Source organism: Cyprinodon tularosa, unplaced genomic scaffold, assembly GCF_016077235.1.
Source record: "Cyprinodon tularosa strain WSP-4 unplaced genomic scaffold, ASM1607723v1 ctg486, whole genome shotgun sequence".
NCBI classification, from domain to species: domain Eukaryota; kingdom Metazoa; phylum Chordata; class Actinopteri; order Cyprinodontiformes; family Cyprinodontidae; genus Cyprinodon; species Cyprinodon tularosa.
Window position 1 is genome coordinate 306568 of NW_024039214.1, and position 246637 is coordinate 553204.

At 40.0% G+C, this 246637-nt stretch overlaps 12 protein-coding genes and 1 long non-coding RNA gene across 17 annotated transcripts; 5 read left to right on the forward strand and 8 right to left on the reverse strand.

Moving 5' to 3' along the window:
• Positions 1-444: 444 nt before the first annotated feature.
• LOC119794652 (protein NLRC3-like) lies at positions 445-18332 on the forward strand. Its single transcript, XM_038302288.1, has 15 exons — positions 445-565; positions 1662-1687; positions 4297-4410; positions 4490-4612; positions 4697-4834; positions 5123-5254; positions 5704-5835; positions 7310-7396; positions 7506-7584; positions 9434-9659; positions 9736-11539; positions 11626-11799; positions 14111-14266; positions 17282-17328; positions 17414-18332. The coding sequence occupies exons 2-15, from the start codon at positions 1680-1682 to the stop codon at positions 17938-17940; spliced, it is 3747 nt and encodes a 1248-aa protein (XP_038158216.1). The 5' UTR covers positions 445-565; positions 1662-1679; the 3' UTR covers positions 17941-18332.
• A 4522-nt stretch (positions 18333-22854) lies between these two features.
• On the forward strand, positions 22855-41711 carry ephx2 (epoxide hydrolase 2, cytoplasmic). Of its 2 annotated transcripts, XM_038302326.1 has the most exons (20): positions 22855-22940; positions 24200-24305; positions 24972-25113; positions 29296-29374; positions 29447-29609; positions 32010-32200; positions 32278-32400; positions 34522-34593; positions 34664-34759; positions 34830-34908; positions 35001-35035; positions 35716-35742; positions 35809-35894; positions 35986-36097; positions 38008-38082; positions 38155-38197; positions 38272-38374; positions 40392-40461; positions 41300-41380; positions 41458-41711. In XM_038302326.1, the coding sequence occupies exons 3-20, from the start codon at positions 25010-25012 to the stop codon at positions 41602-41604; spliced, it is 1686 nt and encodes a 561-aa protein (XP_038158254.1). In that variant the 5' UTR covers positions 22855-22940; positions 24200-24305; positions 24972-25009; the 3' UTR covers positions 41605-41711. The 2 variants fall into 2 exon arrangements, with proteins under 2 accessions (XP_038158254.1, XP_038158252.1); XM_038302324.1 differs by lacking the exons at positions 22855-22940; positions 24200-24305 and having other exon boundaries at positions 24919-25113.
• A 919-nt stretch (positions 41712-42630) lies between these two features.
• On the reverse strand, positions 42631-47137 carry plaat1l (phospholipase A and acyltransferase 1-like). The gene is made up of 5 exons (XM_038302265.1): positions 46845-47137; positions 44882-45011; positions 43414-43502; positions 42857-43021; positions 42631-42782 (listed from the first exon to the last, which is right to left on the reverse strand). The coding sequence occupies exons 1-5, from the start codon at positions 46851-46853 to the stop codon at positions 42717-42719; spliced, it is 459 nt and encodes a 152-aa protein (XP_038158193.1). The 5' UTR covers positions 46854-47137; the 3' UTR covers positions 42631-42716.
• Positions 47138-52791: 5654 nt separating this feature from the next.
• On the reverse strand, positions 52792-65183 carry LOC119794635 (zinc finger protein 513). Its single transcript, XM_038302264.1, has 7 exons — positions 65068-65183; positions 64531-64770; positions 55035-55157; positions 54829-54966; positions 54305-54751; positions 53653-53837; positions 52792-53577 (listed from the first exon to the last, which is right to left on the reverse strand). Exons 2-7 carry the CDS (start codon positions 64568-64570, stop codon positions 53047-53049), a joined length of 1464 nt encoding a protein of 487 aa, XP_038158192.1. The 5' UTR covers positions 64571-64770; positions 65068-65183; the 3' UTR covers positions 52792-53046.
• Positions 65184-66579: 1396 nt separating this feature from the next.
• On the reverse strand, positions 66580-71928 carry LOC119794667 (THAP domain-containing protein 2-like). Its single transcript, XM_038302308.1, has 3 exons — positions 71633-71928; positions 68865-69013; positions 66580-67429 (listed from the first exon to the last, which is right to left on the reverse strand). The coding sequence occupies exons 1-3, from the start codon at positions 71859-71861 to the stop codon at positions 67136-67138; spliced, it is 672 nt and encodes a 223-aa protein (XP_038158236.1). The 5' UTR covers positions 71862-71928; the 3' UTR covers positions 66580-67135.
• Positions 71929-74411: 2483 nt separating this feature from the next.
• Positions 74412-75203, reverse strand: LOC119794678. The gene is made up of 2 exons (XR_005282248.1): positions 75055-75203; positions 74412-74903 (listed from the first exon to the last, which is right to left on the reverse strand). It is a non-coding gene; the product is annotated as an uncharacterized LOC119794678 (long non-coding RNA).
• A 3054-nt stretch (positions 75204-78257) lies between these two features.
• On the reverse strand, positions 78258-98154 carry dusp27 (dual specificity phosphatase 27). Of its 3 annotated transcripts, XM_038302295.1 has the most exons (7): positions 98026-98150; positions 97729-97916; positions 91623-91764; positions 91386-91504; positions 83647-83878; positions 83222-83439; positions 78258-81308 (listed from the first exon to the last, which is right to left on the reverse strand). In XM_038302295.1, exons 3-7 carry the CDS (start codon positions 91745-91747, stop codon positions 78541-78543), a joined length of 3462 nt encoding a protein of 1153 aa, XP_038158223.1. In that variant the 5' UTR covers positions 91748-91764; positions 97729-97916; positions 98026-98150; the 3' UTR covers positions 78258-78540. The 3 variants fall into 3 exon arrangements, with proteins under 3 accessions (XP_038158223.1, XP_038158222.1, XP_038158224.1); XM_038302294.1 differs by lacking the exon at positions 97729-97916 and having other exon boundaries at positions 98026-98154; XM_038302296.1 differs by lacking the exon at positions 97729-97916 and having other exon boundaries at positions 98056-98130.
• A 1190-nt stretch (positions 98155-99344) lies between these two features.
• Positions 99345-99850, forward strand: LOC119794637 (serine/threonine/tyrosine-interacting-like protein 2). The gene is made up of 2 exons (XM_038302266.1): positions 99345-99488; positions 99607-99850. The coding sequence occupies exons 1-2, from the start codon at positions 99364-99366 to the stop codon at positions 99827-99829; spliced, it is 348 nt and encodes a 115-aa protein (XP_038158194.1). The 5' UTR covers positions 99345-99363; the 3' UTR covers positions 99830-99850.
• Positions 99851-107329: 7479 nt separating this feature from the next.
• On the reverse strand, positions 107330-184768 carry LOC119794644 (prolactin receptor-like). Of its 2 annotated transcripts, none has more exons than XM_038302276.1 (9): positions 184542-184768; positions 155688-155797; positions 132132-132276; positions 127385-127554; positions 123500-123678; positions 113066-113219; positions 112836-112923; positions 109912-109981; positions 107330-109610 (listed from the first exon to the last, which is right to left on the reverse strand). In XM_038302276.1, exons 1-9 carry the CDS (start codon positions 184751-184753, stop codon positions 108942-108944), a joined length of 1797 nt encoding a protein of 598 aa, XP_038158204.1. In that variant the 5' UTR covers positions 184754-184768; the 3' UTR covers positions 107330-108941. The 2 variants fall into 2 exon arrangements, with proteins under 2 accessions (XP_038158204.1, XP_038158205.1); XM_038302277.1 differs by lacking the exon at positions 184542-184768 and adding an exon at positions 180886-181009.
• LOC119794643 lies at positions 114774-121532 on the forward strand. Its single transcript, XM_038302275.1, has 5 exons — positions 114774-115053; positions 116743-117423; positions 117845-118096; positions 118840-118959; positions 119751-121532. Exons 1-5 carry the CDS (start codon positions 114976-114978, stop codon positions 120822-120824), a joined length of 2205 nt encoding a protein of 734 aa, XP_038158203.1. The 5' UTR covers positions 114774-114975; the 3' UTR covers positions 120825-121532.
• LOC119794645 lies at positions 121409-123258 on the reverse strand. The gene is made up of 2 exons (XM_038302278.1): positions 122242-123258; positions 121409-122072 (listed from the first exon to the last, which is right to left on the reverse strand). Exons 1-2 carry the CDS (start codon positions 123082-123084, stop codon positions 121746-121748), a joined length of 1170 nt encoding a protein of 389 aa, XP_038158206.1. The 5' UTR covers positions 123085-123258; the 3' UTR covers positions 121409-121745.
• A 15738-nt stretch (positions 184769-200506) lies between the features above and the next one.
• Positions 200507-219563, forward strand: LOC119794640 (cytochrome b-245 heavy chain). The gene is made up of 13 exons (XM_038302269.1): positions 200507-200716; positions 200875-200967; positions 203595-203705; positions 203792-203876; positions 204742-204890; positions 207995-208176; positions 209768-209900; positions 209982-210074; positions 211786-212039; positions 214150-214312; positions 218934-219095; positions 219210-219334; positions 219410-219563. The coding sequence occupies exons 1-13, from the start codon at positions 200672-200674 to the stop codon at positions 219525-219527; spliced, it is 1713 nt and encodes a 570-aa protein (XP_038158197.1). The 5' UTR covers positions 200507-200671; the 3' UTR covers positions 219528-219563.
• Positions 219564-224211: 4648 nt separating this feature from the next.
• On the reverse strand, positions 224212-234695 carry LOC119794662 (dynein light chain Tctex-type 1-like). The gene is made up of 5 exons (XM_038302299.1): positions 234535-234695; positions 234299-234340; positions 226923-227046; positions 224951-225028; positions 224212-224428 (listed from the first exon to the last, which is right to left on the reverse strand). The coding sequence occupies exons 1-5, from the start codon at positions 234559-234561 to the stop codon at positions 224355-224357; spliced, it is 345 nt and encodes a 114-aa protein (XP_038158227.1). The 5' UTR covers positions 234562-234695; the 3' UTR covers positions 224212-224354.
• Between the last annotated feature and the right edge of the window lie 11942 nt (positions 234696-246637).

Consider the following 246637-nt stretch of genomic DNA (forward strand, 5'->3'; position numbering starts at 1 on the left):
TCTGCATAGTTATGGTAGCTGATTAAGGCAGTTTTTTTCATATTTTAAATGTAAATTGTCTTGTTCCATTGGCAAAGTGTCTCACTTACCTCCTCAATTCAAGAAAAAAAATTATTTATTGCAAGAACAAATGACTCATTTCGATTACATTTTTTTGCAGTGCAGTAGCTGTACCTGCTCAGCACATGAAACCAGTGCCAACCAATCAGCTGGTCTGTGTAGCAATAAGATGGAAGAATCTCAGCTCTATTCTGCTTTTGCCCTCAGCTAGAATTTATGATTAGAAAAATCATTGTGAGAAAAACTGCTCAACTGACCCTGATTGGTGAAGTTCTAAAGATTATGAACCAATTTATTCATGGCAATCGTACTCGTACATAGAAACACTCTGGGCCTGATTTTGAAAAGGTTTGTGTCTAGAAAAACAGAGTAACTAACTGTCTTATCATTATATAGCAGTTATCCCTGACCTTTGGTTTTATTGCTTGTAGCAAAGGTTGAGGAAATCAGAGCAGCAGTCGGAAAATAAAGCAGCGAGTCAGGACTGCAGGCTTCTAACAAAGAGGTAAAAACTGTTTTATTTCAATATTTAAGATACTAAAACCCAGAGTTTCCTCTACATTTGGAATCATTTCACACAGACGTACATTTTTACACTGGATAATATCGATGTTTAGATAAGTTATTTATTCTTAAAATAAGTGCATTTGTTCTTGGATTGAGGAGATAAAAGAGACATTTTGCCAATGGAACAAGACAATTTACATTTAAAATAAGAAAAAAAATGCAATGTCTTATTTCAAGCGAATATTATCTAATTAGATATTATGCACATGTACACTGCAAAAAATTGAAATCTAAATAAGTCATTTTTGCTAAAATTAAGTGCATTTTTTCATGAATTGAGGAGGTAAGTGAGACACTTTGGCAATGGAACAAGACAATTTACATTTAAAATAAGAAAAAAGAATTGCTTTTTCTTATTTCAAGTGTATATTATCTAATTATCTTATTTTAGGTGTAAAAATACTCATTCCATTGGCAGATCATCATATTTGGCTGCTCAAATTAAGGGTAAATAAACTTAATTTAAGACATCTTTTACTTAATTCTAGATGTTTTTTGCAGTGTAGTAAGACAATCTAATTGTGTTTTCTTATTCTTAAAGTAAATTGTCTTGTTCCATTGGCAAAATGTCTCTTTTACCTCCTCAATCCAAGAAAAAATGCACTTATTTTAAGAATAAATATAAAAATGTACTTTTCTAGACTATGATTTTTTTTTACAGTGAATGGAAAGAAAATCTAAATGTTCATTTTTTCCTTAAAATAAATGCATCTGTTCTTGAATTGAGGAGATAAAAGAGACATTTTACCAATGGAACAAAACAATTTACATTTTAAATAAAAAAGGCATTGTCTTATTTCAAGTGCATTTTGTCTAAATATTTTATTTTAAGAGTAAAAATCCTCATTCCATTGGCAAACTTTCTCATTTACCCACTCAAATTAAGGGTAGATACACTTAATTTAAGACATTTTTATTTATTTATAGAATGTTTTTGCAGTGTTGTTCCTGTGATTTTGTGTCGACTTCAGCCTCAGAGCAGCTGACGCCTCACTCTAACATAACATGTTTATTTTCTTCTCTAATCATCACAGATCCAAACAGCTTCCAACATGAACAGGTACAATATTCAAAACATGTTTTTCTGTCTGCTTTTCTGTCACTTATGCAATGGGAAAAAAAATGAAATTTAGATAAGTCCTTTTTTCTTAAAACAAGTGCATTTGTTCTTGGATTGAGGATTAAAAAGAAACATTTTGCCAATGGAACAAGACAGTTTACACTTAAAATAAAAAACATTGTCTTATTTCAAGTCCATATTATCTAATTATCATATTTTAACAGTAAAAATACTCATTCCATTGGCAGTCTACCTCATTTACTTACTCAAATTAAGGGTAAATCCACTTAATCTAAGAAATTAATACTTATTTCTAGATATTTTTTTTCAGTGTGGTTACATTGTAAAAACGATATAGGAATAGGTAAAAATGTCTTAAATTAAGTGCATTTACCCTTATTTGCGTAGGTAAGTGAGATAGTATTCCAATAGAATGAGTATTTTTACTCTTAAAATAAGATAATTAGATAAAATGGACTTGAGAGAAGACAATGCAATTGTCCTATTGCACTTAATTTAAGAAAAACTGACTTATCTAGATTTCGATTTTTTCCAGTGTACTTATTTTGACCACTCACCAAAAGGAGTTTTGAAAAAAGATGGACATTGATTTATGAGGCTCGTCATTTTATATAATGAGTTCTTGTCTGAAGTTGTGGATTTTTAGCTTCTCCGATAATCGGTCTCAGTTCTTCAGTTGGTTAATCTTATCTGTCCAAATAGAATAGAATAAAAATCTCCTCATTGTGACACAATGGGGAAATTCTGGTGTTTACAGCAGCTAAAAGATTATAGAAAAAAAATGGTCACACACACTACAAAAAATCTAAATCTAGATAAGTCATTTTTTTTCTTAAAATAAGCAGAGATGGGAAGTAACGAAGTACAAATACTTTGTTACTGCACTTTTCTGATATTTTTCCTTTACTTTACTACTTATTTTTATGGCGACTTTTTACTTCTACTCCTTACATTTTTACACAAATATCTGTACTTTCTACTCCTTACATTTTAAAAAATTGGCTCGTTACTTTAGTTTTGAATCATTTCAATGGAGTTACCGTTATTATTTTTCACGTCATCAATACCAAATTCAATCTAATTGGATGGGAATCTACGTTGCATTTGACGCACCACTACAAGATGAATCGACAGATTCGGCGGTATTCATTGGCGGCAAATCATTGCAGCTTGGTGGCGGTGGCGTTAGCATAGTAGCATGGACGACGAGATGATTGAAAATGAACACAACGGAGATCTAGTCCTATTGGCAGACATCCATTTAAAATGTAGGCAACGGCATGAAAAAAGTGGTTTCTACTTTTACTTTTATACTTTAAGTAAATTTACAAGCCTGTACTTTGTTACTTCTACTTGAGTAAAGAAGTTTAATCAGTACTTCCACTTTTACCAGAGTATTTTTTAACACAAGTATCTGTACTTTTACTCAAGTATGGAAAGTGAGTACTTTTGCCATCTCTGAAAATAAGTGCATTTGTCTTGAATTGAGGAGGTAAGTGAGACACTTTGCTAATGGAACAAGACAATTTATATTTAACATAAGAGAAAATAATTGCACTTATCATTGTCTTATTTCAAGAACACATTATCTAATTATCTTATATCAAGAATAAAAATACTTATTCCATTGGCAGATTTTTTTATTTACCTACTCAAATTAAGGTAAATACACTTAATCTAAGAAAATGTATTTATTTCTAGATCTTTTGTGCAGTGCAAATGTGGACATTAGAAAATTGTATAAGGATAACATAATAGTGAAGAGTTACCTAGAAAACGATCTAGAAATAAATAAAAATAAATTCTTAAATAATGTGTATTAACTCGTAATTTGAGTAGGTAAATAAGATTGCCAATAGAATGAGTGTTTTTACTATCAAAATAAGATATTTAGATAAAATGTAGTTGAAAATGCAAGTGTTTTCTTATTTTTAATGTAAACTGCTTTGCTCCAATGTCAAAATATCTCTTTTATCTCCTCAATCCAAGAAGAAATGAACTTATTCTAAGAAAAAATTACTTATCCAGTTTTTCATTTATTTTTAAGTACCAGGTGATGATATAAAATTATATATTGAACAAAGCTCTTTGTCCAAATTCTAACCGAGTTTTTAAATAGAATCTCTTTTTTTCCTTAACTTCATGCTAGACACTGTTTGGCACATGGTAAACTAAAAACAACAAAAACAAAATCCAGTAGGTTTAGATTTTAAACCCTTTTATGGTCCGTTCCAGTAAATCCAGTTGTGCAATCGTTTCCAGTACAAAGCTCATTGTTCTAAATACGACTGTTTCCTGAAAGAGAGCAATAAATGTTTAATGATTTATATTTATAACGACTTCCCTCTGGAATTTCATAAACTCATCATACAGTAGAAGCCATTCAAAATGTCCCCACTTTCTTTGATGTGGTCCCTCTTCAGTTCCTTTTTAAACATCAATCTTTGCACTAGAATATTCTTTCTGTCATGATTTGAGGACATTAAGATCCAATGGAAGCGCCATCCCCTGGTCAGAGCCTGTAATTCAGCTACAGATTTATATTATGCAGCATAAAACTCAGCTGATTGATATTTTTTCTGCATCAGGTCTACAGAGAAAAAAGGAGAGCCTCCTGAACCCAGCAGTATGTCTGTAATGAGCGATCACTCTGCAGATTATCCTCTGAACTTCAAAGCCAAGCGGGACCTTTTTGAAACAAGGTAAGGAACATTTCTTTCATTGGATCCACTTTATAGATCTATCTTCTGCTTTCTGTACATCCTAATTCTGCTTTTTTAGGGTTTCCTCCGACACACCTCTTGAGAGTAGACCCCCCTCAGACACTAGCTCTGTTTCCATGAGAAGTGACCAATCTGCCGGTCATCCTTTAAACTTTAAAAGAGCTGACTCGTTCAGCACAAGGTGAAGGTTCATTTATGCTTTTATGAACAAAAGCACCATAATTTTTACAGAACGTCTTCAGATCTTGTTTCTATCTTCTTTCAGTTCCAGCTCCAAAGTTTCCTCTGCGAGCGTCGCAGAGACGAGACGTGGCTCAGATTCTAGCTCTGTTTCCATGAGAAGTCACCAATCTGCTGGTCATCCTTTAAACTTTAAAGATGGACGAGAGGCATTGGAAACAAGGTGAACATTTACACCCATAAAGCCTAAAATATGGTCATATCTACACTACATCCAGGTCTACAGATCTAGGGTCAGGAAATAAAAACTTTCCTCTGTACACCTCACATTCTACAAAAAAAACTGTCTAGACCTATAACATAAGGTTGGAGCTAGAGAGATATATTTAGGAAAAACAGATGGAATCCTAAAGTATCCAGACTGAAAGCACGATTATTTGCACAAATCATTAACTAAACTCACATAGAATTATCCCTTTAAGATTCTGTTCTCATTCTCCTTGTTTTCCAGCTGCAATAACTTTTCCAAGAAAACATCAGAGAGGAGACATGGCTCAGATTCTAGCTCTGTTTCCATGAAAAGTGACCAATCTGCTGGTCATCCTTTAAACTTCAAAGATGAACGAGAAGCATTGGAAACAAGGTAAAAGTTTACATGCATGGTGCAGGAAAATGATGCAGTAGCTGCTGGTCATCTTCTATGCCATTATTAAATCTGTACATCAATCACTGTCTAATTTACCTATAAGTGCAGGTCCACATACAATAAAAAATTAGGTCAAAAGCGAGACTAGTTTTTCTGACCTTCCCACAATCCAGGGCTTGTAGGTCTGGATTCAGTAAAAAAGAGACCTTTCATCTCAGCAGACCTCACATTCTGGAAACAAACTGTTTAGACTGTTTAACCCTAATATTTGGAGCTACAGAGTATTATTGAGATAAAAACAGCTGCCACTTAAACAGTGCCATCGTAAAAAGGTAGCACCCAGATTAATAGGATGATTGCACCAATCATTTATTAAAACCATCTTACAATGATTAACCTCTTAAAGAACCTCTTAAGATCGTGTTTTCTTACTCCTTTTTTTCCAGCTCAGATAATGTTTCCAAGAAAACATCAGAGAAGAGACATGGCTCAGATTCTAGCTCTGTTTCCATGACAAGTGACCAATCTGCTGGTCATCCTTTAAACTTCAAAGAAGGACGAGACACACTGGAAACAAGGTAAAAGTTGACATCTAGGATCTCTGAAATGTAACCTGATGTGATCTTTTCCACCATCACTGAGACCAAGGCTGTGTCCAAACGTCTGCCCCATCACCATATAGAGGACAATATAGTGGTTACGCCATTTTATATGACTGTCAGAAGGTCTAGCGGGTGAAAAAGTAGTGGACTTAAAAGTTCCCACAATTCACCTTGAAATGCAGAGATCATCCATGGTCACTAGACGAGCGGGTATAACGCAGATTTATTTGCGAGAGTTCTCCTTGCAAGGCATCATGGGATTTGTTGGCGCAGGCACCATGCAGAGAGATGGAGTTACGATCCTCTGTCTGAATGGTCAGTTACAGTAGCAGCCATTCAAAATGGCAATACCCAGTCAAACGCCAGCAGAATGTCAGCCAACTTCCAGCCACTGGAGGGACCCCCTTCTTCACCTTGACGAGCATATTTTTTTACTCTGACTCCTCCCTTTCCATGAATTACAGGGTCTGACTGTCATGTTTGGATTTATATGTCTAACCTACATGCAGAACACTCGGAGGCAGATGAAAAGCTCAAAGGTTTATTAACAATAAATGTACAATGATATGAACAGGTCCAAGAGGGGGCTTGACTGGTCACGAGTGGTTCACCGCTGAGGAGGACAGAGCGATTAGTGAAGGTCCAGGTATATTGCAGGTTGTCAATGTTCAGGTCTATACCTGTTCTGGAGTGGAGCAGAGCTGCAGAGGGAGGGAAGCTTTAGGGGTCCAGAGGTAGTCGGCAGGCTGAGGGCTGAGGCGGAGGCAGAGCTTACTGAGTGTTGCAGGCAGATCTCAGACTGAGTTTCCTTCCAATTTATCTTCTGAGAGCGGGAAGGCAGATACTGACTGAGGCAGCTCTCCTGAATTCTACTGAGAACGGACAGGCAGATACCGGCAGTTTCAGGTATTCAGGCAGGATCAACCTGTGAGGCAGAGAGGAGAAAACGGGATCAGGCTAAGTTCACAAAAAGTCAGAGAACACAGACAGGCAGGTTGGCTCAAGCTTTGCTAACCATTACTGGCAAACACTCTGGCGCTGGAGTGAAGCCCTCCGCCTCCTTAAGTACGGATCTCCCGATGAGCAGATGGAAAACAGGTGGTGCGGTCGGCTCATGCTCCAGGAGATCTCGTGCGCCCTCTGGTGGAGAAAGTGGACAAACCTCCAGATCCCAACACTGACCAGGAGATGGCCCTTCTCTTTAGATCCTAATGTCCACAAATCATGACAGAAATAATATTTTAGTACAAAGATTGATGTTTAAAAAAGAATTGTAGTGGACCAGCCAAGAACCCATCAAAGAAAATGGGGAACTTTTAAATGGCTACTGCTGTAAGTGGGTTCACTCTTAAGTTCACTATATATAGTGCTTAAGGGATTTAGGGATTAGGGCGGACATTCGGACACAGCTAAAGATTCACTTTGTCTTCATCTTCATTGTTTCTGCCAGTTTTCCACAAAGGAAAGAAACGTCACTTGACTGTGTTTCCATGAGGAGTGATCAATCCAAGGATTACCCTCTTAACATCAAAGATGGGTGTGTACCTCACAAATGACCCCCAAAAACATCAGAATTTAAAACCCTCCATAAAGATCTTAACCCTCTGTGGTTATGTTTGTTTTTTTTTGTTGTGATTCTACCTCAGAGTGGACGAGCAGAGGACAGAAATGCTCAGTGATCGGTCTGCAAACCAAGATCCTTCGGAGCTGACGCTAATTTTTAAGGTTTCTATTGAACATTGCACACCGTTGAATAATTAAACATCTGTTCCACAACGACTAATAATGAGTAAATATCTTGTAATTGTCGCAGTATATTCAGTTATTTTGTAGCTTTATATGGATGATGATTAACTTTCTGTTAATAATTAACAGAAAACGGTAAAAGCAGAATAGAGCAGGTCTGCACTTTCATAAAACAAACATCCAAGAAAGCTCCCAACTGCTGGAGGGAAATAATTAAACCTGCCAAGTGCTGGAGGACAACAGAAAACTGATGAATACAGAGTTTTTGGTCAAAGGAAAAGGTCCAAACTCAAATGTCCCAGACCTGAAAACCCCTCCATACCAATCTACCATCCATCATGTTTCAAATGCTCCATCATTGTCTTTGTCCCCTAGAAAGAAAGCAGGAGATGAAAACCAGTTAAATCTTCTGCACAGTAAGCAGAAATGAATGGATGTCAGTGGACCATGAGGCCAGTCACACTGGTCATTTGGGAAGCACACTGTGAAATGATGAAGACTTTTGAAGACCACAAAGTTTAGATCTTGGACAGAGAGGACAAAGGGGTTTAAAAAAAAGGGTAAAAGTATCCATATTCCTCAAAAAGGAAAAGAAAACTCTGAACACAGAAACATTTTGGTGTTACAGCTCCATAGCTCTAACACCAAATCCAATTACTGAACTTACACCGAACTCCAATAACCCTGCAGAATAAGGGATGAGTCTTTGACTTGCATGAGACTTGAAAGAGTCATGGAGGCTTTGCCTCTAAAACAGCTTTACTCCAACTCCAATAGACAAAAGCTCAACAGTGTATTGGAATGGGTCTGTGAGTAAGGAAGAAGCTAGGTAGTGGATGTATCACGGATTTTGTTTTAAGTTGTTTTACCCACATACAGAACATTCAGGAGGGGGGAGGGTGAGTTGGGTCCAGGAAATCCTGTGAGTCTTGGAACTGACGGAGTTTCTTGTGAAAGTGAATGAATCTAGGGGAGCACAGAGGAGAGCGGATCAGGTTGAACGAAGCAGTGACCCTAAAGGTGCTCTGGGCTGTCAGCTGGGAAAAGCTTTGTAGATGTCTAAAGAACTTTGTTTGTAGATGTTTGTAGTGGCTGAATGTCTGGGCCTTCCCGACCCTGGATAAACAGAAGAAGATGGATGGATGGATCCATCCATCTCAATCATAAACCTGAAGGCTGTTTGCATCCATCACAGCTGTTTGGAGGACCTTTCCAACCCTGGATAGTAATCCCTAAAAGGTGAAGGGACGAGAGTTAGGTGCAGGGACTATAGGAGCTAAAAGTTAAGGTATTTGTAAGGACTGAGTTGGTGTTAAAACATTATCATAAAAACTGAGCTGATTTAAGGCCGTTTGTGGAAGTAGATAGAATTATCGGTTGGACTGCTGGTGCAATGCAATCCAAACCACATGGCTGAAACCACAACTTACCAACTCATGACTATAGAAATTCCAATGTAGAAATGACAGTAGAAAAAAACAGAACAAAGAACATAGCAGTACAAGTCTAAACACAATAAAAATTAGGTCTGCAGAGGAGATAACTATGGTTGACCTACTTGCCATTCATGGGTTTTTGCAAACAATGCACCTAAAAGCAGATCCCACACATTCTGGACACATAAAAAAGACTGCCATCCTAAGGTCTAAAATTGCTTAAGCTAGAAAAACTTGTTCATTTGTATTTGGAAATAATATCAAATTCCTGGTTTGTGTCCAGAAACTTGGCAAATAAAAATGATATGGAATTGTCCCACTATGCCACCCACCCTTTCTTCAACATTGGATTTATTTTTTGGGTGTACCTAACTTACATTATATCGTTTCAGGAGCTGGAGAACAATATTGTTGACTTTGTCAAGAATGAGCTGAAGAAGTTTCAGACTTCACTGCATCCAGATCCTTCACAACAGTTAAACAAGGTCAAGAAGGATGAGGAGGTTCTGCGGGGTGAAGATGAAGCCCAGAGGAGCACAAAGGAAGCTTTTTTAAATATCACACTGTACTTTCTGAAGTGCATGAAACAGGAGCAGCTTGCTGACTTACTGTACAGCAGTAAGTCAAAGATGCAAATATGTATCACCTTTAGTGTTTTATTTTGCACTTTCTTTAATTGTCTTTGCCATTCCAGAAATATTTGCTCCACTCTGTATAAACAAACTTAAATCCAACCTAAAGAAGAAGTTTGAGAGTGTATTTGAGGGGATCGCTAAAGCAGGAAGTCCAACCCTTCTGAACCAGATCTACACAGAGCTCTACATCACAGAGGGAGGGACTGGGGAGGTCAATGATGAACATGAGATCAGACAGATTGAAACAGCATCCAGGAAAGCAAACAGAGGAGAAACAACAATCAAAGAGGCAGACATCTTTAAAGTCCCACCTGGAAGAGATCAACCAGTCAGAACAGTGATGACAAATGGAGTGGCTGGCATTGGGAAAACAGTCTTAACACAGAAGTTCACTCTGGACTGGGCTGAAGGCAAATCCAATCAGAACATCCAGTTCATATTTCCATTCACCTTCAGAGAGCTGAATGTTGTAAAAAATAAAAAGTTCAGCTTAGTGAAACTTGTTCATTATTTCTTTGCTGAAACCAAAGAGGCAGGAATCCAAAGGTTTGACAAGTTCCAGGTTCTGTTCATCTTTGATGGTCTGGATGAGAGTCGACTTCCTCTGGACTTCCACAACAAGGAGATCCTGACTGACGTTACAGAGTCCACCTCAGTGGATGTTCTGCTGACGAACCTCATCAGGGGGAACCTGCTTCCCTCTGCTCTCCTCTGGATAACCACACGACCCGCAGCAGCCAATCAGATCCCTCCTGAATGTGTCAGCATGGTGACAGAGGTCAGAGGGTTCACCGACCCACAGAAGGAGCAGTACTTCAAGAAGAGATTCAGAGAAAAGAAAGAGAGCAAAAGGATAATTTCCCACATAAAGACATCCAGAAGCATTCACATCATGTGCCACATCCCGGTCTTCTGCTGGATCACTGCTAAGGTTCTGGAGGATGTTCTGAAGGCCAAAGAGAAAGCTGAGCTGCCAAACACCCTGACTGAGATGTACATCCACTTCTTGGTGGTTCAGACGAAAATAAAGAAAGTCAAATACGATCGAGGGTCTGAGACAGATCCACACTGGAGTCCAGAGAGCCAGGAGATGATTAAGTCTTTAGGAAAACTGGCCTTTGATCAGCTGCAGAAAGGAAACCTGATCTTCTATGAATCCGACCTGATAGAATGTGGCATCGACATCAGAGCAGCCTCAGTTTACTCAGGAGTTTTAACACAGATCTTTAAAGAGGAGACAGGTCTGTATGAGGAGAGCGTTTTCTGTTTCATCCATCTGAGTGTCCAAGAGTTTCTTGCTGCTTTGCATATCCGCCTACAGATCTCCAAGAACGACGCTGACTTGCCAAAAGAACAAAAGACTACCTTTAATATCTCCAAAACAAGAAAAGGTGTTACTCCACTGGGGAACTTCTACCAGACTGCTGTTGACGAGGCTCTGCAGAGTAAAAATGGACATCTGGATTTGTTTCTTCGCTTCCTCTTAGGGCTCTCCCTGGAAAGCAATCAGAAGTTACTAAAAGGTATTTTGTCATGGATAGGAAGCAATTCTGAGCCCAACCAGGAAACGATTGCCTACATCAAGAAGAAGATTGAAACCTGCACATCTACAGAGAAGTGCATTAATCTCTTCCATTGTCTGAACGAACTGAAGGATGATTCTCTAGTGAAGGAAATACAAACGTTCCTGAAATCAGGAAATCTGTCTCAACAAGAGCTGTCCCCCACCCAGTGGTCAGCTCTTGTCTTCATCTTGCTGTCGTCAGAAAAAGATCTGGACGTCTTTGACCTAAAGAAGTACTCTGCCTCAGAGAATTATCTTTTGAACCTACTCCCAGTCCTCAAGGCATCTAATAAAGCTCTGTAAGTTTGCACATTTCAAACTGTTAGAATGATGGGAAAAGCATAATGCATTCTGTTTTATGTTTTCTTTTTTTTTTCTTTTTTAGCTTGGATGGTTGTCACCTCTCAGAGAAAAGCTGTGAAGCTCTTGCCTCAGTCCTCAGCTCGAAGTTCTGCTATCTGAAAGAGTTGGATTTAAGTAACAACGACCTTAAGGATTCAGGAGTGAAGCAGCTGTGCATTGGACTGCAGAGTCCACATTGTAAACTAGAAACTCTCAGGTCAGACAAAATAACACAAATATAGAAAATCTCTTTAACCTCTTGATGCCTAATGCGGCAACCTTCAACAGACTTTGTATGTTATGCAAACAGTCTATATCACATGTGTTTCCCCCCAATGCCAGTTATTACCCATTCAGAGCAGACCTAGGAACCTTTGACAAGCACTTGTTTCTGGCACGACTGATCTCTGAGGGTGTCAGGATTGGTGAATGTTTAGCCCAATTCCAAACCGGCCCCTAAACACTAACTCTCCGTGTGCACGTCCTCACGGAGGGTCCTACACATTAAGTGCCGTCCCAAACCGTGTAGTGGGTAGGGCCAGTCGACCATTCAGCCCTTAAATAATGGATATGCGTCGGTGCAGACTCTCTGGAATTCGGTAGGAGGTGTAACAGGGGTCTTGTGGTGGAGGAAACGCGCTTCTCCAAATATAAGTAGAGCTGGTTTGCTGCATCTTCGTCACACTGACAGAAAATCACAAAACTTAAAAAAAACTTAATTCCAAAAAGGAAGGTCCTCTATGAAATAGTTTTATTTGACCGTATACATTTGTGTTTCCGTAGCAATGACTCCTTTCCTTTTCCACTGGATGAAAGAGGTCGTCCCATTCTCATTAATACCCCCCAACTTCAATCACAGCTGCGAGTGAGACTTCATTGGAAGTGACACTTGAAAGTTGAGGGTTAGGGGGTGGTTTGGGATTCAGTCTAAAACTAAGAATTCAAAACTGATATAAATTTTGACAACCACATAGAATAACATAAAATAAAGCATAACTGAGAACCCAAAATGAAAACTTAACTCCTTAAGCCCTGAGGGTCTTAGGAGCAATTTCCACCTGAAATTACATATGTGGATTAAAGCAAGTCCAGTTCCCAAACTTCAAATTGTAAATACAGTTGTTTGTATTTGTGTGACAGAAAGGCATTGAGGAATAATTTTCAGGTGGAACCACTATTTTAAATGTCCATGTCTGATTTATAGGTGATTAAACAAAGAGAAAATAAACACTGCAGAACATCATGAAAGCCCAGTGTGGAGTAAAAATGAGCAACGGGAGATGATTTGCAAGGAAGAAAAAGTTTTATTCCGCTCTGCAGAGGAGAACAACACAGATAAGCTAAGGACAGCTCCCTGTGTGATTCTGACTACGTCCTGCCCCACCTTTGCATTATAAAGACTCCTTACACACGGACATTGAGTCTTTCCAAGAGAAACACTTCATTAAAAGACATAAATATATGTTCAGATAATCTATGTTTTCCCCTTATCTAACCTAGGGAGGAAACTCCTTTTCAAACCTCCTTCCTTTCCCTACATCTCAGCATAAAGAATGGAACAATAGCTTCTCACTAATCACCATTATTCAGAAAGAAAAACCGGCACACTTTAATATTTAACCTTACTAACATTCAAGGAAAAACCACAAGTCACACCAGACTTAGTAGATCCACATCTTGTTTAAAACTAAGACGAATTTGGACTGAATAATTGAAGCATGTTTGTTGCAGAAAGGTTTTAGTGGGCAGTGTGCGAGGAGGAAATGGGATTTTGGTGGCCAAATTGTGCCAAATGCATTTTTCTACTCATATAAGGGAACCTGGCCAGAAAAATGAGCTGATTTACATTATTGGAGACCTTCTGCATAGGGCAAAGCATCAAGATTTAGCCGTTTCATTGAACTTTACCAATAATATCACCAAACCGAATAGAAAATAAGAATAACAGAGCAAGCTTATGTGACACGTGCCGATTACATCACCTGAAATGGTTGCATGATTACCTCCAACCCCTCCTTGGAAAGATCTGAGCCTCTAGTTTCCAATGATGGCGGCCATTAGGGGGCAGGGCCAAAAATGAATACCTGCTGTTGCATTACTCCCGCAGTCACACATGTAAGGTGGAATTTTAAATCTCCTTGTATTTGTTTACACAGCTATAAAACAAAAAGTATTTTTTTGAAAGATGTTTTACAAAATGTAAAAGGTGTGTGGATGAAACACCATGTGACTGTGTTTTGGACATTTCTATAAATAGATAAACATGAGCAGGTGTCAGTTGGGCCCTGTACCGGGACTGTTGGGCTCAAGGGGGTAAACAGAACCAGAAAAAAAGCGTCTATATATTATCATTGATAACTGTTCTCACAAATCTGCAGTAAACCGGATTTCTATATATTTTTGTGCAAAAATATATGTATATACCCTAAAATGTATATACATGTGTATAAATTCAGGCACCAAGGGGTTAAATACATGTCTTATACATATAACATAAGTCTTATGTTGGCCTGATGCTGTTTTTACAGGTTGTCAGGTTGCCTAATCACAGAGGAAGGCATTGTTTCAATTGCCTCAGCACTTACCTCCAACCCTTATCATCTAAAAGAGTTGGACCTGAGCTTCAATCATCCAGGAAAAGCAGGGATGAAGCTCCTTTCACATTTGAGACTGGAGACACTCAGGTATGTAAAGATTTCTGTAGCCACAAGAGACGGTGGTCTGAAAGCTAAGGACACCGACGTTCTACACCCTCATTTAGAATCATGCTTTAAACACTTTAACTCATTAAGCACCCATTGTTCTTCATTATTCTAAAGAATTCAGTAGTTAATATGAGTTCCATGCTTTGCAGCTAGAGAAACTAAAATCCAGGTTGCTGATGAAGATTCTCAGTCATCCAGGTCATAGTCATTCCGTAAAAGTTCAAAAAATATCCACTGGACTTGGTTTCCAAGATTTGAAGATGTTTCGCCACCTCTCCAGGCCCAACACGGAAGAGCGGCCTCCTCTGGACAAGACTCCGCAGTACACCTACACCTTGTGGACAAAGGACATTTTTTTTTGAGGACCAGAATGTTCACATTCTGGATAAACAAAATAGGTGGTTTGAGAGGGGCATGAAGGAAGCCATTATGTTAAGAGAGAAAAACCAACTTTAAACAGAGGTGGTGGACTCAGATTCCAGCTTCCAAAAACATACAATTCAGTTATAGACATGATCCCTTCCAGATATCACCAAACCCTCCACCCCATCATAGAGGAACGAGGGACCTACCCGCTCCAGCCGGTGAACAATACCTCCTTAACGACCGACTCTTAACAATCATAGACAGGTTTCAGGTATTACAGGAGACAACCCCCCCCTTAACGGCAACCCCGCCCTTTAATGGCCGAGCTTCAGAATCATAGACAGGTTTCAGATATTACAGGCTAACAATGGAACCAAACGACCCATTCATCGGTTACCATTTGTATGTTTCCAAGCGATACACGGCCTTGTCTATATAAGACTCACTGCGGATCCAGACATTTTAATTGAGAAGGCTTCCTGGTGGTGGCGAAACATTTTCAAATCTTGGAAACCAAGTCCAGTGGATATTTTTTGAACTTTTACGGAATAAAATCCAGGTTGATTTGAAGATGTTCTCCATCCACCAATCCCTTCGGTCAGCCCTCCTTCCCTCTTACTCTTCAATTAAATAATCAATTAATCCCAAAGGTAAATGAAATAAATATACAAAGAAGGAAAAACAAACACAACAGTTCTGTTAGCTCTACGCCTGCCGAAGACACAGACGTCCATCCCCGTGAACACTGGGACGGAACTCAATGGGAAAGGAAACGATTCTGATTTCTTATTTCAACCGTTGTGTATATTAGCTGCGACATATGAATCAAGATGCTATGACCGAAAAAATTTGATTGACAGATGACCGTTGATATATGATTGGATGAATTTAGGTGTTCAGGCTGACGTAGAACTAACTGGCCTGCAGAAGATATAGGAGAAGAAACAAAAGAGATTTTAAGACAGCATTTTTTTAATAGAAATTTTCTAACTTTTGTGGCAATATGGTCTGATAAAGAGTACATTTACACTCACCGGCCACTTTATTAGGTACACCTCTCCAAATGCTCGTTAACACTTAATTTCTAAGCAGCCAATCACATGGCGGCAACTCAGTGCATTTAGGCATGTAGACATGGTCAAGACAATCTCCTGCAGTTCAAACCGAGCATCAGTATGGGGAAGAAAGGTGATTTGAGTGACTTTGAAAGTGGCATGATTGTTGGTGCCAGAAGGGCTGGTCTGAGTATTTCAGAAACTGCGGATCTACTGGGATTTTCACGCACAACCATCTCTAGGGTTTACAGAGAATGGTCCGAAAAAGAAAAAACATCCAGTGAGCGGCAGTTCTGTGGGCGGAAATGCCTTGTTGATGCCAGAGGTCAGAGGAGAATGGCCAGACTGGTTGGAGCTGATAGAAGGGCATCAGTGACTCAAATAACCACCCGTTACAACCAAGGTGGGCAGAAGAGCATCTCTGAACGCACAGTACGTGGAACTTTGAGGCAGATGGGCTACAGCAGCAGAAGACCACACCGGGTGCCACTCCTTTCAGCTAAGAACAGGAAACTGAGGCTACAATTTGCACAAGCTCATCGAAATTGGACAATAGAAGATTGGAAAAACGTTGCCTGGTCTGATGAGTCTCGATTTCTGCTGCGACATTCGGATGGTAGGGTCAGAATTTGGCGTCTACAACATGAAAGCATGGATCCATCCTGCCTTGTATCAACGGTTCAGGCTGGTGGTGGTGGTGTCATGGTGTGGGGAATATCTTCTTGGCACTCTTTGGGCCCCTTGGTACCAATTGAGCATCGTTGCAACGCCACAGCCTACCTGAGTATTGTTGCTGACCATGTCCATCCCTTTATGACCACAATGTACCCAACTTCTGATGGCTACTTTCAGCAGGATAATGCGCCATGTCATAAAGCTGGAATCATCTCAGACTGGTTTCTTGAACATGACAATGAGTTCACTGTACTCAAATGGCCTCCACAGTCACCAGATCTCAATCCAATAGAGCATCTTTGGGATGTGGTGGAACGGGAGATTCGCATCATGGATGTGCAGCCGACAAATCTGCGGCAACTGTGTGATGCCATCATGTCAATATGGACCAAACTCCCTGAGGAATGCTTCCAGCACCTTGTTGAATCTATGCCACCAAGAATTGAGGCAGTTCTGAAGGCAAAAGGGGGTCCAACCCGTTACTAGCATGGGGTACCTAATAAAGTGGCTGGTGAGTGTATATATATATTTAAGCCAGAATGATTTGACATTGAAATATGATTTCCCTACGACTTTAAACACCCTGTTAGGAGAAAGCTACACCTCTGTAGGAGTGTCTTGTAATACTGTCTGGGGGGAGATGTCGTAGAACAAGTCAGTTGCAGACAGTGGCGTCACCAGGGGGTGGCTAGGGAAGGCCATAGCCACCTTGTGAAATGACCTGGCCAACATCAACCCATTAATATCATGGTTTATGGAACAAGACCCACGTGCGCCCCCTTGTGGTAGATGAAGAGGGGGAACTCCAACACAGAGCCCATTCTAAATTGCCCTTGTTGTTTCCTGAACATGTCCATAATCTGATGATAGAAAATGAAGTTTTCTTTTTCCTCTTCAGAACGGACTGTGGTGGAGAATGGACGCTACAGGCAGGACTGAGAAAGTGTAAGTCTGCTTTAACCTAAATTATCTGAAAAACATATGAAACAAACATATTTATCCTGAATGATGTAACTTTCCTAAATCGCAGATACTCGTGGACTGACTCTGGATTCAGAAACGGCACACAGAAACCTCAAACTATCTGATAACATCAGAAAGGTGACAGCGATGACCGAGACCCAAGCGTATACTGAGAACCCGGAGAGGTTTGACCACTGGCTCCAGCTGCTCTGTGCAGAAGCTCTGACCGGTCGCCATTATTGGGAGGTTAAATGGGAGGGGATGGTGAGCATCGGAGTGACTTACAGAGGGATTGAAAGGAAAGGGAACAGTGTCAGTTGTTTGCTTGGTGGGAATGATAAGTCCTGGACTCTTTACTGTTCAAAGAACGGTTACTTTGGGTTTCACGGTGACAAAAGGAAAGATGTCCCACAATCCTCCTGTGTCTCCGACAGAGTGGGCGTCTATCTGGACCATCCGTCTGGGACACTCTCCTTCTACATAGTGTCCTCTGACAAACTCATCCACCTTCGAACCTTCGGCGCCACATTTACTGAACCTCTTTATCCTGCTTTTCGAGCTTTTCCTGGTTCTTCAGTCTCTCTGGAGGATTAAAAACTGTTTTCAATCTTCTGATCACTTCATCTTTTAGGTTTAGTCTAATGATTCTGCCAGTGGCTTTTTACAGCCGCCTGTTTTTATTTAAAACAAGAGGGAAATATAAAGATTACATGTATTATACATTCAACATTTAGTAAACTGTTGAATGTTGAATGCTGAAAAAAAATAGAAATCTAAAAAAGTCATTTTTGCTTAAAATAAGTGAATTTTGTCATGATTTGAGGAGGTAAGTGAGACACTTTGCTAATAGAACAAGACAATTTACATTTAAAATAAGAAAAATCAGTCACATTGTCTCATTCCAAGTGTTTTTCATCTAATTATCTTATTTTAAGAGTAAAGACACTCATTCCATTGGCAGATCATCCTATTTACCTGCTCAATTAAGGGTAAATACACTTAATTTAGCGAAATATTTATTTATTTTTTGGATGGTTTTTCAGAGCTTAGATTTATTGTTTGATTTATTTTTTGAATTCATGGATTCTTTTGTGTATTCTTTTGAATAAACACACATATTCTTATTTTTACATCTTAGTTTTTCTTGTTTCTTATCAACAAAGTTTGTTAGAGCATCCAGTAAGAGCCAAAGTTAACGGTTTTATATTTTGTTAATTATTTTGTTGGCACAGGTGTTGAAATCTTCCCCCAGCTGGGGTGATTACTTAGTGGGTGTGGCCCCTTGTTATTTTAGAAGATAGGAGTGCACCCAGTGTAGAGGTTTTGTCAAACTTTTCTGTTGACCCTCATCGTTATTTGTAACTTTTTGGAAAATAAATAAGAAAGAAAAGAAGTGTAGCTCAGGATGGCTTCTTGGAGATGCATCACAGCGCACAAAACTTCTCAGCCAGCAGCGGCTCTGTTGGTGGATGGAAGACGCTACACATCCAATCAGCAAAGTTAAGTTTTTGTTCCTCAGTATTTAAACACAATAATGTGTTGTTAGCATGTCTAATAAACTCAAAACTCTTTCAGTTCAACCAAAGGAAACAGTAAGAGAATCGTACCAAAGATTTCTGACATGTGCAAAAGAAAAGTTTAAGCCTGGTTCTGCTGGAGGTTTTTTCCTGTTAAAAAAGGAGTTTTCCTCTCCACTGTCGCTACAAGCATGGTTAGTGTGAGGGATTGCTGAAGAGTCAATGAGTCAATGCAATCAGCTGGTTTTCCTTAGATAGAAAACTTTGAATCAATCTGACTGGATGATCTGGTGAACTGGAAAGTGCCTTGAGATGACATGATGTGAATTGGAGCTATAGAAATAAACTGAATAGAATTGAAAAGTTTACTTTTTTCTTTGTGATAAAAATGGAATCATTTGAATGATGAAAATTTATTATAGAAAAAAAGATTTTTTCGAAACATTGCATTATGATTCTGAAATTGGGCACAACATATTTTTTTGATTGAAGAAAGAGAAAAAACAGATTTATCTCCATAGATAAGAACAACCTGCATTAATTAGAACTGAAGCTGCTGTCTGGTTGAAAGCAAAGTTCCTTCATCGTTTAGATGTTTCTACCTGAACACCTGAATCCAAAGATCAGGTTATTATCAGGGCCTGGAGGACTTGACTCCAGACCAGCGCTGGGAGTAACAGCATTAGATAACAGTGGTGTTAGCAGCTGCATTAAATATTCCATTTAAAAAGTAATCAAATTACTTTTCACATATTGGTAACACCGTAACATTTCTCGCAATTCCTTTCAATTGTTTAATATCATATAATTAATATCATTGTACTTCTAGTTAACATCCAATAACAGGAAAGATTTCCAAATTCTTAGACATTTTAAATTGTAAAAAGTAATTGGTAACTCGTTACTTTGACCGTGCCTTATGTGAGATACACTCGGTTATTTTTTTGGATGGGTTAGTGGTTACCCTGTTTCTATGGAAACGGAGAACAATCTAGAAGGAGCAGAAAAGCAGCCCTTTAGAACAGAATATAAAAACCCAACTGGAAACACTCAGCTCAGAAGTTTGGTTAAAAAGGTTCAAGCTGCAGTTATATAAAAGCTGGATGTAATAATCTGTTTGTCCAGTAGATGGCAGCCTTGGTAAATATACAAAGAACTGCAGATTAGTTTAATCTCAATTGTTCTGCCTGAACAAATACCATTAGGTGGTTAATGTTTTTACAGACTTGGAAAATAATAATAATGCCAGGTTTGAATCTCTAACATATTATTTTTAATGAGATGTTTGTGTAATCCTGATTAAGGATATCACAGATTGTGAAGACCGGTCTTGTAGATCACAGAGTGATTAACATGATGTCCAAGCTTTGCATTAAATAAAGACAGCATCTGTCTCTACAGGACAGAGAAGGAGTCTTTCTGGACCAACCTGCAGTAATGTTGTCTTTCTACAAAGTAGCCTCAAACACGTTGCACCTTCACTCACTCAGTATTCCCAGGATTTGGGTTCTGATCTGGGTTAAACTCCTCCTGTCTGTCTGGATCTGCCAGCTGAAGAGACAGAAGTCATCTGCTTCTTTAGCCAACAGATGCAAGGGGGGTAAAAATAGTAATTGTTTATCTTTCCAGGATTTCAAACATTTAAAATAAATATTTGAATAAAAGGAAGTTGAGTTTGAAGGGGACTGATCCAGTAAAGATCACTGTAACAGTAGGGGGGTAATTGTAATTCATGTTTTCACCACCAGAGGTAGCTGTCGGAACTGATGCCATAAAGAAGTTATTTTAAAGCTTTTGTTTTTAAGTGTTCAGTTTTTCTTTTTCATGTTTTTTTTTTCAGCTATGAAAGTAAGGAAGGTCTGAGATTTATTTTTTTCAGTATCTCATGACGGTGAACAGTTAAGTTTAATAATACGATGACGTCACTTCCTGTTTTTTGTAAATCTTGGTAATTAGTGACATAGATATCCATAATAAAGGCTAGATGTCTCGTCCGCGCTGCTGGCCAATGGGGGTCGACGTCCGCACGTGGCGGCCATCTTGCCACAGGCAGCTCGCTCATTCGTAACATTGTGTTTTAAAGGCGCATGTACTTAACCATAACTTCCTCAATTGTCTAACGATTCTCAAACTGTTTGGTTTGTTAAACAAAAGTCAGACATGTAGTTATGATACTGCACACTTATGAATAATTATAACCATGGAATTTCATATGAAAAGAACATTGAATAGAACATACAGGTGCAATAAATATACACATGCACAAGGTATTTATGTTAAATCAATATATGCTATTAAAACTCAGTGTACTGAATGGCAACATGATATATAGATATATCTATAGATATCTATACATGTATAAATATGTGTATATATATATATAAAAATATGTATATATATAAATATGTATATATAAATATGTATATATATATATATATATATATATATATATATATATATATATATATATAAATAAACACTTTTATTTGGGTGTGATTAATTATATCACAGTCCTAATTTATTTATATTTACATAAATAATTTTATAATATGAATATTATTGTTATAATAAAATATGAAATACTGACAAAAAAGGCTTATTGTGTGGCAACCTCTTGGTGTAGAAGCATAATCCAGGTTTCAAATGAAAGGTAACACTTTGAAGTTTCATGTAGACTATTCGGATTAATATATTATATCAGGGGTAATTACACAAAAGTTCCTATTTTTAAACCATTATAAAAGTGACATTTATTTGCTATTAAAATTGGTACAATAGTCCCCTTCACAAGTATATATAGATGTAGCATGTTGAAATCCCCAACTACACTACTGTGATGGTATACACATGGAAGACAGAGATTTAAAAAATGACCCAAAAAACATAGCTTGGCTAATGCCCTTTGAAAAGGACGGTTTTATTGAGCTTCTGTGTAATGTACAAGAGAGCGTTGTCCACAAGGCCATCAAAGCGGACAGGAAGGTAGCTGTGGTCATGTACTAGCGCAGGAATGTCAGCAAACGGGGATGGAAGATCTTCTCCTCCTGCTTACACATTATATAACCTGCAGAAACAAAAACAAAAGTGACCAACAACAATTCACAGTGTATAAGATTGGTATATCAATATGTGATTAAATTTCAATGATACACATGCCCTTTGAAGATGAGCTGGAAAGTTGAAAATGTTTGGCACAACACCATCTTTAAGTTGTCCAAAGGAAACTAATACAAACTTATAAAAGCTTTGAGTCAACAACAGTCTTGTAATACTATTATGTCATAGCAAAAGTCTGGCATCTTCCTTTTAATAAACCCAGCAAATTCCTGTAACTTAATGTAAGATGTGTTGACAAACCAAATCGATTCGGAAATCATGTTCAATTCTGCCTCTTCCACTGATGTAAAGTTGCTTGTTAACGTTAGCAGCTAGCTAAACTGTAACGTTAGCTGCTAACTTACTAACGTTAGGTCTCACTTTGCAGCTTCTTGTTATTAGCCAGCTAACGTTAGGCTAATAATGAAAATACAACAACACTCAGATTATTGTTATTAGCCAACTAATAACTACAACCACATCCACAAATATTGTAATTTACACCAAAGATTAATTGTCATACAATCGTTATTGGTGTCAGTAAAACCTATATAATTGACTAATAATCTCAGCCTTGATAACTTGCGCAAGTAGCCGTGATGCACAACTATGCTGCGCGATTAAGTCATTTTTCGACGAGAACATCTGCAATTTCGACATGTTCAAGCATCAAGAATAATAGCCACGTTCATAATGTTTGTAAGAAACCAAACTGTTTGTAAATCCGTCAAGAATTCAGTGAGGTAAGAGTATTTGTGTTCGTGCTGATCACTCACCTTACATTAGGTACCACAGAGCACAACAGAAAGCCTGCCTGAGGCAAGATGGCCGCCGGTGATGCCGTTTGAGACTCCGCCGTAAGACATCTAGCCTTTATTATGGATATCTATGATTAGTGACGCACACAAAGTCTGCGAGAGCAATTAAGAAGAAAGACAAGTGTCTTCTAGCTTCCGGTTTGTCCACTAGCAGGCCAAAGTGGTATGTTTATTATTTTAGCTTCTTAAATTGTATATTTTGTATAAGTTGCAGCAAAGTAAACTAATATTGTGTTTATGCTCTGTATGTTTAATCAGTTCTGTTCATGTGGTGTAAAACCACAGTAAACGTCAATTAATGAAACTCTGGGGTTTTTCTTGTGTGGATAATCCGGCATAATCACTTTGTGCCATATTATTAAAATAATGTTAGACATCTTTGTCAGAGAAGAGTTTGAAAAGAAAAGGTTTGGTTCTGTTAAAAAACGATTGAATGAAATAAACGTTATAGAGGATTTCTTTCCGTAAACTATTTTAATTCACCTGTTGTCTAATATTCCATTAGAGTTTAGCATTTTGTTTATTACGGGCAAAGATTAGGGATTTTCCATTTTTACTTTAATTTCAGAATTCGGAGAAAGAAAAGTCAGAATTCTGACTTTAATTTCAGAATTCTGAGAAAAAAGTGTCAGACTTCTGACTGTTTTTCTCTGAATTCTGACTTCAATTTTAGAATTCAAAGAAAAAAAGTCAGAATTGTGACTGTAAAACCTGAATATGTATTACAGGTGACAATCCCCCCTTCAACGACCGGCCTTTCATAATCATAGACAGATTTCAGATATTACCAGCTAACAATGGAACCAAACGACCCGCTTGTCAGGTTCAATTTGCATGTTTCCAAGCGATACAAGGACTTGTTTTTGGTCCACTATATAAAGACTCAAACTCACTGCGGATCCAGACATTTTGAATTGAGAAAGCTTCCTGGAGGGGAAGCGAAACGTCTTCAAACCTTGGAAACCAAGTCCAGTGGATTGTTTTTTAAATTATTTCAGAATGACTCTGACCTGGACTGAGCATATTCCCAGCTATAGTTTATAAATGTTTATAAAATCCAATAATACTCAGAAAATCAATTTTCTTTTTCTCATATGAACTGTATGGTAGTGGACGGCTGCTCCTCTGGGCTGCTTTTGCAGGATTGTATACTTTGCTTCCATGAAGTAAACAATAAAATACTTCAAACTAGGGTATTTTAGTGTTAAATAAAAAAAAAAAACTTGGTTCAAATGCTTTGATCAACAGAAAAATGATGTCAGACAGAGCAGATCTATAAAAATAAAATCAATGTTTTTAGAAGCTGAGTTTTTTTTTTTTTTTTACCTAGCATACATATAATGTAAAATCCTTGAATTAAAAAGCTTCCTCTCTTTTTAACAAGGCTATAAAATCTGTGTTTGTTGTTTTTTTATTTTCCAGGTTGTATTTTTTGGCCCATGCAGACAGACCCTGACCATCCATTAACATCAGGCACAAAGTGCAGGTTTACAGACGTTTGCATCGTACCGCAGTCCTCCGGCTAACAGTATTGCTTCAGTACAAAGCAGTACTGGGCAGTATGAGCTGCCTCTCTGGTTTCCTAGAAAAAATAAACAACCCCGACATTTATCACAGATAAAACAGCTCAGAAGTTCCAACTAGAAAGCCTGCATTGCAAAAAATGTAAATTTAATTTTTTTTTTCTTAAAATAAGTGCATTTCTTTCTTAAATCGAGGGGTAAGTGAGACATTTTGCCAATGAAACATTTAAAATAAGAAAAAAGAACTGCATTGTCTTATTTTTAAGTGCATTTTATCTAATTAAGTTATTCTAAGAGTATAAATACTCATTCCATTGGCATTTCCTGCTCAAATTAAGAGTAAATTCACTTAATTTAGGACATTTTCACTTATTTCTAGACCATTTTTCCAGTTTTCTCTTTGTTACAGATGTTTTTAAAGAAACAATGCATTTAAAACATGTTTAAGATATGTTCTGTAAATAAACTTAAACTGTATTTGTTGTGCTATGTCAGAAAAAAAAAATGTTTGGGAGTATTTAAAGTGGGAAACGGCTTAAAGTTGAAGCTACTTGTGGGAACTGGCCTCATGTGAGCCAAGAGTTTGCATGTTATGTGGGCGGTTCTTGGCTTAGTGTGTACAGAGGGCAATGCTTGCTCTGCTGCATGATAACAAGCCTTCATCCCTGCAGGAACGGCAGTGTTTCCAGGCTGAGGGATTAACGCAGAGATGGGAGACAAGAAAGCGGTTTTGTTCAACTTCTGGGGGGTGGTTGTTCCCTCAAGAGCAGCTGTAGTTTTCCAGAAACTGGAGGAGCAACACAAACTTCCACGGTGAGAGGATCCTGTTACACGAGATCTGACTGGAAAACAGGAGCCCTAAAATTCAGGCTCTGCTCCAGCTGACATAAAAACTCTGAAGATCTATGACCTATTTCTACACATCGGTGAATGTTGTATAGAAATAGATTTATAGCGCTTAAATTTTAATTAATTAACCTGTAATCTTTAGTTGAATTGGATGTTTTAAAGTGTAAATTCCTCATAACCAGAATGTATGAAGACATAATCCATAGCAGATTCACTTTACCGCTTTTAGCAACACGGTTAGAAAAGAGAATTTATTAACATTTCAATCAAAATGAATGCTTATTCACTTTATAAATCTGTTTATTTAACATAATTCAATAGATTAGAGTGAGATGATGCAGGCTGGGAGGAAAGATCAAAGGATTTGCTTTTGATTTGGACTTTTTGATTATTTCCAACAAGAAAATGAAAACATTTACGAGAATCAGCTTTATAGAATTTTAAAGTGATTTTCATAAATAATGCATTTATAGAAAGCATGGTTAACATCCTGATGGTAAGTAGCCTAAACTCCCATAAGAGGATTTACCATTAGGCAATACAAGCAGTTGCCTAGGGCCCCAAGTTCCTGGGGGCCCCATAAAACTGTTTACATGTATGGTTGATATAACAATTATTTGTTCAGAAAGGTTCACAGTGTTGCCAACTTAGCGCTTTAGTCGCTATATTTAGCCACTTTTCAAACCCCTCTAGCACTTTGATTTCTAAAAAGCTCCTAGCGCCAAATCTAGAGACTTTTTTCTGCTACTGGAGACTTTGGAGACAACATCTAAAAGCAGCGAACTCTGCTCTCCAGAGCGAGTAGATTGGTAACCCCGCCTCCTGCTCTCCTCTATCTTGTCTGCTGTCAGGATTCATGCAGCTATTATTTCATCCAAATGAAAAATGGAGAACAGATAAGCAGATCATGGCTTGTCTACAGTGAAAAGAAGGACTGGGTTATTTACTTTGGCCTTTTTGGAAACACAGGAAGGAGCAATCAGCTAAGTGAGCTTAGTGCTTGGAAAAAATCTTTCATTCCTTTAGAGACAGCATGAAAAGTCAGCTGAGTACAAAACATAGAGAGGAAAACAAGAAGAAAAGGGACAAGAAGAGAGGGACACAACCTAGAACAGATAATGGACACTGGAAAAAAATCAAAATCTAGATAAGTCATTTATTCTTAAAATAAGTGCATTTGTTCTTGGATTGAGGAGATAAAAGAGACATTTTGCAAACTGAACAAGATCATTTCCACTTAAAATAAGAAAACACAATTACATTGCCTTATTTCTATTGCATTTTATCTATTATCTCATTTTAAGAGTAAAAATACTCATCCCATTGGCAAACTATCTCATTTACCTACTCAAATTAAAGGTAAATACACTTAATTGAAGAAATTTTTACTTATTTCTAGAATGTTTCTCCACACTGCAAAAACCACATAGAAATGAGTAAAAATGTCTTAAATTAAGTATATTTACCTTTAATTTGAGTAGGTAAATAAAATTATTTGCCAATGGAATGAGTATTTTTACTCTTAAAATGAGATAATAGATAAAATGCAATAGAAATAAGGCAATGTAATTGTGTTTTCTTATTTTAAATGGAAATTATCTTGTTCCATTGGCAAAATGTCTCTTTTATCTCCTCAATCCAAGAACAAATGCACTTATTTTAAGAATAAATAACTTATCTAGGTTTAGATTTCTTCCAGTGCAGTGCATGCACTGCAAAAATGATCTAAAAATTAGTAAAAAAGTCTAAAAGTAAGTGTATTTACCCTTAATTTGAGTAGGTAAATAAGATGATTTGCTAATGGAATGAGTATTTTAACTCTTAAAATAAGATAAATAGATATTATACACTTGAAATAAGACAATGCAATAGTTTTTTTCTTATTTTAAATGTAAATTGTCTTGTTCCATTGGCAAAGTGTCTCACTTACCTCCTAAATTCAAGAAAAAATGCACTTAATTATGAGAAAATGACTTATTGAGATTTACATTTTTTGCAGTGTGTCTATTCTATTAACATTTCTCTACCTGTAGAATGGGTCTGTTTTATATGTTGTCCTCTCAATTCAGAGGGCCCCCTGCCTGTCTTTGCCTAGGGCCCCAAATTTCCTAAATCTGCATCTGTGGAAAAGTCGCCGTTCAATGACAGCAGGGATCAGTTAAACTGCAGCGAATGTGAAGCTCACTCACTACATCCAAAAAGTTCAGCTGGAAAATGTTTACATTAAGGATTATTCTCGTTAATTTTTAACTTTGTTGTAACCAAGAAAATAAAAACAGGAGCAAAACCAGTAGGGGTTGGTCCAGGTTTAACGCTCACACGCCGGACCTTGAACAGAAGGTCATCACCTTAGCATAACGTTAAAAAATCAGTCGGCGACACATCATGCACCGTGCAAAGGCTCTAAACCCAAAAGCAAGTTCTGTCACATCGTGTTACTTTTTTTAGGCTAATTAGTCCAGAGAATTGTGCTCAAAGTTTGTCTAGTGATTTGTTATAAATCAGCCCATTTGATCAGTTAACAAACCTCTAAATTTTCTAATGAAGCTGAAATGTTTCAAATGATATAAAGTAAACTATTATAAGAATCAGATAAGTTGAGTGTAATAAATGTTTTTAAAGGAAAAGTCTGGAGAGCAAGGAATAATAAATGGATTATTATTTATACCTAAAACTAATTTGTTCGTCGTGATTTAATGAATTTAGCGGTAATTGGTAACGAAAATAAAAATAATTTTCGTCGCAATCACTGAGTCTGGGAGCGGCCATTTTTCCCCCCCAAATATAGTAACCCCTCCCTCCTGCCATCTTCTATTATTTGAACCTCTTAAGGGCCAAAAACTGATGGAAAACATTCTCTTTTAGAACTTTCTTTTGTAGAAACCCTTTTTTTTTTCTTCCCCCAATTAAATTGTATGGTTAATACAACTATTCCTTATTTATGCACATTGATTATGTTTTTGATTAAAATGCCATCAGAACGCTAATAAGTGTGTCTCAGCCCCCCCCTTCAGTGTCCACCATATTGGATCAGTCCATTTGCTGCACATGTTCAGAAAGGTCCAAACAGACAGCAGCAAACCATTTGAAAACAAACCATGCAAAGAGCAGTGTTGCCAACTTAGCGCTTTAGTCGCTATATTTAGCCACTTTTCAGACCCCTCTAGCACTTTGATTTCTAAAAAGCTCCTAGCGCCAAATCTAGAGACTTTTTTTCTACTACTGGAGACTTTGGAGACAACATCTAAAAGCAGCGAACTCTGCTCTCCAGAGCAAGTAGATTGGTAACCCCGCCTCCTGCTCAGTGCTTGGACAAAATCTTTCATTCCTTTTGAGACGGCATGAAAAGTCAGCTGAGTACAAAAAATAGAGAGGATAGACGACAAAAGGGACAATTCTAGTCTATTATCTAGTCAAAGTCTATTCTATTAACATTTCTCTATCTGTAGAATGGGTCTGTTTTATTTGTTGTCTTCCCATTTCAAAGGGCCCCATGCCTGTCTTTGCCTAGGGCCCCAAATTTTCTGAATCGGCCCCTGCCTTTGAGGCTTGCAGGGCTTTAGATAAGTTTCTAGGAATCCTTTGCTTCATGTCTGCCTGTCGAAACAAATTTCCCTTTATGGGACAATAAAGATACTCATCTAGGTGGAGTCCCAAAGCCATTTAGTTTATTTCTTCTGGCAGGGTGCGGCAAATGGAAGTCAACCAAAAAGCTTCGAACCTGCACTTCATAAAGGATTATAGTGAATTTAATTTCTTCTATACAATAGATTCTGAAATGTTTATTAAAAGTTGTAAAAGAAGGAAGAAAAAAAAAAGGCCCTATGTAATAAGGATTGTTGAACCCCTTTTTGAATGGTTTACATATCTAAAAATGTAACAATAACACTGTTACTGTTACACAATGTCCTTGTTAAAAGGGAGTTTTTCCTCTCCACTGTCGCTACAAGCATGCTTAGTGTGAGGGATTGCTGAAGAGTCAATGAGTCGATGCAATCAGCTGGTTTTCCTTATGTAGAAAGCTTTTAATCAATTTGACTGGATGGAAGTGCCTTGAGATGATGTGTTGTGAATTAGCACTATAGAAATAAACTGAATAGAATTTACAATTGATAATCGTGGATTTATTTATTCTGATCTTCTCAGAGGGTTTCTGTCCCGTGTGGTGTCCCAAAATAAGGGCTCTCTGCTGCAGGCAGAAAAAGGCAAACTGACTCTTAACCAGGTGGGTGGAGATGTTACCTTTATGCCTTTATGAATCACTAACTGACTAAAATGGAGGCGTTTTTGTGTGCAGATGATCCCGGCGTTCAAAGCCGAGTGTGCAAAGGAGGCCAAGGCCAGAGGAGTGACGCTGCCGTCTGATTGGTGCGTCAACTGTCTGCTGGAGGAGGCCAGAAAGTCGATGATGGAAGTGAAGGACGTTGTGCTGAAGACGTCTGCAAGTCTGCGTAGCAGTGGTAGAGTGTCACTTTACGAAAGAAGCAGTTTTTATGCAGCTTATTCAAAAAAAGTAAAAAAAAACAATCCACTGGAATTTGTTTCCTATATTGAAGACGTTTCTCTTCCATCCAGGAAGCTTTTTCAACTAAAATGTCAGAAATACTGTTGGGTTCAAAGCTTTATAGAGTGGACCAAAGCAAAGCCTTGTTATGACTTAGGAAACATGCAAACTGAACCTGACGAGCGTACGGAAGAAAAACCGTCTCATTGGAATGTCCCTTTATTTTTAACACCCAATTTTAAACACTGATTTTTTTTTTACACATTCAGCTGCAAAAAAAAATGGAGCTACAAAAAATTGCCTGCAAATGTGTTGACCTTTAGGTGAACTCCAGCCAAAGCAATCAGCACTCGATGCAGTCGAGCAGCTTCTAGCCAATGAAATGAGCTCATTTGGTCAGAAAAAAACAAGTTTGCCACCCGCCGCTTCTTCCGGATCAAACAAACAGCCTTGGCAGACGGGGGTGCTGCACTAGCTGTTATCGGCTCCGTTATTTCGTCCTGTCCCATTAGATGGAAAACTCTAATGGCTGTCTATTAGTAGCTACCTGACATTTTGTAATCCTATTTAACAAGAAAAACTCATTCAGCTTCATTCAGCCCAACTGAACAAAGCGACGCCCAACTGTTGGGTCACGTGACCAAATTAGCTGATTTCATTGGCTAGAAGCTGCTCGACTGCATCAAGTGCTGATTGCTTTGGCTTGAGTTCACCTAAAGGTCAACAGATTTGCAGGCATATTTTTTGCAGATGGAAATTCAGTGTAAAGAATTAAATGTTTAAAAAAAAAATACATTGTTAAAAAAATTGTTTAAAATTCGGTGTACAAAAAAGGCAGATTCCAATGAGACTGTTGTCTTCCATATGAGCAGGTCCTCCTCTTTACAATGGGAGTCATTTTGTTTCTTTGTTAGCCTGTAATACCTGTAACCTGTCTATGTCTCTGAAAGGGGGGGTTGTTAAAGGGAATAATTGGCCTGGCTGAAGGGGCGAGGTCCTCTGTTCTCCTGTAAATGGGTGGGGGCTGCGATGATAGTGGGAAGGAATCAACTCTATTGCTGCATCTGTTTAAGGTTGGTTTTTCTTTCTTTACATAGATGGCTTTCTTCACACCCCTCTTAAACCACCCGTCTTCTTTGTCCAGAATGATGTGATTAATCTATCTCTGTTACAGGGATATGTACCTAAAGCTTTTAAGGTTGCTGTAATTAAACCTCTGCTTAAGAAACCGTCTCTTGACCCAGATGACTTGGTCAATTATAGACCTATATCCAATCTTCCTTTCTTATCCAAAATTCTTGAGAAAGTAGTTTTCAAACAAGTGTGCGATCACTTCCACCATAATGAACATTTTGAAGAGTTTCAGTCTGGCTTTAGAGCTCATCATAGCACTGAAACAGCTCTGGTGAAAGTCACTAATGATATTCTCATGGCCTCAGATGATGAACTTGTATCTGTGCTCGTCCTGTTAGATCTTAGTGCTGCATTTGATACAGTTGATCATAATATTCTTTTAGAAAGACTGAGCCTGGTTTTGCTGGAGGTTTCTTCCTGTTCAAAGGGAGTTTTTCCTCTCCACTGTCGCTACAAGCATGCTTAGTGTGAGGGATTGCTGAAGAGTCAATGAGTCGATGCAATCAACTGGTTTTCCTTAGATAGAAAACTTTGAATCAATCTGACTGGATGATCTGGTTGAACTGTAAAGTACCTTGAGATGACATGTGTTGTGAATTTGGCGCTATATAAATAAAGTGAATTGAATTGAATTGAACATTCTGGTCCTCCAAAGAATGTCCTTTGTCCACAAGGTGTAGATGTAGCGCAGAGTCTTGTCCAGAGGAGGGCGCTCTTCTGTGTTGGGCCATGCGTCTGTGGAGAGTTTGTTTGGTTTCTCCAATATAAAGATTAGAGCATTCCTCACTGCTTTATACTGAAGACACCACTCTGCTAATATTTGGTCTTTAGGATGAACTAGTCTCTGTTTAAGGGTCTTGATTTGTTGAGTTTTTCAGAGACTCCAGCAACATATGGGATGTGGATGTTTTTGTGTAAAGATTAAATGTAAAAGGTTCCATTTGCGTGTTTTCTAAGCCAAAATAGGCTTTTTTGGGGTCTACTATATAAAGCCTTAAAGTCAACACTGTTTCTGACATTTTGAATTGAAAAAACTTCCTGGATGGGAGGAGAAACGTCTTCAAACTTGGAAACAAAGTCCAGTGGATTGATTTTTTTTTTTTTTTTTACTTTGTTTTTGGAATGACTATGATCTGGATGACTGAGAACCTTCACCAGCTTATGCAGCTTATATTTTGGGACCATCCAGAAACTTTTCTTTTCTCTAAACTTTGATTTAAAGGGGTCCTAACAGCAGTCCTGGTCAATCACTGGCTGGATGACAGCGCCTCAGGAGACGATCTGGCTCAACTTCTCTGCCTCTTAGGCAGCAGTTTTAACCTTGTCCTTCAGTCCTGCCATCTGGGTCACAGGGTCCCAGAAGTCGCCATGTTCAACACTGCTTTGGAGCAGCTGGGAATCTCCCCAAACCAGGTGGCTGATGCAACCATAGCAGAAATGAAATCCTTGATCCCTGATGGGAGATCTAAACCTTTGAAATGTTGTCTCAGGCTCTGTGGCTGGACGTGGACGCGGAGAGCGTGAAGGCGGCAGAGAAAGAAGGGATTAAGGCCATCCTGGTGGAAGACATGGAGACGGCTCTGCAGAAAATATCCGATTTTACCGGAGTTCAGGTAAAGATATAGAGCTGCCGTCAGAACCATTCATCTACGTACATCAGAGGTTCACTGAAAGGTTATAAAATTTCAGTTCCATTCAGTTTATTTCTATAGCTCCAATTCACAACATGTCATCTAAAAAACACTTCAGTGTTGATTCAAAGTTTTCTATCTAAGGAAAACCAGCTGATTCTATCGACTCATTGCCTCTTCAGCAATCCCTCACACTAAGCATGCTTGTAGCGACAGTGGAGAGGAAAAACTCCCTTTGAACAGGAAGAAACCTCCAGCAGAACCAGGCTCAGTGTGAGCGGCCATCTGCTGAGGCCCACTGGGGTTCAAGGAGACAGAAGCAGACATAGAAAAAGAAGCATAGATACAAAAGGCAACTGTCAACCAGCTCCACAGGCGGCCCCGTCCAGGAAACACACAGCCAGGCAGACGAGCTCCGAGCCAGCTCCCATGTCAGAGGATGAAGAGAGCACATCCAGTTAGTCACAGTCAGAGAAACAGGACTACACTGAAAAACAGGCAGATCTCCAACATCTAGAAACAAAGGTGTTGATGGCAGCAGCACAGCTGATATTTCTCTCCAGGATGGAGTCACAGCCAAACAGGAACAGACCAGATGAAGCTACTATGAGGAAAAGCAGAGAGAGCAGAACGTTAGAGATTGAACTAACAGATTCTGCAGAGTGGGAGAATAGAGATAGAATGAAGCAGAATGATGAAAAAGGGGTCCCTATGTCCTCCAGCAATCTAAGCCTATAGCAGCAGAACTATAGAGATAGCTCAGGATAACCTGAGCCACTCTAACTAGAAGCTTTATCCAAAAAATGTCCACTAATATTTGGTTAAATATTCACCAAGCAGGTCAGACCTACTGTGAACCTTTCATTGTCAACAGAATTCATTCTAGCTACACTTTCTGGCAGAATTGGTCCAGTTTATTTGAACTGACTGGTTTTCTGGCAGCAGATCTACATTTTGAGCTGTACGAACAAACGTTGAATGGGGTCAAGGTCAGAGCCCATCAAGAGCTCAGTGCCAACCTGCCTTATCTGTTCCGAACTGGTTTGATTGTGTTTGGGATCATTGGAGCCAAACTGTATCCAGGTTTTAACCATTAGCCGATGATAAGAGGCATTTAGAGTCCGTCCTTCAACTTTACGCAATGTGCCTTTACAACTGGAAGCAAAATGCCTCTCGGCAGGACGGTATTCCCACCATGCTTCATAGCTGGTCCCAATAGGGCCTTTAAAACTGTGTGCTGTGTCAAACAGCTAAGCTGGTCCTTGTGAGCAGCTATAGATTTTAATCCAGTTTGAAGGTTCCCAGTCTATGAGCAGGGTCTACTCTCTGAGCCAGCGCCTTCTCAGCCTTTGGTGACGTCTAACTGGTTTCATTCTGGGCAACGATACTGGTGTTCCAGCAGTCTCCATTTCATGGCAGCCTTTCTGGTTCCTTGGCTGTTCCTGAACATCACAACCAATTTTATTTAAACTGAGGGGATCAGGTTGAGTCTCAAGGCACAATATGTAGCATGTGCTTCAGCCATTGGTTTAAAAATGGCTAATGGAAAAGTCTGGTCAGCAAAGAATAATCAATATATATAATATGTTCGCGGTGATTTAATGAATTTAGCGTTAATCAGTATCAGATCACTGAGTCTGGGAGCGGCCATTTTTGCCCAAATATAGCAACACCTCCCTCCAGCCGTCTTCCGGCAGTGACGTCACGGTGTGGTAAGCCTAGCACCATTCTCCCCGCTTTACAAGCTAAATCAATGGGAATGGACGGGTTGGTCGTTGGATCGCCAACTTGAAGAGGGAGGATTTGCCATCGAACTTCTGGCCAGAGAAAAAACCCGTTATATGTAGCCAACATTTGGAAGAAGAATGTTTTCAAGATGACTTGGATAATAGCGCGTTGTGACAAACACCAGATACAGCACTGGGACTTGATCAACAGCCGATACCGCACCGTGACGTCACAAACCAGGAGGTGGCAGTAGTGTTCTTTGATAAACATGGATGCCTCTAGTAAAGTGCAATCAATCTCAGAAGGGTTTATCCTTCCTACCAAGAGAAAAGGGAGTCAATCTTTGGCTAAAATTCGTCTGTTTGTGTTTTCCAGGCTGTTGGAGCAGAGAGTCCTCCAGTAACCTGCCGCCCCGATCAAGTGTCTCATGGATACATCATCATCAGAGTAATAATCCACATCTATCAGCGCATATTCAGAACATAAACAGACTGTTGAACCAGCGTGATATTTTCAGCCTGGTGTTCGGACCCACTACGTGGAGATGGGCACGGGTCCACCGGTCCTGCTGTGCCACGGTTTCCCTGAGAGCTGGTACTCCTGGAGGTACCAGGTGAGCCGTCCTCTAAAGCTTTACGTCTCTGAGCTGCAGCATGTTTTCATACCTGCTTCCTGTCCTGTAGATCCCAGCTTTGGCTGCAGCAGGGTTCAGGGTCCTGGCTCTGGACATGAAGGGATACGGAGAGTCCACAGCACCCCCTGGTGGGCAAACATAGACATGTTTCCATGCATTTAATGCTATATTTCAGAAACATTTTAACTTTATTTTATGATTAATTTTTCTTCTCCTGCAGACATAGAGGAATATTCTCAGGAGCAGCTTTGCAAGGTTCATGCCTACACTAGGAAACAATCAAAATCTAGATACGTCATTTTTTTTCTTAAAATAAGTACATTTGTTCTTGAATTGAGGAGATAAAAGAGAAATTTTGCCAATGGAACAAGACAATTTACACTTAAAATAAGAAAACACAATTGCATTGTCTTATTTCAAGTGCATTTTATCCAATTATCTTATTTTAAGTGTAAAATTACTCATTCCATTGGCAAACTATCTAATTTACCTGCTCAAATTAAAGGTAAATACACTTAATCTAAGACATTTTTACTTATTTTTGTCGTTTTTGCAGTGTACACTAGAAAACAATGGAGAACTAAGAAAAATGTTCTCAAATTAAGTGTATTTACCCTTGATTTGAGTAGGTAAATAAGGTAGTTTGCAAATGGAATGAGTATTTTTAAACTTGAAATGAGATAATTAGATAATATTCACTTGAAATAAGACAATGCAATTGTATTTTCTTATTTTAAGTGTAAATTGTCTTGTTCCATTGGCAAGATGTCTCTTATCTCCTTAATCCAAGAGCAAATGCACTTATTTTAAGAAAAATTACTTATTTAGATTAGATTTAGATTTTTTTCCAGTGTATCAACATATTGAATCATAAAATATATAGATTTTGTGTTCAACTATTAGTGGACTAACATGATATATTTCTCTCTCTGCAGGATCTAATTACTTTTATGGACAAAATGGTAAGATATAAATAAACATCCCAAATAATGGGGTTTATGTTAGCTGACTTGTCCTTTCTCTCCAAGTCCATACCACAGGTCACCCTGGTGGGTCATGACTGGGGCGGTGCTTTGGTTTGGACTATGGCCCGGTATTATCCAGAGAGAATCAGGTGAAAAACACAACACCTGTCTTAAAGGAGGGAAGTTTAATGGTGCTGAAATGTAGAAGTTAAATATGTCTGTTCCTTTGTTCCTGTGAAGGGCAGTAGCGTCTCTGAACACTCCCCTGTTCCCGCCGGATCCCTCGGCTCCTGTTACAGAGAAATTAAAGGCCCTTCCAATATTTGACTACCAGATTTACTTCCAAAAACCAGTAAGTCTTCGTCTCATCATTCGGTAGAACAAAGGTTGGATGACCTAAACCAGGTTCTTAGCTGTCTAACCCCAAAAAGCATAATCAGAGATGCTTAATGCACACTTACCTGCAGACAAACAGTCTATAAAAGCATGTCCTAGTTATTAAGTGAAGAGGTGACAGGCGGGGTACACATTGGACAAAACACAAGCTGAAATATATATTTAACTCAACGAATCGCCCACAAAATGCAATAAACCGTGGTTAAGATTCATCTTTCTCTCTGGAGTTAGTTATGGAGCTCCTCAGGGCTCAGCACTCGGACAACTTGGTGAAGTTATTAGACACCATGGGAAAGATTTGCACCATATGCTGACGATGCTAAGCTATTCACAAATAAAATATCACCATTAATGACCCAAAAGGATTTTACATTTGATTAAATGATTGATTTTAGAAAAGTTGAGATTCAAAATTAAAATTCAAAGCAACAAAAATGAACATTCTAATTATTAGCATTGTTTGATTTACCAAATCTGACTGAATGGAGCTGAACTCAAATAGATGTAGCTCTGACTGTACTGGATTATAGTGGAATAAATGGTTTAGAAGCTAGAAGGTAATTTGTTTTCTAAGAGCTATGACATCATAAATAAGCTTAACAGAGCTAATGAAACAAGGTTATAATAATAATTTAAAAAAAAGTATAAATGTTTTATTTATGCATGATCATTTTTAATTTTCTCTTACCGTTATGGAAACGTAAGAGAAGATGGACACATTAGATTTAATCTAGTTTATGCATTAGATGCTTGTTGTTTAATCATGTTTGTTTTTTTAGTTGTATCAAATTTCTTTGGGTTTCTAATAAAAAGGAGCTAGTGAAGATTCTGTTATCCAGCTCATAGTCATTCCAAAAAGGTTAAAAACAATCCACTAGACTTTCTTTCCAAGTTTGAAGACGTTTCAAAAAGAAAAAATGTCAAAGAAAGTGACCGATTGACTGACTCTAGTTTAGTTTCCTTTTGGTTGTATGAAAATAAAATAGTTCATCCACATAACTTGATTTTCACTCCATGAACGAACAAATCCATGATAATCTGAAAGCTTTAGCTCAGATCTTAAAGATTCCAGCCAATTGTTTAAAATATTATTCTCTTTTCTTTGTACTAAAGTCCAGAATTTAGGTGCTGGATTTTCAAAATAAAAGAAAACTTGATCTCTTATTTTAACTAAAAGAGTTGAAGCAATGTATATGTTGGTTTACATGTATGTATGTAGATGTATATATGCATATAATTGTGTATATATGTATGAATATATTTTTTTGGCAGTGTGTAAATATTGGATAAAAAAGACAGGAAGTTTACTCTACTTTTTACGTGCGCATAGAGGGAGAGGAGCTATGAATAATAAGTTTTACTTCTTCATTACCCTTTTTCAGACAATTTACATCAAATAATGTCATTTCTGTGGCTGGAAATGCAGACAGGTTTATTATGTGGAGGCTTTTGTTTCTATTTTCAGGTTCATTTAGTTAGTTTGGAAATTGGTGTTTGGTTTGGTTGATGCTAACTAGTCTCTTTTGTGCGTATTTGGTTGATTCATTTATTCTTGTTATCTGAATAAATTCACATTCATTCATTCATTCATAAACAGTTTGACATGATAATTAAACATTTGATCAAACATCTCAGGTAAGAGGATGTTAGACTTTCTGGGTGTTTATTTCAAAATGCATCCAGCATAGAATAAAATAGCTTTATAACAACCTTTAAAAAGTGAAATGATGAAAAGCGTGAACAGAATAATTTGTAAAAAAAAATGTAGATTTTTTTTCTCCATCTCTGCCCACATTATTAACCCTGACTGAAGGATGAATCCGTCCTCCGAGCTGCAGCTCTGACACCATCTGCTCCGTGTTTCAGGGAGTCGCCGAGGCCGAGTTGGAGAAGGACTTGGAGAGAACATTCAAGATTTTCTTTTCCAGCAGCAGTGAAGCGGTGAGTTAACATCTCTGCCGTTAAAGGGGTCAGAACAGCTGGAATAAAACCTGATGACGAACGTTTCCTCAGGCGAGCCGTCCCGCTCTGAGCACCGCTGGAGTCTGTGCTCGAGGTGAGAAGACCTCCCGCTGCAGATGTTGGTGTAACCGAATGATTGGGGCTCATGTTGGGTTCTGGGTTCCGCAGGCGGGCTGTTTGTGGGTCTGCCGGAGCAGATTCCTCGGAGCTCCATGCTGACAGAGGCCGACCTGCAGTACTACGTCAGCCAGTTCAGGGAGAGCGGCTTCAGGTTGGCCCCCATTCAGCAGCTTAGGAACGACTGCAGCTCCAGCTGGGGTTAAATCATCTCATGGGGATCTGGGAACCTTTTGGTTCCACATTTAATTCTATTCAGTTTATTTCTATAGCACCAATTCACATCATGTCATCTCAGGTCACTTTACAGTCACCAGATTGAATAAAAGTTTTCTATCTAAGGAAAACCAGCTGATTGCATCGACTCATTGACTCTTCAGCAATCCCTCACACTAAGCATGCTTGTAGCGACAGTGGAGAGGAAAAACCCCTTTAAGAGGAAAAACCCTCGAGCAGAACCATTTACACCTGAGGTTTAAACATGGGGTCCTCGGAGGCACTGCATTGGGGTCGCAAAATTTTGGTTGATTAGATTTTTATTTTTTATTTCCCCCCACAATTCTTTCCACTAATTGAAATGTCTTTAAATCCACATTAACATGAATTTAACACACTATAGTAAACAGATAACGGAAGATGTCTTTCAGTCATCGATGGCAGTAGCAGTTCTAGACCAAATGTACCAGGGGGCCAGGAGGGGGCCAGAGTGTTTTCATGGGGGGGGGCAGAAAAGCATGAAAAAAAAAACAGGGTTAGGGATTGAAATGTATAAAAAGAGCTGCATGAAGTGAACTTTCTATTCAATAAGGATTCATTAAAATTCTGTCTTATTAGGTAATTATACATTCAGAATTTAGGGTTTTTACATATGTTTAGATTAATTGAAGTTAAAATTACTGTTTTCACAAAATCTCAATTAAAACTCAAGGAAAACTGATAAATTTAGCCGAAAAAATTAAAGCAATTTGTTTTGAATAAAACATTTAGCAGATGAAAACTGGGATCCTATCTCAACACCACTGAAGCAATCACCTTATTGTTTTTAAATAATTAGTAAAACAGAATTTTTTTAGGAAAAAAAAAAGAAATAAATCCAAAGGAGCTATCAGTAACCATGTCTGTTCCAGCGCAGATCATTGTTGGAATTTCATTGAGTATTATGTCTTCAGTACAGGGGCCAGGACATGATCCACAGGGGCACTGGCCCCCGTTGGCCCCTATCTAGAACTGTCCACGCACAAATTCAGCAACAAACACAGGAGCTTGGCACTGTTTCATTCACAACACCTGTCCCATCAACCAGGAATCAGAAATACTTTAATTATCCCAGGGAGGGATTACTTTAGTTACATTACTCCATCTGTAATAGAGTGACTTTAGGAGCAGTTTGATAGAACACTATTTCAGACTATATATCTAATTAGGGGTCCCCGCTCCATCTCACCATCGGTTTGGGTGTTTTTGGCCTGGAAAACGTTGAAGACCCCTGATTTACTGGAATCAGTTGGATCCATCAGGGATTATCTCTAACGTTCTGCTCTCTCTGCTTTTCCTCATAGTAGCTTCATCTGGTCTGTTCCTGTTTGGCTGTGACTCCATCCTGGAGAGAAATATCAGCTGTGCTGCTGCCATCAACACCTTTGTTTCTAGATGTTGGAGCTTGGCCTGTTTTCCAGTGTAGTCCTGTTTCTCTGACTGTGACTAACTGGATGTGCTCTCTTCATCCTCTGACATGGGAGCTGGCTCGGAGCTCGTCTGCCTGGCTGTGTGTTTCCTGGACGGGGCCGCCTGTGGAGCTGGTTGACAGTTGCCTTTTGTATCTATGCTTCTTTTTCTATGTCTGCTTCTGTCTCCTTGAACCCCAGTGGGCCTCAGCAGATGGCCGCTCACACTGAGCCTGGTTCTGCTGGAGGTTTCTTCCTGTCCAAAGGGAGTTTTTCCTCTCCACTGTCGCTAGAAGCATGCTTAGTGTGAGGGATTGCTGAAGAGTCAATGAGTCGATGCAATCAGCTGGTTTTCCTTAGATAGAAAACTTTGAATCAATCTGACTGGATGATCTGGTGAACTGGAAAGTGACCTGAGATGACATGATGTGAATTGGAGCTATAGAAATAAACTGAATAGAATTGAATTATTTGATAACTGAAGCATTTCTGTTTATCTTCCAACAGGGGACCTTTGAACTGGTATCGAAACAACCAGGCCAACTGGAAGTGGATGTGTTCGCAGCCTACTGGGAAGGTTTGAGACCATTATGAGCTTTTTTCCTTGCTAACAAAATAATGAAATAAAAATGCATGTTTAACAGAAATGAACCAAATTACAAAAACAAGGTTTTTCTTTTTATATTATAGATTTACGTTTTCATTACTGGAATACTTGAAAACCTCCCATCGACTTACAGTCATAACTATTATAAGAAAATGAAAGTTTAACTTCAATTGTTAAATTTTCTATTAAAAAATAGCATTTACTCTAAACAATAATATGTATATAGAGGGCTCAAATGTTGCTTTTTCTTTCTTTCGTCAATATAACATACAATATTACAAACACTGCAAAAACAACAAAAACCACATCGACATTTCACAGTGAAATATTTTCTATTTAATCTCTATTTTCTGAGATAGCCAGACTAACGTTACGCTACAGACTATACTATAGTATAGATGGATTTATTGCTTAGTTCATTCACTGACTTACTAGTGGAACATCTTCCTACAGCCAGGAAACTGCTTGTTTTTGCAGCTAAATGTTACACATGTAGGCATTTTTACTGCGTGTCTCCATGGGAGTGGGGAGTACCAACATGGCGGACAGTGGCTTTAGTTTTTTCGGGCAATCGGCAATCCAGTGAATAAATAGAAGCAGTGATGACACCTGACAGCCTGGAGGGTCGTCAGCATGACGCTGCAGAGGTGGATGAGTTCCAGGTGGAGCAGGGAAACATCTAACGTCCAACTAAAGACCCGGTTCTACAGGAGCCGGCTGGTTCTGTTCTTAGAGACTCTAAAACCAGAAGCAGGAACCCAAACATGCTTCCCTGAACGACCCTGATCTCGGGCTGGGATGTTTCCAGGTTCTGGTGCCGGCTCTGATGGTGACGGCGGGTAAGGATCCGGTTCTGCTGCCGGCGCTCTCACAAGGGATGGAGGACCTGGTAAGACGATCATCCAATAAACCACCAGCTTACAGGAGGCGGGACATCACGGACCAATCTGTCCCTCCCCCCCACAGATCCCCAACCTGAGCAGGGGACACATCGAGGACTGCGGACACTGGACTCAGATGGACAAACCGGCAGAGACCAACAACATCCTGATATCGTGGCTGAAAGAGACGCACGGGAAGGCGGGGGGGGTCCAGGTGGCCCCCAAACTGTGACGGAGGAGGAGCTCAGGAACGATGCAGGGAGACGACATGAAGTGAATAAATGATGTTTATAAAATTACAAAAATAAAAACCAATCAAAGCCTTTGATTCACATTTTACTGGTGATCACAGATTTATTCCCACTGGTGTAAAAATCACACATTTATTATTCAACACAGCTGGTTTGGATATTTTACATCTAATTCTTTACATTTCTCTTTTTTTCCTTTGTTTAGTTTTTCAATTTTAACCAGTAAAAATAGAAGCCGAATAAAAAAAAAAAATCATTCATAAATGGACAAATGGAATAAGTGAAGGATGTCTGTGGTGGGAATATTTTAAATATAGAGAAACATCTTAAACACATCTGGAAACATTAGAGGCTGAATCTTTATCTGAAATTATGATTTCATCTGGAAGCTTTTCTCTGCTAAAGTATTTCAGTTTCATTGTTTTTCCATAGAAATAAACTTTAAATTCTTATAATTGTTGCTCTAAATGGAGCCGGGGAGCAGAGAGGAGGACGGATGAGTAGAGAAAGGAGAGTTTGATTTTCCTGTGAATGTGCTTTACTGGAGGCATCCATGTTTGTCAAAGAACACTACTGCCACCTACTGGTTAGTGACGTCACGGTGCGGTATCGGCTGTTGATCAAGTCCCAGTGGAATAACTTTTTTTTTTCCACTTTCACCCGATGTATTCCAGCATCCAGCTGCCATGCACGTGGGCATTGTCAGTTTCACTATAGCTCTGGTGAATTTCAATGGTGAAGTCCTCTGGAAATCTTCAATAATTGTTGTTGATTGCAGATGTGTCTAGTAGTTCCCATTGATTTAGCTTGGAAAGCGGGGAGAATGGCGCTAGGCTTACCGCACCGTGACGTCACTGCTGGAAGATGGCAGGAGGGAGGGGTTACTATATTTAGGCAAAAATGGCCGCTCCCAGACTCTGTGACCGCGACGAAAATAATTTTTATTTTTTTAACTGATTAACGCTAAATTTATTAAATCACTGCAAACGCATTAGTTCGGGTATAAATAACAATTTTTCCTCTAAAACTCAAAGTCTTTAGGAGAAGCAGGATGAGGGCTCCCTCTGGTGGCGATCTGGGAGAACAGCTTCCCTCACAGCTTCTTCTCCTGGAACAGCTTCTCCCAGGACGGCATGATGTACTCATAGATGATCTCAATCTGTCAGAAACACAGGTGTGTTAATCTCCTCCCCCGCCATGATCCACTAACCCCCCCCTCGCTGCTGAGCTCACCTGCTGAGATCTCTTCACTCCGTATCGGAACAGCGTCGCCTGGTGCTCGCTGTTGTGAAACAGGATGTCAAAGGTCACCTCTCGGCCCATCATGTCCTCGATGGCCGGCTTCACCACGGAGTGGAAGTCTCTGGGGGAGTGTGTGCCGTCCAGCATGTTGCTGACCTGCAGAAACACACGGCTCAGCTTTTTTTGAGGGGGTGCAGATGTCTTAACTTTTTATTCTCACTCTCTTGTTGAAGACATCCTTAAAACTACATAAATAAATAATATAAAACATCTTTGGATTTAAACGCACTCAGGTGGAGCCTGGTTACGGTTTCAGACCAGAACAGAATAGTCTTTTCCTCCTGAGTGGATCAGTAACGTTGCAGAAATGCTTGCATCCGCCTGCAGCCATACTGGATTTCCCACAATCCAGTTCGAATCCACTAATATGATACAACTCAAAGACAGTAAATTAACTTAAAATCTACTAAAATCAGTTAAATGAAATATAAATTATACAACTATCCTAACCAAAGACTAACTATCCCCTGGACAGTTAGAGGTGTTACCTTGTATTTCGTCCCCAGCATCTCTAGAGGGTCCAGTTTGATCTCTGACCTCAGAGCTCGGCCGTACAGCGGGATCTTTGTGTCAGCATCTGGTGGACAAAAAAAAAACAATAAAAACCAAAACTGTTAAGACTAATTTGTCCCCTAAAGGGCTGCTAATCCTCCCGCAGCAGTGTGTCGCTGTGAGCTTGATTTGTTGATTTATGCCCAATATTGAAGCGTGGTCTGCGGTGTTATTCCACGCAGCAACGCAAGAGGGACGATCAGGAATTAGCTGTAGTACCACTAGGTACCCGTGAGGAAGTGGGGACAAGTTTGTGCAAAAACGGAGGGACATGAGGGCCAAAAAGAGCGGGGTTCCAGGTGGGGTCCCAGCGTTCTCGCGCACCTCGCTCTGCTAGCTGGTCCATCTTCACCAGTCGTTTTCCACAATGGCGGTCATACTGTCTGCGGTCACCTACATTTGGGAGAGGTGCAGCAGAGTGTCTGCGGAAGGGGCGGGGGAACATTTGCGTTCACTGCAGCGCACGGGCAGATGGCCTTGTTTTTGAGCATAAATCAGCCTTAACTCTGCTTATCCTGAGCGGTGCGCTGCCTGTATGGTGCTGGTTGTTCTCTGAGGCTTTCAGGCCAGCTTCAGTTGGATGTAAACACTCAGGTTTTTACTAATCAGCTCCCTTCTAAAGGCTGGTATTCATTTTCAGGGACTTCAGATTACAAATACAAGCCATATTTGGTCTATCAACATAAAATGCATCCAAAACGACATCCCATTACGTGGTTTTAAACTTATTTTATATGAAAAAAAGGTCAAAGTACTTCCTGCAGGAAACACTGGAGCAGCTCAACACTAGACTGTTTTCCCCATTTTAACAAACCTTTGTTGTTGCTGTGGTGGGAAAATGTAGATTTCTCTTGTTTCACATATTTAGTTAAGCTATTTATCCAGTGAAAAATGTTTTAACTCTGTTTCACCTGCAAGGCCAGATAATGTCTGAGTGAGAAGTGTTTCGCATACGAATTTTTATTCCATAAGCCAAATTCTTAATAATTGTTGTTGTTTACCCAAAGTGTCTTTCATTTGTTTTGACTCTGACAAAACCTTCACAGCTTTTTCCTCATTAGAAATAAGGGAGACAAACTGTCTAATTCAGAACAGGGCTGATTACCAAGCAATAAGATCTGTTTATTAATGAAATACTTTTTCCCCACTACATTGCTTTTATTTCTAGCATTTTGAGCTCAGAAAGAAAATATACGTTAATTTTTGATGCCAAGCAGAATATTTCCAGTTTTTATTACAAAAATAGAAGAAAATCTGTATCGTCAGAACATTTCCTTTCTTCTAAGAACATCATCAGTGATTTATCTGAAGACTAACATTTCTCATTTAGACATTTCAGCTGTTTTCTTAAAAAAGAAGAGAGAAAATCCAAGATATTTCTGGATGTTGAAGACAATGACTGACCTCTGCTTGTCAGGTGAGCCACATAGGGAACACCGTCCCTCTCCCCAAAGTATATTCCAAAGTGGGAAAAGTATTTGTTCCTGGGATATTCCACGATGTCTCCTGGGTAAAGCTTCGGACGGGAATTGGTCTGCAGTGGGGGAAAAAAAAAAGTGCAGTAAATTCAGCTGAAACACATTTTATTACATTTTCTACAATCATTCATCGAGATGTTTTCTCTTCCTAATGGGGTCTTATTTACCAATGATGAAACAGACCCTGTTGGTCAATAGGGTTGTGGGCGGAGCCTGCTAAAACGGGTTCTTCTGAACCTGTCAAAGCATATAAAGCTGCTAACAGATAGTTTTTCCTTCTTCCATTTAAACAACTCGGGATACCCTAGATGATGTAAAGCTTTGATCAGCTTCTGACCAACAGCAGAAGAAGTCTGATTATGCAAAGTGAATAAGTGAGTCTACTGCGGTGGGCTGAAATGCCGCACAGTGAAGAAGAAGTCATTATTCATTGAGTGAAACAAGATGATGATTCAAACAAATGGATTACTGTTTTTAAATGCACTAAGGGGTAAAGTGCGTCACGTCTGCAGACATGTCTTTTGGTCTGATGAAACTAAAACTGAATTGTTTGGACATAATGGTGAAACTTTGTTTAAACAGTAACGCACTCAATGGCTGCATCATGCTGTGGGGTTGTTTTTCTGCCTTTCTGTCTCTCTAAAAACATTAAGAAGAACTAATGAAGCAAATGGTAAAGACACCAAGAAGGACTTTAAGGGTTGACATCAGTTAATGGTTGTATTATGTTTCCGGAGCGGCCATCACACGTTAAGATCTTAGCGCTATGCTAATGTTAGCGATCAGGGTCAGTAATTTATTGGGACCTAACAGGTGGAGTCCCAAAGGAAAGGTTTTAAAGTTTAAGATAAACACTGAGATGGATAATAGAGGGAGAGAATAGAATATCCTTTAATGAAGTTCAAGAGTTTATCATATAAGGTTTTTATGTCTGAATCATAAAACAATTGCTCGCATTCTTCGTCTCATGGATGTGTGTACCGAACTAGAAGCATATTTATGAAATAATTTGCCTTAACATTTTATTTTTATTGTGTGATTAATGGAAAAGAGACACATCCGGCTAAATCAGAGTAAACAATCTTAGCAGCATTCTACGAACATGAAGTAGTACCATTAAAACATGGAGGCTAAGAAAGTGTTCAGTAAGCAGTGAACTGAATATCATCCTGTTCTGTTCACACGATGAATCAAGATGGATCGATTAAAAAAAGTCCTTCCAAGCCAAAGTCTAACGATCAGCTTCAGCTGAGGATGAGGCTTAAATCCCCAACATTGTCTAAAATCAAACAATATGGCGACGAGGACCTGAATTACTGCTGGTAAATGAGTCAACACTCCCCATTTCCAGCTAATTATGACCTAAATTAACTTCACTCCTAGTGGTACAGTGGTACTAGCTTCACTAGTTGCACTGTTTCACTCCTAGCGTTACAGCTTCACTTATGGTAATTCTTCACTCCTAGTGGTTCGGCTCCATTCCTTGTAGTACCGCTACACTTGTCACTGATTCACTACTAGTTGTACTGTCATTGCACGAAGGGAACGAAAATTGTGGTAAGAGCAGGTACCAGGACTGGTAGCAGGGATACAGGAAACATTCAGGCCAGTGTTTTAGAAAACAGCTCTTAAATCCCCAACATTATCTAACATCAAACACTATGTTGATGAGGACCTGAATAACTGCTGGTAAATGAGTCAACATTTCCAGCTAATTATGACCTAAATTAACTCCGTTTTAGAAAACTTGTTTGAAGAAAGCAGAAATGTTTCATCCTAATAACAGCCTCCATGATTAACAATGATGGACTCAGAAAGAGAAATAAAGTGAAAATGGACCCAAACAGAGTCCTGAGCAGCAGCTCCTTCATCAGGTGAAGCTTTCTTACCGTGCCCATGTCTGTCGATGTTCTCCGCAGCTTCGTCCTCCTGATCTAAAAGAAACCCCACCGCAGTCACACAGGAACCCCTGCTGCTTTACATACCAAACTCACCCATGTGATGAATGTGTGCAGAAGTCTGCTATGGTCCACTGAGCGCTCTCAAATTACACCTCCAGGAGAAGAATAGCCTGATCCTCCTCTGGTCGCCTCTTTAGAGAAAACTTCCAGGCTCCACTTGGCTTCTGGATCCCTTTGGTGGTTCTAACCGGATTCCTTCTCCATGGAAAACCTTAGATCTCCTTCAGGGTCTCCATCCCGGGACCTTTGGGTGTGTTAGCAGGTGTTTCCTAAACAGATCATCTGAAAGAGGAACTAGCTTCAGGCCGTTTGGTTTGGGTTTTTTCATAGAGATAACAAGGAAAGTGCAAGAAGATAAACCAGAACAGCTACCACAATCTTTCTTTGTTCAATTGATCCTTAAAAAACGACATTAAAGAGAAAAAAGTTTAGTTAAGCTGCATTTTCAACTAAATAAAAGAAAAGAACTCAAAATTTTTTAATGGGTCAGGCTCGGTTCTATTAGCAAGAAACAGAAGACAAGTTTCAGCCACACCCAAATATATGACCACTTTGTTATGAAATGAGAAAAAATCTTGTTCCAGCTTGTGGTTTCCCCACCCAGCCTTCCAGATACGACGGGAACTTCTGCAGCGCCAGCCGGGTCGTCCAAATCTAAGTCTGGTGACTTGGTTTTGAAGGGAAGAAAACATCCTTTTCTTAAGGAAAAACTTTAGCTCAACTTTAACTTTACTTTTTCCCCTTAATTTCTCAGATTTGACCTCATCCTAGAGAGTGGGAAGTCTTTTTTTTCTCCCATTTTGTCGAGATAAACTAGACGTTTCGTGGTTTATCTCCAGCAAAAGCATAAAACAGCTGAGGCTCTGCAGAGAGGATGACATCAGCTTCCTGCAGCTAAATAAACAGGAGCTCTGATCAGCGAGAAGATTTAAAAACAGAAGCAACAGGAAGCCGGTGCAGAGGTGCTACCTCTGCTGTACCACAACCGCAGCTGCATTCTGGACAATTTGGAGGCAAGGTGTGAGCAAAGAACTGATGAAAGATGAGGTCAGAGACACCAGCTGGAAATGAGCTAGACGGGAAACACCTACGTGCAGAACAAACAGATCGTGTTCACTTTAAAAGGAAACCTAAAGCTGAGCCAAAAAGAAAAAAAAAAAAATCAGTTCAACTACGCTGACTGGGTTCTTCATCCTCATCTTCATCGCCAAACGCTAAAGTTCTGCAATCAGACCTGTTGTACAGACGTTGACCTCTCACCTGGTTCTAATCGCAGCCAGGGCTAACGTCTGCAGAAGGACCGCTGATGCTGATTCATTTGATCTGTGTTTATCTGAGTGTGTTCATTATTATTCCCCCAATAAAGTAAATAAAGTAAGAATTTATTATTATCTATGTGAAATGCAGCTCCAGATGAGCTGAGTGTGTGGTGATGTCATCAGTACGCTTCTGTTCCATTTGACCCAGATTTCCTCCTGTTCTCCCCGAATCTAGACTTTCTAGACTGTACTCCTGTTCTTGTCAACTGAGAAACGGCCATATTAGATACATCTGCAATTAACAACCATTATGAAGACTTCCATAGGACTTCACAATTGAAATTCTCCAGAGCTGAATACATCGGGTAAAAGTGAAAAAAAAGGGTTATTTAAACTTTCCGGTTCATGAAATTCAACATTATAACATCTAGAATCCCTATATATATAAAATCCAGATTGGTTTTCGGAGTGAAAATTGAAAACAAAAAGATAAATACGAGAAGAGGAGTGTAGAGAGACAGGGCCTGTGGTGTGGTTGGTAAGCCCATGGCCCTCAATTCAGAAGCCCATGGGTTCAAATCCCACTGCTGTCCTTTTCTAACTGTAGAAGAAACAAAAAGATAAATACGCCTGTAGAGAGGTCTAACTGTCCAAAAATGTGGCATTGATGTTAAAACGTTCACTCTAAAACTAGAAGTCATGTGTTCAAAATTCACTGTTCTCCTTTTCTAACAACTGTAGAAGAAGAAACAAAACGATAAATGCGCCCGGAGAAAAGTCCAAATGTCCACAATTGTGGCATTGATGTTAAAGCCTTGACTTTAAAACTAGAAGATCATGGGTTCAAATCCCACTGCTGTCTTTTTCCAACAAAAAGAAGAAACAAAAAGATAAATGCGCCCGGAGAAAAGTTGAAACGTCCACAAGTGTGGCCTGGATGTTAAAGCATTGACTCTAATACTAGAAGATCATGGGTTCAAATCCCACTGCTGTCTTTTTCCAACAACCGTAGAAGTAGAAACAAAAAGATAAATGCGCCCGGAGAAAAGTCCAAAGTGTGACAGGTGTCATAGCAGAGTGGGATTGTCTGCGACCGTAAGGCGCCAGTGGTGCAGAGTCTGAGTTCAATTCCATCTGTGGTTGACGTAGCCTGGAACTACCCACTGCGGTGGGTCGGGGAAGGGGCTGTGTCCCCTCCCTGTTTCCATGACAATAACTGGAGGGGGTTATACATCAGGAGACAATGTCTGACTAGAAATTTTAATGACAGTCAAAAACATTTCTAAGGTTGTTTCTAAAATACTAACAGTAGTCTTCTTTGACAAACTTGAAATTGACCACTTGCATTATACTACATTACTTATGTTGAGACCAATAAATACTTATGTTGAGACCAATAATTAGTTACATTAATTAAGAATTCATTAAGTTTCTTAATTAAGATTTCTTTCAGTATTGTTTTATTTGTACTCAAGTTGTCAAAAGTAGAACATTTTCTACAACATTAAGAACAGATTTAACTTATCTTTATTACTTGATTTCATTGCACTACTGTTGTTGGTGTTTTAGTTACATGAGTTTTACATGTTACATGTTTAACTCATGTTACATGAGTTAAATCAAAGATTATGTTTCTAAAATACAGTAATGACCATATACAAGTTAAAGTATTGTTCTACTTTTTACAACTTGAGTACAAATAAAACAATACTGAAAGAAATCTTAATTAAGTTTCTTAATTCTTAATTAATGTAACTTATTATTGGTCTCAACATAAGTAATGTAGTATAATGCAAGTGGTCAATTTCAAGTTTGTCAAAAAAGACTACTGTTAGTATTTTAGAAACAACCTTAGAAATGTTTTTGAATGTCATTAAAATTTCTAGTCAGACATTGTCTCCTGATGTATAACCCCCTCCAGTTATTGTCATGGAAACAGGGAGGGGACACTGCCCCCTCCCCGACCCACCGCAGTGGGTAGTTCCAGGCTACGTCAACCACAGATGGAATTGAACTCAGACTCTGCACCACTGGCGCCTTACGGTCGCAGACAATCCCACTCTGCTATGACACCTGTCACACTTTGGACTTTTCTCCGGGCGCATTTATCTTTTTCTTCCTTCTACAGTTGGAAAAAGATAATAGTGGAATTTGAACCCATGAGCTTCTAGTTTTAGAGTCAAGGCTTTAACATCCATGCCACACTTGTGGACATTTAGACTTTTCTCCGGGCGCACTTATCTTTTTGTTTCTACTTCTACAGTTGTTGGAAAAAGACAGCAGTGGGATTTGAACCCATGATCTTCTAGTTTTAGAGCCAATGCTTTAACATCCAGGCCACACTTGTGGACATTTAGACTTTTCTTCGGGCGCATTTATCTTTTTGTTTTTGTTTCTTCTTCTACAGTTGTTAGAAAAATATTAAGTTCACTTCTGAGGGATTTGAACTCATGAGCTTCTAGTTTCAGAGCCGATGCTTTAACAATCACACCACAGACCCTGTCACACTTTAACCTATTCTCGTGGTGGTTTTATCTTTTCGATGAAAACTTGCATTATACTACCACATTACTTGTTAACAGATGTAACCCATCTTTATTACATTGATGCATATACAACAAACAAGTGTTATACTTTTGACAGCTTGAACAGCTTTATCTGGACTGGAAAGTTCTTGCCAGAACAATGGGACCATTTTTATTGGATGAACAAACTTTTCCTTTAAAGAACACAATAATAAACTAAGATCAAAGGAGAAATAACACATTTAAAGCACTTGGATTATTACATCAATGTTGATAAATAACATGATTTTAAAATAAAAAGTTAATAATTTAAGGAATAAAGTTCAGAATATATGAAGTAAAATGTTTTGGTATTTAGTTCAGTCACTTATTGTTTAATTCAGATCAGTTTATTTCCATTTGGACAGAAACAACATAATAAAATACAGTAGATCTTTCTTTCTTTTTTATTCAGGCTTTGACACATCACAGGTCATTCAGAACATCACAATCAAATGCAGTCGATAAACTGCAAACATCCTTGATCTGTCATTAGCGTCACTAATTAGCAGGAAACGAGACTGTGCATAAGAGAAGCAAGAGTAAAAAATAAAAGTATAAAGCTGCTGATCTCGAATCAGAGTGAAAATGGAGAGTTCAGATTAAAAAAAAAAATAGTGCAGAAATTCACTCTGTTTAAGGCACCTGAGTTTCTCACACATTCATCATACTGCATATTTTAAACTGTGCAACCATCTCTGAGGCCCGTTTTTGACAGGATTAACTAGAAAATCATGTTTCTGTGTGCAGAGGTTAAAGTTCTGAGGAGGAGGACCGGAGTTCTCTCAGATGAGCATACCCCGAGTTTATCCCTTCAGTTTTGAACGAAAAATAGAAAAAACGAAAGGGATAAACTAACGAGATAAACTAACGACATAAACTAAAGGGATAAACTAACGAGAAAAACTTACGGGATAAACTAACAAGATAAACTAACGAGATTAACTAACGAGATAAACTAAAAGGATAAACTAACGGGATAAACTAACGGGATAAACTAAAGGGATAAACTACAGGGATAAACTAACGAGATAAACTAAAGGGATAAACTAACGGGATAAACTAAAGGGATAAACTAAAAGGATAAACTAATGAGATAAACTAAAGGGATAAACTAACGACATAAACTAACGTGATAAACTAACGTGATAAACTAACGGGATAAACTAAAAGGATAAACTAAAGGGATAAACTAAAAGGATAAACTAACGAGATAAACTAAAAGGATAAACTAACGAGATAAACTAAAGGGATAAACTAAAGGGATAAACTAAAAGGATAAACTAACAAGATAAACTAAAAGGATAAACTAACGAGATAAACTAAAGGGATAAATTAACATGATAAACTAACGAGATAAACTAAAGGGATAAATGAGATAAACTCAAGGGATAAACTAATGAGATACACTAAAGGGATAAATTAACATGATAAACTAACGAGATAAACTAAAGGGATAAACTAACGGGATAAACTAAAGGGATAAACTACAGGGATAAACTAACGAGATAAACTAAAGGGATAAACTAACGTGTTAAACTAACGGGATAAACTAAAGGGATAAACTAAAAGGATAAACTAATGAGATAAACTAAAGGGATAAACTAAAAGGATAAACTAACGAGATAAACTAAAGGGATAAATTAACATGATAAACTAACGAGATAAACTAAAGGGATAAACTAACGGGATAAACTAAAGGGATAAACTAACGGGATAAACTAAAGGGATAAACTAACGGGATAAACTAAAGGGATAAACTAAAGGGATAAACTAAAAGGATAAACTAAAGGGATAAACTAAAGGGATAAATTAACATGATAAACTAACGAGATAAACTAACGAGATAAACTAAAGGGATAAACTAACGGGATAAACTAAAGGGATAAACTAAAGGGATAAACTAAAGGGATAAACTAACGGGATAAACTAAAGGGATAAACTAACGAGATAAATTAACATGATAAACTAACGAGATAAACTAAAGGGATAAACTAACATGATAAACTAACGGGATAAACTAAAGGGATAAACTAAAGGGATAAACTAAAGGGATAAACTAACGAGATAAACTAAAGGGATAAACTAAAGGGATAAATTAACGAGATATACTAACGACATAAACTAACGAGATAAAGGAATTAAGTATTGTCTATGGGTATACTGGTCTGACAGAACAGCGGCAGCGTCTTAAGGCGTTTTCCTGGAGCCGTCTCTAGGATCTAAAGATAAATCAGATGCCGGTTTAACGGTTTAAACTGTGAATCCTGATTGTCTCCGTTATATTGTAGGGTCAGATGTCTCCTTCTAGGGCTCGTCCCGCTGCGGCCCCGGGCTCTGGGGGGCCGGCTTGTCCCAGCTGTCCGTGCGGTGTCCGTGCTTCCTCTGGTGGCGTTTGTAGTTGTCCCAGTGGCCCGTGGTGTAGCCACACTCGGCGCAGGCGTACGGTTTCTCCCCCGTGTGCCTCAGAGCGTGCCTCTTCAGGTTCATGCTCTGGTTGCAGCGGTAGCCGCACACGCCGCAGCGGAAGGGCTTGGCCCCCGAGTGGATGCGCTGGTGGCGCCGCAGGTTGGCCAGGTTGCCGCAGGCGTAGCTGCACGACGGGCACTGGTAGGGCTTCTCGCCGGTGTGCACGCGCATGTGGCGCTTGAGGTTGTCAGGGTGGGAGGAGGTGTAGGAGCAGTGGGGGCAGCGGTGGGGCTTCTCCTCACAGTGGGTGTGGGAGTGGCGGCTCAGGTGGTTGGGGTAGTGGGACAGGAAGGAGCAGTGGGGGCAGCAGTAGAGCTTGGAGCCCCTCCGCCCACGCCTGGGGGGCCCGTCTTTGCAGCGACGGCACACCTGAAAGAGGAGGAGCGGGAACTTTGGCTGTTTGCTGTTGCTATGGATACAAGAGATTAAAGATCTTGCTCTCACCTGTCCCCCCTCCCCCTCCGCCTCCCCTCCATCTTTCTCCCCGTCCAGGTCAGCCTCCTCCAGGGTGAGGCCACACAGCCGGCAGCACAGGGGGAAGAGGAGCACCGGGAGGGGCCCCGAGGGAGCGCCCAGGCCCCCCAGGGTCCGCAGGTAGGAGGAGTCCTGGGACACCCTGAGGGTGAGCTCTGAGGAGCACAGAGAGAGAAAGCCGTTCAGGATGAGGCGTTCCCCTCAGCATCCATCAGGTCAGCAGAGGTTCACGTTCAGCTCCACCAACCAACCATTTCCTCTTCCTCTTTCTCTGCTTTCTGCTCCGTCAGAGATATGAGAAGCTCCGCAACATGGAGGCGCAGCTCAGACTCCTGTTCTTTCTAAATTACCTCCGACCGCAGCGAACACAACGACAGGAGCTATTGGAGCAATTTACCTTTTACAGGTGTAACAGTCAAATACTTCCAGGACAAGACCTTATTACCTTTGTAACAAAAAAACAAAAGTGCTTCTATATTAAAGAAGCGTGAAAGAGTTTTAGATATATGTTATATTTATTTACGTTACGTAAGTTAAGAAGTTATTTACGTTAAATCTAATGAGATCAGATTATTTTATCAGAACTAAAAACGTCGGTTTCTCCATCTGAGCGCCACTTTACCTCCTTCACTTCCACCTTTCGTCCTCCTCCCCCATTTCTTCTCCTTCTCCTGCGTGTGCATGCGCTGGTGCCTCCGCAGGTTGCCCAGGGAACTGCAGGCGTAGCTGCACTGCGGGCAGCGGTAGGGTTTCTCCCCGGTGTGGGTGCGCAGGTGGCGCTGCAGGTTGACCAGCTGGGCGGATGCGTAGGAGCAGACGGGGCAGCGGTACGGCTTCTGGCCGTCGTGGATCCTCATGTGGCGCTTCAGGTGGTTGGAGTAGCGCGAGGCGAAGGTGCACAGAGAGCAGGAGAACAGCTTGGAGGGGACGCCGTCTTTACTGACGGGTTTCTTCTTCCTGGTGGAGGGATGAGAGGGGTCCTCCTGAGGGGAGGGGGTGCAGGCAGAGTTCTGCTGCTTCTCCTCGCAGCTGAGACAGTAGAGCTCCGCCCCCAGGTCCAAGCCCACACCTGGAGAAGGAACAGCGAAGGATGGTTGAGAGGGAAGTCTAGAGCGATGCATAGGGGAAACCAGAAAGGTTGGTTACCGAGGCCCAGTCCGGCCCCCAGAGGAGTGTCCCCCAGCAGCAGGCCGCAGCCTTTACAGGACAGCAAGGCGGGGAAGGCGGCGGCCGTAGGAGCCGAGGGCTCGTCGTCCTCCGCGCTCAGAGAGAACACCGTCACTCCTTCAAGCACAAACATCGTCAGCTGTGAACCGACAGACCTGAGCCCGTCTGCAGGGGGCGCCACCCACCTCCGTCTCTGTCCAGCCCCGCCATCTCTGACGACCCGAACTCCAGCTCTCCGTTCAGCAGGAAGTCGCTCTCCAGGACCGGGCAGCTGGGCTCGCACGGCGCCGCCCCATCCACCGACTCGGCTGCGAACAGGAAGGAGACGAACCAGGAATTATCAGAGGAGACGTTTCTAGAAGACGTTCCGCAGTAGCTACCAGATCTGCTCGGTTCTGCTTCTGCAAAACATTGTAAAACATTGCGGTCGCCCAGACAACGATAATAACATCCCACAGCGTCCGTTAGCGTGTCTAATGATCGATTAAGTTTTACCTGATCGATAACAAAACTGAAAAAATCTGTTTATTGTGAACAAAGTAACAATTAGAACCTGATATATAGAGCTGGGGAGCTCTGCGGCTAGCTGTAGCTAACAGGTTAGCCTCTTTTAGCTCGCTCAGTTAGCCATATTAAGCTACACTACTTTTAAATTCATGTCAACAACAAACGTTTGTTTTCTACAAGTAGAATAACGGTTTTCTTTGTCTAAAATCTCTATGAAAGTAATTTTTAAGAACGTCTTTTGTCCTCCTCCATATGATGGCGTGATAAGAAGGGGCGGGGCCCCGAGCAGATCTGGTACTGACACTGGTTACGGATGGAGGGATTTCCACTTAGAACGGTTTATAAAGAAAAAAAACAAAGGAGAAGCTGAGAGGAAGAGCAGGAGAGGAGGGAGGAAATGAGATTAGTTCAGAGGAGGAAGAGGGTGATCCTGCTGCAGCGAAGCATGGAGGGAAAAACAGGATCTAAGGGCCAAGAGTCAGAGAAGCCAGCAGCTGTAAGGAAATACGAAAAATAAACGTTAAACTACCTCGGCGGGCGTGTATCCATTTAGTCGTGTACAAAAAAACGATTTAGTTACTTTCTGGTGTTTTTTGAAACATATGGCAATCTGACATTACATTTTAGTTTTTTTATACCTGACTAAAGGGACACACGTCCGTCAAGGTAGTTTAAAGTTTATTTTTCGTACAAAACTAAAGAAATAAATGCAAATCTGACGTCTTGAGGAGGCGTATTGACTAAAGGTATGCTGGGCTGACGGACAACGGCTCTATTAAAGAGGATCCATGAAATCAGGTTCCTCCGTTTCTACTGGACAGACTGCATCCTTCACCAGGAGGAAACCATGGGGAGCAAGGAGAAACCAGGAGGAAACCATGAGGAGCAAGGAGAAACCAGGAGGAAACCATGAGGAGCAAGGAGAAACCAGGAGGAAACCATGAGGAGCAAGGAGAAACCAGGAGGAAACCCTGAGGAGCAAGGAGAAACCAGGAGGAAACCATGAGGAGCAAGGAGAGACCAGGAGGAGCAAGGAGAAACCAGGAGGACACCATGAGGAGCAAGGAGAGACCAGGAGGAAACCATGAGGAGCAAGGAGAAACCAGGAGGAAACCATGAGGAGCAAGGAGAAACCAGGAGGAAACCATGAGGAGCAAGGAGAAACCAGGAGGAAACCAGGAGGAGCAAGGAGAAACCAGGAGGAAACCATGGGGAGCAAGGAGAAACCAGGAGGAAACCATGGGGAGCAAGGAGAAACCAGGAGGAAACCATGAGGAGCAAGGAGAAACCAGGAGGAAACCATGGGGAGCAAGGAGAAACCAGGAGGAAACCATGAGGAGCAAGGAGAAACCAGGAGGAAACCATGAGGAGCAAGGAGAAACCAGGAGGAAACCAGGAGGAGCAAGGAGAGACCAGGAGGAAACCATGAGGAGCAAGGAGAAACCAGGAGGAAACCATGGGGAGCAAGGAGAAACCAGGAGGAAACCAGGAGGAGCAAGGAGAAACCAGGAGGAAACCATGAGGAGCAAGGAGAAACCAGGAGGAAACCATGGGGAGCAAGGAGAAACCAGGAGGAAACCAGGAGGAGCAAGGAGAGACCAGGAGGAAACCATGAGGAGCAAGGAGAAACCAGGAGAAAACCAGGAGGAGCAAGGAGAGACCAGGAGGAAACCATGGGGAGCAAGGAGAAACCAGGAGGAAACCATGAGGAGCAAGGAGAGACCAGGAGGAAACCATGGGGAGCAAGGAGAAACCAGGAGGAAACCATGAGGAGCAAGGAGAAACCAGGAGGAAACCATGGGGAGCAAGGAGAAACCAGGAGGAAACCAGGAGGAGCAAGGAGAAACCAGGAGGAAACCATGGGGAGCAAGGAGAAACCAGGAGGAAACCATGGGGAGCAAGGAGAAACCAGGAGGAAACCATGAGGAGCAAGGAGAAACCAGGAGGAAACCATGGGGAGCAAGGAGAAACCAGGAGGAAACCAGGAGGAGCAAGGAGAAACCAGGAGGAAACCATGGGGAGCAAGGAGAAACCAGGAGGAAACCAGGAGGAGCAAGGAGAGACCAGGAGGAAACCATGAGGAGCAAGGAGAAACCAGGAGGAAACCATGGGGAGCAAGGAGAAACCAGGAGGAAACCATGGGGAGCAAGGAGAAACCAGGAGGAAACCATGGGGAGCAAGGAGAAACCAGGAGGAAACCAGGAGGAGCAAGGAGAAACCAGGAGGAAACCATGGGGAGCAAGGAGAAACCAGGAGGAAACCAGGAGGAGCAAGGAGAGACCAGGAGGAAACCAGGAGGAGCAAGGAGAGACCAGGAGGAAACCATGGGGAGCAAGGAGAAACCAGGAGGAAACCATGAGGAGCAAGGAGAAACCAGGAGGAAACCATGAGGAGCAAGGAGAAACCAGGAGGAAACCATGAGGAGCAAGGAGAAACCAGGAGAAAACCAGGAGGAGCAAGGAGAAACCAGGAGGAAACCATGAGGAGCAAGGAGAAACCAGGAGGAAACCATGAGGAGCAAGGAGAAACCAGGAGGAAACCATGGGGAGCAAGGAGAAACCAGGAGGAAACCATGAGGAGCAAGGAGAAACCAGGAGGAAACCATGAGGAGCAAGGAGAAACCAGGAGGAAACCATGAGGAGCAAGGAGAGACCAGGAGGAAACCATGGGGAGCAAGGAGAAACCAGGAGGAAACCATGAGGAGCAAGGAGAAACCAGGAGGAAACCATGGGGAGCAAGGAGAAACCAGGAGGAAACCAGGAGGAGCAAGGAGAAACCAGGAGGAAACCATGGGGAGCAAGGAGAAACCAGGAGGAAACCAGGAGGAGCAAGGAGAGACCAGGAGGAAACCATGAGGAGCAAGGAGAGACCAGGAGGAAACCATGGGGAGCAAGGAGAAACCAGGAGGAAACCATGAGGAGCAAGGAGAAACCAGGAGGAAACCATGAGGAGCAAGGAGAAACCAGGAGGAAACCATGAGGAGCAAGGAGAAACCAGGAGAAAACCAGGAGGAGCAAGGAGAAACCAGGAGGAAACCATGAGGAGCAAGGAGAAACCAGGAGGAAACCATGAGGAGCAAGGAGAAACCAGGAGGAAACATGAGGAGCAAGGAGAAACCAGGAGGAAACCATGAGGAGCAAGGAGAAACCAGGAGGAAACCATGAGGAGCAAGGAGAAACCAGGAGGAAACCAGGAGGAGCAAGGAGAAACCAGGAGGAAAACCATGAGGAGCAAGGAGAGACCAGGAGGAAACCCTGAGGAGCAAGGAGAAACCAGGAGGAAACCATGAGGAGCAAGGAGAAACCAGGAGGAAACCATGGGGAGCAAGGAGAAACCAGGAGGAAACCATGAGGAGCAAGGAGAAACCAGGAGGAAACCAGGAGGAGCAAGGAGAAACCAGGAGGAAACCATGAGGAGCAAGGAGAGACCAGGAGGAAACCCTGAGGAGCAAGGAGAAACCAGGAGGAAACCATGAGGAGCAAGGAGAGACCAGGAGGAAACCACGAGGAGCAAGGAGAAACCAGGAGGAAACCAGGAGGAGCAAGGAGAGACCAGGAGGAAACCATGAGGAGCAAGGAGAAACCAGGAGGAAACCCTGAGGAGCACGGAGAAACCAGGAGGAAACCATGAGGAGCAAGGAGAGACCAGGAGGAAACCATGGGGAGCAAGGAGAAACCAGGAGGAAACCATGAGGAGCAAGGAGAAACCAGGAGAAAACCATGAGGAGCAAGGAGAAACCAGGAGGAAACCATGAGGAGCAAGGAGAGACCAGGAGGAAACCATGAGGAGCAAGGAGAAACCAGGAGGAAACCATGAGGAGCAAGGAGAGACCAGGAGGAAACCATGAGGAGCAAGGAGAAACCAGGAGGAAACCAGGAGGAGCAAGGAGAAACCAGGAGGAAACCATGAGGAGCAAGGAGAAACCAGGAGGAAACCAGGAGGAGCAAGGAGAGACCAGGAGGAAACCATGAGGAGCAAGGAGAGACCAGGAGGAGCAAGGAGAAACCAGGAGGAAACCATGAGGAGCAAGGAGAGACCAGGAGGAAACCATGAGGAGCAAGGAGAAACCAGGAGGAAACCATGAGGAGCAAGGAGAAACCAGGAGGAAACCATGAGGAGCAAGGAGAGACCAGGAGGAAACCATGAGGAGCAAGGAGAAACCAGGAGGAAACCATGAGGAGCAAGGAGAAACCAGGAGGAAACCATGAGGAGCAAGGAGAAACCAGGAGGAAACCAGGAGGAGCAAGGAGAGACCAGGAGGAAACCATGAGGAGCAAGGAGAAACCAGGAGGAAACCAGGAGGAGCAAGGAGAAACCAGGAGGAAACCATGAGGAGCAAGGAGAGACCAGGAGGAAACCATGAGGAGCAAGGAGAAACCAGGAGGAAACCATGAGGAGCAAGGAGAAACCAGGAGGAAACCATGAGGAGCAAGGAGAGACCAGGAGGACACCATGAGGAGCAAGGAGAAACCAGGAGGAAACCATGAGGAGCAAGGAGAAACCAGGAGGAAACCATGAGGAGCAAGGAGAAACCAGGAGGAAACCATGAGGAGCAAGGAGAAACCAGGAGGAAACCATGGGGAGCAAGGAGAAACCAGGAGGAAACCATGAGGAGCAAGGAGAGACCAGGAGGAAACCATGAGGAGCAAGGAGAGACCAGGAGGAAACCATGAGGAGCAAGGAGAAACCAGGAGGAAACCAGGAGGAGCAAGGAGAAACCAGGAGGAAACCATGGGGAGCAAGGAGAAACCAGGAGGAAACCATGGGGAGCAAGGAGAAACCAGGAGGAAACCATGAGGAGCAAGGAGAGACCAGGAGGAAACCATGAGGAGCAAGGAGAAACCAGGAGGAAACCAGGAGGAGCAAGGAGAAACCAGGAGGAAACCATGGGGAGCAAGGAGAAACCAGGAGGAAACCATGAGGAGCAAGGAGAAACCAGGAGGAAACCATGAGGAGCAAGGAGAAACCAGGAGGAAACCATGAGGAGCAAGGAGAAACCAGGAGGAAACCATGAGGAGCAAGGAGAGACCAGGAGGAAACCATGAGGAGCAAGGAGAAACCAGGAGGAAACCATGAGGAGCAAGGAGAAACCAGGAGAAAACCAGGAGGAGCAAGGAGAAACCAGGAGGAAACCATGAGGAGCAAGGAGAAACCAGGAGGAAACCATGAGGAGCAAGGAGAAACCAGGAGAAAACCAGGAGGAGCAAGGAGAGACCAGGAGGAAACCATGAGGAGCAAGGAGAAACCAGGAGGAAACCATGAGGAGCAAGGAGAAACCAGGAGGAAACCATGAGGAGCAAGGAGAAACCAGGAGGAAACCATGGGGAGCAAGGAGAAACCAGGAGGAAACCAGGAGGAGCAAGGAGAGACCAGGAGGAAACCATGGGGAGCAAGGAGAAACCAGGAGGAAACCATGAGGAGCAAGGAGAAACCAGGAGGAAACCATGAGGAGCAAGGAGAAACCAGGAGAAAACCAGGAGGAGCAAGGAGAAACCAGGAGGAAACCATGAGGAGCAAGGAGAGACCAGGAGGAAACCATGAGGAGCAAGGAGAGACCAGGAGGAAACCATGGGGAGCAAGGAGAAACCAGGAGGAAACCATGAGGAGCAAGGAGAAACCAGGAGGAAACCATGGGGAGCAAGGAGAAACCAGGAGGAAACCAGGAGGAGCAAGGAGAAACCAGGAGGAAACCATGGGGAGCAAGGAGAAACCAGGAGGAAACCAGGAGGAGCAAGGAGAGACCAGGAGGAAACCATGGGGAGCAAGGAGAAACCAGGAGGAAACCATGAGGAGCAAGGAGAAACCAGGAGGAAACCATGAGGAGCAAGGAGAGACCAGGAGGAAACCATGGGGAGCAAGGAGAAACCAGGAGGAAACCAGGAGGAGCAAGGAGAAACCAGGAGGAAACCATGAGGAGCAAGGAGAAACCAGGAGGAAACCATGGGGAGCAAGGAGAAACCAGGAGGAAACCATGGGGAGCAAGGAGAAACCAGGAGGAAACCATGAGGAGCAAGGAGAAACCAGGAGGAAACCAGGAGGAGCAAGGAGAAACCAGGAGGAGCAAGGAGAGACCAGGAGGAAACCATGAGGAGCAAGGAGAAACCAGGAGGAAACCATGAGGAGCAAGGAGAAACCAGGAGGAAACCATGAGGAGCAAGGAGAAACCAGGAGGAAACCATGAGGAGCAAGGAGAAACCAGGAGGAAACCAGGAGGAGCAAGGAGAAACCAGGAGAAAACCATGAGGAGCAAGGAGAAACCAGGAGGAAACCATGAGGAGCAAGGAGAAACCAGGAGGAAACCATGAGGAGCAAGGAGAAACCAGGAGAAAACCAGGAGGAGCAAGGAGAAACCAGGAGGAAACCACGAGGAGCAAGGAGAAACCAGGAGGAAACCACGAGGAGCAAGGAGAAACCAGGAGGAAACCATGAGGAGCAAGGAGAAACCAGGAGGAAACCACGAGGAGCAAGGAGAAACCAGGAGGAAACCATGAGGAGCAAGGAGAAACCAGGAGGAAACCACGAGGAGCAAGGAGAAACCAGGAGGAAACCACGAGGAGCAAGGAGAAACCAGGAGGAAACCATGAGGAGCAAGGAGAAACCAGGAGGAAACCATGAGGAGCAAGGAGAAACCAGGAGGAAACCATGAGGAGCAAGGAGAGACCAGGAGGAAACCATGGGGAGCAAGGAGAAACCAGGAGGAAACCATGAGGAGCAAGGAGAAACCAGGAGGAAACCATGAGGAGCAAGGAGAAACCAGGAGGAAACCATGAGGAGCAAGGAGAAACCAGGAGGAAACCAGGAGGAGCAAGGAGAAACCAGGAGGAAACCAGGAGGAGCAAGGAGAAACCAGGAGGAAACCATGAGGAGCAAGGAGAAACCAGGAGAAAACCAGGAGGAGCAAGGAGAAACCAGGAGGAAACCATGAGGAGCAAGGAGAAACCAGGAGGAAACCATGAGGAGCAAGGAGAAACCAGGAGGAAACCATGAGGAGCAAGGAGAAACCAGGAGGAAACCATGGGGAGCAAGGAGAAACCAGGAGGAAACCATGAGGAGCAAGGAGAAACCAGGAGGAAACCAGGAGGAGCAAGGAGAAACCAGGAGAAAACCAGGAGGAGCAAGGAGAGACCAGGAGGAAACCATGGGGAGCAAGGAGAAACCAGGAGGAAACCATGAGGAGCAAGGAGAAACCAGGAGGAAACCATGGGGAGCAAGGAGAAACCAGGAGGAAACCATGAGGAGCAAGGAGAAACCAGGAGGAAACCAGGAGGAGCAAGGAGAAACCAGGAGGAAACCATGAGGAGCAAGGAGAGACCAGGAGGAAACCATGAGGAGCAAGGAGAGACCAGGAGGAAACCAGGAGGAGCAAGGAGAGACCAGGAGGAAACCACGAGGAGCAAGGAGAAACCAGGAGAAAACCAGGAGGAGCAAGGAGAAACCAGGAGAAAACCAGGAGGAGCAAGGAGAAACCAGGAGGAAACCATGAGGAGCAAGGAGAAACCAGGAGGAAACCATGAGGAGCAAGGAGAGACCAGGAGGAAACCATGGGGAGCAAGGAGAAACCAGGAGGAAACCAGGAGGAGCAAGGAGAAACCAGGAGGAAACCATGGGGAGCAAGGAGAAACCAGGAGGAAACCATGAGGAGCAAGGAGAAACCAGGAGGAAACCATGAGGAGCAAGGAGAAACCAGGAGGAAACCATGAGGAGCAAGGAGAGACCAGGAGGAAACCATGAGGAGCAAGGAGAAACCAGGAGGAAACCAGGAGGAGCAAGGAGAAACCAGGAGGAAACCATGAGGAGCAAGGAGAAACCAGGAGGAAACCATGAGGAGCAAGGAGAAACCAGGAGGAAACCATGGGGAGCAAGGAGAAACCAGGAGGAAACCATGAGGAGCAAGGAGAAACCAGGAGGAAACCACGAGGAGCAAGGAGAAACCAGGAGGAAACCACGAGGAGCAAGGAGAAACCAGGAGGAAACCATGAGGAGCAAGGAGAAACCAGGAGGAAACCAGGAGGAGCAAGGAGAAACCAGGAGGAAACCATGAGGAGCAAGGAGAGACCAGGAGGAAACCATGAGGAGCAAGGAGAGACCAGGAGGAAACCATGAGGAGCAAGGAGAAACCAGGAGGAAACTATGAACAGCATATATTTTTTTAAATATTTTTTCCCTTTAAACTTGGAGATATATCTTATTGCATGCTGCATATCCCAGTAAATCTGTTTCGCCTTTAAATCTGCAGCTCTGTTTCTCTCTGCTGTTCAAAGAGATTCATTAACCTCTTTACTAATATAATGATGCCAGAAACTAAATTTCAAGATCCATAGAAGCTCTGCAGTCTGATTCCGTCTGTTCAATAAGAAAACTTGTTCATTTCAACCTGTAACTGGGAGTCATGGTCCTCTGAGACGCTTTTTTTAACTAATAAACAAGAAAACAACATTTGAACTGTTTCCTCAATCTTCTTGCATTATATATCTAACTTGTATAAACTTTTCAATTGTTGCCATTTTAGCTGAAAAAGCTCCGTATGTCTGACAAACGGATTTTTCGGTGGCATGTCTAATTTTTTTTACTTTTACTTAAACATCAAAGTATCCGCTGGTTAATATTCAGTGAGTGTTGCTGTGTCTCTCATCTAACAGCCTAGCTCTGCTCTACGCAGCGAAATTCGACCGCTAATCAGATGACTCAAAGCGACATGAGCGCAAGGACCGAAAACGCTCTAAAAACAGATCGCTGCATCCGGCCTCTGTTACCTTTAGCTAAATAAAGGAGCAGAAAAGGGGGGAAAAATGGAGATTATTGGTGGGACATGTCCACACCAGTCCTTCAGGAAGTTACGCCTGTCATTCAATATCAATTTATATTTTTTTTCTGTTTCAACTTTTATTTTTTCAGCTTCAAATTTGTAAGTTTACAAAAATGTTGAGCCCTTTTTGACTCCATAGCAGGAAGGATGAGGGGTGGGAGGTCAGGAAGTGGAGACAGGAAGCAGAGAGGAGGAGGAGATAAGGCGGCCTGAGGAAGAGGAGCAGATCCTCCAGTTTAACCACAGCTGATCCAGTCTGAAACCTCCAGTTTGGCTTAAAGACAAATCCAGCCTAATCTGAGGTAATCCCAGAAGTACTTCCTCATTCTGCGGGGAGGGAGCAGACAGAGAGCCGCAGGTAGACTCACCTTTCAGCGGCTGCGGGTGGGACTGCTTCCTCCGCGGCATGCTGGAGCCTCTCAGCCCGGATCCTGCGCTCCTCCGGTGGGCTGGGCAGCGCGCGGTCAGCCGGGAGGCTCCGACCCGTCCGTCAGCCAGGCAGGCAGGCAGGCAGCTAACTGCATGTCATCATCCTCCTCATCTTCATCAGCTCCTTCCTCTTCCTCTTCCTCCAACGGACAGCAGCAGCGGCCAGCTCCGACTACCTCCTGGGAAAACACCACCGGAAAACAGCTTAAATAAAACTTTAAAATGTATTAAAATTATTACTAAATAAAGGTTATTAATGATTAACTGGAGTTTCACAAATAACAACGCGATACACAAATTTTTAACTTTTATTTTTCTGGACTTAAGCTGCCACTGTCGTTGTTTTTCAGCAAGTAGACGGAGCCATTCGGGTTTAACCTCAGTTATTTCACCTCTAGGAAAATAAAGACTTCATTTAAAGTTCGGAGTAAAGTGAAAACTTAAAGCCAGGTCTGTCAGGCTGATGGCAAACATACCTGTGATCAAATCCAAGAGCAGGCAGAGGGACAAACATGACGCTAAAACTTTAAATCCATAGTTTGCTGCTGTCAGACTGCTGACACCGGCTTCTGCGAGCCACGTGACCTCAGTCGGCAGCAGGGGATTGTGGGAGATGTGGTCCCAAACGGGTCGATGAAACATGAGCTGAAATAGTTCTGAGACGAAAAAAGAACCAAGACTACGGTAGAGGATTAGGGCCACTGAAAAAATAAAAAATAAAGGTTCATTTCAGTTTAATATGGGGGAAAAAAGTCAGAATTATGACTTTAATCTCAGAATTTTGACTTTTTTTTCAGAATTCTGACTTTAATATCAGAATTCCGATTTTTTTTCTACGAATTTGACTTTAATCTCAGATTTCTGACTTTAATCTCTGAATTTTGACTTTTTCCTCAGAATTCCGACTTTAATCTCAGAATTCTGACTTTTTTCTCAGAATTCTGTAATCTCAGAATTCTGACTTTTTTCTCAGAATTCTGACTTTAATCTCAGAATTTTGACTTTTTTCCTCAGAATTCTGTAATCTCAGAAATTTGACTTTTTTCCTCAGGATTCTGTAATCTCAGAATTTTGACCTTTTTCCTCAGAATTCTGTAATCTCAGAAATTTGACTTTTTTCCTCAGAATTCTGTAATCTCAGAATTTTGACTTTTTTTCTCAGAATTCTGACTTTAATCTCAGAATTAATTCTGCCAGCTAACAAACATGTTAGCATCCAGCCGTAGCCATGTCTGTTTTAGAGTCTAACTCTCTTGTTTTAACCACCTTCTGCTCCTCCATTAATCAAATATCATCACCAGGGAACCTCAGGGACGGAAAAAGTCGCCTAATTCCATAATTTTCCACCAATGTGTTCCTGTTTCTCCCAAAAAAACTCACATCTTTGTCAGTGAAGCTGAGTGGCCATCCATATTAAGATCTAAAATTCTGAGATTAAAGTAAAATTCCCCCGTCCCTCAGTGAGGTCTAGAAGCATCTATCTATATCCAGCCATTCAGCAAAGATGATGCTACATGGCTCTACATCTTATTTGGATTTTGACCAATTAAATGACCCTAGGCCCTTGAACAATTTAATACCTATTGTATATTAAGATGGAAATTAGTTAGCAAATTTAATAACAGTATAAAAGCTAAGCAAAAAACTTAAAAAGCTAAATAAAAATTCAGTAAAGTGAAACAGTTGTAGCTTGTAAGAGGCTAACTTACGAGCACAAATAAATAAGTGTGGAAATAGATGATGAAACTCTGTAGTACCCAAGAGCCTGAAGAGCTTTGTAGAAGTAAAGTTTACAAAATAAAGATTCAAAAACATAAAAATAAAAAAACTCATGACTTCTATGTGATAAAGAAAACTGCAAGATTAGATTTTAAACAACATTTTATTTCCAGCTGATTTTACACTAAAATTTGGTTAAAAGGGATTTCCATATATTTTGGTTATTACAAACATGAAGGTATATGATGTAATAATAATAAAAAATTACATAATGTGAGAGGCTGTAACAGTGGTAGAGTTAGATGACATGTTAACTGTTTCTGTCCAGACTGGCCTTTTGTAAGTTTAAACATTTTGACCTTTTTCTGACTCAATATGGAGTCAAAAAGAGGTCAAAATCTTTGTAAACAAAAGGAAAACAAGAATGATATTTAATGTCACATTTTTATTAATTTTACAGCAATATCCCTCCAGCGCTGCTGCAAGCTGTCAATCATGTTTCCCCGCCCACTCCTGTCAGATTAGGGTCAAAATCTGAAGGTGAAAAAAACGGATTTAAAAGTGTAAAAAAAAAAAAAAAAACATGGAACTGAAAAAGGAATTTAAAACTTAAAAAAAAACTGAAAGAAAAGGATTTGAATCTGAAAACATAAAATCTAAAACCGCAATAAAGAAATAAAAAGAAAAAGTGTAATTAAAATACTTAACTGAATTAGTTTTTTCAAGCTGAGGGGACGAATTTAAATTTTCTTTTTTTTTTTAAGTTTGCTTTTTCAGCTTCTCAGATTATAAGGGAAACGTTTTAGATTCAATATCAACTTATATTTATTCTGGTTCAACTTTAATTTGTACAGTTTCAACTTTTATGTTTTCAGTTCCAAGTTGCCAAACATTTTGACCCCTTTCTGACTCCGTAGACCTTCCATCATAAGGGGACAGAAGGTCACACTGCACCCCCGTGTCACAGGTCTCTGTTTTCGTACACTGTGTGGCCGAATCGCAGAAACTTCGTCTTTTCCGTTTTGGTCTTCTGCTGGTGGACGCCGCGCTGCTCCTTTCTTCAACAGTAACACTTTTCCTTTTGCCATTAGCGCCGGTACTTCCAGGAGCTTCAGAAGCCTTAAACAAACAGACATTTCTTTAAAAATATATTTTTAAGCCATATCCATAAACTATTTTTATAAAAAATTAGGCTAGAGATTGTTAAGTTGCAACATTACGAGAATAGTCATAAAATTATGAGATAAATGTCATAAAATTACAAAAATAAAATCGCAACGAGAAATCTCATAAAATTAAGAGAATATTATCTTAACATTACGAGAACAAAGTCGTGATACTACGAGAATTAAGTCGCAATGAGAATAGTCCTAAAATTACGAGGACAAAGTCGTAACATTACGAGAATTAAGTCTCAATCGGAATAGTCATAAAATGCGAGAATAAAGTTGTAATATTATGAGTATGAAGTTGCAACGAGAATGGTTACAAAATTACGAGAAAAAAGTCGTAATATTACGAGAATTAAGTCGCAATTAGAATAGTCCTAAAATGACGAGAATATAGTCGTAACATTACAAGAATTAAGTCTCAATCGGAATAGTCATAGAATTACGAGAATAAAGTCACAACGAGAAATCTCATAAAATTAAGAGAATATTGTCTTAACATTACGAGAACAAAGTCGTAATATTACGAGAATTAAGTCGCAATAAGAATAGTCCTAAAATTACGAGGACAAAGTCGTAACATTACGAGAATTAAGTCTCAATCGGAATAGTCATAGAATTACGAGAATAAAGTCACAACGAGAAATCTCATAAAATTAAGAGAATATTGTCTTAACATTACGAGAACAAAGTCGTAATATTACGAGAATTAAGTCGCAATGAGAATAGTCCTAAAATTACGAGGACAAAGTCGTAACATTACGAGAATTAAGTCGCAATGAGAATAGTCCTAAAATTACGAGGACAAAGTTGTAACATCACGAGAATTAAGTCTCAATCGGAATAGTCATAAAATTACGAGAATAAAGTTGTAATATTACGGGTATAAAGTCGCAACGAGAATAGTTACAAAATTACGAAAATAAAGTCGTAAAATTACAAGAATTAAGATGCAACGGGAATCAGTCATAACAATACGAGAATAAAGTTGTAACATTACAAGCATAAAGTCATAATATTATGTGAATAAAGTCGTAAAATGTTTAGAAACAAGTTTTATTTTATAACAACTCTTCCCAGAATCCCTTTCTTCCCTAAAATGAGGACAGTGGAGCATCATGTGAAGTTCTACTTTAGCATCGGTTTGACAAATCAGGAAATCTTTTAGCAGCAGCATCAAACTGGGCAGGATGTCAAAGTGGACTCTGGTTGCTGATTGGTGGAGCTGGTCAGCCGTCATCTACTGGACGGAGCTCCAAGATTTCATTCTGAAACCGGTTGTTGTTTGATGACTTTATTCTCATAATAAAATTGTAGCCTGGCTCTAATACTCTGTGAACTTGCGATTGCTTAGAATAACTTGAATAATAAAACTAGCTACTTACCGTGTTATGTTGTCGGGCTAACTGCCTACGATTCATTGACAAAGGCCGTTTCTTTTTTCCTGTTGTGTAACAGAAGAGCGTGGGAACGGCAGTGGGTGTGAGTCTCCTTCGTTGATTTGCCAGCGGGCTTTCCTCCCCATAGACTCCAGCTACAACAGGAAATAAAATAGTTAGGCTTACAGCTCATATTCATGTACAAAATCAATTCACACACATTTTAATAAAATAACACTAATTCATTCATTTATAAAAATCTTTATTTAATAAATATTTAGTTTATTATTTTATTCCAAAATTAAACATTTAGTTTGTTAATATTTAGCTCAAAACTAAATATTTAGTTTGTTAAATAAATATCAATTTTTTTTTAATTAATATTTACCTTCAAACTAAATATTGATTCCTTTTTTAGATAAATATTTAGCTACAAACTAAATATTTCCCACATTGTTTGGTATATGCAAAGGATGTGGGAGAAATTGAGACATACATATTTATTTATATAAATATATATATGTTAGGATAATTATCATTGAGATATTACAGGTGCTGGTCATAAAATTAGAATATCATGAAAAAGTAGATTGATTTCAGTAATTCCATTTAAAAAGTGAAACTTGTATATTATATTCATACATTACATACAAACTCATATATTTCAGATGTTCATTTTGTTTAATTTTGATGATTACAAATGACAACAAATGAAAATCTCAAATTCATCATATCAGAAAATTAGAATATTACTGAAGACCAATAAAAACAAAGGATTTATAGAAATGTTGGCCAACTGAAAAGTATGAACATGAAAAGTATGAGCATGTACAGCACTCAGTATTTAGTTGGGCCTCCTTTGGCCTGTATTACTGCAGCAATGCGGCGTGGCATGGAGTCGATCAGTCTGTGGCACTGCTCAGGTGTTATGATAGCCCAGGTTGCTCTAATAGTGGCTTTTAGCTCTTCTGAATTGTTGGGTCTGGTGTATTGCATCTTCTTCTTCACAATACCCCATAGATTTTCTATGGGGTTAAGGTCAGGAGAGTTTGCTGGCCAATTAAGAACAGGGATACCATGGTCCTTCAACCAGGTACTGGTAGCTTTGGCACTGTGTGCAGGTGCCAAGTCCTGTTGGAAAATGAAATCTGCATCTCCAAAAAGTTGGTCAGCTGCAGGAAGCATGAAGTGCTCTAAAACTTCCTGGTATGTGGCTGCGTTGACCCTGGACCTCAGAAAACACAATGGACCAACACCAGCAGATGACATGGCACCCCAAACCATCACTGACTGTGGAAACTTTACACTGGACTTCAAGCAACGTGGATGAAGTGCCTCTCTTCTTTTCCTCCAGACTCTGGGACCTTGATTTCCAAAGGAAATGCAAAATTTACTTTCATCAGAGAACATGACTTTGGACCACTCACCAGCAGTCCAGTCCTGTTTCTCTTTAGCCCAGGCAAGACGCTTCTGACGCTGTCTGTGGTTCAAGAGTGGCTTTACACAAGGAATGCGACAGCAGAAACCCATGTCTTTCATACGTCTGTGTGTGGTGGTTCTTGAAGCACTCACTCCAGCTGCAGTCCACTCTTTGTGAATCTCCCCCACATTTTTGAATGGGTTTTGTTTCACAATCCTCTCCAGGGTGCGGTTATCTCTCTTGCTTGTACACTTTTTTCGACCACATCTTTTCCTTCCCTTCGCCTCTCTATTAATGTGCTTGGACACTGAGCTCTGTGAACAGCCAGCCTCTTTAGCGATGACCTTTTGTGTCTTGCCCTCCTTGTGCAAGGTGTCGATGGTCGTCTTTTGGACAACTGTCAAGTCAGCAGTCTTCCCCATGATTGTGTAGCCTATAGAACTAGACTGAAAGACCATTTAAAGGCTTTTGCAGGTGGTTTGAGTTAATTAGCTGATTAGAGTGTGGCACCAGGGGCCATCAATTTTGAACCTTTTCACAATATTCTAATTTTCTGATATGATGAATTTGAGATTTTCATTTGTTGTCATTTGTAATCATCAAAATTAAACAAAATAAACATCTGAAATATATGAGTTTGTATGTAATGTATGAATATAATATACAAGTTTCACTTTTTAAATGGAATTACTGAAATCAATCTACTTTTTCATGATATTCTAATTTTATGACCAGCACCTGTAGATCTGAAAACATTTCCCTCCAAGGGATTAATAAAATAAATCTGATTCCAATTTTGGCAGAATTCAAATGAGCAATTTTAATTTAGATTAATTCCAAGATTCCAGGAAGCTTTTTCAAATCCAAATGTCAGAAATAGTTCCAGGTTTTATTTTTATTGTTTTTAATAAATTTTCTTCTTCTAAATTCAAGTTATATTTGAAATCTCTTAAATGTATCAAATCATATGACCGCCTGACTGAAATACTGATGGGATTGCCCACTGATACACAGCAATCCCAACATGAACCCCCTTGTTGCCATGGTAATAACTGTTTCATTTACTTATTTAGTTATTTATTTTGTTCCTTATCAATGTTGCCTTTTATTTCTATTTTGAAATCTGCCTCTACTCTGCCTCCCACAGACTTATAATGTTGCTATTGCCTTACTTGTTTGTACCCCTGTTTAAATAAAGTTCATACAAAAAAAAAAAAAAAACAGGCAGCAGAGCTGCAGCAGCGCTTTGTTGTTCATTACAAGCATGTTACATCAAATTACTGGTAGGAACATGGACTCTATGGTTCCCATGGAAACCTGTGTCCATGCGGTATCGACCAAAAGAAAAACCTACCGAATATCCTCGCTCTCATGTCCTCTTGAAAACATTCTTTTTCGAAATGTTGGCTACAAATGACGTGTTTTTTCTCCGGCCAGAAGTCCGATGGTAAATCCTCCCTCTTCAGGTTGGCAATCCAACTTCGAACCCGTGGTGGGTCATGAACCGGAAACATGAAATAACTGATGTTTTTATCACTTTTACCCGATGTGTTACAGCATCCAACGGCCATGCACGTGGGCATTGTCAGTTTCACTATAGCTCTGGTGAATTTCAATGGTGAAGTCCTCTGGAAGTCTTCAATAATTGTTGTTGATTGCAGATGTGTCTAGTAGTTCCCATTGATTTAGCTTGGAAAGCGGGGAGAATGGCGCTAGGCTAACCGCACCGTGACGCCACTGCCGGAAGACATTTCTTCTTCTTCCCCTTCTTCTCGTACTAGTATGGCAGGCCGTTTTAACATTTATTAGAAGCGCTGGCCTTTCTAGTTTTCAATTTGTTGATCTCTAAAATTAGATTCTTCCTTCTCAAAACTACATTCCAACTAGGCAGAAATGTACATATAGATATCCTTAATTACATTTTTGTCAGAAAAAAGGAAATTTCAGGATGCCAAAAATATAATTGTACTAGTAGGAATAAACTTTTAAATACCTAGACATCTTTACAAATTTTAGGTGGTTATTTTCACATTTATTAGATTGACCGAATATACATCACAGATGTCTCAAATGCGTTTCTTCCTAGTCAAATTAACATTTTAGATAGCTAGTATAACATTCTTCCTGAAATATACATGTTATATATGAATGTTTGTTTTAGATAGGGAGAATGTTGTTTTAGATATCTAACTATTAATTTTAACTAGGAAGAAATGCATGTGACACTACAATGGCCTGCCATACTGTAGTTTTCCATGGTGGTTGGCAGTAGGCAAACTGGTCAAAGGGTTGCGCATGCGCGAACAGAATAACTTCTGGGTAGCTTCGTTTTTTTTTTTTTATTATTATTCTTTTATCTTTTTCTGGCGGGGGGGTCATTTAGAATATTTTTGTATTTCTATTTATAAATATTGCATATTGTAAAAATGAACAAAAAAGACATACACTTAAACAGCCTTTCGAACGTCACTGTCTGCTCTGAGCAGGGCCGATGGTGACGTCACACAATACAATGAAGAGAATGTAAAACGTTTCCATTTTCTTGCAGAAAAGTCTTCACTACTTTCTATACGATGTAGTTTAGCATTATTTTAGGTTTTAAAGTATATAAATAAGTATTTTTAGTACCGTTATTACATAGTTTTTCTGCGATCCGGAAACTGATAAGGAGTTAAACAGGGAAACAGGAAACAAAATAAATAATAATAAAAAACATAAAAAAAGATAATAAAAAATAAATAAAAAAAAACCCAGAAAAAAATTATGATAAAAAAGATAATAAAAAATAAATAGAATAATAAAATAATAATAATAAAATTAAATAATATTTTGCCGAACTTTATATTTTAACCCAACATAATGAAATACATAATAGAAATCGTCTTTATAATTTCTAATTTATCATTAAGCTATCACTGCCAGTTTCTGACGGTCCTACTCGTCTTCCTATCATACTTTCAACCCTTTCCCAGTTTAAAACCCTTACCTCAAGGTACCTTTCTGCAGCTTTCACTTTTATTTATGATTTTTTGATTTTCTTTGTCGTCTGAGCACTACAATTGATCCCCTCTACCATCAAAATCCTTATTTATTTTTTTTACAACCAATGAATCTCCTCAGATTTTGGAACACTCCTCCAAAGGTTTTGAACTTATTTACTCTGCTGTTAATTTAGGTCTTTCTGACTGGGATGGGATTATTTTTGCAGCGTTAGCATAACTTTTGACTGGATGATCTAGTGAACTGTAAACTGCCTTGAGATGACATGTGTTGTGAATTGGCGCTATAGAAATAAACTGAATTGAATGGAACTTCTTCCCAGCTCTAATTTCACTTTTCATACCTCATCAGATGTTTTGCTCACTTCACAGCCTCGATATGCAGCAGTATGTTCTCCACCACAGTTATATTATTTATCTTTAAGTTCTTTCTCTCACTTTCTACATTCATGCTCTCCAGCACACCTTCCACATTGTTGTTTTCCCTTACATACAGGTGCAATTTGATCACATTTTTGCCATTTGAACAGGGGAGAACTTAGGAAATTTGGGGCCCTATAGGCAAAGACAGGCAGGGGGCCCTCTGAGACAGATAGAGAAATTTTAATAGAATAGACATACATTATTTGTGCTACATTTTTTGCCACTCTTCTTGCCCCCTTTCTTCCAAGCACTAAGCTCACTTAGCTGATTGCTCCTTCCTGTGTTTCCAAAAAGGCCAAAGTAAATAACCCAGTCCTTCTTTTCACTGTAGACAAGCCATGATCTGCTTATCTGTTCTCCATTTTTCATTTGGATGAAATAATAGCTGCATGAATCATGACAGCAGACAAGATAGAGGAGAGCAGGAGGCGGGGTTACCAATCTACTCGCTCTGGAGAGCAGAGTTCGCTGCTTTTAGATGTTGTCTCCAAAGTCTCCAGTAGCAGAAAAAAGTCTCTAGATTTGGCGCTAGGAGCTTTTTAGAAATCAAAGTGCTAGAGGGGTCTGAAAAGTGGCTAAATATAGCGACTAAAGCGCTAAGTTGGCAACACTGATCTACGCATCGTTTGTTTTCGAATGGTTTGCTGCTGAAGATGTGCACAAGAGATGAGATCTCACAGGAAAGCCTGAGTCGAACAAATGAGACTACCCTGAAACTGAAATAAAAGTTTAATTAATTTGATTCTTTTTTTGTCTGATTGTGTTAAAATTTCTTCAAGGTAATGTTTTGTTTGAATTTGGTGCTAGACAGACAAAACTAAAACGAGTTGAAAGTCAAGTTACTGAAAAATACTAAAGAAGATTGGCGGAGCTCCACAGGGTTCTGTCCTCAGTCCTCTACTTTTTAAGATTCATTTTTATTTATGCTGTGATCACAAGTTAAACATGGCCTCAAACTCATCAATTCTCTGTCTCGTATTTCCTTTGCGAATCTTCTTGTAGGACACCGTTTTATATTTGGAACGGTCGCTGCTTTTCTTCTCATCGTTGTCCTCATCAGCCTCATTGTTCGTCTTCAGGGAGTTTTGATCTACGTCTTTGTTTCCTTTGCCATTTGTGACTTCCTGTCTTCTTTCCTCCATGGACTCCTGAACGTTGCTTTCCATCAGTCTGACCTTTTCTCTTCGTACAGCAGCCCAGTACCTGCAGTTCAGGAAACATAAATACCTTCTGTGACTTGTTTTGAACATATTGAAGCCAGCTCGTAATGACCTTCTTTAACTGAAGGTGTCGCCCTTTCACTCAGGAATAAAACTTCAGAATTTCAGGTAAAATGTAGATAAAGAGCATTTACCTTCAGATGAAATGTCTGTGATGTTTCAGCCCGACGTCTCCTGCCTCTGATGGAGCTTTGCTTCCAGTAACTGGCTGTTGGGTTTAATGAAGCCTGTTTTGGCAGGAAGTCCGTGTCCTCCCAGTCTTTGTTGCTGCTCGCTGGTCTGAGATAAACGTTCCCACAGTGGTGGGGTCTGGCAGACACTCTGGTACAGTCTGGCCCCTCTATTTTCTGGGGTCTACTTCCCACTTTTCTGTTCTAATTCATGACCTTGTTTTCAAATGTATTCATATTCTCTACATGATTTCATTTATTCCTTATTTTCTTTTTCGATCTAGTCTCTTTTCTTCAACCCCTTCCCCTTGTTCATGATAATCTCTTCCTCCTGACTCATCTCTTACTCCTATTTCCTATTTTTCTGGGTAACTGTGCCACATTTTCCCCTAAGTTTTTCCGTGGTTCTTCCTTCACCTGCGAAGATGGTCACCTTTCTTCCTCCTCCTCCTCCTCATCATCATCCTCTCTTCCTCATACCTTTCTCTTTCCTCCTTTCCTGGCCTGACCCTGGATTCTTGCTTCCCTGAGCAAAGCGGACCTTTGCCAATTGAATGAGTATTTTTACTCTTAGATAGATAGATAATATGCACTTAAAATAAGACAATGCAATTGTGTTTTCTTATTTTAAGTGTAAATTATCTTGTTCCATTGGCAAAACGTCTCTTTTATCTCCTCGATTCAAGAAAAATGCACTTTTTTAAAAGAAAAAATTACTAATCTAGACTTCCATTTTTTCCAGTGTGAAACAGATTATAATAAAATATGTCTCCGGACCTTTACTGGTTCTTGATTTTATTTATTGTGAACTCACTTATTTTTAATTGGTTACCCCTGCTTTATAGTCTGCTGTTGTTTTAATGAACAATTATTACATATTGCAGATTCTATTAAACCTACCAAAGTACATGTTTCATCTGATATGAGGGTGGAGTCAATAAATACTTTTCTGTCGTTAGAAACTTTCATTGCTGCTGAAAACACCCGAATTTGAACTATTCTATTCTATTCTATTCAGCTTCACAATCAGGGATAGATCTCAGTTGGATTTAAGTTTTTGCGTTTAAAGACAAACATGCTTTAATTCTCACACATAATCGGCACCAGATCTGCTGTTCATCCTGAAAACACTCAGTGAGCTTCAAACACATTTAATTCCACCCCTTTGAATCTGATTAGATAATTCCACACTCAGATCTGAAATATTAGGTCCTCAGCAGCCACTAGATGGCGGTGTTGTCTTAGAAAATCAGTTGAGTGGTTCCCTGAACTGAAGTCAGACCATTGGAATTATGGACTATTCAGAGAAATTAATGTATGTTTTAAGCAGTTTGATTTATATATATTAAAAAGATTTAACATGAGAGACACCAGCTGTTTGTTAAGTGCCTGTCCTCTCTGTGGTGATGTTATTGTCATGAAAGGATTGATCATTCATGCAAACTACAGAAGAAAAGTGAACTAAGCCTTAATTTCTGATTAAGCTCCTTTCTGTAAACTGGACTATTGTTCAGTCCTTTTATGTAAACCGGAGAAACAATTCTTCACGTTTTTTGAAGATTTGTCTTTTTTATGTAATAGAACTACAAACTTCTAGTGTTTTATTGAGGTTTTCTTGAAGGAGAAAGAAAAAAACTTTGGTTTTAAGTTATAAAATAGTTTTCTGCAGTCTTTTTGGTTTAGAGACAACTTTTTCACTTTAGTTTGGAAAAGTATAATTTGTCTGTAATAAAAAAATGCAAGAAAATGTTTTTGAGAACATTTATTAAAATTACAGCAGTAAAAACTAAAGAAAACCTTTTATCAGTAGTTTCATCTTATCGTAGTAAATTATCCACTTTTTTCACTCTGGTGCAACAAAAAAGAAAACGCTTTATCTAATAATAATATGGATGAAATTGTTTTATAATATACACTATATTGCCAAAAGTATTTGCTCACCTGCCTTGACTCACATATGAGCTTAAGTGACATCCCGTTCCTAATCCATAGGGTTCAATATGACGTCGGTCCACCCTTTGCAGCTAGAACAGCTTCAACTCTTCTGGGAAGGCTGTCCACAAGGTTTAGGAGTGTGTTTATGGGAATTTTTGACCATTCTTCCAGAAGCGCATTTGTGAGGTCGCACACTGATGTTGGACGAGAAGGCCTGGCTCTCAGTCTCCGCTCTAATTCATCCCAAAGGTGTTCTATCGGGTTGAGGTCAGGACTCTGTGCAGGCCAGTCAAGTTCATCCACACCAGACTCTGTCATCCATGTCTTTATGGACCTTGCTTTGTGCACTGGTGCACAGTCATGTTGGAAGAGGAAGGGGCCAGCTCCAAACTGTTCCCACAAAGTTGGGAGCATGGAATTGTCCAAAATGTCTTGGTATGCTGAAGCATTCAGAGTTCCTTTCACTGGAACTAAGGGGCCAAGCCCAGCTCCTGAAAAACAACCTCACACCATAATCCCCCCTCCACCAAACTTTACACTTGGCACAATGCAGTCAGACAAGTACCGTTCTCCTGGCAACCGCCAAACCCAGACCCGTCCATCAGATTGCCAGATGGAGAAGCGCGATTCGTCACTCCAGAGAACGCGTCTCCACTGCTCTAGAGTCCAGTGGCGGCGTGCTTTACACCACCGCATCCGACGCTTTGCATTGCACTTGGTGATGTATGGCTTGGATGCAGCTGCTCGACCATGGAAACCCATTCCATGAAGCTCTCTGCGCACTGTTCTTGAGCTAATCTGAAGGCCACATGAAGTTTGGAGGTCTGTAGTGATTGACTCTGCAGAAAGTTGGCGACCTCTTCGCACTATGCGCGTCAGCATCCGCTGACCCCGCTCCGTCAGTTTACGTGGCCTACCACTTCGTGGCTGAGTTGCTGTCGTTCCCAAACACTTCCATTTTCTTATAATACAGCTGACAGTTGACTGTGGAATATTTAGGAGCGAGGAAATTTCACGACTGGATTTGTTGCACAGGTGGCATCCTATCACAGTTCCACGCTGGAATTCACTGAGCTCCTGAGAGCGACCCATTCTTTCACAAATGTTTGTAAAAACAGTCTGCATGCCTAGGTGCTTGAATTTATACACCTGTGGCCATGGAAGTGATTGGAACACCTGATTCCAATAATTTGGATGGGTGAGCAAATACTTTTGGCAATATAGTGTAGATAAATTCATCTTTAATAATCTATCCTTCTTTAATCCAGACTTTCTTTAAATTATATTTTTCTTTGCTTCAAAATTACAATTACAGTAGAGGAAAATAAAGCCTATCTTGAGATACCTAAATGTGGCCAGTAGATGGCGACAGTGCAGACATTTAAAACATTCAAACTTTTTAAACCAAAGAGAGAAAACGAGTCCAATACCTTTGAATTATTCCAGAGCATCCTTCTATTGGTGACAGAAACGCCAAACAGTTTATTTTGTCACAAAGTTTTGAAATTAAATCTCTTATTCTTGATCTCCTAACACTCTGCGCTGGGACTTTGCGTCCTGCTGTGCCTTCCATGCTGCCAGGACCTCGTCGTCCTCAGCCTCCGCTGCAGCCCGAGCCCTGATCCTTTGTCTAGTTTGAGCGATGAATGTTGCAACATCATCTTCCTCATCTTCGCTACCCTCCTCTTGCCTTCGTCTTCTTCCTTCCGTCTCGCTGCTGGCGTATCGTGAATGATGGACGAATCTCCTGTTGGATAAAAAGCTCTGTGTTCCCTCTTCGCTCTCCTCATAAGCTCCATAAGATCGGCCTCCTCGGCTGTAGCTGTGGGATTGGGTTAACCCGTTGCAGGAGTAGCCTGTATCTTCCCTTGATTGATTTTCTTGGAACCTGGACTGATATCTGGATATTGAGCCATATGTCTCCTCCTCGTCTTCTTCAACAGAACATGAGCCTCTGTGACTCGAGAAGTCAAATTCGGAAGCAGAGGCTTCGAGATCATCGTACGGATCCTGAGACGAATCAGCTTCTGCAGCGGATGATAATGTCTTTGGGGGAGGTCTTACACTTTTCAGCCAGTCGTCAACACTTGTATTCCTGTCTTTTTCTAAAGCTGGGTTTAGATTAAGGCAGCCAGAAAGGCCAAAACTTCTTTTTGGTTTCTCTTTTTTCATTGTTTCTTCAAGAAACTCCTCCTCCTTCCTCTTTCTTTCCTGTTCCTCGTCTTCGTCTTCCTTTGCTTTCTTTTTCTTGTACAGAGTGCTGCGTCTGTTGTCCTCCAGGATCTTTTTCTTCTCGTAGGTTTCCATTTTATCCCTCATTTCAGACTTAATCTCCTTATCAATGGCGTCCAGTTTTCCCAGGTTGACTTGGTCTTGAAAGAGGCTGAAAAGAGGAACGCTGGTGGTGGTGATCTTGTTTTTCTTGGAGCCAAGAGTGGAGCCTAAGTCCGTTCCCAGAGTTGAGCGTCGTCCAGTCAGGCCAGAGATGCTACTCGACCCATCGCCTGTGAGGACAGAAGTTGCTCTGCCCCGATCCTTTGAAAGAGTGCTAGAGTACGACGCTCCGCTGATCAAAGATGCCTTGTCATCCTCCACGGCACGGCCTGCCAGCATGCTAGCCGCTCCGCCAAAGCTAAGCTCAGATCCAGCCCTTGACGGAGGAGGCAGACTTATCTCGCTTTGCTTCTGCTTGATTGTTTCAGTCACAACATTAGCAATCCAGTTCTGTATGCTAGCGAGATTTACCATCGGCTCCCCTCCGGGCCCTTGGACAGTCGGAACAGGGAGGATTGGTGGTACCGCTTGAACGGCGGACTGAGTGGACCTTGTACTTCGAGGCTGCGAAACAGAGGATATGACGGACGATCTGCCACTCAGCATGGACATATTGTCATCACTGGCAGCGTTCTGTGGTCCTGTGACCCCCGCGCCAGCCCAGAAAGCAGACAGAGGTATGGTACCGTCACTGACGCAGCTTTCTGCCTCCCAACCACAAACCGACTGACTTTCTTCCAAAGTTTTCTTGGAACGCTCCAGAATCTCCTCGCGTCTTTGCCGTCGTTTAATGGTGGCAGAGTCCTCACCCCGGCTAAGCTCCAGAATTTCCTCTGTGTTTTCCTCCCCGAGACGTTTCTGCTGCCGCAGCTTCCACGCTTGGTACGCTGTCAGGTTGACGTCCTGGAAAGACGGAGTCTTAGGTTCCATCTTAGATTCCTCGTCTCCACCGGCTACTGAGCTTTTCTCTCCATCCTCACGGTCCTTTTTGTTCCAGCCAAACTGGATCCTCTTGACACGCCACCGCTCCAAAGGTGTCATCTTTTCCTTATTCTTCCGGCAAAAATTATACATGGAACTTGTGTCTGAGAGGATGCTGTCAATTTCATCATCAATGTTCTTGTTTCCTCCTTCTGTAGCTGCGCTCTCGCTGCCTTCGTCGTCCTCTGTTTTGCGATAGCGAGCTGCGGCTTGTTCCTCAATCTCTTTCAAACGCTGCTTCCAAAGATCAGAGTAACTCGTGATGCTGGAGGTGGACATTGTGTCCGAAGATGCTCTCTTATTCCTGTACTTTAATCTCTCTTTAACGGCTCTTATGTCCTCACTGGTGACACTCTCCCCATCATTGTCTTCTTGCCTCGTCTTCTTTGGACGTCCGCCCGTGAGAGAGTCCCCGTCCTCCTCCTCGCCGTTAAGCTGGGCCTCCCACCACTCATCGCTCTGGTACTTTTCATTTCTGCGCTGCCACTCGCGCATCATGCTGTCCAAGCCATCGTCATCATTGTGACCTCCGTCTCCCCCAGCAGTCTGATCGGGCAGGACTATTTCCTTTTGACCCAATTCCTGGCTCTGAATGCCATTCGGGATCATCCCGCTCCGAAGTGCCGCAGCGGCCGCAGATGAAGCGACGCTGCTCATCACACTCTCTCCGTCCTCCTCCTCCTCCATCATGATGGACTGAGCTTTAACCTCCACCATGCTTTGCTCGTCCTCTTTATCCGTCTCATCGTCGTCGTCTCCTTCGTCTTCGCCAAAGATCCGGGCGCGGGTCCGGGCGTCGATCACGGAGCACTGGCTGAGCGTTTCGTCATCGTCGTCGCGTTCCTCCGTCAGGTTCTCATTGAACTCTCGCAGCTGCTTCAGGAAGCCTTCGTTTGGGTTGATGGGTCTTTTTTTCCGTATGGCAGTTAGAGCTTCCATGATGGTCATGTTCTGGAAGATCATCAGGTAGGAGGCTACCAGAATGGCAGGCCGACTGATGCCCATCATGGAAACAACCAGAACTTTTCCTGCAAGGCAAAACATTGTTCAATTAAATCAGAGCCTTTAAAGTCAGTGAATCGTTTAGTTGTGGATCAACAAGCATGATGGAAGAAATAAAGAAACCTTTGAAATGTATAGACCTCAGCTAATTTGGGACTTTTTTTTCCTGAGGTGGCCCCCATGATTAACCACACTGGACATCATCATCGTTTTCCAGGAACTCTGACCTACAGGCTCATAAAATGTTCTAAGAAAGCACATTATTGATAAAAGGATAACTTATTCCGGATGTCTTTTGCGCATCAATGATGATTGCCTTTCAGGGAAACACACAGTTAAGATTCTGCTTTCAGCTGAATATAATGAAACCATTGCTTTGCATTTTGTCCTTGGGCTAAAAGCAAGATGAATGAATAAATAAAAACCCATTGCCAACCTCAAAATCCCCACAAAAATCCCACTGCAAACCCAAACATCTTCAAGAGTTTATTTAATAACTGGATTCTAGGAATGAGGGAAATGTTGGGAAATGGTTGATTACAACTTTATCATTTGGAAATCTTTATACAGCCTCTTTGTCCAATTATCAAACAAACTACTGTCTTTTTTGCTGGGTTCTGTTATGTGGTTTTTTTTTATTTTTCATTTAGAAATCTATGAACACGTACTTCAGTGTACAGAGGCTGAAGTAAAGAAAACTGTTATGAAAGACATTTTAAAAGAGAAGTAAATAACTGGAGGAGGCCATCAAAGTACAAAAAGAATTAAAGGGTTTAGTAACATTGAGAATGAAAAGCATTTACCTGCTTTTAAATGAAAAAAGGCTGTCAGACAAACATGACACGTTGATCCTAATGAGAACATTACCTTGAGAAACGTCTCAGTGGTTTTAGTCTATAGCTCCATAACTTGAGTAAGTGTATGAAATGTTAATTACATGGTATAAAATAAATCCCTTGAACTTTTTTTGCATTTTGTCACTCTACTGTCAAAAACGTCAATCTACTTTGTTTCGCTTTTATGTGACAGACCAACAGACATTAGTATAAAGCACCTTGATTATCACTAGCCCTGTTTGCTGTTTGTTCTGAATTAAACATGTATATAAATGTACTCTTTATCAGACGATATTGTCCCAAAATTTAGAAAATGTATACTTAAAAAGAATCCTGTCTTAAAATCTGTTTTTTTTTTTCGTTATCTTCTGCAGGCCAGTTCGTTCTATGTCAGCCTGAACGCCTAAATTTAATCCAATCATATATCAACGGTCATCTGTCAATCAAATTTTTTTCGGTCATAGCATCTTGATTTATATGTCGCAGCTAATATACGCAATGGTTGAAATCAGAATCCTTTCCTTTCCCATTGAGTTCCGTGCTAGAGGGGTCTGAAAAGTGGCTAAATATAGCGACTAAAGCGTTAAGTTGGCAACACTGCTCTTTGCATGGTTTGTTTTCAAATGGTTTGCTGCTGTCTGTTTGGACCTTTCTGAACATGTGCAGCAAATGGACTGATCCAATATGGTGGACACTGAAGGGGGGGCGGTGGGGGGGGGGCGGGGGGGGCGGAGACACACTTGATATTATAAGCGTTTTGATGGCATTTTAGCAAACAAGGAATAGTTGTATTAAACATACTTGGGTCCCTATGCAACTACCTAGTATTGCCTAATGGTAAATCCACCCCTGATCATCGTTTGACTGACCTTGGACTTTCATCTGGAAGTAGGCCAGTGAGGCATGCTTGAAAGTTCAATAAAGGCAGTTCACAAAACTGAACTTTTCAAGCTTGACCATGCCCAAGATGCCTGAGAGTCTTCCCAGATATGTTACCAGTGAGGCACTGAATACCTTTCATGGGAATCTGCAGTGTCTTAACATGTATTCTAAGGACTCCAGTGGAGTCGTTAGGGTCAGGATTGAACTCCCTGAACTCTCACCTTTGTGCGTGAGCAAAGCCTCGTCCAGGAATTCAGCAGTGGGTCTGAAGTGAGTCGCGATGTCAGCGTCAGGGAAGTCATCCACCTCGATTCCCCTGTACTGGATGTTCATGCCGGCGTAAAAGGACTCGTTGGTGTAGACCCCAGTGCCATGAGCCGTGTTCAGGATGTGAGTGATGCCCATTCTCTTTATACGGGCCTTGTTGACTGCAACAGACCTAAAACGTGGATGCAGAAAGCGTCCAGACATGTTGGATTCTTGTGGGAGAACGGAACGTGAGAGATTCCAAAGCCAAGAAAATTATCTCCTTCGCAAATGTTAAAACAAATTTTGGTCACATCCATAAACATAACGTATCTTGTAATTGTCGAATCTAATTTAGTTTGCTTTTTTTATGGAAATCTCTCCAGTTTTCACAACTTACTTCTCAGCGATGAAGATGTTGGGCCAGACCTCGTCCACGGGGTTGGCGGGAGCCTCCAGGCGGTCCTGGATCATGGCTCTCTGGATGTCCAGCACACAGGGAGTGTTGTATGGGCTGCGGTCATCAATCATGTCACGGACTCGGTTGTAGAGGTCCTCCACCATCAGCTGCTCAGCAGACTCAAGCATGGACTCTGGGATGGACTCCGTGCGGATGGCGCGAGGCGGCAGCTCTGGGTAGAGGGTTGATAAATACCTTTAAACTATCAGAGAGCGCCAACTTGTTTCTTTATGAATCATCCCTTTAATTTGCTAGTAACAAAGCATTTAACTCCTGGAGTTGTAAGTGAAAATTGTTTCCCCAATGATGGGCAACAGATTCCCTCTGAGCAAAGGTAACTCTCAGTAGGTCTCTGAGTCTCTCTCATCTTGTACAATGTTTAGCCATTTTTTTTCTCTTCAACATTACTTCACTTAATAGTAGCTTAATAAAACCAAAGGCGTATGAAATTACTGACTTTTAATCAGTTAGGGGCCTCGGCTTTGACTAGGTGTTGGTTGTTTTTTTGTTTTTAAGCTCAATTTTCCGAGAAATTAAGCTTCAGTCTTTAAGCCGGGAATACATTGTACAATGTTTTTCTCCTTTTTGGGCCAATTCGCCAGACGTTCAAGAATTTGATCATGCATGGTGTAGTATACAGGAGGTAACAAGGGGGGATTAGCCTCTCACGATCACCTTCCCATCAGGAATCGTAAGATCGGGAGAAAATCAAACATGTTTGAGGTGTTGCTATTGAAGCACAGCTACGAGCCGATTTACCAGAACCTGTAGCACTGCTCATGAAGAGTTCTTCTTCCAGATTGACGAGTCCAACCAGCTCCATCTCTTGGCGCTGAGTCTGATGTGTGGTTTTTATACGTACAGTGTGTTCAGGTAGATTGCATCAGTGTCGGGTCACACAGTGTAAGAACATACATTGGGAGCTGTGAACCTTTAAACCCTGCGATTTCATCGTACAGTTTTAGCTGTAGTTGTGTGCGACAATTGAAAATATTGCAGTGTATGCCTGGCTTTTGACAAATGGCCTCACATGTGACTGCAGGTAACTTTGCTTTATAAAAGATTCAACGGTAAATGGGCTGTACTTATATAGTACTTTTCAAGTCAGGAGAAGTCTAAGAGAAACACAGACCTGAGGAAATGTTTGATCTACCTGTGGCGCTGTTTCATGTGGCACAATGAATCAGACAAAGATGAACCTCAAAGGTTTTTCCATCAATCATTGGGTTTTTTCCCCAACCGCTACCAGCAGACAGACATGGCTGAAGAATCTGATTATAACACCAAAGTCCAGGCTGGATGAATATCATAACGTTGTTTTTGAGACTATACGTACGACCGCGACAGATCAGCTTCTAAAGAGGATTAACCACAATGCTCCCGGCAGATCAGGTGTGGTTTAAGGTGTCAGGAATAAAAAGTACTTTGATGAGGTTTGTGACATCCTGGTCATTCCCTTCCTGACTCCATTATTAACCCATTTAAAGATCCACGCGGATAAGGAGCTCTCTATTATCGGCTCGGGTGTGATCACATATTTTCTAACTTGCTAAATTTATCATGTTTTCCTTATTCCTGCATAAAAACCTGCATGAGAGCCTGGAAGCTGAATTAAGATAATCAAATTTTGATTTAACACCTAAAGAGTCGACTATAACTCTGTTTCAGATAACATTTGGTCCCACTTCAAATGAGTGTAAATGTTACTCTATACATTAGCAGCCATTCAAAATGGCCGTTCCCAGTCAAATGCCAGCTGAATGGAAGCTCACTCTCCTGCAACTCCCAGCAAAATACCCTCCAACCAACCAAGGACCTTGGCTGGTCCTTGGTTGGTCCTTGGCTGGTCCTTGGTTGGTCCTTGGCCGGTCCTTGGCTGGTCCTTGGTTGGTCCTTGGCCGGTCCTTGGCTGGTCCTTGGCCAGTCCTTGGTCAGTCTTTGGCCGGTCCTTGGCTGGCCCTTCACTGGTTCTTGGCTAGTCCTTGGCTGGCCCTTGGCTGGTCCTTGACTGGTCCATTGCTGGTCCTTGGCCGGTCCTTGGCTGGCCCTTGACTGGTCCTTGGCTGGTTCTTTGCTGGGCCTTGACTGGCCCTTGACTGGTCCTTGGCTGGTTCTTTGCTGGGCCTTGACTGGCCCTTGGCTCGACCTTCACTGGTCCTTGAATGGTCCTTCACTGGTCCTTGGCTGGTTCTTTGCTGGGCCTTGACTGGCCCTTGACTGGTCCTTGGCTGGTTCTTTGCTGGGCCTTGACTGGCCCTTGGCTGGTCCTTCACTGTTCCTTGAATGGTCCTTCACTGGTCCTTGGCTGGTCCTTGGCCATGCCTTGGCTCGACCTTCACTGGTCCTTGAATGGTCCTTCACTGGTCCTTGGCTGGTCCTTGGCCATGCCTTGGCTCGACCTTCACTGGTCCTTGACGGGTCCTTGGTTGTCCCCAACAATTCCTTTTCAAACATCAATCTTTGTACTAAAATATTCTTTCTATCATGATTTGTGGACATTAAGATCTAAACAGAAGCGCCATCTCCTGATCAGACGCTGTAGTTCAGTGAACAGGTGGAGTCAGAGTAAAAAAAAGAAAATGGGGTCAAAAAAAAAAAGGGGGTCACTGCAGTGGCTGGAAGTTGGAGGGGATTTTGCTGCCAATCTGCTGGCGTTTGACTGGGAAAGGCCATTTTCAATGGCTGCTACCGTACATCTGAACGCTCCAAAGCTGCAAACAAAAAAAAAATCTCCTGCATCTAAAGCGGCGCTCAGACTGACGGCTGAAGTGCATCAGTTTCACTTTCTCCTAAAACTAAAGCAGCAACCATAAAGTCTGTTTATCGCTCTAAAAAACAATCATAAATGAATTTAGCAGAAGAAATTTAAAAGGAATGTCACTAAACTCTCCCTGCAGCACAGAAGCTTACATGAAAAATGGAAAAGTCTCCATTATGAAGAAGATATAGCCCCCCCCACCCCCCTGCTATAATACATACAGTCTGACTCAGCCTCTTTAGACCCCAGAGGGAATAAAAGCACTTTGGATGTCACCCTGAAGAAGATGCATACATGTTTCTGTTGCTTCAAAACACCGCTGCCCTGAAATAAAACATCCAGTTCATACAGACCCCCCCCCCCCCCCCCCCCCCCCCCCCCCCCCCCCCCCCGCCCTGCACATGGAACAAGGATCGTCCATTAAGCTGCCAACTAAAGGCAGCGACAGGAGCTGATCTCAGAGATACGCCGCTGGGGCTAATTTCATCGATTAGTGTCGCTCTGCTCCTCCGGCGAGGAGCGAGTCCTCGTCTGTCTGCTAACGAGATGAAGGGTGGAATCGTGGATCCAGCGGAATGAGTAGCGCTCCAACCATATAGACATTTAATTAAGCCTCCCTCTGCATGTGAATGAGGAGAGAGGAAACCTTGCTGTCCTGGCCTGATCCCTGCAGCCTCACGTCTCTGACAACCTGCAGGATGAAGAGTCAGAAAGATGGAGGTGTGGATTTACTGCGCCGCCTGAGTTCATCTAGAGGAAGGGAATTAGCTTCCTCTGGAAGCGAGTTTTAGACACATCTTGGCCTGACAGCACCCTGGAAAATATGTACATCTCAATAAGTCATTTTTTCTTAAAATAAGTGCATTTGTTCTTGAATTGAGAAGGTAAAAGAGACATTTTGACAATGGAACAAGACAATTTACATTTAAAACAATAAAACGCAATTGCATTGTCTTATTTTAAGTGCATTTTATCTAAATATCTTATTTTAAGATTAAAAATACTCACTCAATTGGCAAATCATCTCATTTACCTACTCAAAAAAAGGGTAAATACTCTTAATTTGAGAAATTTTTACTTATTTCTAGATCGTTTTTCCACTCTAAGTGTGAAACTTTGCCAATGGAACAAGACAATTTACATTTAAAACAATAAAAAACAATTGCATTTTCTCATTTCAAGTGCATATTATCCAATTATCTTATTTTAAGAGGAAAAATATCTCATTTACCTCCTCAAATCAAAGGTAAATACACTTTATTTGAGAAATGTTGACTTATTCCGTAGTTTCATTATTTAATTTTTGCAGTGCAAACATCTGGGACATCCACTCCACTGTAAAAACCATCTAGAAATAAGTAAAAAATTTCTTCAATTAAGTATATTTACCCTTAATTTGAGTAGGCAAATAAAACGATTTGCCAATGGAATGAGTATTTTTACTCTTAAAATAAAATAATTAGATAAAATGCACTTGAAATAAGATCATGCAATTGTGTTTTCTTATTTTAAATGTAAATTGTCTTGTTCCATTGGCAAAAAGTTCTCTTTTATCTCCTCAATTCAAGAACAAATGCACTTATTTTAAGAAAAAATGACTTATCTAGATTTCGATTTCTTCCATCTGGTCTTTTGGTGCTAAGCTCAAGTATTTCTCTAAAAGAAAAGCTGTTTTTCCCCCCCTTACACTACCTAGCGGATGCTATACTATAGCATCCGCTAGGTAGTGTAAGGTATATGTAATTGTTTTCTTTAACCCTTTATAGGCCACTCAGTGAAATCCTTTGAAAAATCCACGCTTCAAGCCAATAGTGTTATAGGAATCCAGGACAAGACCTTATTACATTTGTAACATTTTAATGGCAAAAATGAATGTCAGTGTAATAATAAGAAACGCCAACTTGCCCGAATATACTAAGAAAAATAACAAAAATAAGTGCTTCAATAAGAAATTCATGAAAAACACAAAGAAACCTTACAGGCATTAATGCTGATACTGGCACTTAGATTTTTTAGTTCGTAATCCTAAATATAATTGTTACCTAGGCTTGTTAACTTCTAAACTTTACTTTTTAAAATTTTCAATTAGATTTTTACCCTTTTTCTGACTTTTTAATGAGCTTTTTACGTTTTTTGACTTTTTAATTAGCTTTTTTCCTTTTTCCTGACTTTTTAGCTTTTTAGGTAATTTATACACTGGAAAAAATCTAAATCTAAATCAGTCATTTTTTCTTAAAATAAGTGAATTTGTTCTTGGATTAAGGAGGTAAAATTGACATTTTGCCAATGGAACAAGACAATTTACACTTTAAATAAAAAAAAAAAGTTGCATTGTCTTATTTCAAGTGCATTTTATCTAATTATCTTATTTTAAGAGTAAAAATACTCACTCCGTTGGCAAACTACTTCATTTACCTTCTCAAATTAAGGGTAAATACACTTAATTTAAGACATTTTTACTTATTTCTAGATCGTTTTTCCAGTGTACCTTTTTTTTCTTGACTTTTTACCTTTTTTAATTAAATTTTTTACCTTTTTTCTTGACTTTTAAATTAGCTTTTTACTTTTTTTCCTTGACTTTTTAACTTTTTAATGAAGTTTTACCTTTTTTCAACTTAATTTACAGAAGGTAATATTTCATTCAAGGGCTCATCTAATTGGTCAAATACCAAAATCAGATGTGCAGCCATGTAGCAGCTTCTTTGCTGAATGGCTGGATATAGATCTAGTGCTTCTAAACCTCACTGAGGGACGGGGGGCTCCATTTGTAAGGGGTTTGCAAGTGATCTAAAATGGTAACTTGCCCTATAAAGGGTTAAAAAGGGACCCATTAAAGCCCCTCCTCCAAAAAAAAATAAATAAAACTAAAAAAAAAAAAAAATCCCAATAATAAACTTATTGCTTCTTACCTAGCTCTGAGTGGGCATCATTGTTCTGCAATGGACCTGTTTCTGACTCATCCTCAGTTTACTTTTAACATTTACTCCTAAAATCCCTCAAGCCTTTGCTTTCATCTTTCTTTTTTCTCTGTTTTTCTGTTCTTCTGAAAACCTGACATTTGGAGTGAAATGAACTTTAAACATTGCAGCTCGCCGTCAAACCATTTTATGTAGGGTGCACTGCAAAACCTTCTGCAAATGAATTAAAAAATCTTAAAATAAGTGTATTTATCCTTAATTTCAGTACAAAGATAGGATGATTTGCCAATGGAATGAGCAATTTAACCATTAAAATTAGATCATTAGATATTATCTAGGTACTTAAAATTAGAGAGAGGAGTTGGGTTTTTCTGTCTTATTTTTTTCTTATTCGTATAAATTGTCTTATTCCATTTGCAAAGTGTCTCACTTACCTGCTTAATTCAACAAAAATGCACTTATTTTAAGAATAAAATGATTTACTTGGATCTACATTTTTTGCAGGGCCCTTCAATGGGCCCTTATTTAAAGAAAACAATTACATATACCTAATACACATATACATATATAAATATATATACAGTTACTGTGATGTTATTTTTCTGAGCCTCCCTATGTCCTGGGCCGGGGACAAATGGCCCCTTTGTTCCCCCCCTGTCGGCGGGAGTGCATCCACTTAAAGTAACAGGAGGGACGAGGGCAGAAATGATGAAAGGAGCAGCCACAAAGTTGAAATCTAAGTAAATTTTTCTTAAAATAATTGCATTTTTTCTTGAATTTAGCAGATAAGAGAGTTAATTTGCCAATGGAATAAGATAATTTATAATTTTCTTTTTGTCTCGTTCCATTGGCAAAGTGTCTCACTTACCTCTTCAATTCAAGAAAAAATTGAATTATTTTGAGGACAAAAATAGCTTATTTAGATTAGAATTTTTCACAGTGTGGACAAATATTTTTAATAGGATAACCCTATCCATGATTGTTTTTTTTTTATGTTCCTGTATCTGTATTTCGTATTTTCATCTTTTTATTTATTTTTTGTATTATTTGTAAAGTGACCTTGAGTGTCAACAAAAGGCGCTGTTAAATAAAATGGATTATTATTATTATTATTATTATTATAACAAATAAAAACTATTTCTGGAAAGGAAGAGCAGCTAGAAACACAACCTCTAGGTGAAACACGGTAGTGGCAGTGTCATGATGTGGGAGGACTTTTTTCTGCTACAGGTGGGTTGGAACATTGGAAAGAATAGAAATCTAGAAAAGTCACCTTTTCTTAAATTAAGTGCATTTGTTCTTGAATTGAGGAGATAAAAGAGACATTTTGCCAACGGAACAAAACTATTTACACTGCAAAAACAATCCAGAAATAAGTAAAAAATGGCTTAAATTAAGTATATTTAGCCTTAATTTGAGCAGGTAAATAAGATGATTTGCCAATGGAATGAGTATTTTCACTCTTAAAATAAGATAGTTAGATAATATTTACTTGAAATAAGACGATAAAATAGTTTTTTCTTATTTTAAAAGGAAATTGTCTTGTTCCATTGGCAAAGTGTCTTACTTACCTCCTCAAATCAAGGAAAAACACACTTATTTTAAGAAAAAATAACTTATTGAGATTTATATTTTTTGCAGTGTACATTTAAAATCAGAAAATACTATTGCATTTTCTAATTTCAAGTGTATATTATCTAATTATCTTATTTCAAGAGTAAAAATACTCATTCCACTGGCAAACTATCTCATCTATATACTCAAATTAAGGGTAAATACACTGAATTTAAGGAATTTTTACTCATTTCTAGATCATTTTTCCAGTAAAGATGGAGCCGAATGAGGAAAATAAGCCAAACGACCCGCTATGATGAAAACATGTCCTTATGTTAGAACGGCCTAGTCAAAGTACAGACCTAAATCTGTGCCAGGAGTTAAAATGTGACGTTCTCTGTCCGGTCTGACCGAGCCGGATGGAAGAAAGGTCGTCTGATCAGCTTTACCTTCATTGATGATCTTCTTGGCAGCGACGGCGGAGGACAGGTGGATGGGCTCCATGAAGATGCTGGCGGCGTCAGAACCAGAAATCAGGGAAAACCTGGAGTCTGAAGCCGTGGAGAAGCTGCAGGAGAATCGTACCATAAACCACACAGAGCTGCTTAGGTTTCTGATGCTTCACCTCCAGCTGGTGAAACCCTGTGGATGGATTCAGAGGTTTCCATCCAGGTGGTTCCTCCTACCTGGGAGACGGGCAGCGCAGGTAATGAGCCTGAACTCCTCGCACCTTCTCCTCTTCCTCCTCCTCTTCACCTCCATCAGGTACGGTCTGGTCGCTGCGCTCTTTGCTTTCCTTAGGCGTCTCCATGGCAACCAGAATCCCTCCTTATCATAAGGAGAGAAAAAAAAAACTAAATAAAGAGACCTTTTATCACTTAAAAATCTTTTTTTTTTTACATAAACAATCATAAAAAAGAAATCAATAAATCCTTTTTTAAAAATTTGTAATAATTTGCTGATGAATCGTTTTACCTACAGAAACTTTGAAGCAAAGATCTACATATATTTACATTTTTGTGCTATTTCTTACCGAAGAGGATTAGGACCAATGAAAAAAATTAAATAAACGTTAGCTAATTTTTACATTTTATTACAGCTTGATATCGGAAAAAATTCAGAATTCTGACTTTTTTCTCAGAATTTTGACTTTAATACCAAAATTCTGACTTTCCATCCATCCATCCATCCATCCATCCATCCATCCATCCATCCATCCATCCATCCATCCATCCATCCATCCATCCATCCATCCATCCATCCATCCATCCATCCATCTTCCTCCACTTCTTCCAGCTCTTCAGGAGGAACCCCAAGGCGTTCCCAGGCCAGCCGAGAAACATAGTCTCTCCAGCGTGTCCTGGGTCTTCCCCGGGGCCTCCCCCCGGTGGGACGTGCCCGGAACACCTCACCAGGGAGGCGTCCAGGAGGCATCCTAAACAGATGCCCGAGCCACCTCAACTGGCTCCTCTCGACGTGGAGGAGCAGCGGCTCTACTCCGAGTCCCTCCCGGATGACCGAGCTTCTCACCCTATCTCTAAGGGAGAGTCCAGCCACCCTACGGAGGAAACCCATTTCGGCCGCTTGTATCCGCGATCTCGTTCTTTCGGTCATGACCCAGAGTTCATGACCATAGATGAGGGTAGGAACGTAGATCGACCGGTAAATCGAGAGCTTCGCTTTTTGACTCAGCTCTCTCTTCACCACGACGGACCGGTACAGCGCCCGCTTCACGGCAGACGCTGCACCAATCCGCCTGTCGATCTCCCGCTCCCTTCTTCCCTCATTCGTGAACAAGATCCCAAGATACTTAAACTCCTCCACTTGGGGCAGGACACCCCCCCTGACCCGGAGAAGGCACTCTACCCTTTTCCGGCTCAAGACCATGGCCTCGGATTTGGAGGCACTGATCCCCATTCTGATCCCCAAATTCTGACTTTAATCTCAGAATTATAACTTTATTCTCAGAATTCTGACTTTAATCGCAGAATTCTAACTCTAATCTCATTGTAATTCAATTTTGACTTTTCACCGGGTCCCTGGTGATGCTATGTCATTAAAGGAAGAGCAGAAGGTGGTTAAAACAAGAGAGCTAGTCTCTAAAACAGACATGGCTACGGCTTGATGCTAACATGTTTGTTAGCTGACAGAATTTAGTCAGAATTCTAACATTACAGTGAGAATCCTGAGATTACACTGGAAAAAATCTACATCTAGATAATTCATTTTTTCTTAAAATAAGTGCATTTGTTTTTTTTTTACAGTGTCCTGTCTGGCAATGTGGCAATAAGAATAATTGTCTTGATGCCAAAAGGAGCCCAACAGATTTTACTTTCACAAGTGTAGCGGTATCGCAATTGCCATATAGCTCCACTTGTGTCATGTATATAAATTGCTTTATTATAATTATGCAGGGAGTTTTACAGTTTATATGGACACTGCAATGTAAGTAGAGCAGAAAAACAGAAGAAGAAAGAAAAAGAAAAAGAAAAAAAAGGACAAAAGATGAAAGAAAGAGGAGATAGGAAGGAGACAATGACAAAACATTTTCAGTCTGCTTCATCACCTGCAACGAGATGAAAAAAAGAACAGCACAACCAAAAGACATGGTACGAGATATACAATAAAGCAACACCTTGAAACTATCGCTAAAGTAATATTATTAAGTCTGACATGTACTCTGTGTTACCTGAAGATATGAATGGGGGGTTTCTGTTTGGAAGTGAATCTCTAAGTACCTGAAGCCTAGCACCTGTAGTTGTTTGTGAGGGTGAACTTGTGCATGTAAAGTAGAGGCGCCCCCCCCAGAGCACTGAGTCCAGCGCCGGGAGACCCAAAGCCCCAGGCGCCCAAAGGGACCCCAGAAGCGAAGGCACCAAGGCGGGGCCAGCCCCGGAAATCAGACCCCCACCAAGGGAGGAGGAGAGACAGCCATGAAGAAGCCCCCCAGCTGCCGCCATGCCGGCGCCCCGGGGAGCCGCGGGGACGAGTCCGCCGGCCCCGCCGGCAGCCGGCCACCCCGAAGTAGGGCCGGGCACCGAACACCAGCCCCCCCACGGCGCCGACCGAAACGCCCCAGCCCCACAGAGCACCGAAACACGCCCCGCCCCCCGGCACCAAGCCCCGGCGACCGGCCGCAACACCCACCGCGACCGCACCACCCAGGAAAACACTCAGGCGGCCCCGCCGGCGGCCGGGGCCCAAGCGCATCCGCCGCGAACCGGCCGGGAGCGCCGCGGGACCCCCCCAAAACGCCCCCCCGGCCAAAAACGCAGCCCCACCCCACCAAGACCGATGCCAACAGCGCGCAACGAAACACACCGCGCACAGAATCAGCCCGAGAGCAGAAAAGCCGCCCGGCGCAAAACCGCAAGAAGAGCAGATCGCAGCCGGCGCAACCACCCCCCCCCAGCAGCCCGAGGGGCAGCACAAAGCCAGAGCGGAGCGAACCGCGCCGCCCCCCCACCAGACGAAGCCAAAGCAGCACAGCCACGTCCGCTGCCCCCCCCCCCGCCGCCCGCACCAGGCCCTGACACGCGGCCAGAGCAGCTCCGCCGCCCCGGTCCCCCACCACGCGCCGGCCATAGCCACTCCAAGCCCCCACCCGCCCCGCAGCCCCACCCGCCGCGATCAGCGGGAACAGAGCAGCCCCGCCATGCCTCCAGGAGGGAAAACCCACCCGAACACCCAGCCAGCCCGCCCAGACCGGCCCCCCAACACCACCCCCGCCGGAGCCGCCCGGACCCCCACACACCAGCGGCGCGCCGCCAGCAGGACCCCCACCCAGCAGGCCCGCCCGCCCCCCGAGAAAACAGACATGCCAAACCCCCCCCAAAAAAAAAAAAAAAAAAAAAAGGAGCCCCCACAATGCAACAGCGGACACCAGACACCGTCCCGCCCGCAACCGCTCCCCCCCACCGAGGAAGAGAAATGAAAAAAAAACATAAATAAATAAATACAAAATAAATAAATAAATAGGTAAATAAATTAATTAATAAATAAATAATTACAATTAAAATAAATAGGCAAGAGGAGAAGTGCGAGCGGAAAAACCGGAGCCCAAAACAGGACCCAAGACCCTCACCCCACCATGCCGTGCAGCTCCCCCCCCCCCCGAACCGATACCACAGAACCGGCATAGGAAAGAAACACCGCCCAGGAACCGGCATCGTAGCGAAGGCACCGGCACCGACCCCGAAAATCCCCGAACAACAGCCAGCCCCACCCCGAAGCGGATCCAGTCCCAGGCCCGAGGGATCCGAGGCCCCAAGGGCACCCGATCCCCAGACAGGAGCCCCAGCAAAGCCCCGGCCGGCCGGGGCCAGCGGAGAGGCCGCCAGGAATGAGCCAGCAGTCCCCCGGGCATCCACCCCCAGACCCCCAGCTCCACCAGCGCACCGGTGAGCCCCGACGCCAGCCAGCGGAGGGAGAGCAGGACGGGGGGAATGGGCTCCGCACTTAGCGGAGACTTGAGATGTATTTGGGAGAGGGTGCGGTTGAGACCCCAACCTGGGAGAAAAAAAAAATAAAAAAATAAAAAACACACCATCTCAATCATGCCTCCCCTCCCTAGTGCCCCCACTCGTACCACAGGAAAAAAAAAAAATTGAATAAAATAATAATAATAATAAATAAAGAAAATAACAACGCGGACACACATTCACACATAACACTCACATCCAATAATACCAGGACCAAAAACCCGGTGACACCGGTGGTCGGTCCCGGGACTATCGGATGACCCCATAAGTGAACCTAAAATCCGGATGTGAGGGGAGGGGAGCGGCGACACCGCCACACCAACCCATCTCTTTCCTGCTTCAAGCCCGGCCCCCCACCCCGCACACGGACCGGACCGCCCCCAGCAAGAGCCCCCCCCGGGACCGGGGCCCACCCATCCCGCGCCGGCCACCCAGAACCGCCCCCCCCCCCCGAAAAAAAAAAAAAAAAAAACCTTCAACCAGGCACTTCATGCCCCTCCATCCAACCTTCTTTGGGGAGAGCAGAGGTGACAGCCCCGCCACCAGCAGGCCACCTAGGCCCCGCAGCCAGCCCCAGCCAAAACCACGGACCAGGTGGCCCGCTCTTCCTCCAGGCCCCAGACTCCAGGCGGCAGCCGGAGAACAGGGGTGTGAGAAGACCCCGATCCTCACTGCGCCCGCTCGAATGTGGTGTTGTTGCGTGTTGCTCTCAGATGCAATTAAAACTGGGAGTACCGAGAGGGGGTGTCCGGCACACTCCACCCCCTCTCCAGGAGATAGACGGTGCTTGTTTTGGAATTGAGAAGGTAAAAGAGACATTTTGCCAATGGAACAAGACAATTTACATTTAAAATAAGAAAACACAATTGCATTATCTTATTCCAAGTGCATTTTACCTAAATATCTTTTTTTAAGAGTAAAAATACTAATTCCATTGGCAAACTATCTGATTTACCTACTCAAATTAAGGGTAAATACACTTAATTTAAGACATTTTTACTTATTTCTATATCGTTTTTCCAGTGTAACGTCAAAATTCTGAGAAAAAAGTCTCAATTCTAAGATTAAAGTCAGAACTTTTTAAAATTTTTCCCATATTAAGCTGAAATAATATTTAAAAATCTATTCACTTTTTTATTTTTCCAGTGGCCCTAATCCTCTTCCGAAACTTCTCCATATATTTAACAAGCTAAAACAAACATATTAAGAGATTTAAATGACATCGAATACAGAAAACAAGATCACTGAATACAGAAAAAAAAACAATTAGTTGAAGTATAAATAAATCGTTAAAACAAATGGAAAACCCATTAAAAAGGGATATTTAAAAAATAATTTTTTTAATGGCATGAGTATCTACATGCAATACAAATAAACTTTGGAAATCAAAAAGAAAAAATAACGAATTTAACTGATTGTATTTATTTCATTCTGTTATTTCCTATTAAATAAATTAACCATAAATGCAATGAAATAAATGTATAGATGATTAGCAATAAACAAAATAGAATCATTTAAAGCTTAAAAATGACATTGTTACAATACCAAATAATTCTATACAAAGTTACCTTGAAAAATAAAAGATTACAAAAACAATAAAGTGGAAAAACATCATTCCAAAAGTGATCAAAAAGTAAAATATAAATCTATAGAACAGATTTTTTATTCCCTTTATCTCGTCTCTGTTTTGACTAAAGATCTTAAACAATCTTCCTCATTTTAAGACGTCTACACTGGAAAAAATCAAAATCAAGATAATTAATTTATTCTTAAAATAATTGCTTTTTCTTCTTGAATTGAGGAGAAAAAAAGAGACATTTTGCCAATGGAACAAGACAGTTTACATTTAAAATAAGAAAAAAAACAATTGCATTGTCTTATTTCAAGTGTATATTATCTAATTATCTTATTTTAAGAGTAAAAATACTCATTCCATTGTAAATCTCTAACATTTACCTGCTCAAATTAATGGTAAATACACTTAATTTAAGGATTCTTTGCTAATTTCTGGATTGATTTTACTGTGTAGCAGCTCTGTCTCCACACACTTGAAAAACATATAGAAATAAGTTAATATTTCCTAAATTAAGTGTATTTACCCTTAATCTGAGCAGGTAAACAAGATAACCTGCCAATGGAATGACGATTTTTACTTTTAAAATAAGGATAAAATTAGACATTCATTAGAAATAAGAGGCTGCAGTTGTTTTTTCTTATTTTTAATGTAATTTGCCTTATTCCATTGACAAAGTGTCTCACTTAACTGCTTCATTCAAGAAAAATTACTTATTTTGAGAAAAAATAAACTTACTCAGATGTCGATTTTTCACGGTGTGACCTGTTTCTCCTCTTTAATAAAGGGATTTCCTTCAGATTTCCCTCTCAGATGTTCCTTATAGACGTGTAAAGTTGAAATAAAGGGAGCGTTGGCTGCGATGTTTGTGGCTCTAGCAGGTCTATTTCTGTCCGCTGACAGCTGCCTGGGCCCTGCAGGCCTCTCTGTGGCAGCAGGAACCCCGAGGTGAAGAACCGGAGCAGCAGATCTCAGATCAGATTGGTAGAAAACAAAGAACGGGAACAAAAACAAGCAGACCCCCCCTTTCCTTACCTTGATGTGTGTGTTCCAGTGGTTTCTCACCTCCAGCTTAATGAAGCGGCTCCTCTGAAGCTGACCGAGGCCCCCTCTGACTCTGCTTCCTAAACTTAGACCCTCTCCCCCTCCCCCCCCCAGGCCTGTGGACGCTCAGACACCCGACACCAGGCCTGCAGGTATCCGAGTAGTTTTACTCCCTCAGTGAGTTCCTTCTTTCCTCTCCATCCTCTGATCGTTGCTTCCTAAGCACACTTCTTCCCTTCATTTCCTTTCCTAGTTTTTTTCCTTTTGCTTCTACACTAAAAAAACTGTAAATCTAAATAAGTCATTTTTTCTTAAAATAAGTACATTTCTACTTAAGGTAAGTGAAACAGTTTGGCAATAAAACAAGACAATTTACATTTAAAATAAGAAAAAAAACAATTGCGTTGTCTTCTTTTAAGTACATTTACGGAAGAGGATTAGGGCCACTGGAAAAAAAAAAAGTTAAGTTAACTGATTTTTTCTAAATTTTATTTCAGTTTAACGTGGGAAAAAAAGTCAGAATTCTGACTTTTTTCTCAGAATTCTGACTTTAATCTCAGAATTCTGACTTTTTTCTCAGAATTCTGACTTTGTTTATTGTCAGAATTCTAAGAAAAAAGTCAGAATTCTGAGAAAAAAGTCAGAATTCTGAGATTAAAGTCAGAATTCTGAGATTAAAGTCAGAATTCTGACTTTTTTCTCAGAATTCTGACTTTGTTTATTGTCAGAATTCTAAGAAAAAAGTCAGAATTCTAAGAAAAAAGTCAGAATTCTGAGAAAAAAGTCAGAATTCTGACTTTTTTCTTAGAATTCTGACAATAAACAAAGTCAGAATTCTGAGAAAAAAGTCAGAATTCTGACTTTAATCTCAGAATTCTGACTTTTTTCTCAGAATTCTGACTTTGTTTATTGTCAGAATTCTAAGAAAAAAGTCAGAATTCTGAGAAAAAAGTCAGAATTCTGAGAAAAAAGTCAGAATTCTAAGAAAAAAGTCAGAATTCTGAGAAAAAAGTCAGAATTCTGAATTTTTTCCGATATCAAGCTGTAATAAAATGTAAAAATTAGCTAACGTTTATTTAATTTTTTTCATTGGTCCTAATCCTCTTCGGTAAGAAATAGCACAAAAATGTAAATATATGTAGATCTTTGCTTCAAAGTTTCTGTAGGTAAAACGATTCATCAGCAAATTATTACAAATTTTTAAAAAAGGATTTATTGATTTCTTTTTTATGATTGTTTATGTAAAAAAAAAAAGATTTTTAAGTGATAAAAGGTCTCTTTATTTAGTTTTTTTTTCTCTCCTTATGATAAGGAGGGATTCTGGTTGCCATGGAGACGCCTAAGGAAAGCAAAGAGCGCAGCGACCAGACCGTACCTGATGGAGGTGAAGAGGAGGAGGAAGAGGAGAAGGTGCGAGGAGTTCAGGCTCATTACCTGCGCTGCCCGTCTCCCAGGTAGGAGGAACCACCTGGATGGAAACCTCTGAATCCATCCACAGGGTTTCACCAGCTGGAGGTGAAGCATCAGAAACCTAAGCAGCTCTGTGTGGTTTATGGTACGATTCTCCTGCAGCTTCTCCACGGCTTCAGACTCCAGGTTTTCCCTGATTTCTGGTTCTGACGCCGCCAGCATCTTCATGGAGCCCATCCACCTGTCCTCCGCCGTCGCTGCCAAGAAGATCATCAATGAAGGTAAAGCTGATCAGACGACCTTTCTTCCATCCGGCTCGGTCAGACCGGACAGAGAACGTCACATTTTAACTCCTGGCACAGATTTAGGTCTGTACTTTGACTAGGCCGTTCTAACATAAGGACATGTTTTCATCATAGCGGGTCGTTTGGCTTATTTTCCTCATTCGGCTCCATCTTTACTGGAAAAATGATCTAGAAATGAGTAAAAATCTAAATAAGTCATTTTTTCTTAAAATAAGTACATTTCTACTTAAGGTAAGTGAAACAGTTTGGCAATAAAACAAGACAATTTACATTTAAAATAAGAAAAAAACAATTGCGTTGTCTTCTTTTAAGTACATTTACGGAAGAGGATTAGGGCCACTGGAAAAAAAAAAAGTTAAATTAACTGATTTTTTCTAAATTTTATTTCAGTTTAACGTGGGAAAAAAGTCAGAATTCTGACTTTTTTCTCAGAATTCTGACTTTTTTCTCAGAATTCTGACTTTTTTCTCAGAATTCTGACTTTTTTCTCAGAATTCTGACTTTTTTCTCAGAATTCTGACTTTGTTTATTGTCAGAATTCTAAGAAAAAAGTCAGAATTCTGAGAAAAAAGTCAGAATTCTGAGAAAAAAGTCAGAATTCTGAGAAAAAAGTCAGAATTCTGAGGTTATAGTCAGAATTCTGACTTTTTTCTCAGAATTCTGACTTTTTTCTCAGAATTCTGACTTTTTTTCCCACGTTAAACTGAAATAAAATTTAAAAATCAGTTAACTTTTTTTTTTCAGTGGCCCTAATCCTCTTCCGTATACATTTTTATCAAATTCTTATTTTAAGAATAAAACACTCATTCCATCGGCAAACTATCTCATTTTCCTACTCAAATTAAGAGTAAATACATTTAATCTCAGAAATTTTTACCAATTTCTAGATCTTTTTTGCAGTGTATGAACTTTATCTCTATCCATCTGATGATTTAGGTTCCCCAGCAAACTTCCTCCCTTTAAACCTCCCATCATTCCTTCCCTTTATGTTTCTTCTCCATCCCTCCTTTCTGTGTTTCTTTATATATTTCCTCTCATCTTTATTTTCCTCTTTAGTAAAATCCTCGTTCCTGCTCTCCCGTCTCCTTGGACACTTCCAACTTGTTGCATTGCATCTCTTCCCCATGCAACCAGCCATTTCCTCTCTTTAATTTTCATTATCTGTGAACCAAGGTTCTTCACTGGAAAAACGATCTAGAAATAGGTCAAAATTTCTTAAATTAGCGTATTTACCCCTAGTGTGAGTAGGTAAATGAGATAGTTTTCAAATGGAATGAGGATTTTTACTCTTAAAATGAGATTTTTAGGTGAAATGAACTTGAAATAAGGCAATTCAATTGTGCTTTCTTATTTTAAATGTAAATGGTCTTGTTAAGTCGGCAAAATGTCTCTTTTTTCTCCTCAATTCAAGACCAAATGCACAAATTTTAAGAAAAAAATGACCCATCTCGAATATTTTCTGTTGTTATAAGTAAAACTGAGAAAATCTTGACTCATAAAATCCATTATCTAAAAAGTGTTGCCTCCATAGATCTGATTAATATTCATCTTCACCATGAACCAAATGAGCTGTTCTCAGGAACAAACAGCTCCAAGGCAGCCGTTGTTTATCTGCAGGCTGCTGACCATCATCAGGACTATTTATACTCCGCCTGCTGCTGATTATAGAGTCAGAGTCTGAGCTCATGCTTTCTAACCGGGGCAGAGCTGATAGCAGCCGTCATTCCTGCAGGTGGAGGGTTAAGTCAGGTAACTAGGTACATTCTTAATCCTACCGTGTCCCTTTAGAGAGGTTTGATCAAACTCAGTAAACTCTTTAACTCTCACTCAACAATCACCTTTAAGTTGAAGGTAAATCGTATTTAAATGTTAAATCATTCTGGCTTAAACATGTATATAAATGTGTTCTTTAACAGAATATATTGTCCCAAAATTTAGAACATTTCTATAAAAAAACAAAACACTTTTTTTTTGTTATCTGGCCAGTTAGTTCTACGTCAGCCTGAACACCTAATTCAACCAATCATATATCAACGGTCATCTGTCAATCAAATTTTTTCGGTCATAGCATCTTGATTCATCTGTCGCAGCTAATATACGCAACGGTTGAAATCAGAATCCTTTCCTTTCCCATTGAGTTGCGTCCCAGTGTTCACGGGGATGGACGTCTGTGTCTTCGGCAGGCGTAGAGCTAACAGAACTGGCAGCGTTGCGAGGCAAGGGCTCAAACATGTACGGCTGGAAGCCTTCTACACCAAACCAAGCTTCTGCCGCCCTGGCGTCCTCTTCCACAGCATCTTCGTCCCCGCTTTCCTCCTCTAAATAAAAAATGGATGACGGAGGAGACTCATCCACGACCTCCGACACTAAACTCTCCTCCTCTTGCATGTTTCCGCTGTCCATAGCGTTCCTTGACAGCGTCATTTCTAAGTCACCAATTTAGTGCTACTTGGTCCCAATGGAATTTCCCATTGGGAACCTGCTAGCACTAAGATGCTAACTGGCTAGCAAGATGCTTCCGACAAACCGGCCACAACCAAACTTGCTTGCGAACCGTCCACCACAAGAATCCCGCCCCCTTGATAATCGACCAATCACATTCACTTGTGTAAAGTCGGGCACCACTTGGTAGAATTCGCCTCTTTAGCATCATTATAAAATTAAATAAAATATTAAATCTCTCTATAGACCCATAATAATCATGCTTTATTTACCTAAAGTAATATATTTAACGTGTCAGTGGTTCAAAAGTAAAAATAAGAATCTGGAATGAAATAATGATATAAATGATGGCATTTCTGTTGATATTTCCCTGTAATTCACCTAACAGTCGTAAATTTGACCAATTTAATTATTTATTTAATTTGATAATTGCCTGTAAAATAAAATAAACAAAAACAAGGATTTATCTCTTCTACTGCATCCCATTAGAATAAAGCTAAAGCAAATATTTTATCTGGAAGACTTTTCTCAGCGTCACCTGGAGAACCTGCCGATGTTCCACGCTCAGGTTCCAGCCAATCGATGGTAAGACCGCGCCTCCTCCGAAGCCAATCAGCTTCAGCCGGTAGCCACGTTTCCCTCCCACATGCCAATTAACTTTCACCCACCTCCTCCTCCCTCAGACCCCCGGAGGGGAAAACTACTCTAATCCTTTTTCTTAGTTACTCATCAAAACGAATGTCGATTCACAGCACCAAAGTCTTCTGCCTGGGCCTGAGCGCCAAAGAATGTATTTCCTGCAATTAATTGCAGCTTTTCTCTGAGTCTCTCTAGGTTGAAATAGTTGTATTTTATTTAAAAAAAAATTGTAGTTTTTCTCAAAATAAGTGAATTTCCTGAGCAGGTAAGACAGTTTTAAAGTTTTCTTTAAGAAGAAACATCTTAATCCAAGTTTAACGTGTCTAAATATATTTTTTTAAGGCCAAAATTACAAACTTTGTTGGTAGATCTTATTTACCTGCTCAGATTAAAGACAATAATCAAATTTTGAGAACATGTTTACTAAATATTAGACTTTGATTCATTTTGTCATTTTGTAAACACGAATGTAAAAAAAAAGAAATTTCATTTAAAACAGCTCTAGAAAATTTCATTTTTTAAAGTGCAGCCTTGAAAACATTAATAAAATAAAATGCAGGTTTGAAGTCTAGTTTTTAAAGTTTTAAGCAGCATATTTTAAGAAGTTGTCAAGAGGAGCTGTTCTTGGCTGCTGCTTTGGAGCGTCGCCATGGTAACCAGTAAAAAGCAGGTTATTAGATCAGTATTTGCATTTACACAAAATCCAATGCAGATAAATTCATTTATTTGACTCAAATAAACTAAATTTAGATTCAAAATTTAGCATTTTAATTCATAGGTTTACATCTGAGTTATGCTCTTTCTTTAAATCAAATCTTTTTTATGGCTGCAGTTTAAACTCTATGTCCATTTTAAACATCTGCACTACAAAAAAAATTTATCTAAATAAGATAAGATTTCTTAAAATAAGTGCATTTGTTCTTGAATTGAGGAGGTAAAAGAGACATTTTGCCAACACTGATGTCAGCAAAATGTTAGCAGGGTAGGACATAAAACAATATTGTTAAAGTAACTAAATATGATTAAGTAAATGCAAAAAACAGATACATTATTTTTTTGTGTGAATGGAACGAGGTGATTTACATTTAAAATAAGGAAACACAATTGCATTGTCTTATTTCAAGCACATTTTATCTAAATATGTTATTTTAAGAGTAAAAATACTCATTCCATTAGCAAATCATATTATTTACCTACTCGGATTAATGGTAAAGACATTTAATTTAAGACATTTTCTGCTTATTTTTAGTTGTTTTTCTTTGCACTGCAAAAAATCTAAGTTAATTTTTTGTTTTAAACAAGTGCATCTCTTGTTGAATTGAGCAGGTAAGTGAGACACTTTACCAATGGAACAGGACTTTTTACATTTATAAGAAAAAAAAGAGACTGCAGTCTCTTATTTCAAGTGCATTATTTCTAATTTATCTCATTTAAAGGGTAAAAATGCAGATTCCACTGACAAATCATTTTATGATCCTACTCAAAGTAAAAAAAACTTGTTTGAAGACATTTTTACTGTGTTTTAGAGCGTTTTTGCAGAGCGTGTTTCCAACTATGCTAAATGAAAGACCCTCTCCTTCAATGACGTTATGAATCGTCAAACCAGAAGCTCTATTTCACTTATTTCTTTAACCTTAATCACAGAGGTCATAAGAGAATAAAGTTTATATATATATACACGGGTGGCAGCTTTCATGCATGGACTCTCCCTCCACTGCTTTTCCCACAGAAGGTATGAATCACCATAGCAACCAGCAGTCTTCTCACTCATGCAAGTTATTAAAAGTTAGATATTTGTTCCGTTTCATTATCCGTCATCCTTGAAGATGTCCTTTTTTTCCCCCCAGATATCCCTCCACCGCGCTGCAAACAAAGCCGAGACCAGGTGAGTATAAGCAGACTTTATTCACTGGGATGGAAAAGCGCTTTGAGTCGATGAAACATCCGTTATGACACAAACCTACAGAGAAAACCCTGAAAACAGACCTTCATCTCACAAACCACAGAAATCAACTTTACATGAAGAGAAAAGCAGCCGTTTTTATTTCAGGATCAGACTCAGGTGCAGCTCGTTTAAAGGAAAAGTTTGGTCACATTCAGAATAAAAACTTCTGAAAGTTCTTTAAATCTGAAATGATTCCATCCTGTTCAATAAATGATCAGTGTTTTTAATTCAGAGTCATTTTCATGTGAATGCGCTTTACTGGAGGCATCCATGTTTGTCAAAGAACACTACTGCCACCTACTGGTTAGTGACATTGTCACGGTGCGGTATCGGCTGTTGATCAAGTCCCAGTGCTGTATCTGGTGTTTGTCACAACGCGCTATTATCCAAGTCATCTTGAAAACATTCTTCTTCCAAATGTTGGCTACATATTACGGGTTTTTTCTCTTGCCAGAAGTTCGATGGCAAATCCTCCCTCTTCAAGTTGGCGATCCAACGACCAACCCGTCCGTGGAGGATCAGGAACCAGAAAGGTGGAATAACTCTTTTATTTCCACTTTTACCCGATGTATTCCAGCATCCAGCTGCCATGCACGTGGGCATTGTCAGTTTCACTATAGCTCTGGAGAATTTCGATGGTGAAGTCCTCTGGAAATCTTCAATAATTGTTGTTGATTGCAGATGTGTCTAGTAGTTCCCATTGATTTAGCTTGGAAAGCGGGGAGAATGGCGCTAGGCTTACCGCACCGTGACGTCACTGCTGGAAGATGGCAGGAGGGAGGGGCTACTATATTTGGGCAAAGATGGCCGCTCCCAGACTCAGTGATCTCAAAGAAAATAATTTTTTTTACGGATTAACGCTAAATTAATCAAATCACCGCAAACATATTAGTTTTAGGCATAAATAATGATCCATTGATCATTTCTTGCTAACCGGACTTTTCCTTTAAAGTTTGCTTTTTGTCTGAACATTTTTTTTTTTTTTTTTTTACTCTCAAGGTTATAAAAGTCACAATTTCTTTATTGGCACCAAAAGTCACCATTTGACATACAATCAGTCAATAACATTTGAAAACAAAGCAGAACCTTCTCCATCTTTCACTGCATCACATACGAAGTGATTTCAATAGCCGAGGGCAGAAGTTCACCGAATCAGCGACCTTCTTTCCTCCGCTCTGCAAAAAATTGTCATTTTTACTTCAATTAAGTCATTTTTTTCTTGAATTGAGGAGATAAAAGAGACATTTTGCCAATGGAAGAAGAAAATTTACATTTAAAACAAGAAAGTACTATTACTTTGTCTTATTTCAAGTGCATTTTATCTAATTATCTTATTTTTTAGTGGTAAAAATACTGATTCCATTGGCAGATCGTCTTTTTTCCTGCTCATATTTACGGTAAATACACTTAATTTAACACATTTTCACTTGTTTATAGATCACTTTTGCAGCGTAACGAGCCCAAAAGGCAGACGTTCAGCCATCAGACGTCCACAGAGGAGTAAGAGTGGCAAGAAACTCCGTTCCGAGAGAGAAAAGGCACAAAGAGAGAGAGAGACGAGGACGACTTCCAGACAGCAGAGATAAAATACAGAGACGGGAAAATGGTTTCCGCTGTTCCTTCATAAGCTTTTCGGTTTCCGATTGGAGGAATGTCGGTAGCTCTGCTTTGGTGCACAGGAAACAAATCGAAATCTAGATGTTTTTTATTGAATTCGGGAGGAAAATTAGACACTTTGCCAATGGAACGTCTTTTTTTAAGTGCATATTATCTTATTTTTGTGTTTTAAGAGTAAAAAAATACTCATTCCATCGGCAGATCGTCTTATTTATCGACTCAAATTAAGGTTAGATACACTTCGTTTAAGAAATGTTGACTTATTTCCGGATCGTTTTTGCAGTGGAGGGACATTTGGCACAGATTTCCATAAATACTGAGAGGAAAAACCCAGAATACTGCAGCAGAGAAATGATAGAGAGAGACGTAATGATTGTCACAGCGGCTGGATGGAATGTCAGGAGTTTATTTTGTGATTATGGCGTTCCTGCAGGTCGTTACCTTCCTAATCCAGACTCAACTTCCTTTACGTTCCTTCTAAAATGTTAAAGTTCACCACTAATGTTTGGTGCGTGTCTCCACAGCACGCGGGAAAGACATGAAGAGAGAAAAGACGACATTTAGAGGAAATAACTCTGAAAATACAATCATTATTCAACAAAATCTCTTCTAGTCCTGTTCAGAATGAAGGACCTTGTGTTCCGTCAGACCACCATACCACCATTTTGTACGAAAAATAGACTTTAACCTTGACGGGCGTATTTCCCTTTAGTCGTGTACAAAAAAACAAACAATTTAAGGTCAGATCGCCAAACGCTTCAAAAAACAGCAGAAAGTAAGTGATGAAATAGTTTTTATGAACACGGCTAAAGGGATACACGCCTGTTGAGGTGGTTTAAAGTTTATTTTATTTACTAAACTAAAGGGATAAATTAAAGCCTGGTTCTGCTGGAGGTTTCTTCCTGTTCAAAGGGAGTTTTTCCTCTCCACTGTCGCTACAAGCATGCTTAGTGTGAGGGATTGCTGAAGAGTCAATGAGTCGATGCAATCAGCTGGTTTTCCTTAGATAGAAAACTTTGAATCAACCTGACTGGATGATCTGGATGATCGCTATATAAATAAACCGGATTTAAAAGTTTATAATTATCTGCGACTAAAATTTTGGCCATTAAAACCGATTCAGGGTTAAACTTTTATCTTAAAAAAAAAAAAGTATGAGAACTGTTGACTGATAAAATATTTTCCACTGCTGTACAGAAAAGTAAATGGAGAAATTTATTTTAAGATGAACATTTTGGTCTGGAATATTGTACATTTTTTAATTTGTGTATAGATCATCATCTATTAGATCAGACTCAGAGTTAATCAGCTGATCTTAAAGCTTTGTTTGCATGGAAATACCAAGTGATTAGCATTTATGCAAATATTAAGACTGCAGAGCTAAATGCTGGACGTTCCTGTTAAAAAGGGAGTTTTTCCTCTCCACTGTCGCTACAAGCATGCTTAGTGTGAGGGATTGCTGAAGAGTCAATGAGTCGATGCAATCAGCTGGTTTTCCTTAGATAGAAAACTTTGAATCAATCTGGTGAACTGTAAGTGACCTGAGATGACATGATGTGAATTGGCGTTATAGAAATAGAGTGAATAGAATTAAAGGGATTTAACGGGTATTGACTGCGGGTATGTTGCTCTGACTGAACATCAGCAGTAAACAGAACCAGGGAGGGAAAAGATGCTCAGATGAAGCAGCAGCTGAAACGCTTTTATTCCTCCTGATTTCCATCCGATCTTATTTTTTTCTTCTGTGTCAGAAAAATAACTAAACTCTACCTGAGATCGGTCATTTAGCTTCTCCACAATATACAAAATATGCTTCTATAACTTGTTACAGATAATGATTCATTAGAAAAATATAGGTGTTGTGTTAAAAGAGGCTCTGCATCGAAATGAGACTTTTATATCTGCAGGAACGTAAAAGATAGGCGGAGCTTTGACTGCATTTACAAACGCTTCCTTTTAACCAGAACTGGGATTCATGCGCTGGTTATTCTGGAATCTGCTGGTGTTGAACACGTTTACAACGGCCGACGGTAATGAGACAAACGGAGCTCCTGGGTCGGCTTGGATTCCTCTCACGCATCCCAGCCCATGGATAAACGAAGGAGTGACGCGTAGCGAGGGTGAAGCGTGAATAAAATGAGGTTTCTTCTGGTTATATTGGAGAGAAACTACAGGAAGTTTGCAGTTCTGGGAAACCTGACTCCAACGGCAGCAACCTTTCAGTTTCCTGAGAGAAACGCCTGGAAAACCCTGAAGTTCTTAGTGGAATGGACTACATTACCCATAATTCACCATTAAACTGGTCAGGAAGTCCATTTTCTTCTGCCTGTTGGGACTTATCCTTCTGAAAATGTGGATTATTAAAAGCTCCGACGACCAGAACCAGAATCTTGGATTAAACATGAGTGCGTCAGGGTCAACAGGAAACATGGTGGCCAGCAGGGGTTAGAGTCCTCGCCAGATGAGGAATATCTTTAATTCTGTTTGGGAGGCGTGGAAAAGGTGGGATCAGGTCGGATCTGGAGCTGAATTCCGGGTCGGGGGCCTCTTTAGCCCGTGTCCTCCGCCCCGATGGGAAGCAGAGGGTCAGCTGCCTCGCTTCTCTCGTTCTCGCCGCCGTCTTTCGCCGGGGTGTTCCCCGCCTGGTACTCGCTCAGCCGCCTCCTCTTCTTCTCCTCCTCCTCCTCCTCCTTCTTGGCTGCATCCAAACCCGGGAAAACCGGGAACTCCTGGCAGTACGCCGAGGGCAAACATGGTACCAAGTGGACTTCGCCACTGTCCCTCATGAGCTGGACGCAGGTGTAGAAATCCTGGACCGGCGCGTTGGCTGGGGGAGGAGCCGAGGTGGTGGCGGGGGGCGGGCCGGGATGCTCCATCTTGCTGTAGTCCGTCCCTGGAACAGAAATCATCTCAGGCGATTGCCACGGAGACGGAGAGTCCTGCAGCGCGGGGGGAGCCTGAGGAGGCGAGGCGCAGTACGGAGGAAGAGGCGGGGTGAGGACGTACAGCGGCGCGTTCTGGGTGGGAAACGGATTCTGAACCGTGACTGGTGCTCCTTTATCTCTGTCCAGGACATTCGGCGGGACGCCGCGCTCCTTGGAGGAGCTCAGGTAGATCCCGTCAGAGCTCACCTGGTCCCAGACCTCCACAGAGTAGCTCGGAGGTCTGTAGCCGTGGAAGTTGGTGAAGTGACGGTTGATTTCCTCAAAATTCCCCTTCTGAGGGAAAACGGAGAGGAGAGGGAAGGAAGGAAGGTTAAAACCTGGCATGCTGAGCAGAAAACAGTTCCTTTATTTTCTGTTTGGGGAGACTAAACTTTATTAACATATTTTTTTCTTATCCTAAAAGTAAACAAAAATACTGTAAAATATTGGTTGAACTTTTGATTGAATAACAAAAAAATGTTCCAGTTCGATCCTAAAAAATGTCCGTTTTTGTGTCTTTTTATGGAATATTATCGGAAAGCATTTCCCTCCAAACACAAGAGGCTAAAACATTTCCCAGAATGCATCATGTCACCTTCAGAAGCAGCGGGTCAATCCCGATGATCCGTGGTTTGGGAATGGGGGGGAAGAAGTAATCCTTTATTCTGAACAAGAGAGGGGAAAAAAAAGACATTTGAAGCACAAAGAGAAAAACAAATAACCAGATTTAAAGTGTTAGGTCACATTTCATACAGTTGGTTTTTTAAAGATGGTGATCTCTTCTCTAAACTCAGAGTCTTCCAGAATATCAGGGATGGCAGGAAAAGCTGCATCTAATATCTGCAGCGTGCATAGATGCTTCAACGGGGTTTAGAGAGGAATGAGTGACTCATTTAATCCACTTTTAATGCTCTTGGAAATAATTATAATGCTAAGAACAAGTAACCATGACTCTCATATATATATGATAGAGTATCAGGGCCAGGCTAGGGATGTTGTTTTTCTTATAACACGGGAAAAAGTCGTAACATTATGAGAATAAAGTCGTAATATTACGAGAAAAAGGTCACAACGAGAATAGACATAAAATTACGAGAATAAATTTGTATAATATTAAGAGAATAAAGTCCAAAAATTACGAGAAACAAGTTGTATTTTATAACAACTCTTCCAAGAAGCCCCGTCTTCAGGTTCAATCTGGTTGCTGATTGGTGGAGCCGGTCGGCCGTCATCTGCTGGGCGGAGCTTAAAGCTTTCTTTCTGAAAACGGTTGTGGTATGAAGGCTTTATTCTCGTAATATTACGACTTTATTCTCAAAATAAAAAATATATTTCTTATTTATATATATATATATATATATATATATATATATATATATATATATAAAACATTTAATGAAAAACATGTACCGAATTCCTCGTTTTCCAGCCATTTTTTTTGTTGAAATTTGCGCATTTTTCCTCATTCTCTAGCTTTTTCTCCACCTCGGGATTCTTTTCCAAGCATGCATCTTTGCGATCAACCAGAAGCAGTTCCGCGCAAATATATCGCGATATATCTGGCGAAATTGTTTTTATAAACGTGTTTCTAAAAAACTTAAAATGTTGCATTTGAAATGCCACATAAATGCCATAATCACATTTTTTCCCCCATTTTAATTCCAATTAATTAATGCCTTGATTTAAAAAAATAAGAATTTAATGACTTTTAATGATTTTTAATGCAACCCTGTTGAAACATTAACCATTTTAGGGCCGTTTCATCCTATTAGATGCTTGAGATCGCAGCTTTTCCAACCATTTTCAGATATACACCTTCAGGCATCGAATTCCCATGCACCCACTCACCTCACCCATACACAAACACAGACGGTGGCTAAAGGTCACGCTAACTCAAGTGCACAATAGTACCAATGTGACCTTTCTACTTGGATGCTGGACTGAATGTGGATTCAATAAAGTCAGTCATGCATTTAGAACATCGTCTTTAAATGTCCATTTTGTAGAGAAAAACTGCCCTGACACTTGAAGGCACCATAACACAACAAACGAAGGAGGAAAAGGTGAAAGAAGAAATGTAGCAAGGAAAGAAAAACGTGGAAAGAAGGAAAAAGGACAGGAAATCAATACTGATATAGGAAGTAAATGAAGGAAAATGTCCTGTCTGTTATATTGAGAGACTGCGTGAGCTGGGCCAACATGCGATCTACTCATCCACGCAGACCCACAGGCGCCGCCCTGCTGGACGAGGCTGGTATATCACTCTATATACGGCTGTGTGATAATACAGACCAAATCTTACATGGTTCTCTGCAAAAGGTCAGATTAATGTGAACCAAGCATCTATTCTATTCCTGCATAAAGTTGTTCAATTTATCGATACAATTACTTTAATCTTTGGCGCTCAGACCTCGGCAGAAATATGTAGCGCTGAATTTTGATAGATATGCATTAACAGGAGCTGTTTCCCCCCCAGGACTGAAACTGGTGGAGTGGAGATAGATGGAGTTGGTCAGTCTGTAGACTGCTGGTTAGAAGATGGAAGTCCAGTTTGGATAACAGAGGTTGAGGGAACCTGTCCATGATGAGAAAGCATGAAGCGACAGTGGAGAGGAACATCTCCCTATTGGGAAGAGGAGGGGCTGGAGGGGGGTTGAAACGGGGGTCATCTGAAAGGAAGTCACACGGCAAAACCACTGCAGACAAGCTGCGGATCGGAGGCCTTTTAAGATGAACTTTGGAAGCCGATTGGCTTTCCGTGGAGGCGTGGCTCATAGCTGATTGGCTGTCGTAGGCAGATTGAGGAGAGTTATGGGTTTGTTCGGTTGAACTTCCACCTAGGCTGCATAGAACAATGAAGTAAACTGAATTCCAAATATTTGCAAGAGTTGAAGCTCTGTGGAAATGTAGTGTTGGTGACATCGCTGACTCCCGTGGTGGGAAAATGTAGTTTCTCGTATTTCATATATTTTTTTATGCAACTTACTCAATATAACGTTTTCACACAGCCTGTTTCACCTGCAGGGCCACACAACTCCCCATGAGGGGTGTTCGTAGACAAAATAATTTATATATATGTGTATTGCATGCATTTTTATTATAAATTACAGTAATCTACTGATGCTATACAGTAAAACAGCCAGTGTGTGTCAAAGTGAATTTATCTTTATTTTAAAAGTCTTAAGTCCCCCTGAAAATGAGAACATCATCGTTGGTCGACGCCGTAGCGCCCGGATTGTTAACATTGCGGCCGGTCTAACTAGGGAGTACCAATATGGCCGCACTACCAAACGGGCAATCAGCAATCTAGTGAATACTTTTATTGCCAGTGGGAAGGGAGCTAAATACCGCTGGTTAGTCGGTCGGCCATGTTTGATGAACATGCATTAACCTGCTATTTTCAGTGGGAAAGGAGCTTCTGAGGGCTGCATGGTGTTGTTACCATGGGACAGCGCCCTCTGTGGTAACACTATGACATGACAATATCAAAAAAAAAAAAAAAAAAGCAGGTTTCCTCACCTCCTGCTCTGAGGAATCACCCCGAAGGCAATGACCAGCAGGGCCACCAGCCCGACTCCCACCACCAGAACCAGGACCAGGATTTTCCCTGCAGAGAGAAACACGCAGACATTGTCCCACAAACACTTTACCAAAAAGAAAACTTAACTCAGGTTCAAAACCACATCAATGGTTAAGATGCCACCGGTTTATTTCTTATCAAAATAAAAGTCATTAAAGTCCGGTCGTACCTGTGGGCCGCCTGAAGGGGATGCTGATGTGCAGAGTGGAGCTCCATTTACTCCACAGGCCATAGTTGTGGGATCGGCATCGAACTCGGACCACGTATTCGCCGGATCGGAGGCCGAGCAGAACCACATGAGGCTCCCGCAGAGGATGCTTCACCTGCACACAGATGATGACCTCAGATCCCACAACAAACAGACGAACGTGGTTTTAAAAATTCAAGTTCTGAACCAACTCTGGGTCAGAATCACCGACAAATCCACCAAAAATGGCCGTTTTAGGTTGAGTCATTGGTCACTTAGTTACAGCAACCATTTACACAAAATATTCGCTCCAAATTCTTCAGTTCAACTGAGTTTTATAAAAAAAAAATGTCACTGGCGGATTTACCACTAGGCAGAACTAGGCAGGTGTCTAGGGCCCCAATTTTCTGGGGTCCATAAAATTAAATTAAATTCAGTTTATTTCTATAGCCCCAATTCACATCATGTCATCTCAGGTCACTTTCCAGTTCACCAGATCATCCAGTGAGATTGATTCAAAGTTTTCTATCTAAGGAAAACCAGCTGATTGCATCGACTCATTGACTCTTCAGCAATCCCTCACACTAAGCATGCTTGTAGCGACAGTGGAGAGCAAAAACTCCCTTTTACATAACTATTCCTTATTTTTGCACATTAATTATGTTTTCGATTAACAATCATTTAAATGCCATCAGAACGCTGATAATATTAAGTGTGTCTCAGCCCCCCCCTTCAGTGTCCACCATATTGGATCAGTCCATTTGCTGCACATGTTCAGAAAGGTCCAAACAGACAGCAGCAAACCATTTGAAAACAAACCATGCAAAGAGCAGTGTTGCCAACTTAGCGCTTTAGTCGCTATATTTAGCCACTTTTCAGACCCCTCTAGCACTTTGATTTCTAAAAAGCTCCTAGCGCCAAATCTAGAGACTTTTTTCTGCTACTGGAGACTTTGGAGACAATATCTTGTTTGGGGGTCGTTTCCGGACAAAATTCAGACAAAAAATCTATTCAAGAAATTTAATTTTTTTAAATTTTCGCAACCAAAAAAATTTTATTTTTAGAGTAACTTTGCTTTCTTTTTTTTTTTTTTTACTTTTTTTTTCATTTAGTTGTCTAACTTTTTGTTTTAAACCTTTATTTTAGTTTTTTCTTTTTCTACATTGATCACTAAAAATGTTGCTGCTAGCCTCCGTGCTAGCAGCAACATTTACGTCAATAAATACGTCTTTGCACCTAACTCCGCCCCCAGAACGGAAGAAAGTGTTCTGTTAAATATCTGGAAAATATTATTTAAAAAATAAATAATAAAAAATTTATTTCTTAATTAAAAAAAATGAAGTGAAATGAAGAAATTTTTTTTCTTATTAAACTTTTTTTGTTGGAAAAAAAAATCTGAAAAGAACTTTAGCAGGAGAAAATTACGGAGCCCCTAAAGGGACATGGAGGAAAAAAAAAACTTTTGCGAGATCTCGCAAAAGTATTGCGAGATCTTGCAAACGTTTTGCGAGATCTCGCAAAAGTATTGCGAGATCTTGCAAACGTTTTGCGATCCACACTCCTTGCTGGTTAGTGGCGGTATTGCACCACATAGTTGTTTGCCAACCGCCATTAAATAGAAGAAGAAGAAGAAGAAGTTAACAGACCATCAATCGGAGAAGTTTATTCATTTCTATTTTAGTATTGGCCTGACATATAAAGACATTAAATCCACACTCGGCTGCAGACATGGATTTGACATTAGTGAGAGACATTTGAAAAGATTAAAAAAAGGTTTTCTACGTCGGCAAACCGGAAATTGAACATACGGGGGCGAACCGGAAGTAAACCAGACACACAACAGCGGAGGCGCAAAGCGAAAAGGATAAAACGCCCATCTGTCAGCTACAACCATGGAGGACGATTTGGAGAGGTTCTTAATTTCTAGAGAAGTCCCAAAAGACGACATTACACGAATGAAGAGAGACAAGGTCAGTAAACAATCCATTAAATAACCTGACGTAAATTTAGCAACAAGGCATTCGTGACGAAAGTAGAGTGAATAGCTTCGTGAATAGTATGCTATCGTTAGCTAATATTGGTATTATTCGTAGAATTGTAGAAATGCATGATTGTTTTTCTTGCAATTATAGTGAATGCATACTAGCCTAATAACAATGTTAACATGATATCATGAAACTTGAGTAGAGGATAAAACTGGTAACTTTGAACTCCCTGGCTGGTCGAGCATACTGTTGACTGTCAAGTCTGGTTGATTTTTATTTCCGAAAACCTGTATCGTCATTACCAGCTTGTTAACGTTCCTTGCCAGTGATTTATCATAGTATAAAATTTGTGAAATTAATAGAGCCGACATGTTTTCAGGCACGGGTGGTTTAAAGAGCAAAGCTTGTCCTGGTGAGCTTTATTTACAGTGTAATGTCGCTTCATGCTTGCTCAGTATGCGGGATTGCTGCAAAGCCACTACTGTTTATGCTCTAAAAACATTCTAAATGACTTCGTTTCGAGTAAATTCTGGATGCTACCCACTCAGGAAACTTGGAATACATTGGACGAGCAGTATGGAGGAATATTGACACGTTTTTTGTGGACTTTTATGGACCTTTCTGCCTCGGGCGCCATAGACCTCCATTATTTGAATGTCAGCAGACAGCAAGAAGCCTCCCAGATCTCCAGATGCATTTGAGATATCAAAAAAGTACTCCAGAGTGTTGTTCAGCATGGGGGTGAGTAGAAAATGAAGGCTAATCATGTTTTGGGTGTACTATTCCTTTAAGATGACATGTTTTAATGAATTGGCACTATATAAATAAAATTTAATCGAATTGAATTTATTTAGCAAAGTACACCTTGCAAGCAGTTGGAATCCTTTCCAATCTGCATTTCTTGACTATTTTATCAAGCATCAGAGTAAAACTATAAAATAAATAACAACTAACGACTATATAAAGGTCTGTGACACTTTTTTTTTTTACTTTATTAGGATGACTACCTTTCTGAAACATACATTAATTAATGTAGAGTACATTTCAAATAAATTTGAATAATTGATATTCAAGTTAGCAAATTAAATATTTATTTTAAATGATTAACCATAAGGATAAATTGATGAAATGCATTCATTCATAAATGGGTTGTGTATGCAAATTCATAGATAAATCTATACCTGTCTATAAGATACTTGGTTATAGGTGGAGTTTTAGTTATATAGCTTAACTCACACAGGGTCAGGTTTTCGCTTTTTTCAGGTTGAGATAACCTGGACGCACAATGTTTTTGTGCCATGAAATGGAGAACGTCAACCACAGAAGTTTTTAATTTTTCCATGCTGAATCAAGGAATCCTCATCTTCCAAATTAAATGGTGCATTAATTGCAGTGATTAATGAAATTATTTAATGCACAAAAGTTGACTTGTGTCAGAACGAATGCTAACACAGTATATTTTATAGGGCTTTTAAAACTTTTTCTAGAACAATCTGCAACTACACTGAATAAGTTAATACATGGGAATACATAAATGGCATGTAATTTGCACTAAACTAGATTTCTGATTGTCTTGATGCATCTTAATAAGCAAAGTATAAAAAAAATTTCTGATTCATCAAAATAGATACAATGCACTGTACTGACACTAGTGTTTCTCTCTTCTGTTTGCAGGTTGACAAAGCAGTGTTGCGCATCATGAGTGATGAGCAAATGTCAAAATACATAAACACATATGGTGATAGAGTAGCTGTGCTATCTTTCTGTGAACAAACACAGTGCCAAAGCATCAGTAAAGACACTCTTTTAGAGAGATTGAAATGTAAAATAGGGGCACGCAAAATGAAATCAAAGACAAGAGGATCACCGAGTGGAACCCCAGACGAACTCCAAAATACCATGGCCAGAGAAAGAAATAGGGCAGGAGAGAAGGCTTCAAGAAAGGTTGAAATTGGATGGCTTCATTTTGGCATTAATGGATACAGTCAAGTACGGACCAACAGTGGGGGAGGCACGAGACATTCTACAATGGCAAAAACAGCTACTGTTGCTCAGATCATGGAATTAGGAAAAGAACTATTTTTTCCTGATGGGCAGTCCACAAAAGGGCGAGCTGAAGACTTCACGTTTGACATCTGCGATTTTAAAAGGAACAAGATTCCCTTTAATCACACTGTTGGCCAAATGTATGAACAAACTAAACTAAAACTTCTCAGATTTTACATCTGTACTAAAGAGGGAGCTCCAAAAGATCACTCATCTGAGGAAAATGGTCAGTTTGAAGATGGATCTCAGTCAGTCATCACAGATCTGCAGGATAGTTCATATTCAACTGATAGTGACGGAAGCGCCCAGGTATATGCACATATATTTGTAATAAATAATATAACGATACTGACATGGACAGATGTTAAGGGGACAAGAGTCACTAATAAAGTTAGTGACTCTTGTCCCTAACTTTATTACAATTGTCCATCTATATATACAGTGAGGTAAGTATTGTAGTTGTTGGATGATGTGTTTAAGTTTTGAGGAACGTGCGTTCACCTCCATTGTGTTTACTGAGCTGCTTCATGGTTCAAAAAACGTCAGGTGCTGCTGAATGAAGGGAATAGTCATATTCATATGACTAAGTATTATTACATAGGTCAATTTGTCAGTATGTTCAACCACCCCTTTAATAGATTTTGTGTTTTAACATGTATTGTTACACAGCATTTATTTTTTTGATTACTACTGAAGAAATTAAAGCACTGTGTCTTTGATTTGTTTTCAGATGCAACAAAGATCAAAAAGGTTAAGGAAAATATCTGAGGATGAGACAGCACAAAGTCCAGGTCCATCACATCCCTTTCAGTCAACCCCAACAGACATAAAAAATAGCAGCATTGACGGAAGAGAAAACACGAGTGACGTCACTTTACCGGAACCGGGCCCCTTGTTTGACGAGGCAGATACACTTGTGTGGGATTCGGACGATGATGTGGTGGTTATCAATTTAAAACATGTTGATGAGGATGACACACAGGTAATATTTTGTTTACAATTTCTTAATAAAGATATACATTTTGGGGTTGCACAGTGGGTAGCGCTGTTGCCTTGCAGCAAGAAGGTTCTGGGCTCAAATCCAATCCTGGGTCTTTCTGCATGGAGTTTGCATTTTCTCCCTGTGCATGCATGGGTTGTCTCCAGGTACTCTGGCTTCCTCCCACAGTCCATAAACATGACTGTTAACTGGCTCCTCTAAATTGTCCTTAGGTGTGAGTGTGTGCGTGAATGGTTGTTTGTCCTGTGTCTATGTGTTGCCCTGCGACAGACTGGCGACCTGTCCAGGGTGAACCCCCGCCTCTCACCCAGTGAATGCTGGAGATAGAGCCCAGCGACCCCATGAAGGATTTAGCGGGTCAGAAAATGGTTGGATGGATGGATGTTTTGAATTTTAATATCACATGTTTGATGGGGTATTAAAAACAAATACTAATTTTTATATTTAATGAAATTGGGAGTCAGTTAAGTCCTTTCGTCTAATTACTAGAATTGTGCAGCAATTTTATCTTTGACTTATAACTTTATTGTACTGTTATGTCTCTAATATGTTAAATATTTTCATTTTTATCCTAAAACCTAAGTGGACTTCTTAACATTGTCTGGAGTGTTCCTGATGTTGACTGGAAGTTATGCTCATGCACAAAAGTAATTATGAAAAACTTTTTTGAAAATAAATCTGATTTTAGGGTTAATGTATCTGCTGTCTTTTATTGTATTCTTCAGAGGACAGAGTTGGGTGGTGCTCCTACACAGGTGATAGAGCTTCTACTCCCTTCAGGTGATGGCCTGCTTAACCTGGATGAGCAGCAGTCCATACACGAGGAAGCAGTGCAAGCTGCCCAGGTAAGACACACCACTTCAAACAAATTGATGTCATCAGTGTTAACTATTATTGTGGTAGGAGATCACAAATTTTGAACAGAAACCAGTGTGAGAAGGGGTGCAGTTTGTAACATGGTCTCATAAAAATATGCTTGAGATGAAGGCCCCAGGGGGCTGAGGGTGCTACAGAACCCCCTAGTGGGGAGAAATAAAAATCGTCGGTGAAAAAGAAATCAGAGAAGTAAATAAAATAAATTAATATCTTCCAATATATCTCCCAATATCTTCTAATGTTTGATGCATTCTCACTTTAATTACAAATGTGATATAAATCCAATAAAGCATTTTTTACAGAAATAGGCTGTAGTTTTAAGCTTTGTTAGAACCCAAATTTTGTTAATTTGTGATATTAAAGGAATTCTTATCTTAGGGTGTTTTTTCTCACCTCGATCTTTAGGTCAATCTAAATTTAGATTGACTTAAATATGGTCCAGTTTGACACAGTATGATAGCACAATTGCACTCTAATGCTTAATAAACTAGTGCCGCCTGAAGAGATGGTCTCAGTTTAGCTCTAGCCGAACTCTGGTGCGCTCTAGTTGACGTCTGAAAACACCATACTCTGGTGTGACTCCACTGCCAGGTATCTTCACATGAATAACATTGTTTTTACATTATGACATCTTAGGCGCATAGATAACCTAGTTGGTAATCAGTAACCTTCTAACAAACATGCCAAAATTTAGGATACTTTGGCCTCTGCTTTATTCTTTGACAATTCTGATTTTTAATTGTGTGTTTTGTTCTTCTAGCTGGACAGTGGGCTAAATTTCAATTTGCCCTCTCATTCAAGCAGCCACATGCCAACAGACAGCAACCCAGGAAGTCCCCAGACCACACGGCGTGCTTCAGTTTGCAGGATAAAGGTTGTTGATGATCTTTTGCCTGTATTTACTGACAGCAGCATCATGAATATGACTTTAAAGATGGACTTTGTCAACGAAAAAGCTATTGATGATGCCGGAGTGTCTAGGGAGGTGTACACAGCCTTCTGGGAGCAATTTCTTGAACAGTGTGAAGGAGAAACAGAGCGAGTTCCAAGGCTTAGGCCAGATTTTTCTGAGGCTGAATGGCAAGCAGTTGGACGGATTTGGGTTAAAGGATTTGTAGATCATGGTGTTATGCCAGTAAAGCTATCAATGGCTTTTATTTTAGCATGCATCAATGGAATTGACCATGTTGATACAGACATCCTGATGTCATCATTTCTCAACTACCTCCCTCCCATTGAGAGATCAGCTGTTGAGAAGGCTCTTCAGGGAACACTGGATGAAAGTGATCAAGAGGACTTGCTTGACCTTTTCACACGGATGGGTTCCCATTTCCTACCTCCAGAGAACAACATGAAGCCTGCCATAGAACTAATGGCACACAAAGCAATTCTCCAAGAGCCCAAATTTATTGTAGATTGCCTCTCCACACCCATGTCACTTGTGAGGTTTAAACTACCAGATAAGGAAAGTGTGTTGAGTGTTTATGAGTTAAAGAAGCCTACGGGCAAAAGAGTAATGCAATTGCTTGAAACTAATAAGGTGGTGCTGTCTCAAAGAGAACAAACAACCTTAAACCATCTCCAACGTTATGTGAAAAATGCTGATCAAGCAAAAGCTGAGAAAATCCTACGCTTCTGCACAGGTTCCTCAGTTATATGTGTTGAGAAGATTATGGTTAGCTTTAATGCTGAAACTGGCCTCAACAGAAGGCCTGTTGCTCATACCTGTGGAGCTACAATTGATGTGCCATGTACATACAGTTCTTACCCAGAATTTCGGACAGAGTTTGACAATATCCTGTCCAGCAATTACTTAGAAATGGACATCATTTAAATGTGGGACCAGGTTTAACTAGGCCAAGAAGTAACTGGCCTCATGGTATGGTTGATAATCATTTATTTATGTATTTATGTTTTGTCATTTAAACATCTGATGCACTGACATCATGATAAGCAGTCTCATTTCCTTTTCAGCATGCACTTTATTTGTTTTACTGGTGCAATAATACACCTCCATTTTTTAACAGATTTTATATTTTAAATTATACTTTGAAAATGACTGCAGCTTTCTGTTTGATTATTTTAAATCTAACCCAGTTTCTATGCTGGACTTCTTTTCTTAAAAGCATATAAGGGTGATATTCTGTTATTTACAGAATTGTTAATCACTGGTAGAATTAGTGATTGTTCCTTTTGAAGTCATGCCAGTTAGTTGCTTATTCAGAAGCAGTTTAAAACTCAATACGAAGATACCTATCCAGTGTTCCTGTTTACAAAATGTATAAGCTGAGTTTGTCTGTGTAATATGCCCTTCTGAATTATTACAATGTTTCCATCATATTGATCTAATGTACTACTGTAACTTCATGCTATCACATGTATTTTTTTATGTGAGTGCATTTGCCCAAGAAGTGACCTTGAATGTTTGTATAACTTTTTTTTATTGACAAACTAGTCAGATTTGGCAAAGTTTACATTACCTCAGGGTTTCAAATGTTTGTAAATGTTTTACATACAGAAAAATTAAAAAAGAATTCCGCTACACTAACATTAAAATGTGTGGCTTTATTCACAGATACTGTATCTTCACTATTAATTTGTCACTGCACACAGGCTGATACTGATGGTTATTTACATCTAAGACATAGAAAACATTTTGTGAAATGTTAACAAAAAATAATTTAAATGAATAATCAGCTATTAAAATGGTTTGGGAATAATTGTTCCCCTACAGGGCATTTTAAATATTCCTGACTTAAATAGCTGCAGTGATGGCCTCTCTTTGGTGCCTGTACAGGTTCACAGCCTGATAAGGATCTCTTGGTAGAGTCAGATGTGACTCCGACATTAAGATGTTGCATAGTCCATACACATCTGGATCACATGGTATCAGCTGCCGAAAAACACATTCGTCTTTGCACAACTGAATATGTTCATCTTCAACAAGGGATAGAAAGTCTCTGGTCCCATAGAGTTGAGGCAAGGCATACATCACATTCGGTCTACCACTGGGGACACTGATGTTTTTCGATGGTCTGATGGTGTGTGCATTCCAAACTTGGACAGTGTCCTCCAGTTCATCCTGTTAAAAATACACAAAATACATTTAGGAGGAACTGTACATACATGTAAACTTAAAATAGTTCAAAAACGTATCCAAAATTGGCCTTTCTTTCTCTCCTCTCCCCTGCTCCCTCCAGCTTTCTCTCTCCTCAGTCTCACACACATTTACGTCAAAACACAAAACTCACCTGGATCAGTCCCATGCAACAAAACTGAAGGATAGCCTTGTCCAGAAACCCGCCGTCAAAATATCCAGTGTCTCTGATGTCTGCAAACAAGGATATCCAGAACTCCACGCACTGGTTTCGCAGAAAACCCCACCAACACCCGATCCTCTGATTGGCGGTGCTTGCTCCCTCCAGGTAGCTATCAACAGTGCCGTCTGGATGAAACGGGACGAGGAACCGCTGAAAGCCTCTAACATGGCCGTTTTCAGTCCCTAAATCGCCTCTCACAATCCTAGGGCAGCCCCCTAAACGTTGGACTGCATCAACGTAATAACCCCCAATCAACTTGGGGTCACTACTCGTGGTATAGACATTAAGCCAGATGATTTTTCTCGAAAAACCGTCAATGCTTCCGTTGATACAAAAGCCATATGGCTTCAGCTTGTCATAGCTGTCCATGTGCCAAATGAAGTTAGGCCCTCTCGAAAAGTAGCTCCGTCGTCTTAGGCGTCTTGCTTGCCTTAAAGAAACTCCTCTAGGATCTAGCTCCTTCAGCACCAACCTCACATCCTCCTTCTTAACGAGTAGTCCATGCTCTCTGCACTTTGCGTACATCCACCGGTACCCATGAAGCTGACCAGAGAACTGTAGCTCGTTACTGATGAATTCCACCAGGACCGCAAGATCACTGTATTCTTTACGACGAGAAAGTCCCCTCGCCCTGAGTAATCTTTTCAAATGTCTCTCACTAATGTCGAATCCATGTCTACATCCAAGTACGGATTTGATGTCTTTATATGTCAGGCCAATACTAAAATAGAAATGAATAAACTTCTCCCATGGATGATCTGTTTGCGCCTCCATTGTTTTGTGTCTGTTTACTTCTTCTTCTTCTTCTTCTATTTAATGGCGGTTGGCAAACAACTATGTGGTGCAATACCGCCACTAACCAGCAAGGAGTGTGAATCAGGACATCTGTTTTACTTTGCGAGATCTCGCAAAACGTTTGCGAGATCTCGCAATACTTTTGCGAGATCTCGCAAAACGTTTGCAAGATCTCGCAATACTTTTGCGAGATCTCGCAAAAGTTTTTTTTTTCCTCCATGTCCCTTTAGGGGCTCCGTAGAAAATTGGTAAAATAAAGCTGAAAAAAAAGCAAAGTTACTCTCCAAATGTTTATAAATAAAAAATTTTTTTCTGGATTGCATTTCGTTTTATTTCTCTTTTAAGAAATCTGTTCTTTTCTCAGAACAATAACGGAGCATTATTCCCTCCGTACCTTCCAGTTGCCTTCCTCGTTTATCCGTCTGTACTGCAGCTCGTACACCAGCGTGATCCAGCCGTAGCTCAGGTCCTCCGGCACCGGGTACGTCCAGGAGATCTGCGCGCTGTGGCCCGCCTCGTCGCCGCCGGCGTCCTTCAGCGAGACGGTCAGGTTGACCGGAGACTCCGTCTCCACTGTTCATGGAGAGAAACAATGAAAACTGGCGTCTCAATGAGGTTAGCTGGAGAAATATCAATTTAACAATAAATACTGATGATCTGTGTGAGCCATAAGGAGAATGATGTTGCTGCAAAGGTAGGAATTCTGCAGACTCCCTGCTGACGTCAATATTTATTAAATATCTGATGCTTTGAAGCACAGCAGCTCCTCTGGAAGCAGTTTTCTCTCTCAAACCTCTTTATCTCTGATGGAGATTGTTTTCTGCTTATTGTCATGTTTTTACGGCGGGGTGGGGGGGGATTTATCATTAGGGAATACTAGACAGTTGCTGCATAAAACTATGTTTACATACATGGTTGCAGTGTTGCCAACTTAGCGCTTTAGTCGCTATATTTAGCCACTTTTCAGACCCCTCTAGCACTTTGATTTCTAAAAAGCTCCTAGCGCCAAATCTAGAGAGTTTTTTCTGCTACTGGAGACTTTGGAGACAACATCTAAAAGCAGCGAACTCTGCTCTCCAGAGCGAGTAGATTGGTAACCCCGCCTCCTGCTCTCCTCTATCTTGTCTGCTGTCATGATTCATGCAGCTATTATTTCATCCAAATGAAACATGGAGAACAGAGAAGCAGATCATGGCTTGTCTACAGTGAAAAGAAGGACTGGGTTATTTACTTTGGCCTTTTTGGAAACACAGGAAGGAGCAATCAGCTAAGTGAGCTTAGTGCTTGGAAAAAATCTTTCATTCCTTTAGAGACGGCATGAAAAGTCAGCTGAGTACAAAACATAGAGAGGAAAACAAGAAGAAAAGGGACAAGAAGAGAGGGACACAACCTAGAACAGATAATGGATGTCTATTCTATTAACATTTATCTGTATAATGGGTGTTTTTAATGTGTTGTCTTCTATGCTCAGATGGCCCCCTGCCTGTCTTTGCCTAGGGCCCCACATTTCCTAAATCCGCCCCTGCCTACAGGTTAGATTCTCCAGAAACTAACCTTTCCAGTTAGGCTGACCTATGGCGAGGAGCGGGCTGCTTAGAGGCCAACGTCTCCTCGGAGGATTAACTCCGACATCAGGAAACTGTGACCTTTCTGCGGCGGCGGCCCTGCACCGCTGCGCCACCCTGATAACAGCCGCTTTCCTGCCTTACTGCAATGCCTTGACACAAACTAGGAGATCACCATGGCAACCACAGGCCGACCGCATGGCCGCCGCACGCAGGTCAACGCTGATAAAGCACACATGGGAACCTGTGGTTGGTCCCACGATGCAGGAAGTAGACTGATCCTGACAGCAACCGACATAAAGGAGATAAAAACGACAGCTGCTGTTCAGACCAATTATTTTCTGCAGGTTTCAGGAGTTTGGTTCCAAATATCAGCTCCATCAGTGAAACGGCAGCAGTAAGAATAAAGAGGCAGCTGGTTTTCACAGGTGGAAAACTGGAAGAAAAGGGGCAACAAACTAAACCAAGAGGCTTCCAGGATTTTTATTTGATTTTTCAACAATTTTAAACGTGATTTATTCCCAGCAAACAGATTTATACAAAAAAAAACAGTTTATCCGCTTTTCAGTCAAACCAACCAAACATGGAACCAGACGGAGGTAAAGCAGGGGCGTAGCTAGATGGGGGGCCAGAGGTGGCCAATCATTGCCCACCCCTACCATTTTTTTCGTCCTCTAATACAGACACACAGCAGTAATATGCTCAAGGGGAATGTTCAAACTTATTAAACATATTTCATATATTAACAATTAATTGACAACTAAAACACTCTGGTTAATTAAGCACATCAAAAAACTAACATTAAAGTTGATATAAACAGAATTCATGCTATATTCTGTGTTTTATGGCGTAAAGAAATAATGATGTGTCTCTGCAAGTCATCAAGGAGTGAAATCAGTTAACTCATATACAAATAACTAGTTTAATAACCTAAAAATCCATTTAATGTTGATATTACATGTAAATACACTGATTTAAAAAAAATAAATAAAAGTAGGTAACTAATGAAACTGGAAAAGATGTTCACCCCAGAAGTTTTGTCCACTACACCTGTTATTTAGCGTGGATGTTTAAATATATGCGTCTATTTGTTTGCAAAGGCTGTAGGAAAGTAGAGGTTGTCTTTATTTAGAAAATATGGATGTTTTTTCTATTTCCTGTTGGAACAGCATAGTTTGACCCCGAGGTTCTGGTTCCTATCCGCTTTCATCCGCCCCTCAGTGCACATTAGTTAATCCATGGCCACCCTTACACACATTTTCTGGCCACGCTTCTGAGGTAAAGTTAGGAACCTACGGAAGAGCATTAGTGCGACAGAAAAAAAAAAAAAAAAAGGTTAACTGATTTTTAAATATTTCAGTTTTCTTATTTTTCAGTGGCCATAATCCTGTTCAGTAGGAAGCAGAAACCCAGGCTGATCTGAAAAGGCGTTTAGGGGCTGCAGCAGCTCCCCCTACTGGATAGCTGAGGATGTGCATTTATTAACATAAAAATAACACCTAAATTTGTCCTATCATGTTTAAACTCTTTGCTCCTTTACTAACTTCAGTGGAATTTACCTTATTGTTAGACTAACTCTGCTTATATGAGGTTATTTTGTAGAAATTAAATCACTAAAAATATTGTTTTTATTTTTTTTAATTCATTAAATCACGGCCAACGTATTTGTTTTAGGGATAAATAATGATCAATTGATCATTCCTTGCTGACCGAAATTCTACTTTAAAAGAAATAGATATAATCCGATAAAAGCTCTAAAAAAGACAAAAAAGTAGATCATGATACGATATATGAGAGATCCAGTCATGGTTGCTAGGCGACATACGTTCTGCCCAAGTTGGCACGGTAACATCCAGGAAAGGCTAAGCTGCCTAAATTCAGACATACTTAATATTATCAGTGTTCTGATGGCATTTTAGCCAAATAATTTTTATCAAAAACATAATTAATGTGCAAAAATAAGGAATAGTAGTATTAACCATACATGTAAACAGAGTTTTATGGGGCCCCCAGGAACTTGGGGTCCTAGGCAACTGCCAACACTGAAAAAAAATAAATAAAAAAATTAAATCTAGATGTGTCATTTTTTCTTAAAATAAGTTAATTTGTTCTTGGATTAAGGAGGTAAAACAGACTTTGCCAATGGAACGAGTCAATTTACACTTAAAATAAGAAAAAACAATAGTATTGTCTTATTTCAAGCGCATTTTATCTAATTATATTATTTTAAGAGGAAGAATTTTCATTTCATTGGCGAAATATCTCATTTGCCGACTCATTTTTCCAGTGTACACTGCAAAAACTACCTAGAAATAAGTCAAAATGTCTTAAATTAAGTGCATTTACCCTTAATTTGAGTAGGTAAATAAGATTGTCAATGGGATGAGGATTTTCACTCTTAAAATCAGGTAATTAGATAATATGCACTTGAAATAAGATAATGAAATAGTTTTTTCTTATTTTAAATGTAAATTGTCTTGTTCCATTGGCAAAATGTCTCACTTAACTCCTCATTTCAAGAAAAAATGCACTTATTTTAAGAAAAAATGACTTATCTAGATTTCGATTTTTCCCAGTGTAGCATTGCTTAATGGTAAATCTGTTCTGCCTGCAGCTCGGCTGCATTTGGATTCCCTCACGGGATGAAACGGGTCACTCAGCCCTGAAACCGTTCTCTTCCGTTCCCCGTTAGCTCTACTCTGGCCTCTCCTTACCGATCTCGGCCACGTCCAGGCAGTACTCCTGGGAGGTGTAGTTCCTCTGGGCGGTGACGGCCGTCACGTTCATGCAGTACAGCTTCCAGATGGACGTGTGGCTTTTGTCGAAGTGGCAGCTGTTGGGACCGGCAGATGTGTAGTCTGGACACTCCTGGTTGACCCCCATGCTGACAAGTCAAAGAGAATCTATCTTAATGTTTTACCATCAAACGTTTATTTTAATTAGTCCTCTCCTGGTTAGAGCAGCAGGATCAGATAAACCGCCTTAAAGGTCAAGACGTGGGAACCAGATTGTTTAGAGCAGATTACATTTAAACACTTTGACCCTTAAATCCTCAGAGAGACAAGTGGCTAATTCTCCAAGATGGTCAACCGAGTAAAATCGACACAGTTTTTCCAGCAGCTTCCTGGTTTAATGCCTAATCAACCATTTTAACTCCTTACACCCAGAGGGTCTTAGGAGCAAATTCTACCTGAATTAAAGAAAGCACGGCTCCCAAACTATAAACTGGAAATACAACTGTTTGTATGTGTATTACAGAAAGGCACTGAGGAATATTTTTCATTTGGAGCCACTGTTTTAAATGTCACCATGTCTGATTTATAGGTGATTAATCAAAGAAAAACATCTAAAATATTTCGCCTCACTAATTTGTTTTCCAAAATAAACGCTGGAAAACATCATGAATATGGAGAGCCATTTCAGCCAAAATTAAATAAATAAATGGGTGAAATAAATAAAAAATGAGTTAAAAAAAATCAAAAAATGAAGAAAATTAGTGAAATAAATAAAAAATGTGTTACATAATTTAGCTTTTTCATTAAACCAATTTATTATTTATTTATTTTTCATATTATCAATTTCCCAATTTCTCTTTTTCATTTATCTATTTGTCATTTATCCCTTTATCCATTTACCCATTTTTCATTAATCTAATTTTCATTTAACCACTTTTCAATTTCCCTTTTTCATTGAGCCAATTTTTTTATTTGTTTATTTTTCAGATTATCTATTTCTCAATTTCTGTTTTATCTATTTTTCATTTGTCCATTTATCTATTTTACCATTTTTCATTAATCTATTTTATAATTTAACCATTTTTCAATTTCCTTTTTCCATTAACCCGATTTCCTATTTCCCGGTTTCATTCATCAATTTCTCATATATCCCTTTTTTATTTACCAATTTTTCTTTTATCTATTTTTCATTTACCATTTTGTTAGAAAAATTTTTAATTTTCCCATTTTCCAATTTCCCTTATTCATTAAGTATCTCCTTATTTTTTAATTTATCACATTCTATTTTCCCCTCTTCGCTTCTGCTTTAATATGATAATGAGGGGCGGTGTCTTCAGGCTACAATGGCAGCCTATTGGTTGGTTAGATGCAACTGCAGCGCTCAGTTCCTGTTCAGTAGCAGTCGAAGTTGAGGCTGTTTTTTCAAAAGTAAAAGTTAAACAAAACTCAAAGGACCATAAAACACATCGGATATTAAACTTACAGCGTTCTAGTTCATCTATTCGATCGGCAGCTTCCCTAAGAAGAACCGATACTGTGGACTTTCCCTCCGAAAAGCAGTCTAGAAATGGCGAACACAGAGGGCGCAGCACGCTAAATTATTTATTTAACAAATGTTTTATTTATTTCACTCATTTTCTTCATTTTTTTGATTTTTTTACTCATTTTTTATTTATTTCACCCATTTATTTATGTATTTAATTTTGGCTGAAATGGCTCTCCATACATGAAAGCCTGTTTGAAACAGTGGATAAAACCTCAGATTTTATAGATCCACATCTTCACTATAACTCAAGCAACTTTGTGGGAGAATAGAGCTAGAATGAAGCAGAATGATGAAAAAGGGGTCCCTATGTCCTCCAGCAGTCTAAGCCTATAGCAGCAGAACTATAGAGATAGATCAGGATAACCTGAGCCACTCTAACTAGAAGCTTTATCAAATAGATCTACATCTTGACTATAACTCAAGCAAATTTGGACTGATTAAGTTGAAGCATGTTTGTATGTTTTAGTGCGCAATGTGCTAGGAGGAAATGGGATTTTAGCATAACGGCAAAAGTGCAAAAATTATTTTTTTTCAATCATTAAAAGGGAATCTGGTCAGACAAATATGCTGATTTCCATTATTGGAGACCTTCTGCATGAGACAAAGCCTTTGCTCCTAACATTTAGCCATTATTTCATTGAAATTTACCAATAATTTCACCAAACTGAATAGAAAATAACCTGAAATGGTCGCACAATGACCTCCGACCCCTTCATGGAAAGGTCTGAGCCTCTAGTTTCCAATGATGGCGGACATTAGGGGGCGGGGCTAAAAATGATTAGCTGCTGCTGCATTACTCCCCCAGAGTCAGGTGGAAATTTAAATCTCATTTTATTTCTTTACGCAGCTATAAAACAAAAAGCACTTGTGAAAAAATAACTTTGAAACGTTTTTTGGAAATCTTAAAGCCCCATTTGAAAGGCGTGTGGATGAAACACCATGTGACTGTGTTTTGGCTATTTCTATAAATGGACAAACATGGGCAAGCCGGGCTTAAGGGGTTAAACCGTCACACATTTCTTTAACATGCATGTATGAAACGTATGTGAATCATGTAGGAGGAGAATGAATTCATGTGTGTGTTTGGGGTAGAGAGGATATGGTAGCAAACGGTGTTTAATGAGGCTAAAGGAACAGGATGTTTAATCAGCGAGGGCATCAATCCGACAACCCTTCCTGCACCTGTGGCTCAAAGTGTTTGCTCGGCCTCTACAGGTCCATTTGGGCCTCATCACTCTGGTTTATTCCCACTTATAGACGTTGAGGCAGAAAGTACAGGACCTGTAACTTCAGGACCGTCAGTCATTATTTACTCATTGTCCAGAAAAAGATGCATTCAGGAACATCTTAGGATCATGAGACACTGATGGAACTTTCTGGGCAGCTATTGATATTTGATAAAAATATTTAATTCAATTTTTAATTCAATCTATTTCTATAGCGCCAATTCCCATCATGTCATCTCAGGTCACTTTCCAGGTCACCAGATCATCCAGTCAGATTGATTCAAAGTTTCCTATCTAAGGAAAACCAGCTGATTGCATCGACTCATTGACTCTTCAGCAATCCCTCACACTAAGCATGCTTGTAGCGACAGTGGAGAGGAAAAACTCCCTTTGAACAGGAAGAAACCTCCAGCAGAACCAGGCTCAGTGTGAGCGGCCATCTGCTGAGGCCCACTGGGGTTCAAGGAGACAGAAGCAGACATAGAAAAAGAAGCATAGATACAAAAGGCAACTGTCAACCAGCTCCACAGGCGGCCCCGTCCAGGAAACACACAGCCAGGCAGACGAGCTCCGAGCCAGCTCCCATGTCAGAGGATGAAGAGAGCACATCCAGTTAGTCACAGTCAGAGAAACAGGACTACACTGGAAAACAGGCCGATCTCCAACATCTAGAAACAAAGGTGTTGATGGAAGCAGCACAGCATATGAAATATGTTTTTCCTATGACTTTAAATTACCAATAGTGAACCAAAAACCACAAAGCAAATCAAGAAGCATGCTTAGTGTGAGGGATTGCTGAAGAGTCAATGAGTCAATGCGATCAGCTGGTTTTCCTCAGATAGAAAACTTTGAATCAATCTGACTGGATGATCTGGTGATTAATAATCCTTAAAGGTTTAATTCCAAACCTCAACTATTCGCTCATTTTCCTCCAGAAACACAGATATGAACCTGGAACAGATTAAACATTAAATCCTGTTGGATTCCTCTGACTCCGCCCACAGGACGGCACATTTCTTCCCGTCGGTGTGACCGAGCCGCATTAACGTTACTCCATCCCAATTAATTAGACTGCGGTCCTGTGTGTCATGGAAAAGCACTGCAGGGGCGACTCTGACACGTTTGCACACCAATGGAAACCGGATGAGGCTTTGGTGACGCCATCGAAACGCTCCTGCGGCCAAAATGACGCCCTGAACCTGGAGTTCATTGAATGAAATAAGACGAATACGCCTCCCATCCAAAAACACTGTCGATACATTTAGATTTTAACCCATTTAATAAAGGTTAATGCACAACTCCACCCATTCCTGAACTCAAGGCAGCATCTATGTTGACCTGACCCTCAGTAACCATGACAACAATGGCCAGACACACCTGGATTAATCAGGTCCTCCAGTAGAGAAAGGCAGTGAACTGCTTAGAGCCCAATAGCTGTTAAATCCCCATATTTCAATGAATTTTTATAGAATAAAGGTTTGATTTTTTCACGAAGTCGGCCTGAATAGAGACTAACTGCAGCTTATTCAGTGCAGAAATGCAGTGCCGATTATTCCCAGTTGGATTGGTGGTCCTTTGAGCAGATAATCCCAGATTTAAAATGTTTTCACGGACAAACGGCAGCAGGAGAAGGACAACAATCAATATGTCTGCGACCGCCGGCACCATATGGGGGCGGAGGCCCAATCCAATTTGTCCTGATTACTGACAGCATTTCTGCGGTGAGTTCGAGGCCACGCGGGAAGCCTGGCGAGCGTCCGGGGGCCCACGTGTGACAGCGCTCGGGATTTCAGAGCCCCGGCTCTCACATATCGACGTTTTAAAAGCTTCACGCCGGCAGAAATCAAACGAGATTAAAGTGACAGCGCTCACATGACCCAGAAACCTGAGGCTGGTTTCTGGGGCTCCGGCTGCACCTCGGGAGCCTCTCATGGAGAGCAGAATTGGAACGTACTCTTTGGAGTACGTCAGGACATAGGCCACCTCCTCGCCAGCCGTCAGGTTGTCCAGCGGGTGCCACCAGCAGGTGAAGTCCTCCATGTTGGGCGAGCGGCAGTAGTAAATCTGAGGCCTTTTCGTCGTCACATCAGCTGCTGCCTCTGTGGGTAAAAACAAAGATTTCAACATTAAAACAGCTCAGTTTTCATAATGTGGTGGGAAAAAATCCATGTCCCATTAATTCCCTGTTCATATATTGATTATGAGTCTATGAGCTGCAAAGCTGAAGGTTTCTAACAGAGAGGGGGGGGGGTATCCTATTAGTGAGATAAAAACAATGCTTCTTAAAACAAGCTAGGCTGTTTCTCAGGGATTATTTCACAACATTATGTGTTATTTCCAAACCGTTTGGGTAACGATATGTGGCGAGCTTCACTGCCTTCCTGCAGGGTTTTAATAAAGCCGGGCTTAAAGGTGCAGTGGATCTTTTCTGACGCATTTTTTTACTACGTGGCTTTAAGAAGGTCTGGAAGTGAAACTAAAATAAACGGTCCCCGCTACAGAGTGAAACCGATGAATAACCCCCACCAATCACAAAACACGGTCTGTGGTCCACTATTGGTTCCTGACACGTCAATCATGGTCGTCTGCTTGTCCCTCCCCCTGTGCGGGTACCCTGACAGATGAGCGAATCGACACCCCAATGCTTGTGCAGGTGCGAGGACCAGTGATGTCACGTCAACTCAGTCACGTTACCTAGTTCAAAGCCATATTGTCTCGATAGCAGCGGCAGGAAAGCGGTATATTGTTGTTAGCTCGTGTCACGAGCACTCGGCTTGTTTCGTTCTGGATCTCGTCTGAACACCTCGCCAGACAGCCTGCGCGTTCATGTGTCTTGAAGGCGTGGTTCCGAGGGGTTCGAAGGGAGAGGCAGGGTTGTGTTAACCTGACAACAGCCAGATGCATGTCTCGCTCCGCCTAGCTCCACTCACATACATCTGGGAACCCGCCATAGGAATTGCCTTTACTGAAGGCTGGGCCTTATCAAAACTCCTTGCATATGATTGGATAAGCCACTTGTCTGTCATCTTTATCGACGTGCTATTTCAACCACTCACACCGAAGCTAACCCGTGACACTCCCAGCAACAAAAGCCTTCAAAGCCGTTCTCTGATGTTCTTTTAATGAAACAACATCAGATAGATTGGACAACACAGAAGAAATAGCAGCATCAATGCTAACGCTTGCTTTCTCGATGCGAGCCGCCATTGTTGTTGGAATCTCACGGTCGCTTCTCCACTACGTCACATCCAGGAAACACCCGCCCTGCGTCCTGATTGGCCAGACCATAAATTCGGTTGGGGAAATCACTTTCAATGAGCGGGTTCCCAGATGTATGTGAGTGGAGCTAGGCGGAGCGAGACATGCATCTGCTGTTGTCAGGTTAGGGTTGTGTATCTCCTATGGCACCTTTAAGGCTGGTTTATACTCAGAAACCAGGTCGTTTGCGTGTGTCGCAGTTAACGCAGATATGCCCCGCACCCTTCCGCAGACACTCTGCTGCACCTCTCCCAAATTGTAGATGTCCGCAGACAGGAGGCCTCTGATTGGTCAAATCTACATCCGCTCTGCATTATGCGTATTTCGTGTTTGGTGATGTCACTGTCCCATCCGTCCCCGAAGCACAATCCGTCCAGATATATATCCAGGTGTCTATAAATAATGTAATTAAAATTACTTATTTCTATCCTCAACTCACTAAGGAATGCTAATGCATATCTTTAAAAACTGTTTTCTGACTTTTGTGAGAAAAGTTTGATGCTTTTTACATTTTTTCCATTAAACTGCTTCTCTGACGTCATCATGGGTCATGCTCATAGCAGTCCGGCTAAATATGATTAAACCATATTTTTCTGCATTGTAGTTTCTTTCTTTAGATTACGCGCTATATAGCATAAGGTTTAAACAAAAGGAAAATATTAAACTCAAAAGGACAAGATTTGTTTAAATTCAAAGTTGAAAAAGTTTGCTCCCGGAAGCTAACCTGACTCCGCCAGATGGATTGGCTCCGCATATCCATCTGGAAACCTGCCGTTGAAGTAATTTTGGGAAGAGGCGAAAATACTGGTTAGCTGATTGGCCTATGTTGGTGATAGACGGGCCAAATAAACCAATCAGATCAACGAAGCACACACAACCACAAGCCAGGCTACTCTTGCCGAAACTAGTCGGGAGAGGAGCAAAAACAGCTTTTCCTCTGAGAAAAGCCTCCAGAGCAGTGTTTTGCTCTTCTTTCAGTGAAGAAATACTCTGTAATTCCGATAAAACTTGCTCGATAGCCACGCTAACGCTAGTTTCATCGGCTGAACCCGCCATGTTCTTTAGACTGAACTGTCGCGCTTCTCGTTGCGTCACACCTCAACCCGCCTCAAAGCCAACGCTGATTGGACGTTCGTTTGGTGAACGGCTCCAAATTTTCTTTAACGGAGAGTCTCCAGACTGATCTGCGAGTGAAACCTTGAAAGCTCGCGAGATCAGGATGGTCTCACCAGGCTACCTGGAAGTAGTGTCGGATCCCATTTCTAATCCTAAGGCCTCAGAATCCTTTCCGTTGAGAGCTCTTCTTGCAAAGCATTATGGGATTTTCTGTCACAGCGGCCCGCTGTCGCCATAGGCTGCCTCTACCAGACAGCAGCGACTAATAAAGATGGCGCAGGGACTGCGCGGTGGAGGAGGAGTTACGTGACCAATGGAGCAAAAAGCTGTGATCATCTGTCCGAACGGTCAGTTGTCAAACAGAGCGTGCACGAGGAGAAATGGGCTTGTGCAAGCTCTCGCACGCGCATTTTCTTTTTTAAAGTGGAGAGGGTGGGTCTTTCAAAAAATTGGAGAAAATCCTCCACAATACCTTAAATTGGAGTGGATAGTTTAATACCAAATAAATGAAAAAAAAAACATTTTAAAAACCATCCATTTTCTGTCACGCTTATCTGAAGTGGGGTCACGAGTAGTGCTGGTGCTCCAGCTGTCTACGGGCGGGAGGCGGGGTCCAGCCTGGACGCCATTCCATCGCAGGTTTAACACGGAGACAACCATTCACACCTAATAGAATTTAGAGAAATTAACCTAACAGTCATATTTCTGGTCTGTGGGAGGAAGCCGGAGTACCCAGAAAGAACCCATGGTTACTCAGGGAGAACATGCAGAAAGACCCTGGCTGGAATAGAACCCCGAAACTCCTTGCTAGAAGGCAGCATTGCTAACCACTGCTCCACTGAGCCGCCCAAAAAAGTAGAAAATGTAAACAGAAATGATTCAAACTAGATCTGCAACTGACGTTTATTTTGCAAATCAATTAATCCTTTAAACTTTGGATAGAGAATATTGAAATATTTTTTTTAAATTTTAATGTAATTCCTTCTCTAAGTGGGTGTCTGTCCGATAAAGGCGTATTTTTGGAGTCTATATACTGCAGGTAATTATTAATCGATTATTAAATGAGTTATTAGTTAATTTGATTAATTGTTTCAGGAAAGAATTCAAACATTTCCAGCAAACCAAGGAGCCGTGAGTCCATCTATTATTCTCTTCTGACTCAGTTCTGATCCAGTTGAAGTCGCAGCAGTTGAGCAAATGTTGATGTTTGTGTTGGTAGGACATAAAACAGGCTTTAAGTTTAATTTAACTCAGTTTTAAACTCTTAAACTAATTTGGTTTACATTTAAATGTATGTAATATAAATTAACCTGCTTCTCTAATAACTTTTATTCCATTTTTTAAAATCCAAACAGGTTCAATTCAGTTTTATTCATTTAGATAGAATTTTTTCCCCAAACAGGCTCTTGTGCGTCTCTGCTTCCTGTAGTTTTATCGGAGCTATACGTCTGGGAGCCGCCAGGAGGAAGTCTGATTTTATAAGAAGCAGATCTAGGTCTGGGTCCAGGATTTAACCTGCAGACGTGACGCCTGCTCTTCCTCCTGTCAGTCACGTGACCTCCCCTCACCTGATCTCTCTGAGCTCCTCATCCTCAGGATACGCTCCTCCTGCCTGCCAGCTCTGATTCATCACGTCGTCGTTGGGCTGCCGCTTGGCAGGCCTTTTTTTCTGCCTGATTAGCTGCTGCTGCATGTCTTTTTGAATCAGCCTCTGCTTTACCCCTCGTTGCACCCTCTTGTTGATATTTTAGTAAAGCCCGTCGTTTTTCTCGGGGGATTAAACCCTCCTGCCCTTGGCAGGTTTTTGGTTTTATGAAACAGCAGAATTAGGAGACAAAAGGGTTTTCTGTGAGCAGCGCCGCAAACCTACGTCATATAGCAGATTTATTTCTGCATCAGCAGCCTGAACATTCACCAAGATTAGCGTTTTGTTAGAAGGTTTTCTTTGGAATCTGTGCTTTAAAGACCGATTATACCCCATGGTTTGGCTGTTCCCCTTTAGAGGGGGGCGCCGCTCCATCAACCCACCCTAAAACAGCAACCCTCTGCTTATCCTCCTCCATTAAACACCAAAGGGACGGCTGCAGAACTTTTCACCTCTAATGCATAACTCCAATGTTGAGTCTAAACTAAACAGAAATCCCTCCCGTTTGTAAGAAAAGCAAAATGTGGATGAACGAGCAGCTTCATGCAGACTGATGAAAAGAAGGATAAAACAACTGTAAAAACTTTATCTGATCTGAATACCGACTGTTTATCTATGCAGCACACTGTGTGTTTTAAGGCTAGGCTTAAAACCTTCCTTTTTGATAAAGCTTCTAGTTAGAGTGGCTCAGGTTATCCTGAGCTATCTCTATAGTTCTGCTGCTATAGGCTTAGACTGCTGGAGGACATAGGGACCCCTTTTTCATCATTCTGCTTCATTCTATCTCTATTCTCCCACTCTGCAGAATCTGTTAGTTCAATCTCTAACGTTCTGCTCTCTCTGCTTTTTCTCATAGTAGCTTCATCTGGTCTGTTCCTGTTTGGCTGTGACTCCATCCTGGAGAGAAATATCAGCTGTGCTGCTGCCATCAACACCTTTGTTTCTAGATGCTGGAAATTGGCCTGTTTTTCAAGTTCAGCTCTTGGATAAAAACACCCCGTTGTAGAATCTTAAAGCGGAGGATTTTCTCAGCTCTTGTCGACGAGATGCTACAAACTGATCGACTTTTCAATCCGTCTTTGTGGTTTCTGGGGTCCGTTCAAAGGAAACAAAAGCAGCTGTTTGTTTTTTATAATAAAGTTCCTGAGAGGAAAAGCAAAGCGATCAATGCGAAATGTTTCATGTAATGTACAGGCTGGGATTTTTCCATTCACCACAGTTTCTCTGAAACGTGACAATAGGTTCCTGCAGCACAGATAATGCCTGAGAGATAAACGAGGCTCTGGGTGCAGATCAATCAATCATCAGCCACATTTGTGAGCAACGCTTTGACGAGCAACCAGAGCAATACTGAACCACACTATGTGCTTATGTTTAAAACAAACTGCATCTTATTTCAGGTTTAAAATCAAGCATTTGTTTTTTGTTTTTTTCAACAAATAAGAGGATTTGTAAATAACATAACAGGACATCGGAATCATTGTAAAATTTAAGAATATATAAATATTCTTGAAAATCTTGTACCGATTCCGAGTTTAAATTTTAATATGTTTGTTTTCATTCAATATTTTAAAAATACATAAACTATGAGTGTAAATATTCTCCATGTAAATAAAAAAAACTCAAACAAGTGTAATTTGGTCTATGTGCTTCTTTCTGCTGTCAGCTTACATCGACCAGATCTTATAAGATACTTTCCTTAAAATTACCAGTTAAAATCAAAGTTATTTTTTCCAGATCTTACATAAAGATGACTGAAACTTTCAATCTCAAAGTAACCTGAGTTTCCTTAAAGAAGTATTTTTAGAAAGATCCAGAACATAGCCTCCAGTTTCTAGAAAGTTACCTTTTTGTTTTAGAAATTTCTGGAAAGTTAATCAAGTTCCAGTTCATATAGTATTAGTTTTAGAGACTTACTTCAATTGAGTTTTTCAGAAAGTTCTGGAAAGTACTTTGTACATCCCAGATCATAACATATCTTGATGTATATGAGTTTTATAATAGTGGAGGTTAAGTTCCAGATCATATACTGTAAGTTCTAGAGAGTTTATTCAATTGTTTATAACGGAAAGTTCTGGAAGTAGCGTGAAAAAACTATATACCCCACCTTTCATCAAACACGAAACCACGCCCACATTCCAAAGTGACAGCCGGAAGTCCCGCCTTAATTAAACCGGAAGTCCCGCCTTAATTAATATAAAATAATATAAAATTAATATAAAATTAATATAAAATTGATATAAAATTGATATAAAATTAATATAAAATTGATATAAAAATAATATAAAATTGAATTAAAAAAATAATAAAAAAATGAATAATAAAAAAATTATTAAAAAATTTATAAAAATGCATATAAAAAATTAACTATGTTATTTTAATAACGGTTATGATGATTAAATGATTATTTTTAATTACTTGTATTGATTTCTTATATAATCACTGTTAGCACACCGTTTCAATCTCTGCCTGAGCAGCTGTGTGATGAGTGCAGTCACTCACACAGCACCGCCCCCCCCGCTGCAGCCGCTGTAGCCCCCTCAGTCTGCCTTACTATGAGATCCGTTGCCTCATAGGATTCTGCAATAGATATATATATATATCGATATACACGATAAATAATGATGTACATGTATATGTATCGGTCTATTAAATGAAAAAAATAAATAAATGAATAAAAAAAACAAAAAACAAATGTCTAATTTTGTCCATTCATACGGTTTAAGCGTCCCACATGCGCAGTAGAGACTTTAATAACGTCACAAGCGGTCTTGCTCCTTGTTTACTACACCACTTAGAAAAAAGAGGAGAGACTCTTGGTTTTACGATTGAGTAACTGAAGATGACCGTAGGCTCGTTCTCTTCTAAGCATGAAAAAACAGCCCCATTACCAAGAAAATAACTGCTCATCTTATAGCTCTGTGTTGCTGGTCCAACCTAAAGGGCTTTGTGAAACAGCTGATTTTCCTGCCCGTGACTGAATAGCCCAGATTCAGGACCGGTAGGTTTAAGGTGAGCCCAAATTATTTCTATAGTACCTTTCAGTAAAAAGAAAAAGTAAAGTTTAGTACATCAACAAAACAGCAAAAACAAAAATGCAGTCAAACTTAAAGTAATGGTATTTATCCTACAGTTGAATTAACTATGCCAAGGGCCGATCTAAAGAAAAATAGAATTTAAACCTCAATTCAAGGCAATGTACATTCCTTGAAATACGGCCTGGATAGTTTCTCCATGTTTAGTCAGGGGGTATGCAGATCAGTCTGGAGCCTGAAGATGAAGCAAAGTGAACAACCAGTGAGGAGATACGGTAGAGGTGGGGGGTTGGGTTTTATGAGAAACAGCACACAATGTAGGGTAAAAGTTCTTCTCAGAAATATGCTTGTTTATGAAAGGACTCTTAATAGAAAAAAAGGATTTCTCGTAATACTACTGACTATTGATTGTGAGATGTAATTTTACCTAAAGGGCGTAATATCATTCTTTGTAAAATACTGTAAAATTTATCATCTAGAATGTTTACTGATCCGACACAGCTGAAATTCTGATCCTGTAGGTTTTTTTGACATGGTTTTATCTTCTGCAGACCGATATAGTTCTGACTAAAGAGTTAGGCAGAGTGGTTATATCATGTTTAAGGGTTAAATGCCTACAAGGTTGAAAACAGACTTGCATTAAAGAGTACAGACATGATGGTTTCATTGTAAATAATAAATAGCCCAACTAATTCAATTAAAAACATTATATTCACATGACTATACTAGTTAGTTATACAAAGAAATGATGGTATGATCACTGAAAGCGTAGATGTTTAAGACTACTTAGAGGTTGATTTGAATCTTGTTGCATTCATGACAAAAAGAAAAAAAAGATAGACAAGCAAAAACATAAAGTATCAGATCTAAAACAACTAATTTTGATGAGGAAAAAAATAACAGCAGTATAAGCTGAGCAGTTTACATTTTAACCATACAGCGAATGTCACCCTAATCTGCTCCTTAAAATGTTTTTGTAAGTTTTTACAGCTTAAATAATAGTGGGTAATGCTTTGTTTTTGTTACATGTTCAGTCAACAGATGTTTGATTTAGACACCATTGGATTATTCTGTAATCGTTTGCTTCTCCTTTAGATTTGCATCAGTTTAAAAAAGAAGAAAAAACTGTTACCTTCCCTTGTGTAACTCTTATTTCCATGTTATACTAGTAGGTCTCCCATAGAATGAGTCAACAGAGTAATGCCTTTATCTAAAAATTTTATTTTATGCTTGTTTGTATTGAGAAAAGTTAGGGGGAAAAAAAGTAGCTGTTTATAAAAAGTGGTAGAAAAATAGGTTCTCCGGAAAAGATAAAAAAAAAAAAAAAGATAATTTTTTTCATGGTCAAATGATGAAAACAGAGATACTGATTATCTAAAATGCTAAGTACAGTCCGTCATTTCGTATATAGAAAGATCTTGCAAAATGCTTGATTCATCATGTCATACGGCTACAGTTATGAGCGTATAATGTGGTTTTGCCTACATGAGCATTTGTAAACAAGTTCTAGGAGAAACGGTGTGTAATGTGAGTTTTTGCTTGTTTATAATTCACTTTTTTTCAAGGCAAAAACTTTCCTCCAAGTGTGATACTAATACCAGAACGTTTATTTGATTGTTCTTGTGTTTGGTTACAGGAGTATGGTGGAGACATAGGACAAGGATATTTGAGGATAAGGAGGCAATATTATTGACTTTTATACTGTGAATAACCCAACAATTCTACTTAAATGGGATTTTAGTAAAGACTGAAATATAAATATATTTTTTCCAAAATAAAGCAAAGGTTTTAGACAGATTACCTTACTGCAAACTGAGGGTTGTAAACTGCAGATTTGTTTTAAAAAAAATGCAATGAAGTAGCAACTAGCACTTTCTGCTGCCTGTATTTCTTGTAATGACACATAAAGACAGGAACTCACTCTACAACAAAACTGACGGAGAAGCTGGTAGGGTACAGAAAACAGATAACTGGGTTGAAAATATTCAATAGTTTAAGTTCTGCTCATCAGACGGTCTGCTAAAAAGATGACTGCTACAAGTCCCAGAAGGCTGAGGCCAACAACTAATTGCACAAGGAGTATTTGCAAAAACTTAAAGGGTTTACTTACAAACGTATCATGAAGCTCAAACCCCTGCTTCAGAACAATGACGCTAGATAGACCAAAAGTTCTAATTGCTAGATGGCTCCATCAAATTTGCACTTAAAATGTCCTCCCGTTTTACAAAATTGGCCATCTGACAAGGGTGCTTCTTAAAAAATAAAAAATGAAAAGATAAACAGGAATAGAAACTTTCTGATTTTTTTTTTTAGGCTCTTTTCACATAATTACTAAGAAGACAGTAGCTACATTTGGAGGTTGAGATGTGTTAAAAACTGCTTGGTCTTGGCAGACTAAAAATTATAGGCTGAATACTGTATGCAATTACTTTTTCTTAATCTATGCTATTTGAAAACCTTTCAGTAATAAAAGTGAAATTACCATATAGCTGATATATCTGTTAAATCTACGTGAACAAGGTTCAGGTGCTATTACCTAAAGCGTTTCTCTGATTTCTGTTCAGGAAAGGGTTAAACAATTTATGAGTTTGCCACAATATCAAATCTATTATTAGAATTTAAAAAATTCAAAAATCTACGGATAGATAAAGAAAAAAAAAGATTAGTGATTCAGTAGAAAAATAAATGTTTGAAGAAATTAAGAGATTAATACAAACAATTATTAAAAAGGGGACAATTTTGTTTTAACAAGCTATAGTTTTCCCAATCGGTTGGTTTCAAATTAAGAATATAATCAAACATATGGATAGATAAGCCTTTAGATACGAATATCACTATCCAGTTATTGATACAATTTTAGTAGAGCTGAAAAACCGCTCTGTCAAAGTTGCTCTCTGTGAACAGCAGAGAAAAGCAGAAAATCTTTCCTCAGGCAGCAGAACGCTACAAAACATTTGCAATCCATAGACTGTCATCTATCAGGTTTGTACGATAGATATTTCCATCAATGACTGAATAGTGAAAAGGGAAAAAAAAGGATTCTGTCTATTTAAAAAAACCCAGGCAGTGAATTGGGTGAACAAAAAACTAACTTTAAACATATTGTGTTTCAGACGGTTTGTGGCTCAGATCGTGGAGCTGTGGCTCCACCTTATCAGCTGATCGAATCAGGAGTTACCAAAGACAGATACCGCGACTTTTGAATTTATATAGGGGTTGGGGGATGGCTACTGTGTGAGTGTGAATTTTTCACCCCCTCCCAAGGTCCAAACACCTGACGGATTAATTAACCGTTCACATCAGATGACCCTTAAACCGTGTGGCATGGTGTGAGCTCCTCATGGTGTGACCTATCACATCATGTGACCCTTAGGAAGGACAGTGATTCACAAAGAGTCTCTCCTCTTTTTTCTAAGTGGTGTATTTTTCACCCCCTCCCAAGGTCCAAGTGATCCAGATCTTTTCCACTGCAACCTGTGTCTGAGCGAGCACAGAAGCGGCTAGAAACACAACAACCATGGTGGATGATAAGGTGGGGGAGCATTTTATTTATTTATTTTTTTTCTAACCATCTTAAAAAATATTGTGTATTTAAGTTTGGGAAAGACAGCTAGATGCGATCTAAACCTTCCCTCCATTTTCACGGAAGTAAACAAGGAGCAAGACCGCTTGTGACGTTATTAAAGTCTCTACTGCGCATGTGGGACGCTTAAACCGTATGAATGGACAAAATAAGACATTTGTTTTTTTTTGTTTTTTTTTATTTTTTATTTTTTTTTCATTTAATAGACCGATACATATACATGTACATCATTATTTATCGTGTATATCGATAGATAGATAGATAGATAGATAGATAGATAGATAGATAGATAGATAGATAGATAGATAGATAGATAGATAGATAGATAGATAGATAGATAGATAGATAGATAGATAGATAGATAGATAGATAGATAGATAGATAGATAGATAGATCTATTGCAGAATCCTATGAGGCAACGGATCTCATAGTAAGGCAGACTGAGGGGGCTACAGCGGCTGCAGCGGGGGGGGCGGTGCTGTGTGAGTGACTGCACTCATCACACAGCTGCTCAGGCAGAGATTGAAACGGTGTGCTAACAGTGATTATATAAGAAATCAATACAAGTAATTAAAAATAATCATTTAATCATCATAACCGTTATTAAAATAACATAGTTAATTTTTTTTATGCATTTTTATAAATTTATTAATAATTTTTTTATTATTCATTTTTTTATTATTTTTCTAATTCAATTTTATATTAATTTTATATCAATTTTATATTAATTTTATATCAATTTTATATTAATTTTATATTAATTTTATATTAATTAAGGCGGGACTTCCGGCTGTCACTTTGGAATGTGGGCGTGGTTTCGTGACATCCGTAGCATGAGTCACGAATATACTTGTTGATCGCAGCGCTCAGCAGATAATGCACTACAGTTTTCACAGCTTTGATGAAGCCGAACCGTATCCAGCCGTCGTATTCATCCTGTCCGGTCTCACCCTCTCCTTGGCTCGTCGGAACCTGCGAATCAAGGGGTTGAGAAAAGTCCGGGGAGGGAGGATCTCCTTGGCCGGGGGGAAGTTGTGAGTCCTCGGATTGGGAAGGCTCCGGGGAGGGTGGAAACTGTGAATCTTCGTCCTGGATCACCGGGTTAGGTGGGAAGGGGAAGGGAAACTTGCCATCTTTGCAGTCCTTAGCCCGTAATACAAAGCGCTCAGGGCTGAGTTTCATACCGGGGGGGCAAGACCAGTCGGATATGCGTTTCATCGCTGCGGCGTACAAATCCTCACTCCCGCTGTCGCTTTGGGAAGAGGAATCAAGAGCCGGTGAGGGTGATGGTGAAGGAGGGTGGTACGGTCCCGGGAAGAATTTGTCGCTGTCTGGGGACCCATGCTGCGGCGATGTTGAAGCGGTTGAAGAAGGCGATGGTGGAGCAGGAGAGCTATCCACAATGCAGGACGACGTACCGCAGCCCACGTCCTTCCTTGTGGTTTCAGATGTAAGAAGTCTGTTCAACGAAGTTGCACGGAGTACTGATCAGCCCGCTTGGTTGCTCGTCTTATACTGGGTAGGGCGTAGTTGATGTTGAAGGGGCGGTATCGGCTGCTGTGAGGGGGTGGGTCTACATAGCAAGCGCTTTCTTGACTCCCAGAATGTCTTTCCAGTTGCGACACTCGCGAAACAGCGTAGAAATTTGATCCGCTATTCCTGACATCTTATCAAGCCACGCATCAAATGGAATGGTTAACAGTGTCCTGAAAACGCCGCACTCAGTATTATAATACTCAAGCATAAAAATAATTGATTCATCTTGAGCCTTTCTGAGACTTGCGCGAAAAAACCATCGGCTGGTAACCCCCCTCTTTGACTGCCAAGTAGCTGAGAAGATCCTACTTCCTGATTCTATGTCAGTATCGTGCAGGAGGGGTTGCTCCAGCTTGTTGCGCTTAGCATCGGGTGTATCCGTGATTCCGTCCTCTGCTCCTTGGCTAACAACAGGGCCTGCTACATTCAGGTCCTCGCGGTCTAGTCTACGGAGCATGATGAGTTTCAGAACAGCCCAGTCGTTTGATGATAAGACACCCATTGAGTGGATAGTCTGCAGCTTCTCAACTTCTTCACCCCGCTGATAGAGACACAGATCCCCAGTTTCGTACTTGAAAACATACCCCCATTTACCGCTGGCACCATAGGGTTCCAGAGACCATTCTTCTTGCAGAGCGTGGGTCGGAGGCATCTGAGCTCTGCATACAAAGAGTGTACCCTTGCGGGGGGTCTCCAGAGCACGCCAAAAATTGGTCTGATCGCTGAAGATCGTGACTGGTGTCTCAGAATGATAGCGCGAAGCCTGTTTCTTACTGGAGCCATGTTGGAAAGGATTCAATGACTATGCAGGTCGGAGGAAGGGTCTTATACGTCAAGAGAAGCGGAAGTGGGGGATGGGCTGATGTGGGGGATGGGAAAGTGGACGGAAGTGGGGGGATGGGCTGATGTGGGGGATGGGAAAGAAAAATTTTTTTTAATATTAATTTTATATCAATTTTATATTAATTTTATATAAATTTTATATAAATTTTATATTAATTTTATATTAATTAAGGCGGGACTTCCGGTTTAATTAAGGCGGGACTTCCGGCTGTCACTTTGGAATGTGGGCGTGGTTTCGTGTTTGATGAAAGGTGGGGTATATAGTTTTTTAGCGTGCAAGTTTCAGATCATAACATATCTTGATGTATTTGAGTTGTATAATATTGTAGGTCAAGTTCCAGGTCATATACTGTAAGTTCTAGAGAGTTATTTGTTGAGGACACTTTGAAACAGTCACTGCAAGTTCCAGATCATGTAAACGCTACGCCTCTGAAAGTTTACAGAAGTAACACTTGATTCCTGGATGGGATTTCTTTAGTTTAGTGGAAGCTAGCTGTAAGTTCTAGATTATAACTGATTCCCAGAGATTAACATGCAGTAGAACTAACTATAACCCTGTCTGAAAGTTAACTATTTAGGATCTGATGAGGACACTAAGGCCTGTAACTTTTCTGTACATAACCTGCAAATATTAGCAAAGTACCAAAAGAAACCTGCAATTTTCCCTTAATTTATCCAAGTTGTTTGAATCCAGATGACATCAGCTAAGTGTGTTAATGAGCTTTGAAATCGTATTTTATTTGTAAAAAATAATAAAAATCTTTGGCTATAGAAGACCAGGTCAGATTAATCCAGGAAAAGATTTTTGTAGTTAGCACTTCCAACCTTTCAACCATTTCCAATATTTGCATTGCTTTGCTTAAACTACCTGAAAATAGCCAATAAAACACATAACAGGCTAACGATAACATGAAAGGGTTGCCCCCCGCCATCCATAGCAGGAAAATTAATCAATTATTCAGCCGTCATCTCTCTCTCTGCTACACTTCAACAAAAATCTATTTCCTAATTTAATCGGTTCCTACCTCACACTCACACCCAATGATTGAATCCATGCGTCCGCCTAAAGACACAGTGACAGCATTAATGAAATTCAAATCAGCGCAGGAAACCTGGGCCGACTCATAAAGCTAATTCCACTCTCAACTATTTTTACATCATTAGTCCATCTCAGTTGTTTACTTTAATTATGTGAAACAAGTAAATTTATAATCTAATCTGTGCATAAAAAATTACTTATGCCTCGATGGGAATATTATGAGCAAACATTTAGTCTACGTTACCAAATACACAAACACAGACCAGTGGAATATTTCTATAAAGTCTTTAATAAGTAGTCCTTTAAAAATATATTTAAGTTATCAACCACATTGGAAAATCATGCTAAGGGAAAAAACCCTTAAGAAATGTGGCCAGTGAAGATCAAACTGTTCATTTTGTCCTTCAAATCTAAGCTTGGGAATAAAATGCCATTAAAAATCTGGAGCTAATCTTTAAAACCAGTAAATCGTTGAAAAAGTAGAAATTTATAAAGAAGCTATTGATATGACGTTAATAAGGTGCTAAAGTTAAAAACAGGGCACTTTTGTAGCACATATAGCACTCGCTGCCCATGCAGTGTTTATCACAGGCAACGCTTAAACATCATGTATCTATTTGAGATTAATAGGCATATTCTGTATGATACATTTCTTTAATAGTGTGGAACACTCTATAGCGAGGGGTGGGCAATTCCAGTTCCTGGGGGGCAGTATCCTGCAATTTTTAGATCAATCCTTGATCCAACACACCTGAATCAAACAGCTGAGTTGCCTCGTCAGGATGCAGTCAGTTCCTCCAGAGTCATTAATCATCTAATTACTTGATTTAGCGAGTTGAACCAAAGGTATTTCTAATGCTACGTTCACACCGCAAGCAGCTGAGGCAGCAGAAGCAGCTGGTTTACATGCAAAGTCAATGGTTGACGCGCATCAAGGCGCAGCAAAAGGTCCGGCAGCGTCTAGAGCAGCTGACGCAGCGCCTCATGAGCTTCTGAGCATCTGACGCGTGCGTCACGCTTCAGAAGCAGCTGCTGCTGGAGTTGAAAAAAATTAAACTTTAGCTGCTGGATGCACCACATCAACCAATCAGAGAAGCTGATCCGGGAGCTGGCAGGGAGTCAGACACAGCACTGCTGATGCAGAGCGCTATGATCACTCCTCTGAAACAGTTTTTTACGGCTAAATTAACTTAAAATGTTGAATCTTGCTGGCAAAATATGACTTTATTATTCTTGTTGCTGCAGTTTGGATTACGTAGGTAAAAAAACCCTAACATCTACTTCCAGCCGCCGCGACAGTAGGGGAAAACCGCAAAGAGGCGACCAGGCCAGAGGCTGCTGTTGAAGGGGATTCCCAGTGACAGCTCACCGCCGCTATGTGGGGGTCTGAGCGGCTCCGACAAAGAAATAATCTTTGAAGGCAGGATGGTAATCTGGATGAACTGACTGCACTGATGAAGTTTTCCGGTGGACTTTCTCACTTCAAAATAGTATTGAATCGGTACCGATACCAGTATCGGGCGGGGCCCCGATCCAGCACTAAAACTGTGCTATTGGTATCTGCAAGTACCAACAAATGGGGCACCAATACCATTTTTAAAAGCTACAGCAGCAGAGATGCTTCAGCCGCGCATCAGAACTTTTACAAGCATCAAAAATGAAGCAGAATGCGCGTTTTTGCTGCTCCTGCTGCTAGCGGTGTGAACATAGCATATTCCTCAGGAACTGGAGTTACCTACCCATGGTCTACGGCTTGGTTTCACGACAACATTGGCAACAGCAGAACACAGTTTAATGAAACATTACTGTCTATAAAATAACAATTTCAAACCATTCAAAGTTTTGGTGGGGGGTGAGGCGAGAGGGGGGTATTATCGTGCAAAAGTATAAAAGCTAGCGGTTTTAGTAAACGTTTTATAATCCAGAAATGGGCCACACCCTAAACCTACAATGTTTATAACATAAAAAGAAGCCATCAGTAAGACACTTTTATAGTTTGGTGTGTAAAGGCCAGGCCCTCATTATCTCTTAACCAACAGATTAATCTTAAGTTAAAATAGAATATTAGAAAGAAGCTAGCAATAGTAGCATCAGATTCATTAGACGGTAAAGTTGGTAGCCTCACATTTCCTCACATAGCCTCAATCATTCAGTATTATTAGCACCAATCGGTGAATGGGATCCTGCACCTCCTGACCAACAGACCTCAGACTGTCAGGATCCTCCATCGCCCTCAGCAGGGATGTAAAGAGACTAAAGAGATGCTTCGAGATCATCTGCAGTAAAATCGACATTAAAAAGAAAAAATATCATCTTTAAAGTAGAGTAAATGTTCATATAAGTCTGTTTATTAGGAAGAGCTGTTTAGATTGTGTCCTGAAGGGAATGTGAAAGTCATGCGGCCTTTGCCAATCCTGACGGTAGGCAGGGAGTAATCCATTAGAGAACACCAAACAAAGGCCCTGTGTTTACATTAAGAAGCTCAGCGAGCCGCGCTGCAGGGACTTTACCAACAACAAGCACTCCTTAGAAATGAAGCAGGACAAGAGGCCTTCTGGGGAACCAATAAATCTGCACCGCAGGCCAAACGGCAGGAGGCAACTTTACATTTTTGATTCCATATAATTTACTAATAAACCAGCATGAGGCGTCTGGAGTTATAATCGGGCAGCAGAGGGGAAGCCCTGAGGCTGAAACACATCAAGGGCGTAGGCTTGGTAGGGACACTATTGGTCCTAAGTTTCATTAATGTCATTTACATTTGCAAAAATAAGCATGTTTTTTATGATTGATGTCAGCATCAGGGTGCGTTTGGTTGAAAGAGAGAAAAGCAGCATTTCTTGCGACATTTATACTAATTTTATTAGCACTAGACTCACTAGATGCTGTTTATCAATGTTTGAAGCGTCACCGGCTCTGATGATCGTGGAATTAGGTAAATATCTGCCAATTTAACCAAATATAGTCTAAATATGCCTGTTATATGTGGATTTATCCTGTATTTTCTTTTGAAGATATAGAATTGTGCAAAGTTAAACGGGTGAAAATGTCTTATTTTTTAAATGATCTCTCTGTATCACGAAACAACGCAAAATAACACATTCAAGGGAATGTAAAAATATTTATTGTATTTACATTTAGTGGCATCATCTACAAAACAAAACACTAAGAATTTGACTAAATTCATTCCAATATAAAATCACTTTTAACAATTATCAAAACAAAATATATAACACCAAAATATCCAAAATAAACAGCTGGATTCAAGCATTTTTACCAAAAACTAATGTTTATAATAATTAAGTTATGGACTGTGTGGAAATCTATGTAAAATAAAATCAATGTAAATAGTTTTCCTCTGTTTGTTATTGGCTTTATCCTATTTTTAAAAGTAGAAAAAGTCAAAGAAATAATTGTAATGTAATTATGTAATTATACTTTCTAAACAAAAACTAGCAGATGTTAAGGCGCCATGTCGTGTTGTTATTCTCTATAAAAGAAATAACACCTTCTATTTCTAGCTAAACTGACTCAAAGGGTCGTCATAAAATGAAAACAGTAATTGCAATGAATTATTGTAAAAAAAGGAAACCCTGTGGCTAAGAATCAGCAATCAGCAGCTTTCGCCTGTTTTAGTGAGGATAGAATTACATTTTTCTTCATTAGGAATAGTTTCGTAGCCTAATATTATTTGAAGTAACTAGCGTGAATGAAATTCTTATTTCTTGCTCCAAGCATGCAGACACGCATACGGAGTAGAAAACAGCCAATCAGGAAGAGAGAAGGCGGAAGTTGAGGCAGAACAACCAATGAGAGTGGAGCTAAACAGCACAGTTACTGACTTTAAAGGACAGGAAAGACCTGGCAAACACGTTATAAACATGTTATATAAATAAGCTATTCATATCGAATTATTAGTAGGGACAAATGGGTCGGTCCAAAATTTTGGTCGGGACATGACCCTATGCAAACCTACGCCCATGCATCACATAGACCAAAAACCAAAGATCAAAATACAGAAATATTTATAAATCTGACTGAACCTGTTTTGGGAAATATTACAAATATTATCTCTTCTTCACAAAGGCCAGATTTTATAGTATTTTTCATATTTTTACTTGTTTAAATTCACAAGTTTCCATTCATTTTTTGCCTATTTGGTGTAATTATTTGAACTGGGCTTCAAGATGGCTGCTTCCTTCTGATACACCCGTTTGTTAAAGTGCACATCAGAATAAATAAATAAATAAATAAATAAATAAATAAATAAATAAATAAAGTGCACATCAATGCTACCGCCTCTGTAATTCACATATGGGATCAGAAATCTTCCTTTCTCCTCTACATGTAGAAATGGTCAGGTCCAAACACTAAAACCTCAGCTCCCTCAGACAACCAGCTCAATACATTTAGATTTGCAGATCTGGCTTCTTCCTCACTGAGCGGCCGTTCAGCCCAGGTCAGCACAGGTTGAATTTCACTCCAAAAAAGTAAAAAAAAAAAACAATCCACTGGACTTTGTTTCCAAGTTTGAAGACGTTTCCACCCAGAAAGATCTTTCAGTTCAAAATGTCAGAAATAGTGTTGGAATCCAGGTTTTATACAGCAGCCCAACAAAGCCTGGTTTTTGTTTTGAAAAGATGCAAATTGAACCCGACGAGCAAATTTAGGGGTTCAGGCTGACGTATACCTAACTGGCCTGCATAGGATAATGAAAAAAAAATATTTTAAGACAGAATTTTTTTTTTTTATAGCAATTTCTGATGAAGAATAGATTTATATACATATTTAAACCAGAATGATTTGACATTTAAATTTGATTTCCCTACGACTTTAAGTGTAAGTATTTATGATTATATACAAATAAAAACCAAGATTAAAATGATTGTTTGGTTTAAAATACATACTGTACACCAAAGTCAAGGAGCAGATGATGATGAGCAACAAGGAAAAACTAGATTAAGCATCAAACATCAGCAATGTGTCAAGAGAATGAAGACTGATTAGTAACGATAGAGAAACCGAATGGCTGCTGCCTCTCTGGGCCACAAAGTGTCTCCGCTGGGCCAGCGTGCGTCGGAGTCAAACCAGAGAAAACAACAGTCATGTGATGTTTCTGCTGCCTATCAGGAGGATTTCATTAGTCAGACTGTGAGCTTTTGAGACCATCCAGCAGTCCTGCAGACCAAGAGCTGGATATGAAATAAAGCAATTACCCAGTTCAGCCACGCAGACAGCCAGAGGGCATCAATCAGTTTATTTGCTGTGGCGCACGTCAAAGCTGTTCTCACCGTCACTTCTAACCTTTTAGCTAAACATGGATCCGATGAAGCTGCGGAGGCCCATAGAGCCGTCCGCGCAGGGGGGGCGGGTTAGATTCAGGGCCTTTTTCTATGGATTTATCTCAGATTCAGGGAGACACACGACACCGAGCGGCCGACCTGATATGACTCCGTCACTCAGATTAGCCATCAGCTCTTTCTCTGGATATTAAATGAATAAATCATTTAAAGCATATGAATAAAATGATGCTGGCGGCTCCGATGGTCCCTCCAGCTGTTGTTTGGTAGCTGCAGCAGGAAGCTGGAGCCGATTCTGAAGTGTTTTTACCCTAATTTGAGTAGGTAAATACGATGTTCTGCCAATTTAATGCGTATTTTTACGCTTAAAATAAGATAATTAGATAAAATGCACTTGAAATAAGACAATGCAATTGTGTTTTATTATTTTAAGTGTAAATTGTCTTGTTCCATTGGCAAAATGTCTCTTATCTCCTCAATTCATGAACGATTGCACTTATTTTAAGAAAAAATGAAAAAAAATTTAAATCTAGATTTTAACTTTTTTTCAGTGTGTTCACTACACTGCAAAAAATTTAAATCTAAATAAGTAATTTGTTCCTAAACTAAGTGCATTTGTTCTTGAATTGAGGAGGTAAGTGAGACACTTTGCCAATGGAACAAGAAAAAGACTATTTATCTTTAAAATAAAGGAACACAATAACATTGTCTTATTTCAAGCATTTTATCTAATTATATTAAGAGTAAAAATATTCATCCTATTGCCAAACTATCTCATTTACCCACTCAATTAAGGGTAAATACAATTAATTTAAGAAATTTTCACTTATTTCTAAATCGTTTTTCCAGTGTGTGGTCTCTGTTCTCACACAATTCATGTGTTTAGGTTCTTCGCTGAGCCTCATCATCATCTCCCTCCAATATTTACATCCTTTATATCAGCAGCCTGCTAAATAGAACAGATTTACCCTGAATGTGACGTTTACAGGCAGAATTTCTGGAGCCTCTCTGCTCCCATCCTGCGTTCATGTACACAGGAAAGAGTAGGAAATCTTATGGAGTCAGAAAGGGGTCAAAATGTTTGTAAACTTAGAAATCTTAGTTGAAACTGAATAAAATAGAAGTTGGTGGGTTCGAAAGTTGGTAAATGTAAAAAAAAAAAAAAATCCAGAAACTGAAAAAGCTATTTGAAACTACAAAAAAAAGAAACTGGATTTGAATCTGAAAATATTAAATTGGAAAAAGTGTGATTTTATGTTTGCTTTTTTTAGTTGCTCAAATTATAAGATAAAAATGTCAAATTAGACATCAACTTTTATTTTTTTCAGTTTCAATTACGATTTACAAGTTTGCAAACATTTTTTAGCCCTTTCTGAGTCCATACATCTCAGCTTGCTGCCAGGTGATGATTTGAAGCACAAACTGAGGTCAGAGCGAAGCAGGAGGTAATCAGGAGAAACGTTTATGGCTGATCCGTCCAAAACTTTAGAGATGAATAAAAAGGGGATTGATGAACTGATCAGAAACAAGAAATGAGTCAAATACTAAATGAGCAGCGTGCAGAGGAGTGTCTGCAAACATTCATGTTGCCGTTAGAAAGCCACATTTACAGATGTGTTTCCCTGCTGCCTCAACAGCTTTAAAAAAATAAAATCTGACTTTTCTTCTTGACATTCAGGAATTCTTAATATCTGGTAAAAATCCTAAATCTCTCAAATTATTTAAAACAAACCATAAATGTATATTTAAAAAAGTCAATCTTAACTTTAAAGCATTTTATTAATGAATTTATCCATATTTTGGTTAAAAAAAATTAAACATTTATGGAAAGATCAGAAAATTCAAACGTGTTAATCTAAAACATGAGATTTAAGAGCAAAAATGGGGTGAATTTGAGAAAAAAATATGAAACATTTTCTGTTTGATTTACTTTGACTTTTTGTGTATTAAAATGTTTTTTAGGCTTTAAGCTAAAATTTAAAACAATCAGTTGCAATTTTTTCCTACATTTTTTATTTGATTGTTGTTTATCGTCTTATTTACGACACAGTATTAGGGCCAACATCTTTTCTTTCTTCTATTTGGAGAATAAAGTCGTAACATTACAAGAATAAAGTTGTCACAATACGAGAATAGAGTCGTCACATACGAGAATAAAGTCGTCACATACGAGAATAAAGTCATAACATTACGAGAATAAAGTCGTAACATTACGAGAATAAAGTCGTAACATTACGAGAATAAAGTCGTAACATTACGAGAATAAAGTCGTAAAGTTACGAGAATAAAGTCATAACATTACAAGAATAAAGTCGTAACATTACAAGAATAAAGTTGTCACAATACGAGAATAGAGTCGTCACATACGAGAATAATGTCGTCACATTACGAGAATAAAGTCATAACATTACGAGAATAAAGTCGTAACATTACGAGAATAAAGTCGTAAAGTTACGAGAATAAAGTCGTCACATTACGAGAATAAAGTCGTAACATTACGAGAATAAAGTCGTCACATTACGAGAATAAAGTAGTCACATTACGAGAATAAAGTCGTCACATTACGAGAATAAAGTCGTCACATTACGAGAATAAAGTCATAAAATAACGAGAATAAAGTCGTCACATTACGAGAATAAAGTCATAAAATTACGAGAATAAAGTCGTCACATTACGAGAATAAAGTCGTCACATTACGAGAATAAAGTCATAAAATTACGAGAATAAAGTCGTCACATTACGAGAATAAAGTAGTCACATTACGAGAATAAAGTAGTCACATTACGAGAATAAAGTCGTCACATTACGAGAATAAAGTCGTCACATTACGAGAATAAAGTCGTCACATTACGAGAATAAAGTCGTCAACTTACGAGAATAAAGTTATAAAATAACGAGAATAAAGTCATAAAATAACGAGAATAAAGTCATAAAATAACGAGAATAAAGTCGTCACATTACGAGAATAAAGTCATAAAATAACGAGAATAAAGTCGTCACATTACGAGAATAAAGTCATAAAATTACGAGAATAAAGTCGTCACATACGAGAATAAAGTAGTCACATTACGAGAATAAAGTCGTCACATTACGAGAATAAAGTCATAAAATAACGAGAATAAAGTCATAAAATAACGAGAATAAAGTTGTCACATTACGAGAATAAAGTCGCAACATTACGAGAATAAAGTCGTCACATTACGAGAATAAAGTCATAAAATTACGAGAATAAAGTCGTCACATACGAGAATAAAGTAGTCACATTACGAGAATAAAGTCGCAACATTACGAGAATAAAGTCACAACATTACGAGAATAAAGTCACAACATTACGAGAATAAAGTCGCAACATTACGAGAATAAAGTCGCAACATTACGAGAATAAAGTCGCAACATTACGAGAATAAAGTCGCAACATTACGAGAATAAAGGCGCAACATTACGAGAATAATTTCTCGTAATGTTACGACAATAAAGTCGTAAACTTACGAATAATAAGTCACAAAGAGAATAGTCATAAAAATATGAGAATAAAGTCGTAATATTAATAAAATGAAGTTCTAAAATAATGACAAACAAGTTTTATTTTATGACATCTCTTCCCAGAATCCCTTTCTTCCCTAAAATGAGGAATGTGGAGCATCATGGGAAGTTCTACTTTAGCATCGGTTTGACAAATCAGGAAATCTTTTAGCAGCAGCATCAAACTGGGCAGGATGTCAAAGTGGACTCTGGCTGCTGATTGGTGGAGCTGGTCGGCCGTCATCTGCTGGGCGGAGCTCCAAGCTTTCTTTCTGAAACCGGTTGTTGTATGATAACTTTATTCTCGTAATATTACCAACTTATTCTCAGAATTTTGCGACTTTATTCTCAAAATAGAAGGGGAAAAAATCTCTAGCCTGTCCCTAATACTCTGCTGTAGAAATCTAGAGTACACCCAAGTTTTATAAATATATTTTGAATTGGATCTTTAGAATCTATAATCACGTTTATTAAGTTAATGACTTTACATATGTTTGAGAATTACCAATTTATTGTTAAAAATATTCGTAAGGATTGCAGGAAATCTTAAAAACATAGCTTCAAATTTTTCTTGGTCAGATTAATAAACGACTTCCTGTTGTATGATCGACCAATCAGCAGCTGTCAACTCACCGTGGTTGTGTCTGGCCTTCTGAGCGACATCCTTAGCGATGAAACTGCTGCTGCCCCCCAGAGGAAGCAGACAGAACAGCAACCACAGCATCCTGCCTCCGTCTGACAACCTGTCCACACAAACAGAGACAAGCGTGAGCTGAGAAAGTCCTGCTGTTCCATCCATGTCTCCGCGGCGACGGTGGGAAAGTCTAGTTTCAGTCAGACGTCCTGTAGGAACAGAAGCCCCCAGAGACATTAGGATTTCAAAGGCAGCAGCGTGATTTCCTCTCAGCTGCAAACTGAGCAGCCGTGACACGGCATCAACCCCCCCCCAGCACGATCAGCCATGAATGACATGGTTGCATGGTCACATGTCCCACTGGGGGAGCGCGTTTTCCCCAAACAAAACAAACAACAGAGGCTGACTTCTGGAAAAAAGGTTGTTTTTTTTCCAGTTCACTGGGAAAAAAAATCAAAAATCTAAATAAGTAATTTTTTTCTCTAAATAAGTGCATTTGTTCTTGAATTGATGAGATAAAATATATTTTGTCAATGGAACAAGACAATTTACATTTAAAATTAAAAAAACAATTGCATTGTTTTATTTCTAGTGCATGTTATCTAATCATCTTATTTTAGGAGTAAAAATCCTCATTCCATATGCAAATTATCTCATTTACCTGCTCAATTAATGGTAAATACACTTAATTTAAGACATTTTTACTAATTTCTAGATGGTTTTTCCAGTGCATCAGACACAACATGTCAGTAGTAAGAGAAACTTCTTTGCAAAATCACACAAACGCAGATTTTTCTAAACCTCAATCATCCTCTGAGAACATTCGTTATGTCCCGGCTTACTAAATAATCCCAACAAGGGAGAACAATCTTCTTACAGGAGCGTTTCGCTGTTTATTTCTCACAGATATACATTTAAGCGGTTTAAAATGTTTTCAGAGATTGATTTTCTTTACATTTCTTTCAGCACACAACAAAAAAGGAAGGGTGTAAACAAACGTCAGAGAAAACGATTCAATTATCTTTAATCTGGAATGAAGAGACAAACCGTTTCCTGATGTCCCTGAAAGCAACACAAGTGGGCTAGCTCTTAAACACCCCTTAAAAAAACGTCTAAGGTTATCAAGTGATATGGAAATCTTTAAATATATATATATAGATTTATATATATATATCTTATGAAATGTATATTTGCAGTTTGCTAATCAGGCTAAAGCTACATTTGTTCTTGTTCATTATAAAATACAGAGGATTTAGGCTATGTTACGCTAAAGATAACATTAACGTCCAACGTATTAATTTTATTTTTTCCATGTCATAAAAACCTGGAGATTTAACAGTAAATTCCAACATTTTTGGGGACAGTCCTTGTTTCAGTGCCAGAAATGTCTCAACAATTAGGAAAATGTTGCATTTAGGTCAGGGGTCTGCAAGCCAAACTGTTCAAGGAGCCATATTGGACCAAAAAAATTATTTGTCTGTAAGTAAGTAAGTCCTTTTTTCTTAAAATAAGTGCATTTTTTTCTTGAATTGAGGAGGTAAGCGAGACACTTTGCCAATGGAACAAGGCGATTTACATTTAAAATAAGAAAAAAACAATTGCAGTCACTTATTTTAAGAGCGTAATATCTAATTATCTTATTTTAAGGGGGAAAAATGCTCATTCCATTGACAGATCATCGGATTTTCCTACTCAAATTAAGGGTAAAAAAATATATATTAAGAAATTTTTACTCATTTTAAGAATGTTTTTGCACTGTGGAGGCAAAAAAAAATTAAAACTTTGCTACACTGCAAAAACAATCTAGAAATAAGTTTTAAAAAATTAAGTGTATTTACCCTTAATTTACATAGGTAAATATGATCTGTTTTGTTCCATTGGCAAAGTTTCTCACTTAAGTCCTCAATTCAAGGAAAAAATGCACTTAAAAAAAAAAAAAAAAAAAAGAGTTATTTAGATGTACTTTTTTGCAGTGTACACTGGAAAAAAAATCAAAAGTTCTTGAATTAAAAGCTTAGTTCTTGAATTGAGAAGGTAAAAGAGACATTTTGCCAATGGAACCAGACAATTTACATTTTCTTGTTGCTAACAGCTAATGCTTCTGCTCCTGTTAACGTTACACAGTAGAAGAAGTGCTGATGGCATCGGCTTTAAAAAACAAAATATAAATGAGCAAAACGGGAGCTTTTCACAACCGTCCTGTGAAATTACGGGATGTGTAAATTCATTTATTTAGCTTTGAGTGAGCTGATCCTTTCTAAGATTAAGTTTTAGTTCATGCTAAGAAGTATGGCTGAAACAATCGTATTAATCATTTTGTATTTAAGATCAAATCATTTCTTTATGTCAATCATCTCTATCCTACAACAGAGTATTAGGGCAAGGCTGGAGATTTTTTATTTTTCGATAATAACGTTGTAACATTATGAGAATAAAGTTGAAAAATAACGAGAATAAAGTCATCATACAACCTGTTTCTGAAAGAATTCTTGGAGCTCTGCCCAGCAAATGACGGCCGACCAACTCCACCAATCAGCAATCTGTTTATTACAAGTTTATTCTCGTAATTTTCTTCCGTAAAAGTTAAAAAAAAAAAGGTAAAAAAAAATCCACTGGACTTGGTTTCCAAGATTTGAAGACGTTTCGCGTAATGTTGCGACTTTATTCTCGTAATGGTGCGACTTTATTCTCGTAATGGTGCGACATAATTCTCGTAATTGTGCGACATTATTCTCGTAATTGTGCGACATAATTCTCGTAATGTCGTGACTTTATTCTCGTAATGTCGTGACTTTATTCTCGTAATGTCGCTAAATTATTCTCGTAATGTCGCTAAATTATTCTCGTAATGTCGCTAAATTATTCTCGTAATGTTGCGACTTTATTCTCGTAATGGTGCGACTTTATTCTCGTAATGGTGCGACATTATTCTCGTAATTGTGCGACATTATTCTCGTAATGTTGCGACTTTATTCTCGTAATGTTGCGACTTTATTCTCGTAATGTTGTGACTTTATTCTCGTAATGTTGCGACTTTATTCTCGTAATGTTGCGACTTTATTCTCGTAATGTTACGACATTATTCTCGTAATGTTGTGACTTTATTCTCGTAATGTTGCGACTTTATTCTCGTAATGTTGCGACTTTATTCTCGTAATGTTGCGACTTTATTCTCGTAATGTTGCGACTTTATTCTCGTAATGTTGTGACTTTATTCTCGTAATGTTGTGACTTTATTCTAATAATGTCGCGACATTATTCTCGTAATGTTGCGAAATTATTCTCGTAATGTTGCAGTTATTTTCGTACCGTCACGGCGTTATTCTCCTAATGTCGCAATTATTCTCAGAATGTTACAACTTTGTTTTCGTAATTATACGACTTTATTCTCATAATTTTAGGACTTTATTCTCATAATATTCCGACTTTATTTTCTAAATAAATATAACAAATTCTCTAGCCTGGTCCTAATACTCCGTCATACAATCCAGAACTCCTCAAATGGAAAATTTTTAGTTTCACCTGGTTTAATTTCACAAAAAATCTTCTTTAAGCAACATGTTGCTATCAGATTATTTATCGAAAAAGGAATCGATTTGCAAAATAATCATTAGCTGCATGGATGTGGAGGATATCACAGCTGGATGTGTTTTGTTTTACTGAAGATGAGAAGTGAAAACTTTTCTGAACCAACAGAGAAACAAAAGGCCAGAATGGAGCACAGGAGAATCTGTGGTTTGAGAGAAAGAGAAGCGGAGAAATATGAATGATTTTAAAACAAACACTCCTTTTAAAGCTCTTCCTGCAGAATCTAAAAGCGTTTATCCAAAGCTACACTTCAATCTAAAATAGACATATTTGCTTTTTGTAGAGAGGAGACAAAATAAACAATAACTTTATGTTGTTAATGGAAAAAAACAGATATGGGAAAACAATAAAATATTATTTCTAAGACATAATCTTATTTTAAGGGGAAAAAGTACCAATTCCATTGGCAGATTATCTTGTTTATTCGTTCAAATTAAGGTTAAACACTTTTTATGACATTTGCCCTTACTTTTAGATCGTTTTTTGCAGTGTAGATGTACTAGAATAGAATGGGCCCTTAAGTTTGTATTTCCTGGGTTAGTTTAATTCATTAGAGATTCATTACAAACACAAGCTTTCAGATTTGGGTGGGTTTGTTTACTGGGGCTGAACTTATGAAAGTTGCTGTTCGACATAAAGGATTTTATAATAAAAGGATTTGGTAACAAAATAGCAAAATTAGAAATATTAGGAGGGAGACATTAGAATCTGGTTAAATGTGTATCTCCTCTGTCGTAGCTCCAAATGAAAAATATTTTGGTGCTAAATATAGAAGTTTTGGGCAGAGGAAACTATTTGAATAATTAAAGACAATGCAAAAATTATCCTAGAGTTACCTCAGGTTCTCATCTAAAAATAACTGATTTCTACAGGGCATCTGAAACCAAATTCTACCTGATAGTTGGACATTTTCTATTTGGTATACAGGTCTGATATATAGTGCTTTTTCAAATCAGAGGACACGACCAAAGTGCTTTACATTCACCAGTTCATGCACACACTGATGGTGGTGAACTACATTGTAGCCACAGCTGCCCTGAGACTCGCAGACAGAAATGAGGCCGCCGTGCACTAGCGCCACCGGGCCCCCTGATCACCATCAGTACACAATGCAGATGAAGTTTCGTGCTCAGGGAAAGAACGACACTGACAGCCGGAGCCGGGGGTTGAACCGACAACCCTGTAGGGCAAACTCCTTCATCAAACACCATTCTCGCCACCCCTAATGATTTTCTTGTGGAGATTGTAAATATATTATGTCTGTTTAGAAACAGTGGACCACTGATAGAGACATCATAGAGAGAAATAGAAGATCAACAGTAAAAAACGGTGACGGCCAGATAGAAAATCAAACTAAAAGGAGAAAAAGATGTGTCAGAAAGAAAATGAAAAGGGAACAAGATGGGCAAGAATAACCCAAAACATCCTGACGACACCATAGATATTCTCTGGACCTTTCATGTTACAACTGGAGCTGAACTAGCAGACCATCATAAGAACAGAACATATTGTTGTTAAGCATTAGGGGTGTAATAATAATCATTTTGTATCAATGCATCGACACGTTCGCAGAATCGATTGACGTTTTTTTCCTCCGGTCTATTTTTATCCACTTGCTCCTGGACGTCATTCTGACTCCAGTGCTGCGGTGGCGCTAAACCTATTTTGCCCTCCTACCTCGCTTCCTTTAGCCACTCCCCTCTTTGCGCTTGCACACACACTCGCGTAAACACAGAGGCATTATTATTTTTCAGTGAATGAGGTTTTCATAGTCCTAGCTGGAGTACAGCTTTGCTACTTCTGTTATTTGCTGTTGTTTCTCAAATAAAACGCATAACGATATTACAGCTTTCATTGATTTATTTCAAATTTGAAACATTGTCTAGCCTGTAAGGTAGAAAAAATAATTAGACAATCGAATCGTTGGGTCAGGAAATTGATACTGAATTGAATCGCCATGATGGGTGTGATTTACAACAGTATTAAGCATGGTGGTGGTAGTGTGGTGGTCAGGACTTGCCTTCCTTGTTGTATGATTTTAGGAAAACATTAAATAACTTTGGTTAAGGTTGACATAACGATTGGATTTGTCAAAAAATAAACAGCAGCTTTCCCCTTTTATCCTGAATTCGGTTCAACCAACATATGGCAGACACACAGAGAGCCTGACAGCATGCTAGCTAGCAGTCAAGGCTGTTCTTTGCAATAAGCATACAGGGATAACATTGTGTTCAGGCATATTTGCATTGTGTAAATAACTACAAACACACTAAAAAGTCCCAAAGCAACCCAAACGTTTAGTGTAGCAAATCCAGGACAAAAATAAAATCAGTTCAAAGGCGTCAGATGTAGGAGTTTGCCCTGAAATGGAAGGGGTGATGGTTCAGTGTTGTTGTGTCTTTGAGTAAGACCCGCATTGTCTACTGATGGCGGTCAGGGGGCCCGGTGGCGCTAGTGCACAGAGGCAGCTCTGCCCACCATCAGTGTGTAAATGCATGCGTGAATGGATGAATGTAGTATAAAGCGCTATACGTGTATCATGTGTAAAATGATTCCAAACATGCTTGGAAATGCTCTCATTTGGCTAAATTAAAAGGAATGGGAGGAAATTCCTCCTGGTCAACTCTAAAGACTTACTGCCAGTTATTAAAATGCTGGATGGTAGCTGTTGCTTTGCAGCCGGTGGCTTGTGCAGCAATCCCACTTCAATGTTGGCTTGGGTGGATTTATTTCCCTTACAAATGCAGAGGGCCCGCCAGGAATTTGGGGCCCCATGAAAGACAGCTGTATCTATGTACGCATGAATAGAAAATGGGTTTAGGGTTGAGAACATACATTCCTATTAGGTTTGACTATAACTTTATTGAAGGACAGATTATTTTTATTATTTTTATGCCCTGAGAGCTTAGTTTTCATTAATCAAGGTTGGTATATTCGGTATACAACAGAACGGAGCCTAAATTTGATTAAATCTGCATCTATGATAAAAACAAACCCTCCAATTTGGACCAAGACCAACTTCTGGCGTTAAAAATCCGAACTTCTGGTATTTGCAAAACAAATTTTTATTCTGCTACACCAAATCCAGCAATAAGAAAGAGTTTTAAGGATCCTGGAAATGCATTGGTAACACAAAAGTGCTTTTCAGGCAATTTCTATTTTTCTGGAAATTACTGTTTCATCCACTGAGCTTTTTACTACAGTGACCTCAATATGAGAGGCAGTGATGCTCCAGTAATTAGTCCTGCCCACTTTGGTTCTCTTATATGAGGGCAGTAAGATGTGGGGATATAAGGCAGCTAAGAGCAAATGCCTGTAATCTACTTAGTCCACTGAACGCTTGGTCACGACCGCTGAGCATATGCAGCGTGACAGGTCGTAGAACTACGTTAAAACAAACTCATAGATGGTAAAACAAGCAGATTAAGAGGCTTGATTGAGCTCTCCTCCCCTCACATACTGAGAATATATCTCAAATCACAGAAACCTTTGAAACCTTGATGAATATTGTGTTTCCCCTGGTGACAAGGATTTCTAAAGGTTTTTAAATAATCTGTATCAGACAGACATTGCAGAACATCAACTCAACTGAGGCATTTGTTCTGAACCTGACAAAAAAAATAAATAAAGAGCTTGTTAGAGATCAAAGGTAAGTCTCTACCTCACCTGGTGGGTTAAAGTATCCTGACATATTGTTCTCTAACCACAGACTGAAGAAACAGCAGATAAACTGGTCAGCTAACTGAGTCTGCAGAAATAAAAGTCTTGGTTTGGTCTAAAGTTCCTAGAATTGGCCAGACCTGGACTGTATTTCCAGAGGAATGATCTACCTCGTATGATTGATGCCTGGAGTAGATCAGCAAGTCCCAACCTGTTATATTCCAGGTAGAGGAAGGAAACAGCAGGCTTATCCAGAACTCAACATGGTCAGCGTGTTTGGGATGAAAACACCTTGGGAGCCACCAGAATGGGTTTGGTTGGCTGTTAGTGAAGAGGTTGGTTGGTTGGTTGGTTGGTTGACTGTTAGTTAAGGGGTTGGTTGGTTTTTTGTTTGGCTGTTAGTTAAGAGGTTGGTTGGTTGGTTGGTTTTAAGTTAAGAGGTTGGCTGGTGGGTTCGTTAGTTGATAGGGTGTTGTTTGGGTGATTGGCTGTTAGTGAAGAGGTTGGTTGGTTGGTTGGCTGTTATTTAGGAAGTTGGTTGGTTTGTTGATTGGCTTGTTGGTTGTTTGGCTGTTGGTTAAGAGGTTGGTTGGTTTTTTGTTTGGCTGTTAGTTGGGAGGTTGGTAGGTTGGCTGTAAGTTATGAGGTTTTTTGGTTGGTTGGTTGGTTGGTCGGCAGTAAGTTATGAGGTTTTTTGGTTGGTTTGTTGATTGGCTTGTTGGTTGTTTAGTTAAGAGGTTGGTTGGTTTTTTGTTTGGCTGTTAGTTAGGAGGTTGGTTGGTTGGTTGGTCGGCTGTAACTTATGAGGTTTTTTGGTTGGTTGGTTGTTTGGCTGTTAGTTATGAGGGTGGTTGGTTTGTTGCTTTGTTGGTCGGCTGTTTGGTTGTTAGTTAAGAGGTTGGTTGGCTGGCTGGTTGGTTTTAAATTAAGAGGTTGGCTGGTGGGTTGGTTAGCTGGTTGGTAGTTAAGAGGTTGGTTGGTTGGCTGGCTTGCTGATAGGATGTTTGTTGGGTGGTTGACTGTTAATGAATAGGTTGATTGGTTGGTTGAGATTGTTAGATTGTTGTTGGCTAATTGTTGGTTGATTGGTTAAGGGATTGGTTCATTGTTAGCTGGTTGGTTGGTTATTTAGTCTAAGTTAAAGGGTTAAAGGATGGATGTATTGGTGAGTGAGTTGATTGGTTGGTTTATGGGACACCTTCTTAAACTAATTTTCTTAGGCTCAATCTAACATTTATTTTAGGGCTTTTATTTAGAAGTTGTGTTTAATAGTTTAAGAGTGACAGTGAAGATAGACAATGTTCTGAGTATCATAACAGATTTTTCTCACCCACAAAAACTTCCTAGAATTCAACGCAGGCACAAATGTTCTATTTGAAGAATACTCTCCATTTTCTTCTTACTCCTCCCGCTGGTTGTCATGAATGTATCCAAACTCTGAGGTTTTATTTTTTACGGACAAACAACTGCACACCTGCTTCTTAGTTCCTCGAGCCAGATTAAAAGCTTTTAGAAGCTCCTGATCCTCAGATTTAGAAGCTTCCTGTTCTAAGTCAACTAGAGCATCTGCAAACAGCCTTTAACCTTTCCTGGAAGCATTTAAGAGGCTCGGTAGCCATGCATCCACTGTTTGTGTCCGTTACCCATCCCATCTTCTGCAGCTGATACTCTGATGAGTCCAATACGGGTCAGATGGCTTAGATTGGTCTGGGTGTGTTGATCTTTATTGTAGAGCCTGTTATTATCTATTCCAACCATGATGTACTCAGACGTTGTCCATCCAGGTGGAAATGATCCAAATGAAAGCACTGATCTGCACTCCTGCCTCTTCATTCCTTTCCTCTCAAAGCTCCGTGTGCATCAGAGTTTTGCAGTTTCTCTCTGCGCGTTGAAAGGCGGGGACCCATCACAGCGAGCCTCTCTAAACCTTGTCGGTGTTAAATCTGGTTTAAAGGTCACGCCGACTGCTTCTATCACCTCCTCCTCCTGCTGGGGGAACCGACCAGAAGCCAAATAAAATCCCTGCTGACTGATTTGTTTGCTGATCTGATTAACCAGTTCAACAAACAGAATCAGTGGCAGCTTTAAGCCTTTTATTTTCCCCTTATTTCATTCCTTGACCCGTTTCTTCACCTGCCTCTGCCTCTTGCCCTAGCTTTCACATGGTGTCTGGAGGATCTGGGGATGTTTTTTCCAGCTGCTAACAGCTGTTCCAGATCCACTGGTCAGCAAAAAACAGGGGAAAACACATTAAAGCATCGTCTGTAAAAGATGAAGCTGTAATCAGGCTTGGAGGAAATGGTGTTTGGCTACAAAGGACTAGACGACAGCATCAAGACATGAGCTTCAGCAACAGGAGATCCAGTCTGTCCTTCAGAGCTAAGACAATGATCGCATGGAATAATCCCTACCTTAATCTCAGAGGGGAGAAGATTACAGAGGCAAGCATAGTCTAGAAGTCACACATCCAGACAACCATCCAGCTTCGTAGAAGTTGGTCCCTGAGAACCCAGTATGCATCCATCTACCAGCGGATCCAGTCCTGTTCAGCCTCCAGGCGAGTGGATGTTCCATAGATCATTGCTCAGAGAACAAACCCCACATCTCCATCCCAGTTTATGCTCAGAAACCTTTCTGCAGACACCCTCTCCAAAATTGTATGTGACCGCAGACAGGAGGCCTCTGATTGGTCAAATCTATATCCGCTCTACACTATGCGTATTTCCTGTTTGGTACCTTACCGGCTTCTTATATTTTTATGACCGCCATTGTGGAAAACGACTCGTGAAGATGGACCAGCTAGAAGAGCGAGGTGCGCGTAAACTCTGGGGCCCTTTTTACACCTGGATCCCTCTCTTTTTCACCCTCATGTCCCTCCGTTGTCGCACAAACTTGCCTCTTGCATTTTTCCACTTCCTCACCGCCTCGGCCGTACCTAGACCCACAGCTAAGTTATGACTGTCCCTCTTGTGTTGTGGTGTGGAATAACAGCACGGAACACGCTTCAAAATTGGGCATAAATCAAAAATATCTGCGTCATATAACAAGCTAACTGCGACACACTGCTGCGGGAGGATAACGAGCCCTTAACCCCTAGAACCCTACGGACCCACCGGTGGGTCCAGCTGCTACGTGACCTCGTAATTTTAACAAACCCCCAGTATTGATGTAAAAAACACATTTGGCACAGTTTGGTGACATTTTTGGATAAATGTGCCAAAATGGCCTCTCCGCCTAAGAAATTTCTCACTAATACCATTCTAAAATAAATATGATTCATCTGATTGAGTCCAAATGTGGTATATTTTTACACAACATTTAGATTTAAAAGTCTGTACTACCTTTTTGTGCTATAAATAATATTTTGGTAGTGTTTTGCAATGTTTATTTCAAAGAAAATTTTGGCGAGGTTCAAAAAATGCAAAATATTTTGTATTTTGTCCCTAATATTTCAGGCAGGGTCAAAGCTACAATGGTGCTGACACCAGAAAACCATTCTATGACATCTTACCTTTACAGACGTACCAAAAGGTTCTTAAATCTAATAGCTGTGAGGCTATAAGTGATTTACTTTTGTGTGTTTTTGTCAGGCAGAAATTTATTTATACCCCCTGAGGGTGTAAGAGGTTAAGAGCAACTTTTGAACCAAGTCCAGTCAACTTTGGCTTCTATGGACAGGAGACGGCCGCTTCTGGATCAACACTTCAGGAGCAATAGCCCCATTTACCCTTCCCTCTAAAAACCGATCCGTGCCGAGTTTGGATCAGCTAACAGTGCCTCCTAGTGGCGATATATACGGTACTACTGCTCTCTAGAGATAAACAAGCAAATCAACATGGCGGCGCCCGTAGCATTTAGGAAGTTTGCGGTGAGTCAGTCGACTAAGGCAGCCTTTTTTTAATTTCCTTGACAGAGTCGGCTTTTGGGAAGTGGATACGACAAACGAAAGTCTAATCAGGGCTTCCAGACGCAGGAAACAATGACAGACGCTGAGGTTCATCTCACTGCAAAATCTGCGAACCGGGCCACAACTGAACCTCGCTGAGCCCTACTGACGAACTAGTACAAGTTTAGCACGTTTCGGTTGTGTCTGGTGCGGTCCGGTTCAGTTGTGCGTGCCATTTACACTTAACAGTTATCCCGGTTACCGTGCTCGGACCGACCTCGGCATGGTTTAAAAACGGTACTGTTAACGGGGCTAATGTTTCTCTCATAACCCTTCCAACCAGTGTCCAGCACGGTGGTGCAGGGGTGGTCATGTGGGGACCTCATTCTCTGACTTTGTCATACAAACAAGTTAAGGTCAACACTTGTAGATCTTCACCGTTTTCCTGTCTTCAGCGCATCCTTCTGTCCTCCAGGGTCAATTTAAAGCTTGGTGTTATTTTTAGATGCTGATGTTTTTTCCCCTCGTGTTCTGATAACTGTTCTCCATCTGTTTGGGTAGGCAGAGTCTCTCTTTAAGGTTCCATTAGTTTATCTAGTCATAGTGACCAACAGCATCCCAGGGGTACAATGTGGGGGAGGAAGCTAGAATGCAACTTTAATCAATTATTACAATTTTTCTATCCTCTTTTTGTACATTTTTTATCTCTATGTTTCTACATCCCATTGTGTTCTTCCTGCAACAACCTGCTGGTTTTAAACCTTTCTATGGTTGATAGGTTTCTCTCTCTTAATTGATTCCATTTGATTTATTTCAGGAGTTTTGCCTCATTTTTTGCAATATTACATGTTTTTACCATTAATGTCATTTGGTTTCTCTCTGACTTGTTTAATTAAATAATTTTTTAGATTCTTTTGCTCCGTTTTGAGGATGGAGAAGCTGTATCCAGATTGGCTGGACGACCAACAGCAACACGTCTGCTTTCGTAGCGTAGTTTATGAGCGTAACCTCCTCTGCATCACCTCCAGGGGTTTTTCCAATGTCTCCTCACATTGAGATGATACAAAAAGCCAAAGGGAAAAAAAGCCCCCTTTAAACCCCGACACATGTGACTCTGAACATCCACATCTATTTCTGTCACGAGGCGTGATCTAAATCCACCCCAGGGCCTCCATAAACTGAGGAATGTCCACTGTGGTTCATTTATGCTGTGGAAAAAAAACAAAAAGGTCCTTTTTGGTGCAGCTGCTTTGTGCTTAAAACAAACTGCGTGCGGAGACGTCCCATCAGAGAAAAGCTGTTCACTCCCCGTCTAATGGGCCATCAAAGCTCATTACTCCTGATAACAAGCAGCTGATTGGATTTATCTCCTGCTTTATGGCTGAAAACACGAGGAGCTTCTGCTAAAAACGGTCCAACACCAGAGAGATCAAAGCTTCAGGTTCCTTATGCAGCATTTTACTCATGAGTCAGAGTCCTTCACAGCGATAGGTGGCGGGTCAGAAATGATCACTGTGCAACACGTTCCTTCAGTTTGAGACTATGAGGCAGGAAAGGTACAGACCGACACGTTTGGCCAGGATCACCTGAAGCGTTAATAAAGGTTCAATTTTCTTTAAAAGTACACATCCAGGGGTTGACGCCAAAGATTTTTACCACTTGCCCAAAGGGCAAGTGACTTTCACATTTCATTTGCCCAGAAACTATTTTTACTTGCCTAGTATAATGTTTGATAAATATAGTTCCTAATATTCATTTTTGTATATATATCAATGTTTTTTGTAATTCAGTATTTTTTAAGTTTCCAGGTTCCTGGTGTGTATCTGAATGCGTCAGATAATGAACTCAAGCCTACATTACCGTGTTAACATGCTTTTCAATCCTTCCTGCACATTCTTTTCAAACTAAACTTTGCTTTAAACTGTTGTGTGCTTGGAAAAATATCAATTGTAATGTTAAAAATAAAATAAAAAACTTGACAGGTTAAAAACTTAAGATAAATCGCAAGACAGAAGTCAATGTCACAAATGAATAACTTTTATTTTAGAGTCACGGTATGTTTATACAACGGGAGGAGGAGTCGAGATCAGATGAGGCAAAGGTTTGGTTTCTACTTTTAAAGCAAGGCTTACCGCTTTCCTTTTTGATAAAGCTTCTAGTTAGAGTGGCTCAGGTTATCCTGAGCTATCTCTATAGTTCTGCTGCTATAGGCTTAGACTGCTGGAGGACATAGGGACCCCTTTTTAACGTTCTGCTCTCTCTGCTTTTTCTCATAGTAGCTTCATCTGGTCTGTTCCTGTTGGCTGTGACTCCATCCTGGAGAGAAATATCAGCTGTGCCGCTGCCATCAACACCTTTGTTTCTAGATGTTGGAGCTTGGCCTGTTTTTCAGTGTAGTCCTGTTTCTGTTACTCAGCAGATGGCCGCTCACACTGAGCCTGGTTCTGCTGAAGGGTTCTTCTGTTCAAAGGGATTTTTTTCTCTCCACTCTCGCTACAAGCATGCTTAGTGTGAGGGATTGCTGAAGAGTCACTGAGTTGAGACAATCAACTGGTTTTCCTTAGATAGAAAACAATTTGACTGTATGATCTAGTTGAATTGTCTCTGTAAATTGCCTTTAAATATAATATGTAGTGAATTGGTGCTGTAGAAATAAACTGAAGTGAACTAAATTTAGGTGGTGGCAGCATTATGCTAAGGGACACTTCTCCTCAGTAGAATCAGGAACATGGCGGATGATCTGAATGCCGTCTGACTGAAAGTAAAAAGCCGTATCTGACAGAAACCTCAATCCTTCTCCTTCCTGTTGTTCCCACAGGTGAGAGACTCAATTCCAGGGTCATAAAATTCGGGTAAACTACCTATTTTTTAAGGCTGTGTGAACATGCTTCTTACGATTATGAAATTCTGCCAGTTTTCCCCCCATCGGTCCTCAGCTTTCATAACACATCTCTTCGTGAGCGCCCCACTGTGACTTCATCTGCTGCATAAATAAAACCGAATCAAATCAACTCAGCGGGGAGACGAAAAATGATTAATGCTGGCCGGGACAGCGGCGGCTGCCCTTAGAGGCCGGTTCCATGTTTACAGACACGGCCGGCCTGAGAACGGGCCAGCCGATCACAGACCGCGTAATCAGATCATCTCGCTGAGGGACTCGGACCAAATGAGCCTTATTAACAACAGGAGGAATCCAAATCTGGATGGGATGGGATTAATTATCTGTCATGTGCTGTTTTTAATCTCTGATATGAATTAAAAACACGTTGAGAGAAGCTGTGGAGTCTGATTACATTAGCTGTTCTCTCTCCAAAACCCAATTTATCTGTTTTACATCATTAAATCGTCAAAAATGGGGGAAAACAAACTCCTGCTCCATCATCCTGCAGGTTTGTTTCTAAAACGGTTTCAGCCACGTGGGGTTTTAGGGTGGGCGGACTTTAACTAGGCTGTTATATCTTCAATCACTTCCTGCACAGCTTCAGGCCCCTTTTCTTTTATTTAAACTGTTTATTCCTGCTGGGTGCAAATAAAGAAACTTATTCAGCTCATTTCAGAGGGAATGCACTGGAAAAACTCACTGTTATTCAAATGATCGGACAAATAATTTAAGGTCAACTGACTTTAAAGTAAAGATTAGAAGCAAAGAAAGTAAAGAAGAAATCACTTATTTAGATTTCCATTGTTTGCAGTTTGCTGATTCTCACTGAAATAAATCAAAATCTAGATAAGTCAAATTTTTTCTTAAAATAAGTACATTTGTTCTAGGATTGAGGAGATAAAAGAGACATTTTGCCGATGGAACAAAATTTACATTTAAAATAAGAAAAAAACAACTGCATTGTGTTATTTTAAGTGCATTTTATCTAATTATCTTAGTCTAAGAGTAAAAATACTCATTCCATTGGCAAATTGTCTCATTTATCTTAACAAATTAAGGGTAAATACACTTATATATATATATATATATATATATATTAAATATATATTTTTTTTTTTTTGGGGTTAAGAAAAAAAAAAAAAAGAGGGGACCAATTACACGACCAGGTGGTGCTCCACTGAAAGATATTTTATTTTTATACAGACACAAAAATTTACTACTGTGCATCAGGGTTTTAGAAATAAAGTACAATTTTATTTAATATTATTATTGTTTTTTTTTTTATTGGGTTGAGAAAAAAAAACAAGGGGACCGAATACACGACCAAGTGGTACACCACTGAAAAATATAATTTATTTTTGCATAAAGCAACAAAAATTAACTACTATATGTCCAGGTTTTAGAAGTAAAGTTACATTTTATCTAATATTTATTTTTAATTGGGTTGAGAGAAAAAAAAAATAAGGGGACCAAATACACAACCAGGTTGTGCTCCACTGAAAGAGGTATTCAAACTTTCTCAAAGATGCATCAACATCCAGCTTTCTTTATTTAATTTTACAGCTCTATACTTGAAGAACGTGTTACTTTATTACACATTTATCACCATTATTTGTTTTTTTGCAGCTGTTCACATTGTCGCGCATTTGTTCAACTTTTAGTCATATATATATCAAAAAAATACGGAAGAGGATTAGGGCCACTGAAAAAAATTAAAAAGTTAACAGATTTTTTTTTTCAGTATAAGAAAAAAGTCAGAATTCTGACTTTAATCTAATTTCTAAATTAATTCTGCCAGCTAACAAACATGTTAGCATCCAGCCATAGCCATGTCTGTTTTAGAGACTAGTTCTTTTTTTAATGACCTTCTGCTCCTCCATTAATCAAATAGCATCGGCAGGGACCCTCAAGGACGGAAAAAGTCGCCTAATTCCGTAATTTTCCACCAGTGTGTTCCTGTTTCTCCCAAACAACTGAAGCTGAGTGCTCCACATCTCTGCCTTCATGGCGCCCATCTACATTAAGATCCACAATTCTCAGATTAAAGTCAGAATTCTCTTTTTTCTCATATTAAACTGAAATAATATTTAAAAATCAATTAATTTTTTTTCTTTTTCAGTGGCCCTAATCCTATTCCTTCAAAAAAAAAAAAAAAAAAAAACTTCCCCACAAAATAAATAGTAGTTTTCCTACCAGGAAGAAAGTCTCCAGCATAAATTGCCCCACAACAAGAGCCGTGACTAAAGTGAATTTCTCCGCTGTGAGTTCAATAAAGCTCATCTAATCTAATCTAATCTAAACAAAAGAAAAAAACAAAAGAACCTATGCACAGTTTAAGTCCAAGAATTGCATAAAAACACCACAAACAAACAAACAAACAGAATGGATTAACAGGTAGATGAGACAATTTTGCACAGAGGCAAGAACAAGATTTATTTTGTTGGTTTTACTAGATAAATATATCTAAATTTTATTTAATTTTTTGTAATAGAGCACAATATTTAACTTCATTTTATGTTTTCAGTAATTGAAGAACTAAAAAAAATGTTTGATCTGTGACGGGATATCAGTGGTGACACATCCTGGCGGCAGGTTTTCTCTTTTCCTAAATGATCCATGAGAGCAACATCCATGCAGCAGAGCAGAGGTGAAAGACTGACAACACGAGGGATTAAACAGCCTGGGATAGACTGGTTGTTTCTGATGCTGTCTGCTGGGAAACTGACATTTTAAACTGGATTTAAGAGCCACATTGAACAGTGAACCAATCAGGTAAGTGCTTGTGTTAAAGGGGCGTAATCATGAGCTGTGAACGAACAGGAGGGTTTAGAAATAACGGTGCATCCAGCTCTGTGCAACAAGCAGGTTGGAACTAGCTGGGATGTTCAGGATCAAATCCGCCTGAACTGGAAAGGGAAGGAAAACTGTGTGGAGTGAAAAATGTTGAGGTTTGTCTGTTCTTAGCCTCACAGGCTCCAAACGAAGGTCATGAGAGATAAGAATGAATCACAGCCTCCTCATGGCATGAAGGGAAGGACTGCTGTTATTAGGAGATTCCGACCAGTGGAAGATAGATTAACCTACCAGGAACTTAAGTTGATTTTCCTCCAAATGCTTAAGTGTGAGAAAGTTCTTTAAGCAGGGGGTGGGTTGGTTCCCCTGGGGGGAGTGTGTGGTGGGATTTTGTGAAGTATAAATGTATGTACTGAAATGCCTCAGTTCAAATACATTTGAACCTTTTTTCTTGCAAGAAATGCCTCAGCTTCCTAACTCCACAACTGGAAACCTGAGAACTCTACCAAGGATCATGCACCAAGGAGGCAGCATCATTCTGTGGCTTCAGAAAATGATTATTTCTAAGCCTGGATCCACAGGCTGAGTTCAACCCAACATTAGAGGCTGCTGTACTGGAACAGCCTGATGGGTTTAGGCTCAACAGCCCGGCTACAACAAATCCCATTTTATGTCCCGTGAGACTAAAACTAAAAGTCCCCCAATCACCAGAAAAACAACAACCGCTTTTTCCACAAATTCATGACAAACAAGCCAAACATCAATGGAGCTCAGTGAAGGCTTCCTAGAATTTCCGCTAATTCTGCCAGTTTGTTTCCAGCTGAAACAAAGCAGAGCCTGTTCGGCCGAGCAAACATCTTCATAAACGGCCAGGATTGCATTAAGACGTTCAGCTGTCATTAGCGGCCGCAGCCATCATGTGCAGATGGTGCAGCCCTAAGGAGCAATACCCCCCGCCCCCCCACAGGAAGCCCAGATCTGAGCAGACAGCAGCGTTCAATCAGCTGGGAGTCACATGTCAGGCCCGACATAAACACAACACCGTTATGTAACCTAGGCATGAACATCAGAGGCCAATTAGGCAGTGAGGTGAAGATAGGAGCTGATTTTATTATCAGCTGCAGATTAATTCACATCTAAGAGACTCTCTGCTGACATTGAAGCAGATGATGTTAAACCAACGCTCGTTAGATTATGCCCTGCAGCTCCTGCAGAACCCCCGAGGAGACCAGAAGCCTCTGACTGACAGCCGTCCGCTCCCATCATGCACCTGGTCCGTCTCCACGGGCGACCCGACCGACGCCGCAGGAACACGGAAACAACTAGAAACAGAATCATCTCTGCCCGGCCTCTAGAAACTAAAACCACCCAAAAAAATTATATCAGACGCTGCAAAAACATTCTGAAAAAGAGTAAAAAATGCTTAAAATATATTTTTTACCCTTAATTTAAGTAGGAAAATCAGATGATGCCAGTGGAATGAAACTGCAATTGTTTTTTATTATTTTAAATGCTAATTGTCTTGTACCATGGGCAACATGTCGCACATTTATTTTAATGTTGTAGTGTGTGACATGATGCATGAAACATACTTGTCCCTATCAAATAAACGGATAAATAAAAATAATAAAAACTGACATTCTTAGATTTACATTTTTTGTAGTGCACAGACTTCACTTATATCTCCCTAACCGGGATGAAGGAAACACATAAAGGCCCAAATATAAACACTTCTTTTGATCTTCTGGTGAAATATTTCTCCAGCATTCCAGAATCTCTGGAAATCATTTTGGACTCCTGAAGCTTCCCGACATACAGGTGCTGGTCATAAAATTAGAATATCATGAAAAAGTAGATTGATTTCAGTAATTCCATTTAAAAAGTGAAACTTGTATATTATATTCATACATTACATACAAACTCATATATTTCAGATGTTTATTTTGTTTAATTTTGATGATTACAAATGACAACAAATGAAAATCTCAAATTCATCATATCAGAAAATTAGAATATTGTGAAAAGGTTCAAAATTGATGGCCCGTGGTGCCACACTCTAATCAGCTAATTAACTCAAACCACCTGCAAAAGCCTTTAAATGGTCTTTCAGTCTAGTTCTATAGGCTACACAATCATGGGGAAGACTGCTGACTTGACAGTTGTCCAAAAGACGACCATCGACACCTTGCACAAGGAGGGCAAGACACAAAAGGTCATCGCTAAAGAGGCTGGCTGTTCACAGAGCTCAGTGTCCAAGCACATTAATAGAGAGGCGAAGGGAAGGAAAAGATGTGGTCGAAAAAAGTGTACAAGCAAGAGAGATAACCGCACCCTGGAGAGGATTGTGAAACAAAACCCATTCAAAAATGTGGGGGAGATTCACAAAGAGTGGACTGCAGCTGGAGTGAGTGCTTCAAGAACCACCACACACAGACGTATGAAAGACATGGGTTTCTGCTGTCGCATTCCTTGTGTCAAGCCACTCTTGAACCACAGACAGCGTCAGAAGCGTCTTGCCTGGGCTAAAGAGAAACAGGACTGGACTGCTGGTGAGTGGTCCAAAGTCATGTTCTCTGATGAAAGTAAATTTTGCATTTCCTTTGGAAATCAAGGTCCCAGAGTCTGGAGGAAAAGAAGAGAGGCACTTCATCCACGTTGCTTGAAGTCCAGTGTAAAGTTTCCACAGTCAGTGATGGTTTGGGGTGCCATGTCATCTGCTGGTGTTGGTCCATTGTGTTTTCTGAGGTCCAGGGTCAACGCAGCCACATACCAGGAAGTTTTAGAGCACTTCATGCTTCCTGCAGCTGACCAACTTTTTGGAGATGCAGATTTCATTTTCCAACAGGGCTTGGCACCTGCACACAGTGCCAAAGCTACCAGTACCTGGTTGAAGGACCATGGTATCCCTGTTCTTAATTGGCCAGCAAACTCTCCTGACCTTAACCCCATAGAAAATCTATGGGGTATTGTGAAGAAGAAGATGCAATACACCAGACCCAACAATTCAGAAGAGCTAAAAGCCACTATTAGAGCAACCTGGGCTATCATAACACCTGAGCAGTGCCACAGACTGATCGACTCCATGCCACGCCGCATTGCTGCAGTAATACAGGCCAAAGGAGGCCCAACTAAATACTGAGTGCTGTACATGCTCATACTTTTCATGTTCATACTTTTCAGTTGGCCAACATTTCTATAAATCCTTTGTTTTTATTGGTCTTCAGTAATATTCTAATTTTCTGATATGATGAATTTGAGATTTTCATTTGTTGTCATTTGTAATCATCAAAATTAAACAAAATAAACATCTGAAATATATGAGTTTGTATGTAATGTATGAATATAATATACAAGTTTCACTTTTTAAATGGAATTACTGAAATCAATCTACTTTTTCATGATATTCTAATTTTATGACCAGCACCTGTATGTTCCCCTTCATCCGAACACCAAGACTCTGAAGGGTCCCCTCTGGTTCCTCTATAAACCAGTCCAATCTTCTTGGAAGCATCAGAACTGTGTTTCCATGTATGGTTAATACAACTCTTCCTTATTTGTGCAGATTATGTTTTTAATTAAAATGCCATCAGAACACTGATAATATTAAGTTCCAGTGTTGTGCCTGAACGCGTTCATTGAACGAAAGTTCATGAACTCGTTCATATTTTGGGCGAACGTGAACTGAACATACGGCATTACTGCCTGATGAACGTTATTGTGAACTCGTTCATTCTGGTGTCTGTGAACGGCACGCTCTCTCAGTTCAGCTCCGTTCAATAGGTTGCCAGATTTCTATAAAGCCCTCCAGGCGAAACCCCGGCTAAATCACACCGTAAACAGGCCTTAATATGTAGCGGGAAAAACACCCAATCTGGCAACACCAGCTACCAGCGTCGTAGCCTACAGCCGCGTGCGTCATCAAAACAAAATGCAGCGTGGAAGCTAGAGCAGCATGGAGGCGACTTAAAACAGGTTTATGACCAGGTGGTCGGTGAGGATGATGGCAACAAGTTTGCCCGCCGGCTTTCAGTAAAAAAATCCGCACTTCAGTAACCTTAAATTCCTACCTCAGCCTGGTCCCTCAGTTTGTGTTAGTAAAATCTTCTTGAGCGGAGGTCTTCAACAGGGGATCCGCGACCCCTAGGGGGTCTACGGAGGTACTGCATGTGGATCTGCATGGTTAGTTGATATTTTTATATTCCCCCCCTGCATTTTTTCCCCCACTAATTGAAATGTCTTTAAATACTCATTAACATGAAATCAACACACTGTAGTAAACAGATAAATGGAGGCAGAAGATGTCTTTCAGTCATCAATGCTCACATTCAGCGACACACAGGAGCTCTTTCAAGCTGGGCACCGTTTCCTTCACAACAACCAGGAATCAGAATCAGAAAAACTTTAATAATCCCAGGGAGAAATTAATTTCTTTACATTACTCCATCTGTAATAGAGTGACTATAGGACACAATTTCATACAATATATATAGTTAGGGGGTCCCCGCTCCATCTCGCCATCAGTTTGGGGGTCCTTGGTCTGGAAAACATAGAAGACCCCTGTTCTTGAGGGTTTTACTATCCATGTAACTTGTTTGTTAAACCTGCCTGGTATAATTTTCCAGGATTCATTTTTAGTATGTATTGAAATGGAATTTCAAATGGAAAAAAATATTAAAATAAAAAAAACATTTGCACCTTAAAGACTACTTTCCTATTTTTCTTTTAATAATTACTCATAAAAAAGACCATTCAAGCAGCACATTTTTCCTGATGTTTTTGAGAAAATACTGTAGGGGTGAAAGCTGCAGCTGCTACTAGTGTGAAGTGATGGACAGCAACAAAGCATTAAAGCAACAATGGGGAAATGCTGTCCCCTCAATGCTAATGTAAACCCTGGTTGGATGAGGATTCAAAACTGGATATGAAGATGAAATCTGACGCACAGTTTCAGAGTTACAACTGATAAAATAATTGCCGTCTGTGGTTCTACAGTAGGCTATGGTGTAATTGAGCAATATATGAAAAAAAAAAAAAAGAACAATGAACTAGTTCGTTTTTTGGAATTGTGAACTATGAACTGAACTAGTTCATTTTAAAATGTGTGAACTGAACTTTGAACTAGTTCACATAGAAAGAGAACTTTCCCAACACTGTTAAGTTCAGTGTCCACCATATTGGATCAGTCCATTTGCTGCACATGTTCAGAAAGGTCCAAACAGACAGCAGCAAACCATTTGAAAACAAACCATGCAAAGAGCAGTGTTGCCAACTTAGCGCTTTAGTCGCTATATTTAGCCACTTTTCAGACCCCTCTAGCACTTTGATTTCTAAAAAGCTCCTAGCGCCAAATGTAGCGACTTTTTTCTGCTACTGGAGACTTTGGAGACAACATCTACAGGTGCTGGTCATAAAATTAGAATATCATGAAAAAGTAGATTGATTTCAGTAATTCCATTTAAAAAGTGAAACTTGTATATTATATTCATACATTACATACAAACTCATATATTTCAGATGTTTATTTTGTTTAATTTTGATGATTACAAATGACAACAAATGAAAATCTCAAATTCATCATATCAGAAAATTAGAATATTGTGAAAAGGTTCAAAATTGATGGCCCCTGGTGCCACACTCTAATCAGCTAATTAACTCAAACCACCTGCAAAAGCCTTTAAATGGTCTTTCAGTCTAGTTCTATAGGCTACACAATCATGGGGAAGACTGCTGACTTGACAGTTGTCCAAAAGACGACCATCGACACCTTGCACAAGGAGGGCAAGACACAAAAGGTCATCGCTAAAGAGGCTGGCTGTTCACAGAGCTCAGTGTCCAAGCACATTAATAGAGAGGCGAAGGGAAGGAAAAGATGTGGTCGAAAAAAGTGTACAAGCAAGAGAGATAACCGCACCCTGGAGAGGATTGTGAAACAAAACCCATTCAAAAATGTGGGGGAGATTCACAAAGAGTGGACTGCAGCTGGAGTGAGTGCTTCAAGAACCACCACACACAGACGTATGAAAGACATGGGTTTCTGCTGTCGCATTCCTTGTGTCAAGCCACTCTTGAACCACAGACAGCGTCAGAAGCGTCTTGCCTGGGCTAAAGAGAAACAGGACTGGACTGCTGGTGAGTGGTCCAAAGTCATGTTCTCTGATGAAAGTAAATTTTGCATTTCCTTTGGAAATCAAGGTCCCAGAGTCTGGAGGAAAAGAAGAGAGGCACTTCATCCACGTTGCTTGAAGTCCAGTGTAAAGTTTCCACAGTCAGTGATGGTTTGGGGTGCCATGTCATCTGCTGGTGTTGGTCCATTGTGTTTTCTGAGGTCCAGGGTCAACGCAGCCACATACCAGGAAGTTTTAGAGCACTTCATGCTTCCTGCAGCTGACCAACTTTTTGGAGATGCAGATTTCATTTTCCAACAGGACTTGGCACCTGCACACAGTGCCAAAGCTACCAGTACCTGGTTGAAGGACCATGGTATCCCTGTTCTTAATTGGCCAGCAAACTCTCCTGACCTTAACCCCATAGAAAATCTATGGGGTATTGTGAAGAAGAAGATGCAATACACCAGACCCAACAATTCAGAAGAGCTAAAAGCCACTATTAGAGCAACCTGGGCTATCATAACACCTGAGCAGTGCCACAGACTGATCGACTCCATGCCACGCCGCATTGCTGCAGTAATACAGGCCAAAGGAGGCCCAACTAAATACTGAGTGCTGTACATGCTCATACTTTTCATGTTCATACTTTTCAGTTGGCCAACATTTCTATAAATCCTTTGTTTTTATTGGTCTTCAGTAATATTCTAATTTTCTGATATGATGAATTTGAGATTTTCATTTGTTGTCATTTGTAATCATCAAAATTAAACAAAATAAACATCTGAAATATATGAGTTTGTATGTAATGTATGAATATAATATACAAGTTTCACTTTTTAAATGGAATTACTGAAATCAATCTACTTTTTCATGATATTCTAATTTTATGACAAGCACCTGTAAAAGCAGCGAACTCTGCTCTCCAGAGCGAGTAGATTGGTAACCCCGCCTCCTGCTCTCCTCTATCTTGTCTGCTGTCATGATTCATGCAGCTATTATTTCATCCAAATGAAAAATGGAGAACAGAGAACCAGATCATGGCTTGTCTACAGTGAAAAGAAGGACTGGGTTATTCACTTTGGCCTTTTTGGAAACACAGGAAGGAGCAATCAGCTAAGTGAGCTTAGTGCTTGGAAAAAATCTTTCATTCCTTTAGAGACAGCATGAAAAGTCAGCTGAGTACAAAACATAGAGAGGAAAACAAGAAGAAAAGGGACAAGAAGAGAGGGACACAACCTAGAACAGATAATGGATGTCTATTCTAGTAACATTTCTCTATCTGTAGAATGGGGCTGTTTGATGTGTTGTCTTCTATATTCAGAGGGCCGCCTGCCTGTCTTTGCCTAGAGCCCCAAATTTCCTAAATCCGCCCCTGGAAATGGCCACCATCTGTTAAGCTTCTAGAGCTGCTGGGTGTTTTTAGAACCAGTTGATTGCTTAAACCCGATACATAACTTCGTATCCAGTTTAACAACCAGAACCAACGTTTGCACTGCAAAAACCATCCAGAAATAGGTAAAACATTCCTTAAATTAAGTGTATTTACCCTTAATTTGACGTGGTAAATAAGATGATTTGCCAATGGGATCACTATTTACCACTAAAATAAGATAATTAGATATTATACACTTGAAATAAGACAAAGCAATAGTTTTTTTTTTCTTATTTTAAATGTAAATTGTCTTCTTCTATTGGCAAAGTGTCTCACTTACCTCCTAAATTTAAGAGAATATGGACTTAATTTAAGCAAAAATTACTAATCTAGATTTCCATTTCTTACAAAAAAAATTCAATTTAAATAAGTAATTATTTTATTTTAAATAGTGCATTTTTTTATTCAGGAAGTAAGTGACAATTAACATTTAAAATAAAAAAAAAAAACTATTGCATTGTCTTATTTAAAGTGCATATTATCCAACTATCTTATTTTAAGGGTAAAAAATCTCATTCCATTGGGAAATCATCTTATTTACCTGCTCAAATTAAGGGTAAAAACACTTAATTAAAGAAATGTGTACTTATTTTTAGGTAGTTTTTGCAGTGCAGCTGAGACAGACCTTCACACTTCAAAACAATCTACAAAAAATAAGCAAACATTTCTCAAAATAAGTCTATTTCCCTTAAACTGAGTAGGTAAATAAGGTAGTTTGCTGATGGAGTTAGTATTTTTAGTCTTAATATAAGATAATTAGATAATATGCACTTGAAATAAAACAATGAAATTGCTTCTTCTTATTTTAAATCTAAATTGTCTTGCTCCATAAGCAAAGTCTGTCACTTACCTCCTTAATTCAAGAAGCCCTTATTTAAAAGAAAGGAAAAAAACTTCAGTTTTTTGCAGTGCAGCCTCCCGTCTCCAGCTTTCCATCCTCCATGTGAGGATCAGACAATCAGATAGTCTCTGCCGTCTCTGCTCAGGCAGACAAGGCGCCTCTGGCAGGAAGCCTAAAGAAGCTGAAGGCCACATGAAACAATATGGCCTATAGATCCGAACATGAGGATAAATGGATTTTCCACTTTAGAGCAGGAGGCAGAGAAAAAGAACATTCCTCCAGATACCAGGAAATCCCTGCTTTTTCAGAACATCTATTAAATGATAAGTTATCATAGAACACAAATGATCTCTAAGATGTTTGTTTTGTCTGTTTTAGAGCCTGAGCGCGAAGCTCATTTCTCTCTGCTCTGATCTGCTGGTTTTAAAGCAGAGATTAACCTGGATGGAGTTTTACGTCTCATGGGCTACTTTCCTTTGCCAGGTTTCTGTTAATGGTTTGGAATCCCCACTAGAGAGAATGATCAGATCCCAGCAGAACACCCACTGGGAAAACGATCAAGAAACAAGTAAAAATGTCTTAAATTAACCGTTTTTACCCTGAAATGAGATGATCTTCCAATTGAATGAAGTATTTTTACTCTTAAAATAATATATTTAGATAAAATGCACTAGAAATAAGACAATGCAATAGTGCTTTTCTTATTTTAAGTGTATATGTTTTGCTCCATTGGCAAAATGTCTGTTTTATCTCCTCAATCCAAGAACAAAATTAACTTATTTTAAGAAAAACTGACTTTGATTTAGATTTTTTCCAGTGTAACATGACCTGTCTGCTAATCCTGAAACAGTAATATTTCCAAACCACCTTTCATCCCACTGACAGAAAACAAAACAAAAAACTGACAAATGATCAGAAACAAGTGGGGGAGGAGCAGAGCTACTATGGATGTTATCCAATGATAGGAAACTCTGCAGTATTTCTTCTATTTTTCAGTTTTATTTTAATTGAACAAAAAAAAGTGAATTTTCTACCCAGAACACGAAGTTAAGCTAAAATTGTTCATGTTCAGAGCACAGAGCTTGGAATCTTGTGGTTGTGAGTTCAAAACCCACTCCCACAGACTGCCACTCTGGGTCCCTGAGCAAAGACCTTTAAACACTGATTGCTCCCTGGGCGCCGCACAATGGCAGCCCACTGCTGTCCAAGGTTAGATGTTCCATCAAAAAAGTTCATTTCTGTGTTACTGATAAAACAACCAGCCTGCAGTCATCTGACCAATCAGAGAAGAGAAAGTTCTTAAAGAGGCAGGAGGACGACTGCGACACGTACATATAGAGATGGAGAACATTTCTCAAACCTACCAATAAATTAACAATCAGGATTCAGATTCCTGTTTTTCTTTGAGATCTCATCTAAAAAAAAAAAAAAAAACATTTTTAAATATCTTTTTTCGATGGAGGGAATTCTGAAATCCAGGAGAAAATGAAGACTTCACACGATTATCCCCGTTTACGCATCACTGCATTCATTCACAACCTGCATCTAATTTTAAGCAGCTGCAAAAAAAGGACATCAAAATGCAGGCTGGGTGATGCATTTATGAACCGGAAATAGTGGGAAATTGTAGCTTTAGATCAAAGTCAGCCAAAGGGAGCAAATCAGATCCTGGAGGGTTGATGCATCTATAATCGTAGAAGATGAGGAGCTTTCAACAAGTGGGTATAAATATACAAGAGCCGCTTCTATTTTTTATTTTTTTATATTTCCATCATCTTGGTGCTGAAGCTTCAATCTGCTGTGATTTAAATTCACATCCAGCAGTGAGCCAACTCCAGGCAATAAATGATTAAACTTACTCTGTCTGCTTCGGTGTGTTTTGATCTGAATGTTGGAAGTTTAAAATCATCTAGAAAAAGGAGGCGCTCTGCAGGACCAGCTAATATATATGGATAGATAGATGCCTGGGTGAGAAGAAGGAGGAAAATAATCAAAGTCCAGCCGCTGCAGCTCAGAGGCATCCAGATGATTAAAACACCTGCGTGAGATGGATGGAGGTAAATTAAAGATGTCTGTTTATCAGAGAGTTATAAAGGAGCGTCAGGATGAAGACCTCCTTATCTGTCCTGACATACGGGGGGCAAAGACAGACGAAGAAACGTCTGAGAAGATCAATTTATAGCCTTTAAAACAGGATTAATAACATTCCCAACATTGCACTGGAAGAAAATAGAAATCTAGATAATTTTTTTCTTAAAATAAGTACATTTCTTCTTGGATTGAGGAGATAAAAGAGACATTTTGCAAATGGAACAAAACCATTTATATTTAAAATAAGAAAACACAATTGCATCGTCTTATTTCAAGTGCATATTATCAAAATATCCTATTTTAAGAGTAAAAATACTCATTCTATTCACAAACTACCTCATTTACTTCCTTAATTTAAGGAAATTTTACTTTTTAAGCAGTTAAGTGATACACTTTGCCAATGGAATAAGGTAATTTACATTTAAAATAAGAAAAAAACAACTGCAGTCTCTTATTTCAAGTGCATAATATCTAATTTTATACTTTAATAGTAAAAAAAAACTCCTTCCATTGGCAGATTGTCTCATTTACCTGCTGAAATTAAGGGTAAATACACTTAATTTGAGATCATTTTTGCAGTGCAGGTTGTTTAAAATGTGAAAAATGATCCAGTTTCCTTCCTATCATGTAACCTTTATCATATTTTGTCTAATATGGTAAAAAAAATTAACTATTTAGCTTTTATTTTTCAAACTTGGAGTAAACATGTTGGAATCAACGGCACAAACATTGGGTTTCATTCAGGCTGCATAGTCGACATCTAGATAAGTCATTTTTTCTTCAAATAAGTGCATTTGTTCTTGAATTTAGGAGATAAAAGAGACATTTTGTATTCACTGCAAAGAAAATATAGAAATAAGTAAAAATGTCTTAAATTAAGTGAATTTGTCCTTAATCTTAGAAGGTAAATAAGATGATTTGCCAACGGAATAAGATTGTTTACTCTTAAAATAAGATAATTGGATAATATGCTGTTGGAATAAGACACTGCAATTATTTTTTACTTATTTTAAGTGTAAATTATCTTGTTCCACTGGCAAAGTGCCTCACTTGCCTCCTTAATTCCAGAAAAAGTTGTTTTGCAGTGTGGACTTATTTCATGTTGTATATTATCAAACTATCTTATTTAAGAGTAAAAATACTCATTCCATTTCCAAACTAAGGATATATAGACTTTATTTAAGGAATTTGTACTTCTTTCTAGATAATCTTTGCAGTGGATTTCCTCCTGCATGACTGTGCAATCAGGACAAACCATCTGCTGGGCTTCAACTTAATCATGCAGCTTTTATCAGCTCTGAGAAACGACTTAAATGACACTTTCTGGGTGTTTTTTCTGCCATAAAGTCATGTTTCAGATGTAATGTGGTCATACATTGGCAATCTAAGCAGATAAAACATGATTGATCTTTAATAAAATGAGGGCTCAGCAGCTCCTGCAGCTTTAATCAGATTAAACAGACCTTTCTAACATGTTTCTTCAGTAAAAGTCTGGTTTTATTCCTCCTCTTTCCAGATAAACTCTGAAGGATGATCTTAGGACCTGCGGAGGCGCACCTGTGCAGGGGTCTTACCTGCAGCTGCTGGAAGCCGCTCTCAGAGCCTCCTCTTCGGGCTGGGTGCAGCCGGCAGCCCGCTCCACGGTGCAGAGGAGCCGGGCAGCAGGTCGCTGTTCCTGGAGAGGTCGGTGCTGCTCATACAGCTGCTGCCAGCGCACGGCGGAGGCTTTCTGAACCCTCCCTCCCTCCGTAGTAAGGAGCTTTGCCTCCACCTGATCACGCGTCATCCCCCCCCCTCTATTCACCCTGCAGGCTGAGGGCGGGTGGAGCTCCATCAGCCGCACGATAGCAGCTCAGAGAGGGCGGAGAGAGGCTGCTCAGGCTGGCTGATAAGATTCTACATCCAACAGACAGCAGAAACACAAAATAAATAAAAAAAAACACAGAAAAGGAGCAGAAGCAGGGGCGGCTCTATAAACCAAATGTCCCGCGGGGCCCCCGGGGGGTGGGGGATGTCAGCGTTGTTTTAATGGGAGCACAGAAAAGCATGAAATAAAAAGAGATTTTTTTCTTCTGTGTCGAGAATAAAGTCATAAGATTAAGAGAATAAAGTCACATCGAGAATAGTCGTGAAATTCCGAGAATAAAGTCATAATATTAAAAGAATGAAGTCCTAAAATTACAAGAAACAAGTTTTATAACAACTCTTCCAAGAATCCCTTTCTTCCCTAAAATGAGGAATGTGGAGCATCATGTGAAGTTCTACTTTAGCATCGGTTTGACAAATCAGGAAATCTTTCAGCAGCAGCATCAAACTGGGCAGGATGTCAAAGTGGACTCTGGTTGCTGATTGGTGGAGCTGGTCGACCGTCATCTGCTGGGCGGAGCTCCAAGCTTTCTTTCTGGAACGGGTTGTTGTTTGATGACTTTATTCTCTGAATTTATACGACTTTATTCTCGGAATGTTAAAACTTTATTCTCGTAATTTACAACTATATTCTCATAATGTTATGACTTTATACTCAAAATAAAAAAAAAATAAAATAAAAATCTCTAACCTGGCCCTAGAATTCTGCTGTAATATTAAGATAGCTGCATGAAGTGAATTTTCCATTCAATTAGGTTTAACTTAAATTCTGTCTTCCATCTGAAAATATTTATTTTTGCCTTGAAAATGTTTGTTCTGATTATCATTAAAATAAAAATAAAGATCCCTTAGCATAGCAAAAAAATCTCTCAAAGATCAAATAAAGCTATTATTTGGAGTATTCATTACTCATAATTTAGGAATTTTACCTATTTTTGACTTAATTTAAGCTAAAATTACCATTTTCTATCAAATCTGAATTAGAACGCAAGATAAACTGATAAATTCAGCTGTAAAAAAGTGAGTATTTTTTTTATTTGTTTTGAGAAAAAAAAACATTTAGCAGATGAAAACTGTTTTTAAATAATTAGTAAAACAGAATTTGTAAAGAAAAAAAGTTAAATAGGTCCAAATAATCCATCAGTAACTGTGTCTGTTTCAGCGCAGATCATCATTAGAATTTCTTTGAGTCTTAAGTAGTAATCCTCAGCACAGGAGCCATACGTTGATCTACAGGGGCACTGGCCCCCGTTGGCCCCTGTCTAGAACCGCCCATGAGCAGGACACTGAAAATGAATCACTTTCAACATCACAGACGATTTTATATGGTTTAATATCATCTTTACATTTATAATAACATTAAATCACCAGAATGAATCCTCCACAGCTCATCTAGCAGGTTCATCCCGTGACGTCATAGCTCTATGGCTCACTGCCCAGGGGGGCATCGCAGGAAGGGTCACTAAGGCAACGTTACCACTGCAGGACTTGATGCTCAATTCTGATTTTTTTTGGGAAATCTGAATTTTTTTTTTTTTGGTTGCCATGGTTGTTTTTTTTCTTCCCTTCTGTGTAGCAAAACGCAGAATAGTGACCTTTGTCGGCTACTAATGGCGTTCAGTTCGGAAGAATCCGACCTGGCCGTTCAGACACAGGTCGCATTTGAAAATATCAGATTGGTATCGGATTCAGGACCAAAGAGCCAAGTGGCCTGGGTCTCACTGGAAAAAATCAGATCTGTGTCGTTCGGACGGCCTTGAAAAGATCAGATACAGGTCGTATATGAGCAAAAAATAATCAGATTTGGGTCATTCAGGCTGCAGTGTGAACGTAGCCTATGTTTCACCATGTATCCATAATGGTGCTGAGCTTTCAAACCAATAAAAAATGTGTATTTCTCTTCAGATCCTTTGACGTTTTATGTGTGTTTATTTCACACAATCCTGCTGATATAGAGTATTTTATTTGTTTTTGTTTTGGGGGTTGAAAAAACATTTAGCAGTCGCCATAATAAGTGCTATCTGAATAGTACTGACCGTAAGGAAGGAGCTAGGAAGAGGAAGCATAGTTCATTTAGGATAGGGACCTCTAGTGATGGTGAGATGAAGCCTCATGGAACCATTTGGCCAAACTGCTTCAACGATCACCACAGTTCACGAAGCTTCATGTGAACATGTCACCACCTACTGGTGGACAGCAGAACTACAGTTAGTAATATAATACGATTTTTTGATCTTGTTTTTTCCCATTTACGTTTCTTTTAAATTGTTAATGTTTGGTCTGTATAATAAAATCTTTTGTACGTTTTTTTTTTAGTGTAAAATGTCTTAGAAGAGAAAAATCATTTAAAGTTAGCTTTTTTCTGAAACATTTGAAATAAGCTCCAGCAGACAACGAAAGTCTTTGTGCAAATTGGGCAATGATGAGAAAAATAAAAGCTGCAAGTCACTTTTCCACAGTTTTTGGTTTTAATCGGGTTGGAAGTTATGTGTTCAACCAATTCTTTGGCTAAACCAACCAATCTAATTTGGCAGTGTTTTGTACTACGCATGGGCGGTTCTAGACAGTGCCCCTGTAGATCATGTCCTGGCCCCTGTTATGGCCCCTGTACTGAAGACATAATACTCAAATTAATTCTAATGATGATCTGCGACGGAACAGACATGGTTACTGATAAGTCCTTTGGATCTATTTCATTTTTTTTTATTCTGTTTTACTAATCATTTAAAAACAATAAGGTGATAGCTTCAGTGGTATTGAGATAGGATCCCAGTTTTCATCTCCTAAATGTTTTTTTCAACAAAAAAAAAAGCTCTAATTTTTACAACTGAATTCATCAGCTTTTCTTGAGTTCAAATTCTGATTTTATAGAAATTTGAACTTAAATTAAGTCAAAAATATGTCAAATTCCTCAATTCTGAATGTATATTGACCTAACATAGAATTTTAATTAAACTCGTGCAGCTCTCTTAATTTATTTGAATCCCTTGCCCTGTTTTTTATTTCATGCTTTTTAGTGCCCCCTCCTGGCCCCCTGGAGCATTAGGTCTAGAACCGCCACTGATACTAGGGCAAACCAATACAAATTAGTCACATCAGTCAGAATATTTAAGTTTTATTGCAACTTTCAAAAATCAGAGGTGGATTGAATAGGGTTGCCAACTCCCTGAAAAAAAGGGACATCTTATGCGTTCCAGCTGACCTGATTGCCTTTAGCTCTCCTGAAGTGGTGATTTTTTTAGCCCCCCTTTGTGTGTGAAATTATTTTTTTTAACTATTTGACTTAAATCTGTTTGTATTCATTATCGCAGACTTCTTCCACCCAGGTATTTGTTTTTTCCCATTCCTCCCTTTATTTCTACATCCTTTTTGTTTTTCGGAGGACAAGCATCGCCATGTGAAGGTGCACCGCCCCCAGAAGCAGCATCAGCATTTAAATGACTCCGTTCATTCCCCATACTGCCGTGTTGTCTCCCGCTATCTGCTCTGTGAGCAACACATGGCTCGACCAATGGGATGAGGGGATTCTGAGTCGTTACATGCTGTCAGCTCATTGGTCACAACGGAGGACAGGGTTGTTTGACATTATTAATTGTCCAGTCCTCCGGGCACTGGAAAAAAATCTAAATTTAGATAAGTCTTTTTTTCTTAAAACAAATGCATTTGTTCTTGGATTGAGGAGGTTAAAGAGACATTTTGCCAATAGAACAAGACAATTTACATTTAAAATAAGAAAACACAAATGCATTGTCTTATTTCAAGTGCATATTATCTAATTATCTAATTTTAAGAGTAAAAATACTGGCAAACTCTCATTTAACTACTGAAATTAAGGGTAAATACACTGAATTTAAGAGATTGTTCCAGTGTATAATGACATATATATGGTTGAAGGCTGTCCAGATTCAGAACCCTGGATAGCGCTCTTACTGTTGATCCCACGAAAGGTTAAGAAAAGAACATAGGAGCTCCAATTGATGCGTTCAGGAGCCTTGAAAAGATTCTCTTCCAGCAACGTTTCAAACAATGACAGCGCCCCCTACAGTCAAAGTGGTGGGAGAAAAAAATCTACATATTTTCAATTTTTCAATGGAAAGTATTGGAAATATTAGATTTCTATTTAGATTTGACATAAAGTCGTATGCTGCAGTGTTTTTATCGCGCCATGATGACGTCCCCACCCATGGTGCATCTACAGCACTCACCTTAGGTGCAATTAAAAGACTACTAGAAGTTCTAATAAAAACTTTATTGAACAAAAATGTCCAAATATGCTCTGGTTCAGTGAAGCTGTCACAGTTTTAAAGAGGTTCTACTTTCTGCAGCAGAGCTCAAACATTATGCAGAACCACTGACCTCAGATCAGTATGGCTCTGCCTCATGGAGACACACTTTTATTTATCACTTTGTTTCATGATTCTCCTTAATCACAGTTTCTTCCGCCGTGTTTAACCAACGAGAAGAGCATGACTGCTCCCCAAAGCCGAGAGGCATGACTCAAATTAGCCAGACGGCTCTGAATGATTCATCCAACAGATTCAGATCTAGAGACTCGGCCATGGGGGAAATCAGGCAGCTAAATGCAAGCTGATGGGACAGGAGCTGGGCTGGCGGCCGACCAGCTGCAACACAGAGGCCATACACATGAGAGCAATCAAACCTGGGTTATACTCCAGCCTCGGCTCGGGATAAATGGCAGCCGACACCAATACTTCCACTTATACAGAACTGGAGCAGATCAGCGGAGAAAGAGTACAAGCAGAGCAGGAAACCAAAGCAGCTGGACTTTACTGTTGCCTTAGACCAAAGCTGTGTGAAGAAGTCTTAATTCCAGCTATAGATTTATTCTCATCTTTATAGTCTCATTTCAGAGTTCAGATTTCAAATATAATCTAAAACTGATCAAATGAGTTTCAAGGACTCCGGAGAACCAATGAGACTCTATAGGTGGCGTGAAGGAAGCCATCTATATATTAAGAAAGAAACACCAACCTTAAAGAAAAAATCTAAATCTAGATAAGTCATTTTTTCTTCAAATAAGTGCATTTTTTCTTGAATTGAGGAGGTAAAAGAGACATTTTGCCAATGGAACAAGACAATTTACAGTCACACTGAGCCTGGTTCTGCTGGAGGTTTCTTCCTGTTCAAAGGGAATTTTTCCTCCCCACTGTCGCTACAAGCATGCTTGGCGTGAGGGACTGCTGAAGAGTCAACCCTGGAAAAACAATCTAGAAATAAGTCGGAATTACAAACATTTCTTAAATTAAGTATATTTACCCTTAATTTGAGCAGGTAAATAAGATAGTTTTCAAATGGAATGAGGATTTCTACTCTTAAAATAAGATAATTAGATAAAATGCACTTGAAATAAGACAATGCAGTTGTGTTTTCTTATTTTAAGTGTAAATTGTCTTGTTCCGTTGGCAAAATGTCTCTTTTGTCTCCTCAATACAAGAACAAATGTACTTATTTTAAGCAAAAATGACTTATTTTGATTTAGATTTTTTGCAGTTTAGATAGTTTTCAAATAGAATGAGGATTTTTACTCTTAAAATAAGATAATTAGATAAAGTTCCCTAGAAATATGACAATACACTGCAAAAATGATCTCAAAATTAGTAAAAATGTCTTAAATTAAGGGTATTTACCCTTAATTTGAACAGGTAAATAAGATGATTTGCCAATTGAATCAGTATTTTTACACTTAAAATAAGCTATCTAGATATTATGCACTTGAAATAAGACAATGCAGTTGTTTTTTTCTTATTTTAGTGTAAATTGTCTTGTTCCATTGGCAAAGTTTCTCACTTAAATCCTTAATTCAAGAAAAAATGCACTTATTTAGATTTCATTTTTTTGCAGTGTACAATTGTTTTTTTTTCTTATTATAAATCAAAATTTTCTTGTTCCATTGGCAAAATGTCAATCAAGAACTAATGCATTTATTTTAAGAAAAAAAAATTACTATCTAGATTAACCTAGATTCCAGTTTCTTCTAGCGTGTCACCACTGCAAAAAATCTGCATTTTTTCCTTAAAATAAGTGCATTTTTCTTGATTAAGCAGATAAGTGAGACACACTGCAAAAACAATCTAGAAATAAGTAAAGATTACTTAAATTAAGTGTATTTACCCTTAATTCGAGTAGGTAAGTAAGAGGATTTGCCAATAGAAAGAGTATTTTTACTCTTAAAATAAGATAATTAGATTAAATGCACTTGAAATAAGACAATGCAATTGTTTTTTCTTATTTTAAATGTAAATTGTCTTGTCTTATCTTGTCTCACTTACCTCCTAAATCCAAGAAAAAAAATGCACATATTTTAAGAAAAAATGACTTCTAAAGATTACAATTTTTTGCAGTGCACTTTGCCAATGGAACAAGACAATTTACACATTGTCTTATTTCAAGTGCGTTTACTTATCTTATTTTAAGAGTAAAAATATTCATTCCATCTTTTTAAACAACTCAAATTAAGGATAAAATACACTTAATTTAAGACATTTTTACTTATTTCTAGATAATTTTTCCAGTGCAGCTTGTTTTCCTTAGATAGAAAACTTATAATCAATCTGACTGGATGATCTGGTGAACTGGAAAGCACCTTGAGATGACATGATGTGAATTGGCGCTATATAAATGACTTTAATTGAATCCTCTGTGTTGCCGTGGATACAGTTGGGGTAAAGTTTCAATGAGTCCTGGAGGAATTTCCAGCATAGCTGCAGTTCAGCGTAGGAACATCTGAAGCTGCTCCCGTGTGGAAGGACTCTTCCCTCTCCTTTCCTTTTTATTTCAGCATGATGCTGCGTGTCTGATGCTGGGAAAATGTCGATGACAGAGGGTGGAGTGATGGAGTGGATCCTCTGGAGTCCACCTTAATGGAAACACAGAACATAGAAAGGTCTTCCCTGCAGGTACGGCAGCACGGCGGCTCACTTGTGAAATGGGTCAGCTGTGATGTCACAGTCGCTATGCAACTGATTTAATCCCACTTCTCAGATTAGGAGGAGGGGGAAAAAAAAAATCACAGTAAAGCCTTTTGTCTAGATTACACCCTGATGGGATGGCTTCCTCCCGCTGCACTCAGTGTTTCCATATGCTGCTCCGCCCACACCTGGGCTCACCTTTGACCTCTCGTCACGACACTAGAATTTAACAAATACAAAAAAAAACAGAAGATTCAATTTAATTTAGCTGGGAAGGCGGCGGAAGATGGGAACGAAATATGGAAATCTAAAAGAAAAGAAAGTCCTCAAAGTGTATAAAAGAATTAATTTTACCCCAAAAAAATTAAAATTTTTGAAATATGATAATGCAATTGTTTTTTTTTCTTCTTGTTTTAAGTGTAAATTGTCTCGTTCCATTGGCAAAATGTCTCACTTTCCTCCTCAATTCAAGAAAAAAATGCACTTATTTTAAGGAAAAAGTGACTAATCTAGAGTTTAAGTCGGGTTTATTGCGATTTAGAGCCTGATATAACTGTGTTTCAGACCTTAAGTTGGGTTTTTTTATCATTTGGAGCAGAAAGGAAGATCAGTTCTAGTTTATTTGTAGCGCTGAACTCTCTAAACAGAGTCATGTTTTCCTCTAACAGAGACGACCGAGGTAACATGGCTTCACGAGAGGAAACAAGGCTGAAAAGCATCAGAGCGGGTTGTACGAAGGATGTCAACAGAACCGTAACAGGCAGACAGACAGGTTTATAATTAGATCAACAAGCAAATGTCAGCAGACTCCTGCTGCATGCCGCAGCTCTCAGCAGGGACTCTCTGGAGTCAGTTCTCCGGCTCGTATTGGACTCATTCTGTCACATCTCGTGTTTGTCCCTCTGCCATTAAACTTCAATCTCCTTCAGTCTGAATAAAACATTTCTCCCTCTCAACGCTCGCCGTCGCAGCCATCAGTCGGCTCCAACCAGCTTCCTCTCAGCATGCTGATGGCCGTCACAGAAGAGCCTCCAGCTGCGGGATCCGGGCCCCCTTCGGCCCCCTGACAAACGCCTGCTCCTCTCTATAATCTGGCTCATACAGATCCTCTTATTTCAAAGTACAAGACATGCTTTCTTTGTTTAAATCCTTTGTAATCCCTTCGACCGTCCATAGTTGTGCTTTTAGAATTAGGCAGGTTTACAGGAGGACATTCAGAGAAAGCTAACAGGTTAGCATCAATAACTCTAAAATAATGCAATTTTTTTCTTTTTTTGAACAAAGATTTCATTTTATCAGATCCATATTCAAAATCAATGATTAATACAATAAGCCAGAAACAACAACTTCCAATACAACCATGCAAACAATTGAATAACAACAACCAAACGAGTCGGCGAGCTGAAAATCTGTTTTTTTTTTTGTTTGTTTTTTACTTGGGCGATGAAATAAAGGAAAAATCTTTCTCAAGTGACTTTTATTTTCCTCATAACAGACATTTATCTTACTTACTACAATATTAACTGGACAAATGTCTTCAAAGGGTTCCATCTTTCTCGTTTTTTTCTTATTTTAAAGTAAATTGTCTTAGTAAATGTCTAGTCTGTGGCCCTCAGGCTCCGTTAGAAGAAGTATGGAGATTAAATTCTATTCAGCTTATTTCTATAGCTCCAATTCACATCATGTCATCTCAGGTCACTTTCCAGTTCACCAGATCATCCAGTCAGATTGATTCAAAGTTTTCTATCTAAGGAAAACCAGCTGATTCCATCGACTCATTGACTCTTCAGCAATCCCTCACACTAAGCATGCTTGTACACTGGAAAAATTATCTAGAAAAAAGTAACAATTTCTTAAATTAAGTGTTTTCACCCTTAATTTGAGTAGGTTAATGAGACACACTTTCACTTGAAATAAGACAATACAATTGTGTTTTCTTCTTTTAAATGTAAATTGTCTTGTTCCATTGGCAAATTGTCTCTTTTACCTTCTCAATTAGATAAAAAAATTACTTATTTTCAGACAAAAATCAACTATTTAGATTTTTAATTATCTCCACACTGCAAAAACAATCCAGAAATAAGTAAAAAATGGCTTAAATTAAGTATATTTAGCCTTAATTTGAGCAGGTAAATAAGATGATTTGCCAATGGAATGAGTATTTTCACTCTTAAAATAAGATAGTTAGATAATATTTACTTGAAATAAGACGATAAAATAGTTTTTTTTTATTTTAAAAGGAAATTGTCTTGTTCCATTGGCAAAGTGTCTGTTTTACCTCCTCAAATCAAGGAAAAACACACTTATTTTAAGAAAAAATAACTTATTGAGGTTTATATTTTTTGCAGTGCAGTCTATCGCAGATATTTTGTGACCTTGCACAATTAATAATAGATGTATTTTTCCCACCATAATTGGACTCTGCTTACCTGTACTGAGTCAATGAGACACACTGAAGGGTTTTCCAACATGGCTGCCTTTCTTAGGTTGCACTCTGAGTTTTTAGTTTTCAGTTGTAGGCTCTGTTCGAAAACCTAGGACGTGTCCTCCAAGGACGCGGTCTACCCAGACTGGATCCTTTCAATTCCTTGAAAATAAGGAGACCGGAAGAGTTTTGGCTGTGAATTCGACCAGGTCCACCCTTCAGGCGGGTTTTACTGCCATATGCTCTGTTGCTTAGCAACCGTAAACGTTGACACACAAAGCAGAAAAAGAATGAAAACAGTAGTTTTCAAAACTGTTTATTTATTTCTTTTTTATTGTGAAGTGAACAAAGACTACACTCACAAGAATCCAGAGTGGAATAAAGGTTCCAACAGCCGGGAGCAGGAACAAATCAAATCAAATGTAATGATAGAAACCTTAGTCAGTTAAATAACCTGCTGCTGTCATTCTGCACATCTCTGATGTTGCTGCTATTTTCAATTTACTGTAAAAATGTCCATAGCTGCATATTGGTTATTTATTCTCCAGTTTTATATTGTTAAAACACTTTACATTGTTTTATTGTTTATATTTTAACTCTTCCCTATTATGTTATTCTTATACATTTTTCTAAGGTCCTCATTTGTCTGACTATTTTCAATAATCTTTCTGCTGCTGTAAATTTGCCCATTGTGGGAGAATAAAGAGATTTTCTATTCTATAAAAGGGGTAGAAATATATAAGTAAATCTAAACAATGTATTTATAAAAAATATATCTGCAAAATCTCTAATATTCAACAACAAAAATACGTAGTTAAGCATATTGTGCAAAACAGCAAAATAAAAAATTAAACTGCTATCAGATTTATAGTCCCCCCCCCGCAGATATATTAGAATCTGTCTTTTAATTACAGCCAAACCCATTTATACAGTAACAGATAAAAACCTTCAGATAAATCAAACATTACCGCCACATATCTGACTCAATAACCATTAAAACAACTATTTTCATTAATCTCAGACGGAACTATTAAATGACTTGGATTATATTAAACTGAACTTCCAATTTTCACCACTGTTCGGCACCAAGTAACATTTCCTCTGATCACGGCTTGCTTGGTCTCGCAATGAATCCTGGGATATCCGAGGATAGCGAGGATACATCGGACCCGTCCTTCAAAACGGGCAAAAAGAAGGACGCATTTTAAGGCCGCATAACGAGGACTCTTGGAATCCGACCAGACCTCGGCGCCGCGCTATGACGTAATCGGCCTTCGAATCCGGTCTTCTAAGGATGCGTCCTAGGTTTTCGAACAGAGCCATTCTGTTATTTTGTTCTTTGGTTTATTTTTCATTATACTCACGCAGTCTTTAGTTACTCTCCGTTGCCCCCTAGTGCTTATTTGGCTTCCTTCTAGTTCCACTCACACCTGCTCCATATTCAGCTCATTAGTCCATCCTGTGTTCTGTTCCCCTTATACACTGCAAAAACGATCTAGAAATGATTAAAAATGTCTTAAACCAATTGTATTTACCATTACTGTGAGATGATCTGCTAATGGAATTCATATTTTTCAAAAAAATTTAATCTAAAAGATATTTTTTCTTAAAATAAGTGCCTTTTTTCTTGATTAGAGGAAACTGAGACGCTTTGTTAATGGAGCAAGACAATTTACATCTCAAGGCGCTATTCAGTTCACCAGATCATCCAGTCAGATTGATTCAAAGTTTTCTATCTAAGGAAAATCAGCTGATTGCATCGACTCATTGACTCTTCAGCAATCCCTCACACTAAGCATGCTTGCAGCGACAGTGGAGAGGAAAAACTCCATTGAACAGGAAGAAACCTCCAGCAGAACCAGACTCAGTGTGAGCGGCCATCTGCTGAGGCCCACTGGGGTTCAAGGAGACAGAAGCAGACATAGAAAAAGAAGCATAGATGCTAAAGGCAACTGTCAACCAGCTCCACAGGCGGCCCCGTCCAGAATAATTAGGTTCCTCTGCCTCCCAGGGGCCTGAAACTGATGGTGGAAAGTAGAAAGCGAAATGAAAATGGTGATGAAAGAGGAAGCAGAGTCCTAGGTGATAATTGGCCATGGTAGAGGCAGAGGCATGCTTAGGGCTGACAGCATTAGAGGGTGATTGGATGACAATAAGCTTGAATTAAGCCTTCCCGTTTGTATTTAAGCTTACTTTAATCTAAATGTATTTAAAAATAAATATAATTACTTCACATCATATCTAGTAATATATATCTAAAGGAAGTCACCAGTCTGTTGCATTGTTATTTTTGGGTCAAAAGCTGAAATACTGACATAGGTGACAAAGTGACCATAATATGACTCATTAGCACGTTAGCTCTGCATCATAAACAGCTCATCTTTATCAGGATTTAATCGCCTCTATTGGGAAAATAAAGATTCAACAAACAAAGACAGAGAGGAAATAAGTCCTAGATAAACAGAGAGCTCCTTTAATTTCCCACCAAACATCATGTTATGGCATTTGGAGATGTTATTACAACAGGCGTGATGTAATCACGGCGGCTAAATCCCCGAGGCAATCAGCAGTGATCTGATGGTCCATAATCTGGACTCTCAAACAAGCTATTGTGCTGAGTGAAAGAGCTGAAGGTCCTCTTTAAAGCCACATGACCAGCAATTCCCCAGCTTTAATACTTTCTGAGAATGATGATGTGATCCATTATCTGGAATATTCTCATGTCCTTTAAAAAAGCTAATTTTTACAGAGCAGTGCATAAAAAAGGGATAAAAAGATGTTCATTTAGACGGAGATCACATGAAGAAGAGCCGAAGGACGAGTCATTTATTATTAACACAGGGCTTTATGAGGTCAGATGAAAACAACGCAGGACTGTCTGCTGTATAACTGCATGCAGAGGAGAGGCTGAAGCTGATTAGTTGGCATCTGGCAGAGAACTATCAGGTAAAACACAGTAAAACAAACCCATAACTGTTGATAAGCAATGAAAGATCCAACACAGGAAGGACGACGGCCATAAACTGAGATTAGGCCCGAATCAGAGGCCGGGAATCAGAGCAGGGGTCGATGTCCAGGGTCCTGATAGGATGAAGTGGTCCATGAAGGACAGGGCAAGGTAAGGCAAGCCCAAAGTCAACAAACAAGAACAATGAGAGATATCTGGACTGGTTCTGTTACTGGTACTAGTGGTTCCTAGAATTTCTAAAAGTAGAATGGGTGGCAGATCAGGCTCCTCTCCTGTGGAACCAACTACCAGTTTTAGTCCGTGAGGCAGACACCCTGTCTACTTTTAAGGCTAGGCTTAAAACTTTCCTTTTTGATAAAGCTTCTAGTTAGAGTGGCTCAGGTTATCCTGAGATATCTCTATAGTTCTGCTGCTATAGGCTTAGACTGCTGGAGGACATAGGGACCCCTTTTTCATCATTCTGCTTCATTCTATCTCTATTCTCCCACTCTGCAGAATCTGTTAGTTCAATCTCTAACGTTCTGCTCTCTCTGCTTTTTCTCATAGTAGCTTCATCTGGTCTGTTCCTGTTTGGCTGTGACTCCATCCTGGAGAGAAATATCAGCTGTGCTGCTGCCATCAATGCCTTTGTTTCTAGATGTTGGAGCTCGGCCTGTTTTCCAGTGTAGTCCTGTTTCTCTGACTGTGACTAACTGGATGTGCTCTCTTCATCCTCTGACATGGGAGCTGGCTCGGAGCTCGTCTGCCTGGCTGTGTGTTTCCTGGACGGGGCCGCCTGTGGAGCTGCTTGACAGTTGCCTTTTGTATCTATGCTTCATTTTCTATGTCTGCTTCTGTCTCCTTGAACCCCAGTGGGCCTCAGCAGATGGCCGCTCACACTGAGCCTGGTTCTGCTGGAGGTTTCTTCCTGTTCAAAGGGAGTTTTTCCTCTCCACTGTCACTACAAGCATGCTTAGTGTGAGGGATTGCTGAAGAGTCAATGAGTCGATGCAATCAGCTGGTTTTCCTTAGATAGAAATTTGTTCTAAGGACAGATTTGATTCAAATTATGCTCAATTTTTTCCAGTGTATTGGGTGATCACACTGCAAAAAATTTGAATCTACTTAAGTCATTTTTTCTTGAACTGAGGACATTTTGCAAATGGAAAAAGACAATTTATATTTAAATTGTTATTTGAAGTGCATTTTCCCTAATTATCTTATTCTAATAGCAAACACACTCATTCCATTGGCAGATCATCTCATTTACCAACTCAAATTAAGGGTAAATACACTTCATTTAAGAAACGTTTACTTATTTCTGGATAATTTTTCCAGTGCAGGGAAACATCTGGATCAGCTCCCCTGAACTCCCCTGTTCCTCCTGATGACCAGAGGCCTCAGCCCCCCCCCCCCGATGGACCCTCCTGTTACCTAACGGCATCCTGTTGGCGTTTACTGACTGGTGTTCAGGTGCTTCCCTCTCTGCAGCTCCACTGAAACAGGAAGCTCAGAGCTACTGGTCTTCTGCTTTACTTCAGCTTTAGAAATCTACCACTTCCTTTGCTAATCGGTGTCGACAGCAGGTTCCCAGTTCCTCCTAAACGACCACCTGGCTCCCTTAACGAAGCAGCTTATGGCGGCATGACGCATCAGACCCATCTTCTCTCAGTGAGTGTCAGAAATGTTCTGGTTTTTATTATCTATAGGTTTGGTTCTGGTTTTGCAGATTGAACATAGATCAGCAGGTTAACAGTTTGCTGCTTTAAAACGTTCTGATTCCTCCTGAGCTGTTTGCTTTTTTCTGCATTAATTGGAGCCTTTAATTGAGCTTCAGTTGGTTTCCAGTTGAATGTTCTGACCTTACGTCTTTGTTAACGATTACTGGTTTTAATTTGTAGGAGTAAACTAATTCAGCCCGGTGTTGTTCCCTCTGAATGGAGCCCTCTGGGGGCCCTCTGGGGCCCCTACTTCCTGGTGGCTCCTTATAGAGTCATTGCTGGCTTATTTTGCGACATTAAATTACATCTTTGCCGCCCTTTCTTAGACCATTGAAGTAGTTATTACCTCCATTGAAACAGCTTTGCTTTGGATTGTTGCCATGGCGACCAGGTTCCAGCATGAACAAAAGAGGATGATAGCTGAAGTACTGTGCAGTGGGAAAGTACCTGCCTCGCATACTTCCTCTGGTTTTCCTTTTTTCTTTTCAAACTGGAAAACATCAATAAAAAGATCTCTTTTTTTTCTTAAAAGAAGTGCATTTGTCCTTGAATGGAGGAGATAAAAGAGACATTTTGCCAATGGAAGAAGACAATTTACATTAAAAATTGGAAAACACAATTGCATTGTCTTATTTGAAGTGCATTTTGTCTAATTATCTTATTTTAAGAGTAAAAACACTCATTCCATTAGCAAACTAGCTCATTAACCGTCCCAAATTAAGAATGATTTAAAACATTTTTATTGTTTTTCCAGTGCAGGCATCAATGTTTTAGATCATCATCAGATTTTAATGAGACAAAGACAACCTGAGTGAGAAAAGGTTTATTTCAAAGCACGAACTTGTTTATTATGAGCAGAAACCTTTCCAAGCCAACCTGACCCTCACAGAATAACAAAAAAAACGCTTTCTTTCTCAGAGGGATTAAGCCACTGGATAGAAACAACATCTGTTGGATTTAAGACCAGACTTTGACTAGACCGCTCCAACACCTGTATGCACTTCAGCTTAAAGGAAAAGTCCGGTCAGCAAGGAATACCCAATGGATCATTATTTATACCTAAAACTAATACGACACAACAACAGGCCCGTAAGCAACATTATCTGGGTGGGCCCCATATGAACCACAACATTTTCTGTTTTTCCAGCAGCTCTTCTTTCCTTTACCTTTTCTAAAATCCGCTTAAGTTCCTCCTTTTGGTATCCATGGTCGCTAACACATTGTACGTAACGGTTATGGTTTTAATCTATGCTCTGGATTACCCATAATTCCAATCTGTCTGTTGCATTGTTATTTTTGGATCAAAGGCTGAAATATTGACATAGGTGATAAAGTGACCATAATCTGAATCATTAGCATGTTAGCTCTGCATCATAAACGGCTCATCTTTATCAGGATTTAATAGCCTCTAAATTATCAAACAACATGACACAGTTCTAGTGGTTTTGTAAGTTTTGTGATAATTATCTAATTCTATGTTTGTATTTTGTGGCCTTAGACACAAAAAATGACTTTTTCCCATTTTGATTTAAATGTTTCATTATTCTTTAAACATTGAAGCTGAGTATTCAGTAACCTGTATGTTTAAATCTATTAAATGCAGTGAAATAGAGTCAGCTTCTATTCAGTCAACAGGTCGAGGTTTTAAAAAGTCTGCAGTGACTTTCTGAATGATGAAAATTTGAGCCATCAATCTTCAGTCTGTTAGGAAACAGCCGCTTCCCGTTTGCCGCTGAGCTGAAGGTATAAATGAGCCCAGGGCCCTCAGCGCTCCTCATTCTCCTCCTTCACACTTTGGCATCAGCGTTCGCTCATCATGGGGAACTTCGTCGCCAATGAGGGACTCTCCATCTTTGTCATCGTGAGCACATCACATATTTCTGTCATTTCTTATTTAAAACAACTTCTTTTCAGATACAGAATGAATTTATGATGAAAATTCTGATTTGTTTTTTTCATTTTTGGCATTTTGATCATTTTTTCTCCAATATTTGTGTTTTTAATTCCACTTTAATCCAGCTTGTCTGGCTGGGAATCAACGCCTTCCTGTTCGTCCATTTCTACATGGCCTTCCTGGTGGATCGCTGGTTCTACACCAGGGTGCTGCTCGGGGTGAGTCCACTTTCTCACCTAAAACAGTCATTGCAATCAGCTTTAAAGGTCACACTGAAAAAAATAGAAATCTAGATAAATGATTTATTCTTAAAATAAGAGCATTTGTTCTTGGATTGACGACGTAAAAGAGACATTTTGCAAACTGAACAAGACAATTTATATTTAAAATAAGAAAACACAATTGCATTGTCTTATTTCTAGTGCATTTTATCTAATTATCTTATTTAAAGAGTAAAAATATTCATCCCATTAGCAAATAATCTCATTTACCTCCTCAAATTAAGGGTAAATACACTTAATTTAAGACAATTTTACTTATTTCTAGATCGTTTTTCCAGTGCAGACCATTAAAGAACTTCTTTACACTGGAAAAACGATCTAGAAATAGGAAAACGTTCATCAAATTAAGTGTATTTACCTTAATTTGAGGAGGTAAATTAGGTACTTTGCCAATAAAATGAGTATTTTTACAGTTTAAAAAATAGATTTAGATTTTTTCTAGTGTAGAATTTAAACGCTTCCAAAAGCAGGAGCCGGTCTTTTTCATTTCCTCAAAACGCAGCTGCCGCCTAAACTTCTCAACCTCAGTGTCAAACCTGTGGGTCCACCCACGTCTTCGGCTCCTTCCTCTTTTAGCGAACTGGTCATCTGGAAAAAGAAAAAAAAGCAAAAATGATGAAGCTCCAGAGAGAAAGTTCAATTACACCAATAGAATATGAAGCCAAATAGACACGTTAGGCTTCACACTGGAAAAATTAACATATATTTAGGCATTTTTTCTTGAATTAAGTAGATAAGTGAGACACTTTGCCAATGGAACAAGACAATTTAGATTTAAAATAAGAAAAATCAGTCACATTGTCTTATTTCAAGTGCATTTTCTCTAATTATCTTATTTTAAGAGCAAAAGTATTCGTCCCATTGGTAAATCATCTAATTTACCTGCTCAAATTAAGGGTAAATACACTTAATTTAAGAAATTCATACTTATTTCTAGATAGTTTTTTGCCAGTGCAGGCAGCAGGAAGGAAAATAGGCATTTAAAATCCAGAGGAATCTAGAGTTTTAGAAACAAAAATGGAGCTTTTTAGATTTTCTTCTAATTTCCACAGTATTAAAGATAAATATGCATAAATTTAACCTCGTTAGTATCTAGTGAAACATCTGAACCACGGTTCAACCTCAACCACTCGGTCTATGCAGCCATCATAAAGCGTGTGGTTCCATATCTAACCACTCTTCCTTACAGTGGGCTGCACCAGTTCCATTGGCCCACAGCATGATGGGTCACCCCTATGCTTCAGTTAAACACACTGGAAAAAGTAAAAATATAGATACATTTTTTATTTATTTATTTATTTATTTCAAATAAGTGTATTAGTTCTTGGATTGAGGAGATAAAAGAGACATTTTGCCAATGGAACAAGACTATTTACATTTACAAGAAAACACAATTGCATTGTCTTATTTCTAGTGCATTTTATCTAATTATCTTATTTTAAGGGTAAAAATACTCATTCCATTCACAAATCATCTCATTTACTTTCTCGGTTATTTCTAGATTGTTTTTCCAGTGTATATTTTACATTTGGTCCAAATTTGGCACACACTGCAAAAACGATCGAGTATTTTTACCCTTAAAATAAAATAATTAGATAATATGCACTTGAAATCAGACAATGCAATTGTTTTTTTTTTTTTCTCATTTTAAATGTAAATTGTCTTGTTCCATTGGCAAAGTGTCTAACTTACCTCCTCGATTCGAGAAAAAAAAATGCCCTTATTGTAGGTAAAAATGACTTTAGATTTAGATTTTTTTGCAGTGCAATTTGCTGAATGGACCTTTTTACATTCAGAAAGGGTCTTAGTTTCACAAAGCTTATGGTCAGAGATCTGAATTTTTACACATTTGCTGTCCACAAGATGAAGAAAGTATTAAGTGGGAGAGGTCAACTATAAATTATACAAAAGAAATTATAGGACATTTTTAGTTATTTCTAGATCGTTTTTCCAGTGCATGCACTTATTTTAGCTAAACCGGAAAAACAATCTAGAAATAAGTTAAAATGTCTTAAATTAAGTGTATTTACCCTTAATTTCAGTAGGTAAATTAGATAGTTTGCCAATGGAATTCGAATTTTTACTCTTAAAATAAGATAATTAGATAAAATACACTTGAAATAAGACAATGCAATTGTGTTTTCTTATTTTAAGTGTAATTTTTTTTTTCCATTAGCAAAATGCCTCTTTTACCTCCTCAATCCAAGAACAAATGCACTTATTTTAAGAAAAATCTACTCTAGATTTAGATTTTTTCCAATGTAAACGTTTGTCGTCACATCGATGACAATAAGAAGCTGCACGCTGCAGTCCAGAGGAGCAGGGTCTGCTTCTTAATCAAGTGGCTTTGATGTGAATGTTTTTTTTTTTCATGTGATGACAGGAGGTAACATTTTTACTGCTTTAGTGTTTATCGCCTAATTTCTAGTTGTTAAAAACCACTTTACTGCCAGAGACTGGAGGAAGTGCAGCTGACGTGCAGATTAAAGCTGCGTTCTGCTCAGTAGAAGGAAAAACACTGTTCATGTTAATGTATGCATTAACTTTATCCCTTTGACCTGCAGCAAGCGTTGTCATGGGCGAGAGCTCCTGCTGCCTGCCTCAACTTTAACTGCATGCTGATCCTGCTGCCCGTCTGCAGGAACCTGCTGTCCTTGCTCCGAGGCTCCATCCAGGTGTCAACTTTGAAACACACTCGGCTTTTTACGCTCCAGTCAGCCGGCTGGTGTGTGATCGTTGTTTTGTTCTGTTTCGTTCTCAGTGCTGTAGCCGGACTGCAGCTCGGCAGCTCGACCGAAACCTGACTTTTCACAAACTAGTGGCCTACATGATTGCCTTTCATACAGGTACAGTTCTGAGAATCTTCACGACTGAAGGAACAAAAATTAACAACTGTATGTCAGGGTTTTAGAAATAAAATTACATTTTCATATATATATATATATATATATATATATATATATATATATATATATATATTTTTTTTTATAGGGTTAAGAACAAAAAAATGAGGAGACCAAAAACACAGCCAAGTGGTGCTCCACCGAAAGAGATTAGTTATTTTTGCATAAAGCAACAAAATTAACTACTATAAGTCAGGGTTTTAGAAGTAAAGTTACATTTTATCTAATATTTATTTTTAATTGGGTTGAGAAAATTTTTTAAAAAATAAGGGGACCAAATACACGACCAGGTGGTGCTCCACTGAAAGAGATTTTTTTTTTTTCCACAAAGACACAAAAATTTACTACTGTATATCAGGGTTTTAGAAATAAAGTAAAACTTTATTTAATATTATTATTATTTTTATTTATTATATTTTATTGGGTTGAGAAAAAATAAATAAATAAGGGGACCAAATACACGACGACCAAGTGGTACTCCACTGAAAAACATTATTTATTTTTGCATAAAGCAACAAAAATTAACTACTATATTTCAGGGTTTTAGAAGTAAAGTTACATTTTATCTAATATTTATCTTTAATTGGGTTGAGAAAAAAATAAAAAAATAAGGGGACCAAATACACAACCAGGTGGTACTCCACTGAAAGAGGTTTTTAAACTTTCTCAAAGATGCATCCACATCCAGCTTTTTTGTAAATAAAATTTTTTTTTTTTCAACAAATGTAGCAGAAATTTTAATTTAATTTAACAGCTGAAGAACAGGTTACTTTATTACACATTTATCATCATTACTTTTTTTTTGCAGCTGTTCACATTGTCGCGCATTTGTTCAACTTTGAGTTTTTCATGAACGCCCAGCTGAATCGCAACGACAGCCACCTTCCCTTCATCCTGTCTGAAATCGGCACCAGAGACAACGCCTCCTTCCTGAACCCCATAAGGAGCAATGAGACGGTAGGGCACGGTTCCCCTGGCGACAGCAACTCCTTTCTGTTTGCGGTTTAGTCATAGAGGGGCAAACCTAGAAGCTTTCCAGCGTTGCTAAATGTTGAGAAATCTCAACTCTGTTGCAAAATCACGCCTTAGTGAGAAACAATACAGAAGTTATATGAAGTAACACTTCCTCTTTGAGATAATTGCCTTCGGTCATTAAGCAAACTTCTTTTTTTAAATTCTCGTAATTCTTTTGAAAAGCCGTGACACATTGATGACAAATGCATCTTTTTTTTCGGTCATGGAAACATGTAAAATACTTTCTCATGACTTTCCTTTGAACGCCAACCTTGAGGTGTTCTGGTAAATGCATCATCTCTCCATCTGTTTTCCATTGCTGTGAGTGGTTTCTACAGCTTCTTCTGTGCTGAATACCAAATATTTTATTCTTCACTGTCTTTTAAAAGTAGCGAAAGTCAAAATATGAGTCGTCTATATTGTGGATAAACCTCTATGGTATTTCTAGATGGAGAATGAGCTACACACAGATTTAAAGCCCCATTGGTTGGTTTCCAGTTGGATTAACTTTTAAACGCTCTTCGTTTGTTTCAAAAGCAACCATTCCAGTTTTATTTAGTTGAGCTGAAGAATTTCAAAAACAATCGATTGGATTTGTGTCCAAGTCGGAAGATGTTTTGCTTCCCATCCAGGTAGCTTTTTCAATTCAAAATGGCAGAAATAGGGTTGAGTTCGAGGCTTTATACAGTAGCCCAACAAAGCCTTGTTTTGCAGTGGCGGTTCTAGACAAAATGTACCAGGGGGCCAGGAGGGATTCAAATAAATTAAGAGAGCTGCATGAAGTAATAGAATAGACATCCATTATCTGTTCTAGGTTGTGTCCCTCTCTTCTTGTCCCTTTTCTTCTTGTTTTCCTCTCTATGTTTTGTACTCAGCTGACTTTTCATGCTGTCTCTAAAGGAATGAAAGATTTTTTCCAAGCACTAAGCTCACTTAGCTGATTGCTCTTCCTGTGTTTCCAAAAAGGCCAAAGTAAATAACCCAGTCCTTCTTTTCACTGTAGACAAGCCATGATCTGCTTATCTGTTCTCCATTTTTCATTTGGATGAAATAATAGCTGCATGAATCATGACAGCAGACAAGATAGAGGAGAGCAGGAGGCGGGGTTACCAATCTACTCGCTCTGGAGAGCAGAGTTCGCTGCTTTTAGATGTTGTCTCCAAAGTCTCCAGTTGCAGAAAAAAGTCTCTAGATTTGGCGCTAGGAGCTTTTTAGAAATCAAAGTGCTAGAGGGGTCTGAAAAGTGGCTAAATATAGCGACTAAAGCGCTAAGTTGGCAACACTGCTCTTTGCATGGTTTGTTTTCAAATGGTTTGCTGCTGTCTGTTTGGACCTTTCTGAACATGTGCAGCAAATGGACTGATCCAATATGGTGGACACTGAAGGGGGGGGCTGACACATTTAATATCATAAGCGTTCTGATGGCATTTTAGCGAAACAATTTTTATCAAAAACTTAATTAATGTGCACAAAGTACAGGACTAGTTGTTTTAACCATATGTGTAAAGGATTTCTTTACGGGCCCCTAGGAACTTGGGGCCTCTAGTTTTGCCTAATGATAAATCCCCACCAACTGTATGCATCACTAGTGCCAGGCAGTTACCGAGCACAGGTTAGTGACCTCTATCACACTCTGACCTTCACTCACTGGAGCGACGCTCCATCAGCGGATCCATGAACCGCCTTGAAACTCCATCACTGCACTGCTGACACCGACTCGTCCTTCCTCTGGAGCCTGTTTCACAGGCAGCAGCTCTTTAAAAAAACATTTCCATCCATTATTAAAGGACCAACCCCTGATATAGAGATGGCGGGATCAAATAGTGTGGAAAGCAGTCGTCTATCCTGATGGCTCCCAAACCTGAGCTTAGGTTGGAAATCGCTCAATGCTGGGTCCTGAAATCTCAATCAAGTTGATGATATTTTTACTCTGATTACCATAAAAGATGTACATTGTAGCGTTGAAAGATGAAACACAGCATCCAGGATGTTTGTGAAATTAAATTGAGTCCTAGTTTCCTGCCAGAAGCTACGGTAGAAAGTTTCCCACGGAAAGCCTCATAAGAACCATTAAACCATCCCTCATTCTTTAAACTGGGAGCCGATTCCAACCAAAGCCCCTCTTTTCCCCTTCAGCTTCGACATCAAAGCTTTGTTCATCCCCCGACCTCAGGACATTCAGCCCTCAGTCCACCTTAAATCCACACATAGCTCTAAAATCCCATTGGATCTGCTCCTAAAGCCGCCGCCCCTGAGATACACAGACTCCAATGTTCTTTGGGCTTTTTTACGATGTTGTGAAACATGGATGATGAAATCCACAAATCTTTTTGTTATTGAACTCCTGAGGTTGACCTCATCTGTCTGAAACTCCCCGCCTTCAATATGCTGGTGAAGATTCTCAGTCATCCAGGTCACAGTCATTCTAAAAAAAGTTAAAAAACAATCCACTGGACTTTGTTCCCAAGTTTGAAGATATTCTGCTTCCCATCAATTAAGCTTTTTCACTTCGAAATGGCAATTTAAACTTTTTTGGAAACTTCAACCATCTGGTGTCATTAAACCCTGAAGCAGAAGCTGTCTTCTAGTAAAACACCTCATGGTTCAGTAAAAACAATCTCTACTGAACTAAAAACTATTACAAATGTCTGGTTTTAGAAGCAGTTCATGCATCACCTAAACAATAATTCACTTATTTCTGTTAGTTAAGTCATCTGGGGAGCAACTCAAATGCAGAAAGTAGAACTCCTTTTGGTTTTTCTGTCTCTAAAATGAGTCTAAAGTTTTATTTCTTGTTGCACCTAATGGTTGTTAAAGCTAGAATATAGACCCAACTGGGCCTCCTAATCAAAGACATAAGAGGAACTATATCCTGACATAATTCCGTTTGCTAAATGAGGGAAGTTAGTCAACAATTCTGACCGGCAAGAGGAGGAAGGTTACAGTAGAAATAAATCAGGAACTGTGGCTCCACCACCTCCATGTTGTTTGAACTGACTGGACATTATGAGTTATGAAAACAGTAAAAACGTCCTTCTTTGCTGCAGAACCCCACCATCGTCATGTTCACCACCATCGCCGGGCTGACGGGCGTGGCCATCACCTTGGCTCTCATCCTCATCATCACCTCGTCCATGGAGGTCATTCGCAGGTCCTACTTTGAGGTGTTCTGGTACACGCATCATCTTTTCATCATCTTCTTTATCGGCCTGGTGTTCCATGGCTACGGGTAAGATCAAAAACCTACAGAACTTTCTAGACCTAAGAAATACTCTTGACTCTTGTTTTTAAACACCCCTAAGATGGTTAGTGGTAGTCCGGGATTGGACTGTTACACAGCAGAATCAAATAGCGAAAACTTTTAAAGGAAGTCCTCTGGTAGGATCCAGACTGTCATTGGTGGGATGACGCCTGCTTTGGCACATCTCTAACCTGGTCGGAGTCTCCGAGGGTGACTAATGACAGCAAGGCCATCTAGACCTAGGCTGTTTCTCAATTCACAAGAAAGCAAGCACGGAATCGTGTCATCACCAAATATGTTCTTGAGAAGAACACAGGAAAGTATGGACTCTGGGAGAACGGGAGTACGCAGCATAAATACGGGTCAAATGGAACAGAAGCGTACTAGTGACATCACCACACGCTCGGCTCGTCTGGAGCTGCATTTCAACTCATGCTATTAATAGTTTTTAGATAAGAAATTCTTACATCTTTGTATTTATTGGAGGGATAATAATTAAAAAAGTCAGATGAACACAAATCAAATGAACATTTTGCCAAATAAAAGAAAACACTTGCCATAAGAGCCAGCGGTAGTTCACACACAGCTCTGCAGAGAGAGGGCTGCTGCAGACGGTTTAACGTTAGCCCTCGCTGCTGCAGACGGTTTAACGTTAGCTCTGGCTGCAGCAGATGGGCTAATATTAGCGCTGTCTGCTGCAGATGGGCTAACGTTAGCCCTGGCTGCAGCAGACGGGCTAACGTTAGCCCTCGCTGCTGCAGACGGTTTAACGTTAGCTCTGGTTGCAGCAGATGGGCTAACGTTAGCGCTGTCTGCCGCAGATGGGCTAAAAGTATAATGTTCTCACCTTAAATGAGAACTTAATAACCTGGAAGCCGCTGCTGCTGCAGTGCATGCTGGGACAGCTGTCAATCTCATAAACGGACAAGTCTGCTCTAATGCATGCTGGGTAAAGAGGGAGGGGCGAGAACAACAGAAATCAAACCTGAACAGAACCAGAAAAGCAGATCATAACAGAAAAGTTCTTCGCATTATTTAGTTTCAGACTTTGAACCATTCATTGGGGACCAACAAGATGTTAGGTAATAAGTAATGCTGCTTGTCGGTGATTTCCTCTTTAGATTCAACTCTTTCAGCTCGTTATGTTGTTGAGGTCACATCACAAGTCCTGTTTAGTTGTTGAAGGCCATCCCCTTTTGGATGTCTGAGACTCTGACATATCTTCTTGATGTGCAAACCTGATTTTCAACCAAACATCTGAATAAAGTCCTGTTGTCTTAAGACGCCTTTGCTTCTATCATTTGGACTTACCTCTGAGTTGTACTGATGTCTTTTGGTTCTTGAGTTAATTGGTAAAAAAGTCTGAAGGAACTTGGGATTGAAGACAAAGTTAATGAATCTTTAACTCTGCTTAGAAGCTTCCTGGTAATGTTTGGATCTAAACCTTTACTCCTCTGATAAAATGTACCAAAAAACGAGAATGAAAGTCTTTAAGCACCGTTAGAATGATCATAACTTGATAATTATTTTTGTGCTGTTTACATGTTAAATATTGAGCCCATTGTGTTTCTGACTGCAGACGAATTGTCCGGGGACAGACTTCGAACAGCCTCCAGACGAACAATCCCGTCGTCTGCGCCAAAAGATTCGAGGACTGGGGTAAAAACGAGTCCGGCTGCGCCGTCCCCGTGTTTGCAGGAAACCCACCTGGGGTGAGGAACTGATGCAGGCCCGGCAGCGAGGTGATCTGAAGAAAGTTCAGATCTTTACCTGAAACCTTTTGCTCTCCTCAGACGTGGAAGTGGGTGGTGGGCCCGATGATCCTGTACGTCTGCGAGAGGATCGTCCGCATCTATCGTTCCCATCAGAAAGTGGTCATCACCAAGGTGTGCTTCAGTCTGCAAGGGTTTGATCAGGAATGAGGTCCAAACGGGCGGCGCCCTGCTTCCCACAGGACATACCGAGTGTTTACTAAATCATTATGAAGTACCAGCCTTTCATGACATCAAAATATCTTAAATCTTGCTGATATTTCTGATATCTCCAAACGTTTCATAGCCTAGTAAACTAGCCCCGCCCGCCAGCAGCCAAAATCATGTTTGCCTCCCATTTCGTCTGGTTTATCTGGCTAAACGTCTCAGGCTTTAGGAACGTCTTTTGTCTAAAGTCAACCCCACAAATATAACTGTCAGATGTAGTTCTGGACTCCGACTTGATCTTTTCTAGAACTTCAACCTGATAATAATAATGCATTTTATTTGAAAGCGCCTTTCTCGGCACTCAAGGACACCGTACAAAATGCATTTAAAGTCGTAGGGAATGCATATGCATGTACTCTTTATCAGACCATATTGTCCCAAAAGTTAGAAAATTTCTATTTAAAAAATAAATCCTGTCTTAAAATCTGTGTTTTTTCCGTTATCTTCTGCAGGCCAGTTAGTTCTAAGTCAGCCTAAACACCTAAATTCGACCAATCATATATCAACGGTCATCTGTCAATCACATTCTTTTGGTCATAGCATTTTGATTTATATGTCGCAGCTAATATACGCAACGGTTGAAATCAGAATCCTTTCCTTTCCCATTGAGTTGCGTCCCAGTGTTCACGGGGATGGACGTCTGTGTCTTCGGCAGGCGTAGAGCTAACAGAACTGGCAGCGTTGCGAGGCAAGGGCTCAAACATGGACGGCTGGAAGCCTTCTACACCAAACCAAGCTTCTGCCGCCCTGGCGTCCTCTTCCATAACATCTTCGTCCCCGCTTTCCTCCTCTAAATAAAAAATGGATGACGGAGGAGACTCATCCACGACCTCCGACACTAAACTCTCCTCCTCTTGCATGTTTCCGCTGTCCATAGCGTTCCTTGACAGCGTCGTTTCTAAGTCACCAATTTAGTGCTACTTGGTCCCAATGGAATTTCCAATTGGGAACCTGCTAGCACTAAGTTGCTAAGTGGTTAGCAAGATGCTACCGAGAAACCAGCTACAATCAAACTTGCTTGCGAACAATCCCGCCCCCTTGATAATCGACCAATCACATTCACTTTATTCATTCGTGTGAAGTCGTGCACCACTCGGGAGAATTCGGAAATGTAACGGTTGGAACAGCCGCTTCCCTACGACTTTAAAGAAACATAATGAAGATCAATGAAATAGACAGTGGCAATGGTGATATCAGATAGAAAAGGGAATCTAAACATATATGCTTAAAGGAAAAGTCTGGTCAGCAAGGAATAATCAATGGATCCTTATCTATACCTAAAACTAATACATTCACAGTGATTTAATGAATTTAGCGTTAATGAGTGAGTCCAAAAGCGGCCATTTTTGCCCAACTATAGCAACATCTCCCTCCTGCCATCTTCTGGCAGTGACGTCACGGTGCGGTAAGCCTAGCGCCATTCTCCCCGTTTTACAAGCTAAATCAATGGGAACTACTAGACACATCTGCAAAGTGACCTGAGATGACATTCGTTGTGAATTGACGCTATAGAAATAATATAAAATAATAATTTTTAATCACAAGGACCTGACATTAATCAGACTCGTGACCAACCGGTTAATAGAACACAACGTGTCTCTCTTTCGCTGCTCCGCAGGTGGTGATGCACCCCTCCAAGACCCTGGAGCTGCAGATGAAGAAGAAGGGCTTTAAAATGGAGGTGGGACAGTACGTCTTCATCCAGTGCCCCTCCGTGTCCAGGCTGGAGTGGCACCCCTTCACCCTGACCTCCGCCCCGGAGGAGGACTACTTCAGCGCCCACATCCGCATCGTCGGGGACTGGACTCAGGCGCTGTACGAGGCCTGCGGAGGAGATAAACCAGAGCAGCAGGAGGCCTGGAAATTGCCCAAGTATGAAGCTGGGAAAATAGTGCTGATATTAGAGCAAACGGCGGGAAATCGCTTCAGCTTTGATCGCTGCTCCTCTGATCAAGCAGAGCTTTGTGAGGCCGACAAAAGGAGCTGCATTCAAAGCTGCTGCCGGGTTATTGTGCGTTTCTGTCTCTCCTCATTTCTAATATGAAGCCATAGAAACCATAGAAACGCAGCAGTGATAGGATCATCTAATGGTGCAGGTTGGACCTTTCAAACACTGACGCATTTCAGGCTGCTTTAAGATATATACTATATACTAACTACACTGGAAAAATTATCTAGAAAGAAATAAAACATTTCCTAAATTAAGTGTATTTACCCTTAATTTGAGTAGGTAGATGAGATAATTTGTCAATGGAATGAGAATATTTACTCTTAAAATAAGATAATTAGATAACATGCACTTGAAATAAGACAATGCAATTGTGTTTTCTTATTTTAAATGTGAATTTTCTTTTTCCATTGGCAAAGTATCTGTTTTACCTCCTCAATTCAATACAAAATGCACTTATTTTAAGAAAAATGACTTAAGTAGTTTTAAATTTAAACATATTGTTTAATAAAACACTGATTAAAGTTTTTCACTCCATTCAAAATTACCCAAAATCCAAAAGGGTCAAATATTAATGTTACATATTAAGAATATTGTAGTTAAAGAAAATTTTCTAGAAGATCTTTACAGGCTGCTGAAGTCTTTTTTTTTTTATTTATTTTTTTTTTTTTATTAAAATAAGTGCATTTGTTCTTGGATTGAGGAGGTAAAAAAGACATTTTGCCAATGGAACAAGACAATTTACACTTAAAATAAGAAAACACAATTGCATTGTCTTATTTCAAGTGCTTTTTATCTAATTATCTTATTTTAAGAGTAAAAATACTCATTCCATTGGCAAACTAGCTAATTTACCTACTCAAATTAAGGGTAAATACACTTAATTTTAGAAATTTTTACTTGTTTTTAGATCTTCTTGCCAGTGTACATTTTATATTTGGTTCGAATTTGGCACACACTGTAAAAACGATCTAGAAATGAGCAAAAATCCCTTAAATTAAGTGTAATTATCCTTAATTTAAGCAGGTAAATGAGATTATCTGAATGAGTATTTTTACTCTTAAAATAAGATAATTAGATAATATGCACTTGAAACAGGAAAAGGCAATTGTGTTTTCTTATTTTAAATTCCATTGGCAAATTGTCTCACCTCCTCAATTAAAAAAAAATGCAGAAAATGACTTTAAATTTAAATTTTTTGATGTGTAATTGTGCCAAATGGACCTTTTTACATACATAAAGAGTCATAGTTTCAAAATGCTTATGTGCAAAGATCTGAAATTCAACTTTAAATTAGGCAAAAGATATAACATAATAAAAATTGCATTTTTTTTTTTCATTCATTTTTTTTTTTTTTGGACACGATTGAAGTTACACAGCTCTGGTTTGTATAAAACCTACAGAGTCTGTACACATATTTCCAGAATCTAGAAGGTCTTACTCTTTAAATGAGATATATCACAAGCATGTGGGATTTAGAATATCATTTTACTGGCCAATGGCGTTTTTGCTATGAAGTATGTTTGTGCACAGCAATAAAAGTGTGGGTGTTAAGGGGTTAATTACTTTATAAAAGCGCAAACATCCATTATTGTGCATATTTTCAGACATTTTTCCATTTGGATGTCATTATTGCCCTATTTATTTATGAGTTCTTCTCTTTATTCATCGTGCAAAGTTGTAGATTTATAGTAGATGTAACAATTACAAGTAAACCCTCCCCTACCACAGGGGATGAAAATTTAATGAACGAAATGAAAGATTTAAATGGAGCTGCACTAGAAACATTACTCTGAATGCGAGTCATGGGACAATAAGTGACACTGAAACAGTCCTTAGTTTGGTTTAAGACGGTTATAAGGAGCTGATATGAACAAAAAATTAGATTCCCAGACTGGAGAGCGCAAAAAAAAAAGAAGAAAAAGAAATCTATTGAGGTTGAGATGTTCATCAAACCAAACGACTGAAATCTAATGAATAAAAGTTGTTTATCTCAACTTAATTTGCATAAAAATGATTTTTTTTGGCATTCAGGGTTGCCATAGACGGGCCTTTTGGTACGGCCAGCGAGGACGTGTTCCGCTACGAGGTGGTGATGCTGGTGGGAGCAGGAATCGGAGTGACTCCCTTCGCCTCCATCCTCAAGTCTGTGTGGTACAAACACATCCAGAACAACCAGGACGTCTTCACCAAGAAGGTGGGTTTGGGTCTGAACCGTTGAGAAGAAGAGAACAGGGCTGATTCAAAGGAAAGAAACCGATTCTTTTATTAATTTCATGAGTTTTTAATGTGTAGGTAGACCTGGCCGCTCCAGACGGCCTACAGTTAGACCTGGCCGCTCCAGACGGGCTACAGTTAGACCTGGCCGCTCCAGACGGGCTACAGTTAGACCTGGCCGCTCCAGACGGGCTACAGTTAGACCTGGCCGCTCCAGACGGCCTACAGTTAGACCTGGCCGCTCCAGACGGGCTACAGTTAGACCTGGCCGCTCCAGACGGCCTACAGTTAGACCTGGCCGCTCCAGACGGGCTACAGTTAGACCTGGCCGCTCCAGACGGGCTACAGTTAGACCTGGCCGCTCCAGACGGGCTACAGTTAGACCTGGCCGCTCCAGACGGGCTACAGTTAGACCTGGCCGCTCCAGACGGGCTACAGTTAGACCTGGCCGCTCCAGACGGGCTAAAGTTAGACCTGGCCGCTCCAGACGGGCTTCAGTTAGACCTGGCCGCTCCAGACGGCCTACAGTTAGACCTGGCCGCTCCAGACGGGCTAAAGTTAGACCTGGCCGCTCCAGACGGGCTACAGTTAGACCTGGCCGCTCCAGACGGCCTACAGTTAGACCTGGCCGCTCCAAACAGGCTAAAGTTAGACCTGGCCGCTCCAGACGGCCTACAGTTAGAGCTGGCCGCTCCAGACGGGCTGAAGTTAGACCTGGCCGCTCCAGACGGGCTACAGTTAGACCTGCCCGCTCCAGACGGCCTACAGTTAGACCTGCCCGCTCCAGACGGGCTAAAGTTAGACCTGGCCGCTCCAGACGGGCTACAGTTAGACCTGGCCGCTCCAGACGGGCTGAAGTTAGACCTGGCCGCTCCAGACGGGCTGAAGTTAGACCTGGCCGCTCCAGACGGGCTGAAGTTAGACCTGGCCGCTCCAGACGGGCTAAAGTTAGCCTTGGCCGCTCCAGACGGGCTAAAATTAGCCTTGGCCGCTCCAGACGGGCTACAGTTAGACCTGGCCGCTCCAGACGGCCTACAGTTAGACCTGGCCGCTCCAGACAGGCTAAAGTTAGACCTGGCCGCTCCAGACGGCCTACAGTTAGAGCTGGCCGCTCCAGACGGGCTGAAGTTAGACCTGGCCGCTCCAGACGGGCTACAGTTAGACCTGCCCGCTCCAGACGGCCTACAGTTAGACCTGGCCGCTCCAGACGGCCTACAGTTAGACCTGGCCGCTCCAGACGGGCTACAGTTAGACCTGGCCGCTCCAGACGGGCTACAGTTAGACCTGGCCGCTCCAGACGGGCTACAGTTAGACCTGGCCGCTCCAGACGGCCTACAGTTAGACCTGGCCGCTCCAGACGGGCTACAGTTAGACCTGGCCGCTCCAGACGGGCTACAGTTAGACCTGGCCGCTCCAGACGGGCTACAGTTAGACCTGGCCGCTCCAGACGGCCTACAGTTAGACCTGGCCGCTCCAGACGGCCTACAGTTAGACCTGGCCGCTCCAGACGGGCTACAGTTAGACCTGGCCGCTCCAGACGGCCTACAGTTAGACCTGGCCGCTCCAGACGGGCTACAGTTAGACCTGGCCGCTCCAGACGGGCTACAGTTAGACCTGGCCGCTCCAGACGGGCTACAGTTAGACCTGGCCGCTCCAGACGGCCTACAGTTAGACCTGGCCGCTCCAGACGGGCTAAAGTTAGACCTGGCCGCTCCAGACGGGCTACAGTTAGACCTGGCCGCTCCAGACGGGCTACAGTTAGACCTGGCCGCTCCAGACGGGCTAAAGTTAGACCTGGCCGCTCCAGACGGGCTACAGTTAGACCTGGCCGCTCCAGACGGGCTACAGTTAGACCTGGCCGCTCCAGACGGGCTACAGTTAGACCTGGCCGCTCCAGACGGGCTACAGTTAGACCTGGCCGCTCCAGACGGGCTAAAGTTAGACCTGGCCGCTCCAGACGGGCTACAGTTAGACCTGGCCGCTCCAGACGGGCTACAGTTAGACCTGGCCGCTCCAGACGGGCTACAGTTAGACCTGGCCGCTCCAGACGGGCTTCAGTTAGACCTGGCCGCTCCAGACGGCCTACAGTTAGACCTGGCCGCTCCAGACGGGCTAAAGTTAGACCTGGCCGCTCCAGACGGGCTACAGTTAGACCTGGCCGCTCCAGACGGCCTACAGTTAGACCTGGCCGCTCCAGACAGGCTAAAGTTAGACCTGGCCGCTCCAGACGGCCTACAGTTAGAGCTGGCCGCTCCAGACGGGCTGAAGTTAGACCTGGCCGCTCCAGACGGGCTACAGTTAGACCTGCCCGCTCCAGACGGCCTACAGTTAGACCTGCCCGCTCCAGACGGGCTAAAGTTAGACCTGGCCGCTCCAGACGGGCTACAGTTAGACCTGGCCGCTCCAGACGGGCTGAAGTTAGACCTGGCCGCTCCAGACGGGCTGAAGTTAGACCTGGCCGCTCCAGACGGGCTGAAGTTAGACCTGGCCGCTCCAGACGGGCTAAAGTTAGCCTTGGCCGCTCCAGACGGGCTAAAATTAGCCTTGGCCGCTCCAGACGGGCTAAAGTTAGACCTGCCCACTCCAGACGGCCTACAGTTAGACCTGGCCGCTCCAGACGGGCTAAAGTTAGACCTGGCCGCTCCAGACGGGCTACAGTTAGACCTGGCCGCTCCAGACGGCCTACAGTTAGACCTGGCCGCTCCAGACGGCCTACAGTTAGACCTGGCCGCTCCAGACGGGGTAAAGTTAGCCCTGGCCGCTCCAGACGGGCTAAAGTTAGACCTGGCCGCTCCAGACGGGCTAAAGTTAGACCTGGCCGCTCCAGACGGGCTAAAGTTAGACCTGGCCGCTCCAGACGGCCTACAGTTAGACCTGGCCGCTCCAGACGGGCTAAAGTTAGACCTGGCCGCTCCAGACGGGCTACAGTTAGACCTGGCCGCTCCAGACGGCCTACAGTTAGACCTGGCCGCTCCAGACAGGCTAAAGTTAGACCTGGCCGCTGCAGACGGCCTACAGTTAGAGCTGGCCGCTCCAGACGGGCTGAAGTTAGACCTGGCTGCTCCAGACGGGCTACAGTTAGACCTGCCCGCTCCAGACGGCCTACAGTTAGACCTGGCCGCTCAGACGGGCTACAGTTAGACCTGGCCGCTCCAGACGGGCTGAAGTTAGACCTGGCCGCTCCAGACGGGCTGAAGTTAGACCTGGCCGCTCCAGACGGGCTGAAGTTAGACCTGGCCGCTCCAGACGGGCTGAAGTTAGACCTGGCCGCTCCAGACGGGCTAAAGTTAGCCTTGGCCACTCCAGACGGGCTAAAGTTAGACCTGCCCGCTCCAGACGGCCTACAGTTAGACCTGGCCGCTCCAGACGGGCTAAAGTTAGACCTGGCCGCTCCAGACGGGCTACAGTTAGACCTGGCCGCTCCAGACGGCCTACAGTTAGACCTGGCCGCTCCAGACGGGCTAAAGTTAGACCTGGCCGCTCCAGACGGGCTTCAGTTAGACCTGGCCACTCCAGACGGCCTACAGTTAGACCTGGCCGCTCCAGACGGGCTAAAGTTAGACCTGGCCGCTCCAGACGGGCTACAGTTAGACCTGGCCGCTCCAGACGGCCTACAGTTAGACCTGGCCGCTCCAGACAGGCTAAAGTTAGACCTGGCCGCTCCAGACGGCCTACAGTTAGAGCTGGCCGCTCCAGACAGGCTAAAGTTAGACCCGGCCGCTCCAGACGGGCTGAAGTTAGACCTGGCCGCTCCAGACGGGCTAAAGTTAGACCTGGCCGCTCCAGACGGGCTACAGTTAGACCTGACCGCTCCAGACGGGCTACAGTTAGACCTGACCGCTCCAGACGGGCTACAGTTAGACCTGGCCGCTCCAGACGGGCTACAGTTAGACCTGGCCGCTCCAGACGGCCTACAGTTAGACCTGGCCGCTCCAGACGGCCTACAGTTAGACCTGGCCGCTCCAGACGGGCTAAAGTTAGACCTGGCCGCTCCAGACGGGCTAAAGTTAGACCTGGCCGCTCCAGACGGGCTAAAGTTAGACCCGGCTGCTCCAGACGGGCTAAAGTTAGACCTGGCCGCTCCAGACGGGCTGAAGTTAGACCTGGCTGCCATTGGCCTCGAAGGTCCTTGTACTTTGTGAATTGGAACGGTACTAGGGCTGAGGCTGATGACGTTTCACGAGGACACATATTGAGAAAAGGCCAATGAGTTGATGCAATCAACTGGTTTTCTTTAAATAGAAAACTTACAATCAATCTGACTCTCGTGACCTGGAAAGTGACCTGAGATGACGTGTTGTGAACTGACGCTATAGAAATTGATCAATGATTAGCTAGAAAACCGTTATATCGTTCTAGAAATCAGGTTCAGATTGGATTTAGATCAGACAAACGCACCCAGCCAATGCCAGCAGATATTTTGGGCACTGTTTTTTGGGGGGAGGAGCTTAAAGGTTTGCCCCTCCCCCAAAAAAACAGTGCTTCCAAATTCACCCTGTTTTAATTCACTTCACTTTATCCATCGAAACCTTTTATCGTGTCAGAACGCGGAACCTCACAGGGTTCTGTAGCACAAACGGATCAGAACTTTACCTGCTGAGGCGCTTCTGTTGCAGATCTACTTTTACTGGCTGTGTCCTGAGACTCAGGCCTTCGAATGGTTCGCCGACCTGCTGCAGTCGCTGGAGCGTCAGATGGCGGACAAAGACATGGCCGACTTCCTCAGCTACAACATCTACCTGACCCGCTGGAAGGAGACGGAGGTGCCTGACGGAGCAAAACATTATGACCATCTGTCGATGGCTCAAAACTTTGGACGCTTTTTTTGGTCATCTTTTGCTGAAGCATTTATTATTATTATTATTATTCTCAATCAGGCGGCTCATTTCCGCGTCCACCACGAGGCGGAGAACGACCCAATTACTGGGCTCAAACAGAAGACTCTTTACGGAAAGCCAAACTGGGACAACGAGTTCACCAACATCGCATCGAAGCACCCGAGGCGAGGCTCCCTGCTCTGAATCAGAAGCTTGGAAGTTGAGTATCAGACTCTGACGTTCTGGTTCTGTGCCTGCAGGTCCAAAGTAGGAGTGTTCCTCTGCGGTCCTCCTCAGCTCGGGAAGTCTCTGGAGAAACAGTGCCTCTCTCACTCCGAGGCCGACGTCAAGTTCATCTTCAACAAGGAGAACTTCTGAAAACCTCCGCCACACCACAGTGTTGCAAACATGTTGCCTAAACTCAAAAAGCAAAGAAAACCATCCAGACTGCTTCTCCTTCTCCTTAGAGCTTATTCTAAACTTCCCTTTTCGCCTCTTTTGCTTAAGTTTCTCAGTTTGAAGCAGAAGTGACCCTCAGGTGGTGTAACTAACGCTTCAGGAGGGCACAGATGCTCCTGCTGCAGCTGCAAACGCAGCAGACGTCATGGAACAGACAAAAGAGAGGCTTTTATTCTGAAAAGCTTCTTTGAAACCCACTGATCTCCATTTGCTCAGTGGATTGCTGATCGCCCGTCGGTAGTACGGGGTTGAAGTGAAGCCACCGGCCACCATATTGGTACTCCCGGTCTCAATGTGAACAGTCTGTGAGCTACAGCATCGAACAACGATGATGTTTTCATTTTCAGGGGGACTTAAGACTTTGAAAATAAAGAAAAATTCATCACTTTGACACAGATTGGCTGTTTAACTTAGAATAAAAAAATAGGCCCATCAAAATGTATAGTCATTATGAAGTCTATAAATCATTTAATATAACATATTATACAAAATCATAATAAAATGAATGTGTTAATAGAAAATAATAATATAGATGTGCTAAAAGTGTTAAATTGATGATGTACATGTATTTATGACATTGTTAAAATTCAATGTAACCTGCAATATATTTCAGCAAATCACCTTTTCAAATGAGAAAAACAACAAACACTCCAAAAACGACATCATCATCTGCATCATAAAGAATTAGTATGTTGACATTTCACAGAGAATTACTTTCTATTTCCTCTTTTTATTTTTTAACGTTAGACCCAATGTCTGTGTCTAACTCAGTCAATGTCTTCCAGTCAGTCTGAGATAGCCAGACTAATGTTAGTTTGCAGACTAAACTATAGGATCCATCGGCTATAGATGGATTTATTGCTTAGTTCTTCCACTGACTGGGAAATTATCTGGAACGTCTTCCTGCAGGAGAAAACTGCTGGTTTTTGTAGCCAAATGTTACACATGTAGGCATTGTTACTGCACGTCTCCATGGGAGAGGGGAGTACCAAGATGGCGGACTGTGACTTCACTTTTTTTCAGGCAATCAGCATCCAGTGAATAAATAGAGATGAGTGGTGAAACCTTCCAGCTCACAGCTGACGACAAACATGTAAATAATGTGAATATTCTCAGAAAACAACCTGAAAAGTACAAAGTTGATGCATGCTGATTATCTTCCTGGTTAAACTTGATGTTTTTATTTTTAAAGATAAAAAAAAAATCATCTAAACATTCTGAGATGTTTGAAGATATTTAGAAGAATCCTTTTGCATTGAGTTAATTACTTGATTTCTTGTAAATAAAAGCTGAACATTGAGCAGAAAATTTGTTTCTAAACCTGCAGCTCTGCTTGGATTTTCCTGATATTTGCAGATTAACTTCCTGAAGGTAAAACTGTTGTTAGCAGAGAAGCTAGAGAAAAATATGCGGACCAGTGAAAGAGCTGCTGTCCCGTAGCTTATTGCTCACTTTACATCACACTGGAAAAAACTGAAATCTAGATAAATATTTTTTCTTAAAATAAGTGCTTTTGTTCTTGGATTGAGGAGGTAAAAGATAAATTTTGCCAATGGAACAAAATTTCCACTTCAAATAAGAAAACACAATCCCATTGTCTTATTTCATATCATCTAATTGTCTTATTTTAAGAGTAAAATTACTCATTCCATTGGCAACTATCTCATTTACCTACTCAAATTAAGGGTAAATACATTTATTTTAAGAAATTTTTACTTATTTCTAGATCATTTTTCCAGTGCACCTGTTTGGGTCCAAAGCAGGGGCCCTACAGTTCAGGAAGTGGCCACATTTGGCCCCCAGAGCAGCCACCAGCTGCAGACGGGGCCTTTCCATTAATTAGTCTGCATTTTTACTGATACAATGAAATAAAACGTGGTTTTCATAATTTTAAGAAGTGTACAAACCATACAACTATTTATAAATATGTTTTAATAAAGTCAGTTTGTAAATATTGAGCAAAAATAGTTTTATCTTAAAAAAGCCACATATGTTCAAAAGTTCTAAGCAAAGCTACAATAAAATTTAAAAAAAAAGGATATTTTGTACACTTGTTAAAATGTTGACAACTGTAAACAATCCCTAAAAGGAAAATGAAGTAAGGAAGCATTCATGGTTTAATACTCAGACTTTTGTTTTTAGATCATGTTACAAAGAACCAAACAAAAGTCAGATTCTAATAAATGGAGCCAATTAAAGCAAATGTTTTTAAATAGACTCAAATCCTGCTGCTGTTTTAGTGAAAACAGGAAAAAAATAAATTAGTCTTAAAGCTCCAGAAACTGTCTTTCTTTATCTAAAAACATTTCCCTTCACATGGACTGTTCTAAAATATTGGAGCATTTTAGGGTTGAGTAGAAAAGAGAAAAATCCAGCATATTGGAAAGAGAAATCAGAGCTTTGTGACTCGTGGGGAATTTGGACTGGATGGTTTTGGACACAACTGATACCAACCAAATCCCCATAATCAACAGTGAAGCACGGTGGTGGCTGCATCATGACTAGTTTAAGATGTATAAAATAACATGTTTGGTTCACAAACAGAAATTATAAAGTCAATCTGTTACCCCGACTAATGCTCCATGAAGCGTGGTGGTGGCAGCATCATGCTGTGGGGAAAAGACAGCAGCCGAACAAGTTTGGTCTAAACCCTAAGAGGAAATGACTGTCAGGAGCAACTGGACCAGAAGAATCTGAGACCAGAAACTCCTTCAGTCTGAGATCCGGAGAAGTTTCTCAGATCAGATTTTATTTTTTGAGCAGTAAAATGAGAAGAATAAAGTCATAAATTACAGGAATATGGCGTGCTTCAATGGTGCAGTGCTTTGCTACGTCTCTCCCTCTCTCATACCACCTTTTCTGCCAGTCTACTGTCCAAAAAAAGAGCCACTAGTGCGAAAAAACTAAAAAAAAAATAATTATGAGAATAAAGACACATTTTATGACAACTACAAGACGCACAGTAAAAATGAATCACTTCAACAATAATCTGACACATCAAGGCAACACGTGTCCAGAATTTGTTCCCCAGGACGAAGGTTCGGTACGACAGTATTAGGGCCAGGCTAGATGTATATATATTTTTTTTTTATTTCGAAAGTAAAGTTGTAAAACTACGAGAGCAAAGTCGTAAAATTCGGAGAATACGGTTGCATTTTATGACCGTCAGGGTTTGGTTGAGGTTCTGAGGACCCAAATGCAGGCGAGGAGGCAGAGGTGATTTAATTGAATAATTGAGACAAAAATCCAAAAATCTAAGAAAAAAATACATGGAACGAAAAAGCAGACAACTTAATGGGAAATAACTCACCTGTAGAACAAAGAAAAGACGAGGAACCAGCAGTGAGGAACTGCACAGGGAGAGTATATATGGGAGACTGAACAAAGACGGGACTGATGAGCTGATTGGGAGCAGCTGTGAACAGAGGAGTCTAGAAGGGAGCTAGAGAAATGGACACAAGAGGGCAGCAAAGGCAACGTTCACACTGCAGCCTTAAGTCCCCCAACTCTTTTTTGGCCCATATGCAACCTGTATTCGATCTTTTCATGGCAGTCTGAACAACGAAGATACAATTTTTCCAATGCGACCCAGTCCACTTGGCGATGTGGTCCTGAATCCGATGCGAATCTGATATTTTTAAATGCGACCCGAACGGCCATTCGTCCGACCTGAACGCCATTAATACCCGACAAACATCACTATTCTGCGTCTTGCTACGCAGAAGCGGCCAGAAAAGCAACAAACATGGCAGACGACGATGCAGAGAGCAGAATTCTTGTTTAAACATCTTGAAAAGATTGTGTGCTTAAGGTTGGGAAAGATCGCTAGATTAACGCAGTTCACACAGGAGATCACATACAAGTCACATATATTTGGAAATGTCAACCAGAACGCAAAAAAACGGATTCCACAAAAAAATCGGAGTTGAGCATCAATCCCTCAATGTGAACGAATCCTAAAAAAACATCCAGAAAACACCACAAAATAGGAATCAGACCAATAAAACTAGAAAACAAAGAAAAACAGGCATCAAAGTGAAACTGAAAACTTAACGGAACCAAAACCGTAACAATGACGACTCATACAAGAAGCACTTTCTTCCCTAAAATGAGGAATGTGGAGCAACATGGGAAGTTATACTTTAGCATCGGTTTGACTAATCAGGAAATGTTTTATCAAACTGGGCAGGACGTCAAAGCTGGTCGGAGCTCGAAGCTTTCCCTCTGAAACAGGTCGCGGTTTGATGACTTCATTCTCATTATTATTCAACTTTATCCTCAAAATAAAAATAATCTCTATCGCGGCCCTAATAGTTCTTCGTAGTTTGGAAACCCCAAAATAAAGGCTTTGATCTGATTCTACCAACCAGAGCAGGATTTTTCTTCTTCTTGAGGAATAAATTCAGTTTAATGTCAACATAAATAAATCAGATTTTCTGCAGACAGATAACGGATGGGGCCTTCAGGAATTCACGTCTATGTTTTATAAACACCGTTGCCATGGAAACTTTAGGATGCAGATTGAAAACATCTGAAAAATCAAACGACTGTCATTAAACCAAAATCATAAAAATGATTCTGCATAAAAAAACAAAACCTCCCATTTGGTCCAGAACTTTGTTTATTTAGCAGCAGCTTTTATATAAAAACATCCTTCCTACATGATACAGCTGCAGCTTTAGATACAGAAGCTTGTCGTCTGGCTCCCCCTGCTGCTCGGATCGCCGCATTGCAGCTCCTCGACCTCTAAGCGATGGAGACGGCGAAGACGCTGACCACACAGTACATGGTCCGGTTCTCCCACCTCACGGTGCAGCTTCCTGCAGGGCGAACAGAAACAACCTGAATCCAGATGTTTTATTAAACCATTTTAATAGAACTCTATTGGCTTCGAAACTTACGGTTTTTAATCTTTCCATTTTAAATCTCAAATCATTTTTTAGGCATTTTAAAATGAAAATATTGGAATTTTTGCTCACTAGCTTCCAGGTCATGTGATCATTTCACTACAAATCAGTCCAACTTCAAATCTTTAATATCTTATAATTCATTTTTATTTCGGACTCAGAATCTTATTTGTTTTTGCATTTCAAGTCTCTTAATAGTTTTTAAATAATATTTATGTGTAAATATTGGTAGTTTTGTGATGGGTTGACACAAAATCTATAATGATCATGTTAATGGATTAAAAAGAATGGAAGTTGCATTTTTTCCCTCTTTTACGCTCAAATTTAAGCCCAGATTCCAAACATTTTCAGTTTTTAATGGCCTAAAGGTGATGAATTTGCAGCTTCTCAGAGAGCCTGAAGGATGAAACGCTGTGAAGCGGGGGAGGAGCTCACCGTCCATGCTGGTGTCCCAGTAACAGGAGTTGGCGGTGTGGAGGCCGGCGCCGGTTTTCTGCATCACGGAGCACGTTACTGCAAACATAAACCCACAGTTAGCTCCAAAAAACCCATCTGCTTCTCTTCATTGGCTTCCTGTTAGACCCAGAATAGAATTTAAAATCCTCCTTCTCACATATAAAGCCTTAAATGGCCAAGCTCCATCTTATATCAGAGATCTGATTGTTCCTTATGTTCCTAACAGAGCACTTCGCTCTCAATCTGCAGGTTTACTAGTGGTTCCTAGAATTTCTAAAAGTAGAATGGGAGGCAGATCTTTTAGTTCTCAGGCTCCTCTCCTGTGGAACCAACTACCAGTTTTAGTCCGTGAGGCAGACACCCTGTCTACTTTTAAGGCTAGGCTTAAAACTTTCCTTTTTGATAAAGCTTCTAGTCAGAGTGGCTCAGGTTATCCTGATCTATCTCTATAGTTCTGCTGCTATAGGCTTAGACTGCTGGAGGACATAGGGACCCCTTTTTCATCATTCTGCTTCATTCTATCTCTATTCTCCCACTCTGCAGAATCTGTTAGTTCAATCTCTAACGTTCTGCTCTCTCTGCTTTTTCTCATACACTGGAAAATAAAAAATCTAAATCCAGATAAGTCATTATTTCCTAAAATAAATGCAAAATTGTTCTTGAACTGAGAATGTAAAAGATACATTTTGCCAATGGAACAAGACAATTTACATTTAAAGGTACACTATGCAACCGGTGTTGATTTTCCAGCGAGGCTCCCCCAGAGGGCGGAAGTAAAAGTGCACTGTCGTAAATATGCTCAGCTGTTCTCCTGGTTTCTCCGTCAAGCCAGGCGTGGTTGTTTTGAGCTTAGCAGACAGGCGAACGCAAGTGACTATTTTGTTCCAATTTTCGAGTTTGAAAATTTAGCATGTTTTCATACATTATTTGTTATGAATGTGTCTAAATAACAAAGACTGTAGTTAGCCAAGGTCTCGCCGTAAAGCAAGACCGACTCTGGCGATGCACGAGACTTCTGAGCCTGTGGGTGCGGGCCGAGGACTCCTGCAATTGCAAGTGCGGTATTTCCCCTACAGACCACCAGGGCGGCCGAGAAAACCTTTGTTCGACCTGAAATGGCTCATTTAATCATCCAAATTGTTATGGAACACATTAATTAACTGAAAAATGTTGCATAGTATGCCTTTAAATGAGAAAACACAAATGCATTGTCTTATTTCAAATACATATTATTTAATTATCTTATTTAAAGAGTAAAAATACTCATTCCATTGGCAAACTATCTCATTCACCTACTTAAATTAAGGATAAATACACTTAGTTTAAGAGATTTTTTACTAATTTCCAGATCGTTTATCCAGTGTAGTACTTTGCCTCGTCTGTTCCTGTTTGGCTGTGACTCCATCCTGGAGAGAAATATCAGCTGTGCTGCTGCCATCAACACCTTTGTTTCTAGATGTTGGAGCTTGGCCTGTTTTCCAGTGTAGTCCTGTTTCTCTGTGACTAACTGGATGTGCTCTCTTCATCCTCTGACATGGGAGCTGGCTCGGAGCTCGTCTGCCTGGCTGTGTGTTTCCTGGACGGGGCCGCCTGTGGAGCTGGTTGACAGTTGCCTTTTGTATCTATGCTTCTTTTTCTATGTCTGCTTCTGTCTCCTTGAACCCCAGTGGGCCTCAGCAGATGGCCGCTCACACTGAGCCTGGTTCTGCTGGAGGTTTCTTCCTGTTCAAAGGGAGTTTTTCCTCTCCACTGTCGCTACAAGCATGCTTAGTGTGAGGGATTGCTGAAGAGTCAATGAGTCGATGCAATCAGCTGGTTTTCCTTAGATAGAAAACTTTGAATCAATCTGACTGGATGATCTGGTGAACTGGAAAGTGACCTGAGATGACATGATGTGAATTGGAGCTATAGAAATAAACTGAATAGAATGAAACTAGCAGGTAGGCCGTACCAATGTATTTGTAGGGTTTGCCCAGTTTGACGAACTGAGTGAGGCAGCGCTCCACGATGGCGGCGGTCCATTTGTTCACTTGGTTCTGGCTGTAGTCGTCTCCTCCCAGCACGCTCTCGATGCCCTGAAACAGAAACGGCGGTGTGATCAGTCATGTGGGAGTCAGGGGGGGGCGGCAATCAGGTACAACAACAAGAGCTGATTTATGCTGCAACAATCCTGGATTCGCCCCCTCGGGTCGGACGTTTGCTTCTTCTGATGCTGAACTTAGTTTACAGGGAAAAGTTTTCTTTAGTTTTGAATTTAAATAAACTTTCTAATCCTGTTAGTCGTGTCTGTGACCATCAATGATTTAATAAAAGCTTTCCTTGTTTAAAGATGAAACAAAAACCTTTAAATGTCCTTTAACCATTAGATCTTCAAACTCCTGAATACAAAGAAAGCTTTGATTAAAGTTAGAGGAAAATATGACCAAGTTCTATTTTTAAGATTGCATTTAAACTGTAAACTAAATATAAACTATCAGCTGTTTAACCGCCTTAAGCCCGGCGGGCCCGGTAGAGGGCCCAACTGACACCTGCTGATGTTTATCTATTTATAGAAATGGCCAAAACACAGTCACATGGTGTTTAATCCACACACCTTTTAAATGGAGCTTTAAAATTTATGTTTTCACAAATGGAACAAACATGCTTCAAGTTATTCAGTCCAAATTTGCTTGATTTATAGTCAAAGTATGCATCTATTTGATAAAGCTTCTAGTTAGAGTGGCTCAGGTTATCCTGATCTACAGGTGCTGGTCATAAAATTAGAATATCATGAAAAAGTTGATTGATTTCAGTAATTCCATTTAAAAAGTGAAACTTGTATATTATATTCATACATTACATACAAACTCATATATTTCAGATGTTTATTTTGTTTAATTTTGATGATTACAAATGACAACAAATGAAAATCTCAAATTCATCATATCAGAAAATTAGAATATTGTGAAAAGGTTCAAAATTGATGGCCTCTGGTGCCACACTCTAATCAGCTAATTAACTCAAACCACCTGCAAAAGCCTTTAAATGGTCTTTCAGTCTAGTTCTATAGGCTACACAATCATGGGGAAGACTGCTGACTTGACAGTTGTCCAAAAGACGACCATCGACACCTTGCACAAGGAGGGCAAGACACAAAAGGTCATCGCTAAAGAGGCTGGCTGTTCACAGAGCTCAGTGTCCAAGCACATTAATAGAGAGGCGAAGGGAAGGAAAAGATGTGGTCGAAAAAAGTGTACAAGCAAGAGAGATAACCGCACCCTGGAGAGGATTGTGAAACAAAACCCATTCAAAAATGTGGGGGAGATTCACAAAGAGTGGACTGCAGCTGGAGTGAGTGCTTCAAGAACCACCACACACAGACGTATGAAAGACATGGGTTTCTGCTGTCGCATTCCTTGTGTCAAGCCACTCTTGAACCACAGACAGCGTCAGAAGCGTCTAAAGAGAAACAGGACTGGACTGCTGGTGAGTGGTCCAAAGTCATGTTCTCTGATGAAAGTAAATTTTGCATTTCCTTTGGAAATCAAGGTCCCAGAGTCTGGAGGAAAAGAAGAGAGGCACTTCATCCACGTTGCTTGAAGTCCAGTGTAAAGTTTCCACAGTCAGTGATGGTTTGGGGTGCCATGTCATCTGCTGGTGTTGGTCCATTGTGTTTTCTGAGGTCCAGGGTCAACGCAGCCACATACCAGGAAGTTTTAGAGCACTTCATGCTTCCTGCAGCTGACCAACTTTTTGGAGATGCAGATTTCATTTTCCAACAGGACTTGGCACCTGCACACAGTGCCAAAGCTACCAGTACCTGGTTGAAGGACCATGGTATCCCTGTTCTTAATTGGCCAGCAAACTCTCCTGACCTTAACCCCATAGAAAATCTATGGGGTATTGTGAAGAAGAAGATGCAATACACCAGACCCAACAATTCAGAAGAGCTAAAAGCCACTATTAGAGCAACCTGGGCTATCATAACACCTGAGCAGTGCCACAGACTGATCGACTCCATGCCACGCCGCATTGCTGCAGTAATACAGGCCAAAGGAGGCCCAACTAAATACTGAGTGCTGTACATGCTCATACTTTTCATGTTCATACTTTTCAGTTGGCCAACATTTCTATAAATCCTTTGTTTTTATTGGTCTTCAGTAATATTCTAATTTTCTGATATGATGAATTTGAGATTTTCATTTGTTGTCATCTGTAATCATCAAAATTAAACAAAATAAACATCTGAAATATATGAGTTTGTATGTAATGTATGAATATAATATACAAGTTTCACTTTTTAAATGGAATTACTGAAATCAATCTACTTTTTCATGATATTCTAATTTTATGACCAGCACCTGTATCTCTATAGTTCTGCTGCTATAGGCTTAGACTGCTGGAGGACATAGGGACCCCTTTTTCATCATTCTATCTCTATTCTCCCACTCCCAATTTGCTTGACTTATAGTCAAGATGTGAATCTATAAAGTCAGAGTTTCAAACAGGGTTTCATGGTGTTTTGCAGCGTTTATTTTAGAAAAAAAATTAGCGAGGCTAAATATTTTTCATTTTTTTTCTCCTTTGTTTAATCACCTAAAAAAATCAGACATGGTAACATTTAAAATAGCTGTTCCACCTGAAAAATATTCCTCAATGCCTTTCTGTCACACAAATACAAACAATTGTATTTCCAATTTATAGTTTGGGAGCTGGACTTACTTTAATTCACAGATGTTATATCAGCTGGAATATTCCTCTTGGTTTAAGTGGTTAATGCTTTACAAGAATTAAACTAATCTCAGAATTCTGACTTTTCTATCGCAGAATTATGACTTTTCTATCGCATAATTCTGACTTTTTTTCGCAGAATTCTGACTTTTTTTTTGCAGAATTCTGACTTTTTTTTCCCGCAGAATTGTAACTTTTTTTGCTGAATTCTGACTTTTTTTCCCCTCTGAATTCTGACTTTTTTTCCCCTCTGAATTCTGACTTTTTTTCCCTCTGAATTCTGACTTTTTTTTCTCTGAATTCTGACTTTTTCTCTGAATTCTGACTTTTTTTCCCTCTGAATTCTGACTTTTTTTTCTCGGAATTCTGACTTTTTTTCCCTCTGAATTCTGACTTTTTTTTCTCTGAATTCTGACTTTTTTTTCTCTGAATTCTGACTTTTTTTCCCTCTGAATTCTGACTTTTTTTTCTCGGAATTCTGACTTTTTTTCCCTCTGAATTCTGACTTTTTTTTCTCTGAATTCTGACTTTTTTTCCTCTGAATTCTGACTTTTTTTCCCTCTGAATTCTGACTTTTTTTTCCTCTGAATTCTGACTTTTTTTTTTCGGAATTCTGACTTTTTTTCCCTCTGAATTCTGACTTTTTTTTCTCTGAATTCTGACTTTTTTTTCTCTGAATTCTGACTTTTTTTCCCTCTGAATTCTGACTTTTTTTTCTCAGAATTCTGACTTTTTTTCCCTCTGAATTCTGACTTTTTTTTCTCTGAATTCTGACTTTTTTTCCTCTGAATTCTGACTTTTTTTTCTCTGAATTCTGACTTTTTTTCCCTCTGAATTCTGACTTTTTTTTCTCGGAATTCTTACTTTTTTCCCTCTGAATTCTGACTTTTTTTTCTCTGAATTCTGACTTTTTTTTCTCTGAATTCTGACTTTTTTTTTCTCTGAATTCTGACTTTTTTTTCTCGGAATTCTGACTTTTTTTCCTCTGAATTCTGACTTTTTTTCACCTCGGAATTCTGACTTTTTTCTCTCGGAATTCTGACTTTTTTTCCCTCAGAATTCTGACTTTTTTTCTCGGAAAAAATCAGACATGGTAACATTTAAAATAGCTGTTCCACCTGAAAAATATTCCTCAATGCCTTTCTGTCACACAAATACAAACAATTGTATTTCCAATTTATAGTTTGGGAGCTGGACTTACTTTAATTCACAGATGTTATATCAGCTGGAATATTCCTCTTGGTTTAAGTGGTTAATGCTTTACAAGAATTAAACTAATCTCAGAATTCTGACTTTTCTATCGCAGAATTATGACTTTTCTATCGCATAATTCTGACTTTTTTTCGCAGAATTCTGACTTTTTTTTTTGCAGAATTCTGACTTTTTTTCCCCGCAGAATTGTAACTTTTTTTGCTGAATTCTGACTTTTTTTCCCCTCTGAATTCTGACTTTTTTTCCCCTCTGAATTCTGACTTTTTTTTCCCTCTGAATTCTGACTTTTTTTCCCTCTGAATTCTGACTTTTTTTTCTCTGAATTCTGACTTTTTCTCTGAATTCTGACTTTTTTTCCCTCTGAATTCTGACTTTTTTTTCTCGGAATTCTGACTTTTTTTCCCTCTGAATTCTGACTTTTTTTTCTCTGAATTCTGACTTTTTTTCCTCTGAATTCTGACTTTTTTTTCTCTGAATTCTGACTTTTTTCCCTCTGAATTCTGACTTTTTTTTCTCGGAATTCTTACTTTTTTCCCTCTGAATTCTGACTTTTTTTTCTCTGAATTCTGACTTTTTTTTCTCTGAATTCTGACTTTTTTTTTCTCTGAATTCTGACTTTTTTTTCTCGGAATTCTGACTTTTTTTCCTCTGAATTCTGACTTTTTTTCACCTCGGAATTCTGACTTTTTTCTCTCGGAATTCTGACTTTTTTTCCCTCAGAATTCTGACTTTTTTTCTCGGAAAAAATCAGACATGGTAACATTTAAAATAGCTGTTCCACCTGAAAAATATTCCTCAATGCCTTTCTGTCACACAAATACAAACAATTGTATTTCCAATTTATAGTTTGGGAGCTGGACTTACTTTAATTCACAGATGTTATATCAGCTGGAATATTCCTCTTGGTTTAAGTGGTTAATGCTTTACAAGAATTAAACTAATCTCAGAATTCTGACTTTTCTATCGCAGAATTATGACTTTTCTATCGCATAATTCTGACTTTTTTTCGCAGAATTCTGACTTTTTTTTTTGCAGAATTCTGACTTTTTTTCCCCGCAGAATTGTAACTTTTTTTGCTGAATTCTGACTTTTTTTCCCCTCTGAATTCTGACTTTTTTTCCCCTCTGAATTCTGACTTTTTTTTCCCTCTGAATTCTGACTTTTTTTCCCTCTGAATTCTGACTTTTTTTTCTCTGAATTCTAACTTTTTCTCTGAATTCTGACTTTTTTTCCCTCTGAATTCTGACTTTTTTTTCTCGGAATTCTGACTTTTTTTCCCTCTGAATTCTGACTTTTTTTTCTCTGAATTCTGACTTTTTTTCCTCTGAATTCTGACTTTTTTTTCTCTGAATTCTGACTTTTTTTCCCTCTGAATTCTGACTTTTTTTTCTCGGAATTCTTGCTTTTTTCCCTCTGAATTCTGACTTTTTTTTCTCTGAATTCTGACTTTTTTTTCTCTGAATTCTGACTTTTTTTTTCTCTGAATTCTGACTTTTTTTTCTCGGAATTCTGACTTTTTTTCCTCTGAATTCTGACTTTTTTTCACCTCGGAATTCTGACTTTTTTCTCTCGGAATTCTGACTTTTTTTCCCTCAGAATTCTGACTTTTTTTCTCGGAAAAAATCAGACATGGTAACATTTAAAATAGCTGTTCCACCTGAAAAATATTCCTCAATGCCTTTCTGTCACACAAATACAAACAATTGTATTTCCAATTTATAGTTTGGGAGCTGGACTTACTTTAATTCACAGATGTTATATCAGCTGGAATATTCCTCTTGGTTTAAGTGGTTAATGCTTTACAAGAATTAAACTAATCTCAGAATTCTGACTTTTCTATCGCAGAATTATGACTTTTCTATCGCATAATTCTGACTTTTTTTCGCAGAATTCTGACTTTTTTTTTTGCAGAATTCTGACTTTTTTTCCCCGCAGAATTGTAACTTTTTTTGCTGAATTCTGACTTTTTTTCCCCTCTGAATTCTGACTTTTTTTCCCCTCTGAATTCTGACTTTTTTTCCCCTCTGAATTCTGACTTTTTTTTCCCTCTGAATTCTGACTTTTTTTCCCTCTGAATTCTGACTTTTTTTTCTCTGAATTCTGACTTTTTCTCTGAATTCTGACTTTTTTTTCCCTCTGAATTCTGACTTTTTTTTCTCGGAATTCTGACTTTTTTTTCCTCCGAATTCTGACTTTTTTTCCTCTGAATTCTGACTTTTCTTCTCTGAATTCTGACTTTTTTTCCTCCGAATTCTGACTTTTTTTCCTCCGAATTCTGACTTTTTTCCCCCTCCGAATTCATACTTTTTTTCCCTCCGAATTCACTTTTTTTCCCTCTGAATTCTGACTTTTTTTCCCTCTGAATTCTGACTTTTTTTTCCTCTGAATTCGTACTTTTTTCCCCTCTGAATTCGTACTTTTTTTCCCTCTGAATTCTGACTTTTTTTCCCTCTGAATTCTGACTTTTTTTTCCTCTGAATTCTGACTTTTTTTCCCTCAGAATTCTGACTTTTTTTCCCTCAGAATTCTGACTTTTTTTCCCTCTGAATTCTGACTTTTTTTTCTCTGAATTCTGACTTTTTTTCCTCTGAATTCTGACTTTTTTTTCTCTGAATTCTGACTTTTTTTTCCCTCTTAATTCTGACTTTTTTTTCTCTGAATTCTTACTTTTTTCCCTCTGAATTCTGACTTTTTTTTCTCTGAATTCTGACTTTTTTTTCTCTGAATTCTGACTTTTTTTTTCTCTGAATTCTGACTTTTTTTTCTCGGAATTCTGACTTTTTTTCCTCTGAATTCTGACTTTTTTTCACCTCGGAATTCTGACTTTTTTCTCTCGGAATTCTGACTTTTTTTCCCTCGGAATTATGACTTTTTTTCTCGGAATTCTGACTTTTTTTTCTCAGAATTCTCACTTATTTCCTCTGAATTCTGACTTTAATCTTGTCACACTCAAACTTAAAATGCAGCAATAACAACAACAACAAAAAACATTTAATTTTCAGATGATTATTTTACAGCCATCTTGGACTTTATTCTTAGTCTTATGATTAACAAATTAAATAAAATTAAAGATGCAGAGAAGATAAACAGATTAAACTTTCAGTCAGGTTTAACAAATTTTAACCCTAAAACTGAGATTAATTGTAAGATTGCGAAATTATCAGTAATTATCCCTAAAAATCTGATAAGAAATGAAGTGTAAAGATTAACAAACACAAAAATAATCCCTTGTTGTTGCTTTTTAAATGATTTATTGAGTATTAAGTAAATAGCTTAAATGTATAAATACATAAATGTTTGTATATCGTGTAACAAAGGCAATTTCCCTCTGGGATTATAAAAGTATGTCTGATTCTGTGGATGATAGGAAGCAGTTTAACATCATGCTGATGTTTTTAGCTTTACCTCTTTAACGATGACTTCCGCCTCCTCTGAGTTAAATGAACCCTGAAAAAGATACCAGAAGATCAGCGGCTGTTAAATGTCATCAAACCGATGGAAACCTTTGCTTATTTTTATAAATAAAACATCCTGGAGGCAGGCAGCTCAGTCTGGGTGCAGGGAGCGGTTCTGTTAGCCTCCAGCTACCTTCCTCTTTCTAACCTCCATAAACCAGATAAAACATCGGTTTATAGTCTAACCTCGCTGCCGTTTTGATACTCCTCCATCCCGGCGGGCTCTCCTCGCTTCACGCCGCTTTCTGGCTCCGTTTACTCGGAGAAAACTGGATCAAGACCCGGCTGGGTGGAACAGTAAGGGAGTCTGGTCCAGACTTCCTGTTAGCTGCGACACTTAACAGACCTGAGGGGAGCTGCTGCCACCTGCTGGTGACTCCGGGAACTAACAATGCAAACGCCCGCATTATTTTGTCCTAACATTTAGTTTTTTTTTTATTATAAATTGTAGTTTTTAATATGAGTTATACGGCAGAGGATTAGGGCTACTGAAAAAGTAAAAAAAAATAACTGATTAAAAAAAAAAATTCAGTTTAATATGGGAAAAAAGTCAGAATTCTAACTTTAATCTCAGAATTGAGGATCTTAATGTAGATGGGCTCCATGAAGGCAGAGATGTGGAGCTCTCAGCTTCACTGACAAAGATGTGAGTTGTTTGAGATGAACAGGAACACATTGGTGGAAAATGATGGAATTAGGCGAGTTTTTCCATCCCTGAGGGTCCCTGCTGATGCTATTTGATTAATGGAAGAGCAGAAGGTGATTAAAACAAGAGAGCTAGTCTCTAAAACAGGCATGGCTACGGCTTGATGCTAACATGTTTGTTAGCTGGCAGAATTCTGAGAATAAAGTCAGAATTCTGAGAAAAAAAGTCGGAATTCTGAGAAAAAAAGTCAGAATTCTGGGTAAAAAAAAGTCAGAATTCTGGGGGGGAAAAAAATAAATTTTCTGTCTTTTTTCCCATAATAAACTGGTGTAATATTTTAAAATCATAATTTTTTTTTTCTTCAGTGGCCTTAATCCTCTTCTGTAGAGTTACACAAAATTACCGATAAGTTACACAGTTTTTAGATACATACTTTTCATTTTTGCTCATCTCTCAGCCGCACCTCTACATGTTTCTGTAGTTTTCTAGCTTTTTTACTCTGAATTTTAAGATCTAATATATATATAAAACAAAAATCTGTATTTGATATAAAATACAACAGAAATGCACAAACTGGTCAGTTTAAAACTAAAAACACGTTTAATATAATCCATCAGAAAACTAAAAAAAAAGTGAAAATGTTTTTAAATAAAAAAGGAATTAGAAAAAACCTTCTATAAAATCCCAAAGGAAATAAAAACAAGCAATTGAAGTATCAAAACTAGATTTTTTTTCATCAAACTGAATAAAATAAATATTCAACAAATTAACCTAAAAAAATGTTTTTTCTAGTTTAAAACTTGTGAAAAAAACAAAATCTCTGTAAAAATTACCTAACTAATTAATCATCCAAATTTATTCTAACCATTAACAGGTTTAATTGTAGACTAATAATTATTATTATTTTTACTTTATGTTTATTTGCTTTTTAAACAAACATGAACAAGAACACACATTGCTAAACATTCCTTGGCACAGATTATGTAACAGTGCATAACGGAGAGCAAGTAAAAGAAAATCCAGCATCCATGGAGCTGACTGATACAGAATGTAAAATGGGCAAATAAACTAGAAAGATGGACAGTTAATACATTATAACAGTCTGTGGGATTCAGTACAATTGGAAATAAATCTCTCTATAGGTAACCATCTCTTTACAAAAACATCAAACTTCAGTTGTAATTGGGCAGTTAAAGCCTCCATTCCATATACCTCCTTCACTTTCTGCTTCCACTGTGCCACCGTAGGAGGCAGTGCATTCCTCCATTTTATCGTTACCCTTTTTCTAGCAGTCATCAGTAGAATATGTAGTAAATACTTTTGATCTCTGGAGTACTTGTCCTCAGGATTTAGGTCCAAAAGAAACTGTCTCGGAGTGAACGGCACGTCAGTACCCAGAACCCTGTCTATCTCACTCTTTACCCCCCTCCACTAAGGAAGCATCATTGGGCCATCCCAGAATATGTGTAGGTGGTCGCCAATCCCTCCACATTTTCTCCAGCAGTGCATTGCAGCTGGGTTATCTACAAATTTAGAGATCACTAAGGGTGTCTTAAAGAACCTTGTCTTCATCTTCCAGTCAAATTCCTTCCAGGTGTTGCTATTAATACCCTTATGACATCCAATACATATTGTTTCCCATTCCCCATCCTCAATTATAGAGTTTAATTCCAGTTCCCATTTGCTTTTCACAATAAAAGTATTATCCGGTGTATCCAATAATACATTTTTATAGATATGGGAGACATGCTTTTTGCTGGGTAGCTGATATTTATTTACATTAATAAAGTAAGTTTCTATATTTGTTGGAGCATTTTTAATTGCATTCCAGTCTTCATGGTTTATGATGTAATGCCTTATCTGAAAAAACCTGAACATATCATTTTGGGGTATAAGGAATTTCTCTCGAAGATATGAAAATGGCTGTAAGCCACTGTCACAGAACAATTGGTCAATCACCCTTAGGCCTCTGTCTGCCCATCTTTTAAAAGTGGCATCTACTTTTGAAGGAGGGAAGTGTGGATTTCCCCAAATCTGCAGAGCTCGTGACAGAGCAGGTGCCCCTCTAATCCTCTTTTGGACCGCTGACCATATTTTTAAGATGTGCTTCACCCATACATTTTTTATTTCCAATTTCCTCTGAGATTGCTTGCTCAAAAACACTATAGAAGGTAGGGCTATGGTTGGCATACAGTTCTGCTCTATGCTTACCCATCCTGTTTCTGTATCATTGTTTATCCAAGCTACTACTGCTGTTAACTGTGCTGCCCAAAAATAGTACTTCATATTCGGGAGGTTGAGTCCACCCCTGTTTTTCCCAAGCATAAGTGATTTAAGCCTCACTCTTGGTCTCCTGTTTTGCCATATAAATTTGGATATAAGCCTATCCAGCATATTAAAGGCGGATGCTGGGATTCCAACCGGGAGAGACTGTAAGAGGAACAAGAATCTGGGAAATGATTCATTTTAACAACTTCTACTCTGCCCAAAAGGGATAGCGGTAGCACATCCCATCTCGTCAGTTCATTTCTAAATATTGAAAAAAGTTTTTTATAATTTGCCTGATAGAGCTGTGTTATTTGGGGAGTGAGCATAACCCCTAGATATCTGAAGCCCTGTTCAGATCTGCGGAAAGGAAACCATATCATCAAGCTGGCTAGGCCAAGTCCCAGATACCATCATTGCTTCTGATTTGCCATGATTAACTTTATAACCAGATACTATTCCATATTCGTGAAGGTTTTGTAGGAGAGCTGGGAGTGACTGGGGAGGATTTTCAATAAACAATAAAATATCGTCCGCATAGAGCGCTATTTTGTGTTGACATCCATTCTCTTCTTTTATTCCTGCTATGAGGGGGTTGCTTCTGATTAATTCTGCGAGGGGTTCAATGCTAAGAGCAAACAAAACTGGCGAAAGTGCATCCCCTTGCCTTGTCCCTCGTCCCAGACTGAAGAAATCAGAGCATCGGCCGTTAACTCTGAGTGTCGATCGAGGGTTCGCATAGAACACTCCAATCCAGCTTATGAAAGTTTCATTAAAGCCCATGTGAGCCAATGTTTCCTCCAAACATGTCCAGTCCAGTCTATCAAACGCTTTCTCAGCATCTAAGCTGAGAAGCATTGATGGAATCTTTCTCCTGGAAGCAATCCATTGTAGATTTAGAGCTCGCCTAACATTGTTAGTGCCATGCCGTCCAGTAATAAACCCGGTTTGGTCTGGTTTAACTAGTTTCCGGATGTATCTCTGTATTCTATTTGCCAGGATAGAAGTCAGGATTTTTAGATCTTGACAAAGCAAACTTATTGGGCGGTATCCCATACATTGAGTGGGGTCCATTTTTATGAATGACCGTAATGATGGCCTCTGACCAGGTTTTTGGGGAGTCCTTTTCATCCAGTGCATAGTTATACACCCGACATAGAATTGGAGCTAGTTCATTGACAAAAATTTTATAGTATTCCCCAGAGTATCCGTCCACCCCTGGGGATTTACTGTTTTTTTATTTGTTAATACTATCAATTATTTCCTGTATTGTTATAGGAGAACACAATCTATTAGCCTCCTCCGTTGTTAATCTACTCAATTGTATACTGTAGAATCCAAAAGTTTGGTTATTTTCACCCTTTTGCCTGTTAATTCTTGACTTTCATATAGTTTTTTATAATACGCAGCAAACGCCTCAGCTATTTCTTTCGGTTTAGAGGTAAGTCTGTTTGTATCAGGGTGTTTAATTTTCGGTACCACACGGTTAGATTGAGCTGTCTAATAATTAATTTTAACTATTCATTTTTATTAATTAATAAAATTTTTGCCACTTCAATGTAATATCCTCTGTTTTCCTATTGTGCTTTTTTCCTGTAGAAAACCAGGAATTATATGAATAAAAACATCCTGCCTCAATAATTCCTTATTATAATTCTATGGATAAAACCAGGAAACATTCTGAAGTAAACAATCAATAAGAGGATAGCAATTTTTGATCCTTTTAAAAATCCAGTTTTTGTTAAAGTTGTTGTTCAACATGTGATCCAGTCTTTGTTTGTTTTCTTACAGTAAAAATCCACTAATTTAGTGCTGATTTTCCTCTAAGGAGTAAAAACCACAGACGCTGTTAGTCTTTATATCAAAACTCTTTATTATAAAAACAATCTGATAGAAAAAAACAAAAAAAACAAGTTGGTTTGAAACGAGATCAACATGTCAGGATACACTGGAAAAACCATCTAGAAATAAGTCGAAATTCCTTAAATTAACTGTATTTACCCTTAATTTGAGTAGATAAATTAGATAGTTTGCCAATAAAATGTTGTATTTTTACTCTTAAAATAATATATTTAGATGAAATGAACTTGAAATAAGACAATGCAATAGTGTTTTCTTATTTTAAGTGTAAATTATCTTGTTCCATGGGCAAAATGTCTCTTTTTACCTCCTAAATTCAAGAACAAATGCACTCATTTTAAGAAATTTCCATTTTTTTCCAGTGTAGGAAACGGTCAAAGTGCAAAACGTGCTTCAGGATCAGGTCATAATAAATATTATCTGATAAAAACAGCCAAACACACACACACCCATATCCATTCTGCCATCGTAGTGAGGACCATGTGTTGACTTCCATTGATTTTCAGTCATTTTGCAGCCCTTTCTATGCATTAACCCTAAAACTAACCATTAGCAATGCAAACCTCACCCTGACCTTAACCAATTGACACTTTAGCCCTAAACCCAACAATTAGCAAAACAGCAGAATGTCCTCATTGTGCAACAACTGGTCCTCAGTCTGATGGTGAAATGGGAAAATGGTCCTCACTCTGAGGGCTAGACAGGTACACACACACACACACACACACAAAGAGGAGTACCAGAGGAAAACATCAAACATAAAAAGCTGCTCCGCCTGATTTAGAGCAAGTTTAACCCTTTAAAGCAAATTATTACATTTAAAAACTGAGTTTTTGAAACCTCTGCATCATCAGTCGTGTTTTTGTTCTAGAAACCCCGACTTACATAATAATAATAATGATTTAGAATATAGAATGAATGATATAGAAATGCGTAATGTATCAAGATTTATGCAAATAAATGGTGCAATTTAACGGATACTAAATGTATATCGTCGTTACATTTGTCAGAAAGTTCAATGAGGATTCTAATTTTGGAAAACTAGAATCTTCTATCAGCTTTAGGCTTTAAAGGGTTAAAGGGATATTCCGCTCTTTTCTGTTTTAGAGGCTCAGTGGCGGTCGTCCTCGTCCAGCTGGACGTCTGAGGATGCGGGACAAGACGGGAGACGTGGTCCTGGTGAGAGAAAAGTCCACAGATCAGGCTCAAACTGATGATTTTATCTAGATAATGAAAATCTATAGATTATAGTCTATTGATGAACTGGAGAAAAAGTCTGAACTCTATTTGGTTTATATTCTTCATTTTCTGCAGGAGGTTTGTTCCTTTATTATATATTATAGCTAATAAATAGATTTTTATCTTAAAATTAGTCCTAGTTTTAATTTTCTATTTAACTTACTTACAGAACAGCTGAAATATCAGCTGTGCTGCTGCCATCAACACCTTTATTTCTAGATGTTGGAGCTTGGCCTGTTTTCCAGTGTAGTCCTGTTTCTCTGACTGTGACTAACTGGATGTGCTCTCTTCATCCTCTGACATGGGAGCTGGCTCGGAGCTCGTCTGCCTGGCTGTGTGTTTCCTGGACGGGGCCGCCTGTGGAGCTGGTTGACAGTTGCCTTTTGCATCTATGCTTCTTTTTCTATGTCTGCTTCTGTCTCCTTGAACCCCAGTGGGCCTCAGCAGATGGCCGCTCACACTGAGCCTGGTTCTGCTGGAGGTTTCTTCCTGTTCAAAGGGAGTTTTTCCTCTCCACTGTCGCTACAAGCATGCTTAGTGTGAGGGATTGCTGAAGAGTCAATGAGTCGATGCAATCAGCTGGTTTTCCTTAGATAGAAAACTTTGAATCAATCTGACTGGATGATCTGGTGAACTGGAAAGTGACCTGAGATGACATGATGTGAATTGGAGCTATAGAAATAAACTGAATAGAATGTTTTGTTTTCTTTTTTACTTTATTTTCATGTATTTTATTTCTCACTTGAATTTTTTCTTTTTAATTAATTTATGTCCCCCCCCCCCTGTTTGATAAATGCCCACCAGGTCAGCCTGCAGTCACATTTCTTGCGCTGCAGACTCGCGGTAATGTTCCTTCCTCGTTTTGTTGCTGGGCTCCCAGCGCTTGGCTCCGCCTCCTTTAGAAGGAACGGACTCTTGGAGCTGAACTGGGCTGTTTGCCTTAAAGCTGAGGTGAACCTGCGATGGTGGCATGAAGATCAACCAACACACCTGCAGCTCAGCTTCTCCTCTGGGGCTACAGCAAGCGGCAGGCTCCGGAGCGCGGCCCTCTGGGTTCAGAGCGCTTCGCAGTCCCCTCCCCCTGCTGGAATCTGGCTCCTCCCATCAGGCCCTCTGCTGAGGGGACATCCGTCTGCTTGGACCTGGACGAAGACAGCCGCCTGAAGAGAGACAGCTGAAACCCAGAAACAAAGCCTTTAGAGAAGTTTCATGAGCTCCATGGGTCAGAACCCGCTGTTTGTATCTCACCTTCCTGCTGGAACCTGATTGGCTGTCTGAGGGGACCTCTGCGTCCCCGTTGGCGTCCCCCGCTTCCTTTCCTGTCTTTTCTCCACCCGGGGAGTCATCCTGCTCGCTGATCTCTGCTGCCGGTGATGGGGGGCACCTCAGGTTGTTCTCAGACGATCTGCTGGTTAGAAGCGAAGCTCGGTCACCTTTCTGCTCGCCGTCGGCTCCAGGCTCCGCCTTCGGCTTCAGGGGCCAAAGAAGGAACAGGTTAGTGCCGCGAACGCTGACCGGCCACAGAAACACAGAGAGCGCCATATTTACAGGAGTCTCTGCTGAGGAGGACACAGACGTCTCTATCTCTTCTTCCTCTGCATCATCAACTTCCTCTTCCGCTTCCTCATCAGCTTCCTCTTCCTCTGCATCATCAGCTTCCTCTTCCTCATCAGCTTCGTCTTTGTCTCTCGTTTCCTCCACATCCTGACATCCATGAAAAACAGGAAGACATTTAGAGCAGGCCTTAGTGCTCTCTGGATGGAGGCGGCAGCAGAGGGAAGCAGGAAGCTGGAACTACGGCGACTCCTAACCCAGCTTAGAAACTGGGACTGAAGGAGGGGAAACCAGCACACACAATGGATCAGTGGAGGAAGAAACGTGGCCAAACCTGACTCTGAATGAGCGACGCCTCAGACTGGAGAAGCATCAGACTCCTGAGTTTATGGAGGATAAACCTGGGATAGATTTATTACTCAGCTCCTTGAAATATGAAACGATGCGGCAGGAAGTTCCTCATGGAGAGGATGAGCGTCTCTTACTCAGGAGTTTGAAGACATCAGGTTGAATTCTGGGATCATCCAGCTTCCTGGAGTCACTTTTAAACATTTAATTCATGAGGAAAAACAATCTGAGCCTACAGCTTCAGTTTGGGCAGAAACCGCAGAGCTGCAGCAGTTAGAAACAGAGCAAACGGTGTTACTGTCCTGCCCTCACAAACATGAACACCAGCTGCAAGTGTTAAATACGGCAGGGGATCAGTCATGCTGTGGGCCTGATTGATGCGTTCCATTTTCTGCATGTTTTTCTGAAGTGCAGCGGATTCTGGGCGGGGCTAATTAAGAAGGACGTCATTAGAGCAAAAAAGGTGGGCTCCCAGGAAATATAAACTAAATCTAACTGGATCAGTGGGGCCAGTTTGACTGCGTGGCTAAGATGTAAAAATACCAGAAGGAAAAAATGAAACAAACTAAATGTTCAGAAAGAATCAGAGATTGAATCCAACGTGTAAAATGACTTTAATTTGGCTGAAATGGTGCATTCATGCAGAAAGTGAATCAGTAGATCAGTCTTTGATCTGTGCAGATAGAATGGACAGCAGCATGTGGCTGATCTGTTCACATTGATCCTGCCTACAGAGTTTATTACACAGTAAATCCATTTTATTCCTGCTTTCTAGGAATTCAGCAATTCATCCCAAACAAAACAACTCAGATAGAAAACAAAGAGTCAGATGTAGAAAACTAGAAGGACAAAGATGGAAAAAAACAACAACAACAGAAATGAAGATAAACACAGACACGAGAATAAAAAGAAACAGAAGAAAGTATAGAAGCTAAAGGCACAGAAAGTAACCTAGAACACAATTAGACCTTTACAATAATAATAATAAAAAAAAAAAACACGTTTAGGCCTTTAGAACACGATTAGGCCTTTAGAACACGATTAGGCCTTTAGACCACGTTTAGGCCTTTAGAACAAGATTAGGCCTTTAGAACACGATTAGACCTTTAGAACACGATTAGACCTTTAGAACACGGTTAGGCCTTTAGACCACAGTTAGACCTTTAGAACAAGATTAGACCTTTAGAACATGATTAGACCTTTAGACCACAGTTAGACCTTTAGAACACGATTAGACCTTTAGAACACGATTAGACCTTTAGAACACGATTAGACCTTTAGAACACGATTAGGCCTTTAGAACACGATTAGGCCTTTAGAACACGATTAGACCTTTAGAACACGATTAGACCTTTAGAACACGATTAGGCCTTTAGAACACGATTAGACCTTTAGAACACGATTAGACCTTTAGAACACGATTAGACCTTTAGAACACGGTTAGACCTTTAGAACAAGATTAGACCTTTAGAACACGGTTAGGCCTTTAGACCACAGTTAGACCTTTAGAACAAGATTAGACCTTTAGAACATGATTAGACCTTTAGAACACAGTTAGACCTTTAGAACAAGATTAGACCTTTAGAACATGATTAGGCCTTTAGAACACGATTAGCCCTTTAGAACACGATTAGGCCTTTAGAACACGATTAGCCCTTTAGAACACAGTTAGTCCTTTAGAACAAGATTAGACCTTTAGAACATGATTAGACCTTTAGAACACAGTTAGACCTTTAGAACAAGATTAGACCTTTAGAACATGATTAGGCCTTTAGAACACGATTAGACCTTTAGAACACGATTAGGCCTTTAGAACACGATTAGACCTTTAGAACACAGTTAGACCTTTAGAACAAGATTAGACCTTTAGAACACGATTAGGCCTTTAGAACACGATTAGACCTTTAGAACACGATTAGGCCTTTAGAACACGATTAGACCTTTAGAACACAGTTAGACCTTTAGAACACGATTAGGCCTTTAGAACACGATTAGACCTTTAGAACACAGTTAGACCTTTAGAACACGATTAGACCTTTAGAACACGATTAAGCCTTTAGAACACGATTAGACCTTTAGAACAAGATTAGACCTTTAGAACACGATTAGACCTTTAGAACAAGATTAGACCTTTAGAACACGATTAGGCCTTTAGAACACGATTAGACCTTTAGAACACAGTTAGACCTTTAGAACAAGATTAGACCTTTAGAACATGATTAGGCCTTTAGACCACGATTAGACCTTTAGAACAAGATTAGACCTTTAGAACACGATTAGGCCTTTAGAACAAAATTAGGCCTTTAGAACACGATTAGACCTTTAGAACAAGATTAGACCATTAGAACATGATTAGACCTTTAGAACACGATTAGACCTTTAGAACAAGATTAGGCCTTTAGACCACGGTTAGACCTTTAGAACACGATTAGGCCTTTAGAACACGTTTAGAACTTTAGAACACGGTTAGGCCTTTAGAACACGGTTAGACCTTTAGAACAAGATTAGGCCTTTAGAACAAGATTAGACCTTTAGAACATGTTTAGGCCTTTAGAACACAATTAGACCTTTACAACAAGATTAGGCCTTTACAACAAGATTAGGCCTTTAGAACACGATTAGACCTTTAGAACACGTTTAGGCCTTTAGAACACGGTTAGACCTTTAGAACAAGATTAGGCCTTTAGAACAAGATTAGGCCTTTAGAACACGATTAGACCTTTAGAAAACGATTAGACCTTTAGAACAAGATTAGACCTTTAGAACATGATTAGGCCTTTAGACCACGATTAGACCTTTAGAACAAGATTAGACCTTTAGAACACGATTAGGCCTTTAGAACACGATTAGACCTTTAGAACACAGTTAGACCTTTAGAACAAGATTAGACCTTTAGAACATGATTAGGCCTTTAGACCACGATTAGACCTTTAGAACAAGATTAGGCCTTTAGACCACGGTTAGACCTTTAGAACACGATTAGGCCTTTAGAACACGTTTAGAACTTTAGAACACGGTTAGGCCTTTAGAACACGGTTAGACCTTTAGAACAAGATTAGGCCTTTAGAACAATATTAGGCCTTTAGAACAAGATTAGACCTTTAGAACATGTTTAGGCCTTTAGAACACGATTAGACCTTTACAACAAGATTAGGCCTTTAGAACACGATTAGACCTTTAGAACACGTTTAGGCCTTTAGAACACGGTTAGACCTTTAGAACAAGATTAGGCCTTTAGAACAAGATTAGGCCTTTAGAACACGATTAGACCTTTAGAAAACGATTAGACCTTTAGAACACAGTTAGACCTTTAGAACAAGATTAGACCTTTAGAACACGATTAGGCCTTTAGACCACGATTAGACCTTTAGAACAAGATTAGACCTTTAGAACACGATTAGGCCTTTAGAAAAAGATTAGGCCTTTAGAACACGGTTAGACCTTTAGAACACGATTAGGCCTTTAGACCACGATTAGACCTTTAGAACACGATTAGGCCTTTAGACCACGATTAGACCTTTAGAACACGTTTAGGCCTTTAGACCACGATTAGACCTTTAGACCACGATTAGGCCTTTAGACCACGATTAGACCTTTAGAACACGATTAGGCCTTTAGAATACGTTTAGGCCTTTAGACCACGATTAGACCTTTAGAATACGATTAGACCTTTAGAACACGATTAGGCCTTTAGAACATGTTTAGGCCTTTAGACCACGATTAGGCCTTTAGAACAAGATTAGGCCTTTAGAACACGTTTAGGCCTTTAGAACACGGTTAGGCCTTTAGAACACGGTTAGACCTTTAGAACAAGATTAGGCCTTTAGAACACGATTAGACCTTTAGAACAAGATTAGGCCTTTAGAACACGATTAGACCTTTAGAACAAGATTAGACCTTTAGAACACGTTTAGACCTTTAGACCACGATTAGACCTTTAGAACAAGATTAGGCCTTTAGAACACGATTAGAACTTTAGAACATGATTAGGCCTTTAGAAAACAGTTAGACCTTTAGGACACTATTAGGCCTTTAGAACACGATTAGACCTTAGAACACGATTAGGCCTTTAGAACACGATTAGACCTTTAGAAAACGATTAGACGTTTAGAAAACGATTAGACCTTTAGGACACGTTTACACCTTTAGAACACGGTTAGGCCTTTAAAACACGGTTAGGCCTTTAGAACACGGTTAGACCTTTAGAACACGATTAGACCTTTAGAAAACGATTAGACCTTTGGAACACGGTTAGACCTTTAGACCACAATTAGACCTTTAGAACACGATTGGGCCTTTAGAACACAATTATGCCTTTAGAACACCATTAGACCTTTAGAAAACGATTAGACCTTTGGAACACGGTTAGACCTTTAG

What these genes read in the sequence shown, in the direction of transcription:
- LOC119794645 (XM_038302278.1), bottom strand. Translation starts at nt 123,084, where the DNA reads ATGGAGGCGCAAACAGATCATCCATGGGAGAAGTTTATTCATTTCTAT. An exon ending in GTTGCATGGGACTGATCCAG is followed by an intron (nt 122,073 to 122,241) that starts GTGAGTTTTGTG and finishes TATTTTTAACAG; the next exon opens with GATGAACTGGAGGACACTGT.
- plaat1l (XM_038302265.1), bottom strand. An exon ending in GGCTCACCTGACAAGCAGAG is followed by an intron (nt 43,503 to 44,881) that starts GTCAGTCATTGT and finishes TTTGTCCACCAG; the next exon opens with ATGCTGACACAAAGATCCCG. An exon ending in TGCTGGGGACGAAATACAAG is followed by an intron (nt 43,022 to 43,413) that starts GTAACACCTCTA and finishes GTGTTTCTGCAG; the next exon opens with GTCAGCAACATGCTGGACGG.
- LOC119794652 (XM_038302288.1), top strand. An exon ending in CGAGACACACTGGAAACAAG is followed by an intron (nt 5,836 to 7,309) that starts GTAAAAGTTGAC and finishes TGTTTCTGCCAG; the next exon opens with TTTTCCACAAAGGAAAGAAA. An exon ending in CCTCTTAACATCAAAGATGG is followed by an intron (nt 7,397 to 7,505) that starts GTGTGTACCTCA and finishes ATTCTACCTCAG; the next exon opens with AGTGGACGAGCAGAGGACAG.
- LOC119794640 (XM_038302269.1), top strand. Translation starts at nt 200,672, where the DNA reads ATGGGGAACTTCGTCGCCAATGAGGGACTCTCCATCTTTGTCATC. An exon ending in TGCTCCGAGGCTCCATCCAG is followed by an intron (nt 203,706 to 203,791) that starts GTGTCAACTTTG and finishes TTTCGTTCTCAG; the next exon opens with TGCTGTAGCCGGACTGCAGC. An exon ending in CCCGCTGGAAGGAGACGGAG is followed by an intron (nt 219,096 to 219,209) that starts GTGCCTGACGGA and finishes ATTCTCAATCAG; the next exon opens with GCGGCTCATTTCCGCGTCCA.
- LOC119794667 (XM_038302308.1), bottom strand. Translation starts at nt 71,861, where the DNA reads ATGCCCACGTGCATGGCCGTTGGATGCTGTAACACATCGGGTAAAAGT. An exon ending in CATGAGAGCGAGGATATTCG is followed by an intron (nt 69,014 to 71,632) that starts GTAGGTTTTTCT and finishes TTCCTGTTGTAG; the next exon opens with CTGGAGTCTATGGGGAGGAA. An exon ending in TAGCCCGACAACATAACACG is followed by an intron (nt 67,430 to 68,864) that starts GTAAGTAGCTAG and finishes TGTTTGTTTAAG; the next exon opens with GCTTCTGAAGCTCCTGGAAG.
- LOC119794635 (XM_038302264.1), bottom strand. Translation starts at nt 64,570, where the DNA reads ATGCCGCGGAGGAAGCAGTCCCACCCGCAGCCGCTGAAAG. An exon ending in GGGGGCCGGACTGGGCCTCG is followed by an intron (nt 54,752 to 54,828) that starts GTAACCAACCTT and finishes TTCCTTCTCCAG; the next exon opens with GTGTGGGCTTGGACCTGGGG. An exon ending in CGGAGGGGGAGGGGGGACAG is followed by an intron (nt 53,578 to 53,652) that starts GTGAGAGCAAGA and finishes CTCCTCTTTCAG; the next exon opens with GTGTGCCGTCGCTGCAAAGA.
- dusp27 (XM_038302294.1), bottom strand. Translation starts at nt 91,747, where the DNA reads ATGGAGACGCCTAAGGAAAGCAAAGAGCGCAGCGACCAGACCGTACCT. An exon ending in CAAGAAGATCATCAATGAAG is followed by an intron (nt 83,879 to 91,385) that starts GTAAAGCTGATC and finishes CCCTCTACCCAG; the next exon opens with AGCTGCCGCCTCGCGCCATC. An exon ending in GGCTTTGCTCACGCACAAAG is followed by an intron (nt 81,309 to 83,221) that starts GTGAGAGTTCAG and finishes TTTGCCTTGCAG; the next exon opens with GAAAAGTTCTGGTTGTTTCC.
- LOC119794662 (XM_038302299.1), bottom strand. Translation starts at nt 234,561, where the DNA reads ATGGAGGAGTATCAAAACGGCAGCGAG. An exon ending in AGTATCAAAACGGCAGCGAG is followed by an intron (nt 234,341 to 234,534) that starts GTTAGACTATAA and finishes TATCTTTTTCAG; the next exon opens with GGTTCATTTAACTCAGAGGA. An exon ending in CGGAAGTCATCGTTAAAGAG is followed by an intron (nt 227,047 to 234,298) that starts GTAAAGCTAAAA and finishes TTTCTGTTTCAG; the next exon opens with GGCATCGAGAGCGTGCTGGG.
- LOC119794643 (XM_038302275.1), top strand. Translation starts at nt 114,976, where the DNA reads ATGGAGGACGATTTGGAGAGGTTCTTAATTTCTAGAGAAGTCCCAAAA. An exon ending in ATAGTGACGGAAGCGCCCAG is followed by an intron (nt 117,424 to 117,844) that starts GTATATGCACAT and finishes ATTTGTTTTCAG; the next exon opens with ATGCAACAAAGATCAAAAAG. An exon ending in AAGCAGTGCAAGCTGCCCAG is followed by an intron (nt 118,960 to 119,750) that starts GTAAGACACACC and finishes TTGTTCTTCTAG; the next exon opens with CTGGACAGTGGGCTAAATTT.
- LOC119794637 (XM_038302266.1), top strand. Translation starts at nt 99,364, where the DNA reads ATGGAGACGCCTAAGGAAAGCAAAGAGCGCAGCGACCAGACCGTACCT. An exon ending in CTGCGCTGCCCGTCTCCCAG is followed by an intron (nt 99,489 to 99,606) that starts GTAGGAGGAACC and finishes ATTCTCCTGCAG; the next exon opens with CTTCTCCACGGCTTCAGACT.
- LOC119794644 (XM_038302276.1), bottom strand. Translation starts at nt 184,753, where the DNA reads ATGACGCGTGATCAGGTGGAGGCAAAGCTCCTTACTACGGAGGGAGGG. An exon ending in GTCCTGACGTACTCCAAAGA is followed by an intron (nt 127,555 to 132,131) that starts GTACGTTCCAAT and finishes TTGACTTGTCAG; the next exon opens with CATGGGGGTCAACCAGGAGT. An exon ending in TTGACCCGCTGCTTCTGAAG is followed by an intron (nt 109,611 to 109,911) that starts GTGACATGATGC and finishes GTTTTCCCTCAG; the next exon opens with AAGGGGAATTTTGAGGAAAT.
- ephx2 (XM_038302326.1), top strand. Translation starts at nt 25,010, where the DNA reads ATGGGAGACAAGAAAGCGGTTTTGTTCAACTTCTGGGGGGTGGTTGTT. An exon ending in CGCTGGAGTCTGTGCTCGAG is followed by an intron (nt 38,198 to 38,271) that starts GTGAGAAGACCT and finishes TGGGTTCCGCAG; the next exon opens with GCGGGCTGTTTGTGGGTCTG. An exon ending in GTTCGCAGCCTACTGGGAAG is followed by an intron (nt 40,462 to 41,299) that starts GTTTGAGACCAT and finishes GGATGTTTCCAG; the next exon opens with GTTCTGGTGCCGGCTCTGAT.